Raw genomic sequence first — 288,358 nt, forward strand, 5'->3', positions numbered from 1 at the left:
TTTTCTCCTTTTTTAATTCATCATTACCCTTGAATAAAAATTCTTCGGTATCATACCCTCTAACTTGTGACTGTTTCCCCGGGTTTGTCACAGCCCCTCCTCTTCTTCTACATTCTGTCTTGGTGACCTTATTCACTTTCATGAGTTTAATTATGTCTATGCAGACGATTTACACTCTTCAATATCCAACTCCAGTCTCTCTTAAGCTCTTGTCCTGCATTGCCATCTGCTTGTTGGACATTTGAAACTATATATTCCTGAGATATCTCAAATTCAGCATTACCTTTCTCTCCAATCCTGCCTTTCTGTCAAGCGCATCATTACTCTTCCAGTCTCCCAGGTGCATAACCTTGGCATCACCCTCAACTCACTTTCTCTCACCCTGCATAACCAGTCAGGTGTCAAATCTTGCCATTTCTCTCACATGGACCACCGCACTGGCCTAATTGGTCTCCCTGCTTCAAGGCACTTCGAAATCCATCCTCAATAGCTGCCAAAGTGATTTTCTCTAAACATGCCCCTCCTCAATAAAATCCAGCGGCTACCTATTACCTCTAGAATAAAATACAAACTCCTGGGTTTTACTTTGAAAGCCCTTCACAGTCTGGTCACAAGCTAAGTCTTCCTGAGCTCTAAGTTTCAGCCATACTAGTCTCTTTGTTACTCATAGATGGCACTCTTACCTTCTGTCTTCTTGCCTTTGCGCTGGGTGTCCCCCAGAACACCATTCTCCTCTTCATTTCATAAACACTCTTCCTTCAGGACATAGATCAAGCACCACCTTCTACACACATTCTTGATCCTCCCAACTGCTGGTGCCATTCTTCCCTAACTACCTCGTATTCTTTATGTATTTGGTCTATAAGCTCCTTAAGAGTAAGGATTGTTTCTTTTCTTTTTTTGCATCTATAAGCTTGGTGCCTTTGAAACATTTTTCAACTCTACATAAGGAAATTCAGAAGGAAGCACAGACAAATAGTACAATTCTGAAAGTAATATGCAGAATTTGTATGGTGATACCTAGTATTTATATAGGGTTTTGAGGTTTGCAGATTGCTTTACAAATATTATCTTATTTTATCCTTACAACTACTCTGGGAAGAAATTTGGGTCTTCCTGATTTACAGAGTCCAGTTTTTGTTTGCTACACCTATTATATGTACTGTATGTGCTCTGCCCCACTCTCTCAGGTACAGGTTTGATAGATCTTCCCTCAGGGGGCTAGGGTACCCTGAAGGATGTGAGCATCTCTTTTGTCTATCACTGGTTTGAGCCTCCACCAGTTGTATTCCCTGCATTTATTACGGGCCAGTGACTAGCACTTCAATTCATTTAACCACAGGTATATATGTAATATGCATTTCATATACACATATATGTTATATTATAGACATTTTAAAAATCAAGTAGTATGAAATAGAGATTTAGTTTCATAGAGATCAACTTTTTATGTTCTGCTGGGTGTATAAAAATGTTCCTTTTTTTGGTGATTCAGTTCATAATTTTAAAAAATGTCTTAATAGTTGGTAATTCAAGACTGAAGCTCAAGAAAAATCTGTTTATTTTGACATTTATTGTAGGTAATCAGTTTTTTACAGAAATTTTTGTTTAGGAGCACAATTTAAACTGAAATGGTTGAAAGCCAGGGAAATCATGGATCCTCAAAACTTTTTTAAGTATCTTTATACTTCCTGGCTTTGGAACTTCCAGCCTTTACTTTTATCCAGAACTGAAGGCTCTAGCCTTGTAATCCTGGGTTCTGACTAGGGAGCATTTCATCTTACCTTATCTTGCTCATTATCAGATTCCCAACTACTTGCTGGTCATCTCCATGCCAGGAGTGGCATTTAGCACTCCTCTCCTAGGTCAATACTACCAACATCTCAATCAATTACCCTATTACTTCAATGACTTTTGTCTCCCAACTTCCCAGTGTTAAACATTTTACCTGGCCACCTCCCTCCTAGGGGCATTGTTTTTCCCTAGTAGAAAGTAAGCTCCTTAAGGGCAGGGACTGCTTACTTGCTTGTGTTTATATCCCCTGAAATTAGCATAGTGCCTGGCACATAGTAAGCCCATAATAAATATATTTTCCATTCATTAATTTTTTTCTTTCTATAAGATGCTAAGAACCTTGACATACTTTATCTTATAGGTATTACCAACAACCTCCTCCACAAGGTCATTAAATGAAATATTCATATTTTCAGATGGCAAAATAGAAATAATGAGAAATAAAGCAGTTTAATTAAAAAATATCATTATAGAACTAGGCTGAGTACTGTTTCATAGGGCTGACTATTTAGGTTCATTGAATATTTAACATTATATTAGTAATTTAAAGCAAGTTATTGTATTCACTTTTGCCTTTTTTGTTCCTCTTATTTGTTCTTTTCTTGCCTTCTTATTCTAATTCTTTTTTATAGGATTTTTGTTCATTTTGAACTTAAATACATAAAGGCAAAAAAAAGGAACATTTTCGTATATATATACATATGCAGCACAACATAAAAAGAGGATTCTCTAGGAAACTATGAATTTACATTTCACAGGGTTTCCTTTTTTCAAAAAACTATACAATAAGTACTACACATCATTTTCAAAGCTACTCTGCTTTTTATGTATCTTTCTAAATTTTTAAAAATTCTCTGCTGTGTACTTTTAATATTTTTTTCCTTTTCTCCCTACCCTATCCTACAGATGGCTACCATTAGACACAAATATGTATATCTTATACACATATATGTAAAACCATATTATACATATATTTATCAGTTCTTTCTCTAGAGTATTTATAGTACTCAAAATGACTTAATTGTTCAAAGTTGTCCTTAAAACCACATTGCTCTTAGTATATACAATGTTCTTTTGGTTTGTGCTCATTTCACTCTTTATTATTTTATACCACAGCTTGTTTAGCCATTTCCAAATTGACAGGCATTCTTGCAATTTCCATTTCTTTGCCACCACAAAGAGAGATGCTGTAAATATTTTAGAACATGTAGGTGCTTTTCTTTTTTCCCTAATCATCTTTGGAAATAGGCCTGTGGTAGTGGTAGTGGTATTCCTGGGTCAAAGGATATGGGCAGTTTAATAACTCTTTGGGCATGATTCCAGATTACTCTCCAAAATGGTTGGATCAGTTCCCAATTGTACCAACTGTAAATTAGTGTCCCAGTTTTTCCACATCTGTTCTAATTCTTCCTCTCCACCCTCTAGTGATCCTTTCCAACTTCTTGTAAAGTGAGTATTTGCTAAGGACTTCCAAAGTGGAAGAGACAAGTGGGATTGAATAATTAATGACTAATGTTGTTGTTTTCTTTTCAGGATAAAGACTTCCCTGCTTATACTATTAACCTTAATTTTGCAACTGCAGGAAATGAAACTCTATAATGGACTTGCTTTGTCACTAACCTACACTTCCAGCATACTTCCAATTAGTTTACTCAAACTAAGCAGTGGCTCCCCCAGTACTGAGAGTGACATCTTGAACTTCATCAGGAACCCCCAGGAAGAAGCCAAATGAACTGGTCTTCGATTAAGGAATGCTTAATTCTAACCTCTTTCCTATTGATTTATTAACTCAGATTAGATCAACTCTCCCTGAATGAAGGCATCTATGTCTTCAGCTTTCAGATAGGATTATTTCATTTAAACTTCTTAACCTATCACTAATCTATGCTTCTTTGAACAGAACTGGTGAATTTAATTGTCCTTATGATTGAAAGAATGACAGAATTTCAGCGTTGGAAGGAAGCTCAGAGGCCATGTAGTCCCGTCTACACCTGAAAAAAAAGATTATAGGGATCATAGATTTAGGATTGGAGAGGATCTTGGAAGTTATTTAGTTTAACCCTCCCATTTTACAGATGATAAAACTGAGGCCCAGAGGTTAAGTCATGTAAGTGGAGTTGATCACTAGAATCCCTGATTAATCAGATGAGTTTCCACAATTCATCTGATAAAATCATGAGTCACAGTCCTTTCAGGATGATTTGGCAGACTAGGACTTTTGTCAGAGGAGCCACCCCACTTCATGGTTTGTAGCTTGAAGGCCACCTCCCTCTCTCTGCCTTCTTCCACAGTGCAGCCACCCCTCTCCTCACCCTCTACTGCCAGCAGTGAATGGCAACTTGTAATAGAAGCACATGAGAAACTTTATTTGTATACTTTCCCAAGTCACAAGAGAGGGGTGTTCTTGAACATAGGTTCTTGGATGCCTTTTCCTTTCCTTCTTTCCTTTATGAGACCAAGAGAGAGCCTAAAGACCTGGAAGTTGACCTAGCAGCCCAAGACACGGGAGTAGCTGAAGCATTGATAAACTTTTTGTAGATGCGTATTGTAAGAAATGGGAGGAGGGGTCTTGTTTCCACAGAATTGAAGGTGTAACTTCCCCCCCCTCCCCTTCCCCCCCCCCCCCCCCTCACCCCAGCTTTAGCAGAAACCAGGCCTCAGGTCGGTCGGGTGAAAGGTCAGAGGCTTGTACACATGCTTAAATGAGCCATTTGAGGAGGGCATGACGTAGGCAGTCAGGGGGTTGTATCTGGCCAATGAAGAGCCTGGCAGGAGATTTGAGGTGAGGGTCAATTAAAGGACTGGTGTCCATCTGAGTCATTTGTACTTTCTCCTGTACTCTGTTCAGGGGAGGTACCCATTTATTCAGGGGGAATAAATGTAAATTATAATTAAAAAGTTCCTGACTTCCCAATGAGTCTTGCTTATTCCTAGACAATGTAGGTATGTTTCTAATAATATGGAAGAGGTAGGCATGTGCGTGCCAGCATGGCCCAAGAAGGTAGTTCATGGACAGCATTCCTACGTGGATGATGAGAGATTATGAACTCTCTAGGCATCATGATCCTGGAATTTGGCCTTCTAACCAGAGAAAGGAGATTTCCTGACCAGCACTTTCTGGGTAGCCCTGGATTCTGAAGTTTGAAAGTTCTAAGATCAGACCTTCTAGAGAGACAAGGACATTTACTGATGTAGCACTCTTATTCAGGGAAAGAAGGTTGTTTGCATAGTTTCTGAGCAGTTATCCTACTTGGATTGAAAAGCCAGTGATTTAGACAGTGCAGGTCAGATGGCAAGGTAATTGCTTGTTCAGAAACCTCTACAAAAGGATTATTTTGGGGAAACTGTTGAGTGCTTTCTTTTTATGGACTCCTTTGAGTTCTTTGCATCTTTTGTACTTTCCATGGAGTGAAATAAAGGCTGTTCTATATCCAACATCCTTTTGGTACCTTGAGACCTAATGGGAACTGGAGGTCCCTTTTACCTAGACATAAGCCAAAAGAAAGATTTCCTAGGATAATGCAAGTTGGGAGCAATATAAAGCAAGCATTTACTAAATGTCAGAACCATGCTAAGCAATGGGGATAGAAAAATAAGATGATGCCTAATGTCTGGAGCTTACACTCTGAATGGGAGACAACACATATCAGCTACAGAGCAGATGGAAAGGCCCCCTGATCCTTAGTGTGCAGCTATAAAGCTGGAGGCTGTACATCTTCTTTAATATGATTTCCGTTGATAAAACAATACGGCAGTTGATCAGTAGCTGAAAGTAGTGGTCAAGGTAGTAGCAATGTTTGACTTGCCTGGCACATGTTGCTTCAACAAGGTTGGCTTATGTAAGAACAGTGTGGCTAGCAGCTGCTGTAGGGGTGTAAGGCCAACAACACCATCAACAATAGCTGCTGGCACAGATTCTTTGATCTGCTTTTCTAAGGAAAGCAACTTTAAATCTCACTTTAATCAAACATACTTTAATCAAACATACATGTACAAACATACATACACTTAGTTCAGGAGGAAAAGCTGGCACCCTGAACTTCAGAGCAAATACAAACAGAAATTACAAATATAAATTATATAAACAGAGCAAATAATACAAACCAGTCTATCCAAAGCGATACATAGTTACCAGAGAAGTATCAACGTCTGGGTTTCTTCAAAGCCGGGGTGGGCTCCAATGGCTACCCAGAGTCTTCACACCAACACTCTTCCAATGAGTGAGAGCCCCAAACAAAATGCTAACCTCTGAGTTTATATATTCTTCTTAGGGCCCAAAGGCTTCATGCCTAATCAGGGTGTGGGCCTGGTGCTTTGCACCTAGTAAGACTTAATCAAAGGCACTTGATTACTTTAGCATTCTAAAAGACAAAACAGTAAAAAAAAAAAGTCCCACCCTAATTATGATTACAGCTTACCTTCCCTGTAGGTGGTAGTTTGGGACAACAAGATGCCACAGTGGATAGAGTACCAGGCTTGGAGTCAAGAAGACCCATGTTCAAATCCAGCCTCAGACACTTATGAGCTGTGTGACGCTGGGCAAGTCAGTTAAACCTGTTTACTTCAATTTCCTCATCTGTAAAAGGAGCTAAAAGAAGAAAATGCAAACCACTGCAATATCCTTGCCAAGAAAACCCCAAATGGGGTCATGGAGAGTCAGACATGACTGAAATGACCAAACCAAAGGTGGCAGTTGGTCAGCAGAAGTTATCCCTTCTCCAGAAGGGTTGCTTCCCTGAGTGACAGTTTTGGTCTGGGGATGCTACTGTTCCTTGGGCCCTTGGTGGCAGTGGGTCAGCAGCTGGTGGTGGGGGTGGGGATGCTGGGCCCCCTTCCCCTTTCCACACAGCTTGCTTCCATGGATGATGGCTGTGATTCCACCCAGTTTTGTTATACGTCATTTGTGCAAGATAAACACACTGAGTCTAACTGCAGGGCAAGCAACTGGAAGGGGCTAAAGAGGTGGGGGAAGAAAAAGAAAGCTGAAGACATGAAGATGGTGTTTCAACAATCCGGCTAGCAGCTGCTGTCGGGGTGTAAGATCCGCCAACAGCCAGCACCCAGAAAGCTGCCAACACACTGCGAAAGCACGGGTTCTTTTGATCTGCTTAACTAAGGATAGCAAGGTTAAGGGGTTGGCAAGCTTACTTTAATTCAGCATACAAATATCATTCACTTAGTTCAGGGGAAGAGACCAGCATACTGAACTTCAGAGCAAATTACAAACAAATTACAAACATCAACAGACAGACTAAATACAGATTCATAGTTACCAACATCTAGGCTCAGCCGGGAGCTCAGAACAAGGGCTGGCCCAGAGTCACGCAAGCCACCACTGCTGTGGGTAAGAGCTCCAAAGAAGAGAAGGCCAACCCCTGGTTTTATATCTTTTTTAGGGTCAGGGGTGAGTCACACATGTGACTCACCCACGTGACCTAGAATCCTCACAAAGAGGCAACTTAAACCCACTTGGTCTAAAAGCCTCTGCTGTCCCTGGAGTTAGCCCCACCGGGCCCCACCTTAGTTGCCAATCCATACCCACTAAGGTTTTACACCTAATAGGGGTTTGGGCCTGGGGCTTAGCACTTAGTAAGACTCAATGAAATACACTGAATTACTCAAAGCAAACAAAAGCCAAACTCTTCAAGGGCACTTGTTGAACTAAGTGCTAAGGACCCATTTTGCTTACCAACACAGACGGGAACATGAAAGTAACTGTTGTGTGAAGAACCTTTAAGGCAAGCCTAGTATTGGAATTTGTGTTTAAGAAGTAAACCTTTTGCTGCATTGAAATCCGTATGTCTGTAATGTTTTAAGTATTTTAACAATGAGAGTCAGGAAGGTCTCATTGTTATATAGATATTCCCCATGGCTCTCAAAGCCTATGTCAGTGGAACAAAAGCTCTGGCAGGTCCTAAAGACCCTTTTAGCTAAATTCCGAGAATTATGGAATTTGAGAAATGGAAAGGGCTTCAGAGACCATCTCCTCCAACCCACACACAGGAAAGGAGGCTCCACTATAACATTCCCGATGAGGTATCATCCTGACACCTCTACTTGAGGAAGCCCGCCCTGTTTTTCTACCTCTTTAGTTGTTTTTAATAAGTTTTTCCTAATAATAGCAAGCTCAAGTCCGACCATTTCCAACTTCTACACATTTCTCCTAGTTCTGGCACCTGCTAAACGCACCAAATCTAATCCTTCTTCCGTATGACAACCCTTCAAACATTTGAAGAGTTATAATGTCTCTTCTGACTATGAGTCACCCAAGTTTCAACGGTTTGTTGAAAGGGTCCTGTTTCTTTGTTGTTGTCATACAGCTCCCGGAGACCATTTACTAAAGTGCTCTGGAGGGGTTATCTGTTTTCGGTGGGAGGCGACCTAAAACCCTAAACTTTTATTTAAACGATCATTCACAAAGTATTATAGCCATAAACTGACTTTCTGTCAAGAAGCGGAATGGATTAAGGTTTCAGAATTCCATTCTCACATTTAAAATGCAATTAGAGGAGCCAGAAGCTGAGACTTTTTGCTGCTGTCCTTTGTTCCATATGGAAGACTTAAGTAGGTCACCCCGTCGGTGCTGATGAAATCACCGCTCTTTGCAGTACTTGGTCTGCTGAAGGCACCTGCGTGACCTGGAGGTCTCCGAGAGACCGTTTCTCTCCCGCTCTGGGCGGTGGGACCAGGGCTTGCTCCTAGGCTTCCCGGCCACGGCCGTCACCTGACGGGGCTTCAGCCCAGGGGGCCTCGGGCCGGCAGGTGAGCTCCGTACCTGGGGGCGGGCGCGGGCGCTGCCGCTGCCGGGGGTGGCCCCTAGGGGGCGGCAGGGGCCGCGGAGACGCCGGCGCAGCGTGGGCCGATGGGGAGGACTCGCTAGGGAGGAGGAGGCGGAGGAGGCGGAGGAAGAGGAGGAACGGCGGTTAGTTAAGACCGGGAGCCAGGCCCCGGCGCTGCCTCTGCCGCCGCTGCTTGGGGGGACGGAGCCGCCATGAAGGCCATCATCCAGCGCGTCACGCGGGCCAGCGTCACAGGTCAGTGCGGGGCCGGCCTGGGCCTGTCACCCTCCCGCCTCGGACCCCGGGCCGCGGCCGGGCGCCGGCGTGCCCCTCCCGCCAAGGCTCCTCCTGGCCAAAGAGAGGGTTAGACCGGGAGAGACCCGCTTGCTCCGCCCCGTCCAGCCTTGCTTACCCCTGGCCAGAGGCGACCGGAGCTTGTGGTCTACTCACTGACCGGCACTGACCCTCCGGCGTGGAGTCCAGCGGGACTCGATCTGGCCCTGTGGGCGGACCCTGCGCCGAGACCACCCCCACCTAGAGAGAGGAGACTCCCCCCCCCCCCCAGAGGAGACCACCGACCCAGGGACCACGTCCATCTAGAGAGACCACCCCCACGTAGAGAAACACCACCTCAACTTAGAGAAAGACCACCCCCACGTAGAGACCACCCACTCAGGGATCACGTCCATCTAGAGACCACCCCCACCTTGAAACTGAAAGAAACTACTTTCACCTAGAGAGAGACCACCCTCACCTAGAAAGAGACCACCCCCACATAGAGACAACCCTCCAGAGGAGACCACCCCCACCTCCAGACCACCCACTCGGGGATCCGGTCCATCTAGAGAGACCACCCCCACCTTGAGACTGAAAAAAACTACTTTCACCGAGAGAGACCACTCCCACGTGGAGACCACCCACCAAGAGACTACCCCCACCTAGAGAGAGATCATCTCCACCTAGAAAGAGACTACTCCCATTTAGAGACCATCCCCACCTAGAGACCACCCTTAACTAAAGGCAGCATTCTCTCCTTCAAAATTGTTTGCTTGTCCTCTCCATCCATTAGACTGTGAGCTCCTTGAGGGCAGGGACAACTTTTCTGTCTCTTCTTTGTATCCCTGGTGCTTTCAACCATGTCTGGCTGGTAGTATGGCTAATTCTGCTTGGCTTAGGTTCTCCCTCCATGGGCCTGAGGGACCAGGACATTTTTTACCCCCCACAGAATCTCAACATCTCAGGGTTGGAAAGGGGACCCCAGAGGCCTTCTAGCCCAATCTATACCTTTCCTCCCCGTCCCCGTTGCTGCCCCCCCAATCCCTTTTATATCCTTCTTTCAGTGGTGATTCAGTTTTTGCCACAGGAAACCTTCTTGTGAAAGGGAGCTCACTGCCTCCTTTTCCCGATGCTAAGAGTCTGTCCAGCTCTTTCCATTTCACGGCCTATTTGATAAATTGCTGAAGTGAAGATCACAGAAAACAGGAGTTAGGAATCAATCAGTCCAAGGATTAGAAAAACAAAAACTTAAAAAGTTCCTGCTCCCAAGCAGCTTACATTATGGGGGTTGGTGGTTGGGGGAGGAGACAGCATGTACATTTATGGCAATACACACACACACACACACAAATATGTACACACAACTAATATCTGGTAGTTTTGGGAAGGAAGGTTAGCAGCATCTTTGTAGAAGATGGTGCTTGAATTGAGTCAAAAGTCAGGATTTCCTAGAGACAGAGAAATGAGGTGGGGGTGCCTTCCAGGCATTGGGTCAGCCAGGGTACAGGTGCTGAAAAGGAATTGCAGTGCTATCTCTCATGTATGCAGAACAGTGAGTAAGCCAGTATGACGGACATATATTATGTGAAGAAGAGTCAAGTGTGAGAACACTGAGAAAGTGTGAAGGGGTTAGACTGAGAAGATATCTAAATGCTAAACAAGAAGATTTTCTATTGGATCTGAGAGGTAATAAGGAATCATTGGAGTTTATTGAGAGGGAGGCATGATCACAGCTGTGTTTTAGGGAAATCAACTTTGGCCACTGTGTGGAGGATGGATTTGTTAAGAGGGGGGGAAAGCTTGAGATAGGGAGACTTAATATCCAGGTAAGCGGCGATGCAGGTCTGAACTAGGGTGGTGGCTGTATAAGTCTAGCAGAGGGGAATGATATGTAGGTCAAAACAAGATTTGCTAACTGCCTGGATATGTGGGGTGAGGGAGGAATTAAGGATGATGTTGAAGTTGTGAACCTGGGTGACTGGAAGCATGGTAGTCCCCTCCAATGTAATAGGGGTATTTATGGGGGGAGAGGAAGAAAGTTCAGTTCTTTTTCAGATATTTTGTTTGAAAGGCCTATGGGGCATCCAGATTAGGCCCTGGAACTCAGGAAAGACACTGGAACTTTGGATATAAACATTTGGGAATTGTCTCATAGGAGCTGATAAAACGATTAAGTGATAAAATACAGAGAAAAAAGAGGAAGGACAGCCATGATTGTTCTCATATATTGTTTTAAAAATACCATTAGCTTTGAAAGCAACCCTAGAATGAATTTACTTCAAAGGTTTATGTAAGAAATAGAACTATAGAACACCCAAAATGAATAAGAACCAAAGTTCTGATTCCATTAACTCTCAGAATTGATTTTTTCTATCCATTTTGATAGCCCAGACCAAAAAGCAGTCATTTTTGTGCCATTCCCAATTAACAAAAAACTCTGTTACTACCTACCATTCACAGACCTGACAAAGTATTTATAAACCCTAGGTAAGCTTTGGAAATTGTGCCCTCGAATGTGACTATTCATTGGCAACTTTGAAGCATTAACTAAAGCATATATGATCTCACTTATTAGAGAGTGGAATTTTTTGGTATTAGAAATATGTTCATTTATAAAAAAGAAATACCAAAAATGTGTTTGTTGTTTATCCACCTTGTATAACCTAGCATCCATCAAGGTGTTTTTCCATAGGTATGGATACCTTTCTCTGATACAAATTACAACCTTTCCTAGAATTCTCATTCTGTGAAAATCTTTTTAACTTTATATATACAACCTCCATGGAGTATCTATTCAATCTAAACTTCCTCTGATTCTGTTTTTTAAAAAATACATCTTGGCAAATTTAAGAAAAAAAATTGATGTCACTTCCCATTGACTCTTATTCCCTGTTAGAGTCAACTCTAGCGCTCTCTCAGTTCAGGTTTCATGGTGGGATAAAATGAGGCACTTACAAATCATTGAACAGTTAGGTAACTAAAGGTAGTTTACTTTGCATGAGGACTAATGGTACTTAGTTTCTCTGGATATTGACCCCTTCCCTTCTATATGGAAACCCCAAAACAAGTCTGGTCATCAGGGCAGGTAATGGTGAACATGGGGACTCAAGTGATGTTCGAATATTCACCGACTTGGAAGGGTTCTAATTCCATGTGGCTGGGACCTTTAATGACTTTAGGTGACCAGGAAGCTGCAGGGGGGGAAGCCCCAAGGTAGTTTTATCTCCTTTTAGGGAAAGATAATCCATGTTTTAGGGAAGGAGGAGAGGCCTGGACCTATCCCATATTGTGTGTAGGGGGGAAAGAAGTTTAGGGAAACATGGTCAGTCAGGTCCTGGGATCACTTTTGTCTTTGTTTTGTGATGATTAAAAAGGTTTAAGAGACATGGTTTCTGGGTAATTTAATCATTTTATTAATTAAGGCTAGCACAAGTTATTAATAAAAGCATGGTCAATTGGCTTTCTCTTAGATCAAAGACAAACATGGTGGGCCCCGCTCTGGACTTACATGTTCTTTTGGAAGAGGAGTGGCAATCAACTCTGATTGGTTAACACAATGGGAGGTGGGTTATATTAAAATAAGGGGCTGAGAGTGATATCGTGTCACCCTTGGATGGAGAGTCTTATTTTTGTACCTGGACCACCCCCAGTTTTGGGCAATTTAATCAGAGAATTTATCTGATCCAAACCTGAGTAGAACTTCTCCACTTTAGGCTGTGAGCTGACCCAACTATTCTGGAGAGCAATTTGGAACCATGCCCAAAGGGCTATAAAAATGTGCACATGCTTTGACCCAGCATTGCCACTTCTAGGGCTATATCCCAAAGACATCATAAAAATGGGAAAAGGAGCCTCATATACAGAAATATTTATAGCAGCTCTCTTTGTGGTGGCCAAGAACTGGAAATTGAGGGGATGCCCATCAATTGGAGAATGGCTGAACAAGTTGTGGTATAGGCATGTAATGGAATACTATTGTGATACAAGAAATGATGAGCAGGTGGACTTCAGAAAAACCTGGAAAGACGTATATGAACTGATGCTGAGTGAAGTGAGCAGAACCAGGAGAATATTGTACACAGTAACAGTCATAGTATGGGATGACTGATTTTGATAGACTTAGCTCTTCTCAGTAATGCAGGGACCTAAAACAGTTCCAAAATGGAAAATGCCATCCACATACAGAGAAAGGACTATGGAGTTTGAATGCAGAGCAAAGCAGACTATTTTCTTTTTTCTTTCTCATAGTTTCTCCCATTTGTTGTAATTCTCCTATACAACATGACTAATGTGAAAATGTGTTTAATAGGAATGTATATATAGAACCTATATCAGATTGCAGACTGTCTTGGGGAGGGAGGGGGAGAAAATTTAAAACTTAATGGAAGTGAATGTTGAAAACTAAAAATAAATTAACTAATAAAAAAAAGAACTTCGCTTTAAATTCCTTGTGAGATTGGGTGGAGTCTGACCAAGACTGAGGAGAGTTAATTCAATCTCATTATCAATAATTGTCCTTCAAGAGACTGAACTTTTTACTTATTAAAATCAGGACTTTAGAAGAAGAGGAGTGGGGCAGCTAGCTGGCACAGTGTGTAGAACACCAGCCCTGGAGTCTGGAGGACCTGAGTTCAAATCCGGCCTCAGACACTTGACACATGTACTAGCTGTGTGACCTTGGGCAAGTCACTTAACCCCAATTGCCCTGCCTTCTCCCCTCCAAAAAAAAGGATAAAAAAGAAGAAGAGGAGTAATATGTCCAGACCTATGTTGTAGGAATATTAATCTGGCAGCTTTGTGTAGAGGATTGTAATAACAATTCAGCTAGCAGCTGCTGTGGGGGTGAAAGACCAACACAAGCCCAACAACAAGAACGCTGCCAGCACAAGTTCTTTTGATCTGCTTTACTAAGGAAAGCAATGTCAAGGAGTTAACAATCTTACTTTGATCCAACATACAAATATCACTCAGTTAGTTCAGGAGGAAAAGCCAGCACCCTGAACTTCAGAGCAAATACAAACAAATTACAAACATACACAATAAAAACAGACCAAATCACAATCCATAGTTACCAGGAAAGCATCAACATCTGGGTTGACAAGCCGGGGAGCTCTTAACAACAGCTTGCCCATAGTCCCATACCACTCTTCCAGTGGCTGAGAGCTCCAAGGGAAGATGCCAATCTCTTGATTATATATTCTATTCAGGGTCAAAGGGCATCGCATGCGACTCACCCGCGTGACCTAAAAGCATCACAAGCATTCGTCTTAAACCCACGTGGCCTAGGCTTTCCTTTGAGGCAAAGAGATCATCAAAGATTCCTGATTTGATCAAAGAAACAAAGGCCAGACTCTTCAAGGGCACTTCATTAAATAAGTGCTAAAGGAGAAAACAGTAAAAGAAAGTCCCACCTTAATTACCAATACAAGGATGGATTGGAGAGGGGAGAGACTGGAAGTAGGAAGACCAATTAGGCTGTTGCAAGTGTAAGCAAGAGAAAATTAAAACCTGAAGTTGAAAGAAGAGAAAAACAAAATCCTGGTTATAAACGTGTATAAGCAAAAAAAAAATTCCTTAATAGCCATATCTTAAAAAAAAGTCTCAGTCTCCACTCTTATTTCATCACTTCCCTATTAGGAGGTTGGTAGCATGTGTAATAATAAGACCTCCAGGGGGCAGCTAGGTGGCGCAGTGAGTAGAGCACCGGCCCTGGAGTCAGGAGGACCTGAATTCAAATCCGGCCTCAGACACTTGACACATGTACTAACTGTGTGACCTTGGGCAAGTCACTTAACCCCAATTGCCCTGCAAAAAAGAAAAAAAAAATAATAAGACCTCTGGAATTACGTTGATCAGTTCACTCTGTTGATCTGGGTGCCTAAGTCTTTCAGATTTGTTTGTCATTATAATATTATTGTGATTGTATAAATTGTTCTCCTGATTCTTCACTTCGAATCAGTTCATGTAAATATTCCCAGGCTTCTCTGAAAACATCCCCTTTGTCATTTCTTATAGCATAATAGTTTTCTGTTACATTCATGTACTGGTGCTTAGCACAATGCCTGGCACTGTGTAGGTGCTTAATAAATGTTTCCCCTCCTTCCTCCATTCCAATTCTTTGTCACCACAAATAGAGCAGTTATAAATATATATATATATATATTGACATATGGGTCCTTTCCTCTTTCTTTGATCTTTTTGGGGTATAGAACTTGTAGTGGTATCAAAAGGTAAGCACAGTTTAATAGCTTTTTCTGCATAGTTTCAAATCGTTTTCCAGAAAGGCTAGATCAGCTCATTGTTCTATTATAAGGGAAAAAAAAATTAATTTGTTTTCCCATAGCCCTTACAGACTTTTCCCACAGCATTTGTCACATAGAAAATGCTATATAAATATTTATTCCCTTCCTCAAGCATTTGTTATTTTCTTTTTTTGGACAACTTTGTGAATCTGAGGGGTGTGAGGTGGTACCTCAGAGTTGTTTTAATTTATATTTCTTTAATTATTAGCGATTTAGAACATTTTTATGTGTCTATTGATAGGTTAGATTTCTTCCTCTAAAAACTGCCTGTTTTTTTCTTTTGACCATTTTGAATTCTTATAATTCTGAATCAATTCCCTACATATCTTAGAAATAAGACCTTTATCAGAGAAACTTGCTGTAAAGCTCTCCTCCCCCCTTTACATGCTTCTCTTCTAAATTTAGCTATATTGGTTTTGCTTGTGCAAAACTTTTAAATTTTAATGTAATCAACTTGTCCATTTTACTTTTTGTGATCCTCTCTTTTTCTTGCGTGGTCATGAACTCCTTCTCTATCCATAAATCTGACAGGTAATTTCTTTTAATGCTTCCCTAATTTGTTTATACTGTCATTCTCTAAGTTATGAACTCATTCGGAGCTTATCTTGGTATACAGTGTAAGATGTTGTTCTATACTTAGTTTCTACCAGATTGCTTTTCAGTTTTCCAACAGTTATATCAGAATGAGTTCTTGTCTCAATAGTTGGGATCTTTGGCTTCATCAAATACTAGGCAGCTGTCATTGTTTGCTTCTGTTTGTTGTGTACCACATCTGTTACACTGATCAACCTCTCTGTTTTTTACTCAGTTCCAAATTACTTTGGTGCTTATTGCTTTGTAGTATAATTTAAGATCTGATACTTCTTAGTCTCCTTCTTTTCACTTTTTTTGTCATTAATTCCCTTGAGATTCTTGACTTTTTATTCGGGAAGTATTTTTCACTATCAGTTCTCTAGAATTAAGAGTTCATCATAATTCATCAGTTTGATTCCCTTTTAATCAGTCAGCAAGCATTAAGTGCCTAATATGGAAAGGCAAAAACCAATTCCTGCTCACACTCTAATATTGAAGAAATCTGAGAAACAGAATAGCAATATCACTAAAACATAAAAGTATGCTATTTAAGCACTTTTAGGAGGTAGGTGGAGATATTTTTGGTGCGTTTATACATTTATTATTCTCAAGAATAGACTTAAATTTTTCCAAGATGATTTCTAAATTTTAATTTTCAAAATATTCTTGAAAAATTATTTCAAGGATTTTTAGTAGGGACTATGTCATAAGCATTGTGTGATCCACAGTACTCTGTATGTGATAGGTGCTCAATATGCATACTGTTGATTAATTAAAATATTGAGGTTCTGTACCTAACTAACTAATTCATTTGAACTAGGACTTTTCTGAGGCATTTTAGTGCCATAATCATGTACATCAGTACAATCATTCATATTTTCTTCTTTTAGCTTCTTAAATTCTATGTTTTTTGTCTTGTTCTGTTTCTCTGAGTTCCTTACATTTGTCATTTTTTGCAGTTCAATCATGTTAAATTTTATTCAAATAAAATACTTAGTTCAGCCATTCCCTAACTGATGTATACCTATTTTATTTCCATTTCTTTTTTATACAAATGATAATGCTATGACTTTTTAGAGATTGTTCTATCTAGATATAGTTGGTATGTATGTATGTACATGCATATGTGTAAGTACAAATGTATTGTGTATATATATGTACATACACATCCACACGTGCACACACACACACACACACACACACACACACACACAGACTTATATGTATATAGAACCAGCTAGGTGACATCATGGATAGAGCACTGGGGCTTGGAGTCAAGAATACCCGAGTTCAAATCCCACCTCAGACATTACCTGTGACTCCAGGCAAGTCATGTAACTTCTTGTTTGCCTCAGTTTCCATAGTTGTAAAATGGGGATTATAATAGGCCCTGCCTTACAAGGTTGTAGTCAGAAAATAGTTAGAAAATATTTGGAAAGTGCTTACTTGGAAGAGTACCTGGAATGTAGTAGGTGCTATATAAATGCTTATTCTCTTACCTTCTCTTCTCTTTCCCCATTTGTGTGTATGGATATATTTATGTATAATAATATATTATGTGTAATTGTATGCATATATGTGTACATCCTTTATATTTATTATATGTCTTCTTGGAATATAATGGAAGCTACATTTTAGAAGGGACGTTAAAAAGGTGGAGTCTTTTTAGAGGAGTGAAAACAGGATGGTGAGGGAACTTGAAGCCCTACCTCCTAAGAATGCTTCAAAGGAACTGGGGATGTTTGTCCTGTATGGGAGTTTCATTTAGGATGTGCTATCAGAATTTCTGCTATTAACTTTTTTTCTGAAGAGAAGAAAATTATGACATATTTTTATTTAATCCAACAATGTCCCTAAGGTACAACTCTTATCAGTTTTGAAGTAGAAAAATGCAGCCTCAGAATCGTTTTTAGATGACTTACCTTACGCCCTGATTTGTAATTTATCATTTCTGTCCTAGTATTTATCACTTTCTCCGAATGTGAAATAGGAATGCAAAGTAAATTCAGTTGATTATTTCTTTAGCTCCTACTATTTGGAATTACATACTCATAGTGCTCTAGGAATTATGGGAAGTGGAAAGGTTTTTTTTTTTAAAACATCCTGTTATAATTGTTGTTTGTAGCCATAAAATTTGATAGTTTCTTAATTTCACTGATTTAATTTTTCTTTTTTACTTTTTTTCTTAGTTGGAGAGGAGCAGATAAGTTCCATTGGACGGGGCATTTGTGTGTTGCTGGGTATTTCTATGGAAGATACACAGAAAGAGCTGGAACACATGTAAGATATGGACTCAATTTAAAGTAGTGCTATTTTAAAGATATTCATTGTAACTGTTTGTGGAGCTTCCATAGCTTCGTGTTAATAAAGTGAATCATGATAATTTATTGTTTCTGTATAACTAACCCATTTTACAGATGAGGCTACTGATATAATTTGGATTACACAGTAACCTCCACAGTAACTCAGTAGCAAAGCTGGTGGCATCCTTGCTCACAGCTCTGTCCTCTTTGACTTCATGGTTTCCAGTGAACTTTATAGTATTCTTTTATTCAAAGCTGACCCTCTCTTTTCTACTTAGACTATACCTATTAGTTTTAACTTGGGATTTTCTGCTTTCATCTAGGGCTCTTAGACAATTTTCTGAAAATAATAAAAATATTTAAATTTACTTTAACTTTAACATTGAGGTATGCCATTTAGATGCTTTAGGAGGTAGGCGGTTTTGTGAGATATTTTCAGTGCATTTGTGCATTTATACTTCTCAAGAATAGACTTAAATTTTTCCAGCTAAATTTTAAGTTAATAATTAAATTCTTTCCAAAAATTATTTCAAGGGTATTTAGTTTTTAAGCTTTCTGAAGAAGAGGACTGTGTCATAGGCATTGTATATTCCATAGAACTTTTACATAATAGGCCTCGATACAGATATGTTGATTAATTGCTATACTGAAATTCTGTTCTGTTCTCTTCTGTTTTAACTTCATTTTGAATTGTGACTTTTCTGGGGATAAAAATGACACCGAATCCGTCTTTCTACCATGGTACATTATAGCATTTTACTAACCCATTATGTAAAAAAAGGGTATATGTCAGTTTAGATCTGGATTTCAGGAAACAAAAACACAATCCCATCCGCCTCTAATCTAACTTTAGAATTTATTAATAGCATACAGTGGATGTTTGATTACAGCAAGGGTATAAGAAGGTATATATATTCTCCTGTACCCTGGGGTCCCAGTCTTAGCCTAGTTCTGCAACCAAAGTAATCCAGAAAATATTCCTCTTCATGTAGGGGGGGTGGGGGATGAAAGAATTATTTCTTAGAGGATATTTTATACTTAGGTAGACAAAGGGAGTAGATACCTTTTACAAATGTATTACTCTAGAGCAGGGATTCTTTTTTTTTTTTTCTTGAGGGGCAAGGCAGGGCAATTGGGTTAAGTGACTTGCCCAAGGTCACACAGCTAGTAAGTGTGTCAGGTGTCTAGGTTGAATTTGAACTCAGGTCCTCCTGACTCCAGGGCTAGTGTGCTACTCATTGCGCCACCTAGCTTCCCCTAGAGCAGGGATTCTTAACCTGAGGTCCACAGACCCTAAAGGAATCCGTGGATAGATTTCATGGGATGTGGGGAAGGTCTGTGAATATGTTTTAAAAATATTTTGATAACTGTTTCAATATACTTGGTATCCTTTGTAATCCTATGTATTTTGTTGTATGCATTTAAAAATATTGCTCTGAGGAGGGTTCTACAGGCTTCCCCAGACTGCATAGGGGTCCAGGACACACAAAAAGCTAAGAACCTGTGCTAGAGAGGGAGACCATCTTGGATGCCTTTGAATTTACCAGTCTTGAGTAGGATGGATAAGGATTACCACAGAGGTTGGTAGTATTCCCTTGGTGTCAGAGGCTGCTTGTATAAAGGTGTCAGAGGCTGCTTGTATAAACTCAGTCATTCTAATTCTTTCTGTCTACCTGTCCCCCCTCTTCACCCTTGTTGAAAAGGCCAATCTAATCATTATTTATCAATATCTTTTAAAAAAAGGATATCCCAATCTGAGAGAAATCCCTCTTGGTTAAAACTGAGTTGAACCTCTTAGTGAGAGTGACAAGCATTGCACTATGAAGTGTAAATTCTTGAATACTGTGACGCAGATACAATAAGAAACTAGTACCACGGATCTCAATTTCTGTTTTGGCCACACACCTGTATCTTCGATGCCACTAATGTGGTTAGTTGCACAATGGGATGAAAAATACTCAAAAAATCAAATTTAAATTCACTTGCATTTAAAAATAGTTGTCATTTCAACATTCCTTGGAGCTGGGTTATGGGAAGGTTTCTTTTGTAAAGTCAAATAATCAATAACATTATCTCAACAACAAAAGGATCAGATGTTACTGAACTAGTTTGTGCTCAGTGTGAGAAGAGGCTTCTGGTTCTTTAGGAAATATTGGAAGAACATTTCTAATGCTTCTTGGTGTGGCAACAATTAATTTAATTTTAAATAGAAGTCTAGCTTGGGTTGGCATGGAAAATGATCGATATCAGACACGTCATTTTAAATATTAAATGTATCTTATAGTGTGTCCAGAGAAACAATCTATTTGGATCTGTGCATCACAAATTGGGAATTAAAATAGAGGCCAAGACTTTGGAACTAGTTAAAGCAATATCACTAAAGCCTGGATGGTCACGTTCTTGCTTTTCGTGATGGTGTTAGGTTTGAGTTGATGATTATAGTATAGGCAGCAAAATCCTAATCTGTCTAGAGTGAGAATGAGGTGATGTGCCAAAGGAAAATGTATGTGAATAAGGAGAGAGTGAAGTCACGTTTTTTTGTAACCTCTCTGCATTTATTTATTTTTTTTCTATTGCAGTGTGGTCCTAGGTTCCATCTAAATATCAGCATTCACATACAGCTAAGGAGAAAATTCTTTGGTGGTAGTAACAGTGTACTAGGAGAAGCATGGTATAGCAGAGGATGGGCTGAATTTGGAGTCAGGTCGACTTAGCTCCCTTTTCCTCTTTGCACTTATTAGTTGTATGTCCATAATTATATCCTTTAAATTCTTTGATCCTCATGTAACTCACTAATATTTATCTTACAAATTATAGAGGGATTGGGTACAGTCTAATGGATGCAGTTCAAATAGACCAAATAATATACCAAGGAATTGTCTTTCTCTAGTTATGTGATCTCATTTATATGTATATTCTCAATATCAGTGAAGATTGCAATTTATCCATGCCTTCTCATTCTGCATTTTTTTTGCCATGTTTTTTAACATCTCTGAGTGTTGGACATCCATTTTCTAGGTCCTTTTATAGTTTGTGGGTACCAAAGTAAGTTTTGTTGTTCATTTTTTATCCCTTGGTTTTACTGTGTGACTAGCCCACCTTTTGTGGTTTTAGAAACTTGATTTATATGTTGAACTTGTTAAAAAATGTAAGTATACTGTTCGTTATTCCCTTTGCTAATACCTAAGTTAATGAAATAAATGAAGATGTATTAATGAAATGCTTTAAGAGTATTAGAAAAGAGGATTAATCAGGTTATTTATTCTTACTGCGATCATTCTTGCGGAGCTATTTGTAAGAGTTGGATTTCCAAAATGTTGTTTTGACTCGAAGCCTTGTTTAAACAAGTTCAAAGAAAATGTCATGGGACTCATCTTGGTAAAGTTATCCCAGGGACGAGGATGACAGCAAACATGAAAAATGGAAAACAAATTTGTAAGGATTTTTAAAAAATGCATTTTTTTTACTATTATAAACTCTACAGACATCAACAGACATGAGCATTTTCTTATAAAAAGAACATAAAAAGAGTGTTTTATATAATATTGTGAAGGTTTTTTCCCAAGTATGCATTAAATTTAACTCAATAATTTCAACACTGCCCTGCTTATCTTTTTCCCCTTCTTTCAGCCTTCTTCTGTGCATTTTAAAAAAGCTTCATTGATGCTTTTTCCCCCATTTTGGTATTACTGTCATGCCCCCTGTAACTGTTTTATCTGTTTCCTCCTTCCTCCCCCCCCCCCCAAAAAAAGTTTTCCTTTGCAACAGATAAATATAATCAAGTGAAACAAATCCACCCAATGACATTTTCTGTAAGTGTATGTTTCATTCTGCTCCTCTAGTTCATCATCTTTGTTAAGAAGTGGGAAGCATGATTCATCATTCTTCTAGGGTTGTGCTTGTTTGCCGCTTTGATCATAGAATCTTTAATAGTTGTTTCACTTTGCGCTCTTATGGTCATTATATACATTGTTGTCCTGGTTCTGCTCACTTCTCTTTGCATTGGTTCATACAAGTTTTCCCAGGTATTTCTGAATCCATACCTTTCATCATTTCTTATAATGTAATGATATTCCCGCACATTTGCATGCCATAATTTGTGTAGCCAATTAATGAATACTTTTGTTGTTTTCAATTCTTTGCTACAACAAAAGGTGATGCTATAAATATTTTAAATTTTTATTTTATTTTTTGTTACATTTAAGTTCCAATCTGTTTCTCTCCCTTCCAATTTCACAGTAGAGAAACCCAACATTTTACCCACACGTGTATATATATATTATATAATACATATATAATATAATATAATATAATATATATATATATTATAATATAATATAATATAATATGTATCAGTTCTTTCTCTGGAGGTATCTAGCATCTTTCTTCATTGGTCCCTTGTAGTTGATTTGAATGTTCATATAACTCTGAATAGCTGTCATTCAAATTTACTCTTCTAACAATATTGTTGTTATTCTATATGCCTTTTTTGGGTTCTGTTTGTTTCACTCTTTACTATTTCATGCAAGTCTTTCCATATTTTCCTAAAACCTGCTCACAACTTTTTCCAGCAGAGTAGTGTTCTATCACATATACCACAACTTATTTTGCTATTCCTCAGTTGATGGGCATCCTCTCAATTTCCAGTTTTTTTGTCATCACAAAGAAAGCTTCTATAAATATTTTAGAACATATAAGTTCTTTTCCTTTTTCCTTGATCACCTTGGGAAACAGACCTAATAATGGTATTGCTGGCTCAATGGGTGTACATAGTTTTATAACTCTTTAGGCATAATTCCAGATTACTTTCCAAAATGGTTGGATCAGTTCACAGTTTCACCAACAGTGTATTAATGTCCTAGTTTATCCACATTGCCTCCAACATTTGTTCTTTTCCCGTTCTATCATTTTAGCCAATCTGATAGGTGTGAATTGGTATCTCAAAGATGTTTCAGTTTGGATTTCTCTAGTCAATAATGATTTAGAGCATTTTTTCATATGATTATTTATAGCTTCGGTTTCTTTCTCTAAGAACTGTCTGTTCGTATCCTTTGATCATTTATTAATTCAGGAATGACTTATTCTTAAAAATTTGACAAAGTTCTCTCTATATGTGAGATATGAGGCCTTTATTGTAGAAACTGCCTATAACTCCCCCACTCCCCCTGCAGTTTTCTGCTTTCCTTCTAATCTTGTCTACATTGGTTTTATTTGTACGAAATCTTTTTAATTTAATATAATCAAAACCATCCATTTTATATCTCACAATGTTTTCTGCCTCTTGTTTATTCATAACGTCTTCTTTTATCTATAAATCTGATAGACAATGTGTTCCATGTTCTTCTGATTTACTTATGATATCTCCCTTTATGTCTAGGTCAGGTGTCCATTTTGATATTATTTTGGGAAATAATGTAAGATATTGGTCTATTCCTAATTTCTGCCAGACTGCTTTCCAGTTTTCCTAGCAGTTTTTACCAAATAGTGAATTTTTATCCTGAAAGCTTAAGTATTTACATTTATCAAACACAAGATTACTAAAATAATTTACTAATGTGTATTGTATAGAATAGAATAGATATTCTATTCCACTGATCCTCCCTTCTGTTTCTTAGCCAGTATCAGATAGTTTTGATAATTATCACCTTATATTACAGTTTAAGATCTGGCACTGCTAGAGTTCCTTCCTTTACATTTTTTCCCCACTAATTCCTTTGATATTCTTGAACTTTTGTTCTTCCAAATGAATTTTATCATGATTTTTTTCTAGCTCAATAAAATAATTTTTAGTAATTTAATTGAGATGGCACCGAATAAGTAGATTAGGTAGAATTGTCATTTTTATTGTATTGGCCCATTCATGGACAATTGATATTTTTCCATTTATTTAAATCTGACTTTATTATTATTATTTATTTATTTTAATCTGGCAACTTTTTTTAAAATTTATTTAACATATTTAGTTTTCAGCATTGATTTTCACAAGAGTTTGGATTACAAATTTTCTCCCCATTTCTACCCTCCCCCCCACTCCAAGATGGCATATATTCTGGTTGCCCTGTTCCCCAGTCAGCACTCCCCTCTGTCACACCACTCCCCTCCCATCCCCTTTTCCCTTTCTTTCTCGTAGGGCAAGATAAATTTCTACGCCCCATTGCCTGTGTATCTTATTTTCTTGTTTCATGCAAAAACATTTTTGTTTGTTTTTGAACATCTGTTTTTAAAACTTTGAGTCCCAAATTCTCTCCCCTCTTCCCTTCCCACCCACCCTCCCTAAGAAGTCAAGCAATTCAACATAGGCCACATGTGTATCATTATGTATAACCCTTCCACAATATTCATGTTGTGAAAGACTAACTATATTTTGCTCCTTCCCAACCCATCCCCCTTTATTAAATTTTCTCCCTTGACCCTGTCCCCTTTCGAAAGTGTTTGTTTTTGACTACCTCCACCCCCATCAGCCCTCCCCTCCATCATCCCCTCATTTTTTTTTTTATCTTCTTCCCTCTTCTTTCCTGTGGGGTAAGATTCCCAATTGGGTATGTATGGTATTCCCTCCTTAGGCCAAATCTGATGAGAGCAATGTTCACTCATTCCCCCCTCATCCGCCCTCTTCCCTCCTCCCACAGAACTGCTTCCTCTTGCCACCTTTATGGGACATAATCCATCCCATTCTATCTCTCCTTATCTCCCTCTCTCAGTATGTTCCTCTCTCATCCCTTAATTTGATTTTATTTCTTTTAGATATCTTCCCTTCATCTTCAACTCACCCTGTGTCTGCTCCACCCCCCTCTATATATATATATACATACACACATAGATATATACATACATACACATTCACCCATATATATACATAAACATATATGTATGCATATTCCCTTCAGCTACCCTAATACTGAGGTCTCATGAATCATATACATCATCTTTCCATGTAGGAATGTCAACAAAACAGTTCACTTTTAGTAAGTCCCTTGCAATTTCTTTTTCTTGTTCTTTTTCTTGATTACCTTTTCATGCTTCTCTTGATTCTTGTGTTTGAAAGTCAAATTTTCTATTCAGTTCTGGTCTTTTCACTGAGAAAGCTTGAAAGTCCTCTATTTTATTGAAAATCCATATTTTGCCTTGGAGCATGATACTCAGTTTTGCTGGGTAGGTGATTCTAGGTTTTAATCCTAGCTCCATTGACCTCCGGAATATCGTATTCCAAGCCCTTCGATCTCTTAATGTAGAGGCTGCCAGATCTTGTGTTATTCTGATTGTGTTTCCACAATACTCAAATTGTTTCTTTCTGGCTGCTTGCAGTATTTTCTCCTTGATCTGGGAGCTCTGGAATTTGGCGACAATATTCCTGGGAGATTTCTTTTTGGGATCTATTTGAGGAGGCGATCGATGGATTCTTTCAATTTCTATTTTGCCCTGTGGCTCTAGAATATCAGGGCAGTTCTCCTTGATAATTTCTTGAAAGATGATATCTAGGCTCTTTTTTTGATCATGGCTTTCAAGTAGTCCAATAATTTTTAAATTATCTCTCCTGGATCTATTTTCCAGGTCAGTGGTTTTTCCAATGAGATATTTGACATTATCTTCCATTTTTTCATTCCTTTGGTTCTGTTTTATAATATCTTGATTTCTCATAAAATCACTAGCTTCCACTTGCTCCAGTCTAATTTTTAAGGTAGTATTTTCTTCAGTGGTCTTTTGGACCTCCTTTTCCATTTGGCTAATTCTGCCTTTCAAGGCATTCTTCTCCTCATTGGCTTTTTGGAGCTCGTTTGCCATTTGAGTTAGTCTGTTTTTTAAGGTGTTGTTTTCTTCAGTGTATTTTTCAGTATTTTTTTGGGTCTCCTTTAGCAAGTCATTGACTTGTTTTTCATGGTTTTCTCGCATCCTTCTCATTTCTGTTCCCAATTTTTCCTCTACTTCTCTAACTTGCTTTTCCAGATCCTTTTTGAGCTCTTCCATGGCCTGAGACCAGTTCATGTTTTTCTTGGAGGATGTTGGTGTAGGCTCTTGCACTTTATTGACTTCTTTAGGCTGTATGTTTTGGCCTTTTGTCGGCAAAGAAGGAATGCAAAGTCTGAGACTGAATCTCGATGCGTTTTCGCTGCCTGGCCATATTCCCAGCCAACTAACTTGACCTTTGAGTTTTTCAGTGGGGTATGACTGCTTGTAGACTACAGAGTTCTATGTTCCACGTTTTGGGGGGAGGTGCCAGCTCTGCCACACCAGCACTGCTCCTTCCCCAACCCCCAACCCAAACTGGGCTTAGATCTTCAGCAGGCTGTACACTCCTGCTCTGATCCGCCACTTAATTCCTCCCACCAGGTGGGCCTGGAGCCAAAAGTAACAACAGCTGTAGCTGCCCCACCTCCGCTGGCCCCGGGGCTGGAAGCCTAAATGCGAACTCCTTCTACTCCCGCAGCTTTTCCCACTAACCTTCTCCGCAGTCTTTGGTGTTTGTGGGTTAAGGAGTCTGGTAACTGCCGCAGCTCACTGATCCAGGGCGCTAGGGCCCCCTCCGCCCGGCTTCTGGTCTGGATGGTCCACGCCGTTCAGGCTGGGCTCTGCTCCACTCCATTCCCAGCTCCCAGCTCCCAGCTCTGTGTGGGATAGACCTCACCCAGAGACCATCCAGGCTGTCCTGGGCTGGAGCCCTGCTTCCCTCTGCTGTTTTGTGGGTTCTGCCATTCTAGAATTGGTTCAGAGCCATTTTTTATAGGTTTTTGGAGGGACTCGGTACGGAGCTCACATTAGTTCCTGCTTACCAGCCGCCATCTTGGCTCTGCCCCCCCCATCTGGCAACTTTTAAAAAAAATTTATTTAATATATTAAATTTTCAGCATTGATTTTCACAAGAGCTTGAATTATGAATTTTCTCCCCATTTCTGCCCCCCCCACTCCAAGATGGCATATATTCTGGTTGCCCTGTTCCCCAGTCAGCCCTCCCTTCTGTCACCCCACTCCCCTCCCATCCCCTTTTCTCTTACTTTCTTGTAGGGCAAGATAGATTTCTATGCCCCATTGCCTGTGTATCTTATTTCCTAGTTGCGTGCAAACACTTTTATTTTTTTGAACATCTGTTTTTAAAATTTTGAGTTCTAAATTCTCTCCCCTCTTCCCTCCCCACCCACCCTCCCAAAGAAGGCAAGCAATTCAACATGCATATCATTATGTAAAACCCTTCCATAATACTCATGTTGTGAAAGACTAACTATATTTTGCTCCTTCCTAACCTATCCCCCTTTATTGAATTTTCTCCCTTGACCCTGTTTCAAAAGTGTTTGTTTTTGATTACCTCCTCCCCATATCTGCCCTCCCTTCTGTTGTCCCCCCTTTTTATCTTCTTCCTCTTTCTTTCCTGTGGGGTAAGAAACCCAATTCAGTGTGTATGTTATTCCCTCCTGAGGTCAAATCCTATGAGAGCAAGATTAACTCATTCCCCCCCACCTGCCCCCTCTTCTCTTCCTACAGAACTGCTTTTCCTTGCCACTTTTATTTGAGATTATTTACCCCATTCTATCTCTCCCTTTCTCCCTCTCTCAATATATTCCTCTCTCATCCCTTAATTTGATTTTATTTTTTAGATATCATCCCTTCATATTCAACTCACCCTGTGCCCTCTGTCTCTCTCTCTATATAATATATATAACATATACATACACACAAATATACACATACACACACATACATACATATATGTGTATGTACACACTCACACACATATGTATATTCCCTTCAGCCACTCTTATACTGATGTCTCATGAGTCATATACATCGTCTTTCCATGTAGGAATGTAAACAAAACTGTTGAACTTTAGTAAGTCTCTTGTGATTTCTCTTTCTGGTTTACCTTCTCATGTTTCTCTTGATCTTGTGTTTGAAAGTCACATTTTCTATTCAGCTCTGGTCTTTTCACTGAGAAAGCATGAAAGTCCTCCATTTTATTGAAAGTCCATATTTTGCCTTGGGGCATGATACTCAGTTTTGCTGGGTAGGTGATTCTTAGTTTTAATCCTAGCTCCATTGACCTCTGGAATATCCTATTCCAAGCCCTTCGATCCCTTAATGTAGAAGCTGCTAGATCTTGTGTTATTCTGATTGTGTTTCCATAATACCCAAATTGTTTCCTTCTGGCTGCTTGCAGTATTTTCTCCTTGAACTAGGAGCTCTGGAATTTGGCAACAATATTCCTAGGAGTTTTCTTTTTGGGATCTTTTTCAAGAGGGAGTTGGTGGATTCTTTCAATTTCTATTTTACCCTCTGGCTCTAGAATATCAGGGCAGTTCTCCTTGATAATTTCTTGAAAGATGATATCTGGGATCTTTTTTTGATCATGGCTTTCAGATAGTCCAATAATTTTTAAATTATCTCTCCTGGATCTATTTTCCAGGTCAGTGGTTTTTCCAGTGAGATATTTCACATTGTCTTCCATTTTTTCATTCCTTTGAATATAATATCTTGATTTCTCATCAAGTCACTAGCTTCCACTTGCTCCAATCTCATTTTTAAGGTAGTGTTTTCTTCAGTGGTCTTTTGGACCTCCTTTTCCATTTAGCTAATTCTGCCTTTCAAGGCATTCTTCTCCTCATTGGCTTTTTGGAACTCTTTTGCCATTTGAGTTATTTAAGGTGTTATTTTCTTCAGTATTTTTTTGGGTCTCCTTTAGCAAGTCATTGACTTGTTTTTCATGGTTTCCTTGCATCACTCTCATTTCTCTTCCCAATTTTTCCTCTACTTTTCTAACTTGCTTTTCCAAATCCTTTTTGAGCTCTTCCATGGCCTGAGACCAGTTCATGTTTTCCTTGGAGGCTTTGGATGTAGGCTCTTTGACTTTGTTGACTTCTTCTGTCTGTATGTTTTTCTTTGTCACCAAAGAAAGATTCCAAAGTCTGAGTCTGAATCTGAGTCCATTTTCACTGTCTGGCCATGTTCCCAGTCAACTACTTGACCCTTGAGTTTTTCGTGGGGGTATGAGTGCTTGTAGAGTAAAGAGGACTTTGTCCCAAGCTTGAGGGGTGTGCTATTATTTGCAGAGCTATTTCTATGCAGCCAGCTCTGCCACACCAGGGCTCCTCCTCCCCCAAGAACTGCCAACCTGGACTGGACTCAGATCTTAAGCAGGCTCTGCATTCCTGCTCTGATCTGCCACTTAATTCCTTCTACCAGGTGGGCCTGGGGTCAGAAGTAACTGCAGTTGTAGTTCTGTAGCTGCACCTCCCCTGCTGCCCCCTGGGGAGGTGGCCTAACTGTGAACTCCTTCACTCTGTCCCCACAGTTTTTCCCACTAAGCTCTGTTGTCTTTGGTGTTTGTGGGCTGAGAAGTCTGGTAACTGCCACAGCTCACTGATTCAAGGTGCTAGGGCCTGTTTCGCCTCGCTCCTGATCTGGTTGGTCCTGCCACTGCCCACGCTGGGCTCCGCTCCCCTCTGCTCCCAGCTCTGTGCATGATAGACCTCATCCAGCAACCATCCAGGCTGTCCTGGGCTAGAGCCCTGCTTCCCTCTGCTATTTTGTGGGTTCTGCAGTTCTAGAATTTGTTGAGAGCCATTTTTATAGGTTTTTGGAGGGACCTGGGGGGAGCTCACTCAAGTCCCTGATTTCCAACTGCCATCTTGGCTCCGCCTCCGCTTAGAGCTGACTTTATTTTTATGGAAAGTATTTTATAATAATGTTCATATAGTTCTTGGATTAGTCTTGGCAGGTATACTGCTTAACAGATATGTGTGTATGCCATAATTAATTTAGTCAATTGATGAACACTATCTTTGTTTGCAGTTCTTTGCTATAGCAAAGAGTGATGCTATAAATATTTTTGTGCATATGAGTCACTTGCTTCTTTGATCTCTTTGGGGCATATGCTCAGTCATGGTATCACTGTTTAGTGTCTTTTAAAATGTAGTTCCAAATTTCTTTCAATATAATAAAGTATAGTTCCAAATTACTATCAATTCATAGCTCTCCCAGTGGTGGGTTAGTATGTACATCCTCCTATAGCCCTTTTAGATACTGTCATTATCTTTTTTTGTCATCTTTTACAGTCTGATGGATCTGAGGTAGAACCTTTGAGTTCTTTTAAAGACTTTTATGACATTATTTTCTCCCTCAATAACAGTGGAACTACCATATTTAGGTTCCAATATCATAGTTCTGGATATATATGTTAAGGCCTATTCTATTAAGACAACCCAAAATGTGAAGTACTGAACAAAAAATCCTGAGTTAATTTTAAACTGTTTGTTGTACCTTTCGTATGCTTAAGAAAATGGAGACTGGCTCAGGAGAGTTAAGAATTAAATTAAAAAATTTGGGCCACGAACAAACTTTATCTTTTTTCTTTGTTTGGTCATATAAAATCCCTTATAAACTCATGACTGCCTGTGCAGAAGGATGGGCATGTAGGCTCTGGGAAAATTTATTTTGGAATCCAGCCAGGGCCATGAAAGCAAGCCTCTATCTCTATGTAAAATTATTCAATAAATCTGTCAATAAATCTGGAGGTCGGTCAGTTTCTTAACTTTTTTTTTGGTCTTCCTTTGTCCCCGGCAGTCAATTACAGTGTTGAGATCTCAAAGTATAGATCTAGACACAGAGGTAGTAGTATTGATTCATGTATTCATTCATTGTCTACCAGTCACCATCTTAGAGTCGCTGGGGAGAAAGGAAAACTGGTGAAACATCATTAATGTACTTCAGAGGTGGAACCAATTCTGTACAAAAAGGGGAGACTGAGAAGCCTTAATTGGAGCTGCTCCTATTCCTTCATTTCCCCTTCTTCTCCTTTCTTCCCCCCACACTCCACAGTTCCTCTGACAGAGACTTGGAGATTTGTAGCTTTCCTGAGACTTACAGCTTTAAAGAACACCTTTCAATAAATCTCATTTGACTTTGTAAATTTTCTTCATGTGCTTTCCTTTTTCTTTCCTAGTTTGGATGTGGATTTACCACAAACACTCAGTTGGTGAGGTATTTGCCATCAAATCTAGGAATTAAAATAGGTGGGAGAGCTTGATTAATTCTCTTTTATTTTAAGGAAAAAATGCTGTAGTCTCAAGAAAATGGCACTAACTAGAGAGCATGTAGAGGAAATAGAAACGGCACTGAAGAAAACAAAATACAGAAAAACTTTACGTCATGTGAAGGTCCACCAAGGAGATCCGTGTTGAAGGCTGTTCATTTTTGAGTTTATTGAGGGATTGATTTTCTAGGAGTATGAAAGAGAGGTGGACACCAAATGTGTGGAAGAAACTATTAGCTGAAAAAAGGTGACCAATATAATATTGATACCTTTTGGCCCATAGGCCTACTTTGCCTTCTGTGCAATATTTTAATGAGAATAAGCTGCATATGCATTGAGAGCATCTTCAAGGATATCAGATGGAATAGGTGGGCTTTTGTAAGTGATAATCCATGATGGGCTGTATCTTTATTATTACAAAACTGATGGAAAGTTATGGAGAAAATACAGTATTCTACTGTGTGTAGTTTTTCTTGACTATAAAAAATTTTGATTCAATAGGACAAAAAGAAATTCTATTTTAAAGAGTCTCCTTTAACAAGTTCTCTCAGGTGCACGTGTCAAACTCAGAAAATAGTATAAAACATGTAACAATGGAGAAAACTTGGTTCAATGAACCTTAATTTTTTAACGTGAAGCGAAACAAAAGAGGGATGTAGGTTTTTCAGAGGTGTTTGTCGTGGTCTCAAAGGAGGTCCATTTCAAAATCTAAACTTCAGAAGGACTCTTTGTGTATGGTTGAGGTCTTTCAGATGTTCCTGATTGTGGATGAATGAGTGAAAGAAGGAAAAGCATTTATTAAGCTCTTACTGTGTGCTAAGTAGTATACTAAGTGATGGATGATTTTGTGCTCATTGTGTCAACCCTAAATGAGATTTATCCTTCAAAAGAATTTGGTTAAACTGTCTAAGCCAAGTGGATGAAGAATGACTGTTTTCCAGACTCTGACATTCTGTTTGATGGGGAACTTTCAGAGCTTGTCTATCATGATATGTCTCTTGAACAGCCACTGTAAATGTAAAGGTTGTTGAGGCCATGTTTTAATTGGAGGAGAACAAGTTAGATTGCCATTGGGAAATTATTCAGTTTTTTTTAATGACCCTAAACCTCTCCCTGAATCTAAGGCTGTTCTTTTTTTAATTTCTTAATTTTTAGGTCACTGATGTCTTTTTGTTTTTACATTACAGTAATTTCTTCCCCACAGTGAATTTTTCATTGTAACAGAAATACAATTAAGCAACACCAGTCATTACAGTGATTTTGTCTGACAACATATACATTTTTTTTTTGAGGGAGGAAGGCAGGGCAATTGGGGTTAAGTGACTTGCCCAAGGTCATACAGCTAGTAAGTGTGTCAAGTGTCGGAGGCCAGAGTTGAACTCAGGTCCTCCTGACTCCAGGGCTGGTGCTCTACTTGCTGCACCACCTAGCTGCCCCCATACACAAGATTCTACACTCAAGAGCCTACCTATCTCTCTATTGAAAGGAGGAAGGTGCATTTCCTAAAGCCCATCTATCTGATGAGTACAAATATTCTTCCAGTGAAGTTGTATGGCTGTGAGTCATGGAATACTACAGTTTCTGGAAATTAATATTGAAGACCACCTAAATTGTTGTGAAACAGTGCATAAGTTAAGTGGCAGCACATTACAAATGAAGAATTTCGCTGAAATTATATCAAGGATGTCATCAGAGCAGAATCACCGGTATGAAATCCAAAATCATTCATAAGAATTTGGCTCAACTGTCCACACTGGAAAAACCAAATAGATGAAGAATGCCAGCTGTTTAGACTGCATTGTACAATCTGATGGACAGCCTGTACAGTTTGTCTATTAGTACTGTATCTAGGACAGACCCTTGAAAAACATGATTGGAAAAAATGATGGGCTTATCACATAGAGCAAGGGATAACCAATGGACATTTTCATTTACCCTCCACATAATGCAAATACAATGTGAAGAATACCCCTAGCATTTTGGGTGAAACACCTGTGCACTTGTGGGAGAACATAGATGAGAATCACACAGCACGGTCAGACATGGGTGAGTTGACATCTGCATTGTTTGTCCTCCCATATGACTCTCCACCTCCTGTCTCCATGCTTTTGCACTGGTCGTCCTTCATGTCTAGGACATACTCCCTCCTCATCTCTGCTTCTTGGAACTCCTTGTTTCTTCAAGACTCAGCTCATCAGTGTCTTCTATGTGAAGTTTTTTGTTATTTTTCCCCAGTTCCTAGTTCCCTCCCTTTCAGAGTTGCATTGTATTTATTTTGTATAAATTCTCTGTATATTTACTTATATCTCTCCTAATAGTGGCCTCTTGGAGGCTAGAGACTGTTCAATTTTTGTTTTCTTATCCCTGATGCTTGGGCCATGGTAGGTGCTTAATAAATCCTGCTTGCTTTGTTTTATTTTTTTTTTACTTAGAAATATACATTGTATTTTTATTTTGTTAAACACTTCCATATTACATTTTAATCTGGTTTGGGCTACGCTCAGGAGATGTCTGTTGTCACTATTGCTAGTACAATTTTTAAGGTGGTTAGGTTGCTTCAGGGGAGAGAGTACCAGGCCTAAAATAAGGAAGACTTCTCTTCCTTAGTTCAGATCCAGCCTCAGATATTAGCTCTGTGTGATCCTGGGCAAGGCACCCAATCCTGTTTGCCTCAGTTTTCTCATCTGGGAAAGGAAATGGCAAACACTCCAGTATCTTTGCCAAGAAAACACAAAAGGGGTCATGAAGTCAGACACGAATGAAAAATGACTCGAACAATGAAATTTTAAGGCTTCTCTGGAGATGTTTGCCTCTTTTTCTATCGCAAAATCAAGAGCAAAAATCTCACCCCGTCAAAGGCAAGAAAAAGAGCTACCAAAAAGATTGAGGCACCAGTGGGCTGAAATCATTGTCTTGGGAGCCAGTAACTGACAATCTACCAAAAAGATTGAGGCACCAGTGGGCTGAAATCATTGTCTTGGGAGCCAGTAACTGACAATCTGTTTTGTTCATTTAAAACCTATCCAAAACATTCCACTTCTTGACACTAGGGTTGTGAGGATTAAATGGATGTAAAAATACTTTGTAAATAAGCAGAAGGTAGGGAACTAAGCTTTTGTCTTCACTTTGCTGTTCAGTCAAACCTATAGTCATTTTACATTTTTGTATTTATTTCATTTATAAAATGAGATTATAGTCTGGCCCAAGTCTTCTATTCTTGGTGAACCCATAGTCATATCTTGTATGACAATCCCAATGGTTTTATAACTAGTTTATTTACAGAGCAGTTATACAATTTCATTGGGTAATATTAAGCCACTTACTTATCACATTTATGAGAAAACTTCCAAGCAGCAAATATTCCTGCCATTTCGATTTATAAACCTTAAAAAAAACCCCAAACCATCACAATGATAAATTTTTATTTTTCAACTTTTAAAAGTTCTTATTTTAGACAGATTCTTGAACTAGTGGTTCGTAGCTATCAGCCCTTCCTACTTTTGTGCCTGTTTCATCTCCCGAAGGTTTTCCAGAGACACCACCTTTACCATGCAGTTCCATTAGCTTTCCCAATTTGAATTTGTGCTTCTTGAGCATCTTGACTTTTCGGACAAATACATCATGGAGAGGGTAAATGGACTGGCAAGCTTTTTCTGTGTCTTTTCCAAGGCTGTCTGGAATTAGTTTATTGACAACTTCTTTCAAGTCATTTGTCTGTACTTCTCTGGTCATGATTTCCATCATTTTCTTCCGAATCTGATGGACCTGTTGGTGTTGGGCATAAGAGGTCTTACGGATCTGGTTGTTGTGCTTTTTAGTAAAACCAACACAGAAGAGGCGGAGCAAGTACCCATCGGTAGTTTTAACATCCACATGGGCTTCAATCATGGCCTGCTACTTTTTGACCATGGAGCATATCTTGTCCTGGGTAAGGTCCATTCCATGGAAATTGGTCAAACAATTTTTACCCTGAACATCTTCAGTAATTAACTTGAACTTATGAAAAGCAACTTCATCATTCTGCAGATCAGCAAGACTCACTTTAAAAACTCAACCTTTGAGACCATCAGAGGCAATTTTTGTTCCTTGAGTCTTTGTAACCAGTGTTTTGCCAATATTGCGAATGTTGAACATAACTGGTGCTTTTATATCATACCAATCCTTCTTTGAAAATGGATCAACCACTTTCTTCTTGGCTCCTTTTTTGCCACCTTTGGTAAGACGCTTATTCTTGCCCACCGCCATGATCCCACTCTGAAAGCCAAAAGCCCTTGCTTGCTTTATTGGAAAGAATATTCACATCCATGAGATCACAGGTCCATTGGAATTGTTTATTGTTTTTAGGATATAAGTTTGTGTAGATTGACTTTTTCCCCCAGCAACTTAATTTTTAATCTTTGAGCTGGGTTTAAAGAAAATTAAGGGTTATATAAAAATTATATAAATCCTAATCATGAAATTATGACAATACAGGGACTGATGGTGAGATGGCACAAATAGGAGAAAAGAGCTATTAAGATGAGGTAGTAGAAAATCTTTTTGATGATTTTACACAGTTCGTACATGGAAATAGACTAGAGAAATCAACCTGGGCTTCCCTTTTCTGCAAAGCCATCTGAAATCCTGAGTGATAGGTACTCCTTAATGGTAATGTCTAAATGCAAACTTGTGAAGTATGTAAGGCGTCTTTTGTACTTTTGGTACTAAAGATGACTTTTTACCATTCTTCCTCCTTTTGGCATACCTTAATTCAAATTTCTAACATCCTTATTTTTGTTCCCTAGCTGTCTGCAACTTTTGTTTATACTGTACAGAGACTGGCCAGATATAGCTGTTGTTTGCAGAGCTATTTCTATGCAGCCAGCTCTGCCACAACAGTGTTCCTCCTGCCCCAAGAACCGCCAACCTGGACTGGACTCAGATCTAAGCAGGCTCTGCAGTGCTGCTCTGATCTACCACATAATTCCTCCCACTAGGTGGGCCTGGGGCAGGAAGCAACTGCAACTGTGGCTCTGTAAGCAACCTCATAGCTGCATCACTTCCGCTGCCCCCTGGGGAGGTGGCTGAACCGGGAACTCCTTTCACTCTGTCCCCCGCAGTTTTTCCCACTAACCTTCTCTATTGTCTTTAGTGTTTGTGGGTTGAGAAGTCTGGTAACTGCCACAGCTCACTGATTCAGGGTGTTAGGGCCTGTTCCGCCCGGCTCCCTGTATGGTTGGTCCAGGCGCGGCTCATGCTGTGCTCTGCTCCGCTCTGCTCCCAGTTCCGTGCCATGGACCTTACCCCACGACCATCCAGGCTGTCCTGGGCTGGAGCCCTGCTTCCCTCTGCTATTTTGTGGGTTCTACAGTTCTAGAATTTGTTCAGAGGCATTTTTTGTCGGTGTTTGGAGGGACCTGGGGGGGAGCTCGTGCAAGTCCCTGCTTTCCAGCCGCCATCTTGGCCTAGCCCCCACATTTGATTTTTCTTACTTGCATTTTATACCAAATCATAAATTGTTTCTCTTATTCCATAGGATCATAGTGCTAGGGACTTAGGGATTATCCAGTCCAGTTCCCTCATTTTACATATGTGGAAACCTAGCAGCATATTCTTATGTGGGTTTGTTTTGAGGGGGGAGTTGCTTATGGCTCTACAGTTAGTTTTCACTGCTCTGTTTTTCTTTGCAGGGTTCGAAAGATTTTAAACCTGAGGGTATTTGAAGATGAAAGTGGAAAACACTGGTCAAAAAGTGTCATGGTTAAACAGTATGAAGTGTTGTGTGTCAGCCAGTTTACTCTTCAGTGTATTCTGAAAGGGAACAAACCAGACTATCATATGGCGATGCCTACGGAGCAAGCAGAGACTTTCTACAACAATTTCCTTGCGCAACTTAGAAAGTCTTATAAACCAGAGCTCATTAAAGGTATGTTGTGCTTGTAGAATAAGAAGGAAAAAAAAATGAAAGAAAGGCCTCATTATGGGAATTACAGAAATTTTGGTGGAAGGTTAATTAGATTTGCTACCTCATCAAAAAACTAATAACATGTTTGAAATAAATACCTTTTTCCTCTGGCAATTTCAGTTTTTTTAACTGATTATTTTTTTAACTATGATACTAACTTATTGTTCAGGTTGCAATCTGTGCTTTTTTATTTGTTTGTATTGTTTTCTTGTTTGCCATCTGTCCTTTTGGTCCTTCATACAGCCTTTCAGCCATTTGAAATATTGGGGAAAATGCTCTGGGTAATAGTAGAATTTTTATCTTTTAAAAAACTTTTTGCAGTGTTTTCCCTTTCAATTACTGTCCTACTGGAATAGAACATTTCTGTTCCATGAGGAAGACTGCCCTGTATTTTCTTTTTCAAATATTCCCATCAGTTGTCAAATGCTATGGTTATATTTTTGATAGCTCTTTAGAAGTTAAATTTTTAAGTGTCTTATTTTTGGTATTGTCAGGAAATGTATAGGTATATACACACATACATATATACAATACACATATAAAACAATTATGATATTGGTATCTCATTCTGTACCTTGTGTTATGAAAAGAACTATGTATTTATGTGATTAGACTATTTACCTGAGCTATCACTTGCTTTTTCCTACATCTATGGAGAAGGTTGGTTTCCATGAATAATTGCTTTTTAAAGAAGACAGTTTTTTCTCCCTGTTGGACTCATTGTCTATATTGGAACTAGAAAATTCAGTAGGAGCTTATGTACCAGACCTCTAATTGAGCTGCTAGCAGCTGGTAAACCTAAATTCTTTATTATGGCTCCTAATCAAAATGACATAGTAAGAGGTTGCAAGGGAGCCAGGCTCCTCACATTCCTCTATAAAACAGCCATTACAAAAATAGTAAATAATTATTAAGTGCCAGGCATTGTGCTAAGCACTGGAGATACAAAGAAAGGTAAATGATGATCCCTGTTCTCAAGGTGACAATATGCAAACAATTATGTACAAACAAGATATATATAGGATAAAGTAGAAACAGTAAATAGAAGGAAGTCACTGGAATCAAGGGGGATCAGGAAAGGCTTCCTATAGAAGGTGGGATTTTAACTAGTGTATCAGTAAGGCAAGATTCATGATGTCGATGGTGACCGTGAATATACCTGTATAATTCAGAATCGCAAAGTATAAGAGACTTTCTGGATAGAAGGCAGAAGAAGTAAAACGTTTATTCAGACACCAGACGATCAAATCCCAAAACCAGTAACCCCAATTCTATATAGCAGTAATTGTATCCCAAAATCAGTAAGTCTACCTCAGTGTAACAGCAAGGAGCCAAGCTATCCTGTAACCTTTCCCTCTGCTAGGGCCTTCACATAAACACTCATGAATCCTAACCATCTGCTTGTCTGAACCCTCTCACAGTTCTGAAAGCCCTTCCAGTTCTCTCTTCTAGTTCTCCATCTCTCTCACAGTTCTCTCTTCTCTTGCAGTTCTCTCTTCTTCACAGCTCTTTCCACTCTGAGCTTAATGGCTACCCACAGGGTACATATAACCTGTCTAGGGCTCTGGGGCTTAGCACCTAGTAGCAAAAGGGTTTGGGCCTGCCTACAAACTAGCCTGCATAATCAAACTTCCCTTAATTAGCTCCACCTGAGGCCTATTAAATGTGGAGGGTGGGGGTGGGGAGAAGATCTTTAATTAAGATTAGCACCACAACTGGGACTTGACAGAAGCCAGGAAGTAGAGACTAGGAGAGAGAGAATTCTAGACATAGGGAAATACTTTGAGTTGGGGGGTGAAATTTCTTGTTTCAGGAACAGCAAGGAAGCCAGTGTCACTGAATTGAAGATAATACAGAGTAGATGAAAATTATAAGAAAATGGGAAAAGGGAGGCCAGCTCTAAAGGTTTTGGAACACGAAAGGGAAGATTTTAAAAATTTGATCCTGGAGGTGATAGGGAACCACTGGAGTTTATTGAGTAGAGGTAACATGATCAGACCTGCTTTCTAAGTAGATAATTTTGATAGCTGAATGAAACAGCAAAAAGAAGAAAAAATAGTGTAAGAAAACAAAGAAAAATTTACCAAAACATAAAACGAGTCATTTGAAAGAAGTACAGAGACAGCAAATAAAAGTACTTAGGAGGAATGGAAAGAGGTAAAGTACCCAAAGAAAAAGAATTAGAAATATCTTGAGGTATACTTTAATTGATAAATGATACTCTAGTCATAGACTAATCTTTGTGGGACACACACTCAACGTGTAGTTGTTGCCCAGTGGATTAGAAATCTCTGGAGGAAACTCAAGATTGCCCTTGACAGCCTATTCTACTTTTTTATGACCATATCTGTTAGGAAAAATTTTTTACATAGAACCGAAATTTCTCTCTGCAATATCCAGTCACTGCTTCTAATTCTGCTCTTTGGAGCAAAGTGGAACAAGGTACAGTCCTTCTATAGTTAGTCTGTTAGTTATATGCATATTGTCTCCTTATTAAACTGTGAGCTTCTTAAGTTTGTATATATGGTCCTGGTTTTTTTTTTTTTTTGCCTTTGTACCCCTGGCACTTAGCATAGTGCCTGGCACAGAGTAACCACTTAAATGATTATTGAGTGACAAAGTAAGGCATGGTAAATAATATTTTAAAATTCTGGTTCCAAGTTTCGTTGTCAATACCAATATCAGTAGCTAAATACATAAGCAGTAAAGTTACTTGAGGAGATGCAAACAGCAAAAAACAAATTCACTGGTTTTAGAGGAAGATGTAATAACATAAGAACATTGAAAAAAGTTTGCAGAATCAGTGAGGATATCAAGCTGTCAATTACAAAGTTAATAATTGGATTCCTCTCTAAAATGATTCTGAAAAAAAGTGTTGTCTAGGTGGGATGGTTTCTCATGGTAAAGCCCTTTATTTTTCTACTTTTTTGCCATTTTAAAAAATAGATGCTTCTTAGCTCTCTACATTTGCCTCTTAAAGTAGTCATTTTCATCACTACTGGGCCTAAACCAATGATATAGGATATTTCTATTTACTGAGCCCTCAATGCCTGTTTACTGGGGGAGGGAAATCTATCAGAGGTTAACTAGGAATTTTTATACCCGGGGTATATATGATGGGGGCCATGAAGAAAGACTGTGGTTGTGTTGATGACAGCACAGTGGTAGGTCCAACTTCACAAAGTGGGATGCAGCTTATCCTTCCCCTGAAAAGTCATGAGCTGGTGAAAGAACACAAGGTGAGAGGCACAGCAATTGTGGTCTATTAACCACTACAGGAAGGAAATACATTCCATAGATAGATGCCTGATATAAAGCGCAGGTTACTTCATTCTAGTTATGGTTCTGAGAATTATTGAAGTTAGGGGAAATTAGGATACATATTCAGGGTCAGGGAATGAATCCTTTTTCTGAATCAACTCTTGTCTTCTTTATGGTGAGTAGTTCTGTTTCAAAGTAGGCACTGGAGTCAATGTGACATTGAAGAGGTGAAGTACAGGAGCCAACACTCTACACCTTTCCTCAGGTGCTGCTGTGATGCCTCTTTAGGGCAGGTATATGACTGGAGTCTCAAAGTTTTATGTCAATAGCACTCAGACTCTAGAAGGTTCCACTGGGATGGGAGTACTTTTCGTATAATCTTGGCAGTAGACTATGTCGGCTTCATAAGGGCAAGCCTCACTAAATACGTAAAGGTTCATCATCAGGAAGCTGGCTACTTGGTGATGAAGTATTGAGTTGTGTCAGTGCATAAAAAAAAAGAAAAAACCCAAAATAGGCCTTAGTATTGTGCAGATCTTTTCTGCAGTGATAGTGGCAGAGTGGTAAAAAAGGGTACACAAAGGTGTTAGCAATCATATCATTTTTAGACTATATTTTTTTCTTTTTTTAACACATTCATTAATATCTTTAGTTGTGTCATCTTTGAGGCTCAGTTGGCACTCCTCCTGGGGTCCATAGTTCTTGAAGTTGGAATTGAGCAGAAGAGGGGTTTGAGACAAAATTATTCATGTAGTTCATCTGTCAGATGCAAAAAAAGTGTCTGTGTGACCAGATGCATGAGAATATATGGAGGAGACACTCATATCTGAGAGACAGAATTAAACTCTTGAAAGGCAGCATCTGTGAGAACCGAAGGAGTTGACAAACAGTAGCCTTGAATAACAGTGAAAAATAGTTCTGCCAAGTTTGTACTCAGTAGAGCTCTTTTTCTTCAACCCTTTCTCATTTCTAATATGGGAAAAAAACCCAGCTTTATTCTTTAAATTAGATTTTGGTCAGTATTTAGAGCATAAAACTATACAAAATAGGGAAGCAGGTAAGGCAGATTTTAGGTATAGGTAAAGAATTCTTTTTCTACTACAATATGGAGCCACATTTGGACCCTAAGTAAATTGTGAAATGGTGCTTTGTGTTATATAAGGAAGTTGAAATGGCACTAAATAAAATAAAGACAAGAAGAGCAGGTAGAATAGACCAAGTATCCAAAGCTATGTTGGAGGTGACACTGCTTTCAGAGCATTGAAAGATCAAGTTTCAAGATATTCAAAATAGTGGGGAGTGTGTCAAAGATAGGAAAAAAATCTTGGATCTTCCAACAAAAAAAAAAGGTGATTGAGAGAATATCGACAGGTAGAATAGCGGGATAGTAAGAAGTACAGCTAAGCTTACCTACCATATTTCTTCCACAAAGATCTAGAAAAGCCATGAGAACAAGTCCTGATCAGGAAATCCAAGAAAAAATCATAGGGAGTCACATTTCTAGCCCAAGTGAGCATAGGGAGAAAGGCAGAGAGGTCTGCAGACACTGATGTCAGGATCTGGCCTGGGGTGCACTGTATGGTACGTTCCAATGGGCAGGAGCTGAAAGAGGACCAAGGTTATGTGTACGCTAGAGCAAGAAGAGGTTCCAGACCTATACAAGGGGCCCCTGACCTTGTGCAGGATGTGGGAATAGCTGCTAAGTGGCAATTCTGTCATTTAGTACCTAGTCCAGGTCACAGACGCAGTAGGAGGATTGAGGAGGGACCTGAGCCTAGGGATGGCATTCCAGGGTGAGAAGTGGTAGCGAACTTCAGGTTGTGTACTGAATGAGGAACAAAGTCAGAATAAAGCGGTAGCTGTGTGGCCCTGACTTCAGGAGTGGGACAGGGTCTCATTTCCAGCCTCTAGCCTAATTTGAAGACTGTGGAAGAAAAACCAGCACAGGAATCCCAGATAGAGGAAAGCCTACAGTTCTGTCACTCTGGACCTGTGGAGCTTTCAGCTGACTGATAATGGCTGAGTGTGGCAGCAGTCTACTGAAACTCTAACCAGGGGCAAGCCCACAAGCCTGTTGATCAGACTTAAACTCGGGTTAGGAACTTGAAGAGGTCAGACAAGGACAGTGATCAGACTTTGCTGTGAATCAGACCACTTTGGGAACGCTGAAATTCCAGTCAGAGATGTCCCTGATATCCTGGAATAACAATATTCAGTATCTCAAGAAAGCAACATTTGGACCAGACTTTCCCTCCAGCCCTAATATAAAGTCCTAAGTCAGGAGGCAAGCTGGAATAATGAGCAAATAAACGACAACAAAAGCAAAAATACCCACCTCCCTCCCACCATAAGAGCTATTATGGTGAGAAAGATGCTCAAGATGCAAACAAAAAAGAAGACAGAACATCTACAAGGAAAACTTTGAAGAAAAAGATTCAACTAGTTTTCATGGAAGAGATGAAGCAACCGTTAAAAAAAAGTTAAAATGTTTTTATAAATGAAATCAGAATTCTAGAGGAAAAAATTGGAAAGGAAATTAACAGCTTGACATAAGAGAAACAAAATCTTGCCCAAGTAACAGTCTCCTTGGAAATTATAATAGTTGAAATGGAAGTCAGTGACTCCATGAGACAACAAGAAACATTAAAGACAAAAGGCTGAAAAGTAGAGAAAATTTAAGGTATCTTATTGCCAAAAAAAAAAAAAAAAGAACTGGAAAATAGATAAAGAATAGGTAGTCTAAGAGTCATTGAACTTCCTGAAATCCATGACCAGAAAAAGTTTAGACATCATATTTCAAGAAATCATAAAAGAAAACTGTCTAGAAAGAGAGAAAACCTCTTGGAACCAGAGGGCAAAGTAGGAATCGAAGAAATCCATCATTACTTCCTGCAAGAACCCTAAAATGAAAACTCCCAGTAACATTAGAGCCAAAATGCAGAGCTTCCAGGTCAAAGAAAAATACCGTGAATACCAGGAGCCTTAGGTACGATCACACACAACTTAGCAGTCTTTTCATCTGGATCTTCGTCACAGGTCCGTTTTTTCCCCTGTTCAAATTAAGCTCAGTTTTGCTGAGTAAGTTATTCTCAGTTGTAAACTTCAGTAGTTTTGTGTTCCTTTGCCTTCTGAAATGTCATAATCCAAGCTCTCTGTTTCTTTTCTATAGTGGCTGCCAAATCCTGTTGATCCTGACTGAGGCTCATTGGTACTTGGAGTATTGCTTGCAGTATTTTTTCTTTGACTTGAAAGCTCTGCATATTGGTTCTAATATTCCCATCCAGTCTTTTGTCAGACACCAGAATTCTTCCAGTCAGTCATTCAGGCTTATAGGCTTAGTCATCCATTGATATTTCTTCTTCTCTCCCTCCTCCCCTCCCAATAACATGAATTTTCAAATCTTGTTGATTCTGTCTCAGCAACATCTCTGGCATTTGTCCCCGTCTCTCCACTCACAGGACCACCATCCTTGTTCATCACCTCTTGCCTACACTATTGCAGTAGCTTTCTAAATGATCTCCCTGTCATAATCTTCTCTTCTCTCTCATCCATTCTCCATACAACTGTTAAATGGATATTCCTAAAGCACAGGTCTGACCGTGTCATTGCTCTCCTCAGAAAGCCTCTGTGGTTTGGTTTTGTTTCTATAAACTTTTCTGTTTGACATTTTCATTCCATCTTACCTTTCCAGATGTGCTCTATGCTACTTTTCCACACTTAGACATTATTCTCGTTCATGCACTCTGTATTCTAGTCAAACTGGCCTACTTGCTTTCCTTGTACAGGATATTCCAGCTCCTATCTCTATGCCTAGTACAGGCCCCTTCCCTTTGGCTAGAATATAATCTTTCTGCTTTTTAGACTCCCTTACTTCCTTCAAAGCTCAACTCAGATACCATCTCCTAAATGAGTCATTTCTTGATTTACCCCAGTTGCTAGTTTTCTCCTTGGTCTTTTGTACTTCATTACCTCTGAGGTTCAAGTCTCGACTTTGATAAATACTACTTCTCAATGTTCTGTTCATCTTTTAAAATACAGATTTTTTTAATAGTACTAGAAGCTTTAAGCAGTCCTGTTGAAAACAAGATGTTATTGTGCAGTTAATTAGAACCTAGAGAAATGGGATACTTTGATAGATCCTTTAGATAAAAAACAAACAAAATATTCAAGAAATGTTAATGAAAATATATTTCTAAACTATATAGACTGCCTCCTGTCATACAACCTCTTTATTTAAGTAGGGGATAAGTGTTTAGCCAGTTACTGGGATGTAACCTTTTTTTTTTTTCTAAATTTATTTTATTTTCAAGCCACAGAACAAAACATTTCCATTGCACAGTATAATAGAAAAGATGATTGCACATGATTCCAGGCATGACTTAATCATTGTGTTATGTCTCACTTCTTTGAAATTCTTTGAAATTCATAAAAATCTGTATTTAAAAGTAAAATGCAAGCTTCTTCAGGGTGAATCTGATTCCTTTTTTGCTTTCGTATTCTTGGCTGCCTAGAACGGTAGCTTTCATAGAACAAGTTTTAATAAATGTTTGTTAATTGGATATTAAGCAAAATAGTCTTAGGCAACTAAAATGAAGAGAATATTTGTCCCTTAGTTAATTCTGAGGATTTAACTTCTCTCCAAGCTGTAGAGAGACAACTTTGAGCTGGAAAAGTATTGGAATGCAGATGAGCAAAACAAATATTTCAAGATTCTTAAGATTATTTCACTATCTGTGTTTTTAACTAGCTTTTCAAGTCTCCTTTTATAAATGAACCTTTATTTAAAAATATTAAATCATACTATCATGGATTTCTAGCTGAAAGAGAGCTTTGAGGGCATCTAATCCAATGCCCTAATTTTATGGATAAGGAATAAGACTTCCTTTTATTTATTTATTTTACTTATAAAGATAGTGATTGGTCTTGCAATTTCATTAGTATGGAGAACTCTGTCTAACAGTGCAGGCCAGCACCTTCTTTCTACCTAGTAATCTTGGAAGATTTTCTGGAACAGTTAGTGTTGTAAGTGACATGCCCAGGATCACACAGTGAGTAGATGTCAGTGGTGGGACTTGAGCCTAGGAATTCCTGGCACCATGACTGGCTCTATCCACTACATCACGTTGACATCTTTCTTTTACTTGTTCTTTATGCATTTATGTTAGAGAGAAAGGATTGATTTTTTCCTTAATTTTAAAAGTGGAGTTTTGTCCAAAGTAATTTCTAAACCAAACTTTCCATTCACTTAAGTTAATTTTATTGCTGTCTGCAAACTAGTGGCTACTTAAAAAAAATTCTAAGCTTAATAAAAATCACATAAAATGGGCATTTCCGTATATGTAGTAGAAGAAAAAAAGAAGATTATATAAGAAACTATAGATTTCTATTATGTACAACTTCCTTTTTCTTTTCAGGAAGTATATGTTCACCCGGTAGCTTTCAAAGCTATTCCATTATATTTGTTTCTTTTTGGCCTTTCTTCCATTTTCTTCTTTGCATTAAAAAAATGCCTCAGCAGTTTTTATTTCTTTTTTTTTTTTTGCTCACCTATTTCTTTTACACTACCAACCTCCCACTGGAAAAAAAGCTCTTGTTAAAAACAAAATTAGCATCTATACAATGCTTTAGGGTTTGCAAAACACAAATATTATCTCATTTGATTCTCACAGAAACCCTGGGAGGTAGGTGTTATTATTATACCCATTTTACAGATGAGGCAACTGAGGACAGACAGAAGTTAAGTGACTTGCGCACGGTCACATAGTGTTTGAGACTGAATTTGAACTCAGTTCTTCAGGACTCCAGATCCGTTGTGCACCATCTAGCTGCCTAGTCAAGCAGATCAGACTGCCACATTTTGCTCTTTGCAAAAATGTTTTTATTATCCTGCATCTTGAGTCCTTTGTCTCTCTATTAAGAGGCAGGAAGAATGCTTCATCATCAGTCCTCTTTAATTGTTACTGGTCATTGCATTGATCAGAGTTCATGAGCCTTTCAAGTTGTTTTTCTTTGTAATGTGTTACGGTCTAATTTGTTCTGGTTCTGCTGACTTTTCCATGCATCAGTTAGTGTCAGTCTTCCCATATTTCTCCCTGTTGTCATTTCTTACAGCTCAGTAATATTCTGTTATATCCATATATTGTACTTTACTTAGCCATTCCGTAGGAGATGGGAGTTGCCTTAGTTTCCATTTCTTTGCTACCACAAAAATATTCTCTAATTATGTTTTTTGTACATTTGGGTCCTTTTCCTCTTTCTTTGTTCTTTTTGGTTGTGTAGGCCTGGTAGTGGTATAGTTGGATCAAAGAGTTGGTACGGTTTAGCAACTTTTGGTGCATAGCTCCAAATTGCTCTCCAGAATGACTGGACTAATTCAGTTTCAACTGAAGTACTACAGTGTGCTTGTTTTCATGTAATTTCTATAATTATCATTTTTGGGACATCTGTTTGCAAATCTGATATGCTTGAGGTGTGGGTTTTTTTTAAGTGTGCATTTCTCTTATTGATTTGGAGCATTTTTCATATATTTATTGATAGTTTCATTTTCCTTTTAAAAATTTTTTTTTTGTTGCATTTTAATTTCCAAACTGTCTCTCTGCCTCCATTCCCACTCCATAGTAGAAAAGGCCACCATTTCACACACATATGTGCATGTGTACAAACACACATACACAAACATGCACACGCACCCACACATATCTATATCTGTAAAACCATACTATGCACACTTCTGTTTATCAATTCTTTCTCTGGAGGTAGATGGCATCATCCTTCATAGGTCCTTTGTAGTTGATTTGAGTATTTATAGTACTCAGAATAACTTAGTTGTTGTTCACAGTTATTCATCAAACAATATTACTGTTACTATATACAACATTCTCTTGGTTCTGCGCATTTCACTCTTCATTATTTCATGCAAGTCTTTCCATTTTTTTCTAAAATCAACCAGCTCATCATTTCTTACAGCACAGTAGTATTCCATCACTATTATATACCACAACTTGTTCAGCCATTCCCAAATTGATGGACATCCCCTCAATTTCCATTTTTTTGCCACCACAAAGAGAGTTGCTATAAATATTTTAGTACATACAGGTTCTTTTTCTTTTTCAGTTTTTTTTTCTAATGAACACTGCTTGCTCAGATCCTGTGACCATTTATCAATTGGGGAATGGTTTTTGTTCTTATATATTTGAATCAGTTCTGTGACAATAATTGTTCAAGGATCCATTGATAGGAACTGCTGCCAGTCATATAATAAACGATGCAGAGATAGGGAAAAATTAAAGTTTATTATGCTCAGAGTGCAGGCATCACTGAACAGTAAGTTGGTGAGCCCAGAGCATCAGTTTCTATAACTTAGATAGGTTTTGGTTACATAAGCAGGATGGGTACAGTGGACTTTTAAAGAGCAAATAAGCGATGATGATTTACAAATCAGAGAACAGATAGTAGAAAACAAAGATCTATATCAGTTAAAATAGGAAACAAACTGGTTAACATAGGAGCTGTGGTTGATAAACTTGATTATGCAGACCTTAGCTAACACGTGACCTGCCTATCTTAAGTAAGTGACAGTAAGGAAATTAAGCCAGAATTTATCCCATTACAATACCTGTTTTGGTCCTAAATTACATAATATGTGCATCTAGACCACATTCTTGTATATCCTGTTGACCTTTTCTTATTTCAAATTAACAGCATTCTTTATGCACTGGTTTCCAAAGATAATAATGCGAGAAATTATGATCATATTAACATAAAACTATCATGGTTTTAAAACATAGACCCCCCCGCCCCAAATATATTGCCAGCCAAATAGCGTTAATTCAGTTGAATGCATTTCTGTGCTGATGATTCTTAAATACTAATCCAAACCTAACCTCTCTGGCTCTAACTCCTTATTGGACATCTTCTACTGGATTTCCCATTGACATCTTAAAGTTAATATGTCCCAAATTGAAATCATTATCTTTCTCCCAAAAAACCCTCCCTACTTCCTAATTTCCATGTTATTGTTAAGATTACAGCTATCCCCCCAGTCAACCAGGCTCAACTGCCCACTGTCTCTAACCCCCATATCTAATCTGGTACCAGATTCTGTTGATTTTACATTTACAACATCTTCCCCCAAATGCCCTTTCTGCTCACAGGCACTACCACCACCTTGGTATAGACCCTTATCATTTATGTCTAGAGTATTCAGTAGCATTCCAGTTAGTCCCTCTGCTTTAAATCTCTTCCCACACCAGTCTGTCTTCTAACAAAGTGATCTTCCTAAAGTATACCTCTGACCATGTCTACTCAGTAAACTTCAGTGGCTCCCTGTCACCTCCAGGTTCAAATACATAATTGTCTTTTTGTTGTTCAGTGCCCTTTATAATCTACTCCTCCCCCTTCTGTTTTTCCATTTCTTCTTACATCTCTCTTTCCCCCACATACTCTTTGATCTAGTGACATCGGCCTCCCTGTTGTTTCTAGAACAAATGCACTCTTATCTCTCTACTATGGGCGTCTTCACTGGCTGTCCCCCAAACTTGAAATTCTCTTCCTCCTCCTCTCTATCTCTTGGCTTCATTGGCTTCCTTCCACATGAAGCGTTTCCTGTATCCCCCTCAATTCTAGTGCCTGCCTGCTGTTCTCACCAATTTATCTTGTATATGATGTTTGCCTGTTGTGTCTTCCATTAGTAACTGTGAACTCCTTGAGAGCAGGGACTGTCTTTTGCCTTTCTTTGTATCCTTAGTGCTTAGCACTGTGTCTGGCAATATATTGACTGTTTCATAAATGTTTATTGACTGACAAAAGTAGGCAAATGTTTGATATTGCAAAAAAAAGGGAGCAGAGTAAAGCATATAAACTTCAGGCTAGGGAGCTTATTAATTTTGATACCTGGTAAAATATAAAACTTATTATTCAAAGGGTGATTTGTGAATATTTTGAAAGGAAATGATAGCTAGTAAGAGCTGGCTTTATCAAGAGTAGGTCATGGCCAGACTAACTACATTTCCTTTTTTAATAGAATTAATAAATTGATTCATCATCAGAAAAAAGCTATATACATAATAAATATATTCCTACTCTTCAGCAAACGTGAGCAGAAATGCTTCATGGTACTTTGTGGACAAGATTAAATGACCGTATACAAAAAGTTCTTATAAATGTGTAAATTTGGAGGGAAGTACCTGGATCTGTCTTCTGCTTTGTGCTGTTTAAAATTTTTTTTCAATGATTGGGATAGACATAGAAAGTATGCTTGTCAAATTTACAGTCAGCTAAAAGCTGGGAGAATTAGTCGATGTTTTGGAAGATATGATGCAGATGCCGTAGCAGGGCTGAGTCAACACTAAAGTACCTTTGTGGCTCTGACCTTAAAGGTGTTCTCTCTTACCATGCACATCACAACCTTCTCATCCTTTGCAGTACTTGTCTATTTCCTTCCATAGATTATCCATAAAGGATCCTGTGTGCTGAGGTTTTCCTCTAGCTAGTTTAAGATCAAATATAATGATTAACTGGATCTAATAAGATGACATTTAAGAGATAAATTAAAAATTCTATAGTTTGGTTCAAAAATCAACTTCAGAAGTACAAAGTGGCTTGGCATGACTGGACGACAAATTACATGGAAAAAAATCTGCGACTTTAGGGCACTAAGCCCAAGGTGAAGGCACAGGGTGACTGGCAACTACAAAAGGTAATGTGATTTTCTGTTAGGTTATAGAATGTGAACTCTTTGAAAGGAGTAACTGTTTAATTTTCTTTTCGCATCTAGTGCCTAACTCAGTGCTTGGAATGTAATAGGGCCGCAATGGATGCTTGCTGATTGATTGATTGATTGACTCAGAGAAGCATAATATCCACAATGAGGGAGGGCTGTTGACCCACTGTACTCTCTGCTTTGACTAGGCCACACCTTGAGAATTGTGCTTATTCCTAACAAGCTGGAGAGCATCCAGAGAAGGGTCATTAGGATGGTGAAGGGGACTAAAATATTAGGAATATTTGACAGAAATGAGCATGTTGGGGCAGCTACGTGGTGCATTGAGTAGAGCACCAACTCTGGAGTCAGGAAGACCTGAGTTCAAATGTGGCCTCAGACACTTGACACACTTACTAGCTGTGTGACCTTGGGCAAGTCGCTTAACCCTGATTGCCCTGCCTTCTCCCCTCCAAAAAAAAAAAAGAAAAGAAAGAAACATGTTTAGCATACTGAAGAGTAGTCTTGGGTTGACTGTAATAGGAGTCTTCAGGGTATTTGAAGGGCCGTCATGTAGAAGTTATTCTACTTGGCTTCCAAAGGTAGAAACTGGAAAGCTTCAGAGAGACAGACTTAATGTTATGTAAGGAAAAAACTTACTAAAAATTAAAGCTATCCCATTAGAGCTTTGAAACAGGCTTCTTCAAGTGAGGAATAATTAACCACTAGTAAGAGGTCATTCTTTTTCAAATATAGGTTGGAGTAGATGATTTTTTCAATTAATTAATATATATTTATTAAGTAATTGCTGTTTGCCAGGCACCACGCTTGGTACTGGGGATATAAACATAAAAATGTGATAATGCTTGCCTTCAAAGAACTTAAATTCTACTAGGAAGACTCCTTGGTGTCCACCTACCTCTTTCAAGGGTAACAGATTTTCTTGATTCAAGAATAGAACAGTGAATAATAGGAGAATTGGATTTCTAAACTTTTAACTCATTGCAGGCTAGCTAAATTTCTGAATTATGAAAGTTCAGAGACAAAAAATCATGACTTAGGCAGTTGTAGAACAAAATCAATTAACTGTAAATAGAATCAGTTAAAAAAGACACAGAATCAATCTGATTATTTTACTATGTACCATATAGTACTGTATTATGTTTTGGGGATACCAGTACAGAATTGACATGACAATTCCTACTGTCAAGGAAATTACATTCTAGTGGGGAAATAGTAACTAGTGAGGGGTGTTACGTTCAGGCATGTCACAGGGATTGTTAGTGGAATTCTAAAGCAGTTGGTTAACATGTACTTTCCAGTAATGGCTGTGTGCATTTGATTACTATTCCTAGTGCTAGAGGTGAAAAGTGAGAGGGAAGGTGTGAAGGTGACTGAGGAGTGGTGAACATGGTGAGTCTGAACTGCTCTTTATGGTGAACACTAACCTCTTAGAAAGATGCAGGCCACATGTGGCGGTGCCACGGTTAGAATTGCACTAGACCTAGCAGTGGCAACACTAAAAGCTGGCAGGTCTTAGAACACTGTGAAGAGCGAAAGAACTGGGGTTCCAGTCTAAAATGTTGTACCCAGAAAAGTTAAGCATAATTCTGAATGAAAAAAAAGGATAGTTCATGAGTTGTCAGACTTTCAGGACTTTGTTAAAAAAAAACCAACCTGAACTTAATAGAAGATTTGACATACAAGAGCCAAGAGAAACACAAGATACATACCAAAGACTAATTATAAGCGACTCAATAAAGACAGCCTGTTTACTTTTTATGTATGTGAAATGTATGTCTAAGGTTGTTATTAGTAATTGGGTAGTTCATAAGAAAGACTGGGTAGATCTGAGCATGATATATGACTTCAAAAAGTAAAACTGTTCAGGAACAGCTAAAAAGAGTTATCTGGGGCAGCTAGGTGGCGCAGTGAGTAGAGCACCGGCCCTGGAGTCAGGAGGACCTGAGTTTGACACTTGACACACTTACTAGCTGTGTGACCTTGGGCAAGTCACTTAACCCCAATTGCCCTGCCTACCCCCCTCCAAAAAAAAAAAGAGTAATTATCTTATACAAATGAGGTGAAAGAAGAAGAACTGGTATAGAGGAATTAGGTGGGGGAGGAGGGCTGTTAGTTCTGGAGACCTACTTTTATCGGGAATGATACATATACATCTAGAACAGTATAAAAGTCTCCTAAGTTTAGAAAGAAATAAATGCTAAGGGGATAGGGAAGGGGGGAGGATAGAGGGGAGGGTGAGGGAATAGGTTAAAGAGGGTTATAGAAGGCTGCTTAGATTAATGGGAATGGGAGGATAAGGGAGGGATCCCTGGGAGGTTAATGGAGGGCTCTTTACAGAGGAGGGTGAGGGAATAGGTCCAAGGGATTTATAAAAGGGTGTTTAGATTTATGGGAATGGTAAGATAAGGGAGACATTGTTGGCCGGGGTAGATTAAATAATAGGAGTGCAAGGTAATGGGTAAAAGTAGAGAAGTCAGGAGGGATAGGAAATAAGAAATACTCACAAAGAAAGATTGGGAGTAGAATCTTTTAGGGAAAGTGTATCTTTATGTATGTATATGCGTATGTATACATCAATATCTATATATTAATATATCCATGCTTAGGAGGAGAGAGGAAGGAGGGAAAAAAGAACAAAGTAAAAAGTGTACAGCAGAGGACAAAAGGAAGCAAAGATGGACAGCTTTCAACACAGCCCCTAGTATTTAGTAATGTAGGCTTTCTTGAAATAGAAATTTATTGCTATATATTTTAAATTCTCTCTTATAGTCTCCTATGCACGTGATGTGTTTTTTTCTTATTTTGTATTAAATTTTATTATTTAAGTTTTAATATGTTTCTTTTTCTTATTATGCATTTAAGTTTTAGTATTCAAGTCTAAAATAAAAATAAAAAGATAAAAAGAAATATGGAGGCCTAATTCAGGAGCTAAAGTGATAGGGTGGAGGTGGAATCTGGAGCACAAGAACATGGTGTGCAGATGGTGGGGGAGCTGTGGGATTATGGTGGGTAGAAGGTAGGCTACTTGTGAATGTTTGCCAGTGAGAAGCCCAAGGGGTTGGTATGGGAATCCTAGGTTAGAGGTAGAGGCTAGAGCACAGGAGCAATGAGGAGGGCTAGAGAGAAGCAGCAGCGCGTTGTATTTTGTCAAAAGCTTTTCTGCATCTATTGATGTAATCATGTGCCTTTATTGTTTTTGTTATTAATAGGCTAACAGAATTTATAGTTTTGTGAATATCATACCAGCATAGCATTTTTTGCTATACATTTAACCTAGTCATAACATATAATCTTTTTATTATATTGCGATAATCTCTTTGCTATTATTTTATTCAATATTTGTGTATTGGCATTTATTGGAGCTATTGGTCTAGAGTTTGCTATCCTTCCTTTGTCTCTCACTGGTTTACTATCAGGACCTTATTTATTTCATAGTAGGAGTGGGAGGAAGGGAGGATGCCATCTTTTCTTATATTTGCAAACAATTTGCATAAAATTAGAGTTAATTGTTCTTTGAATGTTTGATAGAATTCAGTTCTAAATCCATCTGGTTCTGGGTTTATTTCTTTTGGGAATTCATTTATAGCTTGTTCAGTCTCTTTTTCTGAGATACTGTAAGATTATTTAAGTTATCTATTTTTTGTTCTAATAATTGGGATATTTTATATTTTTTTAAATGTTCATGCATTTCATTTATTACTTTTCCTGGCTTATGATTGGGCAAAATAAAGATTTTCATTATTTTTTTTTGTGAGTTCTTTTTCATTTTTGATATTGGCAATTCGATTGTCCTCTGGTTTTTATGATCAGATTAACTAATGGTTTGTGTATTTTATTGTTTTTTCAAATTGCATTACCTAGTAGTTTGTGTATTTTGTTAGTTTTTCAAAAAACAAGTCCTAGTCTTGTCATTCAGTAATTCTTTAAATTTTCAAATTTGTTAATTTTTCTTTAGTTTTCAGAATTTTAATTTTATTTGCCTTTTAAAAATTTATTGCTTTTCTAGTTTTTTTTTTTTAAGTTACATGCTGAATTCATTTATCTATTCTCTCTCTCTTTAGGCACTGGGTCTTGAGTCAGGAAGAACTGAGTTCAAATCCAGCCTTGAACTATATGACCTTGGGCAAGTCACTTAACCTCTGTCTGCCTCACCTCAGTATCTTCATCTGTAAAATAGAGATAATGATAGCACCTACTTCACAGGATTATTCTGACGATCAAATGAGATAATAATTGGTTTTTTTTTTTTTTTTGGAGGGGAGAAGGCAGGGCAATTGGGGTTAAGTGACTTGCCCAAGGTCACACAGCTAGTAAGTATGTCAAGTGTCAGAGGTCGGTTTTGAACTCAGGTCCTCCTGACTCCAGGGGCAGTGCTCTACTCACTGCACCACCTAGCTGCCCCATGAGATAATAATTGGAAAGTGCTTATCTGTAAATGCTTATACTTGTAAATGCCTATACCCTTCTTGTTCTTTCTGGTTGATGAAAGTCATTAGAGAGAGAAGTTTTCCTCCAAGGATTGCTTTGGTTATATCCCAGAAATTTTGGTGTGTTATCATTGTTGAGAGTTTTCTTTGATGAAATTGTTTATTCTTTTTGTGATTTGTTCTTTGACTCATGGATTCTTTAATATTAAATTATTTAGTCTCAATTTGTTTGATACCATGCACTGTGTTAAAGGTTGGGAATACAGATATAAGCAGAAAGGACAGTCTCTGCCCTCAAGGAGCTGATGTTTGTGGAGCACTTGTGTTGGCTTGAAACTACTTGGATCAGAGACGTAGCAGAGAGTCAGCAGTGCATCCTAGAGAGGAATGAACACATGGTTGTCCTGGGCCTTCTTAAAATGCAGGTTTGGGGAGGAACCAGCCAGTCACAGGGGAGAGGCTTGCAGGGGCAGGAGGGTACTTCCAGTGAGAGAAGTAGTCCCGGGGTGGAGCGAGCTCCTGGGGTTAAGAGGGCTTATATGGCATGGTAAAGGAAGTCCTTTGGAGTCGATTTATTATAACTTGAGGAGACTTTATTTGTAAGTTGATGGTTTTGGAATAGACTGCTATGGTACCTTCTAGCTCTAGAGAAAGTCCTGTGGAGGTCTGGCTCTGTCCTCTGCTGCATTGACAGTCCAGGGCAGAGATCATGCTTGTTTTAGTTCCTGACTGCTGGACCAGTTTTGGAACTTTGCTGAAGTGTTTGTGGAAGAATTATGTTCCTGTATGACCTTTTATGCAAATGTTTTAAGACTTTATGGGATTTTTTCTTAATGAAGCTCGACTTGTGAAGCAGTTGCTGAAATAGAGCTCTTTCTAGAATTTTCATCTCTGATATACATAGCTCCAGAGGAATATCTAAATCAGTCAGTCACAGTACTTTATGCCATCTGATTTCATCTAATGGCCCAAACATTTTACTGCTCAGACCCCCAGTTTATACCTTTGATTGATTCAGTAAAGGTGTTTAGGAATTATTCACACTTACTTTACTCATAAGATGAATTGATTGCATCTGTAACTCAATCAGTGAGGTGTTTTCACTTGATAAAGGTATCAGGGCTTAGAGCATCTCATTTTTTTTTACATTAATTGGGGGTGGGGGACTTGAAATACTCATGTTAACATAGATTTAATGACAATGACTTGGGAGACAGTGACTTGGAAAGAAGGAAGGAAAACAGCATTTATTAAGTGTTTGCAATGTACTAGGCACTGTGCTCGGAGCTTTAAAAATTTGTTTTTTGATCCTCACAACAGCCTTGCAAGGTAGGTGCTTTATTATCCCTACTTTATATTTGCAAATGAGGCAAACAGGTTTAGCAACATGCCCAGAATCACACAGCTAGTAAATGTCTGGGGCTAGATTTGGACTCACGTTGTCTTGATGCTCAGTGCTCTATCCATTGAACTATCAGCTATCTCTTGGAAAACAGGACTTTATTACTGGAAAATAAATTTGCTAGAATGACATTGTGAATGTTTTCAATGCTAAGATCTTTACTGAGTCAGGGTGTTCCCTCTGTAACTGTGACTTTGTGTGTGTGGGGTGTAGATATGCTTTGGGATACCATGCATCCTAAGAGAATAAGGTCTCCACAGTATCTTACATTCTTTTTTCCTAGTATCTTGGGATCTGATCATTCTGAGGGCTTCAACACAGAATGCTAACAGTCATCTTATAGTGTAATATAATGAGAAGACATTAGTAATACTAATTAATACCTTGTTTGGAAATGGATGTAGTGAATAAAAAATTAGACTTCTCCATTCTTCAGAATTGGCCTGGCAGCATCTTTCCTGGGATCATTTGATTATCACTTTTGAGGCCTGTTTGTTTTTTGGTTCATGTAGTAAAGAGACTGAAATAAATTTAAATAGCTTGATTGGTAGAAAAGACTTTTTAACTAACATATTAATGTTTCCTTCTAATTAGTAAAAAATCAACAGTTTTTTTTACTATACATTGAATTTTTCCACCTTTGATTTTAATAGAGAAGGTTTTGCATAGTTGCTAGAGAGAGAGCTTCATAGCCAGAAGTCTTGGGCCAAGTCTGGCTTCTGACAGTGCTGGGTGCAGGCACTTATCTTCTCAGCGCTCTCAGGGACATTCTAAGACATGAATTTCAGAGAAGGTGCTGACCTGTATTAGTAGAAAGCATTTCCTCACCTCACTCTGGAATTCCCTCTACCAGTGGCATTTCAGGCCAGTCTTTGTCTCTTGTTTTCATGACCATACTATTTGATAGGGGTTTTTAGTTGTATATTTTCTTACTTTAGTTTTGCATTTTTCTTTACCTTATTCAGTGATTAAATGAGATTCATGGAACTAGACTAGAGCATATGCTCAGTAGAGAACAGAAGAAAGTTCAGAAGGAGAGCTATGTAACTAAACATGTTAAATCCAGGCATAGCCTGACTTGTATCTTAGATTTTGGGAAAGCACATTTCAGAGGGTTCAGAGGAAAGATAGGGAGGACCTATGTAATAAAATGTCACAAGGAAAGTCAGCCAAATGGAGAATGAGAGATGCTCAAAACTGAAATTCTGAAAAAGAAGCGAAGGGAAACAGTTTCTTTGAGAAGGAAAAATGGGATTTATCAGAAATGAATGCAAAGTACGAATGCACACGGAATTCACCAATCAACTTAAGGTATAAAAAGACATGTACATAAGATGGAAGGAAGGCCATTTAACAATCAGCATAAGGGGTACAATTCTACAAAAATAATATTAGGATTGCTATAGCTCAGAATGAGCTGAGTCTGATGAAGGAAGCTAAACACAGCAACAAAAAAAAATTTTTTTTAAAGCTTTATTGGGAAAAGGAGCATCTAAGAACATTTGATTGGAGTGGATGGGATGATGATGACACTGGAAATGACATACCAAAAATGACTAATAGGGAGTTGATATGTGATGTAAATAATGGCTTAGTAAGAGAATACTTTGCTGCCCTTGATGAATTCAAGTCATCTGACCCCAGGTGACCCACATCTTCAGGACCTGAAAGAACTGGTGGATGTGATTACAGAGTCACTGTCAGTGAGAGTTTAAAGATTGCGCAAAATAGGATAGGAGCCATAAGATTGGAGAAGAGCTAATGGTGTCCCAATTTTCAAAAAAGGGAAGAGAAGATGCTGCATTATCATCTAGTGAACTTGGTTTTGATTGATTGCTAGGAAAATTTTAGAGCAGATCATTTAAGATGGGTGGTGGAAAGGGAAAGGGAAGTAGTAATTACAAAGGGCCAGCATGGCTTCATGAGAACAGATCTTGCCAGACTAACCTTCTTCCCTCCCCACCTCTTCCCCCATGCATTATAAAATTAGAGAAAGGTCAGCTAGGTGGTATAGTGGGTAGAGAGGATAAGGCCTGGAGTCAGGAAGATCTAAGTTCAAATCCATCCTTAGATGCTTACTAGCTGTTTGACCTGCAGTAAGTCACTTAACTCTTTTTGCCTCGGTTTTCTCATCTGTAAAATGGGTATAATAATAATACCTTCCTCCAGCACTATTGTGAGGATCAAATAAGATAATATTTTTAAAGAATTTACTATAGTGTCTGACTCATAGTAAGCACTGTATAAATGTTAGTTCTTATTATTAGTTGAGGGGAAATGCTGTTTATATAGTTTACCTAGATTTTAGCAAAAGATTTGATAAAGTATCTCAAATATTATCAGATGGATTCAGGATTGGTGGGATAGCTGAACCCATGGTTTGCTATCTGTAGGGCAGGTCTCCAGTGGAGAATTTCTGGAATCTGTGCCTGGTCTTGTGCTGTTTTACATTTTCATCAGTGACTTTGATAAAGGCATGGATGGCATGCTTATCAAATTTGCAAATGACACAAAGCTGGGAGAGACAATTAGTACACTAGATGACAAAGTCAGGATCTAAAAGGATCTTGATAAGATGGAGCATTGGGCTTAGCCTAATAAAGTGAATTCAACAATATAAATCTAAAATCTTGCACTTGGGTAAAAATATCAACTTAACAGCTATAAAATGAATGAGGCATTCTTAGATAGTAGTTTGAGAAAGATCTGGGTGTTTGAGTGTGCTGCAAGCTCAGTATGAGTCAGCAGTGTGATCTTGGGCTGCATTTAAAAGGAACTTCTTTCCAGGGATTGGGAGGAGTAACCTCCCCATGCTCTTGTCTGCTCTGTCAGACTTCATCTGTGTTCATGACACTGGGCACCATGGCTTAAGAAAGACATTGATACACTGGCAGGTGTCCAGAGGACAACCAGAAGGATGAAGGAGCTTGATTCCATGCCATATTAGGTTGATTGAACTGTGTGTGTTTAGTCTGAAGAAGTAAAGACTTGGGAGACTGATAGCTGTCTTCAAGTATTTGAAGGGCTGTTATATGAAGGAAGAAATTAGACTCATTTTGCTTTGTCTCCAGAAGGCAGAACTGGAAGCAGTGAGTGGAAGTTGTAAAGAGGCTAATTTAGGCTTGATATCAAGAAAGAAACTTCCTAACAATTAGAGCTGGCCAGAAGTGTAATGGGCAGTCTCGAGAGGTGGTGAGTACCCGGCAGAACAGCTTATGTATTAACAACAATGTTGTACATACAAACGACTTTGAAAGACTTAATAACTCTGATAAATGTAGTGTCCAGTGACAATTCCAGAGGACCAAAGATGAAGCATGCTAACCCATTCTTGACACAGAAGTGGTGGCATCAAGGTGCAGAATAAGATATACATTTTTGGACATGGCCAATGTGGGAATTTGTTTTGCTTGACTATGCATATTTGTTACAAGGATTTTCTTTTTTTTTTTTTCAACTGGAGGGAAGATGGGTGGGAGAGAAAGTGAATGTTTATTAATTGATATCAAGGATATGTATGTTGCTCATGCAGGTTGTGGGTATCCACATGGGTTTTTCTAGTTGTGTCTTGTAGGGAGGTATGAATATAGTCTTTAGAGACTTTTTCATCTACCCTTCTCTGAGGGAGACTTTGATTCCTGCTAGGTGGGGAGCAGGAGTTTGGGGCCACAAGACTGGCCACTATGCTCTCTTCAGAGAGGGAATACCAGACCAGAATTATCTCTGACCGTCTAAACAGCCTGGGGTAAATAATTTTTAGGTGTAATTCACTCTCATGATCACTGTCTTTTAATGGGGAAGGAGTGCCAGAAGCTATGTCCCAAGGCTTGATTCTTCCCATCAAATGCCGTTTACAGAAAGATCATTCATTACACATAGTGACTAGTGAATTAATGCCTTAAAAAAAAATCAAAGCCAATGGCAAACATAAATTAGAGACATTATACAGATTAGAATATACCAGAAAATATACAGAGTGAATTAGCCCTACCTTTAGGAGCAAGATATCCCAGCTTAACCTAGAGGGAGAATCACCAATCTTATATAAGGGGAGACTACCCAAAGTTTCTTGTGTGGTAAGCTGGAAATAGGGACATGACTGAAGTGCTGGCTTTTTTATGTTCTGTCTTTTTCCCAGAGTTTTTCCTCTCCCTCTAAGGAACTTCTTTCTGAAGAGAACCTAGAATTGAGTGTGTCTTCTTTTGAAGCTGGAAGCCAGGAGACCAAGGATCTTTCTTTTCTCAAGCTCTTGCCATGTTTATACTTCGTGCAGGTTCAGAGTATAGAGTAGTTGTCTTGACTCGTGGGTGAACTGAATTTAAGCGAGTCAGAATTACACAAAGATGTCAGCCTCATTCTGTTCCAGAGTCATCAAAGTCCAGTGGCAAGACAAAAGTCAAGATGATTGGCAGAGTAGTTGTTTTATGTCCTGAGTCACACTGAAATAAGGTTAAAAATTTTTTTTTTAACGAAGTTGTGAATTCCCCCTCCTTGGTGGTCTTTCAAGTAGAGGTGGGATGACCACTTTCATCTCACACCACTTTCCCTCTGCAGCTCTGCTGGTTTCAACTCCACAGAACAAAATGGGTCCCCTCTGGTCCCCTCACCCCTTATAGCTTCCATTTGTTTACTGTCTTTCCTCATTAGATTGTAAGCTCCTTGAAGGCAGAGATTGTCTTTCTTATTTGTATCCCCAGTGTTTAGTACAGGCCCTGGCCCATAATAGGTGCTTAATAAATATTTATTGAATTATTGAATTGAGTTTTCAGATATGTTATAGTGGGGATTTCTTTTAGGAATGTGATGAGCTGAGATGGTCACTTAGGTACCTTTTAATTTCAAATTCTGTGATTTTGTGTTGTTATATACTTAAAAAATAAAAAACCAAACAAACCTCTATCTAAAAGGGATTTTGTGGCTTTATATGGCTTTTTCCCTTTGTAATTGGAAAGATTCATATTTGTTTGTATTTATCAAATCCAGTATAACAAGAATTAAAAAATTAATAATTATTCTCCTTGTCACATCTTTCCTTTTTTCCAATCTTATCCCTATATAGCTGCCAAAATGATTTTCCTGAAACTCAGGTCTGACCATGTCAGTCTTCCACTCAAATTCTAGTAGCTCCTTGTTGACTTTAGGATCAAGTTTTATTTCATATTTATGATATCCTTTCCTAACTTCTTTTTCTGTATAAGTTTTGTAATGTGTATAAGTTCCATAACATATTGTATAATTTATAAACAAGCAAATATGCTTATGTGCATAATCAAACTTTTTTTTTTTTAACTGATCGGGTGGATGGTCATTACTTTTCTAAAACACTGCTCTCCAGGATCTAAGTATGGCACTCTTTCACACATAACATTTTTATAATGTGTTCTATGCTTTGATTATTTTGGAAGTAGCACTTCAGGACCTTCTGAGGCATTTTAAAACATAAGGTGTAAATTCTTACTATTTCTATTCTCAGCTGGAAAAAAGCAGGAGAAGAAAACAAATGCCATGTGATTTTGAATACTAGAAATAGGCAAGGTTGGAAATAACACCTTTACCTTTGAGCTTGTATTTTGTTCCCCAGAAAAGAACAGTGTTTGAAATTTGTTACTAATTATAGTCCTAATCTTAGCTGGCAGTTAAATATATGATTTTCTTTTGAGTTAACGCCTTCCCAGTCAGTCTGACACAAATGAAAATGAAGCTGTTGTATTTATTTGAATGACTATTTAAAACTAAAAAGTCATAAAGTCACCATTATTAAAAAGAAATCCTAGTGTAAGCCTATCCAAGTGTGAACAGAGGTTATTCTGTATACCAATAGCTGAAACTTAATTTTTGCTAAGAGATGCCAGAGGTGTAGATGTTTTAAGAATTTATGATCATAAAACTGGTCCATGAGATAGGTTACCTGTTGCCCAGGTGGAGAGAGGCATTGTTGTCTCTGGCATCGAGATATCAGCATTTATCTGATGGTTGTCCCCTTTTTTCACCATTCCCTAGATTACAGTCTTGTACTGATAAGGACATGCAGGAAACTGAGGGCCAGGCAAATTTGCCATCTTGCCATTCCTCACCTATGACATTCCATCTCCTATCTTGGTACTTTTATCCTGGCTATCCCCCAATCTGGAAGCATTTCTTTCTGCCCTCCCTTTCTCCTCTTAGAATCCTTTGTTAACTTCAGAAATCTTCGTAAGTGCCATCTTCTGTTTGAAGCTGTTTCTGGTCACTTGAGATGCTGGTACCTTCCCAGCCAGGGTTAGTTACCTTGTCACAGAATCAGAGAATTTGAGAGTTACAATGGTCCTCATCAACCTAATTAGTCTAATTCATTCATGAAGGGAATCTTCTCTACAGCATACCTGACAGGTGGTTAGACAGTTTCTGCTTGAAGACTTCTAAGGAGGGGAAACCCACTGCTTCTTGAAGTATCTTATTCCACTTTTGGAAGGTGCTTATTTTTACGAAATTTTACCTGATACCATGCTTAAATTGGCCTCTTGGCAACTTTTATCCGTAATTCCTAGTTCTGCCCTCTGTGGCTAAAGAGAACAAGTTGTATCCTTCCTCCACTTAACAGCCCTTGAGATACTTGAACGCAGCTCTCATGTCTTCTTTGAGTCTTTTCTTTTCCAGCCTCAACATACCCAGATTCTTCAGCAGAGCCTCATATGACATAGACTTTCACCATACTTTGTAGCTTACTGATATTCTTCTTTAGCTTAATGAACAGAACTGAACAGCTGTTTTTATGCTTCTTAAAATAAGTTTTTTGGTAATGGTTTTGGTATTTTCTTTTCTTCTAATGTGCCTAATTGGTATTTCAGATGGCAAGTTTGGAGCCTACATGCAAGTACATATCCAGAATGATGGGCCTGTGACTATAGAACTGGAGTCGCCAGTGGCTGCTGCTGCAGATCCCAAGCAGGTAAACCTTCTGCAGGCTTAAAGTCTGGAAAAAGAAGAATGCTTATTTAGTTCTTAACTATCCATTACTGCCTTTACTCATGTAGGTCTCTTCAAATCATTATGTGTGACGGTTCTTTATTTTATATGATATCTTTTTTACTAAGAATCTTAATCACTTTCTTAATCACTTTCTTACATGCTTTCTCTGTAAGTAAGGCATTTTTCTCCTCTGTTTCCCCCTTTTCGATTGTGTTCCTTGCAGCTGAATCAGGGAATGCTCCTGGAAGATGGTGTAGTTCCAACCTTTTTAGTGTGAATTTTTGTTCCCCAGTAGAGTGCTGTGGAGCTCCTGGGACACTGGGGGGCAGTCGAGTAACACCTCATCCCCTACTCTTCTTGCGTTTACAGTTTAGAGAGTCTGAATCCGTTATCCTTGGAGAGATTGTGTCCCAGGGACAGTGGGAATGTGGCTTTTGAAGGTCTTTCTAATTCATGATTTCACAAGAAATATCTGCACTGGATTTGCTGACAACTATGCCTTTCATGAAAGAGGGGAAGAGAAACCAAAGACAATCTTTACTTTTCTCTTAGAAACTGAAAGCCCTTTTTCAAAAGACATTAATAAATTATTTTGATAGCTTTTGAGGTAGATAAGGAGGTAGAGAAGACAAAGAGAAGTTCCTTTTCTTCCCTTTTCCTTTTTTTTTTTTTTTTTGAGTAGAATAGACTTAATTTCCTTAAAATTCTTCATGATCTTGGGAGGAAAGTATTGTTTAAGCTCAATGTGTGCTGAGGGACCTGAATTCTTTTGGGGAATTCTTTTTGTAAAAACAGAAGGCCACAGAGAAACGACTACTGGTCAGGCAGAATTGGTGAAAGAGTTCGAATTAGAGCTGCCATTTCAAGTGTTCTCTCCCCTCTGCTCAAGAAACATCTATTGGTGAATGTCTGTGCTGGGTGGAGTAGGTGCTTGAAAAATGTTTGCTGAATTAATATTTCCATTTTTATGTCTGTGGTAATTTCTAACTGTAAGATTCATTCACACATTCTTTCTTTTTTTTCTGTAGTAAACATTTGGTTATCAAAGCCTTTAATTCAAAGACAGGCAATAAGGAGCAGTGTTTTTTGCCAGTAGAAGTGCCCTCGATCCTGTGAAATGTCTTTAGTAATCATTATTAAAGGATACTTATTTCAAAGACAATAATATGTGCATTTTCTCTTTTTTATTTTTCTCAGCTTTTAGAAACTAATATGCTATATGTGAAAGTACTTATACTAAACAAATATAAGGATATGTCATTATTATTCCTGTCCCAATCCCACCACCAGTACATCTAGGTGCCTGTTAAAAAAAAATTGGATTAAATGAGAGACAGTGTGGTGTAGTGGATGCAGTGCTGGTCTTGGAATCCAGAAAAGACCTAGGGTTCCCACCTCTAATGCTTCCTTGCTATGTGACCATGAGAAAGACACATCTTTTATGAGCCTTTGGCAGATCTCTAAGACTGCAAATTATAGTGATGAAATCATAGGAAAGGGAGTAATATATTTAGTTACTTACAGAATTGGAGAGTTTAATTCTGAATTCACTTGTAATCCTTTAACTTTCCTTTCTTCTTGCTTCTTGGCTGGGCCTAATTTGATTTCTTACTTTTTAACTTGAGTTATTATTCTGTTTTCTGTATATTAAAAAAAGAATGCAAAACAACATTTGCTGAGCAAGTGAATGTATTTCTTTCGAACAGTTTTTCCTGAAATGATGAAAAGAGGACAGTATTTCTTTTGCATATTCAGATTTCCACCAGAGTCAAAAAATGAAAGGGATCTTTTCTTGATTCTGAGGAGCTCTGTTAACTCCTTGGGGCAAAGCAGGAACCTGCTTTAATTGTAATAAATCAAGGCACTACTCATGTCTTGTGGAGTCATGTCTCTCGATTAACATTTAAAAAAATATTTTAGAAGTTTCTGCTGAAGTCTCCTACCAGTCAAATTTATGATTATCCTATTATTTTGGAGTATTACCAGTGAAAACTAAATTAATGAACTATCCTGAAACTTGAAACTTGTATGAATCTGTTTTGTTTAGTTTTATAACTTATAATGGTTTTATAACTTATAACTAGTGTGAAAACATTCCTTTTTTATTCCTATGTGGTAATGCTAAGATTGGCTTGTGAAGCCATGCAATGCTGAGGTTAATCTCTGGAATTCCATTTTTTCCACAAAGGACAATGTTAGGAAAAAAAAGAACATCCTAATTAGAATTGTCCCAAAGTGCCTTCCTAGAGAAGTGGTGGGTTTCCCCTCCCTGGAGTTCTTTAGGCACAAAGTTAGACAACTATTTGTTGGCTTATGATTATGTTATGGTAAAGATTCCTTTTGCTTATGTTTTGGACTAGCTGGCCACTGAGATCCTTTCTAACTTTATCCTGTGATTCTGTGGGTTTAAGAAGCCCTACAATAGATCACTCAGAGTCCAAGAGTTCACATGGATAATCTATTTAACTAAAGTTTTTTCATATATCCCCCTGTAAAAGTAGTTTCCAAGGTTAAAATTAAAGGTGGTTCAGGGAGATAAAAACAAATTTTAAAAAAGAGAGCTAAAAGTAAGGAGAAGATTCCCTGGGGTCTTGTGTTTTATGATTTTGCAACATTTAATTTTTTTTGGAGTATGTATGTGGTTCTTTTTTGTTTATGTTGTAGTTATTGTATATATTGTTTTATTGGTTCTGCTTACTTCACTTTGCATCAGTTGATGTGAATTATTCCATACATTTCCATATTTATCATTTCTTACAGAAATGTAATACTCCATTTCATTCATGTAATATGTTTAACTAGTCCCCAAGTGATGGGCATCTACTTTCTTTTCATTTCTTTGCTATCATGAAAAATATTTTGGTATATGGGGGAAATTTTTATTATCAGTGGCCTCCTTGGAATTGTCAACAGAATTTTGAATACAGTCCAGACTGGACCAGTCTCTAATCTGGGAATGGCTGGAGCTGAACAAAGCAGGCTAGAAACAAGTGTATCAGAACACAAAATAGTGGTATAATTTATTTCAGAGTGAGGAAAATGACTTGAAGAGGGCTTAACATGTTGGGGTACAGGCAATGCTTATATGCATAAGTGGGCTGGACTATGACATAATCATTCTTAGACCTTGAGTAGCACCTAATCATGGCAGGCTCATGCGTAGATAATGCAGGTGTTTCTGGGTCCTGTGGGAACAGTTTCCAAGTTGATCGTCTCACAGTAGGGTACAGTACCTGGTTTGGTTCACTTATCTGTTACAAGAAACAGGGATGGTGAGCAAGTTAAACAAGGTGATGGATGGCTCTTAGGCCCCTGGGAAATAGAGGGCCTGGTGCTTGGTCAAAGCAATACACTTTGCCAGAGGGTAAGGTCATCCAGAGCACAAAGGATTGTTATGCCAAGCTCAGGGCACACCTGCTTGCTGGGCCTTCACTCTGGGAAGCATGATGCCTCCAAAGTATTTTGACAGATTATAAGCCCAGTAACGGAATCTCTAGGTCAAGGAGTATCGACTTTTTGGTTACTTTATTTGCACAGTTTCAGATTTCTATCAAATATGATTGTACTGATTTATAGATCACCAATAATACACCAGTGTACCTATTTTACCACATGCTTCTAAATTTGAATATTCCCATCTTTTGTCATCTTTTCTAATTTACTCAGTTTGAAGTGAAACTTCAGGGTTGTTTTGATTTGCATTTCTCTTACTATTTCTTATTTGGAACACCGAGGCTGTCTTCTTGCAGCCCCTTGAATATTGGTAATTACATTATTTTGTAATTTTTTTTCAAACTCAGAATTCTCATTTTCTCTTATCATTAGTGATTTGGAGCATTCTTTGATAAGGTTATTAATTGTTTGTGATTCCTTTTTTGAGAATTGTTCGTATCCTTTAACCACTTACCCGTTGAGGAATGACTCTTGGCCTTATATATTTGTGTTAATTTCCTGTATATCTTGGATAATAATAGACCATTCTCTATACAAAGATTTCCTCCTCCACCCATGATAGTTACCCTTTCTATTATCTAGCTAGATTGGTTTTACTTATTCAAAAAATTTTCATCTAATACGTTGCTCAGTAATGGTGAGTGATAGAGGAATTCCATTTTTCTTTTTAATTTTTGACATAAAATACGTATAACACAACTTTCAATAAATTTCTGTGTGACAAAATATATGTTATCTTTTGTGATTGCCTCTATCCTTGTTTGGGTAAGAGCTGTCCCCATAGCCATCATTGTGAAGGGTGCTTGATCTTATTTTTTCCTAATTCTTTTATTAATTTCTGAGTTGCTGTTAATTTTGAGCTTATTGTGGTATATGGTATAAGATGTTGGCTTAAACCTAATTCCTGTCAAACTGTTTTCCAGTTTTCTTAGACGTTATTGTTGATAAGGAGAGTGGTCTGTAGTTTTGTTTCTACTTTTAGGTTTTAGGTATTAGTACTATATTGGTATTATAGAAGGAATTTTGTAGACTTTTCTATATTCCTGTATTTACAAATAGTATATGAAATTTTGGATTTAATTGTTCTTTGCATGTTTAATGCCTCCAGTTGTAAGTCCGTCACTAGATGGGACTGCCCAGGTTTTTTTTTTTTTAATCTGTGTTCATTTGTCGCTTGTTAATGTTTGTTCAATTATTTAAGTTCTCTTTTCTGTGGATCAGGATATTTTATATTTTTATTAATATTCACCCATATTATATACATTGTCAGTTTTGTTGGCTTGTAATTGGTCAAAATAAGTTTCTAATAATTTCCTTCATTCTCTATTTGTTGTGAGTTCTTTTTCATTGTTGGTTTTGGCAATTTGATTTCTCTCTTTTAGGCAAGTTAATAGTTATCTGTTTTATTTCTTTACTTTTTCAAAAGGCTAACTCTTATTTATGAATTCAGTGGAATTTTTTTCCTTTCAGTTTTGTCAGTTCTTTTGATTTTTAGGACCAATCTGAGCATGTCAAACTGTGTGCAGCTCCTCCCTGCTCCCCCCCAATAATTTGCACACTCAACAAAACTCTAGTAGCTCTCTGTTAACTCCAGGATTAAATATAAACTTCCGTTTTTGGATTTATATTATCTACTATTTTTATTAAAGAATAACAGGGAATTTAATTAGCTGAAAAGTAATGAGTGACATGGTAGCTTCACATTATTTTAAATAAATTTATTATTGAATTACATAGGTTTTTCTTCTTGTAGTTGTATGTTTACACATCAGTACTGGAGGTGACACAGTTTTGAAAGCATTGAGAGATTGATTTTCAGGATTTCTGAAGGAATGGAATGTATTGAATTATTGGGAAAAATTACAGATGACATTATTACCACATAAAATGATGGAGAGGTCATCAGTAACCAATGATGCATATACTTACTATATAGTGGATAAACTGCTGGACTTGGAGTTAGGAAGACCGGATTTCAACACTTAACAACCCCCCAACCCTTGCTAAATCACTTAATCTCTTTTTCAATTTTCTCATCTTTTAAAAGGGGATAATAATACCACCAAGCCCTAAAGCATTATATGTGTGTCTATATTGGCTGTTATGATTTCTATAAAATCATTATGAGAATGATCTACACTATTGCATTTCAGTCAACAAGAAGTGCCTCCATGCAAGGCATTGGACTTAGTGCAGTTTATATGTTGATAAACTTATGACTCAGCTTAGCACCTGCCACATCCTTTCTAAACATGTCATAGATACTTGTTGATTGATTGATAAAGATGTGATAAGGGGACTGGCAAGGTTTTCAGTGATTTTTCTAATTCAGATCACATCTTTACAATTACAGACTATAGAGCATAAGATATTCCATTGTGTTTAATTTATTACTTAAAAGTATTTGACTCTAGAGAACAGTACAGTCTTTCAACAAGATGTTTTTTGTGCAGATGTTAAGATTATTACAACATTTCTTGTTGTAACCACAGAGATAATTTTTTTCAAGTCTTCTTTGATTATCAATGTCAAAGTGAGGCATAAAAGAGGAAACTGTTTGCTTACTAAAGATTTTTGCCACTGACATGGAGATGACAATTTAGAAGAGTCCAAAGGGAAGATTTCCTGTGGATGATGAATCATACAATCCAAGAGTTAGAAAGCACCTCAGAGAACACCACATCGACCTATCCTTGACCAACGTTTGATCTTATAAAATCCCTAACAAGGACTAAAAGACACCAGTTCAGAGCAGCCTGCTACCTCTTTATTCAGACTGTTCCATTTTTGGACAGCTTTAATTTTTAGGGTTTTTTTTTCCATTGGGGGACATTGACCTCTGCAATTTCCACAGATTGGTCTTATTTCTCTTCACTGGGACCAAGCAGAATAAGTCTAATCTTTCTTCCATGTGATGGTCCTCTAACTCCTTCAGTACTGTTTTCATATCTACTTTCTCCCATTCCCCTCATGTTTTCTCCTTTCCAGGTAAAACATCCCCTGTTCTTTCATATTATATGTGTGGTTCATGTTCTGCATTCTTCTCACCATCCTTATTATTCTCTTCAGGAGGCACTGTAAGCTGTCTGTGTTTGTTCCTAGTATATGGTGCTCAAGACTGAATACAATATTTCTTATGTGATGTGACTGGGCATTGTATAGAGGGATTATCATTTCTTGTTCCTGGAGGCTATGCCTCTTTTATTTTAATTTTTTTCCTTTATCTTTTTAAAATTTTATTTATATATTACTTCCAATATTTGCTTTTATAAGATTTTTAGTTCTGAATTTTTTCCCCCACTCTGTACTCCCCTTCCCCAGGACAGCATGGAATCTTATGTAGGCTATACATGTGTGATCATATTAAACATATTTCTACACTAGTCATGTTGTGAAAGAAGAATCAGAACTAAAGGGAAAAACCATGAGAAAGAAAAAACAAAAAACAATGAAAAAAAGAGAAAATAGTATGCTTCGACCTGCAGTCAGACTCCATAGTTCTTTCTCTGGACGTGGATAGCATTTTCCATCATGAGTCTTCTGGAGTTGTCTTCTATCGTTGTATTGCTGAGAAGAGCTCAGTCTAACAAAGTAGGTCATCACACAATGTTGCTGTTACTATGTACAGTGTTCTCCTGGTTCTGCTCATTTCACTCAGCATCAGTTTATACAAGTCTGTCCAGGTTTTGTCTGAAGTTCTGCTCACCATTTCTTATGGAACAATAGTATTCCATTGCATTCACATACCACAACTTGTTCGGCCATTCCCCATTTGATGGGCATCCTCTCAATTTCTGGTTCTTGGCCACTACAAAAAGAGGCTATGCCTTTTTAAATGCAGAATATTATATTAGCTTTTCTTGACTGTTTATTATATTAAGCTTCAAGTTCACTATTGCTCCCACATCTTTTTTAGGTTATCTGCTGTGTCACTCTCATCTTCTTATGAAATTGATTCGTTGAGCCACAGTCTACCATTTATTCCTCTTGCTCTGTCTAATGATGATTATCGTGATAATGATGATAGCTAACATTTATTTAGTGCTTACTATGTACTAGTTTCTATATTATCTCATTTTATCCTCACGACAACTCTGGGAGGAAAATGCTATTGTTATCCCCATTGTACAGATGGAGAAACTGAAGCAAAAAAAGATTAAGTGACTTGTCCAGGGTTGTTCAGCCAATACGTATCTGAGGCCAGATTTGAACTCAGGTCTTCCTGACTCTAGGCCTGGTACTCTGTCTACTGTGCCACCTAGTTGCTCATCTTTCCTCCAAGAATTGGATGAGATACTTTTATCAAATGCTCTGTTGAAATCTAAATCAGTTGCATATATAGCATTCTTAGACCAGGACAGACCTCTTCAGACCTTTTTCTGATTTATCAAATGGACCAGGAGTAGATAGTGAGCTTTTTTGTTTTTTTTCGTTCCTCAGCTATAAGCGTTCCTATTTAAATGGGCTACCACTTGTTTAAATACTGTGTCCTGCCTGGCAGATGGCATAAGTAGGTCCTCTGACTACTGGTCCTAAAATGGAATGAAGAATTAATAATTTCTTCTTGGTCTTTTGAACTGTGACACATTTTAGAGAGAGATGATTGCTAGACATACAGTGGTTTTAGCCAGTGAATATCCTTTACATTTAAATTTAAATATTCTGAAAGACTAGCAGGGTTTTTCAAAGTTGATGAGGAGGTGACTAAAAAGGAACCAATTTATATGTAAGAATTTTAATTTGTTTCTATTTATGTGGTTGTCTAAAGTTAGTACACTGTTTCTCTAATGAGAAATATTGCTAGGTTCCTATGCTATCTATTTATTGTTTTTCACTTTACTAATTCAATAGCCTATATTATTGAAACTGCAAAAAACTCAAAAGAATTTAATCCCTACTTTAGGAATTACTATTAATAAATTAATACTATGTTGCTGCTTCTCCTTTGCCCTTTAATTGTAAGATATTTGCTTATATAAAAATCTGTTTTAGATATAATTTGAGATTCTTGCCCAGGGAACATTTTTAGTCTCCAGCCTAAATTGTTGAATAAAATAAAATGCCTATCACATTTTAAACTTTCCTTCACTTCAAAGCAATAGTGTTCATTTAGCTTCTAAGGTGAGGTGAGATTTTTCTTGGAGGGCAGGGGGAGGTGAAGTGTGGGGGTTGGGGTTTGTTTTAAGTTCTTGACATTATATCCTTGACCAGAAAAAGGCTAGTTGTAGCATTTTTATTTTATGGGAAGCTTGGTAAAGTTTTTTTTCCTAATATGATTTTAGTACTTGGTGTAGCCAATTGTTTAGTTTTATTGATTCAAGGGTTATGTAGATGTTTTGAATTGGGATTCCTTGGCTTGTTCCTCAGGACCATCATATTTTCAGCAGACTCATAAAAATTTCAGACAGAATTGTGTATTTATTATCTGTCTATCTGATTCTTAAGTACAGTATACACTACCAATGCACATATAAGGAAGAGTGGCCTGATTGCATGCAGCACTGGCTAATAACAAATAAGAATCATAGATTGACAGAGGAAATTTATTTCCAGCAATGCCTGCATAACAATCCCCTCTCCAACATATTATCATCGGGTCTCAACTTGAAGTTCCTTGAGAAGGAGTCCTTCACTTCCCAAGGTAGGCCGTTGCACTGTTGGGTATATGTAATTATGGTCACAGAATCATAGGCTGAGAGGAAGGGACCTCATAGGCCATCTGTCTCAATCCTTCATTGTACAGTTGAGGAAACTGAAGCCCAGGAGTGTTAAGTGAATGACCTAGGATTACACAGGTACTGTTAGAACTAGGATCTGAACCCAGGTCCTTTGACTCCAGAGTTGATGCAGTTTCCATTCTACCACCATGCTCCTAGGTGTTGCAGTTTTTCTTGACATCAAACCTTAAATTCCCCTCTTTGCAACTTTGAATAAATTAAAATGAATGAAAAAGGTTTTATTAAGTGTTTATTGTGTGCCAAACACTTTTCTAAGTGCTGGGGATACAAATGGAAAAAGTAAAACCGACCTTACTTTTCATTAGCCTACACTTTAATTGGAGGAGACAATCTTAAAAATTTAAAAAGCCCAGAGCTTCTACAGAGTTAGTGGCAAGGTGCGTGGTAGGGCCAAGAGACCTTTAGGTTGTACCAGTAGGTTACACGACAGTGCTTGAGGGTTTGGAGGGCACAGAGGACAGGCACAGCTTTGAGGATCTTAGGAGGCAATGGTAAGTCACTTATCAGTAAGCATTTATTAAGTGCCTGCTATGTGCTAGGCACTGTGCTAAGTGCTTTGTAAATATTATCTCACTTGATCCTCATAGCAACTCAGTGAAGTAGGTACTTGTCGGCGGCCGGACGGGATGTGCCCCACTTTGGCACCCCGTACTCCCCGACTACCGCCTATCACTCACCCTGCCCTCGGGTCTTCGGACGTCTCCGGCTCCTCTCGGGGGATGCGAGAGGAGAATCACCAGGCAGAACGCCGGAGTCAACAAGCAGCTTTATTGCATGGCATACCAGAAATCTCACACAAATCCCACTGACCCTCTCTGGGGAGCGCCTTATATTGGGTGTTTCGGGTTGGCTCCTCCCCACTTCCTCCCCGAGGGTGGAGCTCCTCCAGTAAGAGCCGCCCCGGTACTGACGTGGTGGAAGCCACACAGGCACCGCCGCGTCAGCAGGTCCAGACTCCCTGGCGTCTCACTACCCTCTCGGGGGGCCCAGGCCCAGAGCGCCCCTAACAGGTACTACTATTATCCTTATTTTATAGTTGAAGAAGCTGAGGCAGGCAGAGGTTAACATAACTACCAAGCCAAAGTCACAGAGCTAGTAAGAGACAGGATTTGAACTTGGGCCTTTCTGACTTCAGGCCCAGCACTCTATCCATTGTGTTACCTACCTGTCTCTATGTGCCAGGCACTGTGCTAGGTGCTAGAGATAAAAAGAAAGGTTAGCTATATCCCTGCTTATAGTCTAATGGGGAGACAATATTTGAAGAACTAGATGTTGAGAAGGTAGGTGGCAAAAGGGGAAAGCATTAATTAGCAGCTAGGAGGACTGAGAAAGGCTTCCTGCAGAAGGCATTTTTTGAATTGAGTTTTGAAGGAAGCCAGAGAAACTAGGGGGCAGAGGTTAGTTGGGGATAGTCTATGCAAAGTCCCTGAGTTGAGCAAAGAGTAAAGTGTAAGAACACTGGAAAAATTAGGGGTCATGAAGGGGGCCAGGGTATGGTTTGAAGGACTTTAAATGTATAAATTATCTCATGTAAAAGTGGCAAGAAAAAGCTGTTATAATGGAAGGGAAGAGGGGGTAGGTGAAAGGGAATGAGTGAATCTTGCTCTTATTGGATTTGACTTAAGGAGGGAATAACATGCACACTCAATTGGGTATTTTACCCTACAGGAAAGTAGGGGGGAAAGGAATGGGGGTGGGGATGATAGAAGGGAGGGCAGATTGGGGGAGGGGGTAGTCAAAAGCAAACAGTTTTGAAAAGGGACAGGGTCAAAGGAGAAAATTGAATAAAGGCGGGACAGGATAGGATGGAGGCAAATATAGTTAGTCTTTTACAACATGACTATTATGGAAGTGTTTTGCATAACTATACATGTATAACCTATATTGAATTGCTTGCCTTCTCAAGGAGGGTGGGTAGGGAAGGAAGAAGGGAGAGAATTTGGAACTTGAAGTTCTAAAAACAAATGTTAAAAAAATTGTTTTTATATGCAACTGGGAAATAAGATATACAGACAATGAGGTATAGAAATCTATCTTGCCCTACAAGAAAGTAAGGGGAAAAGTGATGGGGCAGGGGCAGTGGGGTGATAGAAGGGAAGGCAGACTGGGGAAAGGGGCAATCAGAATACATGCCATCTTGGGGTAGGGGGTAGGGTGGAGATGGGGATAAAATTTGTAACTCAAAATCTCGTGGAAATGAATGTTGAAAACTAAAAATAAATTAAAAAAAACTCTTGGTATTAGAGGAGAGGGCCGGTACACAACTTTGGTGGGACATGCGTAGATGGGGGTGGAACATGTATATTGATCAAGCAAATCAGTCAGTCAATGAGCATTGGCTAAGCAATTTTGAGGGGGGGGGCGCCGCAGGGCAGTTGGGGTTAAGTGACTTGCCCAAGGTAACACAGCTAGTACTTGTGTCAGTGTCTGAGGCCAAATTTGAACTCAGATCCTCCTGACTCCAGGGCTGGTGCTCCACTCACTGCGCCACCTAGCTGCCCCAGCTAAGCATTTTCTAAGTGCCATGTACCTGTGATAAGTACTAGTGACACAAATACCCCCCCCCCAAAAAAAAAAAAAACGGTGTTGGGGAGGAGGGGAACATAGAGGCATGGAAGCAGGAACATATAGGGCATGGACGCAGAGGGAGGAGAGGACCTCTAGGAGGGAGGGGGCTCAAAAATTTCAAAAGCTGTGTCAGTCAAGAAAGGTAGAGATTCAGGAAAGTCAATTAAATTTGATCAAGATACATAGATTATATAAAGAAGGAGGTAGAATGGGTAGAGAAACATCTGCCAGGAGTTGGCTGTACATGAAATGATACATCCTAATGTCCCTTATCTTGTGTCTTTTCCTAAACTTGCATGGAGCTTTTTAAAAGAAAAAAAGACAAGGAGTTTATTTTGTAGATGTTACTATAGCCATTGCTGTCTGTAGACTTTTGAAATTCGAGGACAAGAAGCCACCCATGCCAGAGAAGTAAAGACAAAATATTTTAGGAAAAATGTTTTTTAGAGTTTCAGTGTCTATATAATTTATGGAATGTAAATAAGAAGAGAAACTGTGTGCCCAAGAGGCCTTGTAATAATTTCTCTGAGCTGCTGTTTTTGTTCTCAACTTAGTTGTTCAGTTTTCTTCTCCGTCTTTTGGTAGGAAATCAGAAGCATTTAATTTCCCTAATAAATACCTGACTTGTTAACCTATCTTATTTTATTTCCATCAATATTAAATACAGAATATTAGTGATTCAGATATATCTGCAGTATTTTCCATGTGACATCAATTTCTTTTACTATTTATAATCGTGAAAGTAGAGCCCTGGAGCCTGATTTTTATGTAGCAGAAAGATCTTCTAAGTTTGTTGCCCCATAATTTCAGTTTTCCTCTTTTCTTTTCCATTCAGGGTCATGTTGCCCATGTGAAATCCCCAAAGCAATGTGCCAGTGTTCACAGAGAAGCAGTGTTGTTTAACAGAATTATAAAACCAAAATCCTTTTACTTATTTTCAAGGTCATTATGTGGTCACTGTGAAACCATCAGCATGTAGGGATAATTAATGCATGATTTCCACTAAAATCAAGATTATATCTGCCTTTTATGCCACATGAATTTATTGAAGTTTAATGTTATCCATTTACCCACTTTATATTACACTAGGAAGTCTGTCTCGGTTTCTCATTATGAGTCTCCATGTTCATGGACACTCCTAATAAGCATTGTTTTAAACTAGGCTTACAAACGTGGCAATTTTGCTATTTAATATTTAGGTATAAATGTTCTTGGGTACAAATGTTATGTTCATTATTTGTCCCTTCTATTTTTTACTCAACTCCTACAATAGAGTTCTTTTTTTTGTATAAATACAAAATACCATTCAATAGATTCTTAAAATGAGTTCTACTTATATTTCCCCGAAGTTAGATTTTCACCCATCAGTCCATCAAATGATACTGCAATCTCTTTTAAAAGCTAAAATTCTCTTAAAAATGTTCAACTTAAGAGGGAGTGCTGGAAAATCAGTCTGATTTAAAAAACTGGGTGATTGTCTACTCAGGAGCTGGCTAGACAGTAAAATACCTGGAGCTAGAGGTGACTCCTATTTTTGGTTCTCCATTTATTTTTTATTTCTTATTAGGTCTTAAAATAATGAGGAGAAAGATAAAGAAGCAGCAGAGGTTAAAGTAATAAATCTGAAAGAATTACAAATAGTCTTTGCTTTTGTCAGGGTGTAGTATAAAGAAAATGGATTTCAAGTTAGAAGGCCTGAGTTTGAGTCCTGTCTCTGCCACTTAGTAATAATGTGATGACATTGGGCAAAATCACTTCATTTCTCTGAGCGTCAATTTTCTCATCTGTAATATGGTTATAATGATAATAGTTGACATTTTACGTAACGTTTTATTATATTTTAATTTATTACATTTATATAACATGTAAGGGCTTTGAGGATAGGGATTGTCTTTTGCCTATTTCTTATATCCTTAACACTTAGCACAGTGCCTGGCACATCGTGAACACTTAATAAACATTTGTTGATTGATTAACTTCAAGGTTTACAAATATTTTACATGTATATCACAGGTTTTGGCGCAGACAAGCAACCTGTTATTTATGATTCAGAAGGAAGAGCATTCTTTCTCAGCCCAGAGAGAATTTGGACCATTGTGATTTCTAAGCCAATAGATGGACTTGAGTCATGTCCAAGAACTTTTTTTTTTTTAAATTTTGTCACAGGCATTTTTATTAACAGACCATTAGAAAAATAATCATGGTAGAGACCTTTAGTTCATTCTTCTAATAAGCCTGTTGATCTGGTCTTCCGTTACCAGCCTCTCCACCTTCCACAAAATGTGTAGTCTTTTTCTTCATTCCGCCTCGTGGAGAAGATAATTTGAAGGGCCACAGGAAGTTGTTGGCAGCTTTGAAGTGCTTGCCAACAGTGTAGATCTCATGGATCAAATCCTCCATGCAGATAATTCCATATTTACCAAGAGATTTTGCAATAAGGGCATTATCCGTCAGGGCAATCCTCTGTTTCTTGATCCTGCCATAACCACGTTTGTAAATCAAGTCATTTACAGACTTCAGGTTTGGGTAACCCCATGCAATGTATGGTTCCACAATCCTCAGCATGTTAATAGAAGCCTTGTTAAGTTTAACAAAAGTGCCATTGAAGATTTGGCGAAGACGAAGAAGTTGCAATACTTTTCGGACCTTTGGGCTAACACCATTGATACCTCTGATTCTGATCACAAAAGCTAACTTGGGTTCAGCAGGTACATAGTAGTTGCCAGCTTTGCGTGCCATTCTAGCCAGCCGGATTTCACTCCTGTACATCTGTCTGTACTCCTTATGGTAGGCTTTAGCTTTTTCATAGATAACTTTTCTCCGTATTTTACGGAGCTTTTTAATAGCCATCTTATTCAAGCGTTTGGCCTTCAGTATTGCAAAAGCCTTTCGCTTTTTCAGAAGGGATTCTGGAACAGATGGTAGCTTCTTCTTTTCTTCTACGTCCGCCATGATTCTGGCTGGAAAAAGAGGCCCAAGAACTTTTAAAGCAGGGGTTCTTAACCTGAGGTTTGGAGTTTGTCTTTAAAAAGATATTCTGATAACTGTATTTCAATATAATTGTTTTCCTTTGGAGTCCTATGCATTTAAAAACATTATTCTGAGAAGTGGTCTGTAGATTTCACCAGACTGCCAAAGGAGTCCATGACAAAAAAGATTGAAAACACCTGTTTTAAAGGGAGGTAATCTGTGGGAGGGCAGACTGAAATGAAGGAGAGGGAACTACATTATTTGACCTGTCTCCAGGCTTTACCAAGACTTAAGGAACTTAGCTTTAGGAACTTTCAGTGCCCTTTGGTACAGGGGCAACATTTGAAAGGAGACACTGAAAAGAGTGCTGAACTGGAACAGAGAAGATGTTCTGTCTAGAAAGGCCAACTCTGTTGAGATGGGTCATCAGGTCTGTAGGCATCTGTGAACAGAAGCCTCAGACTGAAGCTTTTGGTCATACTTATCTTTTCAAGGGCTAAAGGAAGTTCTAAAAGACGTTTTCTCTCTAATTTCCTTTCTCGGTGCCTGTCTAGTAACAGGCACGATGATATTATTCACTGGCTTCTTTTACCTAAGATTTTCCCTCTATCTTGTATGTAAAAGCCAAGGTTTAGGTGGAAATGGACAAAATTTAAATTAGACATAACATTTATCTCACTTTTAGTCTAGAGGCAGTGGAATGACTTTCAGGTCTATATGATCCCTTTCTCTGCTTTTTTAATGAATCTTATAGCTAGGTCCCAATTAGGATGAATAATTAATCCTTTCAAATGATTATGTGTATTTGAATTTGCACTATTTGAAGTCATGATTGTGTAAAATATGGTTATTGGTTCCAGCTCAGTGGAATATGTAGTACATATTCAAATAATGGGTCCAGTTTGTGGAATTAATTATTCACATTAATTGGTGTGTTGGTGAGCAAAATGGGCTCTTAGCACTCAATTCAACCAAGTGCCCTTGAAGAGTTTGGCTTTTGTTTCCTTTGATTAATTCAGTGTATTTCATTGAGTCTTACTAGGTGCTAAGCCCCAGGCCCAAACCCCTATTAGGTGTTAAGCCTATGTGGGTGTGAAGTTCCCAGGGTACCAACGGGAGGTGCTAACTCAAGAGCTAATCATAGGAGCCTAAGTTCTGGTCATTCAGATGACGTTCTGAAACGGTATAAGAAGAGAAGACAGAGCTATTTGTGCAGGGCTCTCAGTCTTGGTGGCACACTGATGTGTGATGTGAAGACTCCGGGCAGCTGTAGCCAAGAGCCCTCCAGCTCATAAACCCGGATGCTGGGACTTTGTTAAAGGGATTTGAATCAGATAAGGTCTGTCTGTCGATGTTTGTAATTTGTTTGTGTTTGCTCTGAAGTTCAGGGTGCTGGCTTTTTCCCCTGAACTAAGTGAATGGTATTCGTATGCTGAATTAAAGCAAACTTGTCAACCCCTTAATGTTGCTTTCCTTAGTAAAGCAGATCAAAAGAACCTGGGCTTTTGCAGTGTGCTGGTAGTGTGCTTGTTGTTGGACTTGTGTTGGTCTTCCCTGCCCCCCCCCCCACAACAGCTGCTAGCTGGATTGTTGAAACAGTTGGGACCTAGCTATAAGTTGTTAATAAACACAGCACTTTATAGCCCTCAGGAAAATCCTTAACAGTCAAAGATTTAGCTCTTTGCCCTGACTGCTTGGTAGTGAAGCTGAGGTCTACTCTGCAATATTGATAACAGAAACATATCTGTTCTCTTGTAATTCCTTTATCAGTGATGATATCTCTCTTTCTCTCTCTCTGTAGATTATTCCTATAATAAAAGTTTATATAGATAGGATAAGGATAGATAGGACCTATGATTTCATTGAGAGAAGGAAGTTATAGATGAAGGAAACTCCTCCTACCAATACAGGTATGAAAAATTGCAGTAATTTATAGTCTTAGAGAGTTGCCTAGAAAACTAAGGAGTTAAGTGACTTGCCCAGGGTCACACAGGAAGAATAACTCAGAGGCAGACCTTAAATCCAGATCCTCTTGACTTTGAGGCCATTTCTCTATCCATTATGCCCTGCTGGTTTCCATAAAGATAGGGATATTAGCATATAGGTCAGAGTTATTGGTGTTTTTTTGATTACCTTTTTGGACAGTAATAAAGTCTACGCCTTTGATATCTTCTTCTCCTTCAGAAACCTAGATAATACCCTCTATACTCTCAAAATTGTGCCACCTCTAAGCATGGGCCTCCTCTATGTCCACTTTCTTTAATTCTAGCTGCTTTTCTCATCTTTCATCATCAGGTCCCTAAGATTTAACAAATCAATTTATATTCTAAACTGATGTTTCCTTCTGTGGCCTTGGGCAAGTCATTTAGCTTTTTTGGGTCTCAGTTTCCCCATGTGTAAAAATGAGATAGATGGCTTCCAAGGTTCTTATTAGCTCTATATCTGTGACTTCTATATCCTTGAAATATTGTTTAGAACAAAATAAGGTCTCCAATCTCAAGCTTTTTGAGCAGTGAAATGATGTGGTTAGACCTCTACTTTAGAAATACCACTTTGACAGCTATGTATAGGATGGATTGGATAGGGTAGGAGCTTGTAGTAGGGAGACCCAATTGGGAGACTGTTTCAGTATTATAGGTAAGAGATGATGCCTCTCCTGTATCACTGCCTTGTCAAGAGGAGGGACTTGCATAGCTCAGTGAAACAGTGAGTGATGCTGTTCAGGGCTACCCAAGATGGATAGGTCATAGTGGAGAGTTCTGGCCAAGGAGATCTGCTGGAGAACGAAATGGCAAACCACTCCAGTATCTTTGCCAAGAAAACCTCATGGATTCTAGTAACATGGTGAAAGATTTGACACTAGAAGGTGAGTCTTTCAGGTCAGAAGGTATCCAACATATTACTGGGGAAGAGTAGAGGACAACTGCAAGTAGTTCCAGAAAGAATGAAGCAACTGGGCCAAAGCTGAAAGGAAGCTTAGCTGCAGATATGTCTGTTGATGAAATGAAAGTCTGATGCTATAAATATTGCAAAGGAGCCTGGAATATTCTGTCTGTGAGTCAGGGTAAGCTGATGTGGTCAAACAGGAAATAGATGGGTCAGCATCTTGGGTGTCACTAAACTTAAGTGGATGGGAAGGGGTAAATTTAATTCAGGTAATCATTATATATACTCCTCTGGGCAGCATGTGGGCAGAAGAAATGGAGTAGCCCTCGTAGTCAATAAAAGTATAATTCAAAAATGACAGAATCCTATCTGTTCAAATCCAGAGCAAGCTGTTCATCTTTAAAGTAATACAAGTCTGTGCTCCAGCCACTGATGGCTGAAAAGGCCAAAGTTGCTTACTTCTATGAAGAGCTGAAACATCTTCCAGAAATAACATCAAAAAAAGATGTCATATTCGTCATAGGGGATTTGAATACTAAAGTAGGAAGTCAGAAGATAATTGGAATAACAGGCAGGTTTGGTCTTGGAGTACAAAATGAAGCAGAGCAGAGACTGAAGATTTGTTAAGATAACTTGCTGGTCATAGCAAATGCTCTTTTTTTTTTTAACAACCTAAAAGGCTATTCTACATGTTGTCATCACCAGATGGTCAGTATAGAAATCAGATTGATCATATACTTTGTAGCCAAAGGTGGAGATGCTCTATACAGTCAGTTAAAATAAGACCTGGAGTTGTCTGTGGCCAAGATCATGAGAGACTTACTGCAAAATTCAGACTTAAATTGAAGAAAGTAGGGAAAACCATCAGACCACATGGTACAACCTAAATAACATTATGAATATGAAGTGACAGTGATGAATAGATTTAAGAGATTAGATCTGGTAGATAGAGTGCCTGAGGAACTATGGATGGAGGTTTGCAATATTGTACAGGAGGCAGCAACAAAAAACATTCCAAAGAAAAAGAAGAGCAAGAAAGCAAAATGGCTGTCTGATGAGGCTTTGCAAATAGCTGAGGAAAGAAGAAAGAAAAAGGTAAAGGAGAAAGGGAATAAAAGTTAAGGATGACTCCCAAGTTGTGAAACTGGGTAACTTAAAAGATGTTAATCTTGATAGGAATAGGGAAAGTGGGAAGAAAGGTGTGGGTTTGGGAAAAAAGATAATGAGTTCTATTTCAGTGGATATGCTCATTTTGAGATGTCTCTGAGACATCCAGGTGGAGGTGCTTACCAGAGTTAGTTCTCTGTGGCTGGAGCTCTTCCAAGTGGAAGCTGTATGAATACTTGTCAAATATTTATTAAACACCTTTTTAAAAACAGTAACAAAAATCAAACCTATATTGTTATTTTCTTCTACTATTTGCATTTTGGTATCTTACAGAAATGATTGCCAAACTAAAGTGAATTGCCTGATCACAATTCTACATAGCTATGAGCCAGATGGTATTGTTAAGTTTTAATCTGGCTAGCCTACTCCTCTTCTTTACCCAAACAGGGGCTATTTTCTCTATCATTCTCTTTCTCAGGGGTACTATTGGCAGATCCAATTTGTTTCTCATAAAACTGTAATGTCTAAACCTCAAAGCCCCATAGAGGCAGCCATCTAAGGCACCTGGGTGGCATTGCCTATGATGCTAAAGACTTCACATTTCTGGAAAGAACAAGAAAAATAAAATTATCATAAATATCAGGAAACCCAAGAATCATGATTGAATTGTTACGCTTTGATCTAAAATAATTCCATCTTAACCTTTAAGTGCTTAGGACTACACAGTAGTTTAGCTACTATTTTCCAAGAGAGTGGTGGTGGTGATGATGATAACAAACTTGTGATTTCATCTGTGAAGGGAATTCACAATATAGAGGCTCCTTCCATTGATACAGATCAGTTAACTCATTTGTAACTTAGGTAGTCTTAGAGAATTGCCATGAGCACTGAGATGTTAAGTAACTTGTCTGTAGTCACAGAACTTACGTGTCACCACCAACAAGCAAGCATTTATTAAGTGGCCACTATGTACCAGGCCTCACACTAAACTTTGGGGATTACAAAGAAAGGCAAAGACAGTCCCTGCTCAAGGAGCTTATATACTAATTTGGTAGATAACATGCAAACCACTATGTACATACAAGACATATATACAAGATATACTAGAGATAATCAACAGAGGGAAGGCACCAGAATTAATGGGAATTGAGAAGAGCTTCTGGCAGAAGGTGGGAGTTTAGCTGAGTGTTAAAGGAAGCTAGGGAAACCAGGAAGGAGAGATGAGGAGGGAGGTCATTCCAGGCACGGGAGATAGCCAGTGAAAAGTCCTAGAGTTGGGAGATGTATTGTGTAAGGAATGGTAGGAAGCCAATGCCACCAGACTGAAAACTATATAGGGAAAAGGGGGAGCAAGTAGTAAGACAACCGGAAAGATAGGGAGGGGCCAAGTTATGAAGGACTTTAAAAGAGAAACAGAGGATTTTATATTCAATCCTGGAGGTAATAGGGAGCCAGTGGAGTTTACTGAGTAGGGGGGTGATATGGTGCTTTAAGGAAGATCATTTTGGTAGCTAAATGAAGAATAGATTGGAGTAGGGAGAGACTTGAAGCAGGGAGATCATCCAGAATGTTATTGTGCAATTGACTAGGCTTGAGATGATGAGGGGCTGCACCAGGATAGTGGTAGTGTCTGAGAAGAGAAGGGGTTATTTGGGAGAGATGTTGTTAAGGTAAAATTGATAGGACTTGATTATAGTTTGGATATGGGGGTGAGGGAGAGTGGGGACTTGTGGAGGACATCTCAGTTGTGGAAGGCCTGGGTGACTGGGGGATGGTGGTAGCTTTGTTAGTAATAAGGATGTTAAGAGGAAGGGAGGGTTTTGGGGAAAAGATCATGAGTTCAGTTGTTGTTTAAGGTGTCTACAGGATATCCAGTTTGAGATTTCCAGTAGGCAGTTGGAGTTGTGAGAATGGAGGTTAGGAGAGAGGTTAGGGCTGGAGAAATAGAATTGAGAATTGTCAGCATAGAGATAATAATTGAATCCATGGGAGTTGATAAGATCACCAAGTGAAATAGTATAGAGGAAGAAGAGAAGAGGGCTGTAAGTAAGGTGGGTTTTAGTGTGTCTAAAGTAGATTTTTGTTATTATTTCTTAGAGTTCAGTTTCTCAGAATCCATAGTCATAACATTGTCTTGGTCCCAGGTATTAGTTATGAGTTCTCGTGATTATGGTTCAAAACGTGTTCACCATGCTTGTGCAGCATTATATAATGATAAGTAATATAAACATTTGTGCTTAAATTGCAAACATCCACTGCAGCTGTGCAGTGAAGTACAGGGATGAGGTAATGTAATCTTGCAGGCAAGATGCCTTCTTTGTCTGTTGCCCTATAAAGCAGGTGGGCACTGGTTAGTGAATGAGGAATCCTTAGGGTTGAATGTGCAAGCTGGAATGCTGTGTGTGCCTTGACTGGCCGCCATCAAGGCTTGGGGGAAATCTGTTTGTCTCAGCCAGCCCCCATTGAGGCTTGAGGAGACTTAGGTACAAGCTACGCCTGTCTCGATTGACCTCATTGAGATGTAGGGGTAGTTGCACCCCCTTCTCATGGGCCCCTGTGAGAAGGATGATTAGAGAATGCTGTAGGAGTTGTGCTCCCATTATCAGCAACCTTGTGAGAAGACTAGACTAAAATAAACTAAGATTATTAACCCCATTTGAAGCCGTCTTTCCTGTCTGACCAGATCAAGAGTGAACATATGCTAGCAGTCCTCCTGTGTGCTAGCGTTATCTGCCTTACAAGGGCCCAGCCCAGGACTTTTGTCAGAGACATGATGCCAAGGCAGACCTCTTATTCACTGTACCATGTTGCTTTTCTTCTTCTATAATAGTAATTAAATTAAATAAATGGTTTATGTAATGGATCAACATATATGTTAATGTTCATCTGTAATTTTTTCAAATGGTCTACATATGGAGATTGAACCTTACAGTTAAGTCAGAGGCTATTCTTAAATTTGTCACATCCTGATTTATGAATTTGGATAAATGATCTTTACTTTAACTTTCTCAACTGAGAAATGAGAACATTAGGAAGATGTCACTGTAAACTTGTGGTATTATATAGAAATAAAGCCATTAAGCTGTACATAAGGTGCCCTGTGGGTTGCATATTGACTTAGAAAACTACATATTAACATCTGGTTCTGTTGTATTCTTACTTGTTTTGTTAAGTATTTACCAATTTCATTTTAATCTAGTTTGAGATGTACTTTGGAGTTTTACTGGTCAGGCTGTGTGTTTGACACCTTTGCTGTAAACTATAATTTTTCACATTCTCAAAATTAACTTAGTGCCCTTCATGTACTTTCACTTGATTCATCTGATCCTATTTTGTTGTTACTTTTATTAGCCTAAGTAGATGATTTATAATATGTTTATCAAAAATCATTTTGGACATTTTAATGAGGTTATAAGGAATTCCTGAATGTACTTTGTGCTCTGGGGGGGGGGGGGAGCCAAGATGGCAGCTGGAAAGCAGGGACTTGCGTAAGCTCCCAGCCAGGTCCCTCCAAAAACCTATAAAAAATGGCTCTGAACAAATTCTAGAACTGCATAAACCACAAAATAGCAGAGGGAAGCAGGGATCCAGCTCAGGACAGCCTGGATGGTTGCTGGATGAGGTCTATTGTGTACCGCAGCTGGGGGCAGAGGAGAGCAGAGCCCAGTGTGGGTGGCAGCAGGACCAAAGAGACCAGGTTTTTCTCTTCTGAATGAAAAGAGGAGGACTTTAAGAAACCATGTGGTGATAACTTTAAAAAATAGGAAATTGTATGGTAAGGGGGTAGGGTTCCACATTGAAAAGTCTTATTTATACCTTTTTATATTTTTGTGTGTTTTTGTTTTTTAGCACATTTGGAACATGATTTTAATACTACCATTACATTTAAGCTTCACAAAGACACCTATAAACATCTTGTCATGTGCTATTATTTTTTCTGGGGGGGTTTTCAATTTTAAAATTTATTTTTCTTGTTATTGTATCTTTTTTCAGTTAACAAGTATTTAGTTTCTTCTCTCTCCCACCTCCTCCCTTCTGAAAAAAAAAGAGAGAAAAAAAAGTAGCAAATATGCATCATCAAGCAAAATAAACACCTACATTGGCTGTATTCAGAAATGTGTTTCTCAGTCTGTATATTTAATGCATCACTTCTCTGTTAGGGAATGGCTAGCATTCTTCAGCAAGAGTTCTTAAGTGTTTCAAAGTTGTTCATTTTTACAAAGTTATAGTTAATATATAAATTATTTTCCTAGTTCTACTCACTTCCCTTTGTATCATTTCATATAACTCTTCCCAGTTTTCTCAGAAACTGTTCCCCTCATCATTTAGTATTCCTTTAAATTCATGTACCACAGTTTGTTTGGCCATTCTCCAATTGATAGGCATCCTCTTGGGGGGACTATTTTTCTTAAGAGTCAAACTACTATTGGCACTTTTTAAGCACAAATGAATTATGTTTCATCTGGGTTTTGATCTAGGCATATCAGTCAGTTAATATAGTCAGCATCTGGAGCCATCATCTTCGGAGGCAGCCCCTCTGGAAATGTAACTGCTACTGCAGGTGCTACAGTCACATCCATTTAAGACTCAGAAAAGAAAAATTCTTGTCAACAAAGTCCTTGACTCTGTCAAATAGTTCAGCCTCACAAACTTATATAATTTTATTTTAAAGAAGATATATTACCATCTGCTTTTCCATTGCCCCTAAGTATCTTTCCATTGAATTTTCCCCTGAAGCTTTCTTTATGTGTCATGTCTCCCATTAGAATGCCTACTCTTTGAAAGCTGGGGCTAGTTTACTTTTCTGTTTGTATTCCTAGTGCTTAATACAGTGTTTTATACATAGTAATAATAAAGAATAGATGCTTCATTCACTGATACATTTATCGAGAATCTACTGTGTATGGTAGGTTATTGTATATGCCCAAGTAGCTACCATTCCATCAAACTCTCATCCTATATTTCTCCTACATCTCTTCTCCATGTCTCAGCTAAACTCCTAGAAAAGCACATATATACATTTATAAGCATATATATATGTATGCACACACTCTCATATGTGTATATAAATATATATGTATACCCATATACATGTATATATGATAAATTAGAGATGATCTCAGAAGGAAGACCCTAAGATTAGGTAGAACTGGGAAAGTCTTCTTGTAGAAGGTGGGATTTTACCTGATAATTGAAGGAATCCAGGGAAGTCAGGAGGTAGAGATGAAAGGGGAAAAAGGTCAGGGCATAGGAGACAGCTAGAGAAAATGTGGAGTCAGAAGATGGGAGTATCATGTCACAGAATTGAGTAAAAGTTGAGTGAGGCAAGTATTCTGTAAGCAAGATAACAGTTTATTAACAAGGTGCAAATCTGCTAATAGAGTGGGTCTAATGGCAGCTTCAGTTAACCAAAAGACCCTTAAACCAAGACGCAGCTCCTTTTTATAAACATAGAGCAAAGAACAGAACAGGGTAGGTGAGGAAATATTATAACTGCTTACGGGTGTTGGCAGCATCATGGGAGTGAAGACAGTTTGGAATGAGAGGCTAGCAGCAGCCCCCTCCTTCCCTCTTGTGACTAAGAAAAGTTTGTTGAGTCCACCTGCAAGGCTAGAGATAGTGGACCAGACTTTTCTGAATAGCAAACCTGACATCTTTGAAGGATAGCTCAGTGGTGTGAAGATACTAGATTAGACTCCCTAGTGGATTTTCTTGAGGCAGTAATAGAACAGTGATTAGCAGGAGAACTGGATTTCTAAACTTAACTCATTCCAAGGTAGCTAAATTTCTGAATTAAGTTCAGAGACAAAGAACTTTGACTTAGGCAGTTACAGGAAAAAAAATCAATTATAGAGTGAAATAAAATATAAAATACAAAATCATTGTTTGCTTTTCTCAATATGTAAGGAACAGTAAGGAGGCTAGTGTCATTGGATTACAGATTACATAGTGAAGTGTGTGTGTGGGGTGGGGGGAGGAGTAAGGTATGAGAAAACCTGAAAGATAGGATTTCCTGGAGACCTCTCAAACTCAGTATGTCCAAAACAGCTCATTTTCTTTCACCTCAAATTTATTTGTCTTCCACACTTTCCTATTTCTGCCTAAAATTCCACCTTTCTTCCAGTCTTACAGGTTCATTACTTTGACATTATCCTTAACTCCTCCCTCTTTCTCAACTCTATATAAAGAGTTTCCAAAACTTGATGTTTCTTCCTGCACAACATCTCTTACATACAACCCTTTCACTCTGTAGGTAACACCTTAGAGCTTAGTTCAGGCCTTAATCACTTGTATAGATTATTGCAACCTCTTCCTGATTGGTCTACCTCAAATCTCCTCAGTAGAATTGCCAAAGAAACTTCTTTAAGCATAAATCTGACCATATGACTATCCTACTAAATCAATACCTATGGCTTCCTATTAAATAATAAATATAATGTCGAGAAATACAAATATTCAGGAAGCAATTAAATTTAATCTAGTTTGGGAGGTATAAGGTAATAGTAATTGAGAGGTTTAGGAAAGGCTTCATGCAGAAGATAGTAATTGAGCTGTGTCTTAAAGGAAGAGCGGGAACTCTGGGATGGACATAAGGAGCCCATGGGACACCCAGTGTGAAGCCATGGAGATAGGCAATGGAGAAGTTTGGCTGGATGACAGAATTCAGGAGAGGAGGTGTCATACAATGAGGCTGGAAAGTTAGGCTGGGGCTAGATTGTGAAGGGGTTTAACAACAAACTAAACAGAGGAGTTTATATTTTATCCTATGAGCAATGTTTTCCACATTGAGAAATAGCATTGTCTAGAGGTTAGCCTGCCATAAATTCAAGAAGAGTTGGATTCAAGTCCTACCTCTGAGACCTAGGCATGTCACCTGTCTCTCAGAGCTCCAGGAAGTTCTTAAGACTGTAAGTTGTTGAGTTGGTACTGACCTGTGTTGATAGGAGCAGTTTCCTGAACAGGAATTTCTTCTACTAATGAAATCAAAATCTTTCTTCCATTTCTTCCATATAAATTATGAGTGTTTTCCTGTCTGTTATCATGTAATCAGTTTCACTTTATGTGATGTTATTTGGTGCTTACTATGCCCACCACTCTCAATTCTTTTCTTGAAGAAAATTTTCATGATGTAAAGATATGAAACTTATGTATATATTACAATCCATTTTCTTTCTCATTCTTTCCTTCAGAAACATGATTTTTAATATATTTTTCATCAAATTCACCTGTAGACCTTTTTACATTTTTTCATATAAAATATAGTTAGAAACTGAAAAGCAAAAAGTATGAAGAATATTTTTCATGATTATTCAAAGTTTGAAATACAAAGTCATGCTTCAGAGTAATTTTAGTTACTAATTTCTGTGCTACTGATGGTGTCAATATAGTCTGAAATTAGGAGGACAAACTGAGTTCCAGGAAGATTCCTATTGTGGGAAGACTCACTCATCATGACTTATCAGTCCTTTTTGTTGTTTATATTACATTAAATCGCTAACTTGTCTCCCCCCACCCCCAATCTTGAGTTGGTATAGTAGAACTTGACATGAAATAAGGAATTATACACTTATTAGGCGCCAAAGAGAAAAGGAGCCAAACTTTCTTCTGATAGCCTTACACCTTGCACCTCCTGCTGGGTGTAGTTTGTACCCTGAGGAAGGTGGCAAGGGGCTGGGCTGGACATCTTCCATCTGTCCAGAAGCAACAATTTCCATCTATACTAGCACAAGACAACTTTTGTCTTCTACTGCCTGTCCAGTTCCTAACCAAGATATGGAGAACCTCTGGCTCAAAAAGCAGCAACCTTCCCTTTGACCTTAGGCCTTCCATCTCTTGCTACTCCTTTTCCTTAAATAAACCGGAAGAGGAAAGTTGGTGGGGAATGGAACTTCTTTCTCCTGCTGTGCAGGTTTGACTTTCATCTCCTGCTGCACTCCTTTGCTGCCTAATCTACACCCATTGGAGGGAAGAGGAGTAGTGATCATCTGACTGTGAACCTTCAGTCTCATACTGCACTTGCCTCTAGCCAATTCTCTCACCTCCTCTGGGAAGTGGAGGGTCTTCCTCCACTCAGCGATGAACAGTCTCACACATGGTGTCAAATGTAGCATCCCTCTGGGGCTACTTCCCCAACCCCCATTAGCGCTAGCAAGTTGAATCTCCGGAGCTGGTTGACTACTTCTTCCCTCAGAGTCGTAGGGGTAATTGAGAATGTTGTGGATTTCCAGTACTGCCATTCATGAGCCTTCATTCTGTATGCTCACCCATTGATTATTAGCCAGACTTCATTAACTTTAGAGAGCATATTTACTAACGTGATATAGTAAGAATGGTTGGCACAAAAATATTCCCACCCATAAACTTCCTCCCCCCAAAAAAGCCGGGGGCATATTTTCCCATAAGTATATACAGAGTCCAAGGGAAGAGTAGGTTATCTAAAAGTAGGATGGTAATGAGGCACATGTGCAGAGAACATGTACAGCCTAAGGGGTAAACTCTTAATGCTGGTTACTGGAAATTCTTTCTTTTGAGTCCATAACTGGCATTCTTTTCTGGACCAACAGGTTATTTGTTTTAGAGCTGCTTCCTCCTTCAGGTGACTGTCTTTTTGCATCTCTCTTTATATTTGTTCTTGGTGTGACTTTATGCTCTGGATTGAACATATTGTTTCTTTACTGGTACAATCTCTCTGATGTAATGTGTCAAAGAACTAGAAACCAAAGGACTACTCATCAACTGGGAAATAGTTGAGCAAATTATATTTATAAGAATGTAATGAAAATGATCCTATTGGAAAGTCCTCTAGGGTATCTACAATACATATGATGGTAATTCTGGGTTTTTATAGATAATACTTACCATGCTGAACCAAAGTCTATTTATTCCTATGATTCCTAGTGTTTTTATTATTCCTTCAGAAATAGGTGTTGTATTTTGTCAAAAGCCTTTTGTATGTCTATTGATATAATCATATGGTTTTTGTCATTCTTGTTATTAATATATTCTATTATATTGATTTTTCCCCCAAAATATTAAACCAGCCCTGCATTTCTCATTTAAATCTAACCTGCTGATAGTATATTTAACATGTTGTTTTAGCTTCTTTATTAATATTTTATTTTTTGCATTTTTATTCATAGGGTTGTTGGTTTGTATTTTTCTTTCTCCATTTTGTCTCTCCTTGGTATTGTTTTAAAACTCTTTATGTCACATAAGGAGTTTTATAGAATCCTCTCTGTTGTAAACATCTATGAAATACTGTAATTAATTGTTCTTTTAATTTTTTTTGTTCTTTTAATATTTGATAGAATTTGTAAATACATTCATTTTGGGGGGGTGATTTCATTTATAGATTAAACTTTTTTGTTGAGATTGTATTATTTAAATCCCTAATTTTATTCTGTTAATAAATGCATTTTTTTTATATTTGTAAATAATCATCCATTTCATTTGGCAGTTTTACTAATTGGACAAAATACTGTCTAATAAATTCCTTTCTTTGTTGTAGATTTTAATTTTTCATTTTTAACATTGATAATTTGGTTTGCTTTTTCTAAATCCAGTTAGCCATTGTTTTATCTGTTTTCATAAAAAAGTTTAAAATTTTATTAGTTCAATATTTTAAAAATTTCTGTTTTATTAATCAGTTTTGACCTTTAGAAGTTCTATTTTAATGTTTAGAGTTTAAAATTCATTGGTTTTCTAGGTTTTTTTAGTTGCATTCCTACCCAGTTCATTGATCTGTTCTTTCTCTCTCTTTATTCCTGAATATGTTAAGGGATGTAAATTTTTACTGCAAGGATTGCTTTGGCAGCTTCTTACAAATTATAATATGCTCTTACATTGTTGTAGTTTTCTTTTATGAAACTATTTTTTTCTTTGATTTGTTCTTAAACCTACCAATTCTTTAGAATTGTTTGTTTTTTAAAAAAATTCTCCAATTAGTTTTTAATCCTTTCTTCTGTGGTCTTTTCCTGAATGTAATTTAAAAAAAATATTCTATTTAGTAAAGGATTGTTTTGTTTTTCTGCTTTTTGGCATTTCCTGTGAGGTTTTTATGCCCTAATAAATGTCCTGTTTTGTTAATATGCTATTTACACCTAAGAAATGGGTGTCCCCCTGTTCCTCTGTTGAGTTGAATTTATTTCTACACCAAGCTCTGTGTATATCTGTGTTCCACCCTCCTTTGATTGGTTCAGATGAAAGGATGATTCAACTAAATGCCTACTCCTTCCACCCCCTCCCTACCTATTTGTATAGTCTTCTACTTGCTCACTTAGTATTTGTGACATATTAAATTTCACCACCGTTTCTTTCCTAGCATATTTTCCTCTCCTTTTCTTGTTTTAAGACCACCAAAACATAACAAAACTACTTCCAGCCCTTGTGTTTTATTAAATATCTCTTGATTCCTGTGTTTACATTTCATATTTACTATTCAGCTGTTGTTTTTTCATCAGGAGCTTTTGAAAGTGCTCTGCTTTACTTTTTTCCCTTTCCTTTACTGTTTTACTGGCTAAGCTATTCTTGGTTATGTCATACCATTCACCCTTTTGGAAAAATTTTCTAAGCTCTCCTTTTCTTTATGGTCCTAGCAGCCAAATCTTAGGTGAACCTAACTATGGCTCCTGTGTGTTTGGATTCCCTATTTCTGGATGCTAGCTGTATTTTTTTCTTTGACCTTGAAATTTTGGATTTTGACTGTGATGCTCCTGGGAGGTTCCTGGAAGGAGAAACCTTTTGAGGTTTCTTTAAGAAGGTGACTGGTGTGTTGTTTTTATTTTCACTTTTCTGTATGGTTCTAATAGGTCTAGACAATTTTCTTTCATGATTTCTTGAGATATAATATTGAGGCTCTTTTTTGGGGGTTTGTGTGTGGTTCATAGCTTTCAGGAAACCCAGTGATTTCTGGATTATTTTCTTCCTTGCCCTCTTTTCTAGAGAGGTTAATTGTCTTTGATATGAAGTACCTTATATTTTCTTCAATTCTTTCATTCCTGACTTCGTTTCAGTATTTCTTGTTGACTTATGAAGTAATTAACTTATGTTTGGTCCATTTTAGTTTTTAGTGAATATGTTACTTGTCAATAATAATAAGCTAATTGACTTGTATACATTCTCATCCTCCTGTATTAAGCTGTTAATTTTCCATCCTGATCTTTCCTTTAGCTTTCTCATTTCTTTTTTCTGTTTTTTTTTTTCTCAAGATATCTCATTTCATTCATTAAGTGATTTTTAACTCTTGCTTCATTTCTTCCAGAAATTCTAGTTGACCTTGTGGCCACTCTGTGTTTTTCTCTGAGGCTTAGCTTGTAAATGTTGTGAGATTTTTCTGTTCTTATGGATTATGTCTTAGGAATTAGTGGCTCTAAAATAGCTTTTTATTGTGGGTGTCTTTTTTGTTATTGTTGTTGACTGATTCTTCTAGCCTTGCTTCCTGAATTGAGTACTTTTGTTAGGGATAGGCTCTATTGTCTTTTAGAGGTTATGTTGGGGTCTTGTTTAGTCCTAATTTATATTCTCTAGGTGTGCTACTGTTGATTTCTATGAGTATTGAAGGCTGTATTCTTCAGTGGTCTTAGGGTTGACTTAAGCCATGGATCTGTAAACTTTTAGCCCACCCTAAGAGTTCTGATCTAGGGCAAAATCTGATCGTTGCCCTCCTGGTCTGATCTTTGCAAGCTCCTGACCCTAGTGTGGGTCTAGGTAACACAATGCAGACTTTTTCCTGATTGGAGCTCTAATAGACTGCCACATACTATTGCAGAGCAGGCTCTGAAGGTTCAGAGTGACAACTGCAAGCTCACCCTTGGTTTGAGCTTCTTATGAGTGTTTATGGAATAAATCTGTACCTCTTCTCAGGGCAGAGCCATGTAGCCACTGTTTTCGCTCCTTGTTCAGTACACAGACTAAGTCCTCTCCACAGCCGGGTTCTGGGGTCTAGTGTATATCAGACCCGAGGCTCACTCCTGATCTTCTTTAGATGGTACACACATAGTTTCAGGCTCTATATGTGTTATATCTAAGACTTTTCCTTTTCTTGGTTGTTGTTGTTGTTGTTTATCTTTTGATCTTGAAAAGGACCATGACATCAAGTGAATTGTATTTAAGTGAGGGAGGGTTGTACATAATTCCTGAAGCCCCCACCTCATCTCCATGCTAGAAAGTTCTTTTAGGGGGGGTATTCCTGGCTGGATCTTCTCCCTAGTTCCTGTAGACCTTTTGGGAACAGAAAGACCTTGAATCTCTGCCCTTATACACTGAAGAATAGAAGAAAAAAACATTTGACATTAGCAGGTGGAGCCAGGCCAGACAGGGCCTCTACTGTTACTCTGGGAAACACAGGAAACTAATCAGAGGATGAGGTCTGGTATAGAGGACTAATCTACCTCTTCCATTCAGGATCCATCTTCATCTCCTTCAAGGGGGAGTATCTCATTAGGAACGGCAGTATTGGGTTTTTCTGCCATCACCTCATTCTCATCAATGCCAAGATCTAACTTAATCATGCAGTAAATTTAGATTGTATGAATCTAGGAACCCTCAAGGCAGAAACCAGAAGATAGCAGGGCTGTCTTGAAAAGTAGCACCATCAGGTCCTTCACAACCTTGTCATTCTTGTCAGTCTCAGCCTTCTGCCAAAGAGTCTCCACTATGGGGTGATCTGGGCTTAGCCATCATATAACCCATTGTGGAGTTGTTTTTCAGTGCTCGTATCTTCAAGTTGTGTTGCATGTTAGCCATCCCAAAATATGCTAGTCATAATGCATTAGGCTGAAGATACTAGCCAATTGGAGATTGTCACTTTCAGTCTTCTTGTCTAGAATTTATTTCATTAGCTTGCATAAATTCTTGAATTTTGTCTTGGTATCCTCCATTTTTAAAAATTTCATCTTCTTTTTCTTGAAGTTCTAACCCTTCCCTGGTAACAGAGACAAGAGTCTTCCCATCAAATTCCTTTAGCAGCTGCATGCAGTACTCATCTGTGGGCTCTGTCATGTATACTGCTTTAAAGCTTCATTTCTGTACCTGTTCTATAAAGGCAGAGTTGGCTACCTTTTCTTTACTCTCACCAGTGATGCAGGTGGATGCACTTTTCATTCTGCACAACATATTCAGAAAAATGTGGAACATTCCCCAGATTTGCATGTCACCCTTGTACAATGGTCATCCTAATCTCAGTATAGTTCCAGTTTTAATATATGTGCTGATGAGGTAAGCATTTTCATATCTTTTCAAGAACGTCTGTTCCTCCCCTCTCCCCTCCCCTCCTCTCCCCTCCCCTCCCCTACTCTCCCCTCTCCTCCTCTCCTCTCCCCTCCTCTCCCCTCTCCCCTGTCCCCTGTCCCCTGTCCCCTCTCTCCTCTCTCCCCTTTCCTTTTTCCTTTCCTCTCCTTCTCCTTCTCCTTTTCCCTTTCCTTTTCCTTTCCCCTCTCCTCCCTCTCCTCTCCTTTCCCTCCTTTCTCCTCCCCACTCCCATCTCCCCTCCCCCCTCCCATCTCCCCTTCCCTCCCCTCTCCTCTCCCCTTTCCCCTTTCCCCTTTCCTTTTCCAGACTCAGCAGGAACTATTACCAAGTTCAAGTTCATTAATTATCCTGGGTTTATTTTATATGTCCTAAAATAGTTTCCAAGCTATGTATCTTTTTAACAGGGATATAGCAAATGATGGTTTTAACTGAGCTTAGCTTTTTACTTTGAAACGTAAAGCCTATAATATCCCAAGTTTCTCATTTTTAGTGACCACAAATAGCTTGTAGTCAAGAAACAAACTGTTACCTAAACAATCAGTTGTTGCTTTAGATATAAAGTAGGATAATTTGTCAATTTAATATTTTTCTTGTCCCACTGATTGAGATATATTTATATGTATATATTTATATTTCCTGAAGTGAAAGCTTCGTCCTTTTCACATTAATATTAAAAGAAGCTTTATTGTTTAGCACAGGATCTTGCACTGTTCTTTAGGGTCCAGATGATAAATAACAATCTTATAATGCTAGCATTGCCTAGGACTAAATGTGCCTTTGTACTTTTAGAAATAGTACATTGTTAGTTTTGGTGAAACCCTAAAAACCAGTAATTGAATGCCTTCATGAATTCATTTATTTTGTGTAAAAATATTGGGAGCAGATAACTTTAGTGGTTATGGATATGTTCCTTGGAAGGAGTTATAATTTTAAAGTTAGAAATTTACTTTTAATTTTCTTAAATGTAACATTTACCCGTTTTCTCAGTTTACAGATCAAAACTAGGCTTTACTGCTAATAGTTTAAGAAAATCAGACAATATACTTTTTTCCTGGCATGTTCTTATGGTTTAGATTTGAAGTTAGAATGTACAGTTTGGCATATAGCATGTGCAAAAGACAAGAACATTGTGGTATCACAACTCTGTTGGCTCTCTATTTACTACTCATCTGTACTGCTTATGCCAAGGCAGCCCTATTTTTAAAAGTAGCAAGCTGTACTTGTGAAACATGTGGGTAGGGCATGCACAGTGGCAGTGTACCATTTTCCAAAATACAATATGTTAATAACCATATGTGACTATTACTTTTTCAGGGTATATTTAGCTCATCATTCATAACATCTAAACTATTTTTCTCTACTCTTGCATTGAAATGCAGATTTTATTCTCTTGTGTTATCTTTGCTAGTTTCCTGTGGTCGTTTACATTTTATAGAGTAAAGACTTTAATAAAAAAGTGTTGTTGGGTTTTTTGTTGTTGTTTTTTTCTTTTTTTTTGGTGGGAGAGAGAGGTCTCACTCACCACCTCTGAAATAGTACCTTCTCCCAAGGGTGGAGACGAAAAATTCCTTTTCTGTTGTTTTAAGATTCTTCACTTGAAATGAATATATGCTTATGTCATATGGAGAGTCATTCCCCTAAAACCTATTCTCTCCATGAGCAATAATTATGGAAATTATCTATCATACTTTAAGGTAGTACAGGAATCTATTCTGGTACTAAGTGGAAGTAGTGCCTGTAGTTTTGTGAATGGGCTGTTGGGTTGCATATAGTGACTTGTTATCTCACCTTTGATTCTTTGGAGATTTCATATTCAGGAAATATGTAGTTAAGAAAACTCTAATGTGGAAAGCAAAGTGCTTTCCATACATTAGCCCTTTGATCTGGGAATGAATTCTTTTCATAGAATCATAAAGGGACTTGGGCATGTAATGTGATCTATTAATTTTATAGAAGATGAAAGTCTCAGAGAAATTAAATGAATGACAGAGTTTGGACTAGAGCCTAGATCTCATGACTCCCATTGCAGTATTCTTTCTACTAAACCATGCTTTCTCTTTTAATTCTTCCTCATTCCTTATACCAGAATATCTCAAAGTATGTACTATGGAACCCAGGGTATCCTTAAAGCAGTGCAAGAGATTTCACTAAAGAAAGAGTCGTCATGTGAAATAAGCACACACATCAAACATATTTGTCTTCTTCACTGCATTTATTGTTCTCCTACATTTTGTTGGGTGGATGGAGAGAACAATAACAATAATAGCAATAAAAATAATCCAACAGGGTTACATAAGTTGGGTTGGATGTTAAACACAAAGCTTCTGTACCATTTATATGACGAATGACCAAGTGGCTATATCAAGGGAGATGACAGAAGCTAGAGCTTCTGTGCATAACTGGACAGTGGTGAGTCTTGATAAGATCTGTAATCGGTGGGTCAAAAACTTTACAGTAGGTCATGTATTATTAGCTAAGCACTTTACCAGTGTCTCTTCCTGTGCAGGCATCATTTCATCTTTCTTAATAGAAGGCATCACATATTTATTACAAAAAACCCAAGAATACCAGTGACCTCCAAATACAGATGAATTCTGTATTTGTGTATTTTATACCAAGTATTCACAGATTTTATCTGTAAAAAAATCTATAAACACTTAAAGGAAACTGTTGGATTCAGAATGGAAAAGTTGTGCTGGGGGTATAAAGAGCAACTTATTGATTTGGTAATTACTGAGGAAGGAACCTGAAAATGCCCTAGCATTTACACTGCATTGATAGATTACCAGGAAACCTTTGATTTGCGTCCATACTTGCAGTTTAATCATGTACTGCAAATATATAAAATAAATGCAAGTATGATGAAATTGGTAAAATATTTGATGTACAAATAGGAAAGGTGGTGCAGTAGATAGAGTGCTAGACCTGGAGTCTGGAAGACCTGAATGCAAGTCTTGCCTCAGACACTCAATAGCTGTGTGATCCTGCTTAAGCCACTTAACTTGTCTGCCTCGTTTCTTCAACTGTAAAATGGAGATAATAACAACACTGACCTCTCAGGGTTGTTGTGAGGATCTAATGAGATGGGATTTATTGAGTGCTTGCAAACCTCAAAGCAGTAGCTGTTATTATTAACAATAATAATAATGAAACATACCACCAATATAATGATGTCAAGAGTTACTGAAACAAAATGTCATCTTCCAGAGAGATAGTTTAAATCCCTTATGGTGTTGCTCAGCCTTCAGTTCGTTATTGTTACCCATGAAAAGAACTGAGAATGATATAAACCAAAGTCTGACCATATTAGTCACTTAGTAAAATCCAGTGACTCCCTATTAACTTTAGTATCAAATATAAAATCCTCCATTTTTTGGATTTTATTTTTTTATTTTTTAAATTCTAATTTTATATTTAATATTTTTAGTTTTCAACATTAATTTCCACAAGATTTTGAATTACAAATTTTCTCTCCATTTCTACCCTCCCCCCCCACTCCAAGATGACATGTATTCTGGTTGCCCCGTTCCCTAGTTAGCCCTCCCTTCTGTCACCCCACCGCACTCCTCTCCCCCATCCCCTTTCCCCTTACTTTCTTGTAGGGTAAGATAGATTTCTATACCCCATTGCCTGTATATCTTATTTCCTAGATGCATGCAAAAACAACTTTTTTTTTTTTGAGCATCTGCGTTTAGAACTTTGAGTTAAAAATTCTCTCCCCTCTTCCCTCACCACCCACCCTCCCTGAGAAGGCAAGCAATTCAACACAGGCCACACATGTATCATTATGCAAACATTTCCATAATAGTCATGTTGTGAAAGACTAACTATATTTCCCTCCATCCTATCTATTCAGTTTTCTCCCTTGACTCTGTCTCTTTCCAAAAGTGTTTGCTTTTGATTACCTCCTCCCCTGATCTGCCCTTCCTTCTGTCATCTTCCCTTTCTTATGCCCTACACCCTACTTTCCTGTGGGGTAAGATACCCAATTGAGTGTGTATGTTATTCCCTCCTCAGGTCAAATCCGATGAGAGAAGATTCACTCATTCCCCTTCACCTGCCCCCTCTTCCCTTCCAACAGAACTGCTTTTTCTTGGCACTTTTATGTGAGACAACTTATCCCATTCTATCTCTCCCTTTCTCAATATATTATATATATATATGTGTATATATATATAATGTATACACACACACACACACACACACACACATATATATATATATATATATTAGATATCATCCCTTCATATTCAACTCACCCTGTGCCTGCTGTCTATATATATGTATATTCCCTTCAACTACCCTAATACTAAGAAAGGTCTCATGAATTACAAACATCATCTTTCCATGAAGGAATGTAAATAAAACAGTTCAACTTTACTAAGTCCCGTTTGATTTCTCTTGTTTATCTTTCATGCTTCTCTTGATTCTTGTATTTGAAAGTCAAATTTTTCTATTCAACTCTGGTCTTTTCACTGAGAAAGCTTGAAGGTTCTCTGTTTTATTGAAATTCCATATTTTGCCTTGGAGCATGATACTCAGTTTTGCTGGGTAGGTGATTCTTGGTTTTAATCCTAGCTCCATTGACCTCCGGAATATCATATTCCAAGCCCTTCGATCCCTTAATGTAGAAGCTGCTAGATCTTGTGTTCTAGCATTGTTTCCACAATACTCAAATTGTTTCTTTCTGGCTGCTTGCAGTATTTTCTCCTTGATCTGGGAGCTCTGGAATTTGGTGACAATATTCCTAGGAATTTTGGAGATCTTTTTCAAGAGGTGTTTGGTGGATTCTTTCAATTTCTGTTTTACCCTCTGGTTCTAGAATATAAGGGCAGTTTTCCTTGATAATTTCTTGAAAGATGATGTCTAGGCTCTTTTTTTGATCATGGCTTTCAGGTAGTTCCATAATTTTAAAATTATCTCTCCTGGATCTATTTTCCAGGTCAATGGTTTTTCCAGTGAGATATTTCACATTGTCTTCTGTTCTTTTCATTCTTTTGGTTCTGTTTCATAATTTCTTGATTTGTCATAAAGTCATTAGCTTCCATTTGCTCCATTCTAGTTTTTAAGGAATAACTGAGTTTTTGGCTCTCTTTTTTCCATTTGGCCAATTGTGCTTTTTAAGGCATTCTTCTCCTCATTGACTTTTTGGACCTCATTTGCCATTTCAGTTAGTCTCTTAAGTTGTTATTTTCTTCATTATTTTTTTGGGTTTCCTTTAGCAAGCTGTTGACTCGTTTTTCATGACTTTCTTGCATCACTCTCATTTCTCTTCCCAATTTTTCCTCTACTTCTCTTACTTGATTTTCCAAATCCTTTTTGAGCTCTTCCATGGCCTGAGACCAATTCATATTATTCTTGGAGGCTTTTGATATAGGATCTTTGACTTTGTTGTCTGTATGTTTTGGCTGTATGTTTTGATTTTCTTTGTTGCCAAAGTAAGATTCTGTAGTCTGAGTTTTTAATGTTGTCTGCTCATTTTCTCAGGCAATTACTTGACTTTTGATCTCTTTGTCAAGGTATGACTGCTTCCAGAGTGGAGAGTGTTCTGTCCTAAGCTTCAGGGGTTTTACGCTGCTGTTTTCGGAGCTACTTCTAGGCACCTGTAAATTTTCAGTTCTTCTGAGGTGGTATGATCCAGTGAGAGGTGTTTACTCCTCTTTTGGCCTGTAAGTGATCTCAAGTACTCTTTTCTGCCTTGTAACTGCCAGGAGGACTCACTCTCTACAGCCACCACAAGCTCTGCCACACCAGCACTCCTCTTCACCGCAGACCACCAACCAGGACTGCAACCCAGATTAGTAAGTTGTCTTTGGCCTTTGCAGGTTGAGAAGCCTGGAAACCACCACAGCTCAGTGATTCCGTGCCCTGAGGCTTGCTCTACCTGGTCTGCTCCACCCAGTCTGCAATGGCTGGGTTTGTGGCAGTGCCCAAGCTGGGCTGCGCTCAGCTCCAAGCATGGTGTGATAGACCTTTCCCAGCAACTATCCAGCCTATCTTGGGCTGGAGACTTGTTTCACTTTGTCATTTCTTGCATTCTGTAGCTCTAGAATTTGTTTAAAGTCATTCTTCACAGGTGTTTGGAGGGATTTGGGGGAGGGCTCAAGCAAGTCTCTGCTTTTATTCTGCCATCTTGGCTCCACCCCCTCTAGCAACACTTATTGAAACCCCTTTACTATTTGGTAAATGATCTTTGGAAGTTTTTGTGTAGCCAAAAATTATACTGTGGCCAATCTGGTGATGAGCCTCTGTGAACTCAGGTTTTTTCCCCCAGACAGTGCTGGGCCCCATACTGAAGTCTTTCTGACTGTAGGACCTTCTATAGACTGTACTCCATTAACATAGCCTTTGAGAACATAGAATCACTTATACCCCAAAATGAAGGATTGGAATAAGACTTTAATGGTACTATTTGTAAATATCCACATAAAATTCTAGTTATTTTAATATTAAGCTTTTTTGGTAAACCTCAAAGTAATGACTACATATAAACACAAGAAAGTTCAAATTCCCCTGTTGGTTAGATGAAAATGGTTAATTTAATTGGCATATGAGTTATATACATATCTACAAGAAGACCATTTTCAGCATTTATTGAAGAAGAAGAAGAGAGATCTTTGAGGTTCGGAAAGAGAAGCTACCTTGGGTACAGTATAATGGGTAAGCAAAGGAGAAGTATAGTAGTAAAGTAAGGAGGAACTTTTAAAGTGTTTAAGAGGTTTAAAGGTTCATGCAATTTCCTCATCCCTGATTAGTGACATTATGGAAGCAGAAAGTATTAGTAAATGGACAACGATGTCACTCAGCACTTGGAACAATCCAATCAACCAACAAGCATTTATTAAATTTCTGCTCTATTACATGGCATGTACTTAGGATATAAAATAGATTATAGAGTGAGAAGAGAGCAAGGCAAGGTACCAAGGATGGACAGCATTTTAAAGGAATTATAAGCTTGGGGAAATACTTTTGAAATAAGCAGTCACTTCATTGAGCATTAATAAAGACTGATTGGTTTTATTGAATGTAATCACAAGTGTTTTGCCTCCTGTTAAGAGCCTCTGAAGTTGCTAACATCCAGTCAAAAGGACTGCTATGTGCACTATTGCATGAACTTAGCCAGTAGTATGCCAGAAAAAATGCTTTCAACAGGTAACTGAATCATTCAGATGTGTTTACAGACATGGGGTGGTTTATGATGACAATTAAGGACAAGGTTATTGCTACCAGGAATTTCAGAAGGATTATCTTTGTGGAGGCCTGACTTAATGGTCAGTGGAAATTATGCAAGAAGATGCCTAACACATCATTGCAGATACCCAAATTGATAACCTACCAAAAAACCTAGAAAGACGTGGCGGCTAGAACTAAAATCAGAGGCTTGCAATCTTTCATGGACCATCAGAAAGCAAATGCTCGTAAGTACAGACTTTGCAAACTCCACCAATAAACTGTATTGATATTGGACATGGAAGTGGAACATTTTCAGAGACCAAACTATTGCTTGTACTAAGTCAGATGCCACATTGAGCCATAAAAACTAAAGAACTAATTTTTTTTTAAACATTAGCTTTCTTAATCCTCACAAATAACTCTGTGAGGTATGGTTTACATTTTCTTTTTTTTTGTTGTTTTCAGTTGTATCCATCTTTTCTTGGCAAAAATAATAGAGTACTTTGCCATTTCCTTCTTCAGCTTATTTTACAGATGAGGAACCTGAGACAAACAGGGTTAAATGACTTGCCTAGTTCACACAGCTAGTAAGTACCTGAGGAACCTGAGACAGACAGTGACTTGCCTAGTTCACACAGCTAGTAAGTGTCTGAGGCCAGATTTAAACTCAGGAAGAGGATTCTTCCTCATTGTAGGCCTGGCTCTCTATTCGTTGTGCCACCTGGCTGCAGTGGTGAGATTCAAATGAATTAACAACCCGTTCTTCACAGAACTGAGCTGAGGCGCTGACATGGGGGGTGCAGGCCCCACCCCTGCTAACTGCTGAATTCAACTTAAAATTAGGTAACCGTTCTACTGAACCAGTACGAACCAGCTGAATCCCACCACTGCCTAGCTGCCCCATAGTTTGCATTAGAGTAAGTGAAATTGATCATGGGACAGAGAAGTTGGCTTCTTATTGGTCTAGAATCAATCACTGAATATACCCAATTATGATCCATAGTATATTGATTATTAGTCAGTCTCTTTGGAGTTTGTGTAAATAATAAATACCCATTTGTCATCTTAGTTTATTTGACTGTAAATATGAAGTAGATTGTAGTTCTGCAAATGTTATAAATGCAAATAACAGTGGATTTAGAAATAAAACTCTGGAATTTTCAAAAATAGAAATATGATGATCAGAAAAAATACCTCCAAATATGGGCGTGTGTGGTAAGTAATGAAAATTGTATAGCATTATGTAAGGTAATTATATAAGGTAATTTTACCTAATATTGTTCTCAAATATAAAATCTGTGTAAATATGTAACGTTTTCTTCTTTTTCATAAGTTTTGGCAAAATTTGCTATGTTCATATCAATTTATACTACAATTGATCAATTTCTAATATAATACATCCCAAAATATGATTTAAAAAATATTAGTTTTGTTATCTGAGTGTTTTTTTTAGTATTATTTAAAGTAAAGGTTTCCATCACAGCAGAAAATTGGAGAACTACTGTCATATGTTATGGAAAATATATCTGTAGGTTAATGATATCCTGTTTTCTTACTCTTCTGCCTTTCTTATTGGGAGGATCAGGCTTACTTTCTGTGTCTTTTGATTTTAAATAGTGATAGAAATTACTTCCTCCAGGTACTAGATTGTATTACTGTAAAGTATTTTCATGTTAGTAGATGATTCACCAATTAGTGGTGTCATTAGATCACCAAACTGTTTATTATTTGGCCCCTTTCTTCACTTTTTCTTTTCCCTCCTTATTCTATTTCCATTAGTTATTATTTAAAAAAAAAACTCTGATAAAAAAGATAGAAAATTAGTTACAAAACCTCCAGACATTCACTTTTTAAGTTCTTTAAGAAAGGGCAAGATGTCAGATTTGGTTATCTGGTTTTTAAGTTTCTGGGCATTTTTTGATTTTTCAAGTCATGTTGTACAGATACAGCTTCGTTAGGTGGCTCAACTTTGGTCCAGGGAGGCTCTGTTTAGTAATTGAAATTAACTTTCTTTCCCTGGATCTGGTCGTAGTTTTCTTTTATGGTGTAGGTTGTGAATGGTGATAACAGAATAGTGAATGCAAAGTAACTCTTGTTAGTAATGAAATTCTGTGTTTATCTTAGGTTGTCCTTTTTCCATGATCTCATTTTACTTTACCCTATTTGCCTAACACTGCTAGTGTAATTGTTAACCTTTTAGCAGAATGTTTTCTCTTTGAAAAAGTTCTTAATAGTGCTGGACAACTCTAATTCCAGGTTGAAAAATAAGTTTCATAAAAATTAGGTAAAAATTATTTCTTTAGCTAATAGTAGTTTTTTTTTTAATATTTAAGAGTCTTTTAATTAAGCCTTGGAAGAAGTTGTGATGGAACATTTCACATATTATGAACAGTGTTTATTGGAACTGAAGTAAGAAATAGGATGAACTCTTTAACACTTAACTTTAATATCTAATAATTCATTTATTTGATATTTATTGAACACACCCACTAGGTTCAGAAACATTGTGAGGAAAGCTGAAGAATACTAATGGTTATTGTTTCTGGGTTTGTATTCCTTGGATTTTCAAAAGTAGCTGGGCCCAACTGATCATTCCTTTAGAATTCTCCCTCAGATGTTTAATTTTAAGAGATTTTCATTTGGTAGAGGTAAAGTAGGGAGAATATACCTGATACTTTAACTGTTCCTTTAATTTTTCTTTGAGGTCAAATTGCAGCACAGAAGACTTCCAGATGGTAGTAGTAAAAAGGGTACTGGCTTTAGAGTCAGAATACCTGGAATGGAATCACAGCTTTGTTTTTTACTCACTTCTAAGGTCAGAGGAAAATTAGTAAAGAGTAGTATCACAGAAACAAAGGAAGGAGAGAGTGTCTAGGAGGAAAGGGATGGTCAGTGGTCTTGAAAGCTGCAGAAAGTTTTAGGAGGATGAGGACTGAGAAAAGCAATTGATTGAGCAATTAAGAATCATTGCTAACCTTATAGAAGAATGTAGTTTCAGTAGAGTGATAGAGAGTAGAGTTTGGAGGCCAGATTGCAAAGCGCTGAGGAGTGAGTGCATAGTGGGGAAGTGGTTCTATTACCTCTGTTACCATACATGAATGACCTTTCTGGGTTTCAGTTTCTTATCTGTAAAAGGGAGGGGTCAGAGAAATTGGACTAGATCATTTCTTAAGGCCCCTTCCAAATCAAAATAATGTTACAACAGCTTGGTAAGTCCTAGTTAAATTGACGTTGTTTTCATCTACCGGCTAAATCTAAGATTATCCAATTTTGAGTAAGTCTTTGAGTAAATCTTCCTTCCTCTTTAGGCTGCGCTCCTGACCCTCCACAGGACTTTGGTTACTATGCCCTAGGGAAGCTCATTCGGAGACAACTGTTTACCTTGGAAGTACTCTTTGCTCCTGAATCCTCTCCCTCTGATTCGTTAGTTCCTGCCTGGCAGACTTCAGAAGGGCAACAGCAGAGACTAGAGATAAGGGGGTCATATTACTTTATTCTTGATGATGACAGGTTGAGACGAGGTGGGGAGGGGGCATCCATCTGCCCCTACAGCATCCCCAGCGTTCCTCATTTCTTATTCTGCAAATCCTCACTTACTGACCAGTAGTCCTTTAATTTATAGAGAAGCAGACAAAGAAGGCATCATGCAAACAATGAGCTCATAAGTTTACATTAACTTTAGTTATATCATGATGTGTTGGCTTAGGGCAGGTGCAGTGTGGTGTTCACAGGTTAAACTCAAATGTTTATATTATCTGTGATGTGCAATGTGCATTGGGGCTGTTTATGGGCCATGATCCTGGGAACTTGTATCTTGAAAGAAAAAAAAAACAAATTTATATCACCTTATACACAACAATGTGTTCAGTTAACTCCTATGTTAGCACACCAGGCTTTGGGACTGAGGGTGATTTAGTGTCCTCCTCTGGGACTTAGTTTCCTCCTCTGTAAAGTGAAGGGATTGGAATGGATGATTTCAAATCACCTTTTCCAGCTCCAAATCTATTTATTATTCTATGGTCTTCTATGCTCCTTGTTATCAGGTGAGGGGGCCAACATTGCATCCCTGAAGGCAGCTTGGTATAGTGGAGACAGTGCTGGAGCTGGAGGCTGAAGACTAATTCTGCTTTGTGAGTTACTTGACCAGTTTCAGGTTGTCTTTTGTTTTGTTTCAAAGGCCAATGATAGCTCCTTCTTAATCTTGAACACCTTCCTCTAAGGAAGAGTAGGATCATGATATCATAGATTTAGAACTAGAAAGGAATTTAGAGGGTATAGAGTCCATATTCCTCATTTTATTGCTAAAGATCACATAAATGATCATGTAACTAGTGTCTGAGGCTAGATTTGAACTTAGGTTCACTAGTCTACCTTCACTGCGTCCACTTCTCCTCCTGGCTGCCTCAAGTAGGGCTCTCTTGGCCCAGTTTACAAGTGCGTAAACCAAGGACCAGGATTTACGCCTTCTCTCTATTAATAAAATGCTGTACTTTAATAAGTGAGCCTGTATATAGCAGAACTTGGTGTGGTTCCAAACCTGTACCTGGCATATTAAATCTCATTGCCTTTTAAGTAGGGCTGCTTTTCTCTAGCTCAGACTGATTCTTTCTCATGGGATATCAGTCAAAAAGGAGAAAGTGGCTTGTGGGGGATTTGAAATATCCTTTATTTATTGAATGTTTAAGCCTTTGTCTTCCTTAGACCGGGAAGAAAGTTTCCGTTCATTTTCCTGTGCTTTTGCTTCATGGTAACATGCATAATATTTTACTTTGTAATAGTTGTTTCTAAACAATGGCTTTCAAAAAAAAAAAGTCCTGTCCTCTTGAAGAGGTGGTGACAACAGAATCTCTTTTTCTCATGTAATTTAACCAGTTTTCTTTGCTTAAAATGTTAATATATATTCAAGGTTTCCATCATTGTAAATAAATATTTCCTTATCTGATTAGGGTCCTGTATTATTTCTTTCAACTATCTTATTTCTCTTCTTCTAACTGTATGTATTCTTATAGTCAAAGATCAGATTTCTTACTTGAGCGGAGGAGATAGAAGGGCACATAGAAAATAAGATAGTGGGCTTTGGCAGATGCAGGACGAAGGCAGGTCTCCAGTTTGTTGTCTCGTGAATTTTTGATATTTTTCCCTTAGTGTGTTCATTGTTGCTCTATGTTCCCATAGCCTGTGAAGTGTTTTTTTTGGGGGGTGGGGTGGGGAAGCCTATGTTTAATTTTAATTTGTAGTCTAATTTTTCACATGTTGTAGTCCTCTCTCATTCTTTATGAGTCCTTATGTATAACTGTCCACTTTGTCCTAGACTAGACTCATATGTCTGTGTCCTATGTCCTGTGACTAGAATCATACTAAGTATCAGTTATACTTAAGGACAGTCTTCTTTTTAAATAAGCTTGATCTACCAAGGGAAAGAGCACTTTGTTAAGAGTCCAATGACTTGGATTCAAAACCTGATACTGGAGATTATTGACAGTGTAACTTTGGGTAGCTTCTTGAGCTTTAGTTGCTTACTTGTAAAATAAGGAGGATGGACTAGATGACCTCATTATTCTTTCTGTTTGCTGGAACTTTGAACTTTGTTTCCAATGGACTTAATTTATGATGCTGTGAACTTTTATATTTGTTGTATTTTGTTTATTCTGTATTCCTTTATGGAGAGGCAGCATGGCTTAGTAGATATAGAGCTGGCCTTAGACCAGGAAGACCTGGTTGCCTCTGCCACATAATGGCTATGTGACTCTGGATAAGTTACTGAATTAGACTATCCTCTAAGACAAAAAATTGGAGAATATGGGCTGACCTGCATTAGTAGAGGGAATTTCCTCACTCAGGAGTTTCCATTCCTATCCCCATTTTTATTTAAAAATAAATGGAAGATTGTTTTGTTTCTTCATATAAAAAAGTTGAGTGTTTTTTTTTTAATGGAGGGATTTTTCTCACATGACATAACAAGAACATTCATTAACATGTCCAGTTCTGGTAAACGAAATATAGAATTGAAGGAAACAAGTGATTTGGAACTGAAGGAAACAAACAAGTGATTTTTTTCATGCTCTGACTTTGAGAGGGGCAGGGGAAGAAAGAGGCTGATATTTCTTTACTTTGTCCAACGCAGCTCTGGCAGCAAAAGCAAATGGTTTCTGGCAGAATTTGGCTGTGCTGTAGAGCTTTTGATTACATAAGATCCCTTACTTCTCCTAGTAGGTGTGAAAGAATTTTCGGTAAATGGATGTGGAAATGAAACTTGGCTCTGGTGGTGTGGAGGGCCAAAGGGATCAGTGTATTTTTGCTTTTTAAGGAAAAAAGCAGGCCTCTTGTTGTTTCCTTGAAGTGGGCCTATCCCAACCAGATGACACTGCTTTTCATTAAGGAAGCAATTGTAGGATACCTTTTGTATTTTGTTCTTAACAGCTGGTATCCATCAAATCAATGCCTGCTTCTCATCAGCAGCAGGTGTTCCATGAAACAGCAGGGACTTGAGAGTTCAAAGATTCTTCTTTTCTTCCTAGAGGAGAAACTAGTGCATTCCATGAGGGCCCAAAGTTACCTTTACTGAGGAGACACAGTGTCATTTGTCATAGACATGAGGGCTGAAGAATCCTGAATGAAAGTAGACGTATATGTGGTTCTTAATGTGGTTCTCTTGCACTGATATCTGCATTATTATCAGAGTTTCATAGAATCTAAGAGGTGGAAAGGATTGTGAGACTTAGATTTAGAGGTGGAAAGGGAACTTAAGAGACCATCTGGTCCAATTGTCTTGTAATGGTTGAGCCTGACTCAGTAGTTTAGGTAAAAAAATTGTAATAAAATAAGAAACTTTTAATCTATGTAATAGTTAACAAAAGGAAATTTACTTAGCTTGTAGCAGGGAAAAAGTGTTTAGAGTAGGGAAAGGATGTTCATACATGATAAAGCACTGATTCAATTTAGCACAACTTTCCAGTCTTGTTCATGCTGTCTGAAAACTCAGGGAGGCACTCCAGTCCCTTATTTCCTGTCTTTTTTGGCTTCCTCGTTGTCTACCCAGACAACCATGTCAGTGGCCTGAAGCAATTGAATCTCAAAGACAGTTTCAAATAAATAAATAGCCTAACTTGCTTAGGGGAGGAGGAGACAAAAAAGGGGAAGAGGTGTCAGGATATTGTTGCTACCCATATCACTAATATTTTAGATGGGTCAACTGAGGCCCAGAGAAGCTAAATGACTTGACCAAGTCACATAGATAGTAAATGACAGAGCTAGGGTTTGAACGTAGAATTTTACTCCAGATCCATTGTTCTTTCTTTTGTACCACACTATCTTTCCATGTACCTTACATGATATCCAAATTAACTTAATTAGATGTAATTCCTTGTTATCACCCCTCCTCCCCCTTCACATCTTATGCCTTTTTCTATCCTTTGGCTTCTTCCTGATTACTTACAGATTTTCTCATGCTTCCTCCAACTATTTAAAAAATTTTTTCTTTCCCTCCCCATCCCACTATGGAGGGGGGCAGGGCTTGTAACAGTCATAGTCAAGCAAAAGAAAATTTCCATATTGGCCATCTCCAAAAAATATGTCTTGTTCTGTACCTGTCTGTTACAAGGTGGGTAGCATGCTTTATCATCTGTCCTCTACAAGTGGGATTTGTCAGTCCCTTGATCATATTATAAATATACTCACATTGTCTAGGAATAAACAATACTCGTTTGGAAGCCAGGAACATTTTAATCATATTTTACATTTATTTATTCTGAATAAATGGGTACCCCTGAACAGAGTAAGGGGAGTACAAGGACTCAGACAGACACCAGTCCATTTATTGATCCCCAATTCGAATCTCCTGCCAGGCTCTTCATTGGCCAGATGCAACCCCCTGATTGCCTACGTCATGCCCTCCTCAAATGGCTCGTTTAAGCATGCGTACAAGCCTCTAACCTTTCACCCGACCAGAAGCCTGGTCTCTGCTAGATCACAGCTCTGTCACCTGAATTACATTCTGCTAAAGCTGGAGGGAGGGAGGGAGGGGAGAGGCATACTTTCAACTCTGTGGAAACAAAATTGCTTCCACCGTTTCTCACAATTAGTATTCTTGTCTTTCCAATTTTTTGTCCTTATTATATTGTTATAGTATAAATTGTTCTGGTTCTGCTTGCTTTACTCAGCAACAGTTCATACAAGTGTGTTGAATGAAAAAACCCAAGAACAGAGTTTCTGGTTACTTAATTATTAATTAGACTAGTTAATAATAAATTGATGGTCAGTGATTTCTCTCAGTAATCTAAGACAAAAACATGGAGAGCTTGAAAGCCTTAAATATTTTTTTTGAAAGGTAATGCCCCTAACAAGTGAAAATTGGTGGACATTTAATGAGGAGGAGGGCTAGAAGTCTTCATTTCCTGCTGAGAAGTTGGCTTCCAGCAGTCTGGACAGGTGAATCCATCTCCATTTAGACCACTCTAGTTGGTTTTCTCCTTCATGAGTCGGGTCACCCTAAAGTCTACCGGAGGGGTACAAGGGCAGCGGCTCCTTTCCTCAGGGTAAGAACTCACCTAGACTGGATTCTGTTCACACTCAGACAGAAGTAAGGTCTCCTGGTTGGGTGGGGTTGTGTCTAAGACTGAAAAGCATGTACCTTGGGCTGGACAATCTCCCAATCAGTTATGTTCTTTAGAGACTAACTTTTTACAGGGGCTGGACCTTAAATGAGGAAATAAAGGAGAAAAGCCTGTTTCCCAAATTAATAACTGGTTATTAATGTAATAGTAAAATAATTTCTTTCACAAGAGTTTCCAGGTTTCTGTGAAACCACACCTATTTCTCTGTGTCTTTACACTATTAGATATACCGTATTTCCCCATGTATAAGACACACCCTTTTCCAAAAATTTTGGGGTCTAAAAACGGGGTGTGTCTTACACAGTGGTTGTAGATTTTTCTTTTACTTGAATTTCCCGCTTTTTTGAGCTTGTTGTCTTTGCGCTCATTGTTTCGCATTTGTTACCGGTATATTAGGTTATGTTTGGAATGGAAATTGTGCTGCTGAACATAAGTTTGGTCCTCCTCCCACTGGTAAAACAATCTGAGACTGGCTATGGTAAGAAGAAACCCCACTGAAAATGCCATGACAGAAGAAGGCCATGAGAGGCAAGTCAGCAAAATGGCCTGATTTAGAGAGGGAATTGAAGATATGGATTGAAGAGCAAAGGGCAATTGGAATTCCTGTGTCCACAAAGATGGTTCAGCATGAGGCAAGAAGAATTGCTGATGAAAAAGAAGTTACTTATTTCAAAGGAGGACACAATTGGTGCTTCAGGTTCATGAAATGGAATGGACTAAGCATGTGTACACACACCAGACTTGCCCAAAAGATGCCTGAAAGCTATGAGCTTTATGTAATACATTTTTTTTTTCAAATTTTGGGTCCCAAAATTAAGGTGCATCTTATACATGGGGAAATACAGTACCTGGAATGATCTCCTTCCTCACTTCTACTTCTTAGAATTCTTGGCTTCCTTTTAGACTCATCTCAAGCCTCCTCTCCTTTACTAGGCCTTCATCGTCCTTCTACATGTTAGTATCTTCCCCTCTCAAGTTTCCTTCCATATGCTCTATTCTTAACATGTATGTGCTGATTTATATATAAATTTTCACCTCTGTTGAGGTCAAACAAAAACAGTGACTGTTTTTGCTTTTTCTTTCTTATTACCATTGCTTAACACAGTGCCTGGTGCATAGTAAGTGCTCAATAAATGCTTGATGATTGATTAAAAGTATGCCTACATTTGCAGTCTTAATACAGAAAAACCCTTCCCTTGAACCTTTCTATCAGCCTTTCTCATCCATCTGCCATCTCTTCTTTTTTCATGCTAAACTTAAAAAAAGTTTTTATTTGATTTTTTTTCTCAGTATGTACTCTCCTCAAGCATCTTGTAGCCAGATTTCTGCTTCTACTATTCGTCTGAAATTGCTTTCTTAAGAGCACCATTGAATTCTTAATTAACAAGTCTCTTGGCTTTTTTCATTCCATCTCTATAATGTGATATTTCCTCCTAGATTATCTCTTTTCTTTTGGCTTCAGACACCACACTACTGGTTTTCTTCCTACCAGTCAAACCACCTCTCTGTCTTCCCTAACCTTTGATGTGGTTCCCAAGGTTCTGTCCTTCATCCTTTTCTTTCTTTTTAGACCTTCCCTTGGCAATCTTATTCACTCGGCAGCTTCAAGTCAGCAAGAATTTATTCAGCTACCACTGCTGGACAGATACCATGTCCCTAGCTTTGACCTTTCTTCTGAGTTTGGCCTACTATTTTCAGCAGTTTAGAGGATATATTCTAATTGTTTGATGGGCATCACAAGCTCATCATATCTCTAACCAGGTTTATTTTTAATCTAAACATAATCTTTCTAATTATTTCATCATTTTTGTTAGTGGCAAAACCAATTTTTTTGTCTCTCATGTTCAGAATTTTGGGGTTATTTTTGAATATTTCTTGAATTTGAGGCCTGTCAGTTTTATCCTAGCAACATCTCTTGAATACGTCTCCTCTCCTCTGATACTGCCACCACTCTAGTGCAGCTCCTCATCATCTCATACCTGGACTGGTTCAATAACCTGCTGGTGAGTCTGACCACTTCAAGGCTCTCCCTATTCCAATACACCCTTCTTTCAGCCACTAAAGTTATTTTCCTAAAGTGCAAGTCTCACCATGTCACCCCCGCTTCCTCAATAAACTGTAGTGGCTTTCTGTTGCCTCCGGAAGCAAATGCCAAATGCTCTGTTTGTCATTCAAAGCCTTTTATAACCTAGCCCCCTCCTACCTTACATCTTACTTCTTGATGCATACTCGTTGATCCCGTGACACTGATCTCCTGGCTGTTCCACAAACAAATGCTTAACTCTGGGCATTTTCTCTGAATGTCCCTCATGCCTAGAATGCTCTTTCTCTTCTCCACTTAAATTACTGACCTCCCTGGCTTCCTTTAAGTCCCAACTAAAATCCCACCTTCTATAGGAAGCCTTCCCCAACCCCTTTTAATTCCAGTGCCTTCCCTTGATTATTTCATATTTATTCTATATATAGCTTTATATATATACACACATATATACATATATATTTACACACATACACATATACATACATATATACATATATACACACATATATATACATACATATGTATATATATGTTTGCATGTTGCCTCCCCCATTGCCTCTTTTTGTATACTTAGTGCTTAGCACAGTGCCTGGCATATAGTAGGACCTTAATAAATGTTTTATTGATTGATTTATTGCTTTGTCTTATATAGACTGGTGTTACCCAGCTGTGTTGATTAAGTCATCATATACTCTTTTGGAGGTGTTTTAGCTGAACACCCCAGTGAGATATAGATGAGAGAACTTGTTTTTGCCATTGCTTTAACAGAGGTTCCCAAACTTATTTGGCTTACCTCCCCCCTTAAAAAAATTACTCAGGGCTCCCTGGGGTTAGGTTAGGTTAACCCTTATTTTTATTTAACACCCCCCACCCAATTGCATCTGAGGCTACTACTGCCTGGGGGGGGCATCATTCCAGCACCCCACCAGAGGGTAGTAAGGCCCACTTTGGGAACCTATGCATCTAGACAATGCTTTCTTCTTTTTTTGAATTCACTTTGATCTTCAAATTTTGTAGGATTTTCCGCTGTTGAGAATTGGAGAAAAGGATAAGAGAAAAAAGAACTGTCATTTTACATTTCATTCTTTGTGGAATGGGACTACTGTCTGTGATACCATTTCTGTACTCATTTTCCAGAAGCATTTTTAGTTCATTTTCTGTATAGTTATTGTTTTATTCTCTTATCTCTTTGTTTATTTAATGATAAAGCTATCAAAGGAAATTTAAAAATTGAAACAATAAAATAGAATGTGAGCTTGTACGAAAGATTTTATTTAATTTTCATGCTGAATGAAGACAAATTTGGGTGAATGACCTTTTTCTGATTATTTCTTAAGGTCTTTTCCTAATCAACTAGAAAAATTTTATTTTTTTTTTAGCTCATTGGACCCTGTGCTACTTTGAAAGCACAGATTTCATAATAGAAAACGTACAGCCAAAACAAATTGGCTAACTTTTTCCTGTACTATTTATTACATAAGGTATTAAAAACAGCACCAAAATGGTCATCTGTTTTACTTTCAGTAGACTCTGTCATCACGTTAATTGGTTGTTAGAACAGATGTTTCAGAAGAAATATTTTGGCCCAACTGTATTTTCATGTTTCATTTCTGATGACTTACAGGATGTGTGTGTGTGTGTGTGTGTGTGTGTGTGTGTGTGTGTGTGTGTGTGTGTGTGTTTGTCTTTGTTATGGAACCAGAATAACCCAATGTCATTTTCTTGACTCAGTCATCATGTGAAACGAGTTTCCTAAGATGTGTACGTGGTAGGATTATAGGGATTCTAAATATCGTGCTGAAAGAGACCTTAAAGGTGATCTAGTTCAACCTCCTAATTTTACAGATGAGGTAATTGAGGCCCAGAGAGGTTAAATCACTTGCCTGTGGTCAAATTGCGTGGAAGTATGACATCTGGATTTTTAAGGTACATCCTCTGATTCCAAATCCCGCTAGCTTTTCAACTCTAAATCCATTTGGAGTCCAGAGGCACCCTAGAAATCATGTAGTTCAGTTTTCTTATTTTACTGATGAAGAAACTGAGTTCTAGACAGATGAAGTAATTTGCTCAAAGCCCCGTAGGTAGTAATTAGTAGAGTGGAGATTCATATCCAGCTCCCTTAACTCCTGTGCTCTCTCATAACTGCTACATGTAATATTTGTTAAAATCCCAATACAGAAACCCTCACAGATAATCATTTAGGACTCTGTACCATGAATAGAAATATGAATATAGGCTCAAAAGATAGCTTTTAGCAATAGCAGGTTATGTTTGAGGAGCTAAGCAGAACCTATTCCCTATATAAATAATGATCCCATTTAGAAGATACTGGGAAACATTTAAGATTAAGGACATTGATATCTTTGAAAAGTGGCTAACATGATCTAAAATGGCTTTTCAATTATCATTTGATTGACTTTCCAAACAGATGGCCAGAGATAACACTGTAGATCAAAATATGAATTTGTTTGTAATATCCATTAAAAAAAAAGATTGTAGATCATTATGAGCAGTACTGCCTCACTAAGTAGAGAGAAATGGAGGGCAGAACAGTTTTTTTTTTTATTTTGGAGGGGGAAGGCAGGGCAGTTGGGGTTAAGTGGCTTGCCCAAGGTCACACAACTAGTAAGTGTGTCATGTGTCTGAAGCTGGATTTGAACTCAGGTCCTCCTGACTCCAGGGCCGGTGCTCTACTCACTGCGCCACCTTGCTGTCCTGGCAGAACAGTTTTAAAGAAAACTTTGCAAGAGGTCTAACTAAATCAAATTATCCTGTATCTAGCACTGGTTCTGACACATAGTGGGCACTTAATGCTTGGGGCAGCTAGGTAGTACAATAGATAGAGTGCTGGGCCTGGAGTCAGGAAGACTCATCTTCCTGAGTTCAAACCTGATCTCAGACACTTAGAAGCTGTGTGACTCTTGGCAAATCATTTACCCCTGTTTGCCTCAGTTTCCTCATCTGTAAAATGAGCAGGAGGAGGAAATGACAAACTACTCCAATATCTTTGCCAAGAAAACCCCAAATGGGGTCACAAAGAGTTGGACACAACTGAAAAACAACGATTAATGCTTGTTGATTTGAGCCCAAGGACCTTTAAAGATGAAAATGGAAGGAGGAGACAACAAATGGAAGTTCATCAGAAATTAAGAGCCACACTTGGACTCTTTACATGACAGCCCCAGATGTGTTTATAGGGGTAACGAATATGGCACCAATAAGAATGAAGACAGGAAAAGCAGCTAGATTAGACCATTTGTATATCCAAAAAATCCATGGTGGAGTTGACATATTGTAAAGTCATTGAGGGATCAGCTCCTTAGGTATTTGAAGGAAGGGAAAGATAATATAATTATGGAATAAAATTTTAGATCTCTAGCAGAACCATTGATACATGAATTGAGGGCATCATCCATGAGGGTGCTAGTAGGAAAAAAGGGAAGCTTTTCAAGTGACATTCTGAATCTATAATATACTATATCTTTGCCATTTCATAGATGTTTGAGAGAGAATACGAGATCCCAGTGTGCATGTTATTTGTTGGTTTTGAAAAAAACTTGATTTAGTAGAGCAAAATGCCATGTTAAAGTTACTTTTCCAACAAAATATCTGCCATCTATGCCTTGAAGTCACTCAAGATTCTTTAAAAGCTGTGGGGACAGAAAGAAGCCTGTTAAGTAACCTTCTGCTTATAAACATCAGGCAACACATAAAATGGAGATACATGCTCATCAAAAAGTTTACCTTTGTAATGGAGGAGATTTAGCATGGAATTCAGATTGAAGAGAGATTGCCTGTGGATTGTGATATTCTACACATGTTTCTTTTTACAGATGACATTATACTGGTTGCATCAAGAATTACAGAGCTTTCTGAAAGAAATGCTTTAGTATTCAAATAAATTTGCTTTAACCATCTAATACGGATCAGGTAGATAAAGAATATTGCTCAGATTGTGACATTCAATTAGATGGATAAAATATTTATTAAGTACTGAGTATGTGCTATGGTGGTAGAGGGAGGAGACAAGGTGGATGACAAGAGTTATAAGCAGCATGTTGATGAGATAGATGGCTGGGAAGTGCCATCCTAGCAAGATAAAGTGAAAGTTCACCTATCAAAGTCATGCTACGAAAGGGTGGAGTCCAAGGTCGTGGTGATGGGGGAAAATGAGGATAGTGGCTGGAGTGGAGGCAGTATTATGAGGAGATGGCTATGTCCAGAAGCATGTACCTGTCCCAACATGTCTGGTACAGTCAATACAAATAGAAATGATTTGTGCCCAGAGCTAAACAGAACAACAACAGTGGGCTAAATTGACTTCAGGAAATGACAAAGCTCTTTTAATGAACCCATTCTGTTATCTCAGTTGATCTCTCCCATGCTTAACACAGTGCCTGACCCATTTTTGTTGTTTAGTCAGTTAGTTGTGTCCAACTCTTAATGACCTCCATTTGAGGTTTTAATGGCAAAGATACTGGAGTGGTTTGCGGTTTCCTTCTCCAGCTCATTTTATAGATGAGGAACTAAGGCAAACAGAGTTGAATGACTTGCCCGGGGTCACACAACTAGTAAGTTTCTGAGGTCAGATTTGAACTTTGGTCCTCCTGACTGCAGGGCTAGCACTCTTATCTATTCCACCACCAAATTCCCCCTTCTTGATATATAGTAGGCACTTAATAAATGTTTGTTGACTGACTGACCTCTTAGAAACCCATATTTTTTAATACTATTTAAACCGAGTATCAAAATAAACAACTTAGAACCAGACCTTCAAGTTGTTCTGTAAGATGTTAAACCAAGAGTTTTTTTAAAAAGCATGTTTAGTCACATATCTCTTAATCAAAACATTAATAAAAATTAATGAATAAAATAATTATTTAAAAATACTATTCATTTCATCTTTATCTCATCCTTTTAAATTTTATTTTGTATGTATTTTTATAGCAGGGGTTCATCAACTTTCTCTCCAAACCTACCCCTCTTCTGAACTTCTTTATATTTCTGTTGTCTGCCAGCATCTTTCTAGTCGCCCAGGTTCTCAGCCTTGGCATTATTTTTGACTGCTCCCCCACATATCCAATAATTTGCAAAATCTTGTCATTTCTTCGTCCACAACATTTCTCTCATCTGTCCCCTTCTCTCCTTACCCTGTTAGCATAACTTACTTTAATTCAGGACTTTATTATCTCTCACTTTGACTACACCAGTAGCCTCCTCATTGGTTTCCTTGTCTTGTCTCTCCCCATCCAGTATATCCTACACTCATGTCTAAACTAATTTTCCTAAAGACAGTTCTGTGTCATTTCCCTACTCTAACTCTAGTGGCTCCTTATTGTCTTCTGATAAAATATTATTTCATTTTTATTTCATCTTTTAAAAATTCATATATTTGTATGTTTTAGATAATTATTAGCACAGCAGTATATGCATATAATGTGTTGAGGTAAATACACATATAATAGGAGTGTTTACTCAAATTTTTTTTTTGTCAGGGGTCTGTAGTAGTCTTTTAAAACCTGAATACACCTGAAACATTATTAAAATTTTACTATAAAATGAACATTTTCAAAAAATGAAGGATTGAGAGAATGGAAAGGATGCAGTATAAATTGCAAAATGCTTAAAGCAATGTGATTGGCAGTTAACCCAAATGATTTAAAAATATATCCAGAGTAACAAAAGTTTAAGACATTTTCACTTTGAGAGGACTTCAAGAACAAATATCAGAACACTTGAGTAACAGAAATACTATAATAAGAGAGAACACAGGTACTACATGAGCATATGTGTAGTTTCAAGTGTTATGTTGGCTAAATATTGGATTTTTAATGTGTTTGCCTCATGTTTAATCTTATAGTGGCGGTCTTATGACAGTAATTCTGAACGACCCACTGTTCATATCTTCTGATGTTTAAAATACTTTGTGGCCTTCTGATCTTGCCTGGTAGAAGTCCAAAATGTGGGTTATTGAAATTTTTATTGAAGTAAAATAAGAGAAATGTGTAGCAAGAAAAAAATATTTTGACTCACCTGAATTTAATGTTAGGAGTATTGCAAGGTGGCTGGGAGAGGAGACCAAGGAAGAAGTAGAAGAGTTTTATTTAAATGCTTTTCCCTGTCTCAGGCAGTAGTATATAATTTTAATGTGATAAATGGTTAAGGCCATTAAGAATGAGCAGAAGCTGTCTCTTACTAGAAATAAAGCAGACAGAATATGAGAGGTAGGAATTTTCCTTATGATGAGGTCTGTCAGTAGAAGTTTGGATCGTCAAGTACTGATTTTTTTCAGGGGGGGGGTGGTGTTGTGCTATAGCAACTTATTAAACCATTTATTTAGGAAAGGAGGAATTGCTATCTCAGTTCTGTAGAGGGAATACCCTTCTTGAGGAAATCACAGATCCTTAAAGTATTGCATTATCGTGAAGTATGGTAGGTATATCCTTTGTACTCTACTCCTATCCCCTGTGCTTCATCATGGCATGAAGTTGACTTTGAATTCTGGAGGGCCTTAGAGGCATAATAGGATTTGGCAGGACCTACCAACTAGAGAGGCTTGGTATATGAATTTGGTGAATTCAGTTAATTTTGTAGAATTTCATCACATGAATGTTGGTCACTGTGTGATGAATTTATATTTACTGTGGCAATCAAGAAGACTCTTTGTTTACTAAGGGAAGGAAAGGTTGTTGTTTGTGATGGGAAGTGGTATTACAATGAGGCCACAGATGTTTTTAAAAATTTGAATTAAGAAATATATAGTTTCATATGTGGTAATCTGTAATTAATAGCACTTATAGACCTTATATGTTTTATAGGTCTGGCTGGTTGGCTCAGTAAAAATGCCATATTAATGTAATGGTGTATTATTAATATTAATACCCCTGCAACTCATAAAGGTGAAAGTGTTATCATTTGAAATAGTCTAATTCTCTTTATTCCAAGTACTCCAAGTGTGCCTTTAACCCTACCCAGTTGTCTAGAAAATACACGGCCTAGCTCATGAAAGATACAGGGGTAGAGATTGTGAATAGATTAGCATAAATTCATCACCAGTACATACAGGGGTGATGACTGGAAAGGCATAGTGCCCATTGGCCCATGAATCATTAGCTTTATCTTTGAATGTAAACAATAGTATGTTCTGTGTTGTTTTTTTTTAAAGACTATAAAGTTGGTACTAGCTTATTTCACTTATTCACCAATTTATTTGCCCATTTATCTATATTCATTTATTTATCTATCTATGATAATAATGATAGCAAGCATTTATATAGGTTTTAAGTTTTGCAAAGTGTACATATCTTATCTCATTTGAGCTCTTCTTATGCACCCACTTACATACCTATTTACCTCCTCTCCCTTTCTCCCTCCCTATTCCGGGAGACTAGATCTTGTCTCATCCAGGCTTGGTCCTACTGCTGATTGGCACAGAAGCTTTGACTGGTTCCATTTCTTACTTAGGCTGGTCACCCCTCTTTAGGCAACCTTGTAGCTCCCTTGCATCAGGGGGCTCAGCATATTGTTACCAGACTTAGTGAAGACACCTGATTTAGCTTTAGCCCTGCCATAGTTCAGAATTCCCAAGATCATGGGGTCAAATGATGTCTCATCCTCTTTAGTGGCAACCAGTACCTTCACACCAGGGTCCTGTAAAGGATACAGCCCAAGTGATGTAGTTGAAGGCCATCAGTTTTATTTAGCCATACAACACTTGAAATTATACATGGACTCCCAGGTTGCTGCTGAGGGGAAATGTTGGTTCTCTCTCAGTTGTATCTTTTTCTTGTTACTCCTTCCCTGTGCTTGTCCCATTTTTCTTTTAAGGCCTTCCTTTTTGTGAGGCGAAATTCGCCAGTAATAAGACCTGCTTTTGAAGTCTTCAGCAATCTCCTTTAACTTATCAAACCGCTGAATAAACCTAAAGATCTGGATGGAAGTGGTTATTAGGTTCTGTCTCATGTCTAATGCTAATGGAAAGATTTAGTATTGTTCTTACAACTAATGAAAGGGTTTAACCCCTATCATACTTGAAATATAGATTATATAATCAGTTGTGTCTACTTCTCTACATATGATGAAGGTAGGTACCTATTTTAAGTCAGCGTTTCAGACTGTCTCAAAGTGATTAACTTACTTTTTATTTTACCTAAGTCCAGTTGACTTGACAACAGTTGCTATGGAAATAGATCTCATGGGTAAGGTTGTTGGGTCATCATTATGAAAAGTACCTAGTAAGTGCCTCAAGCAGATACCATGCCTGCCCCTAATATCTGGCCAAGAGCCAGATATCCTCTATCCAGTCTGGTGCTAGTGTTAATTTTATAGGAGCTGTCTTGTACTTTTCCTCTTCATCTTCCCCAAAGGGGCTTTGTGCTCACTCAGGTTACTTTTTATGAAGAAGGTGGTTATGTGATACTGTCCTGTCTTGTTAATAAGGAGATAAATACAACCAGCAGTAGTTCTTCTCAAGGCAGAGGAAAGAGATAAAAATGCCAAAAACAAAACAAAAAACCAAAATCCCCTAAAAACTTAAAAAAAAAGTTCAAGAAACAAACCAAAAAATATAACTGTCTTTTGTAAGATCGTCCATGAATGGGAGAAGTAAATTTCAATAGTTTGGCATTGACTAATGATTGAAGAATGACACTGTCTTCAAGATAGTTAGTGGCTTACTGTTCTTCTTTTTTTTTGATATTTAGTAGATTAAAAACTAAATCATAATGTTCTCCTATTTTGTTCTCCTTTCCTTAGCAGTTACCTCAGAAAGTCCAAGACAGTTACTGATGTCAGCACATAATTATTTTTCCAATTTTTTTAAGCCCATTTTCATTGAAGCAGCTAGATGGTGCAATGGATAGAGCACCAGGCTTAGAGTCAGGAAGACCTGAGTTCAAATTTTGTCTCAGACACTTACTGGCTGTGATCCTGGGCAAGTCACTTACCTCTTTTTGCCTCAGTTGCCTCAGTTACCTCATCTGTAAAATGAGCTGGAGAAGGAAAGGGCAAACCACCTCAAAAACCCCAAAATGGGTTACAAAGAGTCAGATATGACTGAAAATAACTAAATAACAACAGTAGATAACTGTGTAAGAGAAATAAGCAATATTTGCTTATTACCCTGAATCATCACTTGGTCTCTGCAAGTGAGCGATTAAGGTAGTATTAAGGGAATTTTCTTCTAGGGAACTATTAAAGTAATGAACCATACTCATGTCATATCCTCAGAATAAGGATATAAGACCTTTCTATTTTGGTAGTGTTTCTAGCAACTAGAGATACCGTCAGCTCTCTTAAGCAGGTAATTACATCCACTTAAAATCTGGCTCATGGACAAGGATGCAAGATTATTTTGAGCATTATTATGCAAAAAAAAATCAGTGCAATGAGACCTTTCAAAGACATATTTTACAACAAGGTTTCATCAACCAGAGCTTTCATTAATTGCCTAGATTGCACTTATCAATCAAGTTTACTGCCATAGGAATTTTATGTGATCCATAAATAGTGTATTTATTTTATTAGGGAAGTGTGACATACTTCAGGTTTAGAGTTTAGAAGTGAAGCATCAGTCCTCGAGAAAGAACAGAGTACATTGAGGCTACATCCAAAATGTTGCTTTTGCTAAAGTTAATAAAAGAGATTATTTAATGTAGCATTTTAAAAAACATAGTGTAATCAAGTTATACATATGTTGACACAATATGGATTTTAGTGTAGCTAGGATGGTGTTTGTTATCACCCAACAGTGTCAGTAATGGAAAATATCAAACTTGGGTAAGACCAGATTTGAAAAGCAGCACAAGGTGGTTTTAGGGTCTAGTGTGAATTAATCTTTGCCACTTGTATATTTTAAAGAAAGCCTTTTAAATTTCATAAGGACCCATTAAAAAGGCTAAAACTGGAGGACTTCAGTACCCAGTGACAGTGGCAAATTCAGTGAACTGTGATTTGAGGAGTGCCCTTTTGTCAGGGCCCCTCAGAAACATTTTCCAGTAGCCTGTTACTGATAACTGAAGTTCTCTCATTAGAAATTCATTTCATGTTCCTTCCATCCCTGGAGTGCCTTCCAGCCCATATTCCTCACCCCTTCAGGTTCTTTTCTTTCTCTAGTCTTCCTAGAACATCTCTTGCGAGCCCATTATCATGTGGAACTTGTAGTTAGATGATTTGGACAGCAGTCTTGCCTCTTAAATTTAGCCTGAGCTTTAGTTTTCTTTTTTTTCAGGATTTACTCACACACACACACACACACACACACACACACGATGAGGATGGGATCTGAACCCCAAAAGGAAAAGACCATGTCTTTGGGATCTGGACCCCAAAAAGGAAAAGTCCTTGGACTTTCCCAAGTGCCCAGGGCCTTGGCATTCTTTTGAAGCAGTTGGCCTTTCCCAGTTAATTAACTGCGCTTTCCTTGTCTGCACCTGGCCCCACCTAGACTGCTATACCCTTAATTCCATCTAGACTTCTTCTCTGTTCCCACAGTCTTCTGTATAAAAGATCCATCTTGCCTTCATTAAAGTGCTCAGATTCCTTAAGAGTATGGCCAATATGGTGGATTTTTAGAACCATGCCCACCCTGACTGGTATTCTAATAAATCTTGTCTTTGGCTGAAAGAAGGCTTGGGTCAAATTCATTCAGGCAGAACTGTGTGTCACTATTACAGGGTCCCAGCACCCCTAAAACTCAACATATGTATGTATACACACATATAATGGCCCTCACATGGTTGATATAAAGGGTCAAATGAGATAATATATGTATAGTTCCATGCACCCTTTAATGCTCTATTTAAATTAATATCTCTTGCTATTATAATTAGTTTAGGTGCTAACCAACTAGCTGGTATAGTGGATAGAGTAATGCTTTTGCAGTTAAGAAGACCTGAATTTGAATCCTGCTTCAGACACCTCAGACCCTGGGAAAGTGAGTCAACCCCTCATAGCCTCAATTTCTTTAACTGTAGAATAGGGATAATGGTAGCACCTACTTCCCAGGGTTATTATGAAACTTAAAAGAGATACAATATTTCAAGTACTCTTTAAAGCTGAAAACACTACATAAAGGTTCACTATTTGTCATCTCCGCCTTGTAGAGTGTACAAATGCTCTTGGAGGCAGAGACTATCTTGTTTTCCAACCTTCCTTAGGGTGTATATAAAGAGCTTTTTTTTTCATTTTGGAACAAATCGGGTCTAGGCAACTTACCCAGGGTGGCACAGCTATTATCTGAGGATGGATTTGAATTCAGGTCCTTCTGACCCCACTGCACCACCTAGCTTCCTTTATTCTTTTGGGTTATTAAGGAATTGCCCCATTAATAATAATAAATCACACTATGTAGAATTTTAAGATATATAAGATTTATAAAATGGTTTCCATATACCAGACAGGCACTATGCCAAATGTTAGGAATATAAATATAAGCAAAGCAAGACTGTCCTAAACTGTCCTTACCTTCAAGGAGATTATATTCTAAGGGGAACTGTTTTGTAAAATGGGGAAATATAAGGCAAAAGGGGGACTCCTCACTCCCTCCCCATTGGAATAAAGGAAAAGAAAAAACAAACCCTTCATAATAAATATATAGTCAAACAAAAAATCCCCCATAGATTGTGTATGAAAATGTGTATCTCATTCTGCATCTCAGGCTTATCACTTTTCTATCAAGAGATGGATACCAAACTTCATCATCATTGCTCTAGAGTCATGGGTCATTGCATTGTCTAAAGTTCTTAAGGCTTTAAAAATTGTTTTGCTTTCCAGTGTTGTTATTATAATAAAGTGTAAGTTTATCTCCTGATCCTGTTCATATCATTCTGCATAAGTTTATGTAGATCTCAGGTTTTTCTGAAGCTGTCCATTCCATAATTTCTTACAGTGCAATATAACATTCATTTATCAGTAATTTGTTTAGAAGTTCCTCAATATATGGGCATCACCTTTAGTTTCCAGATCTTTGCTACTTAAAAGGAGGACCTATACATTTTTTTTTACTTCTGGATCCATTACCTCTTTGATTTTTTTAGGTTGTAGGACTAATAGTGGGATTGTTGAATTAAAGGTATGCATAGTTTAGCAGCCTTTGGAACCTAATTCCAAATTGCTTTCCAGAGTGGCTGGATCAGCTTATAATTTTATGTAATCAAAATTGTTTGTTTTTTCTTCTGTGATCCACTCTTATTTAGTCATGCAAAAGGCCTTTTCTTCTTTGATCCTCTCATTTGTTTATGATGTTACCTTTTATGTTTAAGTTATATATTCATTTAGAGTTTATCATGGTATTTGGAGTAAGACGTTGTTCCAACAATTCGACTAGCAGCTTCTGTGGGGGGTGAAAAACCAACACAAGCCCAACAACAAGAATGCTGCAAGCACAGGTTCTTTTGATCTGCTTTACTAAGGAAAGTAGTGTTAAGGGGGTTAACAATCTTATTTTAATCCAACATACAAATATTATTCACTTAGTTCAGGAGGAAAAGCCAACAACATGAACTTCAGAGCAAATACAAACAAATTACAAACATACACAATATAAACAGATCAAATCACAATTCATAGTTACCAGCAAAGCATCAACATCTGGGTTCACAAGCTGGGAGGCTGTTAACGGCTGCCCAGAGTGCCACACCATTATTCCAGTGAGTGAGAGCCCCAGCAAATGACTCTGTTCTCTCATTTTATACACTCTTTAGCCGTCATCAAATGCCATCTGAGTGACTAGAACTTAGGCTCCTACTATTGGCTTTGGTCTTAGCAACTCCCCTTAGGACCCTGAGGGCTTCACGCCCACATAGGCTTAGCACATAGTAGATAGGGATTTGGGCCTGGGACTTTGCACCTAGTAAGGCTCAATCAAAGATACTTAATTTATCATTCTAAAACAGTAAGAAAGTCCCAACTTAATTGATATTACAGATGTAGGTTTAAATTTAATTTCTGCCAGTTTGCTTTTGAGTTTTCTCAGAAATTTTTGTCAAATAGTACAGCCTTACTCCAGTATCTGGGATCTTTGGGTTTATGTAATGCTAGGCTTTTAGGATCTTTTGCTTCTGTATGTAGTATACTTAATCTGTTTCACTGTTTATCTCTTATCTGGTGGTACAGTAGAGCACTAGGTTAGGAGTCAAGAAGACTCGAGCTTAAATCTGTCCCTGTACACTTACTAGTTGTGTTTCCCTGGGCAAGTCATTTAACTTCTGTTTGCCTTAGTTTCCTCAACTATAAAATAGGGATGATACACTAGCACCTCCCTCCCAGGGTTTGTTGTGAGGATTTAATGAAATAGTATATATAAAAAAAGACTTAGCACAGTGCCTGGCATATGGTAGATACTACCTAAATGCTTATTCCTTTACCCTTTCCTTCCCCCAGTAGTACCGAATCATTTTTATGTTTATTGCTTTGTGAAGTAGTTTGAGATATGGTACTGCCAACTCCCTTTCTTTTCCAGTTAAAAAATTAGTTCTCTTGAGATTCTTACCCTTTTGATCTCCCTTCTGATTCAATTTTGTTATTATTATTCCTATGTCTATAAAATAACCCCTGGGTAGTTTGATTTGCATGGCACTAAATAAGTAAGTTAATTTAGGTAATATTGTCATTTTTATTTTATTGGCACAACCTACCCATGAACAATAAGTATTTCCCCAGTTATTTGAGCTTTTGTTTTTGCTCAGTTATTTTCAGTTGTATCTGATTCTTCGTGACCCCATTTGGATTTTCCTTGGTAAAGATACTGGAGTGGTTTGCTATTTCCTTCTCCAGTGGATTAATACAAATAGAGGTTAAGTGACTTGCCCAGGGTCACACAGCTAGCAATCCAGATTTGAACTCAGCCCAGTGCTCCATCCACTGAGTCACCTAGCTGCCTCTTTCAGTTATTTAGATCTGTCTTTATCTCTGTAAAGAGTATTTTGTAATTGCTTTCATATAGTTCCCATATATGTCTTGATAATAATAACAGTAGTAATATTAGCTAGAATTATGTAATTTTCTTTATGGTTTGCATAGTGATTTATAAATATTATTTCTTATCTCTAGGAAGTAGGTACTAATATTATCCCCATTTTACAAATGAAGAAACTGAGGCAGATGGAGGTTGAGTGATGTACCCAGGGTCACACAGCTATTAAGTGTCTGAGGACAGATTTAAAATTAGGTCTCCCTGTCTCCAGTTCTAATGCTCTACGTATTATAACAATTTGTTGCTGGTCACCTAGCTAGAAGATAAATTCCCCATTATACATTTTGCAGTTATTTTGATTGAAATTTCTTTTTAAAGAAGCTCTTACTGCTGGGTTTTGATGATTATCAGAAATACTGATACATGTTTATTGTTCCAATTAATATTTTAGTAGAATCTTTAAAATTCTCTAGATCATCATTTCATTTGTAAAAAGTGGTAGTTTTGTTTTTTCTTTGCCTGTATTCCTTCAGTTTTTCTTATCTTATTGCTATGGCTGTTATTTTTGTATTATATTAAATAGTAGTAGCAATAATAGGCAACATTGCTTTACTCATGATTTATTGGAATGACCTTCAACTTTCCTCATTGTTTCATTGTTCATGGCTTTAGATAGATACTATTTACTGTGCTACGGAAAAGACCATTTATTTCTGTGCTTTCTGGTGGTTTTTTTTTTGTTACTTAAAATTTTAATTAGTGTTCATTAGTGTCCATAGTTTTCTTTCTCTTTCTTGTTTCTCCCTGTTCAAGGTATCAAGATTAGAGGATTTTATATTTGATCCTGGAAGTAATAGGAAGTTATTGGAATTCTTGAGTAGGGAAGTGACATGGTCAGATTTGTGCTTTAGGAAAATAAATTTGGCAATTAGAATAGGAAGAGACTCGAGGAAGAGAGAGCAACTAGAAAGGCTATTGTAAATAGTCCTGGCATATGGGGATGAGAACCAGCATTAGAGTGATGATAGTGTCTGAGGAGAGAGGGAGATACCTAGGAGAGATGTTGTGAAGGTAGAAACTGTAGGACTTGGCACCTGTTTGGCTCGGAGAGAAAAGGGAGTAATGATGAAAGAAAGTGAGGAATTGAAGATGGTACCTAGTGTTTGAGCGTAGGTGACTAGGAGCATGGTGGTGTCCTCATCAGTAATAAGAAAATTAGGAAGAGGGAAGGACTTTTGGGGAAAGATAATGAGTTCAGTTTTGGATGTGTTGGGTTTATAATGTCGACTGCACATCCAGTTTGAGATGTCCTATAGGCAGTTGGAAATGTGAGTCCGGAGGTAAAATTCCTAGGATACCCATTTCCCTCACCTTTCTTCCATGTTTGTATACTTTTTGTCTCATGTACCCCTTTCATTTCTTCGTTCTCCTTCCTTTCCCTTTTTCTGCTAAGACCATCAAAACAGATCAAAATCACCCATAGGCCTTCTGCTTGTCTTATTTAACTTTCTCTAATATTCTTGAAGAAATTAGGGTTTTGAGAAGACAATTGTTATTTCTCTCCTATTAACATATTCTTTGTTGCAGAATCCCTTCTAATTGTTCAAATATATGTATATACCTTTCAATTATCATGCTTTCCTGGGTTTCTGTTTCAAAGTGTCCACTTTGTTCTGGGTCTTAAACACCTCCCCTCCCCCAGTCAAGAAGTCTTAGAAATTATTTCAGTAGAGATCCATTTCAGGTAAGTATGTTTGACAAGTTATTGACTAGGATGTGTGCAGTGTACTTTGGTCCTTGGTTGTGTTAGTTAATGTTTTCATAGGCCTATTTAAGATTAGTTAGGCTTGATGTAAATATGTTATATAGAATAGTGACATTTTTATTGGCCTCTTGGGTTCCTTGGGGAAGGCTCTTAAGACTTTCTGGAAATGAGAGTAGTATATGAAGACTTAGTTCTGTGAAGCTGTCTTACAACATCAGCTTACCACTTAATAGGTATTGTTCTTTGATAAATTAATATAGGATTTATAAATTGCTTATGTACTGAATGCGTTGAAACATAGTAATGCCATTTCATGGCAGGCAATTCAAAACACAACTCATTATCTTTACTTCTAAACCCTCTCCCCCTCCCAATTTTTTTTTGTTACTATTGAAGGCATCACCATGCTGTAGTCACTAGTCTCACAACTTTGGTGTTATACTTGACTCCTTACGCACATTCACCCTATGTATACAATCTGTTGTCAAATTTTGTTCTATAGTCATAACATCTCTCACATGCACATGCCTTCTCTCCATTCACGCTATCACCACCCTAGTACAGGCCCTTGTCATCTCTTACCTGGGCTATTGTATTAGAATTCTGTGATTTTCCTAAAGCATAATCTGTGTATGCCCCATACTCATTAAAGTCTAGTGGCTCATAATTATCTCTAGAATCAAATATTCAGTCCTTATTTATAATTTAAAACCTTTTGTCACGTGCCCAACTCTTTATTCAAGCCCACATTACTCCCCTTCCTGCTCTCTATGGTTCAGCCAAATTGGCTTTCTTGTTGTTCCTCACAGGCATATAAAATATGTAAACTAAAATATCCAAATGTGAAAATAAATGAATATATACAATTCATTAAGCAGAACCATGCAAGGAGAGATTAATATAGAAAACTTTGAATCAAAATCAGATAGTTCACTTATGCTCATTGCTTTTTCATTGTCTATGGCCAATACCTATGCACAGAGAAGAAACAGGACTTCTTGAAAGCTGTTATGCTTACTGACTGTTATGACCTGTATTTGTTATATTGTGTATTTTCTTATAAAATGCATCATAAAAAATTCATCTGCTTGTCTAGTTCATTGTTCAAATTAACTGAATAATTAATTACTAACAAATAGTTGTTTACAAATGTGACCATTCTTGAAGACATACACAGGGATTTCCAAAAAATAATGAAGAACATCCAGTTACGTTCACAGGAGCAAAAAGTTCTTTGTGTTGCTAATAAATAAAATTTTAAAAATTTAAAATTCTCCTTTACTTTATCTTAATTTTTTTGTATTATAGAAATTTTATAATGTACATAATATATCAGTGTAACTATATTTGTGGACACACATACATTATATCTATATATATATATACACACATTTATAAATAGATATACAGGTAATGGGGGGATCAATTTTTTTTAAACTAATCAAGGTATGTGATGAAAGGTTTAAGACTGCTACTGTGGAGGACTAAAATATGACTAATGACTCTCCACTCATGACATATAATCAGTCAGATTTCTGTCCAAAATTTGAATGGGCTGCTTCATGAGGTAGTAAATTCCTCAAGAGGATACCTGTCAGGATAATTTATAGAACTAGGTGGTTGAACTAGGTGAGCTCCTAAGGTCCTTTCTAGTAAAAAAGCATTTCAATTCTATGAATGATGACTCTTAAGTTCTCCCTCATCCCAGCAGGCTAAATTATGTCCAGTGTTCCCTGTTCCCTATATATGTGTGTGTCTACACATATTTATATAGACACAAAAATGTATATTATATATATACACACATATTTATTTTGCTTTTGTCATGATAGGTAAATATTTAATCTTTTTTATATTTTTAAAATGGGAAAAACTAAAACATTAAGAAACATCATTAAATTGGAATCCTACTCCCCTATTCCTAGTAACTGAAATGTCACTATATGTTAATTTAGTAATTGTTCTTCCTTCATTGTGAACATTAAATAATACTTTTTCTTTAGGTCTCACATATAAGCATGATTTGGATTGCAATATTTACTAGAGAATATGCTTGCTTGAATAATGGATATGATTAGAAAGAAATTCTCTCAGATTGTTGTATTTATAACAAATTCTGGGAGAAAAACCCTTTAACTTTAATTTTGAAGGTCAGCATAACTGGTAGCAGGTGTAGCTCGCTAGAGGTCAGAAGGGGATGATATAATAGGAGATCAAAAATTCAAAACCCTCTGAAAGCTTTATAGATAATTATGAGCATTGAAATTGGAAACATCATGTGCATTTTTAATATTTCTACTAGGAAAGGGATTGTAGCCTCTTTAATGTTTAATGCATTGACTGTAATAGAAGGCTGAATTGATCTCCATGGTCCCATTTGTTCCATTACTGGTGAGAAGGAAATTAATTGATTTCTATTTTAGCTCTGTATTTGGGAACTGGACACTACAATTGGAGAATGCAGTGGGATTAGAGCCCTGAAGCATGATTTGCCATTTCTTCTTAGATTAATCAACAAGCGTTTATGTATGAACTTTAACACAGAGGAAGGAAATAGCTTGGCCATTGTATGTGACATACCATGTGATTATCAGAAGAAATTAAATTATAGCCAGTGTTTTTCATAAATATATATTTCACTTTCATTTTATTTTTTAGCCAACTCTCCCAGTTATCTATTTTAAATGTTATATAACTCTTTCTACTTTATTTTTTCTTTTTCTCTCACTGTCCCCCTCGCCTCATTTTGCTTTTTTAATAGCATTTTCACTGGGGGCAGGAAAGGGAAATGGAATACTTATAAATCAATTTTATAACTCTTCTTTTATAAAGTTATTAGTCTTTTATTTTTATCACTTTCCTTAATAAAGTTGTGAAATTCCATTGTAACATTTTTTATATTTTTAATATGGTTCCTCTGGAACCAATTGTCCCCTTTAATGTTTTACCTGATGAACGAATACATAGATGCATGAAAGAAAAAAATTTTTTTTCTAAGCACTTACTATGCTCCAAGCTTTATGCTAAGCCTGATATGAATAAAAAAGCAAGACAGTTGCTTCTTTCAAGGAGTTTATATTCTGATTGGAGAGAAAACCCACTTAGGAGTGTGGTCAGCTTTGGTAGAAATTTACAGAGATTAAGAAAAACCAGAATTGAAATGAGGAGACTACTAACTCTAAAAGAGATTTTATATCTTTACTCTTAGGAAATACTTTTCTTTCTTAGGAAAGACTTTTCTTTTTTGTCACCCTTTCTCAAGGCCTGTTTACCTAGTGAGCAAATAGCAGAATAGGAATTAGAATTCATGGCTGCTATATTTTTAGCCTGCCTCTTTGTCCACTGTAGCGGCTGCTTATGTCTTTCCCCTTTTGGCATTTTTTTCATGTCAGTGGCCACTTTGGTTCTGGCTAAGTTTGCATTTTTCTCTTTAGGTGACTAAATTAGAGTGTCAAATAATAATTATATTAGATGCAGATATTGACCTTATATATAGTTTAGTCAGTAATACCTCCTGTTTTATATTTCTTTTCCTGCTGTTTCTTAGATTTGAAACTTCTTTGCTTAGTAATGTAATAGGTATTTGAGGACCAACTGACATTTGGGTATTTGTAGTTCAGAAGACCAAGCATTCCCTTTAAGTCCTGAGATTTGGACTGTCAGATTTGTGTCACATCAAGAAGTTTTGAAAAAGACATTCATTCTTCAAGAAGGTAGAGAGTGGGAGCTAGGATGTTGTTTCAGCAGCAACAAGTAGCAGTAAGGAGATGCTGCTGTTCCAGCTTCACCTGGGGCTTAGTGAGATGAGCTGAAGTGGCAGCCAAAGGGGCAATAGATGAACTTAGAGAGAGGGAAATGAATTGAGTTCAATTAGAGAGGGGAGAAAATGCAGTGGGCTGTCAGATGACTGAAGGCCTTGGGAAGATTTAGCTCTTCTTTCCAGAATGAAGAAAGGAGTAGACAGGACCACACATTGTCCAGTAAACTGCTATCTACAGTGACACCCACCACTGTTACAGTAATAAATATTAAAATTTTTGACTTTTAGTTAGATCTTTTATTCTACAAAATGCATTTATGCAAAGCTTCAAGTACAGTGAGGAAGGGAAGAAGAAGGGAAAAGAAATCAGTAACAGCTAGGTTGATGCTAGGCAAAGTACTTCATCACCTGTTAAGTATATTGTGGCTTTTGAATTGTCTTTTGGTGATTTATATCATAAACCTAGCAAATATTCACTTTCTACATGTCATCTCTAGTAGTCTTCCTGCCAAACAGAAGCAACTGAGGGATTTAATCAAACTTATTATCTTCCCTTCAGTTATGATTATTACCTTTATATACCTACCATTTATATTTAGATAATTTCTAGAAACACATGAACAGAAACTGACTTTCTTTTGGAGTGTGTATGAGACACTTGTGACTGATATGTTGATAACAGGGTTATCTTTGTTTTTGATCGGAAGAGCATGGTAGAGTTGACATTCTTTTTCACCTAGCAGTATTCTTTTAATGTTATTTTCTATTTCGGATCACCCATTTCAGTAAAGAGGAAGATTATTGGTGAATCACAGTAGTACTTATAGTTTCAACAGTATGTTTATTGCCATTTGACAATAGTGTATTTAGTATGAATCATCCCTATTTGAGATTTATTTATTTTCTCACCACTTTCTGAACTCAATTCAGGTTATCTTAAAAAAAATTAAAGCAAGTTAGTATCTATATCCCATCTGAGGTAATAACCTATATATTAAATGGCTATTTGGGATTCATGTAGAATTAGAATGTATATCTATATAAGAAAGTGAAAGAATTTGTAGTAGCCTCCTGCCCTTGTTCTAGCCTTGCCCCCATAGTCATCATTGAGGAGAGTAAATTTCTGTGATGAAGGGACTCACCATTCCCACTATCAGTAACACCAACCAGCCCGTGGTTCCCTCCACTGGACATGTTAGCCCAAGATTCCCAGAAATAGCAGTGACTCTCATAACACTAACCTTCCTGCCAGCTTGGCCCTTGTAGCCATTGTCCAGGAGAGCAGCTATTGTGGAGATCCAGCTTGTCAACAGCCTCTGCAGGTGCTGTAGTCCCTGCTTCCTTGGAGGAGAAAGCTTTCACCTCTAAAGTCCATGTCATTATCAAGTGGCTTAACATCAAAAATAGTTTTATAGATGGAAATGACATTTAAGAAGATGAATTACCAAATGCTTTGCGCCTGGCATATAGTAAATTCTTAAAAAATGCTGTACTGACTGTTTTGCCATTACACTCTGAGGACCACTGGGCCTTCTGTCTGACTTGTGGCTGGAACATTTTTTGTGTTTTATTTCCCCATGTTAGAATATGAATTCCTCGAGAGCAGAAACTGCCTTGCTTTTTTTCAGTGTTTTATAGGGTCTTAATAAATACTCATTCATTCATTTATAGGGAATCCTTGTATCATTTGAACTGTTCACTGAATGACCTCTGTGACAATGGCAAACACTTTTGGTGAGAATAAACCTTGTTTGATGCATTCCTTGATACTAATAATTACAGTCATTGAACAAAATTATGTCTTTTGTTAACTTTAAAGGAATCTTGTATAATATTGCAACATACATGAGAGATATATCGGAGAAGAGATTTTAGGTGGTGTTTTGCTGCATCCTTGAGATAATAACATCAATGAGGAGAGCAATTAGAGAAGTAAAGATATTTTGTATTTAATGGACTATACCTGTTTTAGCTATAATGAAAATTATTAATTACATTTTTACATTGATTTTTTTAAAAAGTAAGAACTATTAGAGAAAAACTTGGCTTTTGAATAGAATGAAATAATACTTAAGATTCCAACAAGCTTTTTTAAGTCATCCATATGAAAGGGAAAATAAAATACTGAATATAGCATGCCATATTTTGTCTAAGAAATTGTCTGTAGTTTAGCAGCAACAGTCTCTACAGCTTTAACATTTTGCCTTAGTTTCTCATCATTATCAAACTATTTGAATTAAATTGAATTCAGAGTAGCTAGCCTCAGAATCAAGAAGCCATGGGTTCAAATTCAGCTTCTAACACATACTGGCTTTGTGACCCTGGGGAAGTCACTTAACTTTTCAGAGTTCTACTACTATAAGTTACAAAGATGATGTCAGCTAGCATTGGCAGAGGTAGTTCCCTCACCTGAGAGTTCCCTATGGCAATAAAATCTGGAAATAGATCTAGTCCCTATTCTGTCCTATGAAGTTCCTGCTTATGTGCCAGACACTATGCTAGGTTGTGCACATACAAAGACAAAAAAGAAGTATGCTGTCATGAAGCTCATTTTCTATTGGGGGAAACAACACGTACACAAATAAGTGAATCCAAAATATAGACAGTATAAAGTGATGAGATGGGGAGGACAATAACACCTGGAGAGAAGGGGACAAGAATACAAAGAATGAATGGATTTCTGTAGGTTGTGGCAGCTGAGCTAAGGCTTGAAGGAAATTAAGGATTTGAAGAGTTAGAGATAAGAAGCAGAATGTCTTCTAGACTTGGGGGACAGCCTGTGCAAATGCATATACAGAGAATTGCAAGATCAAAGACTTAGAGTTTGGAAGAAACTTGGAGGACATTTATTCCCAGGCCCCCTAATTTTACAGATGAGGAAACTGAGGCCTACAGAGGTTAAGTGACTTTCCTAAAGTCTCACATGTAATTAGTGACGGACCTCTCATTTCAATACAGGCCCTCTGACTCTGAACCTAGTGATCTTTCACCATACCATGCTGCCTTCCTGATAGAATTACTGAAGGCAGACGGTAGCAAGAAGACCAGTTAGTCTATATTGTGGAGTAGGCAAAAGGGAATAATGTGCAGGGAGCCTGGGAAGTTAGGCTGGACCCTTTCATGCCAAAAAGAATTGTATATATTTTATCTAGGTGGCAATAGGGAGGTCCTAAAACTTCTTGAGCAAGAGAGTGGCATGATCTAGTATCTTCCGTATTTGTACTTTCTAACTTCTTGCCAAAAGTCTTTGTTTAATAATAATTTGATACGGAATCCTTGGGGTAAGATGAAGGGACATAAAATGTAAATATTGAGGTGGATGCACAATTCCTGCTTTGACAATTGAGATTTGCCCAAGTTTTTTGGAAAATACTTTGAATGTTAAACATTAAAATTGGGTAAATCTTGCCCTTGTTGCGTTCACAGCTTAATGATTTGTATGTTTAATTAATGGATCATTGCTTCATTAGAGACAACACAAAACAATATTTGTTAAACTTGGCAAAGTGCATATTATTGCTAGAAATCAGTGGCCACAGGAATCTGACCTCTCTACATTTTGGCATCAGCTACTGAATCATAGGTTCAGGAATGAGGCACAGGACCTCAAAATTCTGTTATGTTTGAGATTTGTTATTATATAGAGGGAATTTATTATTTCATGAATTCCTTATGTTCAGGATTCAGTTTAGTGGTCTTCTCAGAAATTAGCTATTTTATGCTTAGGAATAATTTTGTCAGCATTGTTTTACAGTAATGAGTCCTAGATTACCATTTCCTTTGAAGAATTAAAGATGAGAATCACACAGAAGGTGAAGGAAAAATGCGTGGTGAGTGTGAGGAGGGTGCAACGTAAAACCAATGGGGAATTCTGAAGAAGATCAGGAATAAAAGATATAAATAAATTATATAATAGAAAGAGAAGATGGGCTGGCCATGTGGCAAGAGTACTCCACAAATACCGTTGTAGTATCAGGAAAACGTGAGGAAGGCCTTCAGCATGTTGTGAAGACCTTTGTGTCAGACTTTCTGGAAAATGTGTGCAAAACTCTCATGACTTGAACAGACATGGATATTTTGTGATTGCCATCACTGGAAGGAATTGCTAAATTGATGAGATCCTTGAATATTTAAGTATGAGAATAATTTAGTATATGCCTTTAAAATAAAACCTCAACCCCAGCTATACTTGTATTTTATTGAATTATACTCATTCTAAAGCTGTGTTTATAAATCTTGAATATTCCTTGAGAAATTGGTTAGTCTTTATTCATTTTACCTTTTGTTAGGCCTTGTCAGTTCTCTGTGTTTTTAATCTATCTGTATGCTGCTTTGCATATGTAATATACCAACGGAGAATGATTATAATAAGGATAGCTAGTATTTATATAGCCTTTAAGGTTTGGAAAGTGTTTTACAAAGATTATTTTATTCTTATAACAGTCCTGTCAAGTTGTTTAATCTTTCTTCCTGATAGATTGCTAGACCTAGAGTCAGGAAGACCTGAGTTCATATCCAGCTCTGCGACTCTGGACAAATCATTTAGCTTCTCCCAGCCTCAGTTTCTTTATCTGTAAAATGGTGATGACAATAATATCATCTACCCCTCAAAGTTGTTGTGAGGGCAAAGTAAGATCTATTTGTAAAGTGCTTTGCAAGTTGTAAAGTACCATATAAATACTAGCTGTTCTTTCCATTTTACAAATGAGGAAACTAGAGCATATAGGAGTTAAGTGACTTGCCCACTATGTTTCATCTCCAAGGTTAGGTAGCATTAGCTGACTGGTACTGGAGATTCTTTTTTGCTTAGTACAAGCTGTGCAACGTGCCTAGATAAAAGTGAGTTTTACAGAACTTTGCTACATGAGGGAGGAAACAGCGAACAAAAGGCCAGAATTCCTGACTGTGGATTGATGTGATTAAATATGAAAGAGAGAAGGGCAAGAATGCCAACCCAGGGTCGCCTGAGGGTTTAAATAGCGCTTTGAATGTTCACTGTGGCTGCCTCCTACTTTGCATAATCTGCTGGTTGATTTGTATGTAAAATAAAAATGAACACCTATTCTGCATTGACAGCTGACTTCATTTGCAAGTTGATTTTAAGTGTAATTTAGAACTGTTCATTTTTATAGAAGACTAATATTGCAATACCTGAAATACACTTTCACGATCGTGCCATCACAACATTAATCTTAGAAATTGGTCTACATTCATTTAAATCTCTTGCATACGTAATAGATATATAGCAAGACTCTTACTTAAATTCCACAATATTTTAGGAAATGCCTATCATTGTCTGGCTTTCAAAGTAGATAAAAGAGGTGTAATGACGAGTGAAAAAGAACCCGTGATTCTATCCCCAAAAGTAAGAGGGGAAAGAATGAGTAGCACCAGGTTTCCCTTCCAAAATAAGAGACAATTTGGTTTCTTCTCACAGTGTAGGATGCTGATATTTCTTTTAAAAAGTTATTGATATCTTGTGTTTTTACATCATCTTCATTTCCAGATTCCTTTCTCCCTCCCACCTGAGTGCCGTCCCTTGTTTCCTTTCTGTCTTCTGCAGACTTTTTCTTTGTGATCCCATTGTTAGAAATATGCTTGACACTGAAATTCAGGTATCAAGGGCAATTTATTATTATTGAGGAATCCAAAGGAATTGGGAGATTCACAGAAGAGTTATTCTGTGGAACTCAATTAACTGTCTGTGGAAACCTAACTTTCCCTAACTTTTACTAATCTCTCACACCATCAATTCCTGTGGATTTGGCTATGATTTTTATGCACCCGATTCCTATATCTTCCTATCAAGTCCTCATCTCTCTCATGAGTTTCTGTCTCCCATTGCCAATTCTCTGCTTAACTCCCTGCCAACTCCCTGGTGGTCCTCTGCCCTCTCAAACTCAGCTTGTCCAAAGCCCACTCGTCCCCTTACCTAGTTTTTCTTGAAGGCACCACTTATTTTCTCTTTGCTTAGGTTTGCAATTTAGGAGTCCTCCTTAATTCTTCAGTGGCCTTCACTCCTCATATACAACAAGGTTTTTTTTGTTTTCTTAATTATATTTTTTCAATTAATAAGCATTTATTTTTTCTCTCTCATTCCCCCTACTCTTGTATGGAGAGGAAGGAGAACCAAAACTCATTTAACAGGTATACTTAGTCAAGAAAAACAAATCCCCATGTTGGCCATGTGTAGAGATGTGTATCTACATTCTGTGTCATCTCTGTCAGAAGTCTTCTTAGTGTTCTGGAATTGTGATTGGTCATTGTGTGGATCAGTGGTCTTAAGTTTTTTTTTTCCCCCTTTCCATTGTTATAATATTAATTGGTCTGCTGGTTCTGTTCACTTAATTCTGCATCATTTCATACAAGTTTTCCTTGTTTTCTCTGAAACTTCCCCTTCCATTATTTCTTAAAGCACAATAATATGCCATTACTTTTATATAATACAATATATTTAGCTGTTCCCCAGTTGATAGGTAGCCCCTTAGTTTTCGGTTCTTTTCCATTATTTCGTAGCTTAAATGGGCAATTTTGATTACTTAAAATTTAAAAGGTTTTGTACAAACAAAATTAATGTAGCTAAGATTAGAAGGTGGCTAAAGCAGTAGTTAAAAATGTTCTTAGAGCATGATAAACAGCAGGGTGGATACAACACTGGACTTGGAATCCAAAAGACTTCCATTCAAATCCTGCCTCAGACACCAACTATCTATTAGGGCAATTCACTTAACCTGTCTTTCAGTTTCCCCAGCTGTTCAATGGGGATAATAATAGCACCTACTTTTCAAGATTATGAAGATAAAATGAGATAACATGCAAAGTAATTTGCAAACCTTAAAACACTATATAAGTATTAGCTATTACTATTAATATTATAGCCCCTGGATGGTGTAGTGGATAGTACGCTGGGCCTAAAGTCAGGAATCTGGCCTTAGACACTTATACTTTTTTCCTGATTGTCTATGTTTAGTAGAACTGCGACAAATAACATTTTTAGCTGAGCATGAGACTGGAGAAGACGATCAGCTTAATATTTGAAGTTTTTAAAGTTCATCTTCTTCACACTTAGCTAAAGAGGATAGAGGCTAAGAGCATTATAGTTATGGTTAAAATAGATCCTGAAAGTTCACTACTTTTTGTCACGGGAGCCTGGAACTCCTAGATTTTTTTAAAAATTGTTTTGGAGATTGTAATTAATTTTTCCACTTTTGGGGATGAACCAAGACCAGATCACACTCCATGTATTCCTATACAAGATGAGGTTGTTTCAGGGTTGTTTTCATCAGATTATTTTACTTCTCCTAATGAAGTTTATTTGAGAAGGTTGATACTTCTTGATACCCAGGGTAAAAGTTCTCCTTTTGAAACCAAAGCACGTTTTTATCTGTTTGTTGGGAAATACTTTATCTTTTCTGTTTTGTCAAAGCCCTTTTATTATTATCTCAGCTATCAAAGTATAAAGTTATTATGTAAGTTGTTTGGAATTAAGATATAAACTAGTCATCTGGGGTCTTGGTTTACTTTGTAAAATTAAAAAAAAAATCTATTGGGAAATCTTTTTATGTGACAACATGCTATTTTTTAAAAGGAATCTTAGACTTTTATAGTGATACAATCAGCTGTCTCCAAAGAGCTGGATTAATAACTAAACTCTTTTTAAAATAACACAGAAAATGACCTTTTACTTATGTTCTCTGAGGCATGTCAGATGGTGTGTCAGAAAAACATCTTGTGTGAATAATACAATGAAACCAACTGTAAATCTTCCCCTGCAATTAGTATAGCCCTAGTATTCAAGCTTTAAATGAAAGTGCTGCTTTTATAATTTGAGCTCTTTTGAGTCCTATTGAGCATCTAAAATTTTTTATTGAATGTTCCAACATTCGGCATGTGTGGCATTTTGAGGTATGCATCATATCCCATCAGGTGTGCGCTGCAGTGAAGCTATCTAAAAATAGAAAATAAATTACTGTGTGAACAGAATAGAAAATAGTGTTGGCAAAGAGTGAATCAGCTTTTGTGATGTCATGCATGTTTTTTCTTTATGTACTGCCTGTTATTTTTACCTAGTAATCATCATCCCTGTGCCACTGTGCTTTTTGAAAGAGTCACAGGCTAAACTCAATTTGACTATGCATATGCTCCTAGCTCCTGCTGACTTTAGTGGAATTGCAAGTAAATTGGAATTTCACTGGGTAAAGCATATAGTAATTGATAGTGTAAAAGGCAAGAATGCTGCTTGACTTCACTGAATTTCTTTAGACTTAAGTAATTCCTGTGCTAATATGGATGGTTTTCATCAGGTCAAATGACTGTGATATTGTAAGGTTTTTTTTTTTAATCCATTCGGTATGTGAATACCTGTATTTTTAGGTTTTCTATGCATAGGACTTGATCCCGTTAATATACTAAAATAAAACTGGTCACTTTTTATGATTGTATTAAATCCATTAGGTCAGTAGAATAGGTACTACACAGTAGGATATATTGCTACTGAATTCAGTAGCGTCATAGTTACTTGTGAAAGAATGAAAATTTCTCTTAAACATGTTAGTTTACTCTGTGCTTGAAAGTAGGATCAAGCTCTCAATGCAGTGCCAAGCAGCGAGGTAGTAAAATATGTAGGCTGGTATATTGGCTGATATCTTGTGATTAAGATGACTTCTTGCTTAATTATAAGGAAAGAATTTTTCCATTACTGGTACATCTCTTCTTACCAACATCATTGAGTATCATTGTGAGAATGCTTATGAGTATTCATTTATTAAAGACATTTGAACTCAGTATAATGAGAAAAGTCCATATTCCATTGAAAAGAAAAGAAAATTTTGTATACTTAACATTTAAAAATTCATGGATATACTGATACAGATGTCTCACCTCTTGGCTACACACTTTAAATGGAAGAATATGACTAAAAATCTCTTTCCAAATAGAAGCCTTTGTTCATTAAAGAGTTTTAATGTATTTCCCTCCTTTGTTCATACAATTGAACTTAACAGATGCTGTTCAAGGCAGTGTGCTATGGACAGAGGATAACAGAGACAAAAATCAAACATTCTTTGCTTACAAGTAGTTTATGGACTATTGGCAGGACTGATGAAAAGAGTGACACAACCATAAGTAAGTAACAAGATAAGTTATTCCACTGTTTAATTTCTTTATTATGCCTTTCTGATATTCTCAAAATAAATTTTTCTTACTTGATAGTTTTCATCTGATTTCATCTCAGATTCTATTGAGATTTTGTGATTGATCTGACTTGAGCCCATCTCTTGGCATTTATGGTCTTCACACAAGTAAGGGGGCCTGGCAAGTTGCTCTTGTGGAACCAGCACAGACCCTGTATTTGTCATGTTTCTGTCCAAGTTCTGTGTTAACAACACCAATTTCCTAACTCTTCCTATCATGCACAACAAAGCTCCCAAGGACTTTCTTCCCCAAATTAGAGCAGTTTTCAACTAAATTGTGTGTGTGTTTTTTTCTTGAACTCTTTGACAGCACTGTTTTCTTGTATGGTGGGTGAAAGTGGTGGCATTAGTCCTTAGCTTTTATGTTATTCTATTTTCTTGTTGATTAGGATAATGGGCAATAAAGACATTTAGGGAAAAATAAGTAATAACATTACTTGCAAGATAGTTGTAAAAAATGAATGCTGTCACATAGGGTGTAGTGACCAAAATAGTTTCATGACAGTTTGTATCATGTTTTTGAATGCTTATTTATTGTTATAGATTTAGTAAAATGACATAAGGGAAGTGACATTTTTTCCCTCGGAATCTCACAGAGTTTCACATTAGAAGTCCGTTTTGCCTAATAAGCCCATATAATAAGTCCCGATATAAGAAATCCCAATAAGCCCTACTCAAACATTTATTTATAGTGTAAGCTGGACCTTCTGAGAAGGAAAGATCTTGTTCTGCTTCATAGAAAGATTATGAGACTCCATGGGTGCTGCCAGGAAGATGCTAGAAAGGACCTCTCCTTCGTTGACAGGCGAATAGTGGCAGTTCTTTTCTATTTCTCCATATCTATCCTATTTAAGATTTCAGAAAGCTGTGCATATTTTAGGCAAGGGAAAAGCTGTATTTAAGTGTAGTTTTCTTTCTTTTTAGAGCTGTGGATAACCTTAGTTTCCCTGGTGTCATATGTGTGTTTTCTGCCTGATATAGTCTCCCTTTCTATTCTACCTATCCAAGTCCTACCCAGTGTGCCTCTCTGATAAAGATGAGGAAGAGAATAGGGTCAAGGAGAGCTTCTTGAGGCACTCTGCTGGTGACCTCTGTCCTTCATTTAATCAATAGTTATTCAATCAGTTGCAAACTCAACTAATGCTATTTTTCCATCTTGTCTATAAGAACATTACTAGCTTTGTGACCCTGGCCCAGTCACTTAACCCTATTTGCCTCAGTTTTCTCATCTATAAGATGAGCTAGAGAAGGAAATGGCAAACCACTCCAATATCTTTGCAGGAAAACCACAAATGAGGTAAAAAAAAAAACATTATGAAGGAATTTGACATATGATTTGCTGAAATACAAGTATATTTTTCTATTATCAGTCAGTCTCATTCCATTATCTATCAGTCTAGCACTAACATAATCATATCATATTTTCAGATGATACAAAGCTGGGAGAGATAGCTAAGATCTTAGATGAGTTAAGATTTAAAAGTATATTGATAAGCCAGAATGAAAATTAGGGATGAATGTAAAATCCTGTACTTGAGTTTAAAAAAATCAACTCTATGCCAACTCAACTCTCTAAAATCCAGTTCACATCCCATATCTTTCAATCCTGAATTCCTTGTTGATCCTTCTCTTTTCTCGACTCCTACAGCATTTATGGATATTCTTGGGTTCTTTGCTGTTATTTAACGTCCTTATCTATTTAACTGTATTGTGATCTTCTTTGGAGTCAGGGATCATTTGTATGTTTTTTTTTTTCTCCCATAGCACCTAGTGTAGATCTTAGTATATAATCAGACAAGCTTACTGTTTACATGTGCTAATGATTCTCAGTTCTACCTATCCTTCCCTAAGCTCTTTGCTGGCCTCCAGTCTCACATCTCTAGCTGCCTTTCAGACATCTAGAACTGGATGTCCAGTAAGTATCTTAAACTCAGTATATCCAAAGTGGAACTCACTATCTTTCCCCCTAAATCCTCCCCCTATGGAACTTTTCCTGTTGCTGTAGAGAGCGACACCGCCTTCCTTGTTCCCCAGGCTTGCAATTGAGGAGTCATTTTGGATTCCTCACCATCTCTCACTCTATCTATGTCCAATCTATTGCCAAAGCAATATGCCCCCTTCTCTCCTCTGACACTGCACGCACTCTGGTGTGGCCCTCATCTTCAACACCTTGATTAGTCCAGTAGCCTGCTGGTGGGTGTGCCTGCCTTAAGTCTCTCATCACTCCAGTACATCCTCTGTTCAGCTACTAAAGTGATTTTCCTGATGCACAGGTCTTATCACATCACTCCTCTACTCAGTAAACTCTAGTGCCTCCCTATTGCCTCTGTGATCAAATACAAAATGTTCCATTTGGCATTCAAAGCCCTTTGTAGCCTAACCCCTTCCTACCTCTCTAGACTTCTTACATCTTACTCCTCTGACATTTACTCTTAAGTTCATTGAAAGTAGCCTCCTGGCAGTTCTGCAAACAAGACACTCTATCTCTCAGCTCTGGGCATTTTCCCTGGTTCTCCCTCATGCCTGGGATGCTCTCCCTCCTCCTAGTTCTTACTACTGACCTCCCTGGCTTCCTTCAAATCTCAACCAAAATCTAGGCTTCTACAAGAAGCCTTCCCTAACCCTTCTTAATTCCAATGCCTTCCCTCTGTTAATTTTGGGGTTGTTCATTCGTTTCAGTTGTGTCTGACTCTTTGTGACCCGATTTGGAGTTTTCTTGGCAAAGATCCTGGAGTGGTTTGCTATTTTCATCTCCAGCTCATTTTACAGATGAGGAAATTGAAGTAAATGGGGTTAAGTGACTTGACCAGGGTCACACAGCTAGTGAGTGTCAGAGCCTGGATTTGAACTCAGGCCTTCCTGACTCCAGATCAGCACTCTATATATACTGTTCCACCTAACTGTTAATTATCTAGTATTTATCTTGTATATGGCTTAGTTTGTATACATTTGTTTGCTTTCATACTCTATTGCAGAGTGCAGCTCCATTGGGCTGGTCAAGTAATCTGAATTCCAAACCTATTTTCCCTAAGACTGTTTTATGGAGAACTTGCACAGGGCAAGCACTCACATGGAGGTCAGAAGAAACAGTACAAAGACCCTCTCTGAAGAACTTTAGTATCTATTTTGAGACGTGGGAGATGCTAGCACAGGACTACCCAACTTGGCATGCCTGCATCAAAGAAGATGCTGTGCTCTGTGAGCAAAAAAGAATTGAAGTGGCACAAAGGAAGCATGAGATCTCCATCCCAAATGTTCGAATGGATTATTTATGCCTGACCTGTGGTAGAGCCTTTCAAGTTCCTTGTTGGAATGATTAGCCACAGTAGAACATACTTTCCTTGACCCCAATATAATGATGCCATTGGTTCTCTTTGAATACAGTCAACATTTGTTTACATGTTGTTTCCCCATTAGATTATAAGCTCTTTGAAGGCAAGAACTGTCTTTTGTCTCCTTTTATATCCCCAGTTCCTAGCATAGTGCCTGGCACATTTCTTCTTGTTCGTTGTTTTAGTCTTTAGTAGTCTCAACTCTTCATTACCCCATTTGGGGTTTTCTTGGCAAAGATACTGGAGTGGTTTGCCATTTCCTTCTCCAGCTCATTTTATAGATGAGAAACTGAGGCAAACAGGCTTAAGTGTCTTCCTCAGGGTCACACAGGTAGTAAGTGTCTGAGGCTGGATTTGAATTCAGGAAGATGAGTCTGTTTTACTCCAGGCCTTCTGTCCATTGTTCCACCTAGCTGGCTGGCACATAGTAGGTGCTTAATGAATGCTTATTGATTGATCAATGCTTATGGATACACATTGTTTTCCCTGGTAATACTCTGAGCTCCTGAATGACAGACAGTGGTTTGTTTTTTGTCTCTGTGTCCCTAGACCCTAACAGTGTCAGGCATGTAGTAGGTACCTAACAAATGCTTGCTGAGTGATTAAGTGTGGAGTTTGGCTGATTACTCTCTGATATCCAAAGATGCCTATATGCTTGAGGTGCCCTTTCACTTAACATGCACCGTTTGAAACGTATCAGGATAGAAGCATAGTAACAGTTGTGGTAGGTAGTTTTTGTCACACAAGAATTTCATACCTGTCTGCCTTTTCAGTAGATTAACAGTAGGGTCATTGCATCTGCAGAAGTCTTTAGGGCAGATAATGTGCTGGTGCAAGTACATCCTCTGGATTTACAATTAATAATTTGATTATGGTTATTCTCTGTTGTAGTCATCTAGAAGTTTCCTATAAAGCAGTGAAAATAGTAGGCTAATTAATATTGAATAGTTTTTACCCACAAATGTGTTAGTATTGGTGATGGTTTTTCTTTTGGTCTAGTGTAAAATATATCAAATAAAGATCTTCCACAATGTATATAGAGTTATAATTTTAGCAGAGGATCTGGTAAACTCTTAGGGTTTAAATGTTACCAGAACCCACTGTTAATGGAATTACTACTTTAACTTACTGTTTATTACAGCATCTGTAAAAGGCCCCATTTAGGTTTTGATTTCCCTAAGGTTCTTAACCACTAGCCTGCCAGGAGAGGTTGCTTGTGAGTTATAAGAGAGGCTTTCAGCCTTTTCTGACAATGAGGGCAGGCTCCCTGTTGAGACTAACCCAGAAGGCTACCTCTCCAGAGGTTATTCATTGAAAGGTGCCCTTAGTTTGATTTTTCTTAGAGTCACTCTTTCTTCCCAAGCTTGTGTTCTGTTGGCATTTTAAAAACTATTTCATGTAGTGTTCTGACTTTTAGGTTTGTGCCCGGTAAAAATAATGCTTTTTATTTAGACAGTGGTTTTCTTTCCTAGATCTTGAACCTATTCAAAAATGTTCTCATTAAAATCTTCACAGTGCTTTCATGATGGGTTGAGAGCTATATTCATTTCTATGCTTTCCCCCTTCTCCATCCCCACTCTATAGGTGGAATAGCTGGAGAGCAGAATATGACACTTACCTTGGAAACGGTACACTATGCGGTAAAGACCTGACAATGGACCCCTTGGTAGGGGTATAATACTTGTGTGGGAATTGGTTCAGCAGTGTAGTTCAGATGGCATACATGGGCCCTTGCCTAAAGAGTCAAGATAATTCCACAGCTCTGTACTAAGAATTTAAAGAAGGGTGAAGGATCAAGTCCACATTACTCAGTCTGATATTTGAGGCGTCACCTTCCCAATCCATTTTTCCCCTTGTTATTCTCTGATATGCAAACTTCATTCTGGTCAGATTGGTTTCTTCCTTCCATGCTCATTCCCACCTTTTACCTTTCTGCATATTATTTTCAATATCAGCAGTACTCAATGTGTTGCTCTCATCCTGTTGAAATTCTACCTATTTTTGAAAGTTAAATTCCACTTCCTTTGTGATTTTTTTTCTCTATAACTCTCATTTCCCTCTGATTCCTTCCATATTTGTATTTGTACCTCTTCTTTTATTGGGTAGGTGGTATAGCAGGAAGAATATTGTATTTGGAGTGAAACAGAAAATCTGTGTCCTCACCCTGGCATTGCTACTTACTTTTATGTCAACTTGGAAAAAGTATTTCATGTGATCATCACTTATTTTTCTCTTCTGGTAAAATACAAATAATGCTAGTTGTACTCTTTACAGGGAGCCAGTAGGTGGTGCGGTGGATACAGTTGCAGGCCTGGAGTTAGGAAGACTCCTCTTTTCAGAGTTCAAATTTGGCTTGTCCTTCTGCACTTCCTAGATGTGTGATCCTGGGCAAATCACTTAACTCTGCTTGCCTCAGTTTCCTTATTTGTAAAATGAGCTGGAGAAGGAAATGACAAACCACTCCAGTATCTTTGCCAAGAAAACCCCAAATGGAAGAATGAAGAGTCAGACATGACTGAAAAACATCTGAGCAAGAACAGAAAAATCCTACAGGGCTATTAGAAGGTTCAAGTGAGGAGGAATAAGACTGTCTGCAAAATACTTTGTGACTTGTAAAGAGCCATACACATGCAAAGTGGCATTGTGAATATTACTCCACAATTTAATACAATACTATATGGTCATTTTATTCTTTCATTTAATGTATTTAAGTCTTGTATTTCCAAATAATATTGAATTCGATACACAGTAAATGTTAAGATCATAAATTATTCTAAGGCAGTTACCCTTTTATGCTTTCTGTTATCTCTCACATTGTCTACAATAACTTTTGGTGTGGTGTAGACTTTTGATAATTTTTTCATTGCTTTGAAATGAGGTGGGTTGGTATAGTGGCTAAAGTGCCAAGTCCTACTTCTGACACATACTCCAACCTGTTGACTGATCCTCATTGAGTCCTCTGCTGGATCTTCATCCAGGTTACATCCATGAACCATGGGTATGCTGCAAGGTTCTGTCCTGGGCCCTCTTCTCTACTCTCTCTATAGTATCTCACTTCATGGTTTTCTTAGCTCCCGCTGGTTCAAGCAATTATCAGTTGATTTCCATATCTACATATCCAGCCCTAATTTCTCTCCTCAGCCCCAGTCTCAAATTGCCAACTGCTTTTTGGACATCTCAGTTTAAATGTCCCATAGTAATATCAAACTTAATATATCCAAAACAGAACTAATTTTCTTTGTCCCCAGACCCTTCCTTTTCCTTAACTTTGGTCTTTGTTTTTGAGTTCACAACCATCCCAGGCTCTCAGTGTCCTGTGTGTTCAGGCTGTTGACTTTGCTGACTTGACAGTATTTATCTCCTTGCTACATTTCCTTCTCTTCATTTACATATCTGTCACCCTGGCGTAGGCCTTCATCACCTCACACGTAGACTATTGTAGTAGCCCAGTCCTCCATTCAGCTGTCGATAAAGCACAGGTCTGACCATCTTCCTTAGTAAGCTTCAGTGGCTCCCTGTTACTGCCAGGAACAACTATAAAAGCCTCTCTTGGGTACTGAAAGCCTTTTCTACCACCTGACCCTTCCTTCCTTTCTGGTCTTCTTGCACTTGACTTCCCTTTCGTGTCCTCTGCAATACAGCTAACCTTATATACTTGCTATTCCTTCAACACGATACTCAATTTCTTGATTCTCTGCTTTTGCACTCCTGTCCTCCATACCTGGAATGCTCTTCCTCACATCTACCTCTTAGTGTCTTTTAAAAATACTCAGCTCAATCCCATATCCATATAATCTAGGAAGGCTTTTCTGGACATCTTCCCTTCTTTCCTCTCCTTCCCCCCAACGTTTAGTGTTCTCCCTCTGAGACTACCTTCCATTTACATGGTAAAATCTCATACACACACACACACACACACACACAGAGTGATTTACATTTTGACTTCCTATTAGAATGTGAATACATCCAGGACAGGGACCATGTTTTTAGCTTCTAACACAGTGCCTGATGCATAGTAGGTGTTTAACAAATGCTTGTTGACTGACTAATTGTACTTAAAGAAATAGGAAATTGGCTTCTTCCCTTAAAAAAATTTCCTGTTCTTTGTATTCCTGCTTTTATTCTTCCACAATGAAAGAATAGAGTAGACTAATGAGAATAAAGAAGTTTCAATTTAATTTTGTAATTACTGATCCTATTTAGGCTCTATAATTAAGCACAGATACTATATAATATGGTTAATTTGTACTTCCCTGCTCGATATCATCATGTAGTTGTTCCGTGTTTGGCATGATAAAGCTGCCCTTTGAGAAGATTTAGGATCCATCATTGGTGTCTGTACTCTAAAGGGCCAAGGTCTCTTACTGCATCTGGGGCCGTCTTCAGTCGTCCTAATTTATATCTTGCCAGTGGACCCAGATGGCTATGGAGGAGAGAGTGAGGTTGGTGACTTTGCCCAGTTCTCCCTCATTTTAAAGTCATGGCATCACCTTCCTGATGTCATGGTCCTCTTCAAGAACAAAGGGCAAACAACGACAACAACTTCGCTGTAACGTGATTCTCCACCAGTTTGATTTAATCGGTCACTTTTTCGGAGGCTCCTTCAAAGTGAGATTTATTTTCCCATTTCATCTGGAACATCTCTTACAGTGAGCATCTTAAGGAAGGAGTGGGCTGCTGCCTCTTCAATGTAAACGCACACAAACGTCCTGTGAAGTGTCATCCCTTTTCTGAGGTCTTAATATTAGGGGCAGGAAAAAATGAGAACGTGGTTACAGTAGCTAAGAGAATGTTATGTGTCTTGTGGATATCTTTTCCATGAAGTAACTCCTGTTTGTTTAAGGTAGTTCCTCCAAGATTTCTTCAAAGCTATTCTAATTTGCTTGGGGAGTTGTGCGTGAATTAGTAATCTGTCTGGCCATATAGTCCTTGTATCTTGGGCCTAGTGAGAATAACATTTATCAGTAGTGGCACTTCATAGTCCACAGTACTTTGGACTTGGGATATTTGGTATATACCTTGATGGAAAGAGAATTCGTTGATTAAACTGACATTAACAATCTTCTATGTGGAAGGGATAAGGAGAAAAATACGGAGATAAATAAGACAGTCCCTTTTCTCAAGGAATTTATAGTTTAATGGTGGTGGGGTTAAGGTGAGAATAAAACCTGTACATAGATACTTATAATAGAAATCATAACCGGAACAAGTACCAAGTATGTGTGAGATTAGATCAGTATTTACATGATTCCTCAGGCTGGAGGAGTACCTATACAAAGTGAAGTAGTTTTTGTGTGACTGATTTGAAGGTTACCCAAACATAGATAATGTCTAACATTTAATTAATGTTCAAGCATCTATATTTTGTTGATTATCAAGATTAGATATTTAGATAAACCATAAAGTGCTTTACGAAGATGATGATGATGGTACTTTGATAGCTTTCATTGATATTGGTACTGCTTCTAGTGATACAAATTAAGTCTAACCACAGGATCCTCTGTCCCCTGTCAGTCCTCTTCAGTTGATGGAGCAACCAATGTGGTGGTGGTCTTCCTCTACATCTTTTGATGTGGTGTATATCCTAAAGGAGACTGTAGGCTTGTCCATCAGTTCACTCTTGCTATCTGACTTGTCTGCTTTTTTCCCCAGTCATATATCTCTCAGGGGACACTTTTTATACCACTTTTCTTGTGCATTTCTTCATTGTCGATATGCTGCAGTCTACTTGACCTCCAGTGAGCCTGGATGTCCTGAAAATTAAATACTTTGGAAACTGTGAAATTCCATGGCTTGAAGATGTATAACATTACTGGAAGAAAAATGATGCTAAATAAAGAGTGTGTTTCAGGAAAAAGCTTGGTTTCATTAAAAGAACTACATAATTTCTTAAGTGAAGTCCTTCTTATTCTCTTCCTCCAGTTCAGTTCTGGTTCCAATTCATTGTCCAATTCATCTCTCTAAGATATATTAGAACTGTACTACACTGTTAGAATAGCTCTATCCAGATTTAGCCAGACTGTCCTTGCTGATCCTCACACAAAGCATTCCCTAATTTGTCTTCTGTTGTTTTTTCATTGGCTGTTTGTTTTCCATGCCTGGAATGCATTCCCTTCTTACTTCTGTCTTCCAGAATCTCTTGTTTCTTTCAAAACTCTGCTCAAATGCTACCCTCCACATACCTGAAGCTTATCCAGATCCCCCAAGCTACTAGTGAAAATGAAAATTGCCTTGTATTTATTTTGTATATGCCTCTAGATATACATGTTGTTTCCCCCAATAGACTGAAAGCTGCTTACAACTGTTTCATTTTTGTCTTTGAATTTCCAGCACCTAGCACAGTGCCTGGCACCTAATAGACCCTTAATAAATGTTTATTAATTGGTTGATTAATACCTTTATGAAACAAAGGGGATTTTTTCTAATTTTTTAGGTTTTTTTTTAAATTTAAATTTATTTATTTAACATATTTAGTTTTCAGCATTGATTTTCACAAGAGTTTGAATTACACATTTTCTCCCCATTTCTACCCTTCCCCCCCACTCCAAGATGGCATATATTCTGGTTGCCCTGTTCCCCAGTCAGCCCTCCCCTCTATCACCCCCCTCCCCTCTCATCCCCTTTTCCCTTCCTTTCTTGTAGGGCAAGATAAATTTCTACGCCCCATTGCCTGTGTATCTTATTTTCTAGTTGCATGCAAAAACTTTTTTTTTTTTGTTTTTGAACATCTGTTTTTAAAACTTTGAGTTCCAAATTGTCTCCCCTCTTCCCTTCCCACCCACCCTCCCCAAGAAGTCAAGCAATTCAACCTAGGCCACATGTGTATCATTATGTATAACCCTTCCACAATACTCATGTTGTGAAAGACTAACTATATTTTGCTCCTTCCCAACCTATCCCCCTTTATTGAATTTTCTCCCTTGACCCTGTCCCCTTTCCAAAGTGTTTGTTTTTGATTACCTCCACCCCATCTGCCCTCCCCTCCATCATCCCCCCCCCTTTTATTTTTTTTATCTTCCTCCCCTCTTCTTTCCTGTGGGGTAAGATACCCAACTGAGTATGTATGGTATTCCCTCCTCAGGCCAAATCTGATGAGAGCAAGGTTCACTCATTCCCCCCTCACCTGCCCTCTCCCCTCCTCCCACAGAACTGCTTCCTCTTGCCACCTTTATGCGAGATAATCCACCCCATTCTATCTCTCCATATCTCCCTCTCTCAGTATGTTGCTCTCTCATCCCTTAATTTGATTTTATTTCTTTTAGATATCTTCCCTTCATCTTCAACTCACCCTGTGTCTGCTCTCTCTCTTTTATCTATATCTATATCTATATCTATATCTATATCTATATCTATATCTATATCTATATCTATATCTATATCTATATCTATGTCCACACATAGATATATACATACATACACACACACACACACACATATATATATATATATATATACATATATATATATATATATGCATATTCCCTTCAGCTACCCTAATAAAAACAATTTCTAGTACTTTTAGCCTGATGGAAGAAATTGAAATAAATGAAACTTTTGTATTATCTGTTCATCCTTTCAAATGCTGTTTAGTCCTTCTTACCTATATTTTGATTTAACTTAAGCCCTTCTTGAGGTTATTCATTGTCCCCTGATGGGCCCTGAGAACAAGTTTCTTTCATTTCTTAGGGTGTAGATTTACCAATGGCTATTTTGACCCATGGTTTAGTGTTCTGACAAGTCTTTCATTTGTAGTACTTGTTGACAGGCTCTCAACCCTCCTTTCTGTTATCCCCCTAGTGCCATAAAAGGCAATCACTCCCAAGCTGGGTAGAACAAAAGGGAAGGCTTTACTCCTCCAGGCTTCAACTATTTTACATAGATTATATTCCTCTGAGGATGATGCAGCTGCATTTTGGGTATGCTGCCAGCAAATGGCATCCATTTGCCACAGTGTCATGGTCTGAGCCACAAGGTTGATATTTTCCTTGTGGTTTAAGATGGTGATTCTCTGCTCAAACTAACTGCAGGAATTTATAGCCACAGGATTCTAACTTCTTATGCAAAAATGAATTTCTATTGAAATTACTAGACTTAAGCTTTAAAAGAAATATAGAAGCAAATAATTAAAGACTAATTTGTTAGAAATAAACTTTTAAAATGCAGGTGTGTACTTTTGTCACTATTCCTTAATAGTTTATTCTATGGAATACTAATTTATAATAGACTGTAATTTTAATATAGCTTCATTCTTCTCCTGAACCGTTTCTTCTTTTAGAGGTGACCTTTAATACAATGTTAACCACAACTGTAGCTACAACTGACATTTGTATAAACTGTCAAGATTTTCAAAGCTCTTTATCTCTGTTATTTTATTTGATCTTTCTAAAACTCTATAAAATATAAATATTATAGGTATTATTATTATTATTATTCTTTCTCTGACTGATGCTCAGAGAAGTTGTGACCTTAGCATGGGCGCACAACCAATAAATGCCAGAATTTAAATTCAGGATTTTATGACTCCAAATCCATCATTTTTTCTATGATGCCAAGCTATTTTTCCTTCTCTTTCTCTTCTTCGAGGTATTTGAGAGATGTCTGGGCCAGCCAGATCCCATCTCTCTTCTGCTTTTTTCTAGCTATGCTTCTTTTGCAAAAGCCCAACTCTCTTTCAAATACCGTAAGTCAGAAACTACCAGGAGGCAGACAGAGCTGTAACTATCATAGAGTGATTGGAGTTTTGTCCCTGGGTGCTGATACGTGATAGAAGGGGGTAAATTGTTCCTCAAATCTTAAATCACAGTCTTCTATAAGCCTTCATCATCGCATAGCATGACCCCCTCAGCCTAGTAGCCTTTCCCAGGGTCTTGTCACTGTGGTACCTCTTTCCTGGGGTCTCCTTCCCCCTTACCTCCATAGCGAAAGGAGCTATTACTGCAGGGACAGGCTACCTTTTTCATAAGGCAACTATACTGTTGCTTAGACTGTCCTCTGTGTTACTCTATCTGCCCAATGTCCTTAATTGAACTTGTCCCTGACATAAGAATTCCTAGTTACAGCTCTTCTAGGAAAGAAAGAAAAGGAAGAAAAGTTGCCATGATCTCATCCTCTCATTCTACCAGCAACAAAATCTGTGTCTACCTCCTATCATTGGGAAAGAGGAATTTTCCCTATTTTTTTTTATTTAGAAATACTTATTCTAATTTCTCACAGTGACTTCTACAATCAACTCCTCAACTGTTTTTCCTTGGCACAAAAGGTTCTATTACTCTCCTAGGATAGTAAGAAAGATTCAAGTAACAGAACAGTAATGCCAGGCACAACACTGCATTGGTTCACCACTTGTGTCATCATAATATAACCAAACTCTATTGTAACTTAGCAAAAGACCATTTTAACGTTGTTTGGTTAATCACCGAAGATGGAAATTATGATGATTTTCCTACAGAATTGTTGCATCATGTATTTTCAGAAAAGATGAACAATGCCTGGCATGATATGCCTTCCCTTCCTATAATAGAACAACAAAAAGAACATTACTGCCTCTAAACTGTTCAGAAGCAGTACCTAGCTATTACTTTACCCTGGATAGGTCTAATTGTTGGGAAGGTTTTCCTGATATCAGATTTATATATGTCCCTTTTCACCTTCTACCTACTGTTCCCAGTTCCACCATGAGGGGTCAGATAAGCCCTATGCTTCTTGCCTAGGACAGATCTTCAGATATCTGAAGACAGCTATCCTAGCTTTTCTTCTCCAGGCAAAATGCTCCAAGTCCTTCAACGGAACCTGCTGTCTCATGGACTTTTTCCTGATAAAATGCAATCTTATTGAGAGGAGGGATTACTCCATTTTTTTGTGTGTGTATCCCCAGTGCCTAGGACAGCCCCTGGCTCAGAGTACATAATTAAATGCATGTTGGTTCATTAACTGAAATTTATAATACCATATAGCATTATCACATTCCTTGGGAAAACTGTGGAATTTTTTTCCTGAACATCTTTCACAATGTCCATATATTCCATATTTTTCCAGATTATTTAGATGCAGAAAACAGAAACTGGATGACTTCTGGTGGTCTCTTATATTCTTATGATGAATTTTGGGTAGAATGGAAGTCCTGGGATGTGACTTTGAAGTATAAAAGTAATCCCAACACTGCCCACGTCAGGGTGAAAAATTTCGTCATTTGAACTAGAGCACTAATATGAATGAGAAGAAGCTATACTCAGCAGTTAAAAACAAACCAACTAGTCTAAGTTAAGAAAAAAACTAAAAACTTTGATGCCAGGAGTCTCCAACTGTAATCTGGATAACTTTCAGAATATTATGTTCCTTTCTCAGGATACAAACATGATTTCTCCTTTCCCAGGGGAAAAAGAAAACAAGCTTTTGTTTTTTGAAAGGTTCAAATGCTTTTGTGATGTCAAAAGATTCTTGTGAACCAACATTTGGATGAGTTAAGTGAAAGGGAATCAGAAACACATGGATTTCAGTTGCTTTAAGACATAAATAAGTTTGAAAATGGGGGGAAAGGAAACATTGTCAAAATGTGTTTGGGGGTCTTACTGAATTCCAAATGCCTAAAAATTAGTCTGAGACATTCAGTAAACTCAGAATATAGGATGCTTAGCATGTCCTTAAGACAGACTCTGAAGTTTAATATAAAAGGCTATGAGTCTAATTTCAAATGATTACACTAACACTTCAAAAGTGATGTAGACAAAGCCTGGGCATTATACAGTCTATCAACAGACTCAACGTGTGCCAGCATGGTACTGACATCCTGAATACTCAAAGCCTAAACACCTTACCGAAAACTAAAAGATTTCCCTTCAAGGGAAAAATGAGTGGGGAAAATAAGCCCAATTAGGTTGCATAGGATTAAAAATTCCATTGATATGATCGATTGAAAAGCTGTGTGAAGTTTTCCAAGAATGTAGATTTTCTTGAATTCCTAATATGGGAGAAGGCAATAATAACATAATCACCCACCCCGCCTTGAGCTGGAGAGAGCACATGGTTGTCCTGTTCAGTTTTATAAGGAGTACTTGCAGTTACAGGCAGAAGTGGATTGCTTCATCTGGAACAGCTAAAGCTACCAGAGTGATCGTGTGTGCTAACCCATGCCCTATCAACAGCAGCAGATGGCAGAGGAGCATGGCTAAGGCAGCAGGGCTGCCCAGGATTACTACAGTCATCCTTCTTACCAGCTAGCTCTTCTTTCCATTCAAGCAGATGGCCTGGCAACAAAGATCATACTTGTGAAAAGCATCTGACATAACCATATTTCCTCTCTTTCTCCATTACCGTCATGTCCCTAGTTCAGACTACCGTCTACCTTGACTGTAAGAGCCTCCTGTTAGACTGCCTGCCTCCCAGGCAGCTAGGTGGCACAGTGGGTAGAGAGTCAGGCCTACAGTCAGGAAGACTTATCTTCATGAGTTCAAACCTGTCCTCAGACACTTACTAGCTGAGTAAGTCACTTAACCCTGTTTACCTCACAGAAACTCCAAATGGGGTCATAAAGAGTTGGATAGAACTGAAAAATGACCACATAACAACAAATTCTCTTTTCCATCCAATCCAGCCTTCCTGAAGGTATCACAGTAGTCCTTTTCATGAATAGATCTGGTAAAGTCATAGCTCTCCTCAAAAATCTTCAGTGACTATGCTGCCATCTAAGTTTTGAGATTCTCTTGCCTACTTTATGAATTAGCCTTACACAGTCTGCTGCCACTTCCCTATCCTTTTGTTGTATACTGTCTAACTCATTGGTTATACTTCAGGTGAACTGAACCACTTTCTTACCCCACTTTGCCCTCCTATGTCTTCTTCCTTTTGCTCATGTTCTTTCTTAGATCTATAAAATCTTCCCTTCTTTTCTTAGTTTGTTGAATTCCTGCCCAGCCTTTAAAGCTCATTTGAAATGATACTACTATATAAAACCTTACCCAGTGACCATTGGGTTCTGTTAGTAGTAACAACTTAAAATTTTGTTCTTTCCTATTGTTATGAACTTTATAAATATCAACAAAAACGAGCATTTCCTTATGCAAAGGAGAACTGGAAGAAAGGATTCTATAACACCATGAAACTCTATCATGTAGAGCTTGCTTTTTAAAGTATGTATTAATTTTAACATGATAGTTCCAACACTCATTTGCTTGTCTGTGTTCCCTTCTGAATTTCCCTTTACTTGGCTCTATTTTTTTAACTGTTTCATTGATGATCTTTTCTTTCCTTTCTCATTTTTTATTCTTATTTTTTGGTGGGGAGTATGAAATGCCACTATTACTAAGAGGTTGCGTGGTATAGTGGATAAAGAACCAGCTTTGAAGCCAGGAAGATCAGGGTTCACACCCTGCCTTTGACATATACTGTGTTTGTAACTCTGGGCAAGTCCCTTAACTTTTCAGTGTTCTAGGTTAACTCTCCAAGACTCTTAAGTTTCAGAGAATGCAGTGATACACATTTGTAGAGGGAGGTTCCTTGCCCAAGAAGAAAGGAAATAAGCATTTATTAAGCACCCACTGTGTGCTAGGCACATAGCTTTACAGATATTAAATGCTTTACAAATATTATCTTGTTTGATCCTCACAACCGCCCTAAGAGGTAGGTGCTATCATTATTCTTATTTTACATTTAGGAAACTGAGGCAAACAGGGGTTAGATGACTTGCCCAGAATTACATAACTAGTAAGTATCTGAGGCCATATTTGAACTTGGGTTTTCTTGACTCCAGACTCAGCACTTTATCCACTGTGCCACCTAGCTGCCTTAAGCCTTCCCTGTACCAATGAAATCATTCCCCATATCCCCAGCCTTTCTGAGGTGGAGTAGAAGAGAGTATAGGTCATGGAAAAGGAATAAATTGATGAATTGGGAAGTGGATTTGAAGGAATAACAGCATGTATGTTGAAGAATCTTAATATGAAGGCAGAAGTTGTGAAGGAGAGAAAGACTTTGAGCCAGAGTTTCAGTTGTTTTCTTATTAATAAGAGCTATTATATTTGTAGTTTTCCCAATAGAACGACCCCTGAACTCCTGGTATAATTCCAACTCTGTTACAGTGAATAATTTTTAATGTATTTCTGTGGCTTTTTTGCTAATAGTTTATTTGGTATTTTTGTTATTAATATTCATTAGTGATATTGGTTTGTAGTTTTCTTTCTCTACTTCATTTGTCCCTGCTTTGGTTGTCATGACCACATTTATTTCATAGAAGAATTTTGGTAAAATGCCTTCTATCTCTGTTTTTGCAAGCCACATAGTAATTGTTCTTTAAACATTTGATAGAATTCAACTATAAATCTGTTTATGCTTAGGTCCTGCCCCTCCACCTGCTGCACCCACCCCACCCCCACTCCCTGCCCTGGAGGTGTGTTTATTGGCTTGTCCAATTTATTTTTTCTGAGATTAGGTTGTTTAGGTTGTATTCCATCTATTATTTATTGCACATTTTTATACATTGGTTTTTAGTTTTGGCATATAATTTCCTTTTAAAAATATTTTATTTTCCCCCAATTACATGTAAAGACAATTTTTAACATTCATTTAACAATTTTTTTGAGTTCTACTTATTCTCCCTCACCTCTCCCCTCCCTGGGATGGTAAACAATTTTATGTAGATTATATATGTTTAATCATGTAAAACATATTACCATATTGGTCATGTTGTGAAAGAAGACATAGAACCAAAGGAAAAAAAGCCACACACAAAAAATATAGAATGTGAAAGTAGTATGCTTCAATCTGCATTCAGACTCCATCAGTTCTTTCTCTGGAGATGGATAGCATTTTTCATCATGAGTCCTTTGGAATTGTCTTAGATCATTGTATAGCTGAGAATAGCTGTCACTTACAGTCAATCATTGTACAGTATTGCTGTGGTATAATCATTTCTAATGATTCACTTAATTATCTAAATTTAATGATCTTTTGTGAATTCCCACTTTTATTTTGATAATACTGTTTTCATTTCCTTTTTAAAAATAAGATTAACTAATGGGTTTTCTATTTGATTTATTGGTCTGAAAATAGATCTTTGCTTCATTTACCATTTCAGTGAGGGGTTTTTTGTTTCCATTTTATCCTCTGCTTTTCACAGTTTCTATTTTTTTCTTTATTAGTTAGGCTTTTTGGTTGCATGCTTAATTCATTGATCTTTTCTTATGATTATATAATCTTTTGTCTATTTCTCTAAAAAATGAAACATAGCTGCTGTAACCTGAGTGCTGCAGCTAGTAGGATTATTGTCTGTATTAGTAATGAGAAAAAATTATTTCTAAATATTTACAGACCATCTTATTATGTCTCTAATCTCAGTTTGATGTTAAATATTTAAAACTGGATGAAGATTTTATGATGGATCAGTATTTAAAAGAATAATTTCAGAGTGACTTTTCCTACTAACCCATTTTGATTTCTTAGTGATGTATCATTGTACCTTCTTAGAAATGATGCTTCATGTCTCACTGATGCTTATCAGAGCACTAAATGATCTTGAATTAAAATAGCACATCCCGTACCTCTCTTGGCACCATCAACGGAAACTCATGTGTTATAATTATTATGGACCCTATGATGTTGCAGTAGTACTTTTGATTTTGAGGTTGTCTTTCATTTTTTTTTTTGAGGGAGGAAGGCAGGGCAATTGGGGTTAAGTGACTTGCCCAAGGTCCCACAGACACAGCAAGTGTCTGAGGCTGAATTTGAACTGAGGTCCTTCTGACTCCAGGGCCGGTGCTCTACTCACTGCACCACCTAGCTGCACCTAAGATATCAATAAAAAAATGAAAGACAACCTTAAAATCAAAAGTACTAATGCGACCCCATAGGGTCCATAATATTTCATATAAGTAATTAAAGAGAGAAATTGGATCAATCAATAATTATAACACATAAGTTTCCATTGATGGTACCAAGAGAGGTACAGGATTTTTCTATAAAGACACTGTTGACTTATTTTCTGTACAAAACTTTGCATAGTCACTGAGACTTAGGGTTAAATAATTTATGGTAGTGATGTCTTGTATTATATCATTCATACTTTACTCTGGCTCCTAAAAGTTATCACCTTAGAAACCTTTGAAATTAGTTCTGAAGATTCTGATGTTCTTACTTTACTGTGAAGTAAAAACAGTTTTTTCATCTGTTTAGTACATGTGTTGGAAAGCTAGGTGGTGTAGTGGATAGAGTACAGGCCTGGAGTCAGGAAGACTTCTCTTCATGAGCTCAAATCTGGCCTCAGACACTTACCAGCTACATGACCCTGGGCAAGTCATTTAACCCTGTTTGCCTCAGTTTCCTAAAACTGTAAAAATGAGCTGGAGAAGGAAATGGAGAAAACCCCAAATGGAGTCGCACAGAGTCCGACACAACTGAAATGATTCAATAATAATAACAGTACATGTTAACTTTTCAAAATATTGTCACCTTCACTGCTTCATTTTTGTCCCTACAATATCCCTGTGAAGGTAGATGGGGTAAGATCCTGATCTGACATGAAGGAAACTCAAGTCTTAATGAGCTAAATCACCTGCCAGTCTACAGGTTACTTGAAGAGCAAGTTTCCTAATCCTGATTCTGGATCCTTCCTAGGAAACGAGATGCTTCAGGTGTAGTTGTATGCTGCTGACTTTTTGGACCTGTCTGTCTCCTGAGATCATGGCAGCTGGTCCCACCTCCTCCTGGCAGACAGAGGCAGAAGAAATAGAAGCAGTGTCAGATTTTATATTCTTGGATTCAAAGATCACTGCAGATGGTGACTGCAGCCATGAAACTAAAAGACGCTTGCTCCTTGGAAGGAAAGCTATGGAAGATCTGGACACCATACTAAAAAGTGGAGGCAAAGGTCCATATAGTCAAAGCTATGGTTTTCCTAGTAGTAATATATAAGTGTGAGAGTTGGAGCATAAGGAATGCTGAGCACCACAAAATTGATTCTTTCATATTGTGGTGCTGGAGAAGACTTTTGAGAGTCCCTTGGACAGCAAAGAGGTTAAATCAGCCAATGGTGAAATAAATTAATTCAGATATTCATTGGAAAGACAAATACTGTAACTGAAGTTTAAATACTTTGGCCTCATAATAAGAAGACAGGACTCATTGGAAAAGGCCCGATGTTGGGAAAAATTGCAGACAAAAGGAGAAGGGGATAGCAGAGGATGAAATGGATAGTGTCATGGAAACAACAAACATGAGCTTGGACAGACTTCAGGAGATAGTGAAGGATAGAAGGACAGTGCGTGCTGTTGTCATGGGCTCACGAAAAGTTGGACAGACTGAATAGCAACAGCAAACAACAGTCTACTTTTTATTTCTGTGACTAGACAAAGAAGTAATTTTTACACAAAGCAATCAGTGCAAATATGATTTTAGGATACCTCCCGCATCTTGTGGTATAGTCTGTGTGTTTTATTATGTGTGCTTGGATATTTTGTCTGGATCACTTGAACATCACAGAGAAAGAGCAATAAAAAAATAGGAATATGAAAGGATATGAGCAATGAGAAACAACTATTATAAAGAGGATTGAGAGACTGTGGAGGTTGATAAGGGGAAGGCTATATGTTTTTCAGATACTGTGCCATTTCTGGCAGTCTTCATTGAATAGATGGCTTATTGGTGGAGATTTTGTTTGATCCTATTTTTAACTAGTCTAGGTGAAATTTTTGTTGCATTGACTGTTCAACATTTGTAACTGTTTTTATGACTTTTTGCCTCCTAAAATTTATTTTTAACATCCTTAGTCCTTGTTAGCATATTTATTAAAATGAGGTTGGGAAAGAAAGGGAGATATATTATTCTGGATAAGTAGATTTAATAGTGCTCCAGAATAATATTTTAAATTGATTTGCTATCTCTAGCATATTTGTATCGTTAAACATTTCATCAATTTGAACAAAAAAGCATGGTAAATGACTTCCTTTGTGTTAAAATTCATTTTCAGAAGGGGATAGAGATGTTGAAGAAGAAAGCTTTCAACATGCTGAAAGTTACAAGTACATTCCACTTAAAAATTTGAAAGCACTGTTTTATTTTTCAGTAAGTCCAAAAGGAACAAAAAACAAAAGACCAAATATAAGTATAAGATTTGGATCTGAAGAAATAAGATCATCTTGATGTGTTTCTTGCGGAAGTGGTCTTGTTATTTTAAAGTTAGAGTAGCATAGTAGTAGGAGGAATGACCTAGGATTCTGGTCTTCCTACCACTCCTTAGTCGCTACATCACCTTCGGCCAATTACTTAACATCCATGGACCTTTGCCTTCTTCCTCAGTCTTCCATGTTCAAAATGAAGAAGTGATCTTCAAAGCCCTTTACAACTCTGAAATTCCACGAGTCTCGCTTTGTATGGGGTAGTGCAGTGCTTACCATTTTGCCACATGGCAGTTAAATCTGAATCTTTTAATATATTGAAAAACTTGACCCATTCATATGCGTTGCCTATATAAGACAAGTCACAAAAACGACAGGATTGCAAATGAGACAGTGCTTCAACAATTTTAAATCAGTAGAGTATAGTACCTTGCAGAGTCACCGTTTTTCCAAGGCCAGTGATATCATATGAATGAAAGATGTTAGAGCAAAGAAAATAGATTTCTCCTGTCAGATTAGGGATCTAAACATGCTACTCCTCAAAAAATATAAATATTCAGTAAAGGCAGATTTAGAAGTGATGAAATTCTTATCTTTTAAACTTAAAGAATTTCAGAATAAGAAAGGTCATATTTTCTAGTCCAGTCTTCTCATTTTCAAGATTAAGAAATTGGGGCTAAGCAAGGTAAAGTGACTTCTACATGGTCACTCAGTGTTGCATCTGGCACTAGAACCCAGGTTTCCTGACTTCCTGACTAATGTGCTTTTCACTATATTGTGTAGCTTACAAGCATGGAAGTTGGTGATGATGTGTTTTTCTTGGAACATGATATCTCTTAATACCATTTGGGACTTTGAGGAGCACGGCATACATCTTAATATTGGTAAAGAGAAAAGTGGGTGCTTAAATGAAGATTGGATGACCCTGGAGTATTTGTGAATAGCTTTTTGGTGCTTGTATTTCTTACACCAGGGCAGCTAGGTGGTGCATTGGATAGAGTGCCAGACCTGGAGTGAGGAAGACTCATCTTAATGAGTTCAAATCTGGCCTCAAACACTTACTAATTGTGTGACTCTATCACTTAATCCTGTTTACCTAAGTTTCCTCATCTGTAAAATGAGCTGGAGAAGGAAATGGTGAACTACTCCAGTATCTTTGTCAAGAAAACTCCAGATAGGGTCACAAAGAGTTGGATGTGATTGAAACAACTGAACATCAGCATTTCTACACCAAAAAAGTTATAAATAGACATTTAGATCAAGGAAGATCATTAGAGGTCATACTTAGGCACTTCCCTCATTTTACAAATAATAAACCCAAGGTTAAGTAGCTTGTCCAAAGTAGGATTACCTGAATTGCATATCTAGCAATCACAGAATTTGAGGATTCAATGGTACTTCAGCAGCTTTTTGTTCTGATCAGTACCTAGAAACAATCTCCATTATAACATCTTTATAACTTTATAACATTATAACTTTGAAGACTTCTAAGGAGAGAGAACTCACCACCTCTTGAAACAGCCCTTTCCAATTTTGGACAGCTCTAACTATAAAGAAGGTTTTCCTTATACCAAGCATATATTGGCCTCTGAAACTCCAGTTTATTGCTTTGAGTTCTGCCTATAAAGGGGTGAGGGGAGAGGGGGTATGTAGAACAAATCTATTCCATTCTCCATATGACAGCCTTTTAAATACTTGCACACAACTGTTATGGGTCCCCTCTTTCCCTCCTCCCCAAGTCTTCCCTTCTCCAAGCTAACCATTTCCAGCTCTTTCATCTTATTTTCATATGACATGGGCTTAAAGGCCTCTTAGCATACTAGTTGTCCTTTTCTAGATAATATCCAGCTTATCAATGTCTGTCTTTAAACTGTGGTGCCTAGAACTAAATATAGTATTTCTGACAAGGTCTGATCAGGACAGAGTACAGTGAGACCTTTACCTTCCTATGTAGCCTAAGATTTCATTAGATTGTTTTTTGGCTGAAAAATTACACTGCTGACTTATTGAGCTTGTACTCCACTAAAATCCCAAGATATTTTTTTCAGAACAACTACTCATGGGAAGGAACCTTAAATCTGTTTTAAGCTCTAATTGTACAACTATTCTTTCCCTTCCTTTTCCCCTTTTTGTGATTCTCTTCTATGCTTAAACATTTTGAGAAAGGTCAGATCTCCCCTCCATCTCAGATCTCCTTTTCTCCCATTGAAGCCTTCTCTTTCCTTTAGGAATACTTCATTCTACCTAATGACCTGGAGTATGACAAAGTGTTCTTCAAATCCCTTCCTTTTTTTCCTCATCAGTGTACATTTAGAAAACAGACAATAGGGTCTCAGCCACTGCAGAAATAGAAACATCATGGTTGAATCAATTTACTGGCCATTTTTTTTTTCTGTTCTCCATGCTAGTTGAGATTTTCAGCTTTGTTTTTCAAAACTGATTTGGGAATATTTACACCCTAACCCTAAGTATTAGCTTAAAATTTTTATAACCTAGTTATAGCCTAATAATGATTTGACTCAACTTCTTTCTTTAATCTCTTCAGTAACTCCACACAGCCATAGCCACTTCCCCTTTATCCTTGTGTCAGCCTCTGAATTCACCAATATTCCTGCTCATTCATCAATTTTGTCCTTGTTGTACCCTCTAAATTTTTTTTGAACTTTGCCTCATCTCAGTAGTAACCTTCTCTTTTTCCTTCTCATTTCTTCCTCTTCACATTCTACTCCCTGATCTTTCTTAATCCTCTTTAATCTTTTTATATCTTCCTTAATTGATCTTGATCCTGCTCTTTTAACTTCAATAGAATCTGGTCTACCTGAAGATTGTTCTCCAAATTTTGACTCTCCAAGTTCAACCTTTGATCTACTTCATTAATCCAAAACCTTCATCATCACCTATGTAATTTTACTCCCTTTATTTGTCTTAGGTCCTCTCCTCCTACTTTTCTCTCAGCCTTCTCCCATAGAAACAAGAAGTCAGGAAAACCCCCCACAATTAACCTAGAATAAAAAAGATCAATTGATTGACAACTAAGCCCATATACATGTATATACATACACATATACACACACAGTTTTACAGATGAGGAAACTGAGGCAAACAGGGTTCCATGACTTGCCCAGCATCACACAGCTAATAAGTGTCTGAGAACAGATTTGAACTCAGGAAGATGAGTCTTCTTGATTCCAGGTCCAGCACTATCCACTGTGCCACCTAGCTGCCTTCAACAACAACATGCATACATACATATATTTGTATGCATACAAATATACATGTATATTTAAAATCAGGGTTTTCTTTATTCCCTGACAGAATTAGAAAATAGCATGAGTCTTATATTCATAAGGGACCTCAGAGGCTGTATAGTCCAATTCATATGTGAACAAGAATGTCCTCTATTATGTATGCAAGTATTCATGCAGCCTTTTCTACAAATCCTCACCTAAAAATTTGTCTAGTCTATAGCTGACAAAAATCCTTTCTACAACATTCCAACTACTGGTTGTCTAACCTTTGCTTAAAGACCCTCGGTGAGGGAAAATATACTATCTTCTGAGGCAGACCATTCTATTTTTTCAGATAGCTTATTGTTGGGAAAGGAGATTCTATTGGTAGGAAATGGGGTTAAGGATTCAAGAGTAGAGGACGATGTAGAGTTGAATTGGGTTCAGCAAGACCTCCAAATCTTTTTTAGAGGAGCTGATCTCTAGCTATATATTCCCAATTCTGTATTTGTGAAGCTGAATTTTTTTAGTCCAAATATAACCTGAGTGTGATACAGTGAATGAGATAGCTAAGGAGATCTTAGATTGCATTAAGAGAGGCAAAACAAGGGAAATGATAGTCCCACAGTACTTTCCTGAGGTCCGACCATCCTGGACCATCGATCATATTCAGTTCTGGGGGCCTCACTTTTGAAACAACATTGACAAATTATAAGAGATTCTGAGGAGGGCAGCCAAAGGATATCCAGAGGCGAAGCCATATGAGGTTCTGTTGAAGGAATTAGAGAGATTTGGTGTATGTAAGAGGGGATTTAGAGAGTGTGTGATAACTATTTAAATATTTGTCATGTGGAAGGAAATATTAAATTTTCTTTGTTTGGCTTCAGGGGCAGAACTATGCTATTGTAAGTTTGAGAGAGACAGATTTTAGTTTGATGGAAGGAAAAACTTTTTATTAGAAGTTCCTAATATTGCTGGAGTGCACTGTTGCCAGAAGGAATTGATTCCACTTCCCTGCAGGTCTTCAGGCGACTGCTCTATACTGCAGTGGATTGAGTGCTGGCCATAAGAATCATGAAGACCGAGTTCCAATCTCCCTCTCCCCCCAGCACTTCCTGGCTCTGGGCAAATCACTGAACCTTTCAGCATTATTTTCCTCGTATGTAGGATGAGATAACACATGTAAAGTGCTTTACAAGTCTTAAATTGCTATATAATTGCTAACTATTATTATTATATTGTAGAGGGCATTCTTTTTCCAGTCAAGATTAGATGAGATGATCTCTGACATCCCTTCTAAATCTGAGATTCTCTAATTCTAGTTCAATATGTCCTTGTTGTATAATGAAGAAACTGGGGCTGTGGGAGGTTAATAGCTTGCCTGATATCAAAGCTGGTTAGGGGTACATCATGGACTGGAGTTCAACTCTCCTAATTATTGGTCCACTTTGGAGGATTAATGTTCTAGACATCCTTTGGACAAGACATTGAAGAGAAAGAATAGACAACTTCCTCCAGTTCTACATTCCTATGACTGAGGGGTAAATGGCAATTGGTTGTACCAGAAATAAGGTCTGCTGATGCTTATATTCAGTTCTGCTTTATTAGAATGTACTTCTTCAAGGAGAGGTGCCACCTTATGGTTAAAGCACTATTATTTCTGTTTTAACCTTTTATTGATGATCTGACTATAATTTAGTATTTGAAATTAAAGATGGCTTTAGAATAACTCCTCTAACTCACAGTGCCAATAGGATTCAGCTGCCTAGGGTACTCAGTAGGCTCTGTGTGCCCTTCCCCCGCTCCCCATTTTCTCTCTCTCTCTCTCTTTCTCCCCTCTCTCTCTTCCTCTCTCCTCCCCCCCCCCCAGCTAACTGAGATAGCTATTTTTCCTTACAGTAAATAGCCTCAGACTGCTGTGCTATTTGAGTTATTATTTCTACTTTGTATAGTTTCTCTTTGCCCTTCTTCATTGTCAACTCTTGCTTCTTATGGCTTTCAGTTGTTTGTAAAGAAGAGTAAGATGTTGAATTAGAACCTTAGGAATCTGCACATGAATAAAGTTCATGCAGTCAATTCTTACTCTCTTAAAAGCAAAGTTTTACATATGTAAGCTGTTTTAATTGGTTTATCTTCAAAGATATAGCAAGAATAATATGTTAGAAGTTGCAGTACTTAAGGTTTGAGTCTGAAGCCCAATATGTAGATAAATGGAAGGATGCTGAGTATTGTCTCTTTTCCTAAATTTACATGTAATCAGATTTGTTCTTACTAATATCCTGTGAAATGAATATTAGCTAGTGATAGAAAACTGAAGGAAAACTGAAAGCAGGCTGTAGCAGTCCTTTTTGTAGCAAAAAAGTAGCTGATTCATTATTAATGTATTTTTTCTTTACCATCTTTGCCATATCTTTACCATAGGGATTTATAGACTTTTAGGGTTATGATTTCTTTTTTAAAAAAAGGAAATTGTAGTTGATTTTTGAGGGATTTTGTTTATTACATCCTATGTACCTTGTTGTCAAATATTGTTGTTTCTTTCTCTACAACATTTTTCACATTTGACCTTTTTCTTCCACAGCCACCACTTTATTTCAGGCCTTCATCATGCCTCATCTTGATTATTGCGGTGTCCTCTAATTGTTCTCTCTGCCTCAAGTCTTTTCCCATTCCTCCATACAGCTGCCATAATCTTCCAGAATAAAATATAAATTGTTTGGATTTTAGAGCCCTCTATAACTTGTCTCCAACCTATCTTTCCAGCCTTACTGTATTCTACAATGTAACCAAACTGGCCTTTTCTCTGTTTCTCACACTCTTCCGTTTCTCTCCTCCCCACCCCTAACTGATACTTCTGTCTTTTTGCACCAGCTATGCCTGTGGTTGAAATGCACCTCTTCCTCCTCACCATCTTAGAGGATCACTTCCTTTAGGATTCATCTTAAGCACCACCTCCTAAATAAAGCCCAATAATGGGCAAGACAGTAAGTGTTTATTGAGTGCTTACTATGTGCCAGGCACTGCACTAAATGCAGGGGCTAAAAATATAAGCAAAAAGAAAGATAATTCCCCTGTCATTAAGGAGCTTACATTCTAATGGAAAACCCTAAGACAGAAAAGGGAGATGAATGGGGGATGGAGAGGGAGAGGAATGATGGTTGACATCGGCCCCTTCCTGAAGTGGAGGTCCTGGGAGAAACTCATCAGTGGGAGAAGTGGACCAGCATGGTGGAGAGATGTTCTAGGATCAGAATGCTTCAGGGGTGATTGAACATTAGTGTGTGAGGAGGCCCTAGATACTAAGGTAAATTCTAATGTGAGATGGCAGCTGAAGCATGGTGGCACAATCCAGAAAATCAGCAGCAGAGCGACAAGGGAAATGGAGGCCTGAGAAAGAATCTGGCAAAGTAGAAGGATGTTTTGGTGAGAGGAGGCTGCAGAGGTGGATAAATGTACCAGGGAGAGCAAGCCTAGGTTCTGGGGGCACATAGTAGGTACTTAATAAATTCATATTCGTTGGTAAATTGATAGTGGATGATCTGGAAATACTTGATGTAAGAATAGGTAAATCCAGTAATGCCATAGAAGCTTACAGAGTTTTAGGTTCATTTGTATAATGTTTTGTGGAAAATCTTGTCTTCTAAGAGACTTCAAGTGTTTTACAGATGTTTGTTCGTGATCAGTACAATGCATCCTTAATTAATAGAAATGATTTTTTAAAGCCTTTTTTGAAGTTCTGGTAGATTCAAGTATGAGGGACAAACAAGGTTGACATGAACAAAAAGGGAGTGGTATTTGGCATGGTTTAAACCCATTTGAACTCAGTGCAGTTGTACACATCTGAAATTATGCCATCTCCAATATTTGAAAAATCTATTCCTGTCTTTCCCGTTTACCTTCTTTATCTCATCACCTGCTAAGTATATTGCTTCTATAGTATCTCTCTTATTCGTATACCTTCAGTTCCTGGATAGAATATCAGACCTGAAGTCAAGAAGACCTGATTTCAAATCCGGCCTCAGACCCTTACTAGCTCTGTGACCCTGGGCAAATCACTTAACCTCTGCCTGCCTCAGTTTCTTCAGCTGTAAAATGAGGATAATAATAAAGCCTGTCTCCCAAGGTTGTTGTGAGGACTAAATGAGATAATAATTGTAAAGCCCTTAACACAGTCCCTGGCACATAGTAAGTGCTATATGAATGTTAGCTATTATTATCACTGTTAACTAACATAAATCCTTATTCACACCCACTTGGATAGAGGAAGTATAGCCAAAAAAAAAAAGTGCACTCTAGTAGAAAGAACCCTGCATTTAAATTTGTTTTAAATAGAGAGGTGTTGTGTATCTATGCAGACATCTAATACTCTGGCATTCTCACTTACATAGGTCCACTTTATATTTTGCAGTACAAGAACAAGCCATGTGATGTTGCCATCATCATTATGATTATACTCAAATGGAGTATGTTTTTTCTACTCTTGTCTATGTGGAGTATGCACTGGAATTACTTACATGTTGCCTACCCCTCTCCAATTAGAATGTGACCTCTTTGAGGGCAGGGACTGTTTTTTACCTTTCCTTTTATCCCTAATGCTTAGCTTAGTACTGGCTTGGCACATATTAGGCACTTAATAAATGCTTGTTGACTGGCTGATTTGGAGTCAGATGACCTGGATTCAAGTGCTAACAGTGCTGCTTACTACCTTGGTGCCCTTGGTCAAGTAACTTAACTTCCTGGGGCTTCTCTTTCCTCATAGGTTAAATGAAGGGATTAGATGTATAATAATAATAATAATGATGATGATGATGATGATGATGATAAATAATGGCATTTATCAAGCATTTTAAGATTTACAGAGCTTTATATACATTATCTCATTTGATCTTCACAACAGTCTTGTGAAGCGGGGCATGATGAATATCTCCATTTTGCAGATGTGAAAAATGAGGCAGATTTTAAGTGATTTGTTCAGAGTCACATAACAAGTAAGTATGAGAGGCAGGATTCACACTCACATCTGTCTGACTCTAAGTCCAATATTTATTCACTATACTACCTAGCTTCCCTTTCCAGCTCTGCATTCCCTGATCCCATGACTATTGTATTAGTTCCAACAGGTATTCCCCCTTCTACTCTCTTTCCCCTTCAATCAGTCATTCACGTCACCCTTAGACTTTTCTTTATGATCTGATTGTTATCTCTTTGTTCAAAAGCCCTCAGTGGCTATCTGCGTGCTGAATAAAGTTTATATTCCTTCACTTGGCCTTCAAGGATCTCCATAATATGTTACTACCTTATCATTCCTGGCTTATTTCATACTATTCTTGTTAATTTACTATTTATTTTATTGAAACTGGACTCCTCTCCCCTCCTCCCATACCCTATGTCTTTGTTCATAGTGTTCTTTATTCCTGGAATGTCCTCCACTGTCTCACCCCCACCATCTGTTGAATTCCTGTCTATTCTTTAAAACTGTGCCTTCTTCGTGAACTTTTTCCATATCCTTCATGTAGCATTGAACATGAATCATGTGCTACTTTGTGTTACAGTTCTTTTACTTATATTATTGAGAGACACCCTTGCATAATGGAGTGTTGGAGTTGGAATTAGGGGGTTTGGGTTGAAGTCTTGCTCAAGCAATTCCGCTGACAGCGTGGCTCTGGGCAAGTCAGCTCACTCTTCAGAGACTCAGTTTCCTTATTTCTAAAATGAAAGTAACAACACTTTCAATAACTCTCCCAGGATTGTGGTGAGGAAAGCATTTGGTTGCAAATCTGAAGGTGCTATATAGATCTGAGTTGTTACTATTATTGGTCTGTTTATTGACATTTTCTTATGAAGAGGTAGAGTCTTTAAAGCAGTTGAGAGCTGTGTTTCATCCAAACTTTGTATTCCTCCCAGAACCTAGTACAATGCTCTGGATTTTAGTAAATGTTATTCTAACTGAGTTATTGAAATGAATTGAAAAACTACAATCACTTATAGTTGCATTAAAGGAGGTTTATTGATATATTAGTTGACTTTGACTCTCTGAACTATTTGTGACTAATATACTACTTTAAGCAATATTCTGTAAGCCACATAATTCATTGAGTCCTCTCTTGCGTGGTAGGACTTTATTACTCTTTTCCTAGCGTGTAATATCAATTTAATCAATCTCTCCAAATTCCTTTTTTAGACTAGGAAATATATTTTGTAGGTTCATTTATTATTGTTTTAATTAGATTCCAAATAAGATTACTTAACTACTATTCTTATTTAGAATAATTCAGGAACAAGGAGATTAAATGAACTAATTTTTTTTCATTTTTATGTCTTCCACTAGGTACTGCTTCTCTAGAGACAGGAAATTGTGAGTAAGTTTAGCCAGTACATTATAAATGGACTAGATCAGAATAAAAGCCATTTAAAAAAATTACTTAATCTTTCATTCTTGCATATACAGTGTACATGCTGTAGAGCAGCACAGGCCACAAATTAGATTAATGCAAACACTTCTGAACAGCACTCTCTACTCCCCCACCTCCACTATTTATCAAATGAAGAGAAAGACCCAGGATCCAATACATATAACACTATAACTACCCCATACCTTCCATACTCAGTTATTCTTTTTGCCTACACTGACACCACACTTAACATATTTTTTACTCAACACCATGAATCACCAAACTGGCACATCGTCATTATCAAGAAGCAATTATTAAATGCTCACTGTGTGCCAAGCACTGAGAATACAAAGAAAGGCAAAAGCACTGCTCTTAAGGAGCTCACATTAAACACATTCCCACTCTCTAGTTTCCTTAAATACCCTGGAAGGAAACATAGACGTTTGGCCTTCACCCCATTACGCCTTTCCCATAGCCCACATACCCCAGGAACAGCTCTTTTTTGAACTAGATATCTTTTTATGTCTCTTTCTACTTCCATGCAGTACCTTATTCTGCCTCCTATAATTTTATATATTCTAATATCATGGAAAAGAAGGAAAGAAATAATGAGTCTCAGTCAATAAAGAAGTATGCTTTATGTACCTGTCCTGGTGCTCAAAGAGCTTGTGTTGTGTTGGGAGAAACAATGTGTGTACATCTAAGTAAATACAAAGTATGTACGTGGCAAATAAAATAATTGGGGAGGGGCATAAATGGTGGAGGAAAGTGCTATCAAGAAAGGCCAAATATAGGAGATTACCTGAGCTGAACTTTGAAAGGAGCTGTATATTCTGAAAGGCAGAATAAAGGAGGGAGTATATTTTAGGTATGGGGAAAAAGAATGCAAAGGAATGGTGATGAGAAATGGGATGTTTTGTATGAGGAACAGCAAGTATTCTGTTTTGACTGGATTGTGAGTGAAGGGGAATAACATGTAGGAAGCCCGGAAGGGAGGGTAAGAGCTAGATTGTGAAAGACAAGTTTATATCTACTATTCACATCTCCATAATATCCTTCCTTGTCTTCATTTTACCTTTCCCTTATTTTGGTGATAATGTATAGTTAAAAGAAGAGAAGTTATCTTTCTTTGCTCAATAGGAGAGAAAGTATGATATAGTATCTATTGTTTTCTTTTTCTTCGTGTATCATTTTGCTCTAACATAATCACTGAAGAGAGGGAAAGTGGCCCCATTGATCTGAGCAAAATTCTGAAAATTTAGCCTAGATTGTTGTGTTGATTCCCACCTCTAGTTCTCTTGTTGACTATAGGCAAATCATCTTACTTATCTCTTAATTTTCACATCTGTATAGCTGGTTAAGTAGGAGTAGCCATCTGTTGTTTAGAATTACAGAGAATTGTCATCCCAGAAATAAAAAGGCTTTTAGAAATACTTAAAGTGTTAATGGTAGCATTACTTTCTTGGGCACTGAGCAGTTTGAGGGGTACTGCTAAAAATCTTGCATTATAGCAAAGCATTTGAAACATGCAATCCAATCTTAATGGTTAGTATTATTATGCAATCCTATATTGGTTTGTACCTGGATTTCCTTGGGTGAAATCAGTCCCAGGAAAATTATGATCATTATAGGCTGTGGTTATTTGGAATGATATCCATTAGGAAGGGAACAGAGAATGTTAGAATAATTTCATTTAAAACCGAATGAACAAAACATAGGATTGCCCAGGATGAGTGCTGAAAGCCTAATTCATTGTAAATATAAATTTTCTGGATCTAATAAGGATTTCAGATCTGGTCACTTTATTTTTCATGATATAAATCAATTCTGATTTTTCTTTCACACATAATTTAGAAAATGGACAACAAACTTGAAAATTATGTAATGGAGTCTATTATCATAGTTAAAAATTCACTTTCCTCCACTTGATAATAAAATAGTAATATGAGATTTTATTTGAAATGAACACTGATTTTCTATTCCTCATGTATATTTGTTGGTCTAAATGTTTAGAGGTAGACAGCTCTTTTCTTTTAAGATACTTCATGGTTGCACTTGAATTAAAAAAATAAAAGACTCTTCACAGTTTGGGCAACCATTTCATCTAGGTGTACTCTTGCCAGTGTTTTAAAATAATGTGCCAATAGTATATCAACTGATTATAATTTTCCTTTTGTAATAAAAATTAGCACCATTTGAATACCTTCATTTAAATTATTAGCTTTTCTCAGTGGATGGTAAAGTTATTTAAAGTGGATGGTAAGTTATTTTGAACAATAATATATTTGTGTTAGACTGTTTTCTTTACTGCCTCTCAGTTGACTGAAAAATGTAGAGCAGAGAGGTCAAATATATATACAGCCCCAACTCCTCCAGCTAATAACACTCTTGAGTGCTGTCCAAACTAGGTTAAAATGTAATTGGGAAGTATTTAACAAAATAAATAAAAATACAGTAAGACATAGCTAATAATTGTATGTTAAGACTAAGTCAATATGCAGCCTGCAGGGATCCTTATGTATAGATTAGTGGCCTTCATTTCTAATTGTGTTTGATAGTACTGATGTGAAGAATATAAGATTACACTGGTTTATTGTTGTTTTTTTAATTGGAGGAGAGAGAACACAATGGATATGGATAAATCCAAGCAAATATGTTCATTTTCACTGAGTAGGTTCTTATTCTCTAGTATGACATTTAAAAAAATCTAGTTTTATTTTATTATCAGTTACAAATTCTCTCTTCCTTTCCCCCACCCCTCTTTATCTATTGAAAAGACAAGAAACACATAATCCTATACAACTATGTATAGTTAAGCAATTCTACTTAAAAAGAAATCTTCCACATTAGCCATGCCAAAAAAAAAATGCTTCATTCTGCCCTCTGAGTCCATCATTTCTGCATCTTGAGATGGATAGCATGTTTCATCATGAGTCCACTGGAATTATGGTTGGTCATTGTGTTGATCAGAATTCCTAAGTCTTTCAGAGTTGTTTGTCTTTACAGTATTGTTGTTATTGTATAACGTATAATTCTGGTCCTGCTTGTTTCACTTTGCTTTAGTTAATACAAGCCTTCCTAGGTTTCTCTGAAACCATAACTTTCATCATTTCTTTACAGAGTAGCAGTATTCCATCATATTTAGGGAACATGTTTTTATCTATTCCCAAAGTTTATCCACTCCCTCAATCTTCAGTTCTTTTCCTCCATAAAAAGAGCAGCTGTAAATATATTTATTCCTATGAGTTTTTTCCTCCTTTCTTTGATCTCTTTAGAGTATAGACCTAGTAGTGGTATTGTTGGGTCAAAGGATATGTTTGCAGACTTCGATAGTTTTTGAGCATAAGTCCAAATTGCTTTTGGACTAGTTCACCGTTTTGTTTTTTTTTTTGGTCATCTTAGCCAATATGATAGGTGTGAGGTGATAACTCTGAGTTATTTTAATTTGTATCTTTTTAATTATATGATTTAGAGTAGTTTATAATTGTGTTCATATAGTTGTTGTGTATCTTGACAGGTAGATTCCCAAGTATTTTATACTGTTTATAATTATTTTCAATGAAATTTCTCTATTTTCTCTGCTGGGTTTTTTGTTGGCAACATTCAGAAATATGGATGATTTCTATGTGCTTATTTAGTATCATTCAACTTTGTAGAAGTTGCTATTTGTTTCAGTTTGGTTTTTAGCTGACTTTTTAGAGCTCTGTAAGTAAGCCATCAGATCATCTGCAAAAGATGATAATTTTATTTTCTCTTTGCTTATAGTTATTCCTTTAATTTCTTTTTTAAAATCTTATTGCTGTAATTGGCATTTCTATCACTTTTGAATACTAATGATGACAAGTGACAACCTTGATTTACCCTTGAGTTTATTGTCTTGCCTCTTAGATAAATGTTGACTCTTGGTTTTAGATAGATACATATCATCAGGTAAAGTTCCATTTAATCTTATGCTTCTAGTATTTTTTTAACAGACATTAGTGTTGTACAGTGTCAAAAGTATGAAATATGTTTATAATTTTCCCAATACTGCAACAAAATAAAAATATTAATTTTCCAGCACTTTATGTAGTATTAGAATGGATTGTTATTTAAATGCTTGATAGAATTTGCCTATAAATACAGCAGTCCTGGACTTTTTTTCCTTTGGAAAATTTATGGCTTGTTCAGTTTCTTTTTCTATAATAGGATGATTTAAGTATTCTATTTCATGTTCTATTAATCTAGGTAATTTATGTTTTTGTAAATATTCATCCATTTCATTTAGATCGTCAGTTTTATTGGCATAGAATTGGATGAAACAGTGCCTAATAATTTCTTTGAGTGCTCTTTATTAATTATGAAGTCACCTTTTTCATTTTTGATACTGATAATTTTTTCCTTTTGTTCAATCAGGTTAGCATTAGCTAATATCTAGTTTTAAAAAACTGGCTTATAGGGTTTTTTTAAACTATGTATTTGCCTTTAACTTTGTTTAACCTTTTTGATTTCTAAGGACTTTGTTTTGGTCTTTATTTGGGGGTTTTAAATTCATTAGTCTTTTAACGTTTGTTTTTTTAAGTTGTATGCCTAGTTTTTTGATCTGCTCTTTCTCTCTTATGTAGATGAAAGCATTTAGATATAAAAATTTTCTCTTAAGTACTACTTTGGACATATGCCTCAAATTTTGGCGTGTTATTTCATTACCGTCACTGTCAGTTAAGGAAAGTGATTTGTTCATTGACCCATTTATTCTTTTTTTTTTTTTAAGAAGGACTTGAAGTATGGTATTTTATTTTATTTTTAGGCAAGGCATTTGGGGTTAAATGATTTGCCCAGGATCATACAGCTAGTAAGTGTCAAGTGTCTGAGGCCAGATTTGAGCTCAGATCCTCCTTCCTCCAGGACTGGTGCTCAATCTACTGTAATACCTAGCTATCCTCACCTGTCCATTTTTTAGAATTGAGTTGACTAGTTTACAATTGATTTTTAATCTTTGCTTCAAAGGCCCTTTGTTGAATGTAATTTTTGTTGCATTATGATTGGTAATGCTGCATTTAATATTTTTGCTTTTCTGTATTTGTTGGTGAGTTTTGTTTTTTGGTTGTTTTGTCCTAATACATGGTCAGTTTTTATGAAGTTGTCCTTGAATAGGTATTATTACTTTCTATACCCATTCAAGAGTCTCCAGAGTTCTATCATATCTCAACTACTTATTCTCAAAACCTATTCAGGTTTTTCATTCCTTTTTTGTTAATTTTTTGGATAGATATATCCAGTTCTGAGAGGGCTAAATTGAGGACCCCCACTATTTTATTTTGTTCTGTTTTTTTTGTTTTTTAGCTTTGATTTAGTATTTTATTTTTTCCCAGTTACATGTAAAGACAATTTTCAACATTTGTTTTAAAAACTTTGAGTTCCAAATTCTTCTCCCTCTTTTTCCCCTCCCCCCAACCATTGAGAAGGCAAGCAATTCAATATAGGTTACACATGTGTAGTTATGCAAAACAGATCCATAATAGTCATGTTGTGAAAGAAAACATAGACAAAAAAACTGCAAGAAAAATAAAGTAAAAAAAATATATGATTGAATATTCAGACAACATAAATTCTTTTTCTGGGAACGGATAGCATTTTTCATCGTAAGTGTTTCCGAGTTGTCTTAGATCATTGTATTGCTGAGAATAGCTAAATCATTCACAGCCGATCATCTTAATAATATTGCTATTACTTTGTACACAGTACATTTCACTTTGCATCAATACACACAAGTCTTTCCAGATTTTTCTGAGAGCATCCTGCTCATTATTTCTTATAGTACAATAATATTCCATCGTAATCATATACCACAATTTGTTCAGCCATTCCCCAATTGATGGGCATCCTTCAATTTCTAATTCTTTACCCCCAGAAAAGAGCAGCTATAAATATTTTTGTACATATAGGTCCTTTTCCTTTTTGGGATACAGATCTAGTAGTGGTATAGCTAGGTCAAAAGGTCAGCATGGTTTTATAGCCCTTTGAGCATAGTTTCAAATTGCTCTACAGAATGGTTGAATCAGTTCACAACTCCAACAACAGTGCATTAATGTGTCATTTTTCCCACATCCCCTCCAACATCTCTCATCTACCTTTTCTGTCCTGTTAGCCAATCTAATAGGTATGAGGTAGTGCCTCAGAATTGTTTTAATTTGCATTTCTCCAATCAGTAGTGAGTATTTTTTCATATGACTATAGATAGCTTTGATTACTTCATCTGGAAACTGTTCATATCTTTTATGATCATTTATCAATTGGGGAATGGTTCTTATTTTTATAAATTTTACTCAGTTCTCTATATATTTGAGAAATAAGGCATTGGTCAGAGAAACTTGCTTCAAATTTTCTTTTACAGTTACTATTGCTAACTGTATTTCCCTCTATCCTTCTTCCCCCCCCCCCATTTATTCTATTCTCTCTCTTCTTTTACCCTGTCCCTCCTCAAAAGTATTTTGCTTCTGAGCAGCCCCTCCCCCAGTCAGCCCTCCCTTCTATCACCACCTTCCCCTTCTCTTATCTCCTTTCCCTCCTACTTTCCTGTAAGGTAAGAGATTTCGGTACCCAATTGCATGTGTATGTCATTCCCTCTTTGAGTCAGTCCTCATGAGAGTAAGGTTGACTCACTCCCCCTCACCTCCCCACTCTTCCACTCCACGGTAATAAAAGCTTTTTCTTGCCTCTTTTATATGAGATAATTTACCCCATTCCACCTCTTCCTTTCTCTTTGTCCCAGTACATTCCTCTCTCATTCCTTAGTTTTATTTTTTTAGGTATCATCCCTTCATATTCAACTCACAACTGTGCCTTCTGTCTATACATACTTCTTCTAACTACCCTAATAATGAGAAAGTTCTTATGAGTTACAAATATCATTTTCCCATGTTGGAATGTACACAATTTAACCTTATTCAGTCCCTTATAATTTCCCTTTCCTGTTTACCTTTTTATGCTTCTCTTGAGTCTTGCATATGAAAGTCAGATTTTCTATTCAGCTCTGGTCTTTTCATCAAGAATGCTTGAAAGTCTTCTGTTTCATTGAATGTCAATTTTTCCCCCCTGAAGACTTATACTCAGTTTTGTTGGATAGGTGATTCTTGGTTGTAATCCTACCTCCTTTGCCCTCCAGAATATCATATTCTAAGCCCTCCAATCCTTTAATTTAGAAGCTGCTAAAACTTTTGTTATCCTCACTGTGGCTCCACCATATTAAAATTGTTTCTTTCTTGGTTCTTTCAGTATTTTCTCCTTGATTTGGGAGGTCTGAAATTTGGTTGTAATATTCCTGGGAGTTTTCATTTTGGGATCTCTTTCAGGAGGTGAACTGGGATTATTTCAATTTTTTTTTTAATGAGGGGAAGGCAGGGCAATTAGGGTTAAGTGACTTGTCCAAGGTCACACAGCTAGTGTGTCAGGGGTCTGAGGTTGGATTTGAACTCAGGTCTTCCTGACTCCAGGGCTGGTGCTCTACTCATTGCACCACCTAGCGGCCCCAGTTCTTTCAGTTTCTATTTTACCCTCTTGTTCTAGAATCTCAGGGCAGTTTTCCTTGATAATTTCTTGAAAGATGATGTCTAGGCTTGTTTTTGATCATGGCTTTCAGGTAGTGCAGTAATTTTTAAATTTTCTCTCCTCGATATATTTTCCACATAAATCATTTTTCTAATGAGATATTTCACATTGTCTTCTATTTTTTCATTCTTTTGGTTTTGTTTTATTGTTTCTTGGTTTCTCATAAAGTTTTTAGCTTCCATTGGCACACTTCTAAATTTTTAAGGAATTATTTTCTTCTGTGAATTTTTGGGCCTCCTTTTCTATTTGGCCAGTTCTGCTTTTTAAGGCATTCTTCTCCTCATTGGCTTTTTGAATCTTTTTTGCCATTTGGGTTAGTCTGTTTTTTCAGGTGTTATTTTCTTCAGCATTTTTTGGGGTTTCCTTTAGCAAGCTGTTGACTTGTTTTCTTATTTTTCTGAGGCACTACCTCATCTCATTATTTTCTTGCATCATTGTCATTTCTCTACCCAATTTTTCCTCTACTTCTCTTGGAAAATCCTTTTTGAGCGCTTCCATGGCCTGTGACCAATTCATATTTTTCTTGGAGGCTTTGGGTGTAGGAGCTTTGACTTTGTTGACTTCTTCTGGTTGTATGTTTTGATCTTCCTTGTCACCAGGTTGTTGTGTTTGTCCTTCATTCTCAAAGAGGACCGTGACATCAGGGAAATGATGACATGACTTGCAGTTGACTTTGATTTGAGTGAGGGAGGGCTGTGCAAAGTCACCAGCCTCACTTTCTCTTCCAGAGCCATCTGATTCCTGATATTCACCAGGACCACTGGAGATGGCCCAGGATGCATTGAGAGACGCTGGCTGTTTTGTCCATGGTCAGGGTCTTTTCAGGTTTTCACCTTGAGTGAAGTAATGCCCACTCAGTGAAATTAATTTAAGAAATTAATCAAGGGATGGCCCCTTTAATAAAAACTCAAAAAAAAAATCAAACTGGGAGGGGAAGACCCTTAGGGTTCCTGACCAAAAGAGAAACAGTTACGATTTGGTATTTACATTCACTCTGTGCTAGAAGGGCAGGGACCTATTGTCCAATCTATGAGCTTCAGGGTGATTTGGGGCTTGGTTTTTGAGAAAGAAATCTAGCCAGTAAACCCAAAGTTAAGGAGGCAGCCTTTGGTCATTGAAATGGAGCATGGAGAGGAGGGAGAGAGAGAGGCTAATCACAGGTTGTGTTTGTCCTTTATTCTCTAAGAGGACCATGGCACCGCGGAAATGATGACATGACTTGCAGTTGACTTTGAGTGAGTGAGGGCTGTCCAAAGTTACCAGCCTCACTTTCTCCTCCAGAGCCATCTGAGGCCAGTGACCTGATATTCACTAGGTCCACTGGAGATGGTCCAGGATACCCTTTCAGGCTAAGGTCTTTTCAGTTTCTCACTTTGAGTGAGGTACACCCACTCAGTGAATAGGCCTCTTTAAGAAGTTAATCAAGGGATGGCCCCTTTAATCAAAACTCAAAAAAAAAAAAAAGAAAGAAAATCAAACTGGGAAGGGAAGACCCTCAGGGTTCAAGCAAGATTATATAGTCTGATTCCTGCCCCCCTCCTGCCCCCCTTACCCCTTCCCCTCATTTTCCCAGCTAATTACTTGACTTTTTAATGCTTTGTTAATGTAGGACTCTGATTCCTGAGATATTTCTAGGGGCCTGTAAATTTTTAGTTCTTCCGAGGTTTTATGATCACAGGAGAGCTGTTTACTCCTCTCCTGGTCTGTGCTCTGGCCTGTGAGTAACCATAAGCACTCTTTTCTGCCTTGGAACTGTGAGGAGGATTCCCCTTCCACTGCTGCTCTGCTGTGCCAGCACTCTTCCTCACCCCAGGACCACCATCCAGGACTGTGACCCAGATCCAAGCACCAGCAAAGCAAGAGAATCCTGCCTCAGTGTCAGAAAAGAGATCCTTGCAATCCCCCTTTGATCAGCCATTTGATCCCCCCACTATCTATGGGCGGAGAGCTCCAGAAGCAGCCACTGCCCCTGCTGCCACCGTAGCCACTGCCCTGGAGCTGGGGCCGGACTGTGCTCCTCTCTCTTTCCTAGGTCCAACTGACCTTTCCTGCTGACCTTCTAAGTTGTCTTTGGTGTTTGTGGGTTGATGTACAGGGCACAAAGACCCCTACTCAATTAAACAGTCTTGACTAATAGCAAAAAGAAAAGGTTTATTGTAGATTCTTTCTTGAGAAAGGACACTCCCTTCCGCACTCAAGGTGGCACCAATGGAGGAGTGTAGCGCAGTACTCAGCAAAGCAGATTATATGGATCCTAACTGCAGTTGTCCCTCCCTAACCCCCTTCCTCTTAGCTCCTTTGTGGGCCTTGAGGGTACAATCTATTCCCAGAAATCTACCCAGCAACAAAGAACAAAAAGGTGTGAAATCAGGGACAGGGACTGTGTGTTCAGCAAAAAGGGAGAGGGAGGAGGAGTAGAGGCTAGATAAATGGGACCCTGCAGTTGGGACATCTGGCTCTGTCTCCTGATGTACTTTCTCTCTGCTTTCTCAGCAGAGTGGTTTCTGAAAAATAGGGGTGCAGGGTTCGGGGTGGATAGCGGGAGACGTCAGGTCCTATCCCATGCTGAGGGGGCTTCACTATTTTAGCATTCCACTCAGTTGAGAAGTAAGTCTGGAAACCTCCACAGCTGCCAGTGATTCAGTCCCCTGAGGCTTGCTCCAGGTTTGCCAGGCTAATTTGTGCTGGGTTGGCCAGCGTTGATCTGTATTCCTCTCCGAGCTGGGTGCAACAGACCTCTTCTGTCTACCTTTCCAGTTGTCTTGGCTAGAAATTTGTTTCACTCTGTCATTTTGTGGGTTTTGCTGTTCTAGAATTTGTTTAGAGTCAATTTTTATAGGTATTTGGAGAGGTTTGGGGGAGAGCTCAAACAAGTCCCTGCTTTTACTTCATCACTTGGCTCTGCTTCCCCAAAGGTGGTTTTCAAGGAAGATAGGGGCTCTTTGAGGTGGAGGTGAAGAGGGAGTGCATTTGAGACCATGGGGATGGCCAGTACAAAGGCACTGAAATAGGAAGTGGCATATTGAGTGTGAGGAACAGAGAGAAAAGCAAAGAGTGAGAAGGGGAGAGGGTGTAGTGAGACTAGCAGGGTAAGTTGGAGCCAGGTTGTGAAGCTCTCTCAGAGAGGAGGTTGTATTTGGTCCTAGAGATAATAAGGAACAACTGGAGTTTATTGAATAAGGGTCAGATTTATTCTTAAGGAAAATAATTTTGGCAGCTGAGGCAGGATAAATTGGGGTGGGATAAGACTTGTTCCAGGGAGACTAATTAAGACCTTGCAATAATCAAGGCGAGAAATGATCAGGATCTGAATTAAGGTGATGACTGTGGGTAGAGAAAGAAAGGGTTGGATGTTATGGAAAAGCAAATGGCAAGGTTTGACAACTGGTTGAATACATGGAATGAGGGAGAGAATGCCGATGACTATGGACTTGAGATGTTTGGAAGAGAGGTGAAGGTAAATTCTATTTTGGACTTGGTAAATTTGAGATGTTTCTGGAACATACAGTTTGAAATGTCCAGTAGGCAATTGGTGAGGTGGAATTGAAGCCTAGGATCAAGATGGTGTCTGGACATCAGTAAGAAAGTGTAGCGGGCGCAGGACTGAGCCAGGAGTGTGATAAAGAGTCTGTCTAGAGAAGTCAGAGAAGATAAAAAATGGAAAAGATCACCATCAAATGGGGGTGGTTAAGGCATCATTTGTAGGAAAGGGCACAATCAGTTGAATGAGGAGGTCAAAAGCTGGATTAAAGGATTGATAAGTGAGAGAAGAGGATGTGAAAAGAACTGTGTAGACAAATTTTTCAAAGAGTTTGGCTGAAGAGGAGAGGACAGAGATTGGCTGATAGCTTAAGGGGATGGTAGGGTTTAATTAAGGTATTTTAAGTATTGAGAATAATTAGGCACGTTTGGGGGCAGCTAGGTGGTACAGTAGATAGAGCACTGGGCTTGGAATCAGGAAGACTCATCTGCATGATTTCAAATCTGGCATTAGCTGTGTGACCCTGGGCAGGTCACTTAATTCTGTTTGCCTTAGTTTGCTGAACTGTAAAATGAGCTAGCAAAGGAGATGGCAAACTACTCCAGCATCTCTGCCAAGAAAACCCCAAATGGGGTCATGAAGAATTGGATACAATTGAAATGACACAACAATAGCAGTCCTGTTTGAAGGCAGTAGAAGAGTAGAGAAATAGTGGGAGGTTGCAGTCTGCTGAAGAAAATGAGAGGTGATAGGATCAAAGACCTATGTAGATGAGTTGTCCTTGGTACCGAGAGGAGATAGTGAGATGGAGGGAGGTGTTGTCAAGGTGGTCTGAGATGAAAAGAAAGAGAGAAGAGGGAGATCAGAGTGAATGGCTTCAATTTTATTAGTAAAGTAAGAGGTAAGATCCTCAGATGAGAAAGGGCAAAAAGGGTGTCTATTCTGTTCCATGAGGAAACTGGTGAAGGGGTCATGTGGTTCAGCTTTGATCCCTTGGCCCTTGCTTTCTACCAAGGCCTAGACCCTCTAGCTGGGTAGGCATGGCTGCCTGGAGCCTAGTGATAGACCTGGTTCCAGCTCATGTATAAGGTAGCCCTAGCCCAATTCTTAGTCCCTACCCTGGAGGGTAGGGTTTTATTAAACCTTCCTGGTTTAATAAAATATTTACTTTCAACTTTGAATCAGACTTTTTACAATAACATTTCCTTCTTATTTCCCTCTGTTGCTCTGGCTAGAGAGTAGCAAAATTGATCAAAGAGAATAATCGAAAGTAGCTTGGTTATAGAATATTTATGCTTATCTCAAAACATCCAATTCTATTACTTGAGATATTTGCTAAATTCTCAGTGTGTGCAAAATACATTGCTGAGTGCTGGGGGAACCATAAAACTTGGGAGAAACATAGTCCTTGACCTTATAGAGTTTTATGTTCAAGTAGGAAGTTGTAACATACACAAGTAATAATAAAAAATAATACATTATAAGTCCATAAGAGAATAATTAGCATTTTATTTAAAATTTGCAAAAGCACTGGCTGTGAAAGGAAAGAGGGAAGGGATGGTAACGTGAGGGCATGGGAGATTTAAAATATAGAGTTTTGGGGTTTGTTTTTTTAAGGATGGGGGTTTTCTGGGCATGTTTATAATACCATTGTTAACCCATTTGACTATACACTGCTCTGTACCTTTAACTCTGTACTCCCTTGTCTTATTGTTGCTCATGACATGTCAAATTTCCACCTTGATTTATTCCTACCCTAGTTTATCTTATACTGCCTTCACTCTTATTCATGTACTGCTGAATGCTGATGAAGAAGAGTCATATAACTTTGTGAAAGTTAGAGAAATTCTTACAACTTTGTTTTCCAATCTCAAATGGGTCCTTGCTTCAATATGGCAGTTTTTTTCTTCTTCCTTAACTGATTCTCTAGCACATTTTCTACAGCAGCGGTTTTAAATTTTCTCAAACCCTCCATATTACCCTCTCTTTCCTCCCTTTTAGCAGAGAAACTCCTTTTTTACTGATAAAGGGTCATCTGTTGTAGCTGCTTTTTGTCCTCGGTTCCACACCATAAACCCATCTAAATTTTTCTGCATTCCCTTTTTCTTTGCTCTGTAGTCTCTGAAAAATTAGTGAACTCTTTCAGGAGTTGGCCTCTTCACTCAGTTCTTTTTTCTTTACCTTTCTGTTACCCAGAATTTTCCTTACTTGCTTACTCTTTCCTGTTGCCTTGTAATTCTCCTAGTCTTACCCCAGTCTTAAAAGAAAAACAAGAACAAAACCCAAAAAGTCTTTAATCAGTTCTGGCGTTTCTCCAAGCTCTTATCTTCTATCTCTTCTCCACTTTCTAGCCAAATAACTACAACAAGTCATTGATTCATGTGACTTCCACTTTCTTACTTGAAAAGTGACATATGAAACAGTGCATAGAATCAAGAAGGAACTTGGAATCAGGAAGACCTGGGTTTGAATCCTGCCTCAGCTACTTAATAGCATTATATCCTTGGGAAAGTCACTTAGCCTCTCAGCTTCAGTTTCCATGATCTGTAAAATAGGGATAACAATGAAACTTCATAGGAATTTTGTGAGGATCTCATGTGATACTGTAGGTAAAACCTGAAAACACTACATAAATGTGAGCTGTTATTAGTCCTACAACTACTGCTTCTATTCATGCTGCTTCTACTCCCATCATTACCGTTTTTTCCCATTCTCTTCTTAGCCCCTTGAAATTTGGCTTCTGATCTTATACCTTGAAGGCAATTGTTTTAACCATTGAATCCAACAGACTCTTCTTTTCATCTTGTGGCAGTTTTTGGCACCAGATACTCCTGAATGTTCTCTCCCTTGGCTTTCATGGCAGTGTTCTCTTAGGATTCTCCTCTGGCCACACCAACTACTTCTCCTCAGTCTTTCTTGCTGGATCACTGTTTTTATCTGTTGCCTTCTTTCTGTAGGTGTCCTCAAGGGGTTTTCTCAGCCCCCTTTTCTTTCTGTATTCCCATAACTCAATATCCAGTCTTAATGTCTTAACGGAATTCCAGTCCCATATGTTTTGTCAGCATCTTAAATTCACAATATTCAAATTTAAACTCAATCTAATTCCCTAAACTCTTTTCTCCTCCATACTTCCCTTTTCTGTTGAGGTCTGTATACTTTCAGTCACCCAACCCCAGAGTCATCCTTGACTCTTCACTTTAATCCTCACATTTAGTTTCTGTACCATGTCACTCCCATCTCCATAGCATTTCTCTTTTTTTATCCCTTTTTTCTCCCCTCACGTAGCTATGACCCTTTTTTACTTGTCATTTGGTCTGTTGCATAAGCCTAACTGGTCTGTGCCTTTCCATCCCATTATTCACAGTTGCCAAAATAATTTTTCTTAAATACAGGTTTGACTATGTTATACCTTGGTATTAAAAAAATTCAGGTGTTTGTTGCTTCTGTTAAAAAAAAAATATATATTATATATTGTATATATACACACACACATATATACACGCACATATGTATATATACACACAATACATATATACATATATGTATACACACACATACATACATACACACATATATGTATATAAACTTCTCAACCTGGCATTTTATATCTTCCCTGCCTATGGCCTCCCTTTCCCAACTTCTTCTACATAATTACTGTTGACCCTATATTACAACTAAACTTGCTTCCTGGCACAGGCCATTTTCCATATCTGGAATGCACTGCCTCTTCACTTCTACCTCTGTGTATTCTTAAGTTTCTCCAGGCTTTGGCTCAGGTGCTTCCTCCGCCTTATAAGCTTTTCCTGATGCCCTTATCTGTCAGTACTCTTTTCTTCCCTAGATTATCTTCTGCTTGCTAACCTTTTTTACATGTTGTAAAACTTGCTTCTTTTCACATTTTTATGTCTTTGTATGCTAGCTAATGGCTAGTATAATGCCTTGCATATAGTAGGCCATTAATTGATGTTTGTTGGAAACTGCAAATATGTATAGTTGAGTCTCAAATGCGTATTTCATGGTAGATGATTATGTATTGGTCTCATTATTATTTCAATTGTAGTAATTGCCAATTTCCTTCAAATTCACTTGTAATCTAATATTCTCTGACTAACCTCTTCTTAGACTTGAGGATATGGATCCATAAAGAGTTTGAATAACTTGACCTATGCCATAGAATAATTTTATTAAATATTAGTTCATTTATTATTAATTAAAAATAAATAATTATACATTTATATGTATGTTTATTAAATCCTTTTAATTTCTATTAATTATAACTTAAAATAGCAATGTAATATAAATTCCTTTTGTTAAGAGTGGTATTATATAAATTAAAGTCCATATTTAAAATGAAGAAATGATGGCACGAGGAAATGTGATTCATCCAAAGTCAAGGCCTTATTTAATACTAAAGGTATGGATTTAGTGATGTATGGAATGCATTGAGAGGCAGTGTTGTTATGCAAAGGTTAGAGTGGCAGTCTTGAAGCCAAGAAGATGAGGGTTTAAGTCTCACCTTTGACCATACTGGCTATGTAATTCTGGGCAAATCCCTTAATTTCTTGGTGTTCTCTAAAACTGTAAGTGGCAGAGAAGGTGGCCAGAGGAATAAGTAATTGTTATATATCCAGTAGTTCATGTCCTCCCTTGAGGAAGTTAGGTTGGGAGTTTCTGTCCCTTTCAATAGGTCATGAATAATTTCATCTTCATAGAACAGTGAGACTGCAGGCGTAGTCAGTCTCAGCAATGCCTTGTAGTCTTTAAAAAATAACAGTAGACATTTGATCTCTATAACTTACATTGTAAAATACTTCCTTGGAATCCTTGCAGGGAGTTGTTGAAACAGAACTTTTCCATCCAAATTTGAGTCTATAAAAATCATAGTTAACTATGACTTCTCAGGACTTGCATTTTCCTTTTGTTATTTTCTTCTAACCCTAATTAGATTTTGCTTATATGCAGAGTAGACCAATCTGAGAGATAATAGCTAGAATTAAAATAATACAAAAATGGTGCCATACTTTGGCATGTTCCTAGTAAGAATAAAAAGAGTATTCACAACAATAAGACCTGAGGAAAATCTGTACAGTTATCTTTTTAAGTAAACATTTGATTGAAGAGAAGTCATTTACTGAAGGCTTGACTAAAGATGAAGAAACTTTTGCAGTTTTTCTCTGCTTTATTGCTGACTTGCTTAGCAGGCTTCCATGCTACTGTATACCTCTCTCAAAAGTAATATGGGAATAAAACATCTGCTCTTGACATAACCTTTTCAGAATAATGAAGATTAATGAGAAGATGGTGACTGGAGCTTATGGATCAGTAATTCTGAGTGTGATCTTTCCTCAGAGAATTAGTTATATGAAAAGGATTATAAACTGTAGAGTGCTATATAAATCTGAGTTATTATTTTTAGACTACTCTGAGCATCCTATACTAATTCTATATTCTTGGGAGTTTAACAAACCAGAAAAGTAGTAAAATCTGATTGGTTTTCTTTCTATTACAATAAAAATATTTTAATAACTTTCATATATTCAATACTTTATGGTTACAAAATTCCTTTACCTAATACCTTTACCATTTAAGAAATGAACTACAAGACAGTATTCCACAGAAAACTAAAATTTGCTGTCATTATTATAAAAAGATATCATGTGAAATATTGCTTCAAGAGACCATACAGTTCATCCTTTTGAGAGAGACGTGAATTTTTTGAGAATGCTGTGTCTTTCCTTTTTAAAAAATCTTCCAGAGAAGAAAATTCCATAGGTATTTCTTCAAAACTGAATTGGTGTTTCAAGGTTTCTTAATTATCAACTCTTCAGAGAGAAGCAGGTGGTTGTGACATTATCAGCACATCAGATCTGGATGGATAAGATGGCCTCAACTCTAAAATTCTGTGATTCTGTGACTAAGCTATTTAAATGAGTTAGTTGCATGATAAATATTATATTGGTATAGCTAAACCCCTATTGGGAATATTAGTTTATTACTGAGGTGATATATTGTGTTTTTGAACACATATATATGTATGTTATGTATACAAATATATTTTCCTTTTTTTCCAGCTTTCAAAGCTTGAAAAACAGCAACAGAGAAAAGAAAAGACCAGAGCAAAGGGACCTTCTGAATCAAGTAAAGAAAGAAATGTCTCTCGCAAGGATGACCCCAGTGCTAGCAGTGGGGCAGAGGGTGATGTATCCTCTGAAAGAGAACCATGATCAAGAAAATACTAATTTCAGGTATGTGTCCCCAATTTCTTACATTCCATAATAATAGTAATAAAGATTAGAGGCCTGAAAGACCTTTCATTTTTCTTACCACATAGTAAGAAAAAACACGTTACATGTTTATTTAACAGCTTTTACATATACTTAACAGCTTACTTAAATCTGTTATTTTGGAGTGGAAAGGAAAGTGAAGAAATTGTCTCATACTTGCTTTTTAGTCATTGTCCATGAAGTCCATATGTAACACCAAACACGACAGCACACCTGAGGACTGTTGCTGTGAATAATTTTAAGGGTCTGATTGCACAGTATGATGAAGTCTCTGTTTATTCAGAACTAAACATTGTTCAATAAAGTAAAACATAACATTCATAGCAACATATCATTATACATATTATACGTTAATATAAATATATATCTCATAACACAGTATAACATATGGCACATAGCGTATATCATTGCATTCAGTCGCATTCCCCAAAATACTTGTTTACACAATTGGGGGTCCCAGGCTAGGGTCTTCCCTAGCACAACACATTATGCAGCGTTTATCATTGCATCCCCCAAATTAGGGTTTTCTCCGGTACAACATATCCTTAAGGGGTAGCAGAAAATACCACACCATCCATGTCTAGGTCACAGTAAGAACATCATACTGCACAGCATATATCATTGTATCCCCAAAATCAGGGGGTCCCAGGCTAGGGTCTTCCCTAGCACAACATATCCTTAAGGGGTAGCAGAAAATACCACACCATCCATGTCTAGGTCACAGTAAGAACAGTCTCCTTAATCAATACCAAGTGTCCAAGTAAAGCCCTCTTTCATCTTAACTCGAGGTTGACTTCCAAGTCCCATGGCTCTTCCTCTGTGGGCTGACTGCTCCCGACTCTCGCCTGGAGTCACACGTGGGCAGCTCTCTGCTCCTGCTCCGTGTCTTAGCTCATGGGGACTGCTCCACTCTAAACTCTTCCTGCTCCTGCCCAACAACAGGCTCTTAACAAGGGACACACACTACCAGCACCATCATCTCAATTCACTTTCAAAGTCCAGAGACTGTGATGACAGTCAGTTCACTTCAACAGCTCTTAAAGGGGCTTAAGCTAAGCCTCCTTCCCGTGGACAGGTTTTTGCCCTACAGCTCTACTGGCTTTCAAAGTTGAGAGGCTCCTTTAGCATGTCTCTGCCATCAGAGGTCTCCTCTCCACATTCTCTTCTTCTCAACACTGGCTCGCCCCTTCAGTGCTGGCTCTCTTAATGTCTGCTTTCTCAACACAGACTCTCTCCATACACACACACACACACACACACACACACACAGAGTTCTACTCAGCATCTGATTGGCTAGAGCCAACATGTACACGTCTGTTTGGCTAGAGCCCACATGCACATATCTGATTGGTTAGAGACCACTTGCACATGTCTGATTGCCTCAGCACAGAGGCATGTAAGACTGAGGTTGCTGAATAACACAAACAGAAAAACAGCAAAAAATCCCACTTTGCTTGCCTGTTACATGATGGAGAGACTAGATCTAAACATACAAGTACTTGCTTTAAATTAGATATTTCATCAAGTTGTTTGCTCTATTTATAAATGGTCACATCATTCCCCTGAATTTTTGAAGAGGTACATGTTTTGTTCTCTTCATTATCTTTTATTCTCCATTCTCATTATTTCTAGTCCAGGCTCCTAGATCCTCAGGTTTGCATTACTGTGATTGCCTCGTCATTTGTCTCTCTACCTCCAGTCTGCCATACCCTTCCCAAGATAATTTTCGTAAAATATAGTTTTTGTCCTGTTATCACCTCATTCAAGAATTGTTGGTAGCTCACATTTTGTACTACATCTGGTCCAAACTCCCATGCTTATTTTTCAAGGGCAGCTAGGTGGTGTAGTGGACAGAGTACCATGCCTGGAGTCGAGAAGTCCTGAGTGCAAATCCTACCTCAGACACTTCCTAGTTTAAAAGTGACCCTTGGCAAGTCAACCTCTGTTTGCCTCACTTTCCTCCTCAGTAGAATTGGGCTAATAATAGCACCTACCTCCCAGGGTTGTTGTGAACATCAACTGAGATAATAGTTATAAAGAGCACTATGTAAATGTTGGCTCATTGTAATTGTAATCACCTGAAAGATTAGATTACTACCTTTCCTCATAAAAATATTACTCTGAAATGTTACTTTGCTTTATAGGATATACCTGATAGATATGTAAAGAGAAAGCAAAGCCTAAATTCAGATATTTTGAAAGCATTGCATAATTGAGACTTTTTAGTTTTGAATACCATGTAGAAAGCAATTATTGGTATAATTTCCAAAATCGAGTCATCTAAAAAAAAAGACAACTAGTAAGTGTATTGGGGCATTAATTTACTGTTTGCCACAGAAAACAATTTTACTTTTGGAACTGAGAAAGGTGTTAGTAAAGGGGCTTTCTGTGCATTCAGAGGAAAACAGTTGCAGTACTTTTAAATTCTTCCCCTTATACGGTTTAAGAAATTAGAGAGCTATGCATATTTCTAGTCACCCAGGTTCACATCTTTGGTATTATCCTTGACATCTAGCAAAGTCCCTAATACATAGAGGTGTTGAATAGTTTGTTGATTGATTGACATTTTAGGACTGAGGGTGGGCTATAGTTACTTTGATCATGGTGAAGCTTTTACTCTTTTTAGAGTTGTTGGTAATCTTGCTTTACCAGCAGCAGTGATGAATTGGTGCTAAGTCTCCAGTTTTTGTCTAAGTCTTTGTGAGCTTTAGTAGTGCTGTCTAGATTTCCTCTGACATGAATCACCTAAACTGTGTAGCAGCTGTCTGACACAATAAATCATAGGAGTTTCTCTTATTTTTGATAGGTCAAGAAATAGCTGCCACAGGATCCCTCAGGGACAGCTAGGTGGCACAGTGGATAGAGTACTAGGCCTGGAGTCAGGAAGACTCATCTTCCTGGGTTCAAATCTGGCCTCAGACACTTAACTAGCTATGTCACCCTTGGGCCAGTCATCTAAGCCTTTTTGTCTCAGTTTCTCCATCTATAAAATGAGCTGGAGAAGGAAATGGCAACTGCCCCAGTGTCTCTGCCAAGAAAACCCCAAATGGGGTCACAGAGAGTCAGATATGATTGAAAAATGACCGAACAACATCCCTCAAGAGGCAGTCACCAGTTGTCATCAGTAGTCACTTCTTCCTCTGACCCTTCCTTATTAAATGTTTGTTGTTGTTTTTGTTGTTAGCACTGATGGAAAGAGGAGGATCAAAGAAGAGTTAGGACTGCTGTCATTGGGAACAGTCACAACAACAGTGATAATGGTAGCTCACATTTACATAGAGCAGTAAGTTTTGCAAAATGCAAATTTTATCTTCGGAAAATCCCTGTGAAGTAGATAGTATTTTATTCCCATTTTACAGATGATGAAATTAAGTCTCAGAGAGGTTAGTTGACAACAGAAGAGAGGCAAAGTTTATAAATTTTTATTTTGCTTCTGTTTTCTCTACCTAGCAGAATAACTGTCAGCTGGAAAAGGACTGAACAAAAATGGCTGATGGGGAGTTGATACCCAAGATAAGTTCAGAGATAGAAAGAAAACACCTAGCTGCCAATGTTGAACTCAAGTCATCTTGCTTAGATGAACCACATACTTGGGTACTTAGAGAACTGATGTTCTGATGTGATTGATAAGCCAAACGTCAGTGACAGTTGAAAGATTGTGGGGAATGGTACAGGTGTCATAAGATTAGAGGAGGACAGACGTTCTGATTGTCGAAAAAGGAGAAGGATAGAGTCTGCAAACTATAGGCCAATGAGCTTGACTTGATTCCTTGAAAAATTCTAGATTGGATCAATAAAAAGAAGTTTAGTAAGTATCTAGAAAAGGTAATGGTGATTACAAAGAGCCAGCATAGCTTCATGAAAAAGGGTCACATTTTCTTGTGACTGAATCTTACTGGGAGAAATTCACTAGGATTAAATATCAAGTCTTACACTTTTGAAGTTGTTGTATTTTATTTTTTTGACAGGGTATTGAACTAGAAGCTCAAGGGAATGCTGGAGATATAGCTTAGCCAGATTCAAAGGAAAGCCTTTTTATTAAGCAACTCAAGCTGTTCTTTTGGAAAAAGTGAAAGATTTTTGGGCCAGACAGTAGTAAACCTGTTTGTATTTGGTAGAGACTAGACAGTTTTACTCAAAGAGTATATTGTTCAGTAAGAAGACCACTTCTTTAACACAAGATCTAGTAGCTTCTACATTAAGGGATCGAAGGGCTTGGAATATGATATTCCGGAGGTCAATGGAGCTAGGATTAAAACCAAGAATCACCTACCCAGCAAAACTGAGTATCATGCTCCAAGGCAAGATATGGATTTTCAATAAAATAGAGGACTTTCAAGCTTTCTCAGTGAAAAGACCAGAGCTGAATAGAAAATTTGACTTTCAAACACAGGAATCAAGAGAAGCATGAAAAGGTAAACAAGAAAGAGAAATCATAAGGGACTTACTAAAGTTGAACTGTTTTGTTTACATTCCTACATGGAAAAATGATGTGTAGAATTCATGAGACCTCAGTATTAGGGTAGCTGAAGGGAATATACATACATACATACATACATACATACATACATACATACATACATATATACATATATGTATGTATGTATGTATGTATGTATATATGTGTGTGTGTGTATATATATATAGACAGAGGGTACAGGGTGAGTTGAATATGAAGGGATGATATCTAAAAAAATAAAATCAAATTAAGGGATGAGAGAGGAATATATTGAGTGAGGGAGAAAGGGAGAGATAGAATGGGGTAAATTATCTCACATAAAAGTGGCAAGAAAAAGCAGTTCTGTAGGAAGGGAAGATGGGGCAGGTGAGGAGGAATGAGTGAATCTTGCTCTCATCAGATTTGACCTGAGGAGGGAATAATATACACACTCAATTGGGTATCTTACCCCATAGGAAAGAAGGAGGAAGGAGATAAAAAAGGGGGGATGATAGAAGGGAGGGCAGATAGGGGGAGGAGATAATCAAAAGCAAACACTTTTGAAAAGGGACAGGGTCAAGGGTGAAAATTGGATAAAGGGGAATAGGATAGGAAGGAACAAAATATAGTTAGTCTTTCACAACATGAGTATTGTGGAAGGGTTTTACATAATGACATATATGTGGCCTATGTTGAATTGCTTGCCTTCTTAGGGAGGGTGGGTGGGGAGGGAAGAGGGGAGAGAATTTGGAACTCAAAGTTTTAAAAACAGATGTTCAGAAAAAAAAAAAAAAGAAAACCACTTCTTGCTTATAGCAGAACAGTAGAAGTTCATTAAAGGAACATGTAAGACACAGACAAATGTGTTGCAAGAGGATACTCCTTTTAGAAAATAGTGGCCCTTTTGAGGTCTTGAAAGCTGAAGTATATTCTTGGGAAACTATGGCTATTTTCCATGAGGCTTGGCTTTTCTGGCCTTCAACTCTATATTTCCACAAGTGGGAATGTCTTTTTGAGTAATTGAATAACAAAGACAAGGTTGGAAATACTTTCAAAGTATAAGGACAGTATTAAATGGATCACATTTTCTAAGATGGAGTTAACCATGTCAAAAGAAGGAGAATATATGAGCCTTTCTGTCTTTGCCTCTGTAACATCAACCTGCAATTAGGTCTCTAGTGAAGTGTCCTAAGGATCTGTGCTTAGCACTGTGTTGTTTAACATTTTAATCAATGGGTTGTATAAAAGCATAGATGGCTTATTTAATTTGCATATGACACAAAGCATGAAGGGAGAGCTAACTCACTGGATGACAATCAGTATCCCTAAAGATCTTTAAAGGCTAGAGTAGTGACTGATTCTTAGCCGGTCCTCTTATTTCATTAATATAAGGTACTCCCAGGTAAGAAAACTCCCTTTATTTATGGAGGTCAGCATCTTTTCTGCAACTTACAGGCTTAAAAAGTGGACTAAAGTAGAAGTGTCAAATTAAAGGCTTATCATGGGAACCAGATTAAATGTAATTGGGAAGTGTTTAACAAAATAAATGATAATATAGTACAACGTAGATAATGTTAATTTGTAGTTTTCTAAGTCAATATATGCCTTTAGGAATCCATTTTTATTTGAGTTTGATACCACTGAGTTAGAGCACTGAGAGATAGATGATTTGTCCAGCATCACACAGCTAGTGTGTATCAGAACTTGAACTCAGGACTTCCTATCAGGCTCCAAGGCCAGCTTTCTCTCCACTGTGCCATTCTTTCTTTTAACTGGATCTTACTAGGAGAAATTTGCTAGGGTTAAATGTAATGTCTTACACTTGTGAAGTTGTTTTTTAATCCAAGAACAACATCGTGGGGGAAGGGGAGAGTGGCCTGGTTGTATAGCAGTTTGTTTGAAAAAAATCTAGAGGAGTTAGTGGACTACTAGCTTAATATGTATCTGCTGTATGACATGGCAGCTAAAATCACTAAGGTGATCTTGGGCTGCATTAAGGGAGGTGTATCTTTTAGGAGTAAGGTCTGGTTCCCTAAATGAATAAATTACTTGGAGGGTGACCATGTAGATGAATGATTTCTTTTTTCGAGGTCAGAGAGGATAAGTTGAAAAGGCAATAGCGTCCTCCCAAACAAGCACCTGTGTTGTTTGGAAACATTCAGATGTATTGCATTTGAAAACACAGGTACAAAGAAAAATGTGGAGTATCCAACATGCCACAGAAAGCAACTGTGACTTTTTCTACTCACAGATGTGTAGTCACATACCATTTTTTTCCTTTTGACAACAACCAGCTGGGCTGGTTAGTTGCTACTTCTCAGGAGAAGGTAGCATGTGATTTCCTGAGGCAAGCAGATTATTTTGAAATTATTTGTGAATATTTCACATTAAAGTATACTCTTTTGCATTGAATTTTGGCAGGATTGATTTGGTGCACACTCCAAAAAACAGACATCATAGTAATTACTCTTCCAAAATCTCTTATGCTTTTTTACTGATTACTAGTTTGAGGTATCTGAAGTCTTCTTTTTCCTTCCCTTTAGATTAAATCTCTCAGTTTTCATTGCTAAAATGTCAATTACATGAACTTTTCACAATTTAGAGTAATTCTAATTAGGCTGGCTTCTTACTTACATGAGGGAGACTACTTAGAGACCTAGATACCCTCTGAACCAGTTGATGACCTTCACTTAGCCACTGCATACATAGCAGGTGCATTTTAAGTGTCTGAGCTTCCTGAGTTACCTGTTTTACAGTCAGATATGAAGTAGTATAAATAATGACTAGAGAGCCCAATTGACCTCTTTTTAGTAGGAACAGAATGTGAGGGCTTCGTATAAAATATATCTTCCCCTCTCTTTTCCATCATCATAATGAATCATGAAGCAATTAGGTTTTTTTCCCCATGTCTTACTATTTCAGGTGGATTGCAGGCTGCCTGAAGGAAAGAATTGTGTATCACACAGACCTTGTGTCTTCTATACCAATTAGCCTGGTACTCTGCTGAAGAGTATCATAGAGTCTCAAAGTTCAAAGGGATCTTAGAGGCCTTTTTGGTCATTCAGTAGACTGAATTTTAGTGGCTCTGTGATCAGCTCACCTCTTCTTCTGGTCATACCTGATCTTGATATTGTCTTTTATGCCATATTTTGTATGTAAGTTAACTTTGGTAATCATTATTGGCTCCTATTTTCCTTTACCTCATTCACAGTTTTGATTCTTCTGAAATTATGATTCACACTCATGTAAAGTCAGAAGGGGACATTGAAGTCTTCAGAAGATGAGGTCTGAAATAAGCTGATAGTTTGGGATCATTGAAAACATTGTGTTGCTTCCCAAATACAAAAGGACTCCTCAGCTTGATGCCATTAGAACATTAGCATTCAACAAATATTTGTTAAGGCAAATACGGTGTGTGAGGCACTGTGCTAGATGCTGAACAAAACAGTCCTTGACACCAAAGAGCTTACTTTCAATTGGGACAAAGTATGTCATTAATTTTGGTACTATTGTCATTTTTATTATATTGGAATGGCCTGGCCATGAACACTAAACGTTTTTTACAGTTATTTAAATAATTATTTCTTTAAGCGTTCCTTAAAGAAAGGAACACTTTGTAATTGAAACTATACAAGCCTTTTATATGCTTTGGGAGATTGATCTCCAGAGATTTTATGCATTTTATAGTTGTTTGGAATGGGATTTCCCTATTATTGTCTCTTGTGTTTATTATTATTATATAGAAATACTTTTGATTTTTGAGGATTTGTAGCATATCCTTACTGAAGCTATTATCTCAATTAGTCTTTGCCTCATTGATTCCTAAAGGATCTCTCCTCAACTGTTTTTTACGTCAGTCATTTTTGTTATGGGATGTTTTACATTTTCTTCTGTTTTTTCAGGATTTTGACTTTGTTTTAGTATTTCTTGTTGTCTTATGGAGTTGTTGGCTTCTCTTTGGTCTGTTTTTCTTTTCACGAAGTTTATTGCTTAGGCAAGGTTTCCTTTTGTGTGAAGCAGGTAGAAGCAGTAGATAGAGCTCAAGGCCAGGAGTGAGGAAGACCTGAGATCAAATCCAGTCTCAAACACTTACTGGGTAAATTTCTGTTTGCCTCATTTTCTTCCATTGTGAAATGGAGATAATAATGGCGCCTACCTCCTAGCATTGTTATGGGGATCAAATGAGACATTGCCAAGCACTTTGTGCAGTGCCTGGCACATGGTAGGTGCTGCTAAAAAGTGCCGATTCCCTTCCCAAGTTGTTGATTCCTTTCCCAGTTCTTTCATATGTGGTTCTCATTTCTTTTCTGTTGTTTTGTTTTACTCTAGGGATATTGTTTCATTTATTTAATTTTTTTTTAACTTTATTTTTTAAAGCCTTACTTCATCTCTTCCAGGCATTCTGGTTGAATTTGTGCCCAAGATGTGTTTTTCTTTGAGGCTTCGCTCAGATATTTTGGGTCCTTCTCTTCTTGGTCAGGGTCTTGAGAGTTCCTTCACTATAATAGCTTTTTGTGGTGGAATTATTTTTTTGTTTGTTCATTCTTCCAGCCTATTTCTTGACTTTGGACTTGATGTTAGGAGCCTAGCTTTGTTTACTTCTGGAAAGGAAGATCTGGGTTGGTCCTGTTGCTACTTTCTTGGGGGTATTGATTATTTTGTTATTCCAAGCTCTCAGGGACAGCTAAAGCTGAGGACCTATAAGCATTCAGTGCCCCCAGCAGGGTGTGATTTAGGGCAAAGTCTGATTGTTGCCTCCCTTATCTGAGCTCTGCAAGTTCCTGGCCCTTGGCTGGTCTCATTCACTATCAGCCAGCTGGGAAGATCTGTAGGTTCAGAATGAAAGAACTACAGGCTTCTCTTTGGTCTGGGATTCCTGCCTGGGTTATTCCTCTGCACGCTTCAGATTAGGAGCTGAAAATGAGATCATGTTCTGCTCCAGAGGCCCGAATTCTACTGCTGATGCTTGCTTGCTTTTGAACTTCCTTCTTTCCTGGTACACAGTCCAGTGCAAGAGACAATTCCTTACCACAGAGTGCCACTCCTGGGTGCAGGGCTGTTCCTCATTCTGTCTTGAATCTGTGACCCACAACTAGATAGTGAGAGACAAAGCACTTGGTTTTTCCTGTATGTATGCTTAAGTTATATGCTCATAACTGAATATAGCCTAATAATCCATACAGGAGACTATAATTTTCTGAAGTTTGTTGCCATCAGCATGATGTCATCTATAAACAGTGTCTACTGGGGGACCTTAGCATTCATGAGGAGTCCTTTTTTGGTTAGGTCTCTGCACTGGGCATTCCCCATGATGCAAGCAGATACATTTGGTGAACATGCATCTTTCTTGATACTATCTCTTCTTTTGTTAAAATATTTTTGTGTATTTGTTTCGTTTGATATTAGCAGAGAGTCATTGAACAAAATTATATCTTTAAAGACTCTTATGTGATTTTGACCTAGAGGACAGATATCTTTTTGGATGTAAAATCCTATCAGGTTCAACTGACGTTCTACGGATCACAGCATTTCTACATATATCACAAAACAAATGTAACTACCTATTTCATCAAATGGACAAAGTCAACTTGTTGGTTTTTTTTCCTCTTTCATTCCTTAAGTCTCCCTTGCTTTTCCAGTGGGAATCAATGTTTTCTGTTATCTTCAAGGACAATTTATTTTCACCATTTTCTCCCTGGAGAAAAGATTTTTGAGTTACTTCTTTCAACAAGATTTTCCTTCTCCTTAAAAAGCCAAATAAAACATGCCAAAAAAATCCCACTCCCACCCCTCAGTTCCACTAAATTCCAAGAAGTATACCTATTAGTTTTATTTTCTTATTTGTAAATGATAAATAGCTTCATAGTTCTAGGTTTTCTTTTTCTGACTCTCACTGGTGAGAATGCATACTCCTTGATTTAACTATTTATTCAATTGGAATTATTTTGTGAGTATAGTACACACCAGACAGACACACCAGCACTTCAGTTATCAAATGCTGAACTTGAAACCAGTGATTTTGGAACCTGCCTGCCTTTTGTTTATCTTCATCAACTTGACTTTTGTGTGAAGAGCAAGAAGTATCTTGGGCTTATCACATCCCCTCTTAATGAACCAGAGCACATTTAGTGAGACTTCTTTCAGTCAGCCTGCTGAAAAGAATGTTCCATTGATCAGTCTTTTATATAAGTGATGATCTCTCATTCCATTTTTGTATTTTACTGACTTATACCAAACTTCCTATTGAAATCACAAGTCCATGTTTTGTATCAGCTACCTCAATAATGCAAAAATAATGTGTACCATCGAAATGACCTTAATTTTTCCTCATGTAAATAATAGCGAACATAGCAAAATCTTGTGTTGTCTTAATGTGGAAACTGCCTTGATAAGTAATTTTTTGATAAATGCTTGATAAGTAATTACTTGATAAGTAATAATTTTTTCATAAAAAAATATTGAGCAAACATAGTTTCATTTTATTTCTATGTTATTTGGTAGATGACACAAAAGAGTTTTCTGACTTTGTGAGGACCTTTGGACTTCATAAAGTAGTAACAGTTCATGGTATTTTTAAATACATCTTTTTGTGAAATGAGGAGTGGGTAAATAGGTGGATTTATTTGACTCAGATTTTTTTAGTGCTATTAAGAGGGACCATGAAACATTTTATCAAGAGATTAATTTTTAGGAAGTGATTGATTTTTAACTTTTGCATAGGATAACAATCTTTAGTTAGGCTTATTTTCTTTCAGTCCTTTAACAACTTGGTTATGGAGTTAGATTAAGGCTCCAGTGACAATTGTTTCTCATTCACCAGAGGGGAGGAGAAACCCCTCCTGATTTTTCCTGGAATTGTTTATGAAACTGGTTGCTGTGGAGCCTGGTTGGAGAAGAGCCTGCCTTCCACCAGCCTTCACTGGAAGTCTTTATTGGGAGTTACATGATACTACCTGGAGGGCTGAGGGAAGAGAAAGGCCAGGGATGGAGTAATTCCTTTTTGTCAAGGCCTACTGTATCTTCATCCCTTCCTACTCAGTAGTTGTCTCAAAAGGTTTAACAGTTCCATGTCCCATAAGGCTGACAGGAAGCAGTCAGGGAGGGAAACTGTCATTCTCAAATCATCAAGCCTTCTCAGCACTGAGTCAGCAGAGAGAAGGCTGTCTTTGCACATGACCTGTTCAACCTCTGTTATGTTTACATTGTCAGATGTGCTTACTGTATCAGATATTTATGTTTAAAAGTTTCTCTTTCTTACCAAGGAGGGTTCAATCTGGCAGGAAGATTCCCCCCCTAGAAATGACTATGTGCTATAATGATACAAAGTATCAACAAAAGGTTCCCTGTCCTACCCAGGGTGGGGATGTGGGGGGCTGGGGGGATATTCTCAGTAGCTTTCAAAGGGAAGTAAATTCTGCTTTACCTCATGACTGAATTTCATTTCTGAGCATATTGCTCTTCTCCAAAGAAACTTGCTTATCAGGTTGAATAATAATACATAGGTGTGGTGTTTCTAAAATCACCCAAATGGGCCTCTCTGCTGACTTTCACTTGCCTTTTTTCTGTTGCTTCTTAATAAGGTAGTGAGCTGCTCCCCTCTCTCAGGCTACTTCAGGCTGGTGGTCCACAGCCTTGGTCCAGTTTACCCCCATTATTGTGTTCAAGAAAAACAGAAGGGTTAAAGTTTTTTTTTTTTAAAGGGAGAGACTTGAAACAGATAGCATTGCTTCATGAGTGAGTCTTAGGATGTGGATACGTAGCCTAGGCTAGTGTTTTCAAATTGTAGTCCAATGGCCATTGGTAATTTTCCAGGTGATATGCAGACTAATTTTTTTTTTCCAGGAATGACTCTTACAAGTAATCAAAATATTTTTATTTTTTTGGGTTTGCATTATTTTTTATATTTTTTATTAACAATTCAGTTCAACTCATATTTATTAATTACCTTCTGTATCCAGAATACTTACTGTACCAGGTAAAGGGAGGGAGATAAATTTAAATAAGCCATACTTTTTGTCTTCTTGGAACTTAGAGGCTAATACGAAGACAACACTCACAAGTCAGCCAGACAATAAATCAACAAATATTAAGCCCTTACTATGTATGCTGTTCCAGGAACTAAGGGTATAAGTACAAAGAATAAACAATCCCTGTGCACAATGAGCTTACATTCTAATGGGGGGGGAGAAGGAGAACAAGTTTATTCACATAAAGTAAATAAAAATAAATATATACAAAGTAGATGAAATCAAGGTAGTTTGAGAGTGAAAGCATTAGTGGTTTGGGGGAATCAGGAAAGGCTTCTTGGTGCATGATTTACATCTCGAAGGAAGAGAGGGACTCTATGAGGCAGAGATAAGGAGAGAATGCATTCCAGTGGCATGGGATTGCCAATGCAAAGGACCAGAGAAGAAGGGAGATGGAGTATCATGAGTGAGGAACAGAGAGAAAGCCAGTTTGACTGTGTCCCTGAGTCAGGAAGGGGAGTGAGATCTAATGAGGCTGGAAAGATGGGTTGGGACCAGACCATGAAGTGCTTTAAACATTAAAGAACGAATTTATAATCTTATCTTACAAGTCAGTTGGAAGCCACTGGTTGAGTAGGAGAGTCATACGTCACATCTGTGCTTTAAGTAAGATTACTTTGGTTGTCCTTTGCAGGATGGATTAGAGTGGTCAGAGACATGAGGCAGGCAGAGAGACCAATACTGATGAAGTAATGTAGGGGAGAGGTGAAGAGTGTCTGAATCAAGATGGTGACTTAATGTAGATGAGGGATCAGATGGAAAAGACATTGTGAAGGTAAAAACAGCAAGATTTGGCAGTTGTTTGGATGTGTTGAGTGAGGAGTCAAAGATAATGCTGAGATTATGAATCTGAGAGACTGGAAGAATTAGGGGTACCTTCTTGAGAAGTAGGGACATTTGGATTAGGGGAGGGTTTGGGAGGAAAGATAATGAGTTCAGTTTTAGATGTGCTATATTTAAGATGTCTTGGAAATAGAAAGTTTGAAATGTTCATTGGGGACCTGGAGATGCAATATTGAAGCTTGTGAGAGATACTAAGGCTAGATAAATATATCTGAAACCCATGTTGGCTGAAGAGGTTACCAGGAGAGAGTGTAGAGGGAGAAGAGAATAGGGCTCAGGACAGAACTTTGGGGGAACATCTACAATTAGGAATCAGCTAAGAAGACTGAGAAGATATGGTCAGATAGGTAAGAGGAGAATCAGGAGAGATAAGTGTTGTGAACACCTAAATAAGAGAGGGTATCCAGAAGGATGAGGTGGTCAGCCGTGTTAAATGCAGCAGATGGGTGGAGAGAAGAACTTGGGAAAGATGATCAGATTTGGTAATTAAGACATCATTGGTAACTTTGGAAAGAGCAGTTTCAGATGAGTCATAAGGTTGAAATCTAAGTTACAAATGGTTGAAGAGTGAGTGACGGGAGAGGGATTGAAGACAACAAATGCACGTAGGTTTTTAAAGGAGTAAAGCTGAGAAAGAGAGGAGAGATATAGATAAGAGCTTGAGGCAAGGTCTAGTGAAGGGGTTTTTAAGGATGGAAGAGACTTTGAAGGCAATAGAGAGGGAGCAAGTTAATAGGGAGAGCTCAGAAATTCAAAAGGGAAATGACTGAGAATTCAGTCCTTTGGAAAAAAAGAAACAGAAGATTGGATTAAGTGTACACACAGAGGGATGTTATCTTGGCAAGGATAAGGGCCATCTTTTTGTGGGGGGAAGGAGGAAAGAGTGGGAGATAATATCTAAGGGTTTTGAGATGGAGGAAATGGGAAAAATGGGAGCTTATGTTGAATGACCTCAGTTTTTTTTCTCAGTAAAATAAGAGCCCAGGTTCTTAGCAGAGACAGTAGGGAGGAAGAGGAAATATGGGGAACTTGAGGAAAGTGAAAAAGGTTTAGAATAACTTCTGTTGGAAGTGAGATGGGGAATGAATTAGAGATGAATAAAAGGATTTCCTTGCAGCATTGAGGGCTGGATAACATGAATTTGTAATGTTACCAGTCAGCATAAGCAACTATAATATATTTCAATGAGATTATTGATGTGACTGTTTCCTGCATTGATGAAAATTGCAACCCCTCTATTCCTTGTTATTCTGTGCCATTCTTCACTATGTTCTTGTATGCTATTTGTTTCAACTCATGAAACAAATGTAAAACAGTACATGATAAATTACCTTTTTGAGGGATAGTCAAGAGTCAGTAAACATTTATTAAGTGCCTACTATGTTGCAGGCACACTGCTAAGCACTAGAGGTGCAAATAATAAGATAGTCTCTGCCCTCAAAAAGACTGAAAAGTGGTGGGGGAGGATGCTGCTGGAGGGCTCCCAGTATGGGGACTTGATGTTTGTGGAGTCAAAATCATGCAGAGAAGCTGGAGGGAAATGGAGAGATTGAAGGTAAATTCTAAACCCTCTATAAAGGGACATTTTGGGAAGAATTTTTTACTCCATTCTCTAATCTTCCAGTCAGAGAGAGAAGCAGCTGAGGGAGTTGTGAAGCTGTTGAGTTTCAAAGCTGAGGCAGCCTCAATGATGATGAGATTTCTGGTAATGAGCTTCTCCTGGGTGAAAGCATGATGTTGGTGGCGTCAAACTCAAGCCAAGAATCTGGTGGGAAATGGAGAGCAAATTAAAGAATCAAAGAAGACTTCCATGAGTAGGTGATAATTTGAATTGAGTTGGGATCAACCAATCAGTAAATGTTTATCAAGCACCCACTATGTGCTATGCCGGTACTGAGTGCTGGGGATACAAAAAAAGGTAAATAGCCCCTGCCCTCAAGGTGCTTACATTCTAATGGGGGAGACAATATGCAAAGAAATATATACAAAACAAGCCACATACAGGATAATTAGAAAATAAGTAACAGAGGGAAGGCTTTAGAATTAAAAGGAGTTATGGAAAGCTTCCTGTAGAAGGTGGGATTTTAGTTGGGACTGAAGGGAATCCAGGGAGGTCAGTAGATAGAATGGAGGAGGGAGGGCATTCCAGGCATGAGGGTCCTCCAGAGAAAATGCCTGGAAACAAGAGATGGAATGTCTCCTTTGTGGAACAGCCAGGAATCCAGTGTCACTGGATGGAAGAGTATATGTGGGGGAGTAAGGTGTAAGAAGTCTAGAAAGGTAGGAGTGGGTTAGGTTATGAAGGGCTTTAAATGCTAAATTTTGTATTTGTTCCTGGAGGGATTCAGCAGATAGAAATGGAGAAATTAGTCAATTAATCAGTCAATTAATAAACATTTTTAAATGTACCAGACACTGTGTTAAGTGCCGAGGATATAAAATGAGGCAAAAGACAGTCACTGCCCTCAAGGAGCTCACCATCTAATAGGAGAACAAGAAGCAAATATTTACAAACTATATACAGGATAAACCCCTCCAAATACCTTTAAATAATGACTCTAAACAAATTCTAGAGTGGCAGAACCCACAAAAAGATGGAGCAAAACAAATTTCCAGCTCAAGACAACTTAGAAGTTTGTCAGGAAAGATCTCTTGCACCTGTGTGAGAGGAGAGCACAGTGCTGCAACAGCACAGACCAGCTCCAGCAAACCAGGATTAGACTTTGGGAGCCACTGAATTAGCAGTGGCAGCAGCTGCTTCCGAAGCTCTCAGCCCACATATGGTAAGGGGGTTGAGTAACTGCTCAGAAGGAGATTATAGGGGTCTCTTTGCTAGCACTGGGGGCAGGACTCTGTTGCTTTGCCCATATTTGGATTCAGGTCGCAGTCCTGGGTGGCAGTCCAGGGCAAGGAGGAGCACTAGTACACCAGAGTTTGTGGCCAAAGTGGAGGGGGAGACCCTCCTCACAGTTCCAGGGTAGAAAAGAATACTTGAGGTCACTCACAGACCAGAACACAGACTAATAGAGTAGTAGACACCTCTCCTTAGATCATACCACCTTGAAAGAATTGAAAACTTACAGGACCCTAGAAGTATCTCAGAAGACAGCTGCACAAGACCCCTGAAGCTTGGGACAATGAACCCTCCACCCTGGAAGTAGAGCCTTACTTTAACAAAGAGTTAAAAAGGCTGGGAAAATGAGCAAATAACAGGAAAAAAAACTCTGACTCTAGAAGATCAAAACACTCACTCAGAAGAAGACAACAAAGCCAAAGCCCCTACAGTCAAAGCCTCCAAGAAAAATATGAATTGTTCCCAGGCCATGGAAAACTCAAAAAGGATTTTGAAAATCAAGTAAGAGAAGTAGAGGAAAAATTGGGAAGAGAAATGAGAGTGATGCAAGAAAATCATGAGAAAAGAATCAACAGCTTGGTAAGGGAGACACACACACACAAAATACTTAAGAAAATAGTACCTTAAAAACCAGATTACTCCAAGTGGTAAAAGAGGTCCAAAAAGCCAATGAGGAGAAGAATGCCTTAAAAAGCAGAATTGGCCAAATGGAAAAAGAGGGACAAAAGCTTGCTGATGAAAATAATTCCTTAAAAATTAGAATGGAGCAAATAGAAGCTAATGACTTTATGAGAAATTAAGAAACAATAAAACAAAACCAAAAGAATGAGAAAATACAATTCAATGTGAAATATCTCATCGGAAAACAACTGACCTGGAAAATAGATTGAGGAGACAGAATTTAAAAACTATTGGACTACCTGAAAGCCATGATCAAAAATGAGCCTAGACATCATCTTTCAAGAAATTATCAAGGAAAACTGTCTTGATATTCTAGAACCAGAGGGTAAAATAGAAATTGAAGGAATCCACAGATCACCTCCTGAAGAGATCCCAAAATGAAAACTTCCAGAAATATTACAGCCAAATTCCAGAGCTTCCAGGTCAAGGAGAAAATATTGCAAGCAACCAGAAAGAAACAATTCAAGTATTGTAGAGTCACAGGATAATACAGGATTTAGGAGCTTCTACATTAAGGATTGGAGGGCTTAGAATAAATATGATATTCTAGAAGGCAAAGGAGCTAGGATTACAGGAATCACTTACCCAGTAAAATTGAGTATAATCCTTCAGGGGGAAAAATGGATATTCAATGAAATAGAGGACTTTTAAGCATTCTTGATGAAAAGACTAGAGCTGAATAGAAAGTATGACTTTCAGATAGGAGGCACAAGAGAAGCATAAAAAGGTAAACAGGAAAGAGAAATTATAAGGGACTGAATAAGGTTAAACTATTTACATTCCAACATGAGAAGGTGATATTTCTGGCTCATAAGAACTTTCTCATTATTTGGGCAGTTAGGAGGAGTATATATAGACAAAGGGCACAAGTGTGAGTTGAATATGGAGGCTTGATACATAAAAAAATAAAATTGATGAGTAAGACAGGAATATACTGAGAGAAAGGGAAAGGGAGAGGTAGAATGGGGTAAATTATATAAATGAGGCAAGAAAAAGCTTTTACAGTAGAGAGGAAGAGTAGGGAGGTAAGGAAGAGTGAGTGAACCTTACTCTCATCATAACTGGCTCACAAACGGAATAATATACGCACTCAATTGGATATAGAAATCTTTCTTACCCTACAGGAAAGAAGGAGAGGGGAAGGGGATAAAAGAAGGAATGGTGTGATAGAAGGGAGGGCAGATTGGGGGAGGGGTTACTCAGAAGCAAAACACTTTTGAGGAGGCACAGGGTAAAAGGAGAGAGAGAATATAATAAATAGGGGTGGAGGGGATAGGATGGAGGAAAGTATAGTTAGCAGTAGTAATTGTGAAAAAAAATTTTGAAGCAAGTTTCTCTGATAAAGGTCTCATTTCTTAAACATGTGAAGAACTGATTCAAATTTATAAAAATAAGAGCCATTCCCCAATTGATAAATGATTAAAAGATATGAATAGTTTCTAGATGAAATAATCAGTTATCTATAACCATATGAAAAAAGGCTCTAACTCACTGTTGATTGGAGAAATGCAAATTAAAACAATTCTGAGGCACTACCTCTTACCTGTTAGATTGGCTAATATGACAGAAAAGGAAAATAAATAGTGGAGGGGATATGGGAAAAATGAGACTTTAATGCACTGTTGGTGGAGTTGTGAACTGATTTAGCTATTCTGGAGAACAATTTGGAACTGTACCCAAAGGACTATAAAACCATGCTGACCCTTTTACCTAGCTACACCACTACTAGATCTGTATCCCAAATGAGATAAAAAACAAAAAGGAAAAGGACCTATATGTACAAAAATGTTTATAGCAGCTCTTTTCTGCTGGCACAGAATTGGAAACTGAGGAGATGCCCATCAATTGGGGAATGGCTGAATAAATTGTGGTATGTGATTATGATAGAATACTATTGTGCTAAAACAAATGATGAGCAGGATGCTCTCAGAAAAACCTGGAAAGACTTGCATGGGCAGATACAAAGTGAAATGTACTGTGTACAAAGTGATAGCAATAGTATAAGATGTTCAGCTGTGAATGACTTAGCTGTTCTCAGCAATACAATGATCCAAAACAACTCTGAAGGACTTATGATGAAAATGCCATCCATTGCCAGAGAGTGAACTGGTGGTATCTGAATACAGATTGAAGCATACTTTTTTATTTTCTTTATTTTTCTTGAGGTGTTTTTTTATTTTGGTCTATGTTTTTTTTTTTTTTTACAACATTACTATTATGGAAATGTTCTGCATGACTACACAGAAGGAAGGGAGAAAATTTGGAACTCAGAGTTTTAAAAACAAATATTAAAAATTGCTTTTACATATAACTGGGGAAAAATAAAATACTGAATAACAAAAAATTATTAAGAAATGAATTTTAAACCACACACTTATGTTATTGTTATAAATATTAAAGTTGCCATCAGTTTAAACAAAAATAAAGAAATTTGACTTGGAAGAGTAGAGATAGGAAAAGGGCATAGCTAGAGCAGTTAACTTTAGCAGAGAGTAAGCATTCCTCTTCCTGAACCAGGATGGTGGGTTTGTGACTGAAGAGAAGGGGATATCTAAAGAGATGTTGTTAAAGTCAAAAGAACAGCTGACTGAATTAGGAGATATACCAGCTGACTGAATTAGGAGAAGAGAATGAATGATGTTACTCAAAAATGTTATAGGCATAGAGTTCGGGATTTGAGAAAGCTATGATTAACCTCAATCTTTTCAGTGAAGTAGGAGCCTAAGTAATCTACTGTAAGTATGAGGACTTGAAAGTAGAAAAAGTTTGGAGAATGTGATAGGAAATCAGTAAGAGTAAAGTAACTCCCTTTTCCTAGGAATTCTGGTGAATTTTTTAGTGGAAGTAAGTTAAGGCATGTGATTATTGGGGTAAAAGTAGTTGGCTGAAAAAACGTTAGAGCCATTGGGCTAGACCTTTATCAGCAAGGTGATGTCTCTGCTTTTTATTATGCTGTCCAGATTTGCCATAGCTTTCTTTCCAAGGAACAAGCATCTTTTAATTTCATGACTGCAGTTGCCATCTGCAGTGATCTTTGAGACCAAGAATATAAAATATTGCTTCCATTTCTTCTCCATTTTCTAGAAAGTGATGGGGCCTATTCCCAAGATCTTATTTTTTTTTGATGTTAAGCTTCAAACCAGCTTTTACATTCTCCTCTTTCACGCTCCTCAAGAGGCTTCTTAATTTCCCTTTACTTCTACCATCAGAGTGGTATCGTCTCCATATCTGAAATTGTTGTTATTTCTCCCAGCAACCTTAATTCCAGCTTTTGATTCAACCAGCCTGGCATTTTGCATGATGTACTCTGCATATAAGTTAAATAATTAAGGTGATACTCTACAACCTCGTACTCCTTTTCTAATCTTAAACCAATTAGTTGTACCATGTTCAGTTCTAATTGTTACTTCTTGGCTTGCATACAAGCTCCTCAGGAGACAAATAAGATGATCTGCTACTCCCATCTCTTTGAGGACTTGCTACTGTGATCCATACAGTCAAAGGCTTTAGTGTAGTCAATGAAGCAGAAGTAGATGGTTTTCTGCAACTCCCTTTTATTCTCCATAATCCAGCTAATGTTGGTAACTTGATCTCTACTTCCTCTCCCTCTTCAAAAACCAGCCAGCTCTTTTGGTAATTCTGGGTTCACATATTGCTGAAGCTTAGCTTGCAGAATCTTAAGCATACTTCACTGGTGTGTGAAATAAGCACAATTTATTTGGTCATTGGAACATTCCTTGGCATTGCCCTTCTTTAGGATTGAGACATAAACTGATCTTTTCCAATCCAGTGGCCATTGTGGAGTTTTCCAAATTTGTTGGCATATTGAGTGCAGCACTTGAATAGCATCTTCTTTTCAGATTTTAAATAGCTCAGCTGGAATCCTGTTACCTCCACTACCCGCCCCCCCCCCTTTTTTTTAGCAATGCTTTCTAAAACCCACCTGACTTTATTCTCCAGAATGTCTGGCTCTGGATCAGCAACCACACCATCATGGTTATTGGTGATGTTGAGATCTTGCTTTCATAGTTCTTTTGTGTATTCTTACCACCTTTTCTTAATCTCTTCTTCTGTTATGTTGGGCTAGTTCTGACTCAAACCTATATGCTTAATATGGCCCTAGAGGACCTAGAACCAGCCAGAGCACAGGAGTAACAGATGAACTGGGATGTCCTCCAGTTGACATTGTTAATTTAATATGGGTACTTACTGCCTGTGTACCTACCTACCCTTCTATTCAGGAGCTGACCCATGTTTAGTATTATAGGAGGAATATTTTATAGTGCTTAAAATACTCTTTACCAAGGGTTTTCATCTGCTTTTAACAGAATAATTTGTCAGAAAGCATTGGTAAAGGAAAACTATGTGCCAGACACTGTGCTAAGTTATGGGAATACAAAGAATGGCAAAAACAAAACAAAACAAAACAAAAAAGCCCAAAGCAAAACAAAAAACCCAGGTCCTGCTCTCAGGGATACAACATGTAAATAATTGGGCACATGTGGCATGGATAAAGATAGTACAGAAGGGATAGTATTAGCAGCTCAAGGGTGGGTTTGGAGGGAGACCAGGAAAGATCACTTGCTACAGGTGGACTTTGAACGTCAGGCAAAATAAGAGGCAGAAGTGGCTGAGCATTTGTATTGTTTTCAATTCTTTATTGTGTCAGTAAAGTTAGAAAGAGGGATTCTAGGAAGTAAGAGAGAATCACATTTTTGTAAGGGAGACAGGTATTTTTCCCCCAGGAAACTTGGTCATGTTGGTTATAGTTGATCATTTGGCAGTGTGGTGGCTCAGTCAGTTGTATTTTAAGTTAAATTCTCAGCAGTTGAAGCCATTTATTAAAAACTTGCTGGGTACGGGCCCTAGTGATTTAGAAAAAAAAAATGAAACAAGTCTTTGCTCTCAGGGAATTTACATTTAGTATTAAAGGGAATATGTTATGTACACAGATAAGTGAATAAAAAATAAATTGAGGAGCTTGATGACACCATTAATAGAAGGTGTCAAGCAGAGCTTCAGTGTAAAGGTGTAAGTGCCTTTGTTGATCTGTGTCAGAAATGGACAGTCAAACTCAAAATGGCCTCATAAGGTTAGTTCTCTTAGACTCCAAGCTAAGAGAATAAACGTAGAAGAATGAATGAAGCTTAGTGTCAGAATTCTTGCAAATGAAAGTATTTTTAAAATTAAATTTGATTAGGTCATTTTGCAAAAGGGAAGTCTTATTCATCTTCTCATCTTTATTTTTTCTTTAGTGCATCATCTTTGGGCAGAAGTGGAACCTGAAGGATACCCAGAAGACATAAAGTACCTACACCTCAGAAATGTGGATTAAAATATTTGGAAAGGAAGTAAAAGGGAAAAAAAGCAAGACAGAAATTAGAAATTTTGTCATTCTGCATTAAAAACCAACCAAAGGAATGTTACTATTTTCTATTTTCTGTAGTTGCTGTGGCCTAATAGTGAAAGTGAGTCATATCATTTTTCATTGTATTCTGCATTTGGTTTATCCTGGCTCCTGAATGAGAGGCAAGCATTTTAAATACATATGTAGCAACAGAGCATATAATTAAAATTTCTTGGTTTCAGATGTTTTTTGGCTTGCATTTTGAAAGAAGCAGTCCTCTATCATTTAAAATGGGATACTCATTGCATCTTCTGTTGTGTTCGTGTTAGTGTTGTGTACATTCTGTTCATGCTCTACATGACACTGGGGTAGTATGTAATTTTTGTGTCAGTGTTAAGGTATAAAAAAGAACTAATCATTGACAATTTACTGTGTGAGCCTTGTGTATCTTTTAAACTTTCTCTTTTTTCTAAAAAAGTAATAAAAAATAAGAACAAACCACTTTGTTATTAAACAAATTCTGCTACCTTTCTGTCTAATAGTATTTTTTCTAGATAATGTATTTTTTTTAAAACAAAAGATACAGCTGAATTTCCTGTGAAAGGATACTTTGCCAGAAGTATCATCAAGCATATTTAACTTCTCTTATATACAGGATTATCTTATTTAAAGGGTTCCCTCTGTCCCTCTTTTTTTTTTGTAAATTTAAAAATTTTAAACTTAAATTCAAAATAAGAAAAGAAAGAAGAAACAAACTTAAATACAAAATGAGAAAAAAAAACCATTGCCATGTGTGCAGCAGAACATAAGAGGATTCAAAATATTAAGCAATAAATTTCCATTTCAGGAAAGCCTACGTATAATAAATACTACACATTGTGTGTAGAGCTGTCCATCTTTTCTTTACTTCCTTGTAGGTTTTATTTTGTTCTCTGCTGTGCACTTTTTATTTTGTTCTTGCCCCCCCTCCCCCCAAAAGGCTACATTTGAGTGAGGACGCACACATACACTCATACTCACTCATGTATGTGTATATGTATATATACACACACACACACACATATATATATATATATATATACATAAACATATATACATATAGACTTACATATACAGATATCTGTAATCATATACAAATATACACACACACCTTCATATGTATCTGTTTGTAAGACCATACTATACTTCTTTGTGCTCTGTTTCTCTGAAGGTGGATAACATCTTCCTTCACAGGTCCAAGTCTTTCCATATTTTTCTATATCTACCAACTCATCATTTCCCACTCCATAGCAATAGTCCAGCCTTATATTGTCTGGTTATTTTAAATAGTCTAAAACATATTGATTAATATGACTGACATATAGTGTAGTTTCCCTATTTTTCTCTTTTGATTAAATCTATTTTAGCCTTAATGTCTGAGACCACAATTACTATCTTTGCTTTTTTTCCCTAATAAATTCTACTCCTGATGGTTATTTTATGTTTGTATCTCTTATTTCCTATCCCTCCTGACTCCTCTACTTTACTTCTACTTGCTACTTTGCCTTCTTATTACTTAACCTAACTCACCTCCAAGGATCCCTCCCTTATCCTCTCCTCCCAACTTTTCCCCTTGCCCTCTTATTTGTATTATCTGAATTTAGAAGACTTTTATAGCCTTCCAAATACATATGTTGTTCTCTCTTGTTCTAGAACCACCAGCCCTCCTCCCTCATTTAATTCCTCTGGGTCAGTTCTTCCTCTTGTACCTCATTTGTATAGGATAATTACTCTTCTTACCTTTTCCTAGACAGTATTACTTTTTAGAATCATATATTCAGCTCTGCTCCAGTCTTTCCTTCAGACTACCCAATTACTAATTGCTGTCTTAGACATACAGTTTACATTTCCTCATATAAAAAGTAAATGGTCTGGGGCAGCTAGATGGCGCAGTGAGTAGAGCACCAGCCCTGGAGTCAGGAGGACTTGAGTTCAAATGCGGCCTCAGACGCTTGACACACACTAGCTGTGTGACCTTGGGCAAGTCACTTAACCCCAATTGCCCTGCCTTCCCCCCTGCAAGAAAAAAATTGTAAAAATAAAAAAGTAAATGGTGTGTCCTTGTTGAGTCCCTTGTAATTAGTCTTTGATGTTTATCTTATATTTCTCTTGGATCTTGTATGTCAAATTTTCTATTAAGTTCAGGCCTTTTTGCAATAAAATCCAAAAAGTCTGGCAATTCATTGAATGTCCTTTTTTTGTTGTTCAAGATTATGTTTAACTTTGTTGGGTATGATGTTTTTGGCCTCAATCCCAGTTCTTTTGCTCTTTGGTATACAATGTTCCAAGACCCGTGGTCTTTAATATAGCTGCTGCTAGTCTTGTGTGATTCTAATTGTTGCTCTGACAAATTTGAATTGGGTTTTTTTTTCTTGTTTCTCATAATATTTTCTCCTTGAACTGAGGGTTTCAGAATTTAGCCAGGTATTCCTGTAGGTTTTCCTCGTAGGATCTCTTTCAGGTGGCGATTAGTGTATTTTTTATATTTCCCTTTCCCCTCCTGTTCTAACACTCCAGGACAATTTTCTTTAACTATATTTTATATTATTGTGTCAAGATTCTTTTTTTGATTGTAGCTTTCAGGTAGTCAGGTTATTGCTATGTTTTCTTGATCTGTTCTCCACATCAGTTGTCTTTCTAATGAGGCGTGTCACATTCTATTTTTTCATTCTTTATATTTTGTTTTATTATTTCTTGGTCTCTTTTGTTGACTTCCCCTTCCCCAATTCTAATTTTCAAGGAATCATTTTCTTCCATTATGGATCTCCTTTTCCAGTTGGTTAACTTTCTTTTCATAATCTTGTTTTTCTTGGATGATTTTTTTTTTTAAAAAAAATTCTCCTCAATCTCTCTCATTTGATTTTTACAGTTTTTTTTTAAAGTTCTTCTATAAATTGTTTTTGGGCAGGTGACCATTTGATGTTACTCTTTGGGGTAGGAGAGGCTTTTTTTACTTTAGTATCCTCCTCCAAAGATGAACCCTGGTCTTCTCTATTTTCATAGTAACTTTCTGTAGTTGGATTCTTTCTTCTTTGCCTGCTCATTTTTTTATAGCAACTTGTAATCACCTCTGGTCCTGGTGTGTGGGGGATGGTGCCTCTGGTCTCAGGTCCTCATTCAGTTCTCCTCTCTGGCCTGAAACTTGAACCAAGAACTCCACCCTCCTATAAGTGTCCACAGCCAGTGGTATCTCCACCTACTGCTTCTGCATTCACTGGGCCTGGCATCCCTTATCAGCGGAAAGGTTCCCTCAATCTTCCTCTGTTCAGATGCCTGACTCCCGACACTGTCAGGGAGGTGAAAGTTCCTGTGGTTTGGGCTGAGGCTAACTCCTAACCCAGCTAGCCCCAGGGCTTGCTGCTTGCTGTTTCAGCAGAACTAGCTTGGAGGTGTTTACACGTCACAGGGACCAAACCTCAGTCTTGTGATCTTTCCTTGATCTTTTCTGGTTGTACTGGGAGTACCACTGTTCTGCCCCTATTTTTACTGACCTATGTTTGCTGTCAGGCGCGATTTTGTCTTGTTTGGTGGGGAAATTGGGAGATCGTAGAATTTTCCGAACTACTCTGCCATCTTCCCAGAATCCTCTCCCCCATTCCTCTTCTTTACTTCCTCCTTCACTTTCTCTGGTGGGATGGCATCTAAAGTGAAGTTATGTCATCTGCCATTGTTTGCATTTGATAATGTTTTAGTTATGTTAAACCTGAAAATTTGGTTGAAGGAAACAACAGAGCTAGGTGATAGAAAAATCCATGTTGCTTATTATTTTCCCTTAAAGCATAGTGGAGCTAGCTTACTTGTACGTACAAGGAGTCAGAGTATAACCTCTGGCTGCCTGAACAAAGCAATGAGAAAACTTATATACGTTATTTTAGCAGAGCTAGCAAGCCTGTATGACCTCATTTTTATGACCCCCATGTATGTTTAGCCATGATACAAGAAGAGGATTTTCCTTAATGGAATAGATTGTAAATACAACAAATTAGATAGTTGACAAAGTGTCAATTGGAATTACAACTCCAGGATCTCTGTGTTTAATTTGCCATTAACATTCCACAACATAATATATGCCCATAAAATATTCTGAAAAGGAAAAGTCACATAATTCAAGATAGTGTCTGGGGTCAAGGTTTTCACCCTTAATGGCCATGGACAGAGCAAGGAATGCTCCATCTGGATTTGTTGACATAAGATAGAGATATCCCTGAGCTTACTCAGAGAACAAAGAGACTGTTAGGATCAGGCTTTTCTTCTGGTTAAGTAGTTCAGGCCCTGAGTCTTATTGAAATTACAAAAATGATATAAAATAGTATAATATTTTCCACAGTTAGAAGTGAAACAGAAGTATTTGGAGGAAGAGAAAATGTGAATAAGTTAGTAAGAAATTTTTCTGGGTGTGATGTTGCACACCCAGAATTCAAGCTACAGTGGTGGAGGCTTGGGCTGGTGGAGCTCAAGTTTGGGTGTTCTGATCTGCAGTGAGTGGGCTAGTACAGTGGTGTCTGCACTAAGTTGGTGAGCCCTCGGGAGCAAAGGGCCACCTTAGTTTTTCTAAGGAAGGGGGAACCAGATGAAGTTGGAAATGGAGTAGGTCAGAAGGTCCTGGGAGATAGACAGACAGACTTTGTTTCAAAATTAACAAATGATATAGAGAGCAGAAGGCCAAAATTTAGAAGTGCTGAGGCATCTCTCTGTGGCTAGTTATTAGGAAGTGTTAGGAAGGTTATAACAGGTTGTTCTTCACAGATTCTAATCTTTCCAGGAAGTGTGTGGTTTCCCATTTATCTAAGTAAGTGTCATAATTCCCATGAGAATTTTAAGGAAAAACTAAATCCTTAAAAAGTTGTTTCTCAGTCAAAGGCTCTTATACATTGTATCCTGTCTTTAAATATTTGCTCTGTGCCTAGAGAAGATCCAAACCTTTATTTGGTATTTGTGTAATACCTGAGTTGGGTCTATATAGGACCCTTAACTCAATTCTGCCTACCTTTTACTTAGGGAGGCAGGCAGTGCAGCAGATAGTGTGTTAGACTTGGAGTCAGGAAGACTGGAGTTCAAATCCTGCTACAGATGTTCGTTATCAATATGACTCTGGGCAAGCTCTCTCAGCTTGTTTCCTCATCTGTAAAATGAGGATAACAGTACCTGCCTCCAAAGTTTGTTGTGAGATCAAATGAGATAACATATAAAGTGCTTTGCAAACCCTTAAGCACTTTAAGAAGTTTAGCTATTATTACAGCCTAATCCAATTATCTGTGGAATCAAAGTGTTTATTTTAAATTAAGTGTGAAAAAAAATGCCAAAATTCACAAAAATGCATTGATTTTTTTAAAAAATTGGGTGGCTGAGAAAGTTTTTCTAATTTGCTTTATTCTGAACTAGCTCAGTAAAAATCCATTGGTTTAAACTTTGGGCTTATAAATCCATGGGGAGACCACCACTTTGCAAGAAAGGAACACTAATCAGTTTTAGTAACTCTGAGATGTGATCAAACACTTTGGTCTTTGGTGCCCATAACACTGACTACAATTGTGGTCACAGAATTTAAAGCCTGGAGAGACCCTCAGTGACCATTTAATTCAACTATTACCTGAACTACACTCTCTTTTATTATATCCAACAATAGCCATCCACCCTTGGCTTGAAGACATCCAGTGAGGGGGAACCCTCTGCTTCCTTACAACAGCCTGTTCTACCTTTCTATCACTTTAGTTATTACCATATTTTTCTTTACATTAAACCAATTACTCCTAGTTCTGCCTTCTGGTGCTAAGCTGAACAAGGTAAATCCTTCTTCCATGTGATAACCTTCAAATACTTCATCATAGCTGGCTATTGTGGCTCCTTAAGTTTTCTTTGAGAGGCTGTGTTCTGTAGTGGTTAAAGAACTGGTCTCAGAGTTAGGAAGACCTGGGATCAGATCTTGTCTCTGACACATACTGGCTGTTTGACTGTGGGCAAGTCAGTTAACTGCTCATTGCCCCGTTCCCCACAACCTCCACCCCCAGTTCTCTAAGACTAAGTTTCAAGGAAGGTACAGATCTCTCTGCCTGATGAAGGCACAGCTCCAATAAAACCAAAGGAAAACATCATCTTTCCCCATCTAAACAACCACACCCACCTCTTTCAGCTGATCCTCATTTGGTATAACTTTAAAGCCTTTTGCCATTTTAGTTTACCTTCTATGGACACTCTAGCTTATCAATATCCTTTCTTACATGTGGTACCTAGAATTAAACTGCATTCTAGTTGTGATCCGACCAAGGTTGAGTGCAGCAGATACCATCTTCTTATTCCTGAACTATATGCTTCTCAGTGGAGGCTAAGGTTACATTAGCTTTTCTTGGCTGCCGTATTAGTGTTGACTCATACTGATCTTCCAGTCTTTGAGGACCTCTGGATCTTTTTCAGAAAAATTAGTGTTTGACCATGCCTTTCTCATCTTGTACTTGTGAAATAATTTTTTTATTGAAATGTAAAACTCTGTTTATGTCTTGTACAGTTTCATTTTATACAATTAGTTCCATCATTATAGTTTATCAAAGAAGCACTTTTTGAAGAGGTGAGTTAAACCAGAGGTGTCAAACGTGTGGTGTGTGGGCTTAATGAGGCTCACACACTCCCCAGTGCAGCCCTAGATTAAAATGTAATTGGGAAATATTTAAAAAAACAAGGTACTATAAAACACAGATAATATTACATTTTAAAACTAAGTCATTATATGGCCCATAGAGATCCTTATGTACAAATTAATGGCCCCTAAACCCATTTCTATTTGGATTTGACACCCTTTATTTAGACAATGTTTTGCCAATTAAGTTCAAATTCACTTCAAAGTGATTTGAATGCTACAGGACTCATTGTAGCAATCCCACAGTGTGGGTGCACTTTCCCTTTTATGCTTCAGTTTTTTGATGTCCTTTCCAGGGTAGAACATTTTCAGAAATACCATCGTCAGTTAAGATTTGGTAGTCAGATACAGTATGATCTTCATTAGTCCGTTATAATGGGAAACAGAGAGAGCATAATCAGGAAAGTTACCAAGTTTAGGAAATACCAGGACAATGGAAAGAGACTAATAGGAAGGCAATACTTTCTGACCTCTCCTTTCTTTGATGCTATTGTCCTCCCTTGTATTTTGAGTTTTACTTGGAATAATATAACACATTTTTATGAACCTATCCACAATGTCTTGCCTGCCTTTCCTCATGACTTGTGTTTTCCAGGTAATTGGTAGAGATAAACAAATGAATTATAGAATGACCACAAAACAGAGCAAACGTTACTTTCTCACGTGAAGATAAAATGTCTCTGTGATGCATCTCTTCCAATATAAGAACAGCTAAGATAGCAAGAAGAAGCATTCTGAAGAATAGAGGATGGTCAGTAGCACTTAAGGATAAGCTAAAACTGTAGAAAAGGGTGAAAGAAAAACCAGAAGTTTTCCCTGGAATATATGGTCTTGATAAAGTTACTAATTTAATTTCCTCATACACTCTAGCCATAGGTTCTTTCCAACTGTTCAGTGTAGGATCAAGGACTAAAATTAGATATTGTATACAGCTCTACTTTGTAAATTATAAAGCATCAGCCTTTTTTTTTTTTCTGGTCTCACCCAACATGTACAAGTGCTCTCTGCTTATTTCTAAAACTCACTGTTTACTGTCTATTAAAGTCATTTGAATGAAGATGGGAGTTTTGAAGCATACCATATATGGCTCTCTGGAGGCCTTGGCAGACCTGAAACCCCCTACTTTAAACAGAGCAATAATGCAGATAACAGTAGTTGAAAGGATTCATTTAATCTTCCCTTTGCTGGTTTACTTTTTAGTAAACTTTAGTTTTTAGTTTACTTTTTAGTAGTTAAAGCCCTTGCCACTATTTAAAACATAACCCATATAAAGTCATCTCTTGGGACTAGAAACTCTGCCTCATACTCATCTGGTTGGTAGATCCTAGAAAAAAAGTGAACACTCTCTACTAAGTTATAGCTATGAGGCTGACAACTTTGCACAGCTCTGCCTCACTTAAATCCAATGCAAGTTCAAGTCAAGATATCACCCATGATGTCTTTGATCCTCTGAAAACAGATGAATGACAGCTATCTTGACATTCAAAATATTTTTTTGGTGGTTATGAAAAGAATTTTTCTACAAAAAAGCCCTACTCTGAGGCTTAATCAATGGATGGAGGTGACCTTAGGTTCTCAAAGTTTATCCCAGCAGAGTGGAAGCTCTAGTAGACGCTCCTAAGTCAGGAAGGCTTCAGATATGGCCATGGTGATGGACTCTGTATTTTTTGTTTAAGGACCTAGGATTAAATGCTGAGATACTCATCACTGATGGTGGCCATCAGGTGATGAATGCGCGGGTCAGAGCAACTCATGAAGACCATCTACTAAAGCACCACAGGGTTGAGATCTACATTATTGGAGGAAACCCAATTCTTGGGTTGAAATAATTAATATTTGAAATATTGAAAAACTTGAAATATTTAAGTGTAAAGAATTAATAAACTGAAAAGGGTTAGCTACTATCTCTGCTCCTTTTTCTACACAGTAAAGTGCTACTTAAAGGAAGTCATAAAACTTTATTAAAGGGGTCAGTCAACTAGCATTTATTAAGTGAGTACTACGTGCCAGGCCCTATGTTAATCACTGGAGATACAAAGAAAGACAAAAGACAGTCTCTGCTTCCAAGAAGCTTACTATCTAATGGATCTGCTACAAACTTATTCTAAGGCCCCAATAGGGCCTTCATTGCTGCACGACATTCCTCTTATTCTCCTTTTGGACTGAATGGGTGTTACCTCATTCAAAGTGCAAACCTGAAAAGACCTTAGCCTAAAAGGGCCCAGGTCTCCCAATGCAGCCTGGGCCATCTCCAGTTGTCCTGGTGAATATCAGGCCACTGGACCCGGATGGCTCTAGAGGAGAAAGTGAAGCTGGTGACTTTGCACAGCCCTCCCTCACTCAAATCAAAGTCAACTGCAAGTCATGTCATCATTTCCATGATGATATGATCTTCAAGAATGAAGGACAAGCACAACAATAACAATCACATAACCTATATCAACTGTGCCAAACCTCCTTGATTCTCCTCAAGTCCCTACTTATGCTTCCCCCTTCTCTCAGTGGGTAACCTTTCTTCATTTAATGAGCAAAGGAACCATAAAGTCTCTCATCTCACCTAAAGTTTACCAGATTGTTAGCTCTAGTGATTACTACAGAGGTTTTCTTGCCAGGACAGACTCCAGTATTGTAATATGCATCCATTCATTCATTTTCCCAATTATATGTTAAAACAATTTTTAAACATTTTTTAAAGTTTTGAGTTCTAAATTCTATCCCTTTCTTTCTCTCCCCTCCCAGAGACAGTAAGCAAACATCATACATTTTTTTTAAGAGAGAAGTAAAGCTGAGATATTCCTCTACTCTTGCCTTCTGGGGATGAAGTTACCCTTTTCCTTAACACAGTCATCCTCATTACCTGTGTCCTTTGTCTTATTCCTCTTCCCCTCTTCCAGTCTCTTCTATAATCTTGCTCCATTGATATTCTCTCCCTCCTTCCCTCCCTCTCATCTTCAACTTCTCCCTCTTTCTCCCTGACAACTTCCCCAGTGCCCATAAACATCTTCAAGTCTCCATTATCTAAAAACAAAACCCAAACTTCCCTCTATCCTGATAATACCTCGAGCTGTTGTCTTCTATTTAGTTCTTCCCCATCAAACTTGTGGAAAGAATCATCTTCCTTTACTACCTCCATCTTCTTGATACATATTCTTCCACCTCCGGCAATTGGGTTTCTTATTGCCACTAGGCCAATGAAACTACTCCTTCAAAGATTACCAATAACCTGATTGCCAATGCTATTATTGAGATCCAGTGACACGCCTCCTTTTTGTTCCTCTATCAGAATACTCCATCTTCCAACTCTAGGAATTTTGGCTGTCCCTCATGCCTGGGAATGCTCTCTCTTCTCATCTCTGCTTGGCTTCCTTTAAGTCTCAGCTAAAACCCAGCCTTCTACAGGAAGCCTTATTAAGTCTAGTACCCTTCTGTTGATCCTGCCCCCCATTTTATCTTGTATATAGCTTGATTGTACATAGTGTTTACATGTTATCTCCTCCATTACCCCATGAACTCCTTGAGGGTAGAGACTTTTAAAAAAAATCTTTGTATACCCAGTGCTTAGCACAGTAGCTGGCATATAGTAGGCATTTAATAAATACTTATTGACTGACTGCTAATGGACTCTACTCAATCTTCATTCTTCACTTTTACGAAGCTTTTACCACTGTAGATCACATCTTCCTTTTTGAAAGTCTACTCCCATGTCTCCTCTAACGCTACTTTCTCCTTGTTGTCCTTCCTGTTTAAGGCATTCTTCTGAATCTAGTTTGCTACTTCATCTTTCTTTTGTCTCATAACTGTGGGCAATGCCCCCCCTGCAAGACTGTCCTCAGCCCTTTTATCCTCTTTTTTATGTTATATTAGCAATTTAATTCACTTGTATCACCTTCATGTCATCCTTTCTATATGGATGACTCCAAAATGTGGATCACCAGTTTTTACCTTCCCCTCAGAGATATCTCCACCTGGATATCATCAGCCTAAAATTTTATTTGTTCAAGACAGAACTTGTAGCTTTTCTTCCAAGATCTATCCATTTTCCATTTTTTGTTCATAGTATCACATTTTCCCAGCCATCCAGGATTTAAAATCTCAGAGTGATCTTTGACATTTCCTTCTTCATCTAGGACGTAAAATTGCTGAATCCTGTTTTTACCTCTGCAATATTTCTTACCTCTATTCCCTTTCTTTCTTACTTCTCTGGTTCAGGCCCGAATTCCCTTCTTCCCTGCATTATTCTAATACTCTCCTAGCTGATCTTATCACCCTCAGTCTCTTCCCCTCCTTAATCCATTCTTCATTGTACTGTCAGAGTAATTTTCTTAATGCACAGGTGTTATTACATCACTTTTCTGATCAAAATCCTTCAGAGCCTCCCTAATGTTGTCTGAATAAAATGCAAACTTCTTAGTTTTCATGGATCCCCATAATCTGGTGCCACCCCGCATTTCTAGCTTTATTTCAAAGTAGTTCCTTTCATGCACTTGGCATTGGCCAAGCTGGACTACCCCCCCCTTTTAATATCATTCTGCTTTCTCCTTCCCTGTGTCTATACATATGATATGCCCTTCTCTATGCTTCTTATATGCTTATTTCAAGGCGTCATTCAGATATCATCTCCTCTACTGGGGCCTTTCTTTTCTAATCTCCACACCTAAAAGTTTTTCTTCCCTCTTGGAATTTCTCATATTACTCTTTTTGACCTCTCCACTTATATTTTAAAATTGTATTTATGTCCTTTGTATACTTGTCTCATCCCTCTCGTAGATTGTAAATTACCTTAGGGCAATTTTTCATTTTCTTTTATCCTTAGTGTCTAGTAAAGTCCCTTGCAGGTCATAGAAAATTAATTGATTCAGAACAAGTGTTGCAAGTCTTTAGCTTTTAAGTGATAATATACCTTTGAAACAATGCAGTTAGGTACCATGCAAAACCAGATAACCTTTTTGTTAAACTACTAAATTCACTCTATTTCTGCCCTATTCAAACCTCATCAGAAATACTGTGTTCAGTTCTGGATATCACATTTCTGGAAGGATATTGATAGATAATATGCTGGAGAGTTTCTAAGGAAAAGCAACGCTGATTGTAAAGGAATATAAGATCATGCCATGCGAGGATTGGTTGAAATAATGAGATGTTAAATCTGAAGAAGAGAATGAAAGAGGGAAATGTGGTACCTGTCATTAGTTATTTGAAGTACTGTCATTTGGAAGAGAGAGTTGACTTGTTCTGCTGGGCCTCAGAGGTCAAAGGGCAAATTTTAGCTGGGTGGGACTGGATACAAAATGGGCTTCCCTTCATTAGAGAACTTTAAGCAAAAGCTGTTTGGCTATATATTTGTTGTTCATTTCAGTTGTTCCCAATTGTCCATGATCCCATTTTTGGGTTTTCTTGGTAAGGTAGGTTTGCCACTTCCTTCTCCAGCTCATTTTTACAAATGAGGAACTGAAGTAAAAAGGGTAAAGTGACTTGCCTAGGGTCACATAGCTAGTGTCTGAGGAGGGATTTGAACTCATGAAGATGATCTTCCTGATTCCAAGCCTAGTGCTCTATCCACTGTGCCATCTAGGTACCATGACTATGTACTGGTATACACAATTCTTGTTCAGCTAGAATAGCCTTAGAAGTTCCTTCTGTTTCTGAGATTCTGTGTATACATGAAATTTACCTGTAGTACCACTGATCTATATTGTTGTTGCTATTTTAAAGCAAACTAAAGTCATATCATCTCAGGAGACAGAGAATGTGTCCAGAAGTAGGTGTTCTCATTATTATATGAGGAATGTTAGCCCTCATAGTAAAAATGATTTTTTTAAACCGTTAACTTACAGTAGAGATGTTGGTGCACTGGCAGCCATAGAAGGAAATTAAAATTTATAATTTCTTTTTTTTTTATTCTGAACTTAACAAATTATTTGAGTATTTCCATTTATAGGGAAGAACTGAAAAAGAGGTCAGTACATGAAGTCACAAATTCATCTAATGAATTATCTTGCTTTCTTTTAAGTATATGTTAAAGTTAACATGTTATCTCCAAAGGAGTTCTAGTTGTATTTCCTAACAATTCTTCATCCAGTTCTCTTCTGTGTATTTAAAAAATGCTTAATGACTCTCTTTTCTTACTTTTGGTTTTTTTAAAATTTATTTTGATAACCCTATCACTACTCCCTCTTCCCTCCTTAAAAAAAAGTGAGAGGAAAAAAATTAAACGCTCATATATGTATAGTCAAGCAAAACAAATTACAGCATTGGCTATGTCTGGAAATGTATCTCACTGAAAATCTGAAAAACATGAAAATCTCGCTGTACCTTGAGTACATCCATTCAGGAGAAGGGTACCATTTCTCAACACTGGTCCTTTGGAATTATGGTTGGTCATGTTGATCAGAGTTCTTAAGTCTTTTGAAATGGTTTTGCTTTAAACATTGTTGTTGTATAAATTGTTCTCCAGATTCTGTGTACTTCCGAGTTGGTTCATCCAAATCTCCCAGGTTTCTCTGAAATCGTTCCTTTCATAATTTCTTTGGACATGGTAATATATCGATTGGTAATATATCAATATACATTTAGAGGCAATACCTTCTTCAAGTATTCCTCAGTTGATAGATACCTCCTTAGTTTCCAGTTCTTTGCTACTACCAAAAAAAAAAAGGCCACTATAAATATTTATTCAATCAGGAGTTCTTTTCTTCTCTGTTGTTGGGGATATTTGCTTAATAGTGATTTATTACTAGATAAAAAGGTATTCTCATTTTGGTGACTTTTCAGGTACAATTTCTAAATTGCTTTAGAGAATGTCTGGATCAATTCACAGCTGCCGCAAGTATGCCTGTTTTCCCATAGCCCCTTTAACACACTATTCCCTTTTTATTAAAGCATTTACTTATTTTGATTTTTCGATTTGTGAGTACAGTATTTCATAACTGTTGAGTTCCTTACAGTAATTCACCAAGATATGATGCAAGAAGAACTAGATTTGGAGTCAGAATCCTGGTTCTGAATCCCAGCTCTGCTACTTAATACTTTGGGTGTGACTCTGGGCAAAGTACTTTCCTGTCTTTGAGCCCCAGTTCCCTCATCTGAAAAATTAAGGGACTGTATTCTAGCATCTGTAAGGCCACTTCCCACTCTAAAATCCTTAAGTCTTAAGTTCTCAGTGGGTATGAGTATTTTCAGAGGAACATTCACCAGTTAGTTGAAGTGTTTGGTGTGAGTGGGTTTGTGTTCATGCATCAAAAAATTCAACTTAGCAGCTTCATTCAGGATTTGTTTCAGATAAACTTATTCAAATGGGAGTTTTGGCATCATTTTTCAAGTGTTCCTTTGAATTTCCAATATGGTGCTTCCTACCACTCAGTCTTCCATGGGAATAATTGACATTCACTTAGCACAGTGCCTGCCATAAAATAAGTGCTTAATAAATGTTTATTGACTGAATCATAGATTTTGGTATTTGCAGAAAATGTCTTTCCCCTTCAGAAAAATAAGTAGTAGCTAAGTAGTAATAATGATAGCAACTTCCATTTCCCCTTTATGTAGTACTTTATGGGGATTATCTCATTTGATTCTCAACCTAACCTTTTAAATTACCCTCATTTTATTGATGAAGTAACTGACACTCAGAGAATTTAAATGTCTCATCCAAATCCTCACAGCTTAATGACAGTCAGAATTCAAAACCAGAACCTCTAACTCTACTACATATTGTACTTTACTCACTATATCATATCCTTCAAATATGCAGTTTCACCCAGTAGTCACAAGGTTTTCTTTTGTTCAAACAAGTCGTGCTAGAAAGTCTATATCCAATATATTCATTTCTAGGTTTGTGTTTGACTTTGTATTTCTTTAAAGAGTCATACTGAGAACAACTCCAGTGTTCCTAGGAAATACCTCTTCAAGATTTGAATTAAGTAGCATTTATTTGTTTTTTCCCTATCCACTGACAATCAAGTTTTTACAATAAATTTTATGTTATTTTGGGGTGACAATATAATTAGGACTTACAATACAACAAACACTTATTAAGAACCAAATAAGGAGGCAGAGCCAAGATGGCATAGAAGCAGCAAGAAGTGCAGTGAGCTCCCCCTTCAAAACTCCTTCAAACAGATCTAGAAAATGTACCATGCTGAATCCTGATGGAGAAATCCAGAAAAAAGTAAAAATGAGCCATTTTTCTCACCCTAATATCAAGTCCAAAGTCAGGAAGTAGGCTGGAATAATGAGCAAAAAAGAGAATTCTAATACAAAAAGCTATTGTGGTAATAGACAAGCTCAAGACACAACTTGGAAGAAGAGAATGACTCCAAAACATCTACATGCAAAGCCTCAAAGAAAACACAGCTTGGGGACAAGGTCAACTAGAATTCCTGGAAGAGGTGAATCAAGAGTTAAACAAAAGGTTAAAAAATGGGGGGCGGAGCCAAGATGGTGGCTGGAAAGCAGGAACTTGTGTGAGGTCCCCCCCCAGGTCCCTCCAAAAGCCTATAAAAATGGCTCTGAACAAATTCTAGAGCTGCAGAACCCACAAAATAGCAGAGGGAAGCAGGGCTCCAGCCCAGGACAGCCTGGATGGTTGTTGGGTAAGGTCTATCCCACGGAACTGAGAGTGGAGCAGAGCAGAGCCTAGTGTGACCAACCAGACCTGGAGCCAGGCAGAACAGGCCCTAGTGCCCTGAATCAGAGAGCTGTGGCAGTTACCAGACTTCTCAACCCACAAACACCAAAGAAAACAGAGAAGGTTAGTGGGAAAAGCTGCGGGGGACAGAATGAAAGGAGTTGGCAGTTGGGCCACTGCCGCGAGGGAAGTGTGTGTGGGGGCAGCTACAGAACTACAGCTGCAGTTTCTTCCAGCCCCAGGCCCACCTGGTGGGAGGAATTAAGTGGTGGATCAGAGCAGGACTGCAGAGCCTACTTAGATCTGAGTTGCTGTTTGGGTTGGTGGTTCTTGGGGGAGGAGGAGCACTGGTGTGGCAGAGCTTGCTGTGTAGAAATAACTCTGAAAACAACAACACAACCCCTCAAGCCTGGGACAAAGTACTCTCTAGTCTACAAGCAGTCATACCCCTACGAAAAACTCAAGAGTCAAGTAGTTGGCTGGGAACATGGCCAGGCAGCAAAAACGGACTCAGATTCAGACTCAGACTTTGGAATGTTTCTTTGGTGACAAAGAAGACCAAAACATACAGCCAGAAAAAGTCAACAAAGTCAAAGAGCCTACATCAAAACCCTCCAAGAAAAACATGAACTGGTCTCAGGCCATGGAAGAGCTCAAAAAGGATTTGGAAAAGCAAGTTAGAGAAGTAGAGGAAACCATGAAAAACAAGTCAATGACTTGCTAAACGAGGCCCCCCCCAAAATACTGAAGAAAACAACACCTTGAAAAATAGACTAACTCAAATGGCAAAAGAGCTCCCAAAAGCCAATGAGGAGAAGAATGTCTTGAGAGGCAGAATTACCCAAATGGAAAAGGAGGTCCAAAAGACCACTGAAGAAAATACTACCTTAAAAATTAGATTGGAGCAAGTGGAAGCTAGTGACTTGATGAGAAATCAAGATATTGTAAAACAGAACCAAAGGAATGAAAAAGTGGAAGACAAGGTGAAATATCTCATTGGAAAAACCACTGACCTGGAAAATCGATCCAGGAGAGATAATTTAAAAATTATTGGACTACCTGAAAGCCATGATCGAAAAAAGAGCCTAGATATCATCTTTCAAGAAATTATCAAGGAGAACTGCCCTGATATTCTAGAGCCAGCGGGTAAAATAGAAATTGAAAAAATCCACAGATCGCCTCCTCAAAAAGATCCCAAGAAGAAAACTCCTAGGAATATTGTTGCCAAATTCCAGAGCTCCCAGATCAAGGAGAAAATACTGCGAGCAGGGTAGGTGATTCTAGGTTTTAATCCTAGCTCCATTGACCTCCGGAATATCGTATTCCAAGCCCTTCGATCTCTTAATGTAGAGGCTGCCAGATCTTGGGTTATTCTGATTGTGTTTCCACAATACTCAAATTATTTCTTTCTGGCTGCTTGCAGTATTTTCTCCTTGATCTGGGAGCTCTGGAATTTGGCGACAATATTCCTAGGAGATTTCTTTTCTTGAGAAACAAGGCTTTGTAGATTAAGGGGGTTTGACCTGAATTATTGGCCAACTATAATCAGTCTTTGCCTTCTTCACAGTGTAGTAAAGCCAGTCTTCTTATTTGTGTGGGACATAATTACGATAATTCAGGATCCTGTAGCTATTTGTCTCTAAATACAGTGTCGATAGAGCTATGTTTCCCTAACAAGAGATTTCCATTTCATATTCCAAAAAGATACATAAACATATTGCTAACTCTTATCACTCTGAAATGTAATCTGTGATATCATGATCTTAATAAGAGCTTCTCTTCCTTTCTTCCTTCCTTCCTTCTTTCCTTGCTTCCTTCCTTCCTTCGTTTTTTAGTCTAGAGACAGAAAAGGTATTAGAGTGGCAGAAAAACTTGAATTTTGGGAATGTGGGCTTTCAATCAAAAGTGAAACTTTAGACCCAAATCAAAATTTTTTAGCAGGAGAAACGAAAAATGCTATAGAGACTGCTATTAGAACTTTGTTCATTTTATAGCTATAGTTATATATTTTACAGCTACAACCGTTTAACCATTTATAGCTATCTACTCTTGTATGGATGTGCTCCTATGTACTATTTCTACTCTACTACACTGTCTTTTCTAAGGTCTCTTTCAATTCTAAGATTCTGGGATAACTTCCGTTTATTGGCATAGCTTTGATCAATGTTTTTCCTATTAGTCTCATTTTTCCAGATGAGAAAACTGGTAACTAACTCGCATAGCAAACTCATATCAAAGGTGTGATTATACTCTATAGCCCGTATTTAGTAATCTGCTGCTGATCCCCCCTCCCCCGCCTCCTCGAAAAGATTGTGTATTTCAGAAGTTTATCAAATGAACTATTAATTAGAAAGAACTGACTGAGCATGTGGAAACGTAGGAAACTTGGGAGAAAGTTACTGTGTTATCTTAGGAATCCATTGGGTATCATGGTGCATGAGCATTATTCTTTAATAGAACAAATTCCAAAACATGAGAAATATTTAGTATTCTCCTGTCGATATATAATAAATGCCACAATCTTAGAACAATTAAAATCCCAAGGTAGTCAAAGGGCGATGGAAAGATGTGTACAAAGGTGTGTACAAAGTAGATATTAGCAATGATACCTTTTAGGTAATAGTCTAAAATAACTCACTAAGGGAAGCTGGTCCCATAGTGAGAGGAAAAAATAATAGATGGGTAGCCACAAATGTAATGATAGCCATAGAATATTAAAAGTACAGAAGGAAAGTCTCCAGAACATTGAAAGGATCCTCTCTGGAGGATTTATAGAAGTACATGAAAAAGAGTTGCATAGGATCAGAGAGAATGGATAGATGGGGGCACAGGGTTAATATGACCAGTGGAAAGAGTACCCACACTGAAGGATCCATTGAAATCTTGCATGAAAAGTACTAGGTATGTGAGCCTATGGATGAATGAATGAAGGAATGAGAATTTTTAAGAACTTAGACTATACAAAATACTGTGTGAAGCCTTGGAAATGCAAAGGCCCATGGTACATAGGGTGTAGCAGCAGATGGTAATACATCTTTAATATAGAGAAAGAGAATACCACTCACAGGTGCTAGGAAATTCTAAAAAGAGAAATCCTAATTATACAACTGGAAAGGAACCTCATGAGAAAGAAAAGGGGAAGATATCTAAAGAAATCTAACATGAGGTGTTCTGATGAACTCACAGAAAAAGGACAAGTAAAAAAGATGAAAGGAGGCTGAATACAAAAGGAGACACAAATAAGATAGTGTCAGGAAGGCCACTGGAATGATGATGATGATGATGACGATAAAATAACAATAATAACAAAATCCCAGAAAATTCATGCAAACTCTATTGGACTGCTGCCCATAATTGCCTGGATATATCCTAGATTCATAAAAACTTAATAACAATGTTATCTCCAGTACTTATAATCTCTGCATTAACACAGAGCAAAAAGCTTTCGATTTTTAGAGACCTGGCTGAGGATGTCAAAATCACGTGGGAACAGAATGAAGTATCTGTCCTCCCCATTACCCTGTCTGCTTTTAGGTGTATGTGGCAAGGATGCTTGCAGTGAAGTGTGCAGAGGATGAGCTTACAGCCTCCTGCTTTTATTCAGCTACAAACCCAGTGACTTTATCCACCCTTGGAGTACTCCACAGAACACTGAATATAAGCAATAATGGCATGAGCGTGACTGGTCCCAGGTTACCTAAACGCGGGGTTGTTCTGTAGTTAGCTTGGGAGCTGATTGTTAAATTTTCAGTGTGAGTATTTGTACCTCAGAAATCAGTGATGTTACAAATCAGAGCTCGTTTTGTTGATTGTCTAGACTTAATGGAATGATGGGGGAAAAGCAACGTTAATAATTCAGATTAAACTTAACAGTGTGCTGTGCATTTTTGGAGAGCCAGTTGCTAAACATTTCCGAGCACATTCCTGTCTGAATCCCATCAGAAAAAAAGAACAATTAGATAATAACTTAATATAACTTAGATTTAATATAACTTTATACTAATAATAACTTCAGATCTAATTAGATAATAACTTAATATAACTTAGATTTAATGTAACTTATAGATTTAATATAATTTTATACTAAAAATAACTTCAGATCTAATTAGATAACAATATAACTTAGATTTAATATAACTTATAGATTTAATATAACTTTATACTAATAATAACTAGATCTAATTGGATAATAGCTTAATATAACTTAAAGTTTGGGAAGAATTACAAAGAAAACTATGACCTTTGCCATCTCTAGATGTGAGTTTAGTTAAATACAAACATTGACTCCAACACGGATCCCAGGGATCATGTGCCTGTTATTTGAAGACATTACCACTAGATGGAGCCCTTACTCAGTTTTTATATTAAGACTTGTACTACATCTCTTTTTTGGGGGGAGGCGGAGAAGCTCCTTAAACATCTGCAGGAAATGCAGTCAGCTATTGTTTTTAGTCTTATTTCATCTTTATTTTCAAAATACAACTATATCCATGACAAGTGCAGTTAAATGCAAAGATTTGGGAGGACAGGAGGGAGAGTCGCGCTGAGGACAGAGCTTAAAGCGCTGTTTAGAGGGTGTCCCCAAAACCTTAGTATGGTTTTAAGCCACTAAAACTGACCTCTGCGCTAAGACTTTCAGGACATGTATATGTAAGTTGTTGTTACCATGTGGAGTTTTATAAAATAAGATATTTAAAAGTAGCTAAACTTGGTCCAGGGAGATTGGCATTCTGTTTGTAGGTTTAGATGGCAAACAAAAATAATGAAAGTCTAAGGAAGAGAAAAACTGTGTAATCTCTGGATTCTAGCTTGTTTGTTGTGGTTCCTGAAACACACACACATATTCCAGATTCCTTGTGCTTCTAGTCCCATGCCCGAGTCAAGAGCCTGCACTGTTTTATTTGGATATAATGCACTGGGAAGGGAACTGATTGGCTGAACTTCATCTGAGGTCACAGATTTCCCAGTTTCCATTATTATGAAATCAGTTTCTTGAATGCTGTGTTAGTAAAGGATAGGAAGAAAGACAGAATGGGAGTCAGGAGGGGCTCAGGTGACCATCGACAAGTTACAATCATAGTCTGTTTCTTCATCTCTATGATAATAATGTCTATAGTACTGAGCTTTCAGTGTGGTTGTTGATAACATCTATAGCACAGAGCTTTCGGCGTGGTTATGAGGCCCAAATTAGATAATGCATGTAAATTGCTTTGCAAACCATGTTATCATGAAAATCAGTCCTGGTGTCTGTGAAGCCATTTTGCTGAAGGAATAACCACTTTTTAACCTTCCCCCAGAAGGACAACCAGTGTGACTGTCAAAGTAAAACAGGCCAGTGAAGTTATTACCCCATTAGTTCAGGCCAAACAACTGACTTTTGCCTCAAATACTGTATGCAGGTCATTAAGTCAAAAGATACTTGTTCTCTATTAGCCATCTGATACTTGTCTTGATAGTTCTATTGCCTTTTACATTTGTAGAAAAAGCCCAAAGTGTCCAGAAAGTTCTTGCCCTGGTTTTCTGGTTTTTTTTTTCTTCCTCTCCTTATTTTCCCTCAAATCTTATTCTATATTTCATTTTTACCAGCTCTTTGGAGGCTCAGGGTTTTGGCTAGAACCATAAGGGAAATTGCCTGAATTTTTGTAGCTCTTCCAACTCTGACGAAATTTATAAGTTTTTCAAAGTTCTCCCAAATAGCTTATTCTTTTGAGATTTCCCAGGCCAGTGCCAGCAAATTATTAGGACGAGAGCAAAAAGTGTCCTTTAAACAAAAAAAAAAGCACTAGAGAGGAGCTCTAGATTGCTCTCTTCGACCACCTTTAATGAGTGAAAAGCCCTCACAAATGATCTGTCTTTTTCCTCAGGGGATTTTCAAATTCAAGGGGGAGCCCAGTTCTTATTTGGAGTATAGAGGAGTCCACTATGCCCATTTCTCTCTTGCTCTCCTCTTCTGACCCAGATCCCTGACCTGGGCACCCTCACGGGCTTTTTTTTTTTCCAAGGGAGGTTCACAGTTGAAATTTCCACCATTTTAAAAGTATTATTAAAGCCACTATCGAAACACTATCTACCATTAAGTCCATTTTTTTTTTTTTGCTTTTTCTCTAATTTGCAATTTGGGCATTCTAGACTATTGCTATATGTGAGAAGGTAGTTGAAAATTACTGGAACTTTAACTGAAGGCAATATTTCTCTTTCTGGACTTTGGATACCTCATGAGGGATACAGGGAAGTTAAAAAAAATTGTTAACTATTTCCCAATTACATGTAAATTTTTTAAACCTTCATTTTAAAAAAAAATTTGAGTTTCAAATTCTCTCCCTCCCTCCTGCCCCTCTCCCCACCTGCTGAGAAGGCAAGAAATATGATATGAATTATACATGTCCAGTCATGTCAAACACATTTCCACATTAGCTATGTTGATACAGAGAAATTCTGACTGAGCTGTGGACAGCAGAACTCCAAAAATCCAAATGGTTTGGTGGTGCTTGTAATTACAGAACTATGGGATATTTGCAAAGGGGACTGGAGCCAAGCCTGAATGGCCTCATGAGAGCCAATCATTAAGTTTTTAGTATGAGTGTTTGTCTCAGAAATCAGCAAACTACAAATCAGGCCTTGGTTTATTGTTTTGTTGATTATATAGACTTAAAAAAGGGATGGAGAAAATTTTAATAATGCACATTAAACTTAAAAGTGTGTTGTATGTACTTTTTTCCCCCCTGAGAGCCAATTATTTAACATTTACCAGCCCACTACTGCCTAGATGAATGGGACAGGCAGGCCTTTCCCACCTCATAAACCTTTCCCCGTTCTCTATTTGTCATTTTCTTCATCTTGCTCTTAAAAATCTGAGAGGAAATACTTAAGAGATCACCATTGTTGAATAGGGTTGAAGGTAGTATCGAAAGAAAGGCAGAGAAGAACAATAGCCAGAAGGGCAAGACTGTGGATTTTGCTTGGCGCATTGCCAGCTGTTGATGTGGGCTGATTTTGGTAACAAAAGAGAGTATAAGTGCTGTTTATCATTGGTCACCACGGTCTGGGAGTAGAACACTGGATTTGTTGGGCTCCAAGGGAGAGCAACAGTGTTTGGGACAGATTAAAAGGGAAAACCAGACCAGTTTCTGCTAAATGGTGATGGCGCGGCTTAGACTATTTCGTGTGAAAGAATGGTTTGCTTTAGGACTAGTGTTCTTATGGTTTTTTTTAATTTATGTGCCATGAAGTCCTTTGGCCATCTGATATAATCTATGGACTCCTTAGAGCTATATTTTTAAATACATAAAATAAAATATACAGAATTACAAAGGAAACCAATTGTATTGAAATATTTTTAAAATACCAAAAATATAAATGTTAAAATACCTAATAGTTAAAATACTAAAATATTTTTGATATTTTTACTTGTATTTTGTTGTTTACTGAAATAATTAAATATTAAAATACCAAATATTTAGGATGCCAAAATATTTTTTTAAAAGACAAGTTCACAGACCCCAGATTAAGAACCCATAATGGAGGTTATGGGGAGTCATGGGATGAAAGGTCAGACATACCATATTCACTGTGGTCATGGCCTACCACTCCAAACCAGGAGGAGGGAACTTTAAGGGACTGAGGAAGAAATCATGAATGGCAAGAACTAGGTCATTGTTGCAAGTCTCTGGGAAGGTGTATATGATGCTCAAGATAAAAAAGAATCCCAGGGATGACCAAGACCTCCACTTTAAGGTAAGAAACATGACACATTTTTTAGGGTGATGGGAGGGGGGAATTAAGGGGTGATGACATATTTGGCTCATTCACCCGAGCCTGAATTGGTCACATATGCAAGGTCTCAGATGCCCTCTGTTTGGCAAGGTTGGCTGTGTGTTTCCATGTTCATTAATACCCTGTGACTAAATGGAGACATGGGTGCTTGTCTTGCAATCTGAGCGAGAGGCTGGGCTCAGGTGCAATATAATAGTCAGTCCTCTTGTCCCAGTGACAGATGCATTTTGACTTAATTCAAGTACTCTCTCCAGCTGGGGTCCGTTTCAGTCTTAATCTACTTTTTTTTTTTCCTTTCTGACTTTGAGATAGAGGGCAGTTAATGGGATAGTTCAATCTATGGGCATCAAGCTGTTTAAGTGTTTGGTTAAGTTAGGTGGTAAGATTGAGGAATGACTGAAAAAGCGCTTATTATGTGCTTACTATATGCCTGATAACTGATATGCCCATGCTGCTAACTCCTAAATCTGTGGCACTGAATGGCTGGAGATGGCCGAATGCCTTGGAGAGTGAAAGGAATACATGGGCCAGGCAGCAGAGTAGAGCACAGCTCCGTTTATTAAGCTGAAGAAAAGGGCTCATATACCTTTTTAGGCAAGCAGATCAACAAGTTCGTGTGCGAGACATTTGTTACATTGCATGACTTCGTCGTGCTTTGTTCCCCTTTTTGCTGTAATAATATTGTGTTAAAAGCTCACAGGTGGTGTTTAGCACATGTGTGCCGTGGGGGTTTTGGAGAGAGCACGTGTGTGCTGAGGGAGCTTTGGAGAAAGCATGTGTGTACCGAGGTGGGGTTTGGAGAGCCCACGTGCTGAGTTATCAGCCCAAGGGCAAGAACAGGCTTCAGGGAAAACCTGGCCTGTATCTTATCCCAGAATGGACTTTCTCAGAGCTGACCCTCTACACCTGCTGTCATTTTTAGCAAAGTCAAGTGGAAAGACCTGAACTCTACTATTTTGCTGCCTTGAGTAAGTCACGCAATGGAGCCTCAGTTTCTTCATCTGTAAAATTAGGGTGCCGATCTGGTACAACACTGCCCTATTCTCCAATAGTCTTATTGTGTCCCCGACTTTCTGCCCCAACAAAGCCTAGCATTCCAAGATTCAAGGTTTCTCTACTCACCCATCCCTGACTGAATTTGTCTCAAAAAACTGATTTGTGGTGCTGTGTGCCTCAGGTACCAGAATTTCTAGTACGGCTCTGACAGGGGTTATTATTCTCATTTCACAGATGAAGAAACATCTGTAAAATTAAGGGGTTGCGCTAAATGACCTCCAAAATTTCTTTTCCAGGTCCAAACCCAGGGACTCTTAACTCTGATCCTTATGTTCAGTTGCCTGATACAAATATTTCCAATTTGGGGATACCACAAACAACATATTTTTAAAAAGTTCACCTTTTCCTCCTTCCTCAAACTGGTTTCCTGCCTTTGCTATTTCTATGAAGGGTATCCCTATTCTTCCAGTTTCTCAGGCTCAAAATCCCATCACCATCGTGCGTTCTCATCTCTTCTTGACCACCATGTCAGACAATTGCTAACTATCATTATCATCCCCACTTTACAGACGAGGAAACTAAGTTTCAGACAGGTTAACTGACTTGCACATGGTCACGCAGATAGTCAGTTTGTGAGTGAGAACTGAAACCTGCTCTCCCGATTTAAGCCCCTTTCCATTCTACCACATTTCCTCCTAGAGGCAGCAAGGTTGCTCTGTGGATAGAGCGCTGTGGCTGGGATCAGAAAGACCTGAATTCACATCCAGGCTCAGACACTTAGTAGTGTGGAACCTCAAGCGAGTTGCTGGACTTGCTTGAACTGTCTGCCTCAGTTCCCTCAGCTGTAAACTAAGGAAAATAATGGCATCCACCTCCCAAGGTTGTTGTGAGTATCGGATGAGATATTTGTAAAGTGCTTCTCACAGTGGCTGGCATGTAGTAAGAGCTCAATAAATGCTTGCTCCCTTTCTTTCCCCAACTAGTCTCCCCTGACTGTTGATCCTTTCTAACCCCTTTTACACAGGGTTGTCAGAAGAATCTTCTAAAACTCCTTCCACAATGTTACTACCCTGCTCAAAAGTCTTCAATGGTCACTTTTACTGATAGAATCAAAATCATTCTTCCCAGCTTGGCATTCAAGGCCCTTCCAAACATTGTCTTCTCTAGCCAAAATGCTTGTTGCTGTCTCCCAAATTACCCTTCTTCTTTCCTGCCTGCACGCTTTTGCTTATTTTGTTCCCTTCACATAGAATGCCCTTGGCTCCCCATTTGCAGTTTCCTGCCTGGGCAATCTTAGCCATCCTTTCCAACTCAACCAAAAATGCTCCCTTCTCTGTAAAACCTGCTCTGACCACTTGAGCCAAACTCAAGTTCCTAGAGCAGTTATCAGCCATGGGATAAAATGTATTAGTTAATCATGTGTGTCATGGAAATACTGGGCTTGGAGTCAGGAAGACCTAGATTCAAATCCTGCCTCTGGTGCTTATTGGTTCTGGGACCACAGGCAAACGACTTAACCTCTAGGAGCCTTTGTTGATGAAATCATAAATTTGAGTGTTCATGTATATGCTGCCCATATACTGTTTCATAAGTTTTTGCTGTTATTACTAACATCTGACATCTGATCTAGTGAGTATTTACAAAATACCAACGATGTACAAGGGATTGGACTGAGCATGGGACATACACAGACAAGATGAATAACGGCTCCTGCTCTCAAAGAGTTTACATTTTACCAATAACATTTCTATTTTGGTCTTGAACAATAATGGAAAAATTTAAAAACAATTTAACTTTGTCATGCATCCTGAACTAGATTGTAAACATTTTAGGGGGCAGGACGCAGCCTTTCCTTTTTTTATCTTTGAGTCCCCCATGGTACCTAGTATATATTAGGTCTTCAATAAATATTTATAGATTGAATCTGATTTCCCATCAAAAAAGCCACCTTGGAAATACCAGTAGAGGAATTATATCATCTCAGAGCTAGAAAAGGTGCTTAGAGATCATCTAATGCCCCAAACCTGCCTCCTTTTATGGATGGGAAACCAAGACCCAGAAAAATGAAGTTTCTTTTGGAGGTAAAACAGTTCCAGGGGTGGGGAACCTGAGGTCTTAAGACCACATGTGGCCTTCTAATTCCTTAAGTGTGGCCTTTCTTTTGTTCTATAAAATTTGAATTTAGTCAAAAGGCTGCACTTAGGGATTTAGAAGGCCACATGTGGCCTTAAGGCCTCAGGTTCCCCACCCCTGACCTAGTCACTTGCAGTCCTGGGCTCTCCATATCCCTTGTGCTCTTTCCACCACCCAAGTCTCTTAATCTCTTTTTAGGCTCTAGATCTTAACCGATTTTAACTCATCTGATGCAATGCTTTTGCAGTATTAATGATGTGGTAAAAACCCAACCATTTAGTTTATTTATTTTTTCTTCCCCTCCCTTGAGGTCTTGGTCTCCAGAGTCAATAACTTTCTCTCCATCTGCCTCATAAACTGCATTTTACATACTGCCTGTGGCAAGAGGCTGTAAAAGCAGGAGCCTGACAGGCCCAGAAAATATAAACCCCCTTTTATTTTGTCTCAGGTTCTTGTAACCTGTCTGATAAGGTGGAAAAGATTCCCCCTGTCAGTGATCCCCTTAACCTCACAGCCTGCTTCATTCAGGTATAATTGTGTTGTTTTCTTCTTCTCCTTTTGCTTGTGTTTTCTTGGAGGCTGGGGGTGGGGAGGCTTTGTAGGAGATGTGAAATGCTGTCATTTGTATACACGGAATGTGTCGGCATTATTGACGTTTGAAAAAGAAAAAAAAAACTAGCCACTCTTTAAGAAGCATGTAAAAAGAATTGTTTCCTCCTCCCCTTGTGTTTAGAGGATGTAGCGTGTGAATGGAACCAGACTGTGGAGGAACATTTGAAACACAGTGGTCCCTTTCACAATGGAGAGATCCCAGATTCCTGAATTCTGCTGCCTCGCACTAGTTCAGACAAGGAGCTGGGAAAAGGAGTCATTAATAATAATTTTAAAAATAAATAACAGTTGTATGGTGCTTTACAAATTCTCCCTCCTTTGATTTTCCCTATAGCTCTGGAAGGTAGATACGACTATTCCCATTTTACAGATGAGAAAACTGAGTTAGACTGAGGTGAAGAGACTTGCACAGGGTTATGATGTTAGTAAACATGTGAGGCAGGATTTGAACCCCGATCTTCTGACTCCAGGGCTGGTAGCTACCTAGCTACCTAACCATAAGAGTTGCTATTATATAGTACTTCGACATTTGCAAAGTGCTTTATGGGCATTATTTTATTTGCATCTCATGACGACGCATTGAGCAGGTAGGTCAGGCATGAGAGCTATAACAAGGCTGAGGTAAACAGAAATTTGTCCCGGGGTGCTGAAATCGACAGGCACTTGTTATTAGCACTTGGCCTCAATCAGACAGCAGTAACTGAATCCAGCACCTAGTTAGAAGCAATAGCAAAAATAGGAAGCCGCCGCATGGTCTTCTCTCTCCAGGCAGTCACAATCTGTGTGAACTCGGGTCCTACCCTCCTTCTTTTCCCAGTAGCCTTGTGGTGCCCCTGTCTCTTTCCTCCAGCAAAGCCACATGTCCCTCCCCCATTGAATTTGTCTTTAAAAAACAAAAGAAGGTGATTTGTGGACACTTTCAGTGTTGTGCGCCCCAGATACCAGAACTGCTTCTATGGCTCTGACAAATAGTTATCCCCATTCCACAGACGAGAAGCAGTCTCAGAGAGGCTAAGTGATTCATTTACCCAGTTACATAGCTCGTGCATCAAAGCTGGGCTAAAACAGCGGCCAAAGTTTATACTGCATGAGACGAATGAAGCTTCTGAGAATGTCCAGTTAGTCTGCGAGGATTTTTAATAGACTTTGCAGGACCCCCTGACTCCAGATTCTGCGCTGTATCCATTCCATCACCCTGCTCCTCGAGGTGCTTTTTGACTTGAGGCAGATGCTCCGATGCTTTATGCAAAATATCTCGATAGTCTTCACTGTGTCTCCGCTCAGATAATTAAATGTCAGCCTCCTGGAAGTATTTCTAGCCCTTCTCCACTCTTTGCCCGAGAGGCTGCTAGGTGGTGCCCCAGAGCACAGTGCGGGGGCCTGGAGTCAGGAACATCTGAATTAAAATCCCACCTCAGACGTGTACTAGCTGTGTGACCTTGGGCAAGTCGCTTTACCTCTGCCTACCTCAGTTTCTTCATCAGTAAAATGGGAATCATGACAGCACTTCTCTCCCAAGGTTGTTGTGAGGATTAAATGGGATATTTATAAAAACACGTTGCAAATCTTAAAGTGCTAGATAAATGCAAGCTATTATTAATAGTGTTATTTTCTCCAAGGGGTGGAATGAAGATGTTAAAAAAGATATTAACAAACAAGCAGCTGAACACCTTCATCAGACATTACCTGGGGTCAGGTGTACACTGAAAGTCTGTTGAATGAGTTGAGGTCCCTGGTGTTGTCTATGAGTCTATACATTACTTATGTTGATGATTTGCCAGTTGAAAGCATGTTCAAAGAAAGCAGGCATTGTAACTAGCTGTTAGTCAACAGTTTGAATTGTACCCTGTTCTTATTATAGGATAATAATGATTCTGTTTGTCCTTCATTTTTGAAGAGGGCCAATAACATCATGGGTAATGTCTTGACTTGCACCTGAACTGGATTTAACTGAGGCAGAGCTACACAAAGTCTTCAGCCTCACTCTCTCCTCCAGAGTCATCAAAGTCCAGCAGCAGGACAAAAGTCAAGATGACTGGTAACGGTCCAGGGAGCAATAGATGACCTTGGCACTTCAATGCCTGACCGAGCTCTAAGCGCTTCACAGCGCCTGATTCAGCCACCTCCATAGTCATAGGGACAAATTGTTCTCATCCACCCATTCCACCTGGGAAAGTCTTCACATGCTTGGGATAGGCATCCCCTTAACTCATTGATGGGTTTGAGGCCTATTGGTTACCCTCAACTTGGTTTAGCCTGTCTGCCAAGATGGTTTTATTGGGGTGTGGCCAATGGACATGCAAGAGTTTCTTGGAGCCACAGGTGAGTTGGGGGTGTATGGCATATTTAGGGAGGACTAGCACCTCTGACATGAGGGCTTGATGAACCCTTTTCAGGCCTTCTCATCTACCTTTGGTGTCTACCTTTACCCAACTCTCAATAATAATAATAATAACTAACATTTTTATAGAGATTATTATGTTCTGGGCACTGTGCTAGGATAATGCACATTTTTTTTGAATTTTTGAATTGATATTTTTAACTAGACAACCATCAACAATTAAGTATTTCTTTCCCTATATATGCATATAATGTTATAAATCTTTTATAAGAATTTGAATTATTAAAAAAAAAGGATATACTAGTTTCAAAGCTGTCCTTTTTGGCTACGTCTGTTGAGGCTCCTATCATTTTCTCCTTTAAAAAAAACCATGCTACAGCAACACCCTTTTGGGCGGGGGGTGGGGGGAATCACTATCCTTTTACAATCCACCTTACCATGTCACCCCGCCTTTACAATCAACCACCCCCCTCTTTTGACACATAAGCATTGTTAAACAAACCAAATGCACCCATTGGTTATATTTGAAAAGATATATATCAATCTGCGCTTCAAATCCCTACCTGTCTGCTGGGCAGTGGGTAGCATGCTTCATCATTGGTCTTCTCAAGTCATGATTGGTCACTGGATTTTATTAATTTCAAGTAAGATCAGGTTTCCCTTCCTCTTAACTTCCCTTCTCACTTTAAACTTTTTATTAAACTTCTTTCCCTCACACTTCCCTTCTTCACTTTTGATTGGGCTAGATGTCTAATGTATTGGCTATGATGACCCAAGGCCTTTCAGATACCCCACCAGATCCCAGCCCTTCCCTAGCTGGGCCAGGAAGGAAGTGGTTTGGGTTCCATGTACAGAAGAACTAGGCCTGTGAGTCCAAACGTTCTTTTGGGTTTTGTATGTGTCCAGTTGCATGTCAAAATAAAAATATACGTAACTTTTCTGTTATGCCTTATTTTTGTATCAATCATGATTTTTTTCCCCACTATTACTAGGCGATGAGTTGACTCTATCCAAAAATGTTATTAAAATCAAACTGACACATTGTGTACTATTCGAACTATAGATCCTTGTATTCTTTTTTTTGGATTCTTTAATTGGGCCTCTTTAAAAGTAAATAGAGGGGCCTTAGCATAATAGTTAAAAGTTTTGAGTTCCCTTTTTGTAGATCAGAAAAGTTGGAATCTTTGCTGCCAGGCTTCAGCAGCGGGGAGCTGTTCCTTCTGCTATTAAGAGTTGGCTTGAAACAGCATTCAGTGGGATATGTAAAATCTGTCTTTCTTGCAAAATGTTAGGTGCTGTATGTCTGCTGTGTTTGACTAAAATGCCAGGCTGTACTGATTGTGTTAGTGAATTCCTTAGCTGCTCTTCTGCTCTGGGTTTCTACATAACTAAATCTGTCTTAGAATGTAAACTCTGGGATGTCAAGGCCCGCAATCTTGGATTTACCCTGGTATTCTTGTACCTGCTTTGAAGCCAAACACATGGGAGGCTCCATGTTTTGTAATAAGTGTAGTGTTCTAAAGGATGTTAAAGAAAAGGAAGCTCTCTGTGGATCACCATCCTGATATTTCATATCATCATGGATGTTATGAAGGAAAAATGAGGCATCTCGATTTCGTCTTTAAGTCTCCAAACAATGGCACACCTAGAAGACTTTTCTTTAGTGCTTCAACACCATATAATACACACAGAGAAGAGTGAACAAAGCCTGTTTTTCTTTACAAATTATCAAATTATATTTAACAGAATTTGTATCCCTACTACTTAGCATAGTGCCTGGCGCATAGTAGGCACTTGATACATACTTGTCAATTGACTGAATAAGCATCTACTATGTGTACAGCACCATGTCAGGCTCCATAGCTATAAGCTAGGAATTCTGGGGCCTTGGGACAAGCACCAGAAAACATACTCCAAAGTGAACAGTGTTAAAAGCAAACTTAAGTCAACTTTAAAAATTAATTTGTCTGTCTCTTGCTAACTATGTGCCAAGTCCAATTGTTTTTACCTGCTAGAATAAAAGCGCTGCCAGCATCCTCTAAATTTTGTTGCCCTGCACATAATTCTCGTTGTTCCTTCTACTTTGCTGTTGCTAGGTACTATTACTGCTCTGCAAGCTGGGGAAGATAGCAGTGATAATAAAAAATAGCATTTATGTAGGACCTTAAGATTTGTAAGGCACTTTACAAGTATTATCTCACCTGATTTTCACAACAACCCTGGGAGGTAGGTACTGTCATTATCCTCATTTTACAGAAGAGAAAATTGAGTCAGATGGAGGTTAAGTGACTTGTGGTCACACAGCCGTATTTGAACTCAGGGCTGCCTTCTTTTGGGTCTATTGCTGTATCCAGTGGGCCACCTAGCTGCCTTGATACTGAAGATAAGTGCTATAAAGGTAGAGATCACATATAAAGCATGTATAAAGCACTCTGGATTTAGAGTCAGAGAAGCTGGGTTTGGGGCAGCTAGGTGGTGCAACAGATAGAGTCCTGGGCCCCTGCAGCCAGGAGGACCTGAGTTCAAATGTGACCTCAGACATGAATAGCTATGTGACCCTGAGCAAGTCACTTAACCCTGTTTGCCTCAGTTTCCTCATCTGTAAAATGACCTGGAGAAGGAAATGGCAAACTGCTCCAATGTCTTTACCAAAAAAACCCCAAATGGGGTCATGAAGGGTTGGGTACAACTGAAATAACTGAACAACAACAACCTAGGTTTAAATTCTGACTCTTCCGCTGTGTGATCCTGGGCAAGTCACTTAACTTTTCTGGTTTCCTCCCCTGTAAAATGAGTTAGATTAGATGATCCCTTAGAGCTCTAAATCTATGATCCCATTATATCCTGCTTACTACATATGCTACACAGCATACAAAATATTTTAAAAATTCTATTACTTTAATATCATAGGATTTACTTATTATGTTTTACCATAATAAATGATCATTTTTGCTTTCTACACCATGACAACTCACCGGTAACTTGCCTATCCTCCATGACCTATCCAATAAATAAATGCCCTCCTTTGTTATAAACAAAGAAAAACAATAAAGCAAAATCTACCAGCCCTTGGAAGCTAATAGGATCAAAAGGTAGAAGAGATTTCCCAGGTCTTTTAGTCTAAGCCAGGGGTGGGGAACTGTGGCCTTGAGGCGGCACATCCTCAAGTGGGGCCTTTTGATGAATCCAAACTTCACAGAACAGATTCACTTAATAAAAGGATTTGTTTTATGAAATTTGGATTCAGTCAAAGGGCCGTACTTGAGGACCTAGAGGGCCGCATGTGGCCTCAAGGCTGCAGGTTCCCATACCTGGTAAGCCCTCCATTTTATGAGGAGGAGATTCAGGTCCACAGAGGTTATGTCTTGTTCAAGGTCAGTCAGTAATCCACATCTTCTGACCTCCACTCAGTGCTTTTCTCCCCATATAGGTCACAGTCTTCACCATCTCTCCCTTCTCTTTGGCCCCTGGAATCTAGCTCCACCTCCCTCTCTTCTTAAATCCTTTCTGATTTCACTCCCAAAGTCACCCCTCCAGTTCTTCTTAACTACCAAGTAAGACTGGAAGACCGCTTTTCCTGGGGATTTAAACATGAGAACAGTTGTCTGGGTTGATTTAGGTCAGGGATTCTTAACCTAGAATCTATGAGCTCATTTAAAAAAATTGATATCTATATTTCAATATAATTGGTTTCCTTTATAATCCAATGTATTTTCTTCAATGCATTTAAAAAATATTCTGAGATAGGTTTTATCAGACTGCCAATCCATGAAGCAAAAATAAATTAAGAACCCCTGCATTAGATAGGTGCTGGCCTGCCTGAAAGGCAGTGGGACAGAGCAGATGACCTCTTGAGATACTTCCCAAAACTACAGCTCTGGTATTACGTGAACATGAATCGGCCTCATGAAAATTGTGAGGAAGAAGCAGTCAGTGACTAAAGTAAGTGAGTGGGAGTATTCAGCACTTAAGCAGTGCCAACATTCTCTACCTAATTAGAAAAGAGAGTACAACATGTTACCACATTGAAGAATCTTAATGGTTTTTCCCTCAAACCCCAAGCACTTCCCCTAGAACAGAAGAAGGGAGGGGACTCAGCCTGCTTTGCTGACTGTGATTTTAGCCTCATTTCTGTGTCAGGCTGCCCTGAGACCAGAAGCAGCAGTGCCAGAGGCATATAGAACATATACAAGGAGAAAAGGAAGATGACCGGGCTATTTGGACTTAGGATGTGTGCCTTTCAGCCGAGCCTCGAATAGCACTTCATGTATATTACCCGCAGAAAGTATATTATTCTCATTTTTCAAATGGGAGGAAAGTGATACAGGGCGTTTAAAAGGCCCCCTCAAGTAAAGGGAAAGCCAAACGTGAAGCTCCAAACAGACTAGAGGGTTCTGGGAAATAGAGACATGAAGAGAGGAGCTTCAGTCTCAAGACAGTTCCGTATCTCTTTAGACAATAAGTCTTGCCTTGAACACTTTTCCAAATGGCAGGAAAATCTTTTCTCCTTCCAGGTTGTTGCAAAAAGGTGGCATTTAACAGAAGAAAACAAAACTGTAATTGACTTCTCCTAAAACTGAAAAACAAAAGTGGCTGTATTCCTTTCTCTTGGCCAGATGTTTATAATTGTCCCCTTGGGATTCTACCTTGAGGGAAACTGAAGCAGCAAAATGGAACATTTTATTTAAAGGGTTCTAGTTACAGACTCAAGGTTTATTTTGATCCTTTCTCGAAGGGCATTAATACCATCAAAGCAGAGCCAGGTCTGCGGAGGGAGCTCTGTCCTAGAACATTATTAGACCCTGGGGCTTGAGAGGTCTCAGAACCTGTCATTCCCAAAATAATGGGATAGGATTCAGTGCTTCTCTACCCCCGAACGATCCAGACTGGCTTTACTGAATATCTGCTTGCCTGCCCAGCCTTTTGTTATCAGCAAGCATTTAGTGAACATTTCTTCATTAATGTTGTTCCTTTCTCATCCACGGCCAGCACCTTTCCTGTGCCAACAACAAATGAAACTTACATAGAGCTTTAATATTTGCAAAGTACTTTACATCTGCAATCTCAATGAGCCTCTTAATAATCCTGGGATGTATCTGTGTTCTCATTGACGTGAGAAGCATCTTTTCCAGTGATACAGATTGTGACTCGACATGATTTCCCATCCTGTAGAAACAAATGAAAAACCCTGAGATAGTTTCTGAGTAGTTAATAATCAATTTATTAATTTGGCTAGCTGACAATCAATGAATTGATAGTGGTTTCTCTTGGCAACCAAAGATGCCCCATGGAGAGCCTGAAAGCTTTAAATAATCCTTGAAAGGGAATTCCCTTCACAACTGAAAATCATCCTTAACTGGTGGACATTTAATATGGAGGTGGACTAAAAGTCTTCAGCTTCTCCTGCTGAGAATTGGCTTGATCATGAAACTCAGCTGCTTCCAGCAATCTGGACAGGGGAATCCATCTCCATCCAGATGACTCTGGTTGGTTTTCTCCTTCATAAGCTGGGTCACCCTAAACTCTACTGGTGGGGTACAAGGACAGGGGCTCCTTTCTCCAGGGTAGGAACTTACCCAGCCTGAATTCTGTTTGTACTCTAAACAGAAGTTAGGTCTCCTAGTTGGGTAATGTCCTGCCTAAGATTGAAGAGCATATTTCTTGAGGGCTAGGGGCTGATTGGATCTACTACAAAGTTATATTACAGCATGCAGATGGCAAGATGCCCAGGGTAGACAGCTAGATGGCTGGATGGAGTGTGTGCTGAAGCATGCTCTGGTGTCTAGAGCCATCTAGTAGATACAGTAGAATACATGGGCTAGTTTGCATTTACATAATCACCAATCAACAGGGCCAAGCCCTAGGGAAGGAGTTCCAAAAATGAGTTGCTTGTTTTCTCCTGGGACAGGGAACATGGGTTCTGGAGGTATAGTATGTGGAATTCCAGGTTGGGGAGAAGCAGGGAAGCAGTGGCAAGCAGGTGGCAATACTGAAACTGAGAATGGACCAAAGGTCAACAAATAGAGGTATGGCAGGCAGCAGCAGGCTGCTACACATCACAGACAAGAAATTGTGAAAGAGAAGTAGTGTTAAGGATATCATTAAAGAAACATCAGAATGCGCTGGTTATATGGACAAGAGCAAGAGAGAGCTTGAAAAGATCACTTAATGCACTTGTATACATTAATTTCTTTACCCATAATATGGAGGGATAAACCATTTTCTCTACTTACCTCATGTGGTTTGTGTGAGCAGGAAATGATGCCTTACATGCCAAAATAGAAAGCGAATATAAGGTGGTTTTATTTAACTCAAAAGGACTAAAGCAGAGGGACAGTTGGTGCATGACTTTTTGTTCACAGACGATTGTGCATTCCATGCAGCCTCCCAGGTTGAGATGCAACAGAGTATGGATCAGTTGTCTGCCATTTGTGCTCACTTTGGCCTGAGAGTCAACACCAAGAAAACAGAGGTTCTCTGCCACCCAGCACCGCACCGTGCACATGTGGAACCATGTGTTACAGCCAATGAAGAAATTTTGAACGCTGTGAATAAGTTCACTTACCTTGGCAGAATCTACTGTCAAGCTAGGTGGCGTGCGGAGAGAGTGATGGACCTGAATTCCAGAAGACCCGAGTTCAAATCCAGCCTCGGACTCTTACTGGCTTGTTACAAATTTACTTACCTGTTCCCTGCCTCAGTTTCCTCATCTGTAAAATGGGTATAGTAATAGTGCCTCTTACAAGATAATATTTATAAGGTGCTTTGTAAACCTTAAAGTGTTATATAAATGCCAATTATCATCATCATCATCATCATCATCATCACCTGTCAGGAGTTCTGTAGGTTCTGATAATAAGAACAAAAATAACAACAACCCACATGGATGCGTTACTTCAAGACGTACACGATGCTTTTTGAGGGAAAAGATGGGCATACAAGGACCTCCCCTCTTCCATTTTCTCATTAAACTGAATCAGAATGGTAAATACATGAAACTAGAAGGAGGGTAAGTGAGCTACATTGGGTTCTTTAAATTCTTAGGGAGAACCAAACCTGACATGGAGACGATGTGGAAATTTCACCCATTAGCAATAGGAAGGGAGAGGGAGAGAAAGGCACAAGGACCTGACTGTCTGGATTTAAGTTCTTCAGCTAGGTGACTCGGTGGACAGAATGCACTGCACCTGGAATCAGGAAGACCTCAATTCGAATCTGCCCTCAGACACTTACTAGCTGTATGACCCTGGGCAAGCCACTTAATCTCTGTCTACCTCAATTTCCTCAACCTTAAAAAATTAGCCATAATAATAGCACCTCCCTCTCAGGGTTGTTGTGAGGCTCAAAGGAGACAATAGTTGTAAAACTCTTAGCAAAATGCCTGGCACATAGTAAGCGCTTGATAAATGCTTGTTTCCTTCCCCCATCTCCAGAGCCCAGTGCCACTCTGGTGTGCCTGCCTGTCTTCTGCTCTCAGAACAGGATCCTCTTAGACTATTAGCAGAATTTTTGTCTTAATAACCACATCCATAGCTCCTCTTCAGGACCTCCTGGGGGAAGGATGCTTTATTATTTTCCAAGTTACTTCACATAATTTAAACCAGTATGTTTTCAGACCCCAAAACTCTGAATATTTTTCTCTCACACAGGTTACAAGCTTTAGTAATTAAAGACACAAGTGGAGACCACTCTAGTAAAATTAGCTTTAGGCTTAGCTAAGGTTGCTTCCTTGATGGACTCCTCAATTCAGTTTAGAAAAGTAAGAACTTTAGATATAAATGAGTACAATTGAATGGACTTCGTTAAAAATTCAGTCTCAGTTAAAATGACTGAAGAGACTCTCAACAACACCCTGATACTAGAAAGAAGAATTTGTTATTGTCCTTCATTCTCCAAGAGGACTGAAATGACATCACTATACTAGAGTGAAGTTTCAATGTGTCCCACTGTGGCTGATCAGACCAATACGAGCTCGGAATGTTCTACCACAGGTCGGGCACAAATAATCCATGTGAACATTTGGGGTGGAATCTCTAAATTTGCACATCCTGCATTTCCTCTGAGCTGTTTCAATTCTGCTTTGCTCAGAGAGTATAGCACCTTCTCTGAGTTAGGCATGCCATGCTGATTGGTCCTGTACCAGTGTCTCCCATGTCACACAATCAATTCCAAAGTTCTTGAGAGAGAGTGTCCTTGTATTGCTTCTTCTGACCACCATGTGAATGCTCGCCTTGTGTGAGTTCTCCATAAAATAGTCTTTTTGGCAAGTGTACATTTTGCATTTGAACATGGCCAGCCCATTGGAGTTGCATTCTCTGAAACACAGTTTGAAAGGTTGGCAGTTTAGCTCGAGTAAGGACCTCAGTGTCTGGTATCTTATCCTTCCAGGTGATCTTCAGAATCTTCCTAAGACAATACAAATGGAGGCAATTCAGTTTCCTGGCATGGTGCTGATAGATTGTCCAGGTTTCACAGGCATACAACAATGAGGTCAGCACAACAGCTCTGTAGATCTTCAGTTTGGTACTCAGTCTAATATCTCTTCTCTCCCGTACTTTCCTTTGGAGCCTCCCAAACACTGAGCTAGCTCTGGCAATACGTGTCAAAGTGGAACCATCAGTTACAGCAAATGGAGAAGTTTTGAATGATGTGGATAAGTTCACTTACCTTGGTAGTGTACTTTCCAGGGATGTACACATTGAGAAAGAAGAAAATGAAGTACAGAATGTTAGTATCATTCAAAGCCTGAAAAACTCCACCCTTCCACTGGCATTAAGCTTCCTTTGTATGTATCTCCCCTGAACAGCTCAAGAGCAGATACAGGCAATATTTTCTTAGATTGCCTGGAATAAAACCCAAGTAGTGCTAGGACCCTTGATCTTCATTTAGCACACATCTGACTTCCACGGTTTTGGAAACATCCAAGAATCCTGCAGGGTTCTTCTGGTGGGACACATTGATTTTCCCCTTTGCTATCCACCATCTCTACTCATTCCCTGTAGCAACAATCTTGCTAGCAGCTACTGTGGCTGTGTAAAACCAACAATGACCAGCACCCAGAAGGCCGCTAACACAGGTTCTTTGATCTGCTTTACTAAGGAAAGCAATGTTAAGGGGTTGACAATCTTACTTTAATCCAACATGCAAATATCATTCACTTAGTTCAGGAGGAAAAACCAGTGACCTGAGCTTCAGAGTAAATACAAACAAATTACAAACATACACAATACAAACAGACCAAATCACAATTCATAGTTACCAAGAAAGCATCAACATCTGGGTTTATGAGCCGTTGGTGGGGATCTTAAAATGCCTGCCCAGAGTCCCATGCCACTTTTCCAGTGACTGAGAGCCCCAAGGGGAGAACGCCAACCTATAGGTTTATATATCTGTTCAGGGTCAAAGGATATCACAACATGAGACTCACCCACATGACCTAAAAGCATCACAAACGTGTGACTTAAACTCACGTGGCCTAAAAGCTTCTGGTGTCAGAAATATGTGACTCAAACCCATGTAAACTAGGCTTTCCCTTGAGGCAAGGAGGTCATCAAAGACTCATGATTTAATCAAAGAAACAAAGCCTAGACTCTTCAAGGGTACTGGATTAAATAAGTGCTAAAAGGGAAAACAGTAAAAGAAAGTCCCACCTTAATTACTGACACATTCTCCTACCCCAGGCTATCTCAGAGCCCAGCCCCAGATGGCTGAGAGTCTGACCACCATGGGAATGCCCTGTTGTCTTTCCCCAGACTCTGGCCATCACAGAACTTAATCCATCACTTCCCAGTGGTGAGAAGACTTGCCCCTAATAAGGGTATCCTTTCCCTTTCCTTTAGCCCAGGTTAGACTCTGAGGCTGCTCACCTGGCTTGGATGAGATGGGAGTCACCAACTCCATTCCTTTCACCAGGACTTGCCACCTGTCCTGTTGCTGCCTACTAATATCCTCCAAGACTCACTATCTCCCCCTTCCTTATACCCAGCAGACCCTTGTCATTAATAACCTATTAACATAGTCTAAGGACCCCTGAGCCTTGCCATCTGCACCTCTGCTGTACTGTCAAGACTTCTGGGTTTTTCCATCCACCATGAATCTGAACTTTTATTTGATGTCTGCTCCCCCCACCCACATTGGAGTGTGAGCTCCTTAAGAGCAGGTACTGTTTAGCTTTTTCTGTTTGTATGATAGCATTTAACTTGCAGTGCTTGACTTAAGTAAATGCTTAATAAATGCTTTTCTATCCATCCATCCATCCATCCATCCATCCATCCATCCATCCAAAAAACTGGGCTGGAGTCTTAGGTCCACTACTTACTAGTTGGTAGGTCTTGGAAAGCCTCAGTTTCCTCATCTGCCGAGCACTGGGCCTAGAGTCAGAAGACCTGCATTTGGACCCTAGCGTTGCCACTCACTCCCCATGTGATGTTTGACAAGTCACTTTCAAGCTCCTTGGACCTCACCTTTCTCATCTATGAAATGAGTGGGGCTGGGTTAGAAGGTCTTTGAGGTCACGTATAGCTCCAAATCTATGACCCTGTGATCCTACTTGTACCACTAACCCTCACCCGTCTACCGTAAAGGCTAGCTTGTGAAATGAATGTGGAAGTGCCAGTTTCTATATGATGATTACTGCTGTTAGGTGTAGTCTTCCAGGTTGATGGTATTCCATGATTTATAGTCATATAGCCTCAGTATGAGAACAGTGTGATTAAAGATGGACTTTATGGCTTTCAGTGGTTTGGGATTATGATGATGACAATGCCCCTGATTCTGATGGATTTCATTGCTCTAATTCCCCATGGAACCCACAGAAGGTCACTCAGCATCATTGAGTCATTCAGAATCTCTATTGGCTATTCCATTTTTTCAGGCTTGCCTTGTTGAAAGATCCTTAGTGAATGAATGACTAAATCTCTGATTTCTTAGCTCCCTTGTACAAGTGGACTGGGTTTATGTAGTAGAAAGAACACTGGAAACCTGGATTTAAATCCTAGCCTTGCTAACTTAGGCCTGAATGGTCTTGAGCAATTCAATTCACCTTTCTTGGCTTCAGTTTGCTTATATGAATGGGTTGGACTAAATTACCTCTAAATTTTCTTCCATTTTTCAATATGTGATCTTATAATGCTCTTATATGGTCTTCTCCTCTTGGTCCTCTGCAGAGCTATCGCCCTAGTCTGATACCTATTCTATTATCATTCCAGTTGAGTTCAAGGATCTACAAGCTGACAAATCTGGTTTCCCCCAACCTTGACTTGGGATTTCATATCTGAGTCAGTAGAGTTAATACAATGATAGCATCGATTGAACTATTAGGTCAAGCCTGAAAAACTGATGTGGTATCTTCCTTAGAAGGGTTAGAAGGTAAAACACTGGTGGCTAACATTCTGCATATCTTGGGTTCAAGCTAACCTTAACCTCATAACTATTCCCAAGTGAAGCCAAATTCAATTTTGGGATGGCATATTGGCAACTCCATCGGCATTAAATCAGTCACTGGAGCAAGCCTCATGCTCATTAGAAGCAGCCTAATAACCGAAGTCCTGTGAAGTCAAGATACCCCCAAACCTTACCAATTTTGCTAGCTTCTATATTCTAGACAGGAGGTTCCCCAAGGTGACCTGGTTGAGAAGCTGCAGCTTCTCACTATCAGCATTGAAAATGGTAGGGTAAGTAGTATGTTTCTTTTTCCCTCCCTGGATGTTGACTGTTTTGCTGCAATGTGCCACTGAGTCTGAAAATTTAATCTCAAAGAATCTTGGCTTCCCCATGACCTGCAATAATTATATCCTCAGGATATCCAGCTCTTGCACTGTGCCCCAAACAGTGACATTAACTGCACAGTAAGACTGCTCCCAGGGATTTGAGCAGCTGCCAACCAACCTCACCTGTGGTGGGCCTGTCCCAGTTAGAAGAGCTTTCCAGCTGCTCCAGGAGAGTGTAGGCTTTGCCAAAGAGCTCTCCCTAGTGCAGGGATGCATGGCCAGCCCATTTGTTTATTTATTTTGGTTATTTTTTTAAGCGCTCAAATGCCAACATAGAAAATTATGAAACCACTTGACAAAAACAATTCTGTCGACTTGGTGGAGAGAGATTTGCTGTTCTTTCAACTGAAGAAACTTGTTCCAGGAGGACCAAATTGGAAAAGAAATCTCTCCTCCTTCAAAATGTCAGAACCTGAAATATCACATGTTTTGGCCCAGCTGTTGCATAAGCATTAGTGTTTTTTTAAACCATCAGTAAGCAGAGAACAGAAGTAATTTTTCACTTGAAAATGTCAGATTCAAGGTATAATGAAAATTTCACATCATATTATTTTTCAGGGTATTTTAAAAAATGGAACATATATTCTGAGAACCAGCCTATGAGATGCTTCCCTTCTTCCCTTCAGTATCTGATTTTAAACTTGGAAAGTAGGTGGATATATTCTTCTCCATGTGTATATGTACATATTTATCCCTTTGGGTCTAGGACGCAAGCAAACACGTACTTGGGATCTCCTTTATTTTATCATCATTTTCATTGAGGCAACAACGGTAAAGTGAAAAGCTCACTGGATTCGAAGTTAGAGGACCTCAGTTCAGATCCTGACCTGCTACTTAATACCTAGATGACCTTGGGCAAGGTGCTGAACATTTCTGAGCCTCAGTTTCTTCATTTGTAAAATGAGGGAGTTGGATGAGATGGGCTCTAAAGTCCAGTTCAGGTCCAATTCTGAGTCTGTCTATGGTCATCATGATGATCATCATGGCAGCTCAGTAACAGAGTGCATAGAGCATCGGGCTTGGAGATAGGAAGCCCTGAGTTCAAATACAGTCTCAAACACTTACTAGCTACGTGACCTGGAACAAGTCATTTAACCTCTGTCTGCCTAGTTTCTTCTTCTGTAAAATGAGGACAATGATAGTACCTGCCTCCCAGGATTGTTGTGAGGATCAGATGAAATAATAACTTCCTTTTCAGCGCCAGGTTACTCCTTTGTGCTCTCTCTCTCTGTCTCTCTCTCTGTCTCTGTCTCTCTCCCCAAGGTATGAGATGTCCTATGCCCCTTTTGATGATTTAATTATTTTTCTCTTCTGATCTGTTCTAGATCTGTTCTAGTACATCCGTTGAATTCACACAGAGTCCAGGGACCATTAATGAAGAAAGCATTAGTCCTTTTTGGATTGAAACATCTCACATATAAGAAGCATTTCTTCTGGATAAAGTTCATGGCCCTGTGGAGACTTAAAAACTGCCCCAAATTGGAAATTCAAGGCCTCAGGAGGTAATGGATTCCTCCTCCATTGCAGTCTTCAAATAGAGGCTAGGCTGCGTGACCCATAGTTGGTGATGTTATCAGGGAGAGTTTTGTTCAGGTCCACGTTGGACTTGATTGCTTTTGAGGTATCTGAGGTTCTCAATCTGAGAGTAGATGATTCTGTGACAATTCAAGTCTTATGGGCATCTTGGTTCTCTTCTAACCACCACAACTGAAGGTACTCTTTTAAATTTAACTGACAATGGCTAGTAGAAGGGTTAAAGTATCTATCATCTTTCTATCTAAAGTTATTGTTATGCTACTCTGGCACAATCAATCAGATGAATCAAGACAGACAGTTGTACTTTCATTCATATGGTTGGACAGAATATAAGTAGCATAGACACCAGGCTCCATGTCTATGCAGTGTGTCAGCAGAAAGGGATAGACATTCACAAGTGAGTAAGTATTCACAAACCAAGCAAAAAAAATAGCCTGAAACCCTGGCCTGTGTCCACTTTATTTAAGCCCTTCGCTTGAGAAATGTCAAGAATTTTTTCCTGGGTCTCATTAGTCCAGAAATGACATTCCTTGTGGGAAGCAAGCTTTTCTTTAGGGTAGTGGGGCACTCCCACCTCCTCCCTACATTAAGCAGTGAAGAGGTGAGAAAGGACAGCTGGCTTTTATTTGCTTAACTATAAAGCCTGAGCTCCTGTTCTAGCAACAAAGCTTCTGCATGGATTGAAAGGGGTTCCAGGGTCCGAGCAGGCACCTGAGTTTCAGTCTCCTTTTGTCCTGGCTGTCCTACATCCCTGGAATGCATTCCCTACTCACCTCTGCCCCTTAGTAGTCCCAAGTTTCTTTCAAGAATCAGCACAAGAGCCACTTTCTATGTGAAACCTTTCCTGACTCCTCCACTTTTAATACCTTCCTTCCCCCAAATTAAGTTGTATTTATTTTGTATATTTTGTTGTTATCGTTTCAGTTGTATTTGACTTTTCATGACCCCATTTCAGGTTTTCTTGGCAAAGACGTTGGAGTGGTTTGCCATTTCCTTCTCCAGATCATTTTACAGATGAGGAAATTGAGGCAGAGTTAAGTGACTTGCCCAGGGTCATTCAGCTAGTGTCTGAGGTCAGATTTGAACTGGGGAAGATGACTCTTCCTGGCTCCAGGCCTAGCATTCTGTCTAATACTCTACCTAGCTGTGCCTATTTTGTGTATCCTTATAGTTGTATGTACATGTTTTAAATTCTTTGAGGGTAAGACTTTCATTTTTGTCTTTGTATCTCCAGCATGTAGCTAACATAAGACCTGGCACAGAGTAGGTTCCTAATAAATGTTTTCTGCTTGGTCGATTGCCCCAACAGAAAAATGTTCCATCATTTCTCAGGGATTCTATATTTTTAGATGTTAGATGAGTGATTTTGGGAGCTTAGTTTATCCTTCTAGAAATGAAGAATAATAGTTCCTATCTATTTCCTTCTCTAGTCTATCGACCTAAGGAAGAGTAAGTGGATATATCTTGTTATCAGTCAGGTTGGTGATGGGTAGGTACAAACCTACAGAAGAAGAGACTTTCCTTGGGGTATATGTGTGTGTGTGTGTGTGTGTGTGTGTGTGCCTGCACATGCAATGGGTAGGCAAAGTCAGGGGGAGGAGTGGGAAGGAAAGACAGAGGGAAATGGGGAAAATGATCATCTAGGGAATGGTCTGCTCTTTCTGCTTCAGCCTCCCAGGAGGTGTGGAAGGAGCCATCTTGCAGATTTTCCTAGGGAGTCAGTGTTGCTTATATCCTTGTTACTGAACAGTAGAAACTAAAATCCACAAATCTTCTACAGTTTCTCTATCAGTCAATCAACAAGTTTATTAAACACCTGCTCTGTGCCAAACACTATCCTAGGCACTGGGAATGCAAGGACAAAGAATGAAACAATCCCTGCCCTCAAGGAGCTTGCATTCTAATGGGGGAGACAACATGTATAAATCTAACCATATACAGCATTAATCCAAAGTCAAAGAATACAAATTAGTTAAGTACAAGGTTGTTTGGGAGGGAGGATACTAGCGGTTGGTAGGATCAGGAAAACTTTCATGTCCAAAATGGTGCTTGAGCTGCTTTATTTTAGCTATTCAAGCCTGGCACTGAATTTAAGCTTGGCCCTAGGGCAAAATCTTGGACTGGCCATGAAGGAAGCTTACTCCAGCTGGGGACAATCTCTGCTCTCTGGGGTGCAGGGGAGACTCAGGTGCTGTTTACTCAACAGATTTTCCATAATTTGCTTTGAGAAAACAAGTTGTATAAATACCATGATTTCAGAATAAGAGACATTGTTTTGCATAACTGAACTGTTTCTTCTAACTCCACAATACTCTGATTTCTTCTCCCCGCTCCAATATATTTGGTATTTTGAGGGATTATCACATTTTATCTTAGAATAGTAGATGTCAAAAAATCTAGGTGGCTTCATGGGCACCTGTCAGGCATCTAACAAATAACTGTGGCTTGATTGACCTGAATGTACAAAGCTTCATCTATTTCTAGGAAGAATCAGTCGTGGTGATATACAGCAATTAATAGTTAAAATATGAACAATGATGGTCATTTGATGATCCCTTTTGTGATTCTTTTTACACTTGAAGGTAATTATGCAGAGTTGTCTGTCATCTCCTCTGGTATATCTTATAGCAATCATTCCTTGATTGGTCTCCCCCATAGAATCCCAGACTCTCTGTGTTGAAAGGGACCCAGAGGCCATTGAGGCTAACCTTATCTGAAAAAGAGGTCTATCTACAACTTCCTTGATGAGTGGTCACCATCCTCTGACTGAATACCTCCATTGGGGTGGGGTCTGCTTACTGCCTGAGACAACCCAGGCATTCCACTTTGGGATAGTTCTAATTCCCCTTATGTGAAAACTAAATCAGGAACTCCCCTACCCCCAACCTCTAACCATTGTTCCTAGTTCTGCTCTCTAGCTTCAAGCAGAACAAATCTAATAATCTCTGCTCTTACATAAGAACTTTTTAAATACTTGAAGACAGCTATCATATTCCCCTTTAGGCTAAACAGCCCAAATTTCTTCAATTCCAATACTTATAGGTCATGAATATGAAGCTCTTGATTATACAGGTTGTCCTCCTCCAGTTATTCTCTAGCTTATTCTTAAAATATTACAACTGGAACGGAACATAATACTCCAGATGTGGTTTGACCAGACCCTGCAGAGTACAATAAGACTTAGACTTCCTTATTCCTAGAAACAATTAATGCAGCCCAAGTTAGCATGAGCTGGCTTAACTGCCACATCACACTGTAGCACTCTGTTTTCAGCCTCTGGCTTCTCCAATCCAACCTTCTCAAAACAATCTTCCTAAGGCAGGCAGAGATCTGCTCATGTCTCTCTCCTGCTCAAGAATGGTCATGACTTCCTATTGCCTCTGGCACAAAATATGAACTCTTTGGTTTGGCATTTAAAGCCTTTCACAATTTGGTTCCAGTCTACTATTCATATTATCATCTTATTCATATAATTTTATAAACATGAATAATATTCAGAATATATAATGAATAATACATAATTAAGAAATATTATTGATAATTATTCTATTATGATACATTATGACCTATATTATAATTCACAATACATTATGAATTATATATTATGAAATATTATTCATATATTTCATATTATTTCTATTTACACAAGCTATTTTCTAACCAAACTGGCTAAATTCCTTAAATTCAGCATTCCCTCTTTTGACTTAATATCTTTTCTCAGATTCTTCTGAATGTCTAGAATACCCTCTCCTCACTTGCCTCTTGAAATCCTTGGTTTATCTCAAAGGCTCAACTCTGAGTTCACTTACTCCCAAGGGAAGTCTGATCTGCCCTGATCTTTTTAGTTTTTTTGTGCTCTCATCTTCCTCAAATCATATTATATTTTACTTATTTAAATAAGTAGGTTATAAACTCCTAGAGGGCAGGAGCTGTTTTTCTTCTTTGTCTTTGCATCCCTAGTACTGAGCTTTGAAATAGACTGTACTGAACACATCCTCATTAAATTGCATCTCACTTGACAGCTTCATAAGTAAGAAAGATTAAGTTATTTAGAATGAGAGCTCTGGGGCAGTTCTGGAAATAAAGGCATTGAAGATGGTGCTGAAGGCATAATTTCAGGAATTTGAGAAGCTAAACCACCACGAGATCATGTGATTTAGAGTCATGAGACCTCAGAGTAAAGGGTTTTAACCTGGAGTGCACCAGCTTCCAACGGCTCCATTGGTAGACTTCAAGGGATCTATGAATTTGGATGGAAAAAAATGACATCTTTATTTCAACTTAATTGATTTCCTTTATAATCTTGTGTATCTTACTTTATGCATTTAAAGGCATTATTCTGAAAAGGGGTCTGGAAGCTTCACCAGACTTCCCAATGTGCCCACTGAAAGACACAAAAAGCTAAGAACCGCTGTTCAACTCCACCATCTTTAGATGAGCAAATTGAGACCCAGAAAGATACCCAAGGAATACCCAAGGAATCCTACCTATATTCTCTCTCCCTTCCAAACTATCTTTCATACCACTTCTGGACATCATCTTTATGCAAAGATCTCAGGTCTGGAAAGGACCTTATAGGACATTTTAGACCAATGTCTTCATTTTACAAGAAGCAGAAACTGAGGTTGGGAAGGGTTCCATGATTTAATCAAAGTCCCACAGATGGCAAGTGGCAGAGTTGTTTTCAAATCCAGGCCTTGTGACATAGATCGAGGGCTCTTTGCAGCCCTCTGCTTTGGGAAACACTGCTCTCAGCTCAGATCCCTCCTGTGACTCCCTATTGCCTGCCACATAAAGTCAAAATACCTTTGATTCAACTTCTAGTCCTATAAAACCCACATCAACTTAACTTTCCAACCTTGTCTCATATTGCTTTCTTCAATGTCATCTATACTATAGCTAAAACCTGAGGTGATCATTCCCCATTTTTACCTTAGTTTTCCTTTTCTATCTCCTTTGCTCCTAATGTTTGCCTCTCCCCTCTAGACCTCCTGAATTCTTACCCTTCCTTTAAAGCTCAATGTTAAGTGTTAGCTCCTACAGCAAGTCTTTTCCAATCCCACAAGTAACAACTTTCTCTCCCATAACTTTCTCTGCTGATTTCACAGCACATCATGTGCTCCCATAATATGCACTTAGCATGTGCTACTTTGTAATATACAGTTGTGTACATATCACCTCCTCCCTATTGGTTATAAAATTTGAGAGTGCAGCAGCTATGTTTTATTTAAACTTTGTATTTCTGCTACTTTTTAGCATAATGCCATACTAGGTGGTAGATGGTAGATGCTTAACAGATGTTTGTCATTTCCCTTGGCACCTGTCTTGTTCCTGTATTCCTATCGAAGCCTGTTGTTGCATGTGTGTCCTGACTCATAGATGCTTAAGATACATAGATACTTCTGCTTTCAGAAAGAGGCAGGCATCTGCTCATTCTGAGGTTCATCTGTCAGGCAGCAAAGAAGGATATAATTGTTATCTCTTGATGATGGTGAACTTCCCAATACTGAACTGACCCTCTTGTTGTAAAGAGAGAGAGAAGGAATAAGCGTTTATTCAGTACCTACTTTGTGCTAGGCACTGTGCTAAACGCTTTACAAATATTATATCATTTGTTCCTCAAAACAACCCTGGGAGGTAGATGCCGTTATGATTTCCGTTTTATAGTTGAGGAAACTGAGGCAAAGGTTAAGTGACTCATCCAGGGTCTAGTAAATGTCTGAGGTCGAATTTGACCTCTGCTCTTCCTGACAGCAGGGCCAGCACTCTATCCATTATGTCACCTAGCTGCCATCAAATGAATGGGGATGTGCTGGAGCCACTCTAACTGGCTTGTGAGTTGATTGTTAAATTTTCAGTGCGAGCAAATGCTTACCTTAGAAATCCTCAGTGCTACGAATCAAAGCTTGAGTTATTGTTTTGTTGCTTTTCTAAACTTAAGAAACTGCTAACAATGATGATTAAGCTTAAAAGTGTATGTGTATACATTTCTCCCCACCAAAGACTTCATCGGCACACGCTTTAATTGCTCTGTAAGCCTTGCTTGAGCTCGGCAGGAGTTTAGTAGGAGGCTCAGAGAATGAAGTAATCATCTGACTAGAGATCTGGTGACTGTAAATTAATAACAATAATGATAATAAGCATCAATATAGCGCTTTAAGGTTTGCAAAGTTCTTTATATCCATTCTGTCATTTGAGGCTCACAACAATCCTGCAAATGGGCTGTGTGCATGTTGAGTTCTGGTCCTTCTGATGGGAGGCAGACAGTAGATCTTCAGGAGATGGTTCATGTCTCAGTTGGCCCATTTTACCTGCCCTTTTGCTTGTGTATGTGTTGGAGGGTGAAGAGTTTGGGGTGAGGAGCTGGGTTATGTGGTTATAAGCTGTAGTTTCTTCTGTAACCCATTCCAGAACTTGACTTCTAATTGTGATACGTGGTCAGAAACTTTGTGCCAGTAACCAACAAAGACATACCATCTCTTCTGAAAAATGCTTTACCATCCATGAGTCAAAGGGCATTTTATTGCAAGAAGTCAGATGACAGAATCTGCAGGAATGGTGCCAAGATGGCAGCACATCTGTGATAAAGTACATATCCACTTGAGAGGAAGGATGAGGCAAGATGGCTAGTAACTTTCAGAATCTGTCTCTACAGCTTCTTTTAGAGCATCTTGCACATTGTCCCCCACATAGTAAGCATGTCAAAATGCTTATTCATCATTCATTCATTCATTCACTCATTCTTGGTTCTCTGGCACCTGTCAAACCTCCAAAACAGGATGCAGGATTTTTATGGTAGTGTTGCTGACCTCTCCATTTTAATTCTTTTGGGTAAACACAGCTGATAAAAAGTGGCACACAACAAAGGTAGAACTTGATTTTTATGCTCATTAATTTTGTTCAAATGTATATATTTTAGGAAGTTATCTCCATTACCTATTTAAATAAATATCAAAGTTTCACTGAATATCTGTAAAATTCATACAGAGGCTTAGTTTTGTCTTTTTTTCCTTTTGAAAAGGGGCAGGGTAGACATTTGACGCCAAAGCATAGGGAATGTCTGGTGTAGAAATTTCTCCTACCAATGAAAGTCAGTAGATCTTTAACTAAGAATTTTTTGTATTTGGGAAAAACACATCAAACCTTGCCTAAGGTAAGCAGCATGGAAGTTACCATAGTTCTGTGGGGGTAGTGTACATTACCATATGTGGAAGAGAAAGTCTCTACTCCAATGTACTGCAAGGCCACTGCTAAAGAGGCTGCCTATTCTTCCAAGGAAGAGATTAGTTAGTAGCTTCCTATCTAAACTGACCTCAGCAGCTAATTATGAAGAACAATTAGTTATTCTTCATACTTGCCATCTAAGAAGCTTTATTACTGGTGGTGGTGGAGGTAACCTTTAGAGCAAAATAGAAGTCCTTTTGGGGAGAGAGTTGAAAAGATGTTACATAAAGGAGGGAATGAGAAGGCATGAATTAGAAGTAGAAAAACTAAATAGGAGGAGAGAGAGGGAGAGGGAGAGAGAAGGAGAGAGGGAGAGGAGGAGAAGGAGAGAGGGAGAGAGGGAAAGAGGGAGAGGGAGAAGGAAAGGGAAAGAGAAGGAGAGAGGGAGAGGGGGAGAAGGAGAGTGAGTGTTATCTATATAGAAGATACTTGAGGAGATTAATGAAGGATAGAGGAAAAGCAAGAAAAGAGTCCATGACAGAAACTTGAGGGACATCCATGCTTAAGGAGACATGGTTTAAACAAGAAATTGAGAAGGAGTGGTCAGATAAAGATACACAGAAAGAGAACCAGTAGAGAAGGGTGATATGAAAACTAAAGAAGATTCCATATCCTGAAGGGTATGTCAAGAGGTGCAGAGAAGGATGAGAACAGAGAAATGGTCATTGGATTCAGTAGTTTCAAGAGATGACAGGTAACCTTGGTACAGTTTTTGTAGGATGGTGGCATCATTAGCCAGATTATAAGAGTTTGAGAATTGAGTGGTTGATAAAAAAGTGGAGCCAGTGAGTGGAGCCCCTTTAAAGAAAATTGGTAGTGAAAGGGAGAAGAGATGAAGGACCTTGAAGGAATGGAATGGGCATGATCAACTGATGGTTATGTACGGAGGAGAATTGAATGTGTAGGTATTAGTAAGGACCCAGGAGGAGAGAGAGAAAGGTAGAGAGACACAGAAACAGAGCAAGCAGATCTCCTAGGGCAGATAAGAGGGGATAGAATCAAAAGCATGAAAACAGAGGTTAGCCTTGTAAGGAGAAGGCCCATTCTTAAAGAAAGGAACAAATGAAGAAAGAACAGGTGGAGATAAGGAAAATTTTTGAGCTGTGGAATAGGAGAAACGAGGAAACTCACGACAAATGGATATTGTTTAGTATAAGAACTCTTTTCAAGAGTCTCAGAGAGATGACCATTGCCAAGGGTAGAATTCTTTATACACAGAGTGGCATTGTGTATAGTGTTGGAGTTGTAGTCAGGAACAACTAAGTTCAAATCTCACCTCTGAAATTAACCTGTGGTATGACCATGGGCAAGTCACCTAACCTCTTTCTGAACCTCAGTTTCCTCATTTCATAGGGCTGTTGTGAGAATTGAATGAAGATTACAATGTGATAAAGGGTTTTGAAAAATTCAGAGTGCTAGATAAATGTCAGTTATTATTACTCCTAACAATAACAGTAAAAGAAAACTCTACAAAGCATACCACACACCAAACATAGGGGCTGAGACAAGACCTAAGTTATGATCCAGTGGCTTCAATGATATCAGGCAGTCCTAAGGAGTCTAGGGCATGAATTTGCCTCACAATTACCTGGGTATTTTCCTCCCTATGGTCATTAAAAAAACCATTCATTTAGCCAATAGGATTTCAGCACACAGGGACCCACATTACCTGTGTGTGAGTGATTTCTGATGTCACAATGTGGCCTGTCAGTACTACCTTAGTCAAGGCTGTCTAGAAACCAAATCACAAGTTCAGGGGGAATCTGCAAACAAGGATGTGGAAGAAAGAAAGAAAGAGAAGCCACCATCAGCCTAAGATCAAAGCAGCTGAAGGAGTTTCTGGTACAGGACAACATGTGGAGCTGAATTCAGCTGAGGATCCTTCAGCACCCAAATCCATTCAAGTCACAGAACTCCGGAGTAACCTAGTATTTGAAGAAATTAGCCGCCGGGTCAAAGAAGTGGGCAGCCAACTGGTTAAGAAAGTCAATGCTATATTTCAGTTGGACATTACTAAAGATGGAAAGATCATTGTCCAGTGGACGGTCGACTTGAAGAATGGATCTGGAGAAGTATACTCGGGATCAGCAAGGAGCCCAGCTGACACTGTGTTTACTATTCCAGACCATATTTTTATGGAACTGGTGCTTGGCAAAACCAATCCTCAAAGGGCTTTCTTTGCTGGCAAGCTGAAAGTGAGTGGCAAGGTAATGCTGGGACAGAAGCTGGAAAAGATTTTCAAAGACTGTGCTAAATTCTAAAAGAGGAAAAAAGACCGAGGGAGTGATCAAGACCATCTCTTAATTTCCTAGCCACACAGAAATAGTGCTCGAACTGAAGATTAAAAAAAAAAATCCAATATTTTTACTCAAATTCTTCCTATTCGAGTTTTGATCTGCTGATGTGTAATTTGCCACGGGTGTGTTCCTAGTGCAGTAAACTGTCTTGGAGTGAATGGCTTTAAATCTTGGTCTCTTTTTCCATTCTGCTGTCACAACTCAATTTTTCTCAGTGGCATAAAATTGGACGATATAGAAATTTGTATGGCTTTTTAGAGAAACATACATTTTGGTATGGAAATAGCTGATAATAATACAATTGATATTCTACTTATTTATTTCCTGAAATTTTGTACTTAAATTTTTTTTTTAGGAAAATCTGATCTTTTGTGGGAAAGAAGTCTTAGAGAAATTGGTGAATGCCTGGGTTTGACTCGGTAATTTCTGGTCCTATCAGAGGCAGTTTAAAGCTAAAGAGGATCCCCCCAAGTTCATGTTAGCATAAGAGAAGGGGGAAATGATGCCTCTTTAATATGTGACAGATTCTGGCTTAGTTAATACAGATTCCAAAGGAGACAAGTTTACAACCAGGAGGAAATCTAGGCAGTAGAGAATCTTTTAATGGTGGATTCATGGGTTAGAAGGGCTATTGAAAGGTCAAGAAAGTCCGTTGCCTTCAGTAATGACTTCATCTAAACCATTCTTAACAGGTGAGAAATCTATACTCCATTTTTAAAAACTTCCAAACAGGTTCCATAGGTTGTGTTTCAACCCTGTCAGCAATTATTTGTATATCTGATGTAATACCTAGATACCCCTCACCTTACCATGCCTTAGTTCTTGCTTGTGAAGATTGGGAGTCACTTTAGGTTTCCATTTATAAGTGTGAGTGGTGCTAGATTTCCCCTATTAGAAACCCAGAAGTGATCTCTGGGGTCAATATGTACAAAGCTCCATTTATAGAGAACATGTAATGTGAATGTATGTTCTGTAACCACGTACATGAACATATACACATCGTGGTTCTAGCGCTCACAGGTTTCATTAATACTCCAACTGTATAGGGATTTCTCAGCCACCTCTTACCCAGGCAGAATAAACCCAGTGCCCTAGAACCTTTAAAATCTCTTGACTCTTGTTTTTCCATCCCTCCCTGCTTGAGGGGGTTCATCCTTTGAATCTTCCCTTAAATTCTCGACCTGCATAAATAAGTTCACATTTCCTCAGAAAAAGGCACCACGAGCCAGTCCAAACTGGTCAGGCTATCAAAATGCCATTTTCTCATCTGTGAAATGAAGAGACCATACTTTGAGAGTGCTTAGGTAAGATCGAAATTGTAAGTTGGACAGAACTAAGAAAATGCTAGAGCAAATCTAGCATGACAGAGGATACAAATATACCTTGGAGATATTGTATGTTCAGTTCCAGACCACTACAATAAAGCAAGTCACACAAATTTTTTGGGTTCTCAGTGCATGTAAAATTTATTTTATACTGTATTCTATTAAGTGTTCAATAGTATTATATCTAAAAAGATGTACATACCTTAATTTAAAAATACTTTATTGCTAAAAAAAATGCTAACCATCATCTCAGCCTTCAGTGAGTTGTAATCTTTTTTGCTGGTGGAGAACTTGCCTTGATGTTGGTTGCCAAAGGTTCGGTGGCTGTGGCGATTTCTTAAAACAAGACAACAATGAAATTTGCTGCATCGATTGACTTTTCCCTTCACTTGAACACTGAGAGACCATGGCAGCCTAATTTCAATATTGTTACATCTCAGAGAACAAGGAGGCTCGAGGAGAGGGAGAGAGATGGGGGAACGGTCTGGTTGGTGGAGCAGTCAGAACACACAACATTTATGGATTAAACTTGCCCATCTTATGTGGGTGTGGTTCGTGATGCCCCAAAACAATTACAATAGTAACATCAAAGATCACTGCATAGTTCACCATAGTAGATATAATAATAATAATGAAAAAGTTTGTAATATTGTGAGAATTACCGAATTGTGGCACAGACATGATAACACATGCTGTTATAAAAATGGTATCGATAGACTTGCTCAACACAGGGTTGCCACAAACCTTTAATTTAAAAAAAAAATCCAGTATCAGCAAAGTGCAATAAAATTTGGTATGCCTGTATATAAGTACATGCTGTAGAGTATCTAAGAGTCCACAACATACTCCTGTAAAGCAAGACCATGAAAGATCATCTAGCCGCAGGGCTAAGCTATGCGCTTGAAAGCTTACTGGTTTCTGAGGTGTTCTAGAATTTCTTAAAAGCCAGAGTGAGGGGCTGGGAGATTGGAGCACCATTGAGAATATTTACCTCAAGACAACTACAAGTCTGAGACCTGGTGAAAAAAGGGCGTATATAACCTGTGAAATGAAGAGACAAAAAGATGATTGGTCTGGAGCAAGGTGAAATTGAATAATCAATCTGCAGAATTTTACGGGCTGTAGTCTAGGAAATGAGGTAACCTCATAACCAGGGTGGGGCTGTCACCAAGGACAATGAATCATTTGCCTGCTGGCTTCTGTAGATAGCTATACTTTTCAACATGACCAAAGAGAGTTGGCTTCTCCACTCATCTGTAGCTTTCTTTATAGTTCTATTTATTCAAATCTCCCTCACATTTACAGGGACATGCCCAGTGAAAACTGTTAACCTCTCTGTCCTGCAATGCAATGTGGGAGGCAGTGCAGCTTAATGGAAGTGGCATTGAACTTGGGGTCTTCGGATCTCAGCTTGAATCCCAAATCTAAATCACTTCCCAGGGCCTCAGTTTCCTTGTCCTTTCCAGCTCTAGATCTATGATACTAAGATTCTATAAACAAATCTTCATTGGAGGAGGGGCCCTTTTCTTGAATTAGATCCCTGGCAACTCACAGGAACTTGGGTCAGTAGTCATGACCAAAAAACCAGAGGCTTAGGCTGAGATGGACAATGCACACTGGGATGTGTTCCTAGACTTCCAGAAATGGTGGACGAGCTTATATGAAGTATGTAGCCATACTTCAGGAGGCTTTGAAAAAGTTGCTGCACATTTCCCTTCACCCTGAATTTAGGAGTCAATGTTGCAGAGCCACAGGGTTCCAGTTACTGATAAAGAACCTCAAGCTTGCCAGAGGTAATGAATATAATAGCCCTGTAAACAATGTTCAGACCAGACTTTGGGACTGTGAGGCCATCTAGTCCAGCTCTCATTTCATAGGTGAGGAAACTGAGGGTCATAGAGACGAACTGAATTGCCCAAAAGTAGTCACACAGGTAGTTTAAGTGATAAAGCTGAAGGGACAGAAGGGCATGTCAGCATTTTTCATTTGGCATGTCCTTGTAAATGTGAGAGAGCCCTGAATGAAACACTATAATGAAAATTATGGTTCAGTGGGGGTGGGGGGGGCGGGGAGTCAACTCTCTTTGGCCATGTTGAGAAGTGTAGCTAGCCCCAGGAGCCAGCAGGCAAATGACTCATTGCTCTTGGGGGCAGCCCTACTCTGGTTATGAAGTAACTTGGCTTTTTGGGTGAGAGACCATAAACCATGGTCATACAATAACAGGCATTTATTAAACACCTACTGCATAAAAGGCATTGTGCTAGGTGCTAGGATATAAAGATTAAAAAGGAAGACAGTCCTTTTCCTTCAAAGAGTTTACAGTCAATCAAGAGACAATAAATAAATAAATATATCAAAACATATATAAAATAAATCAGTAGAGGCATGGTGGGCAGAGAGCTGGCCTCAGACTCAAGAAGACATGATTTTAAGTCCTCCTGCCTCTGACACATCCCGGTCCTGGGACTCAGCAAGTCCCTTAACTTCTCATTGCTCTAGGCAACGCTTTAAGAATATGAGTTTCTTTTCTTTTTTTTTTTTTTGGCAGGGGAGGAAACAGAGTTAAGTGACGTTCCCAGGGTCACAGAGCTAGTAACTGTCTGTGGTCAAATTTGAATTCAGGTCCTTCTGACTCCAGGGCCCATTCTCTGACCACTGCACCACCAGTTTCAGAGAAAGTTGGCACTTGTATTGGTAGGGGAGTTTCATCAGCATGGAGTTCTCTATACTAGTGAAATCATAGGTCCAGTCCCTTCTTTCTATCCCTAAATACAGGGTAATTTGGGGAGGGAGGGCACTAGGAGCTGGGAGAATCAAGAAAGGCTTCATGTAGAAGGTGGCACTTAAGCTGTCGTAGACAAAAAAATGGGATTTGGAGAGATTGAGTGAGGAGGGACAACAGTCAGTGCAAACAGAGATAAAATGGAGTATTGTACGTAAGAAACAGCAAGAAGACCTATTTTGTTGAGCCACAGGAGAGTGCTTGTAGGGGTTGTTGTATGGTCATTTCTCAGTTGTTTCCGACTCTTCCTGACCCTATTTGGGGTTTTCTTGGCAGAGATACTGGAGTGGTTTGCCATTTCCTTTTCTAGCTCATTTTACAGATGAGGAAACTGAGGCAAACAGGGTAAAGTGACCCACAGGGTTAAGAGTCACACAGCTAATACGTGTCTGAGGTGGAATTTCAACTGAAGAAGAGGAGTCTTCCTAACTCCAGGCCTGGCAGTTTGCACTATGGCGCCACCTAGTGGCCTGCTTGTGAGGGAGTAATGTGCAATAAGGTTGAAAAGATAGGTTGGGTTCATCTGTTAAAGGACTTTCAAACGGAAAAAAAAGAGTGGAAAGACATCATGCGGCAGCTCTGTGTATTGGATAGGGAAGACGCTTGAAGAAAGAAAATCAACAAGAGGCTATTATAATAGTCCATCCAAAGATTATGTGAGCCTTTCCTAGGATGGTGACCGTGTCAGTAGGGAAAAGGGGTTGGATATGAGAGATACACACTTTAAGTTTAATCAGCATTATCAATATTTTCCTCATCTTTTTTCGAAGTCTAGAAAATCCACAAAACAATAAACCAAGCCTTGATTTGAAGATTTCCAATTACTGAAATGTAAATGCTCGTAGTGAAAATTTAAATAGTTGACTCTCTGGGCTGGTTGGATCAGGCTGTCATACCCTCCTGGAGGAAGATCACCTATGCCTACTTATCTCCTGAACCTTGCGGTCTCTATTGCCCTCAGTGACTGCCTGCCAGCTCCCCATCCCCAACTAGAAGACAAAATGTGAAATGCCGTAGTCTTATGCCAAGCAAAACGCAAACATCCCAAGGGATACCTGATACCACTGCAACATTCATAGAAACTGCCCAGGAACTTGGAGATCTCCACTGAGTGGTGATTCTGCAGCAACCAGGATTCTCTCTCTCCTTACCTTGGCCTAACAGAGAGATTCCCTCTTTCTTTAAAAGTCAGCTAAAGCATCATCTTCTGCATGAAGCCTATCCTAATTCCCCCCAGCTGCTAGAACCATTGCTCCCAAATTAACTTGTACTTGTCAGCCCGGGCTTGCGCAAACGTGTTGTCTCCCTGATCAAAATGTAAACTCTTTGAGAGGAGGGATTGTTAATTCATTGTTTGTACTTGTACCTTCCGTGTCTAGCATAGTACCTGACACATAGTAGGCACTTAATGTAAGTACTGCTTGATTGATTGAGAAGAGAATTCAGTGTGCCAGGTACTTAGCTTCAGTTTCTTTTTTAAAGAATGAAGCTTGGCTGTATTTCTTGTCTGTGGTTCTGTGGAAGTTGGGGGCACTGTTATGGCAAAGATGGTTGGTAAGATGAACATTCTTAACTTGCTTTTGGCAGCAGTCTGGATTTTCCCACATACAGCATGCACTTCAGGAAGGTGTTATGGAGGCCAGCAGGGAGGGAAGCAGGGTTTTTATAGCTTATCTGAAAGGAAATGCCCTTTTTTGATTTTCTTCCTTTGGCTTTAAAAGATGCTTTGGCTTAACCCTTTTCCTATCCCTCCACAGGCTTCACAAGTTTCTTAGCAGCAAAAGGATTATATTGGTCTGACTGGTGCTGAGAAAAAGACCTGTCAAATCTATTTCTAATGACGAATGGTCTTTTTTTTAAAATCCCTGCCTTGTTTACAGGGCTGCAGCAGCTCTTTTCCAGGGACCTTTCCTGCTTTACCACTATTTTATGTGGGTGTTAATGGGACCCACATGTGCCAGTTTTAACTCGATTCTGGCAAATAGGCAGAGAGATAAAACTGTAAGCAGTTCATGCAGTGGCTTGACCAGTTTCATATTCTGTCACATGGTGACAAGGTTAATTCCCACTGGACCCATTCACAGGCATCCCTTGAATTTGGACTACTATTTTTTCCCTTGAGGGCTTTCTCCTCTGCTCAGTTATGAATAGAGTTGTGTAAACTCAACAAATACCTTACAATTGTAAGGTAGAATTGAGAGCTGGAAGGGGACTTTAAGGGTGATCTTTTCCAAGCAACGCCCCCAATTCATGTCCCTGCCCTCATGGAGTTTACATTCTACTGGGGGTTGGAATATGTTCTCAGATAGGTAAGGACTGGTGGCCATGAGGAATTGAATAGATTTATAAGGAGGGATGGAAGGATAGGAGGTGATGACTGGAGAAGGCAATTTCAGATTTCACTGTCATGGAGGTAGCACTGTTAACAGTGATGGTGAGATGTAAGTCATCTCTGTGGATGGCTGAGGCAGACTGAAGTTGGAAGTCATGAGAGTTGGAGAGGTTAATGAAGTGAGAGGCCAGCATGCTCAAGAGGGTATCAGCATGAATGCTGAAATCTCTTATTACGAGTACAAGGATTGGGGTGGTGAAGACTTTGTTCTTGTCAAGTTGACATTTGGCCACATCTTAGGAGGGAGTTGCCAACCATCAGGATCAATGTCTTCTTCTTATGGTGGAACCTCATTATCATTTTGTGGAGGATGGCAAGCTGTTTCCCTCTCTGTGGGGATTCTACTTCTATCTCTCAGTGAAAGAGCCTGAAATCAATTGTGTAATCTCTGGTGGCTTAGTGGTTTCTTTTTCCTTTCCTTCTTAGGGTGTCATGTTCTTCTCCCTTCTAACCCCCCAACTTTGGTTTAGAATGCCTTCTGTCTCTTCTAATACTGTATTTTCTGTTTTCTTCTTGAAATATTTCTTTATTCTCCCACATATACCAGATTGTAGAATAGCCTTCCTTTTTCACTTATTCCTATAACAATGAAATCAAATTGTACTTTGTACAGTTTTAGTTATTAATGCGGTTAATTTATTGTTATGTAGTTATTAATTGACTGGAAGAAACACAAGCATAAGTTCTACAGACCCTAGAATATTCCCCATGCTTTCCATACCTGTTGAAAGGGAACTTCAGTTTTCTGGTTCTTGCTAATCATTTCCATCTTTATTTATTGTGTTGGTTTGGTGGTGGTGGTGAGGGTTGGAGGGCCTTGGGAGAGTGTCAGGAAGCTCCAGAGAGGCTTTTTATGATTTATTTTCCCAAATTTTCTTTAGTTGTACTTTTTAAAATGTCTTTTGATGAATGAGTGAATTGCTCTTTGCAAACAGAGGATTTCTGCCCAAAGACAAAGAGTAGCTGTGATTAGCTGTTGTCTTTAAGGTCATCTGAAGAAATCCAGACTTCAGGCCACTTCTTACCTCTTCCCTTCCTCTTACCTCTTAGTAGGTGAAAAGCCATACTTAGAGATTTCCCCCTTCCACACTGGCTAGGTGCACTCTGACTCCTTGTGTTTAGCGTCACAAACAAGTATTTTAAAATGCTTTGGAGAAAGATGGTGTAAAGAAATATTTTACAGAACTTCTAAGTGCCCACTCTAGTGTTCATGCCACCAAAGTCTTTGCCTTGGTGCTGACAAATGGTTTAGCAATCAGAAACCAATATTTTATTAGAGAAAGTTTTATTAAAGGAAATACCATTAAAGAAGATGCATTGCTATCTGCTTTGCTGCACCTTAAGAATTGTGAGGTCTTTCCATCTGACTTGCAGCTGAAACCATATATCTGTATCTATATATACCTATCTGTATGTTTACTTATCTGAGAACATAGTACAACTTCTAGTAGAATATAAGATCCATGAAGACAGGAACTGTCTGTCTTTTGTATATATATCCCTAGAACCTACATGGTGCTTGGCACATAGTAGGCATTTAATAAATGTTTGCTGATTGATCTACATGTAGATTGATAGAGATAGGGATATAGTTTTCCCCATTTAAATGGGAGCTGTTTACGATTTGGGGTAGCCTTGCCTTTTCTTTTTTTAAAAAATTGCATCACCAGTGCTTAGCACAGCACTTTGTGTATAGTAAGCTTTTTTTGTTCATGAACAGTTTGGGTTGTACAGGAACATCCCTTGAGAGTACAGAAGTGGGACAAATTGATCAATCAGCAAGCATTTAATAAATGCCTACTATGTGCCAGGCACTATGTAGATGCTAGGGATATTCATACAAAAGACAGACAGTCCTTGCCCTCATGGATCTTATATTCCATGGGGGGTTGTAATATGTTCTAAGATAAATAAACATGTACAAGATATATACAAAATACAAAATAAATATATCATAATACTTAGGGTAGGGAAAACCAATGACTGGGGCAATCAAGAATGGTCTCTTGGTGGTGGTAGCATTTGAGATGAGTCTTGAAGGAAAATAGGGTTTCCTAGAAGCAGAGGTAAGGAGGGAGAACATTCCAACCATGGTAGACAGACTGTGTAAAGGTGTGGAGGTAGGAAAAGGAATTTCATATGTGGGGACTATAAGCTAGGCCAGTTTGGCTAGAATGTAGAGTTTGGGAGCAGAGTGGGATGGAATAATGTGTAATCACCTTGGAAAGATAGTCTGGAGCTAAACCGTGAAGGACTTTAAATGCCAAGCACCTCGGGGAGCTGCTAGAACTTCTTGATCGAGGGAGTGACATGATGGGATATTAATATTTCTGGGCCTCGGTTTCCTCATGTATAAAGATGAGGGGGTAAGGACAATGACTTCCAAAGTCCCATCGAATTGAAAATCAATGATCCTATGATTTTGAGCTTATTGTATACATAGGAACTTCAAATCTTTTGTTGGTTGTGGTTGTTTTCATTGTTTTGTTTTTTTAAAGCTGGTTTAGTAGAGCCATTTCCTTCTCCCTTTCTATCTTCTGCCTCCTTGAGATTTTTTTTACAGTCCACAGTGAGGGGGGCTCTTAAAAGTCCAATCCAGGCTGATCATCATGCGTGTTCTAGGAATAGCTCCACTGTTAGTGCCCTAAGCCCCTTCTGATCATCCTTATTCACACGAGGCTCAGAGGATTAAAAATCACCTTTCCAAGAGAAGGTCTTAGAAATCCAAACAAGCCATTTCTTTTGTGTAGTTTAGCACAACAGAAGTACTTCTGAACAGCGATTTTTGTACACTAATAATATTTTCCCATTGACTTGGGATCATTTTAGAGATTCTTTATGTATGAGTGGGAGTAGATTGAGTTTCTCAGCCAACTACCTGCAGTCCACTTAAAGTGAGAGGTGAGATACTGTGCCGTGATGCTTTTGTCAGATGAGAACAATCAATCAGTCAAAGGCTTTACATTAGGTCCAAAAAAGCCCTTGATTATTAGAGAATATACTTGAAAGCTATTGGATGAAATGAGATGATGCCATAAAGGAAATATGGTGGTTTTGTGTGAGGAGACTCAGTCATGCCCTGAAGGTATCATAGCAAATGAGGGACCAGTTTGGGAGCCAGGGATTCAAGTGTCTGGACGCTTAGTGGTAGAAGCATCCAGTCAAACCCTTGAGAAGAAATCACTTTGGAGAATCTCCAATTTCAAGTCCCTACGAGGAGCCGAGCAGAAAAGCTATACTAAATGAGATAATAAATGTAGAGTGCTTTGCAACCGTTAAATGATATAAAACACTAGTTATGTATTCTATTATTTTTATTTGTTATTATTGGAACATTTTGAGAACTCCAAGAAAAGAACTTTAGGAACTTCACAGCTCCTGAACTCCATGGAGTTGCCCCTTTGCCACATGTACCCTCTAAGCTTGAGGCCACATCCCTCTGGGATTTATACATTCTTAAGGAGACTGTGTCTCTGGTTTGGGGAGATATTTTGTATCTACTATACTACTGTAGTAAATGCCTAGTCGTAAAAGCTAATTAAAGCTGTCTGACTGGTTGATATCACCTGGTAATCATGGTAATCGAACCATACTGGCGGGGACTTCTGAACTATAGCATTAGAAAGATACCCCCTCAATTCCCACAAGTCTTCGGATTAACCATGGGGCTGCCCTCTGGTTACCCACCCTGCCGTTGTGAGTGAGATTTGGAGGTACAGCAACTCTGTCTCACTTAAATCCAATTCCCGTGTGAGTCAAGACATCGCCCTGTGATGTTCTTGGTCTTCTTTGAAAATGAAGGACAAACATGTATATTTCAACAACAGTCTACAGGTATGTTCCACATTGGTTCTTAGTCCTTTCTTAACAGTAAAACTTCAAAACTCTCTCTGTTTTCCCTTCTCCTTCAAGTAGTTTAATGCTGTACGAACAAACACTCCCATTCAGTAGGGTAGCCACTGTTTAAAGGACACTTCAGTGACTCCTTTTGTAATGTGAAAAATCACTTTTTTCCCTTGGAAATAGTCATGTGCGTGTTTATCTTTAAATTTGCTGGCAGTAGTTGGTATGGTATAAAAGCAGTGTGCTAGGAGTAAGGAGACTTGGGTTCTAGTCCTGACGCTATTGATACGACCTTGAGTATCTTTTGCTTCTCTGATCTTAGGTATCTCACCTATGAAATAAAGGGCTATTGCTTTTTTTTTTTTAAGTGAAATTCATTAATAGCGTGTAATGGAGCAGTGGCAAAGAAAATTCCCAGACTTATGCTAAGGGAGTTTTGAGAGGCTGAGTGGAGAAATGAGGCATAATTGGTTGTCATTGTCAGGATACAGAGCTGTGATAGGTATTCCAGGGCTGATGTATCTTGGGAGAGAGACTGCATCCGATTGTCATTGGGATGGATGCTGAGAATGATGCCATTGCTTGATTTTCTCCGTAATTTTACTTGGCTATTCTGCCCCAGTTGCATTCATTACTGTTTGATTTATGGTTCTCTGGGAAGAGAATGCACAGGGTGGGAGTGTGGCAGCTAGTGACTAGGCCACTAAATTGCCCTGAAGTTTCAATAAGCCCTAGGGAAACACCGAGGGGAGGAACAGAGCTGGTGACCCTTGATCCCTGTTCCTGCTGCCACAGCAAAAAGTCCCCGGCCTCCTTCTCTTTATTTTCTTGTTGAGCCCAAGGGATGAGGTAGTTATCTAACTGTATGCCTCATCAAATAGCTTACCTTTGAACCGTCTAGGTAGCACTTGACAAGCATATAAATTCTGGGTATCCTCATTTGCTATTTATAGCATGCGGAGGTAAATTAACTGCCTGCCCAGTCATGCCTCAGGGAGTCTGTAAAGACAATACTAATCTGTAGTATTTTTGAATCTCTTGAAAGGAGGCCCACTAGTTACAAGTCTACATGGGCAATTAACAATATCAATACTAATAATAACAAATAGGAACTGAACCTGTGCTTTCTTTTTTATTTATTTTTATTTTTTGGAGGGGGGAAGGCAGGGCAATTGGGGTTAAGTGACTTGCCCAAGGTCCTGTGATTTCTTTGGTATGAAGAATGCCCTGGTAAGGAAACTCCTACTAATTTATATTGGCACCTTCTCTGTGGCACATAGTCTCGTCGAGTTGCCTAGGGCATTGAGAAGTTAAGTGACCTGGCTAGGGTGACACAGCCAGGATGTACCAGAAGTGATACCTGAATTCAGATCTTCTCGGTTTTAAGGCCAGCTCTCTATCGATTATACCAAGATGATGATGATAATGATAATAATAAATGTTTATACCAATTGAGATTTATTAAGCACTTATTATATGCCAGGCATTGTGCTGAGGCTACAAAGAAAGAAGCAAAAATACTCCCAGCCATCAAGAAGGGGAGACTATATATACATAAATTCATACATAGAAGATTGAAACAGGGGCATAGTGGATAGAGTGCCAGGCTTGGAGTCAGATAGACTCATCTTCCTGAGTTCAAATCCCACCTCAGACACTTACTAACTATGTAACCCTGGGCAAATCATTTAACCCTGTTTACCTCAGTTTCTTCATCTGTAAAATGACCCAGAGAAGGAAATGACAAACCATTCTAGTATCTTTGCCAAGAAAACTGAAAATGGGGTCATGAAGAGTCAGACACAACTGCCTTGGAGGATTTTAAAATCATTTTGTAAATGTTATAAGGTCACAGATTTAGAGGTGGAAGGAACCTTAGAGTTCTACCCCTCTCCTTTTACAGATGAGAACACTGAGGCTCAGAGGTTACAAGATCTGCCCAAGGTCACGAGTAATGACAGATGGGATTTGAAACGAAGGCCTCTGACACCCAGTCTTGTACTTTTTCTATTGCACCAAATTGTTCTTTTAATCTTCCCAACAACCCTGCAAGACAGATGCTTCCTCTATCCATTTTACAAGCAAGGCAACAGGATTAGAAAGATTGAGTGACTTGGCCAGGATCACAGGCCAAGTTGAGTGTCTGAGTAGCATTTGAATCTAGGGCTTTCTGACTTTAAGGATGGTACTGAGCCAGTCCCAATTTGTGTTTGAATATAGTTTTCAATAAGCAGCTAGGCGGTGCAGTGGTCAGAATGCCAGCCCCGGAGTCACTCATCTTCCTGAGTAGTTCAAATCTAGCCTCAGACACTGACTAGCTGTGTGACCTTGGACCAACCACTTAACCCTGTTTGCCTCAGTTTCCTCATCTGTAAAATGAGCTGGAGAAGGAAATGGCAAACTACTCCAGTATCTCTGTCAAGAAAACTCCAAATGGGGTCATGATGAGTTGGACATGACTGAAATGACTGAATAACAATAGTTGTCTAGGTGGACATCGCCTCCTGCTTTTCACTGGTTTCAGGGATGTCTCCCATCTCTTGGTTTGCCCTGAGCAGAAAAAACCCAACTTGTTCCTAAGCCTGGATTAGTCTCCTTTCCTTTCAAAGTTATTCATGTTCTTAGGCCTGAATATTTCATAAGCAACTTTTAAATGGGATCGTTACTTTTTTGTTCTGTTTAGCTCCGCTGAGGTTGCCTAATCCTTTGAATCCTGATAGCTATCTTTCAGTCCCATACTCTCATTGGTGTTAAAGATTCTTAAATGATTTTCCGTGAATAGATGTCTCTTTCTCTGTGGAGTCTTAACTGCTATCATGTGTCACTGGTATAATGGAAAGTGCATTTGTTTAGGAATCAGAGGCGCTTCCTACTCATGTGACCTTGACCAAATCCTCAAGGTCCTCAAGACCTGTCTGAATCTCACTTTTGTCATTTACAAAATAAGAGAGTTAGACTAGATGACTTCTAAGTGCACTTCCAGAGCTAACTCTGATTCCCCAATGTACATTCCTAGATGTTTGGTACTTGTTACTGAACATTACATGTTTTTGGTGACCAATACTTCCTTTTCCCATATGGTATAATCGAGTTTAGCTTGAGTGATTGATTGGTTATGGTATCCTAGATGTAGAGCTGGAAGGACCTTAGAGATCTTTTGGTATGACCCCTTCATTTTATACCCCAAAGATCCTCTTTGTACTGGCAATGGAAGAACCTTAATACAAGCACATAGTTAAGTTTGAGGCTATTGGTCTCAGGTTCCCTTTTGAACTTCTCTCCTTTATAGCAAACACAAACTCAGAATGCAACAGAAATCACCTAACCTTTTTCTGGAGATAAAACACCTCCAAAAATATGGATGGCAAATAAATATGGTTTAAATAGAGCAGGAAATTCCTGAGGGGAGTGGCATCGATTGACTAGGTAGCAATGAGACACCTTGAGAGAGTAGAGTGTGGATGACTTTACCATGTCCTATAGCACAGCATGTGGGGACATCTGGGAAAATGGCAAATTCTGTGCAGTCAAATCATTCATTGAGTGGGTCAGGGAGCTCATGATTATGTTCAATTTGGGGAAGGAGCACTCCTCTCTGCCATGGGCTTGCCACTGGAGTGAGGCTATACCCTGCCTCCCTTGTCCTCAGAGATCAAAAGTTCCTAGGTTTCTTCCATCCTATGAGGCTCCAAACTCCCTTGGTGCTTCAACTCTTTCTTCCAGCTTTGTGAAACTACAACTTCCCATCAGTCACCTTCTTGATTAGGAGCTCAAGACAAATGAGGAGTTAAATGGCCTGTTCAGAATCAGAGTGAGGATTCAAAATGAAGTCACCTTGATTCTAAATCCAGTTTTCTTACCCCTAGGCTGCAATACATCACCTCCTTTCTTGATCATTTAAAAAAACAGCATTTTTCCAAACCCAGAACTCAGTTGGAAGGAGGACTCTCTCTCAATGGATAGGATGCTCTGCCTGCCTGTTATTATTTCAGGGAAGCTGTAGGACAGCCCAAGATGGATAGCAACAAAATCCAAGTTAGGGCGATTGAATTCAGACCCTGTAGCTGGGCTGCTGTGAGGTGCTGGCTGACTCACTTAACTTTTTTTTTTTTATGTCAGCTCCACTGAGCAATCCCAGAGATATCTCTCAGGGTGCAAATGCTGAGGTGGTTGTTGTTCCATTGCGAACAATTCTTTATGACCCCATTTGGAGTTTTCTTGGCAAAGATACTGGAGTGGTTTGCTGTTTTCTTTTCCAGCTCATTTTGCAGATGAAGAAACTGAGGCAAACAGGGTTAAGTGGCAAGCCTGGGTTTAGGTCACACAGCTAGGAAGTGTCTGAGGCTGGATTTTAACTCAGGTCTTCCTGACTCTAAGCCTGGTGTTCTATTCATTGCACCAGCTAGCTAGTAAGGACAAGGCATTAAATTAGGAGGCTGCTGAGCATCTTTTGAATATTCATATACTCCTCTTGGGCTTCTGCACTTCAGAAGTGAAGGGGAGAGCCCTCCATACAAATGGCTGCTGAAGACAACCTCTCTTCCTTTTCTTTTCTCTTCTTTTCTTCTCCAGACCTGTGACTTGGCTAATCACTGTGAACATCTGTTAACTCCTAAAAATATCTGCTTTGTACCATTTTGTGGAGCATAATATTTATATAGCCCAGCAGTGTAATTAAAGTTATGTTTAGTTAACACTTGAAAACAGCTGGAAACTCACCAAAGCACAGTACAAGATTTATAGCCTGCATGAATAGGCTGGAAATGAGGTGGCTTGAGGGACAAATTTTTCAGGATCTGGGTCATAGTTGGGCTCTAGTGTGGACACACAGCTGAATTGTTGCTTCAAGGAGACAGTGCAGGGTCTTTAAATGCCTCATTTGAGGACTTCGGCACCTCTTTGGGAAAGCTCTGGGGATGATCATTATTTTACTGTTTCCATCTGGCTGTCATTGGTACAGAGTTTTCTGCTGAAGAAGGCTTTTCCCTCAAAGAACTAATAATCAGAATGCTTCCCACTCAGAAGGGCCATTTCCCCATCTTGTAGTCATAGGAGATCAGACTAGGGCAGTGGTGACATTCCGCACTCAGTATTTATCCTTAGTTCCAAGTGAACTCCCATTATCTAATGGGATTTTATCAGACTTATTATTTATTTTATCAGGCTTATTATTATTATTATTGGGATTATCTTGAAGCAGGTACCCACACAGAGTTTAGCTAGGTAGTAGAAAAATTAGAAAGGCCATGCATACTTCTCTTGGCATCTTTTTTGATAAAAGAACACAGTCAGGATTCATATGGAGATAGGATTTCTGAAAAGTTTTCTGTGCAAAGTTTACTTGTCAGTCCAACCAGGTTCTCATTTTAATCAGGGGTATAACTTTTGGAAAGAGAAAGGAGGCCCTTATTCAGCAGGGTCTTACTTGTCCCTTTCAACCAATCAATCAAGCATTTATTAAGAACCTACTATGTGTCTGGCACTATACTGTTACTGGGGATATATAAGGACAAAAAAAAATGAAATAATCTTACTGGTAATGAGCTTAGATTCTAGTGGAGGAGTCAGGTACATATGAAAAGACATACAACACAAATATAATATTAACAAATGCAAATATATGCAAAGTAGCTAAGTACAAGGTTGTTTTTGGGAGAGGTCACCAACCACTTCAGGGAGAGAAATAAGGGAAGCATTCATGCAGAAGATGGTGCTTGAGCTGCATCTTGCAGGAAAAGAGGGGTAAAAGAAGTTCATTCCAGACATGGGGGACAACCAGTACAATGACACGGAGATGAGGAACCCTTTTCATTCATTTGCTCTCTGCCTCCATTCAGTTCTCCAAACCTTTATCAGGTGTCCAGGAGCTGTGATACAAAGATGAAAAGTAATGCAATCCCTGACCTCAAGGGGCTTATAAGTTTCCTCAGCTGTAAAACAGGGTTAATAATGGCACCTACCTTTTAGGGTTGTTGTAATGATCAAATTGGATTAAAAAAAGTGCTAAGCACAGTGCCTGGCCCAAAGGAGATGCTCTATAAAGGCATATTCCCTTCTCCTTATGATCTATCAGGGGATGTGTGTGAAGAATGTACACCAACAATCATTATACAGGTCTGAGTGAGGTGAATGTATAGGAAGGTCAAATAAAAAGACCGAACCAGGGAATCACTCTAGCTAGAATAATGATAATAGCAATAATTAACTTTTATACAGTTCTTCAAGGTTTGCAAAATATTTTACCTACTTTATCCTTACAATGGCCCTGGAAGGTAAATGCAATTATCATCTCCATTTTACAGATAAGGAAAGGCAAACAGAGGTTAAGTGACTTGCCCAGGGTGACACAGCTAGTAAGGTCTTCCTGATTCCAAGCCTATTGCTCTATCCACCTACCTTCCCCATCTAGAGGAATACAGGCCCATTTTAGCATGGCATAGTAGAGCCGGGAAAGCTAGATTCTTGTCCTGACTGCCACTTTATTAGCTTCTGGACTTTAGCTGACTCTTCCAGCCTCTTTGGGTCTCAGTTTCTTTGTCCGTAAAAGAGATCTAGATGTTCTCTAAAGTCCTTCTTACCGTTAACCTTCTTTAGCTGAACACTCCAACTTCTAAACTATGCCCAGCGAGGCTTTTTAATTGTCTCTTATTGACTATTACACTTGCCCCAAGGTCTAATTCGAACCAGCACTTCTCTTGTTCTTTTTAAAATTCTGATTTTGATGAACACCAAAGTGTGTGTGTGTGTGTGCGCGCGCGCGCGCATGTGTGTGTGTGTGTGTGTGTGTGTGTGTGAGAAAGAGAGAGAGAGAGAGAGAGAGAGAGAGAGAGGGAGATTTTCACATATAAAGTAGAACAGGAAAAAACCTTACATTTCTATTGCTTGCTTTTTATAAAGTATATAATAAACTCAGCATGTTACTTTCAAAGCTGTCCTGCTTATTTTTATTTCTCTTTGAACTTCCTCATGTTCTCTTTTGTGCATTTTGAAAAATGCTTCAATGACTCTCTTTTGTGTCTTTCCCAATTATTTTTTGGGGGACAATACTATCCCTAGCCTTCTTCCCCTTTCACCTACCCCTCCCAATAAAAAAAGAAAAACATAGTGCTTTGAACAAACAGGTATAGTCAGGCAAAACAAATCTGTGCATTTTTCGTGTCCTAAAAAGTATGTTTCATTCTGCATCTTGGTCCTTCACCCCTCTGTTAGGACGTAGCTAAGTATGCTTTGTCATCACTTCTCTGAAGCCATGATTTGTCACTACATAGATAAGAATTCTCAAGGCTTTTAAAGTAGTTTTTCTTTTCTTTTTTTTTTTAAGTTTTTAATTCCTTTATTATTCCTTTGAACCTTTTTTACATTTTTAAAAATAAAAAAATCTATTCTGCCTATCTGACCCCTAGCTGTGTGGTTGATTCTTCCTCTAGCTTTTGGGCAGTGATGGCAGGAGTGGTCTAGGCTGGGCAGCTCTGGCTTCTGGTGCAGCAAGCATAGGCTTTCTGTTCAGACTAGCCTAGGTGGCTGCACGTATTCAGTGGACTGGACCAGCCTGGCTCTGGCCTTAGCCCAAGCCCCAGCCTAGGCCCAATCCAATCCCAGCTCCAGCCCCGCAACCCTAAGCCAGGCCCAGTTCAGCCTTGAACTAGGCCCAGTCCAACCCCCTAGCTTCCCAGCCCCAGCCCAGGCCTGACCTAGTCCTAATCTGGTCCCAGCTCCAGCTCCCCAACCCCAGTCCAGCCCTGAGCTAGGCCCAGTCCAGCCCCCCAGCTTTCCAGCCTCAATCAGGCCCAGTCCCAGGGCTCAAAGGACCCCACGCTGCTCCTCATGTGCGCACTGGTGGAAGGTGAAGGTCATTGCAGCATCCCAAGCTAACAGCAGCACAGCATCTGGGAGGCCCCTCTTGTCTGCACTGTGGTGCCACTGGGCCAAGTTGGAGGTACAGTTGGAGCCCTCAGCAGGAGGCCCGACCTGCCGCCCATTCACAAAGTGGCGACAGTGCAGTTTACCATGGGTATTGCTGGGTGTGATCTCATTGAGGGTGAACAGCTTCCGAAGCTCCCCCAGAGAGAAGTGGCGCTCCACATCCTGCTCTTCACGCACCACACAGCTGCTCAGAGCCTTCTTGTGAGTCTGTCGCTGAAAGATCTTCTCCTCAGTTGTCCCAGACGAGAGCAGGAGGTAGATGTGGCAAGTCTTCTGGCCATCACGCCGCACACGAGCCATGGCCTGCTCCTCATTAGCAGGATTCCAGTCAGGGTCAAACATGACAAGCCTGTTGGCTCTGATAAGGTTCAGGCCACAGCCACAAGCTTTGCTACTCAGCATGAAGATGAAGTCTGGGCTTGAGGGGTTGTTGAATCTCTCCACAACCTCGGCTCGTTTCTTGTTGGACATGGTGCCATCCAGGAGGACATAGAGATACCTCCTGAACCGGCAGAGCTTCTCAAACAGGTCCAGGGTCTGAGTGTAGTTGGACACCAGGACTACCTTGTCACTGCTGGTCCTTCGTGTCACAGTCAGAATATAGTCCAAGACCAGCATCTTCCCTGAGAGCTGTGGCAGCTGTAGCCATGGGGAAACAAGTCGAGGGCTCCTGCAAAGCCTTCTTCCTCCTCCACACACTTCTCATAGATCAGGCCTGGGTGGTTACACAACTTCTTCAGGGACATGATGGAGGACAAAGAGGACACGCTCATCTTGCCCGCTCTCAGCTCTTCAACGGGCTTGGCTTGTTTGAGAAATCGTCTGTACAGCTCGGTCTGCAGCAGAGTCAGCCTGCAGCAGACCACCTGCTCAGTTTTCACAGGCAGGTACTTGGAGAGGTTGTCCGAAGTTCTCTGAATCAGACACCTGTTCACGATGCTGACAAATTCTTGGAGATGTTCCTCCCACTTCTGCCTGGCTTCTTCACTTGCATCAGTATCTCTGCCCTTTAAAATCAGCAGCTCAAAGTGCTTTTTGAATTCCTGAGCTGTCCCCAGGATGCCAGAATTCACAAAGCGCACCAAGCCTAAGTATTCCAGCAGATCATTCTGTATCGGGGTCCCCGAGATGAGCACTCGCTAGCTGGTGTTTAAACTGTTCAGGGCCTGGTATGTCTGGTTCTCTGAGTTCTTGAGTCTGTGGCCCTTGGCACAGATCACCAGCCCCACACTCCCTTGCTGCAAGGCTTCCGTGTGCAGGTGGAATGTCTCATAGGAAACAATGAGGATGGGAGACAGAACCCTGATGCCCCCCTGATTCTTGAAGCTGGCCAATTTCTGGTCGATCTCCTCCTTGGAGCCCTCATCAATGGTGAGGGGCTGGATCTGGCACCCCAGTCACTTGTGTACTTCATTGGACCAGTTCCTGACCAGGCTGGAGGGGGAGACCACCACGGCCTTGTTGATTTCGCGCTTGCCCTCTGGACTCTGGCACAAGAGTGTCCACATCATCACGGCAGGGTCTTGCCCAGGCCCATCTTTTCCTCCATGATGCAGCCATGGCTGCCAGGGATGCGCTGGCTGATCATGCACTCCCAGAGAAACTTGACACCCTCTCTCTGGTGGGGCCATAAGATCTTACTGAGAATGGGATCAACCAACACATCGACAGGGAGTTTCTCCCTGTCAAGCTTCAGCTGGTCGTGGGCACTCAGAGGTGGTGGCTCATAAAGGACCAGAGCTCCTTCCTCTAATGGGTCATGAAGGGCATGCTGGAGCCCCGCCTGCTTGATGCCCAAGGCCTGGAGGCCCAGAGGATCTTGGTAACTGGGGATTGGGACTTTGAAGGGCTTCAACAAGATGTTCAGGATAAATGCCTCATGTTGGCTGCTTCCCAGGCAGTGCAGCTGATTAGTTAGCTGGGTCAGGGGTTTCCAAAAAGGTGACAAGAAACAGTCTCAGCTATTCAGCTTGCTGCTTGATTTCCACCTCTTGGGAGTTGTTGACTCCGGGTGCCAGTCTTCTTCATCAGAGGTGCTGCCCTCAGACTTCCTTTTGGCAAGCTGACTTGGAGCCAGGCTCCTCCTCATCCTGACTCCACATTTGGGGGACCCTTACATCCCCATGGATCTGATGGCCTTGAGAAGTCTAGGTGCTGGGAGATCTGGGTGCTTCATGCCATAGCACCTGCCGGAGCCCCAGTTATCTTTCTTTATAATGTTGTTTATACTGTGTCAATTGTTTTCCTGGTTCTTCTCATTTCACTTGGTATCAGTTCGTACAAGTACTTTGTCCTTTTCATCATTTCGTACAGCGCAACAACACACCATTCTATCCATATACCATAATTTATTTGGCCATTTCAAAATTGATGGGCACTCCTATTGTTTTTAAGTTTTTAGAAGCTAGGTGGTACAGTGGATGGTGGGATGGGCATGTAATCAAGGAGACCTGAGTTTAAATCTGACCTCAGACACATTAGCCATGTGACCCTAGGCAAGTCGCTTAACCCATCTGCTTCAGTTTCCTCAAATTATAAAATGGGGTTTATAATAGCTCCTACCTCCCAGGTTTGTTTTCAGGATCAAATAGGATATTCGTAATGCATTTCACACAGTGCCTGGTACTTAGTAGTTGCTTTGTAAATACTTGTTCCCATCTTTCCTTCATCCTTGGCTATAAAAAAGTGCTGCTATAAATATTTTGTACATATGCATCTTTCCCCTATTTCTTTGATCTTTTTGGGATATAGGCCAGTAGCTATATCACTGGGTCAAAGGTATGCGCAGTTTGGTTACTACTTGAGCATAGTTCTAAATTGCTTTCCAGGATCTCTGTACCAATTCACAGCTCCATTGACAGTGTTCCCTGTCTTCAATGGCCTCTCCAATATTTCTCATTTGTCTTTTTTGTCATCTTCACCAATCTGATGGATGTGAGGCAGCACTTCAGAATTATTTTAACTTGCATCACTCTCATCAGCACATTTCTTCTTAATCCCCCCAATCCACGGGAGTGGATTGGACTTACCTCCTACTTTACTGAGCAGACTGAAGCAACTGGACCAGAATTCCCCTCATTCTCTCCTCTGCTCCTCCAATCCTAGTGTACTTTTTCCTTCTCTGCTACTTTTTACTGAGATTAACCCCTTCCCCTATAACCTTGATCATGTCTTCTGCTTCCTCTGTGACCCTATTGTCTTTCGTGCCTCTTCAGCGTCTCCCTCACCTTCTTCCCCACAGACCATAAGTATGCCGTAGATACTCCCATCCTGAAAAACCAAAAAATTTTCCCTGGACTCTGCCATCCTCTTAAGCTATTGTCCTACATAATTTCTTCCTTTCACTGCTACATTCTTAGTAGCGTTGCATTACACTACTACATTCTTAGAAAGGCAGCCTATACTCACGGCCTCCAAGTCTGGGCCACCCCTCCACTTTGTCCTCAACACCATCCAACGACAGCTTTGTTATGAGCTTCCTGTCTTTGTCTCCTCTCTAACCATTAAACCACCATGGCTTACTAAGTGTCATTTAATTGAATGATTGCATTATCATGGTCAAGGCCCTTCCGTACTAAAAATCCCAAAACACCCAGTGTCTCCCTATTGCCCATCACGTAAAATTTAAATTCTAAATGCTGATATTCAAGGCTTTCCCAAACTGCTTTCAACCAGTTTGCTTTAGCCTTATTTTAAGCCACTTTCCTTCACATGTTCTAAATTCCAGACAAACTATGCTATTCTCTAGGATTTTTTTTCTTATCCTACCCTCTTCTGTCTTCATGCTTAGACCACCCTTAATGCATGGAACAGACATCCCCCCTACCTCCATATATTAGAGCCCTCTCATACTGCAACTCCAAGTCCACCCCCTCCTTGAAGGATCCCCCCTACCTCCCCCAACACCTCATCGAGGCAAACGGGTCCTCTCCTTCCTCAAATCTTTTTATCCCTTGTACTGTTTCCCTGGATGTATTATGAACTCAATTGCAGCTTATTAAATTGAATGGAACGGGCACATCTTTTTTTGCTTCTCAAATAATTGCTTGCGGTATTTTGCTGGGTTTTCTTTTACCCATATCACATTCTTTTCTGTACCATCCTTATTTTTGAACACATTTTCCCCTTGTTAGATTATAGTTCCTTGGTGGTAGAACTGTGCCATTTTTCATCTTTTTATTCCTTGTACTTAGCACAGTGTCCCAGACATAGTATGAACTCAATCGCAGTTTATTAAATTGAATGGAATGGGTACACCTTTTTTTTGTTCCTCATGCTGCTCTGTGATTTATATTGGGCGTAGACTTTAACAGGTTTCTTCAGGAGGCTTGAATGAAATAGTATGTGTGATGTGCTTTGAAAAATTTAAAGCGCTTTTAAAATGTTAGCTGTTAAGAATTGGTGATGTCAACTATGGAAAGCCTCTCCGGATGACGCTCAAGAGTTTGACCAGGATAGAAGGAGAGGATGGTGACCGTGGCAAGAGGTGTTAGGTAGAACAACTAGGCTCCTGAAACTGGGTTATGGAAATTTATGGAAATGTGTGTGTGTGCGTGTGTTTGTGTGTGTGTGTGTGTGTGTGTGTGTGTGTGTGTGTATGTGTGTGTTGGGTCTTCATTACGGGCTATTGGCAGTAAATAAACATATGTGAGTGAGATGGAGGACTTGCACAGCTTTCTGACCTTCTATGGAATAAGCAGACTCCTTTGATGTTATCCTTGAACCAAACAGAGCATGAGAAGCATGTTCATGAGAGTCATTCATTTATTTTCAAAGCTGGACCCATTGCAGTGAAATGCAATTATGTAAATTGTCCATGAGGTTGGTATGAGTAGGCTAGTAAATGTCAGGTTTCATAAATCAGTGACATTTCCCTTTTCTCAGACCAAAGACCTTGGCTAGTCAGTTTCTATTCTGTTTGCATTTCATCCCAATCTTCAGTTTCCTGAAGGGTTTTTTTGGGCCCACATGATTTAGAGGTCAGCGCTCACAAGGTGACACTCTATTGCCATGGGGAATGGCACCTGGTTTATTTTGCCTTCTTTCTCCTTTTTCTTTTCCTCTTCTCTTCCTTCTCAGGTGGCTTTCTTCTTCACAGACTATCTTGTCGTTGTTAGGGATGGATAAATTTGCTTCTGTACATTCACACAGCAAACCACTAGCTCCATAAACCAGTGACCTCATCAGATAACCTGAGTAGGCTTTCAAAGGCTAGGTGCTGATACTGCATTTGGATCTTTTCCTTAGGCTTTATCCCTAACTTCTATCTGACCTCAACCAACCTCTCCAGTCTTATGTTTCTGACAAGACCCTTCCAATCCAGCCAGAGAGCCCAATGCTCTTTAAATAAAGTTTTAAACCAAAAATTAATGGAGGGAGCCAAGATGGCAGCTGGAAAGCAGGGACTAGCGTGAGCTCCCCACCGAGTCCCTCCAAAAACCTATAAAAAATGGCTCTGAACCAATTCTAGAACTGCAGAACCCACAAAAAAGCAGAGGGAAGCAGGGCTCCAGCCCAGCACAGCCTGGGTGGTCTCTGGGTGAGGTCTATCCCACACAGAGCTGGGAGCTGGGAGCGGGGAGCGGGGAGCGGAGCGGAGCAGAGCCCAGTGTGAGCAACTTGGACCAACCAGACCAGGAGCCGGGCGGAGCAGGCCCTAGCGCCCTGAATCAGTGAGCTGTGCCAGTTACCAGACTTCTCAACCCCAAAACACCAAAGACAGCAGAGAAGGTTAGTGGGAAAAGCTGCGGGAGTGGAAGGAGTTCACGGTTCGGCCACCGCCCCCGGGGCAGCGGAGGTGGGGCAGCTACAGCTGTAGTTGCTTCCGGCCCCAGGCCCACCTGGTGGGAGGAATTAAGTGGCGGATCAGAGCAGGAGTGCACAATCTGCTGAAGATCTAAGCCCAGTCTGAGTTGGGGGTTCTTGGGGAAGGAGGAGTGCTGCTGTGGCAGAGCCGGTGCATCTCCCCCAAACACGGAACATAGAACTCTTTAGTCTACAAGCAGTCATACCCCGCTGAAAAACTCAAGGGTCAAGTTAGTTGGTTGGGAATATGTCCGGGCAGCGAAAATGCACCCAGATTCAGTCTCAGACTTTGGATTCTTTCTTTGGTGACAAAGAAGACCAAAACATACAGCCTAAAGAAGTCAACAAAGTACAAGAGCCTACAACAAAAGCCTTCAAGAAACACATGAACTGGTCCCAGGCCATGGAAGAGCTCAAAAAGGATTTGGAAAAGCAAGTTAGAGAAGTAGAGGAAAAATTGGGAAGAGAAATGAGAAGGATGCGAGAAAACCATGAAAAACAAGTCAATGACTTGCTAAAGGAGACCCAAAAAAATACTGAGAAATACACTGAAGAAAACAACACCTTAAAAAATAGACTAACTCAAATGGCAAAAGAGCTCCAAAAAGCCAATGAGGAGAAGAATGCCTTGAAAGGCAGAATTAGCCAAATGGAAAAGGAGGTCCAAAAGACTACTGAAGAAAATACTACCTTAAAAATTAGATTGGAGCAAGTGGAAGCTAGTGACTTTATGAGAAATCAAGATATTATAAAACAGAGCCAAAGGAATGAAAAAATGGAAGACAATGTGAAATACCTCATTAGAAAAACCACTGACCTGGAAAATAGATCCAGGAGAGATAATTTAAAAATTATGGAACTACCTGAAAGCCATGATCAAAAAAAGAGCCTAGATATCATCTTTCAAGAAATTATCAAGGAGAACTGCCCTGATATTCTAGAGCCACAGGGCAAAATAGAAATTGAAAGAATCCATCGATCGCCTCCTCAAATAGATCCCAAAAAGAAATCTCCTAGGAATATTGTCACCAAATTCCAGAACTCCCAGATCAAGGAGAAAATATTGCAAGCAGCCAGAAAGAAACAATTTGAGTATTGTGGAAACACAATTAGAATAACCCAAGATCTGGCAGCTTCTACATTAAGAGATCGAAGGGCTTGGAATACAATATTCCAGAGGTCAATGGAGCTAGAATTAAAACCTAGAATCACCTACCCAGCAAAACTGAGTATCATGCTCCAAGGCAAAATATGGATTTTCAATAAAATAGAGGACTTTCAAGCTTTCTCAGTGAAAAGACCAGAGCTGAAGAGAAAATTTGACTTTCAAACACAAGAATCAAGAGAAGCATGAAAAGGTAATCAAGAAAAAGTACAAGAAAAAGAAATTGCAAGGGACTTACTAAAGTTGAAGTGTTTTGTTTACATTCCTACATGGAAAAGATGACGTGTATGATTCATGAGACCTCAGTATTAGGGTAGCTGAAGGGAATATGCATATATATATGTTTATGTATATATATATATATATATACATAAGTGAAT

At 38.5% G+C, this 288,358-nt stretch overlaps 3 protein-coding genes, 1 non-coding gene and 2 pseudogenes across 4 annotated transcripts; 2 read left to right on the forward strand and 4 right to left on the reverse strand.

The window, feature by feature from the left end:
* Positions 1-8,593: 8,593 nt before the first annotated feature.
* DTD1 (D-aminoacyl-tRNA deacylase 1) lies at positions 8,594-211,298 on the forward strand. Its single transcript, XM_036751043.1, has 6 exons — positions 8,594-8,828; positions 17,914-18,004; positions 36,715-36,950; positions 62,631-62,731; positions 188,368-188,541; positions 210,679-211,298. The coding sequence occupies exons 1-5, from the start codon at positions 8,786-8,788 to the stop codon at positions 188,518-188,520; spliced, it is 624 nt and encodes a 207-aa protein (XP_036606938.1). The 5' UTR covers positions 8,594-8,785; the 3' UTR covers positions 188,521-188,541; positions 210,679-211,298.
* On the reverse strand, positions 34,496-35,290 carry LOC118843410 (annotated as a pseudogene).
* Positions 76,707-77,462, reverse strand: LOC118843411 (60S ribosomal protein L7-like). The gene has a single exon (XM_036751042.1). The coding sequence runs from the start codon at positions 77,460-77,462 to the stop codon at positions 76,737-76,739; it is 726 nt and encodes a 241-aa protein (XP_036606937.1). The 3' UTR covers positions 76,707-76,736.
* LOC118845146 lies at positions 94,593-94,696 on the reverse strand. The gene has a single exon (XR_005010025.1). It is a non-coding gene; the product is annotated as a U6 spliceosomal RNA (small nuclear RNA).
* A 50,900-nt stretch (positions 211,299-262,198) lies between the features above and the next one.
* On the forward strand, positions 262,199-263,063 carry SCP2D1 (SCP2 sterol binding domain containing 1). The gene has a single exon (XM_036748531.1). It carries the CDS (start codon positions 262,222-262,224, stop codon positions 262,705-262,707), a length of 486 nt encoding a protein of 161 aa, XP_036604426.1. The 5' UTR covers positions 262,199-262,221; the 3' UTR covers positions 262,708-263,063.
* A 17,822-nt stretch (positions 263,064-280,885) lies between these two features.
* LOC118840876 lies at positions 280,886-283,097 on the reverse strand (annotated as a pseudogene).
* Positions 283,098-288,358: the final 5,261 nt, after the last annotated feature.

The sequence above is a fragment of the Trichosurus vulpecula genome, chromosome 3 (assembly GCF_011100635.1).
Source record: "Trichosurus vulpecula isolate mTriVul1 chromosome 3, mTriVul1.pri, whole genome shotgun sequence".
In the NCBI taxonomy this organism is placed as follows: Eukaryota; Metazoa; Chordata; class Mammalia; order Diprotodontia; family Phalangeridae; genus Trichosurus; species Trichosurus vulpecula.

Coding starts and splice junctions, on each gene's coding strand:
- DTD1 (XM_036751043.1), top strand. CDS start 8,786: ATGAAGGCCATCATCCAGCGCGTCACGCGGGCCAGCGTCACAG. Junction 18,005..36,714: donor CAGAAAGAGCTGGAACACAT/GTAAGATATGGA, acceptor TTTTCTTTGCAG/GGTTCGAAAGATTTTAAACC. Junction 62,732..188,367: donor CTGCTGCAGATCCCAAGCAG/GTAAACCTTCTG, acceptor CTTTTTTTCCAG/CTTTCAAAGCTTGAAAAACA.
- SCP2D1 (XM_036748531.1), top strand. CDS start 262,222: ATGTGGAAGAAAGAAAGAAAGAGAAGCCACCATCAGCCTAAGATCAAA.
- LOC118843411 (XM_036751042.1), bottom strand. CDS start 77,462: ATGGCGGACGTAGAAGAAAAGAAGAAGCTACCATCTGTTCCAGAATCC.